This window comes from Polyodon spathula, chromosome 7 (assembly GCF_017654505.1).
Source record: "Polyodon spathula isolate WHYD16114869_AA chromosome 7, ASM1765450v1, whole genome shotgun sequence".
Taxonomy (NCBI): domain Eukaryota; kingdom Metazoa; phylum Chordata; class Actinopteri; order Acipenseriformes; family Polyodontidae; genus Polyodon; species Polyodon spathula.
In genome coordinates this window covers 14,194,703-14,423,418 of record NC_054540.1, presented here as the reverse complement: position 1 = coordinate 14,423,418, position 228,716 = coordinate 14,194,703, and the positions used below count along the sequence as shown (strand labels likewise).

At 37.1% G+C, this 228,716-nt stretch overlaps 7 protein-coding genes across 16 annotated transcripts; 4 read left to right on the top strand and 3 right to left on the bottom strand.

The window, feature by feature from the left end:
- Positions 1-4,106: 4,106 nt before the first annotated feature.
- Positions 4,107-18,497, top strand: LOC121318211 (choline kinase alpha-like). 2 transcript variants are annotated; one of them, XM_041254645.1, is made up of 11 exons: positions 4,107-5,089; positions 6,576-6,684; positions 7,104-7,217; positions 7,941-8,074; positions 8,546-8,650; positions 11,292-11,350; positions 13,804-13,891; positions 14,187-14,295; positions 14,846-14,952; positions 15,143-15,224; positions 17,559-18,497. In XM_041254645.1, exons 1-11 carry the CDS (start codon positions 4,563-4,565, stop codon positions 17,613-17,615), a joined length of 1,491 nt encoding a protein of 496 aa, XP_041110579.1. In that variant the 5' UTR covers positions 4,107-4,562; the 3' UTR covers positions 17,616-18,497. The 2 variants fall into 2 exon arrangements, with proteins under 2 accessions (XP_041110579.1, XP_041110580.1); XM_041254646.1 differs by lacking the exon at positions 4,107-5,089 and adding an exon at positions 6,058-6,200.
- An 8,628-nt stretch (positions 18,498-27,125) lies between these two features.
- On the top strand, positions 27,126-30,808 carry LOC121318210 (kelch repeat and BTB domain-containing protein 11-like). The gene is made up of 4 exons (XM_041254644.1): positions 27,126-28,152; positions 28,558-29,283; positions 29,819-30,119; positions 30,399-30,808. The coding sequence occupies exons 1-4, from the start codon at positions 27,901-27,903 to the stop codon at positions 30,758-30,760; spliced, it is 1,641 nt and encodes a 546-aa protein (XP_041110578.1). The 5' UTR covers positions 27,126-27,900; the 3' UTR covers positions 30,761-30,808.
- Positions 30,809-31,514: 706 nt separating this feature from the next.
- On the top strand, positions 31,515-54,051 carry LOC121318209 (carnitine O-palmitoyltransferase 1, liver isoform-like). Of its 3 annotated transcripts, none has more exons than XM_041254641.1 (19): positions 31,515-32,370; positions 35,674-35,838; positions 35,961-36,100; positions 37,264-37,435; positions 37,964-38,065; positions 39,667-39,804; positions 40,091-40,168; positions 40,818-40,925; positions 42,919-43,003; positions 43,603-43,798; positions 43,895-44,080; positions 44,370-44,475; positions 44,744-44,860; positions 49,491-49,655; positions 50,245-50,379; positions 50,865-51,017; positions 52,352-52,465; positions 52,829-52,921; positions 53,162-54,051. In XM_041254641.1, the coding sequence occupies exons 2-19, from the start codon at positions 35,698-35,700 to the stop codon at positions 53,246-53,248; spliced, it is 2,316 nt and encodes a 771-aa protein (XP_041110575.1). In that variant the 5' UTR covers positions 31,515-32,370; positions 35,674-35,697; the 3' UTR covers positions 53,249-54,051. The 3 variants fall into 3 exon arrangements, with proteins under 3 accessions (XP_041110575.1, XP_041110574.1, XP_041110577.1); XM_041254640.1 differs by having other exon boundaries at positions 31,516-32,370; positions 35,683-35,838; XM_041254643.1 differs by lacking the exon at positions 49,491-49,655 and having other exon boundaries at positions 31,516-32,370; positions 35,683-35,838.
- A 1,610-nt stretch (positions 54,052-55,661) lies between these two features.
- On the bottom strand, positions 55,662-64,038 carry LOC121318208 (selenide, water dikinase 1). The gene is made up of 9 exons (XM_041254639.1): positions 63,769-64,038; positions 61,666-61,921; positions 60,835-60,938; positions 60,469-60,576; positions 60,192-60,346; positions 59,568-59,658; positions 58,692-58,791; positions 58,353-58,565; positions 55,662-58,069 (listed from the first exon to the last, which is right to left on the bottom strand). Exons 2-9 carry the CDS (start codon positions 61,856-61,858, stop codon positions 57,855-57,857), a joined length of 1,179 nt encoding a protein of 392 aa, XP_041110573.1. The 5' UTR covers positions 61,859-61,921; positions 63,769-64,038; the 3' UTR covers positions 55,662-57,854.
- Positions 64,039-65,296: 1,258 nt separating this feature from the next.
- On the bottom strand, positions 65,297-74,086 carry bend7 (BEN domain containing 7). Its single transcript, XM_041254636.1, has 10 exons — positions 73,996-74,086; positions 73,069-73,138; positions 72,157-72,234; positions 71,468-71,779; positions 70,883-71,005; positions 69,228-69,505; positions 68,150-68,375; positions 67,692-67,814; positions 66,704-66,754; positions 65,297-66,361 (listed from the first exon to the last, which is right to left on the bottom strand). Exons 2-10 carry the CDS (start codon positions 73,127-73,129, stop codon positions 66,297-66,299), a joined length of 1,317 nt encoding a protein of 438 aa, XP_041110570.1. The 5' UTR covers positions 73,130-73,138; positions 73,996-74,086; the 3' UTR covers positions 65,297-66,296.
- A 50-nt stretch (positions 74,087-74,136) lies between these two features.
- Positions 74,137-84,062, top strand: LOC121318206 (pre-mRNA-splicing factor 18-like). Of its 2 annotated transcripts, XM_041254637.1 has the most exons (11): positions 74,137-74,284; positions 75,114-75,191; positions 75,598-75,624; positions 76,559-76,663; positions 76,761-76,874; positions 77,223-77,369; positions 79,646-79,714; positions 81,287-81,427; positions 81,886-81,957; positions 82,250-82,405; positions 83,601-84,062. In XM_041254637.1, exons 1-11 carry the CDS (start codon positions 74,219-74,221, stop codon positions 83,679-83,681), a joined length of 1,056 nt encoding a protein of 351 aa, XP_041110571.1. In that variant the 5' UTR covers positions 74,137-74,218; the 3' UTR covers positions 83,682-84,062. The 2 variants fall into 2 exon arrangements, with proteins under 2 accessions (XP_041110571.1, XP_041110572.1); XM_041254638.1 differs by lacking the exon at positions 75,598-75,624 and having other exon boundaries at positions 74,138-74,284.
- A 5,409-nt stretch (positions 84,063-89,471) lies between these two features.
- On the bottom strand, positions 89,472-227,820 carry LOC121318204 (FERM domain-containing protein 4A). 6 transcript variants are annotated; one of them, XM_041254631.1, is made up of 24 exons: positions 176,414-176,647; positions 157,055-157,120; positions 145,271-145,365; positions 142,901-142,993; positions 134,029-134,113; positions 131,696-131,752; positions 129,745-129,767; positions 125,907-125,990; positions 123,179-123,244; positions 122,118-122,175; positions 119,237-119,323; positions 108,124-108,200; positions 106,970-107,108; positions 106,156-106,297; positions 101,044-101,177; positions 100,317-100,439; positions 98,745-98,973; positions 98,098-98,154; positions 97,704-97,935; positions 97,368-97,529; positions 94,868-95,715; positions 93,047-93,143; positions 92,319-92,390; positions 91,616-91,702 (listed from the first exon to the last, which is right to left on the bottom strand). In XM_041254631.1, exons 1-23 carry the CDS (start codon positions 176,570-176,572, stop codon positions 92,321-92,323), a joined length of 3,183 nt encoding a protein of 1,060 aa, XP_041110565.1. In that variant the 5' UTR covers positions 176,573-176,647; the 3' UTR covers positions 91,616-91,702; positions 92,319-92,320. The 6 variants fall into 6 exon arrangements, with proteins under 6 accessions (XP_041110564.1, XP_041110568.1, XP_041110567.1 ...); XM_041254630.1 differs by lacking the exon at positions 92,319-92,390 and having other exon boundaries at positions 89,472-91,702; positions 176,414-176,641; XM_041254634.1 differs by lacking the exons at positions 92,319-92,390; positions 176,414-176,647 and adding an exon at positions 227,778-227,820 and having other exon boundaries at positions 89,473-91,702.
- Positions 227,821-228,716: the final 896 nt, after the last annotated feature.

The following is a 228,716-nucleotide window of genomic DNA, read 5'->3' as shown; positions in this document are numbered from 1 at the left end:
ATGCCAAACATTAAATATACCAGTTATCTTAGTAATAATTCCTCATAACTACAAACACATAATTTATGCAATCCAGGGTGCTTCCCTCCTGCTGTAAACAACTCTAAAACAAACAATCCCATAGTGGTTTATCACAGCAGATTACAGCTTGTACAATTGTGTACAACTAATAAAAGGCATAGACATGCTGTTCATTACATCACCAACATTATAAAAACATATTTTGTAATAATATTAGCAACATTAAATATCACAAATATCAGTGGACAGTGGAGAAAAACTAGTGTGACTTACAATACTGATCTCTACTGAGAATCAAGTGTATTTTGTTAACTACTCCATTTGTTAGACTATCCTTATTTTTAAATTTCCATTTTTATCTGCTCATAATTTTACAAAGATTTTAATGGAAGATGCCAAAACAATCAACAGACACTACTGGTAATAAAACAAAAAACACTTCAAGCAAGAGCTTCCTGATAATGATCATTGACACAGCACTAAGAGCTAGTATTTTTTTATTTTTTTTCTGCCAGTAAAAGATCCAGGTATGCACCGATAATGAGGTCATCTTTTTTCACCCCCAGTTCTTCCATCAGTTTGAGAGCAATAGATTCTCCATCCTCCAGGCTTTGGCCATCTTTTAGCACCACCTGCAGGTAGTATACATGTATGACATTACAGAATGCATCTACTGTAGTTGTTTATTAATTCACCTGAAGCCATGGCTTTGACTCAAGCAAAGATAGAATTAAAAATAAATGTGTACAGTGTAGTTTTGAATAGAAGAAACAGGCAGTTAAATATGGCTATTCTCGTTCTTTTACTTGTTAAACAAGCAAAGTATATGTAAATGAAAGGGGGGTTGTTTGAGTTGATATTACTGGTACTCTCGGAACACAATTTCTTTTAATTCTTTTTGACACTTAAAACAGCCAACAAGGGCTTCGAAGGCAAATGACCAGTTTTACTGCAGGTCTTTCCAAGCCCTTGTTAATTTGGTTCCAAGTATATCTGGGCTTTGTTTATTTGTGTCTATATAAATGTAATATACTGTATGGTCAATAGCAACAAAATAGCAAACTTAAGGCCCCAATTTCCGTACAAGTCATGCTTTTTCCTTAACTGGGACACAGCCCAGTATGCAATACGACTGGGTTGTGATGAGTTTATAAAATGCAATGTACAGAACTCTTTCAGCACTGAAGAGAGTTTACCCATAACCCAAAGATATTCAGTACCTGTAGAACTGAAAAGAAACAAATAGTTAAAATTACACAAACAGTTTTACCAAACATTTGTCTATTTTTAAAGTTAACCTAATTTAATGTTTGTAGAATGTCAATGTACTGTATTTGATTTTCAAGCAATTTGTTTTAATACGATGACAAAACACATCAAGGGATTCTATTCCGTTGAGTAACAAGTTAGTACAGCACTGGAATAATGTAATGTGTTTCACAAACCTCTAAGGGGCAAAACACTGACATAGTGTGGTCGTTGCCACTGAGAACATCTTTAAAACCTACCTGCAGACTTTTTTGAGGCATTTGGTTCATTGCAATTGATACTATAGTGCAGACTTTATCATTACTGCTGTCCTCAGTAATAACCACAGGATCATTCACAGGTAGTATGCTACTTTAAGTTTGTTGCAATTGACCATTAGTGTTACTGTTATTTAATACAAAAGCTGCCAGTATATAAAAAAGAGCCCTGGTTTAGGTATTTAATTACCTGTGAATTGATATCTGCAAAATGTCAGACAGGAAAGTGTTGATTGATCAGCTCCGAGCTGACATACATTAAGGCAACTAGCTTAGCTATTAAGGCGGCAGGTAGCTGAGAGTAACAGGATGAATGAGTAGGTATCTAAAAGCAATAGACTTTCTGGTTGAGGCTGACAACAGACTCTGTCAGTTTAGTGCTGATACAAGTCACATTGTTTATATTTTGTTTAACCTTGTTTTTGTTCACATCAGAAATGCTGTTGCACTTATCACCATTACCTTTTGAAGCAGTGGCAAATAACTTAGTGGGTCGAGCTGTGCCTGGACCTTCGAGGTGGAAAAGAGGTCTGGGAGGCAAACTTGGATTTGTGCTCTAGGTAGCGTTCATCCAGCATGTGGGCATCACGCTGGAGACTGCCAGGTTGGTCGAAAGAGGGGAAGCACAGCAATAACACTGCAGGGTGTGCACAATACAACAAAACCCATATGCAGGGTCTTACTGTGTCACGCTCACTTTTATTTTCAGTGATTGTTCACATACAAGATAACAAAAGTGACTACAACTCTCTTTAAAAAGGCAGTCTGAGGATCTTAGGTACCTCTAGCTCCATAAAATGCCCCAGCCCCTCCACTGTATCCACATGGACTCTCGTCTGCCCCACCATATAAAGGAGACGCTCTTTCTTCACAACTCCCATGATGCCCAAGGAATCTGCAAGCACTTTCTAAAAACAGAAGCATAAAACAATATTAAATTAATGTAATATATGCATTAAAAATATTAAAAGAACCCAGTACAACATCAATTATTTTTATTGGGGCAACTTGCTTTTATAGCCCCTGTTAGATCTGAGGATCACTTAAAGCATTTTAACAACACAACTTTTGGCTATTACATCAGCCTGACAGAACATGTACTGTGCTTACTGTTAGACCATTTGGGTCAGTTGTGGGCGAGATGGAATAATTAGAGAGCTTTGGTCCATCCACATCTGGGCGTTCATAGAATATCAACTGTCCACTACCATTCTGCTGGGAAAAAAATTGAAATTGAACTGTATATAAAACTTCAAAACATTTCTAGAAACATAGTAATTTGTTACCTACCAAGAAATTCCTAAGTTTTAGGCGTCCTGTGAGGACATTAAAGAAGGTGTCTTGTTGCTTAATTATGTGTCCTTCTGATTTGCTGAGGTGCTTTGCATTTTGTATCAGCTGCTGTAGATCATGCGCTTTCGCTTTGATCTCCACATTGGAGGGCATTTCTGCAGGACAAATACTGACATTTTAAAACCTTTAGCTTAGTCAATACATTGCATACACAAATAACACTGTCAACTTTTTTTGAAAGCCGGTAGAGTTAACATTCATTGAATTAAACTCTGTAAACTGATACACAATTATTTTAAGGAGTTTGCGTCTCTTTCCAGGGTGCAGACTCAGTTACTAGAGAGCAGGGAGCTTGCCTAAGGACCAAGGTAAGGTAAAGTTGTTAACTACATGATTCGATCAGCAGTTCATACAGTACACCTAAATGCAAAAGCTATCCATCGCTCAGGTGCGCATTTTACCTATGCAAAATAAAGTATACTAAGACGTAATGTTTAATGTGCACACCACATGAGTGACGTGGTGTAATACGAATCGCTGCAGCCAGCGGGGGAGTTGTGCAAAAATGTGTGATATCTGCATCTAAAAAGACAGATTGAAGTAAATAAGGAATCAATAACTACCGCCCGTTTGAAATTGCAGCAATAATGAGCACAGAGCTGGTAGTTAAAACGGAGAATGTTAGTCTGAAATAGCAAAATAAACCCGGCCACGTCTTACCTTCCAATCTGCGCGCCTTCGTTTGACAGATGACGTCAGTAAACCGGTACTTCTCAGTGGATACCTTCACGTGTCCTTACACTCACTCAGTGACTGTGTGCGGAAGTAAAGTGTTGTTTTCAATTGGACAATGCGGGTGTATGTCACATCTCAACTCCTCTGTTGTCTAAAACACAGGTTTTCCTCCAATCTCTGCTGTCACTGCAGACGGTGCAGAATGAGATGTGCGATTTCAGTTAACCACTGAAGTGACTACGTGCATACTTCATCGTATATTGATCTATGTGTGCAGTATTTATTGCAGAATCCACTGCACCAGGCGTCAACCTTGCACAACACAAAGCTGCTGTCGTGGTTTAACTAGCAAAAATACAAGAGAACCTTGACAGTACCCCGCCCTGCGTGTTTTCAACACAACGCCATCTGTGACACACCAGGGGCATGTTTAAAATGACTTAGCGTGCCTAAGCGTGCTGAACTTGTCCACGAGCGCTTCGCAACATCAGAACCACTGATCTATAAACATGTTTTCCTCTATTTGCCACGCCCACTTTTCTACTCTCGCCTTTCTTTTTCCTGGTTGCAATTCGTGGACATTATTACCTTGTTCATTATTGGATGTGTCTAAAGCTCCCACAGGAATAATGATTGGCTAAGAGTGACAGTTGTTTTTGCGTTTTTTTAATTTATTTTTGTGTCACTATTATGAGGAGGTATAAACTGCATGCGTGTGAAATTGTCAATGCTGAGGTCGTTAGTTTAGTACACGCAGATAAATACTGTAGTTTATAAGGATAGCTACCGAAGAATAGGAACGAAACAAAGAACATAACATCATCTACAATTGTTGTATAGCGGATACCAAGGAGAGCTTACAGAATACTTATTCGCTGTTATTATTTACTTTATTTTTTTTATATTGACAATTTAATAATTATCTAAAGTTTGAGTTTAATTTGAATACACGCTAGTGTTGATGTTGATTAAAAATAAAAACGCTGTATGAATAAAAACAAAAGACATTTCGTAGAGATTAATTTGAATTCGTTACTTCTGTGCTTAAATCTGATAGGTATTTCAGTATACATTGTTAAGAAAATTCAGGAGTACAGCACCGGTAACTTAATTTCAATCAGGTTTCTGCAAAATATGCAATCTGCTGGTGCTGCTGGACAACTCACTTTTAGCACCAGTGATGGGAGCCTTGTTAATTCAGTTAGAAATGCTTGCAGAAACAGGTTAAATTTAGAACTGAATGCAGAGGACCCAGATTCCATTGTGTCTCTGGTGGGTGATTCTCGGCGATGTGAAAGAGTGGATCCAGGTCATTTGAAGGCCTCCGGTCCAAGGGCTGGCAATGCTGACGGTTCCTGTGTGGAAGATGACTCAGAAGACGAGCCGCACAAGGATGGGCGAACCGAGGAGGTGGACAGGGATACGAAACTTAGGGCATACGCCTGGTGTAAAGGATTCCTGTCTGGATCATGGAAACTCGTTTCTGAAGATGATTTTCAAATTGGTATTATCAGGTATTTTTAAAATATATTTTCCTCATAATACTAATTCAACAGACCCGTATGGTTGGTAGTTTATAATGAGTATTTGTATAAGAAGACGTAGTGTGCTGTAATGTACAAATAATTTTTTTTTTTTTTTTTTAAGAAAGGTTTCAAATCGGGATAAATCATGCCCGCGGGGTGGAATACATTCAACCACACCACTGTGAGCCTTATAGTATAAGCACAAGTGAACATGACAACTAATCCTTGTTCTGATCCCTTGCTATACAATTATGCATAACATGGGATTGACTTACTACTTTAGCAAAGTATGTTGAATGTCTTCCTGTACTGCAAAGAGAGTGTTTCCAGGGCTCCATGCTACAGTGGCAGAAAACAGTATATGATCAAAACTCTGAAGTGTTGTCTGTTCTCCTTGTACATTCAATATTCCCTGTGTAGTTTATCACATATTCTAGGAAAAAAAAAAAAAAAAAAAAAAAAGTATTTTTACCCCTTGGACAAAAATCAAGCTGCACATAACTTGTTATCTTTTCTGTTTTGGTAATTTTCTATTAATTTACTAGGTGATAACCAAATATAAACTATACCAACAAAGTCCAGGTTTGTGGTCTCCTGGCTCCTCTGCATTGCAGTGTCTGGAGTAGATTTATATGTATATATATTTTATGATTTTAATTTTTTTAGCTGCTGTGTTGGACTGATTACCCCCTCATCCCTTACTTGGATTGTCCAGTCATGCAGTCTGAATTTAATCTTCCATTTATTGGTAACTCATAGCTGTCAGCTCATATTTGGTATTCATAGTGGTGGCAGGAAACTCTTTAGTACGTTATTATAACAGCATAGCCTACTTGTTTAACTTACTTCAGATTGTGAGTACGATCAATTCTGTGGTATGTTTGAAAAGATAAAGCAGACCTAACCTTTGATCAGGTTTTAATTGATTAGTGCAATGTGGAGTGTTGTAATTGGACTTTATTCCATAACAAATGTCGTGTAAACACTGTAAAGAAAGCTATGAAGAGGTAAAGTCATGTGGAGCAAAATGTCAATGGTATTTAGACACAAGCAACACTGGACACCTGCTTCCACTCAATGCATCAGGGAGCTCGGCATTGTAGGAGACCACTCTTTTTTTTTTTTTTTTTTTTTTGTCAAATCAGTGTAACCACATAACTACATATCTTAATTTGAAGTCTGGTATTCATTATAAGCCAGTTTGTGTTAGATGAACTTTATGAGACTATAAAATATCTGATATCTCGTACTTCTAGACCCTACATTTTTATTAATGGGGATCTTTGAATACAGAACTGTTTCAGACTGGATTCATTGTGTGGCTAAATAGTGAATTGTTATGAACAGCAAACTAAAGGCATACATTTGTTTTAAAAGTGAGTGCATCATTCGGCTAGATCACTTTGTAATTTCCAGAAGGAGATATCTGTGTAAATTGACATGCTGACTTTGATCTTCAATTTGTCTCCTTTAGTGGTGGATTAAGTAACCTGCTATACCTGTGCTCTCTACCAGACCACGTGCTCAGTGTTGGAGAGGAGCCTCGTGAGGTTCTGCTGAGAGTTTATGGAGCTATTTTACAGGTAAACATCATCATCATGTTTGCAGTTCTTTAAGAAATTAATAGAGGTGTGGAAAGGATATCAGTTAGGCGTATACTGTATAACCCATAATGTCTAGCAAATGTTAAGTTTCTACCACGTGAGCCATTTTTTTTTTTACTTTTGCATGTAGTGGCACATCGCCTACGTCAACTAAAGCAGGTCCTGAACATGGTTTTAATACTTAACTTATTTACTTTACTGGTGAAAAATGACATCCCTTTAATGACATCCTTTCTTCCAAGAAAAAAAATATCACAAATATTAGGTGCCTCTCCAGATTAACCATCATGCATTAATTGTTGTCAGGTGATTGTCTAGACCCCAATGTACATGTTAATAATAATACTTATTACACCTAACCAAAAACTAATACACCTCCCATTTGTTTTCATGTCTAGGGGGTCGATTCCCTTGTTCAGGAGAGTGTGATGTTTGCAATCCTAGCAGAACGGGCGCTGGGACCGAGGCTCTATGGGATCTTCCCTGAGGGGCGGCTGGAGCAGTACATTCCGGTATGAAACCGTACGCTTCCTGACTGTCACACTTGGATAAGAACTCACAAATATAAATTTTTTATATGTTAAGCAACTTCCATAGCAAACACATAAACTACAATTGTTTTTAGATTTCTTAAGGCCGATTTACACTGGACGAAAAATCACCACATTAACAGCTGGTTTCGATATTTTTACTGAAATTTAGTCCTGTTCGAATCGTCAATTTCTTTTTATCCCAGGTCATTTTCTAAGAGGTTCTCTGATTTTTTTTGTAATTTATTTTTTAAATCACCTGCGAATCGACCATGTCAGTGTTATAATTGATGTAAGCATTTCCACAGTATTCACCTAAAAGAAATACCAGCCAAATCAGGGACGGGCAAAAATGCAAAACATAAAATGGCGACTCTTAAAAAATGGATGCTTTGAACGGTGCATTGGAAGATATGTATGGAAATACATATCACTCAGAGGATAAAATGGTTATTCTAGCCTGTGGAAAAGAAGGTACACCAAAATTAGTTATTTACACCTGGTTCGTCACAACATCGCATTTCATTTTTAATTTACCAACTTTCCTTGATGAACACTAATCCATGTCTGGGAGGTTACTAGACATCCTCTGCTTTTGAGCACCTCTGAGGACACCGGAGTTCTAGTCCCTAATCATGCTTTACATCTGCTTTCCCCTCTACGCAGGGTTATTTATGTCATATTCCTCTTTTTGTGCATTTCCAGAGTAGTCGGTTATTGACAGAGCAGCTACGAGTTCCTGATCTCTCCGCGGAGATTGCTGTGAAGGTGTCCCGATTCCATGGGATGGTCATGCCCTTCAACAAGGAGCCCAAGTGGCTGTTTGGGACCATGGAGAGGTGTGACATCCATACTTCGCAGTAATAGTGTCTGCTAATTCCCTTCTCCTTCAGCATCAGTGGAATACTTATTGGCTGCTTTTCAATATAACCCACCACTTGAAATTGTTAAAATAATTATGTTGGCATATTTTATCATCTGTCAAACCTTTAAAATATATAGAAACATCACGTTATATTTATGTATTGTAAATGTACAATAGACATTTCTCCTATGTGTCACAGATACTCGAATGTTTTTTTTATTTTTTTTATTTTGTTTTTATTAAACAAGTATCCAGAAACATAAGAATAACAGTACAAATAGCTATAGAAAGCCAAATGTTACACAGAATGGATCATCCATATGGAGATGTAATATCTACAAAAAGGGCAGTTCAGTGTGAGATGTAATAGCCAATAAAATTTAGAAGGTGCATAGTATAGAGCTTGTTGTTTTATAAATATAATTATTATTAATATGATCCCCAGGTATATGAAACAGATTTTGACATTGAAATTTACCAAAGAAGCCCATTTGAAAAAGTTCAACAAACTGATGAAGTACAACCTGCCTGCAGAGATGGAGAGCCTGAGGTAAGCTGGGAATGGTAGTAAACTTATGAGGAAGAGGGTTCCTGTAAGGAGTCAAACTGATGGAAACACAACATCTATTATCTGGTGGAGGCGAGTGTGTGTACACAATTTGTTTTTCATATATCTAGAGAACCAGCTCTTCATGGAACTTGCCAAGGATCTTTTTATATATCTAGGGCTCTTCATTTTTGTTTTTTATTTTTGGTCACGTGATGTCCCTTTTAAAGTTATATTGAGCCAACTCTGTTTCTTAATTAAACTCATGGAAAAGCGTTGATTGTGAAACAAGATCACTTTTATTTTTTGTCCCCTAACTTGAATGAGACTATGATTCTGTTTCATTGATAATGTAAAAAAAAAAAAAAGGTAGCTCGTTATTTTTAAATCAAACCGAACACAAACACCGAGTTCTGTTCTCGAGTTCCTGGGTGTAAAGAGGAAACTGGCCTGGTCATGGGATCTGAGGACACCCACTGAAACTTCGGTTCTTCTGAGTTGTGTGCGAAATTGCTGCGTTGATGGGGCAAAGCAATAATTGGACATTCCAAATTGGGGAGAAAATCTAAGTAAAACAATTGGGTACTCTTAAATTTAAAAAATCACATTTTGACATGTATATGTGCGGAATAAACAACAAGAAGTGTTGAATCTGAAAGTAATTCAACCTTTCTGGTACCGGTAGGCATGAGAAAATGTGGATTATTTTTCTTACCAATTCAACAGTCACACTTGAGTTGTTTAAAACATTTCTTCCTAATTTGATACTTGTTTCCATAACGAGATTCAGTTGAGTATTAATTTGGTAATTGGATTTGGTTTTCGCGCCTTTGTTACGCTTAGTTCAAACTGTTAAAATGTTTGTCTCTCACTTTGCAGCAATGTTGTCATGAGTTTGAGTTTGAAGTCCCACTTTACTCAGACACAAATGTCTGTTGTAAGTGAAGATAGTAGCTTGGACTGTGTTTTGGATGTAGAACATGAAAGTGGCATTAGAAAAATAGAAATGCAAAAAACAAAGGCATGTGAACCAGGAACAGAAAGGAAAGTTGATAGTGAAACAGATGCAGACCTAAATATCATTGCAACCAATCAGTTTTCGAGGAATAACACCTAAGTGGGCTGAAAGCTTGTTTTAATAATGGTTAAAGCCAGGAATGAAAAGCAAAAGCTGAGTTTAAATCCAACGTCCGCATAATTGATGGAGTTTTACAAACTGATTGATGAAATTGCTTTTGTTACTGAAAAAAAGGTGAAATGTAATTCTTGCTGTTTAAACAGGGAATGAAAAACTACATCTCCCAGAATGCCATATCCAAGACCACTGATTCACTGACAATCAGTTAAACCTAATACACCTGGTCGTAATTTGTCAGGTATAAAAGGACAGGTTTCAAAGACAATAGTTGACTGTGGGAAGGTAAGGAACTGTGTTTAGACCTGAATATGGTGTATGTAAAAAAAAAAAAAAAAAAAAAAAAAAAAAACAAAGTACATTAAATCTGTAATTTGTGTGTTTAAAGCCAGTAAACCAGATTAGTGTTTTGACTAAAGGTACCAGTTGTAGGGATCCAGTTGTTTAGCTAGCGCTCCAAAACATGAGTTAGGGTTTATTTTTGTTTTGTACTGTTTGTTAAAATAAGCCATGTTCCCACTGGAAAAGAGACACTGTGGAAAAATAAACATTGTGTAATAAACAGGCATGTATCGTCCTGTTTAAACCCATCCTTTGTTGTCAAGCATGCTTTATCCACCAAAGACAGTGTTAGTTATACTGTAAATAAAGAAGCTTTGTCACAATTTGTAATTATGAAAAAAAAAAAAAGCTTTACATTGTTAATGCATAATTGTATTACCCTACTTCTAGCAAACAATATGAAATGCTAAATTGAAATCGCAAGCCCTTTTCTAATGTTACGTTTGGAATGTATAATACTAATTAACTAATTGTTGAATTGTTCTGACTTGCTGTGGTTTCTTTGACGAAGCCACCGATTTCTGTGGATTCATAGCACTAAACTGTATCAATCAAAAGATCAAAGGGTGGCGTCACAGAAATGTTTTAACCGTTAGATAAGGGTCTCACTGATCATCTTTTTCATGTTACTGATGGCTATAATATTGAATTTACCACCATGGCCAGTTAATGATGTGCATGTTTTTCTTTATACATGAAAACTAAGTCTCTTGATTTTTCTTGTGATAGGTGGTACACCCTAAAGCAGTGGTTCCCAACCCTGGTCCTGGGGACCCCCTGTGTCTCCTGGTTTTCATTCCAACTGAGCTCTCAGTTACTTAACTAGAGCCTTAATTGAACTGATAATTTTCTTAGTGAGACCTTTTTAATTGTTTTCAGCTCTTGAACAGTTGCAGATTTCAAGTTTGCTGTAACATTTTGTAAGTAACTTGAACTCTGCAACTGTTTCAGTTCAACAAAGGGTCTAGTTAAGTAATTGAGAGCTCAATTAGAATAAAAAGCAGCAGACACAGGGGGTTCTCAGGACCAAGGTTGGGATCCACTGCTCCAAAGCCATCTATGTGACACTGGTGTCAACATAGTAGTCAAAAGTTTATGAATGTGGTGACTTTTTTTTCACTTTCTTCTCTTAAATTAATTTGTTAATTTTTTTGTTTTTAATTGCAGAGCTCTTCTTGAGTCAACTTCTTCTCCAGTGGTTTTCTGTCATAATGATGTGCAAGAAGGTAATAAAAGAGAAACACATAATATAGTAGCTTAGTTACTTGGCAGGCAGGAATCACATCGTCTATTCTTTGCTGCAGTTATTGAATTGTTATATGTGGGGGAACCAGAATGTGTTTGTTCTAAAACCTGCAAAGTGAGGCAGCTAAGAATGCAGGCATTAATTGTTTTGTGCTTGCTGTTAGTCTAATAAATCAGCTGTGTCAGTGGGAGGAGCAATGTGCAAACCAGCCAAGAGTCCCTGACATTCTCTAAAAGCGTCCCACTGACTGTATAGCCAGCATCCAACCGAAAACATTCATGTTTTGCCCATTTTGCAAAAGCGGCAAATGTTTCTCCAAAAGAATGCATTTCTTCTACAACAATACTGTTTTTGTTAGGAATTAATATTCACAACTGAAATATTGGGAAAGACACTGGAGTAAAAAGTCTGGTGGTAGAAAGGTCCAAAATAATGACATGTGTACTGAACAAAAATATAAACGCAACATGTAAAGTGTTGGTCCCATGTTTCATGAGCTGAAATAAAAGATCCCAGGAATTTTCCATACACACAAAAAGCTTATTTCTCTAAAATTTTGTGAACAAATTTGTTTATATCCATGTTAGTTATCATTTCTCCTTTGCCAGGATAATCCATCCACCCGACAGGTGTGGCATATCAAGAAGCTGATTAAACAGCATGATCATTACACAGGTACACCTTGTGCTGGGGACAATAAAAGGCCACTCTAAAATGTGCAGTTTTGTCACACAACACATGCCACAGATGTCTCAAGTTTTGAGGGAGCGTGCAGTTGGCATGCTGACTACAGGAATGTCCACCAGAGCTGTTGCCAGAGAACTGAATGTTCATTTCTCTACCATAAGCCGCCCTCAACGTCGTTTTAGAGAATTTGGCAGTACGTCCAACCGGCCTCACAACCGCAGACCATGTGTAACTACGCCAACCCAGGACCTCCACATCCGGCTTCTTCACCTGCGGGATCGTCTGAGACCAGCCACCCGGACAGCTGATGAAACTGTGGGTTTGCACAACCAAAGAATTTCTGCACAAACTGTCAGACACTGTCTCAGGGAAGCTCAGCTGCATGCTTGTCGTCCTCACCAGGGTCTTGACCTGACTGCAGTTCGGCGTCGTAACCAACTTCAGTTGGCAAATGCTCACCTTTGATGGCCACAGTTTCAACTGTACCGGGCAGATGGCAGACAGTGTGTATGGTGCCGTGTGGGCGAGCGGTTTGCTGACGTCAACGTTGTCAACAGAGTGCCCCATTGAGGCGGTGGGACTATGGTATGGGCAGGCATAAGCTAAGGACAACGAACACAATTGCATTTTATCAGTGGCAATTTGAATGCACAGAGATACCATGATGAGATCCTGAGACCCACTGTCATGCCATTCATCCGCTGCCATCACCTCATGTTTCAGCATGATAGTGCATGGCCTCATGTCGCAAAGATCTGTATACAATTCCTGGAAGCTGAAAATGTCTTCCATGGCCTGTGTACTCACCAGACATGTCACCCATTGAGCATGTTTGGGATGCTCTGGATCGACTTGTACGACAGCGTGTTCCAGTTCCCGCCAATATCCAGCAACTTCACACAGCCATTGAGGAGAAGTGGTACAACATTCCACAGGCCACAATCAACAGCCTGATCAACTCTATGCAAAGGAGATGTGTCACGCTGCATGAGGCAAATGGTGGTCACACCAGATACTGACTGCTTTTCTGATCCACGCCCCTACCTTTTTTTTAAGGTATCTGTGACCAACAGATGCATATCTGTATTCCCAGTGATGTGAAAACAATAGATTAGGGCCTAATGAAGTTATTTCAATTGACTGATTTCCTTATATGAACTGTAACTCAGTAAAATCTTTGAAATTGTTGCATGTTGCGTTTATATTTTTGTTCAGTGTATGATCTAGCAAAATAATGTCATGTATGATCTAGCAAAACAGTGTCATGTATGATCTAGCGAATGGTCAGGATCTTCAACCCTGGACCTTAAGTATCCCTGGCAGTCTTTTCTTTTTTTTGCCTTATTTTCTTTTTATTTATTTTTAAAATTTGTATTGCAGTCTGGTGATGAATACAGCCTCTTAGTAATCAATGTAGTGACACACTGTTTAAAGTCTTATGTGCAGTGGAAAACAATGTATATTCAAAACAACATTTAGTTTCTGTTTGAAACTAAAGCTTGGGCCATTGGGGGATACATACTTGTGTGAGCATTGTGTAAAAAGTAAACATCAAAGCTATTATTTTTAAATTTAATAAACATTTTTAAAATGCTTTATTCTATTCTGTTTCCTCACAGTACATACAATTTTCTCAGCCCTTTATTCTAACTTGGCTGGAGTCACTGTTAAGACTATAGATGTAAAGAAATGAGTTTTGACTGCATAGATTTTCTTTTTATCTTTAATATTTCAATTTCATTCCAGGTAACATCCTTATGCTGGCTGATCAAGATCCTTCTTCCAAAGAAAAACTTATGCTCATAGACTTTGAATACAGCAGCTATAATTACAGGTGAAAATAAATAACTTTTTTTAATGTTTTCATACAATAACAAACCCACAAAATCTATAGAGCCCAGTAATATAATAAAGGGGCACATTGTGTGGGAAGGAGATCATTAGAGAGGGAAAAGAGGTATGAAATATGTGTGCAAACAGGTAGGGTGCAACATTTTGCTTTATCGGGTGGTTACATCTAGGAATGTATCAGCTGGGTGTTCATCATAATAAAAGAAAATAACAAATCAGAAAAGCCCTATGTATCTCTTGATCTTTGTACTAAAGCAAGCTTTTGTGTATGTTTTCAGGGGTTTTGATATTGGCAACCATTTCTGTGAGTGGATTTACGATTATACCTACAACCAGTGGCCCTTTTTCAAAGCTACTCTGGAGAACTACCCAAGCAGAGAGCAACAGGCAAGATACTCAAAAAATACTTTTGCTTTGGTGTAACATAGAGCATATGACATGGAAAACCGCGACATACGATATTTTTGTCATTGGCTGATGTGCTGATAACAAGCCTTTGGTTGAGTCAGTGAGCTTACTAGTCACAAATTAATAAAGACATTTAAAACTAATACATTTTCTATAAATAAAATATCCGTAACAATATTGTAGCTCCCCAGTGATATGAAGGTACTTACGGTAATCTTACTACTTTTGACAAGGCATTATTGGAGCAGGCAGAATGGAGCTTGACTTTCTGAGATCTACAGATACTTTAAATGTACTGCAAATGTTTCATTTTCATTTATTTATTTTTTACTTGAAGTATGTAACATGAAAATGTGGAATACATATTTCATTTTTAAATAGTTATATTTTCCATTGCTTCCCTTCCCTTGTGTATGGGTTTAGGTGCGTGTGTGTGGCAATTGAGATAGGATCCTGTATAAAACATTACAAGGATCTTACTATATATGGTGTTGACATTATCAGTCATTTGTATTTTGCTCTTCTCTAGTTGCATTTCCTTCGCCACTATTTGTCTGAATTTTCTGGGATTAAGGGAGATGTAGAACATGACGATCGAGCAAAGATTGAAGAAGAAATGATTATTGAAACTAACAGGTAAAGACCTCTTCACGTGTAAGTTGACATGACAATAGTTCCCCTTTATGTCTGTTGTAATGGTCATTGTGGTAAATTGAGGGTTCACTTTGGAAGAGACTAATGTATGTGCTTACTCACCAACCAATAATTTACGCAGTGACTTGTGGGAAAAAAAGTGTAATTAATTGTGTGTAATTCTTTGCTTTAGATTTGCATTGGCATCCCACTTCTTGTGGGGTTTATGGTCCATTATACAAGCTAAATTGTCTACAATAGAGTTTGGATACATGGTAAGTACCTGAATTCTTTATTTTAATTACTATTTGTTTATATTCTTTCCACCCATCACCCAATATCCTGTGCATATATTCAGCTGGGGGAAGGAAACTGTCATTCCAAGGAAGGAATCATTTGCATTATAACACCATCATTCCTAACCAATCCAAGCGCAAATAGATAGGCTTTTACTAGCCATATCAACATATTACTCAACCAATTGAAACTAACAAAGATAATCCTAGATATATTTTTTCTATTTTGAATAAACTAGTTAATCCTCCTTGTAATAATTCTGCTGCCACAGTCTCTTGCAACAACTTTGACTATTTCCATAGTAAAATTATACACATCAGAAATCAAATTTCACAGATATCTTTGGTGATGAAAGACTTAACCCCAGTAGAACCTACCAGACCTGTCCTGGTTATTTTTTTATTTCTTCTCTCCGATGACGTTAATAGGTTTAAATGATATATTCATGCACATTAAACCTACTACCTGCATTCTTCATTGTATTCCAGCTAAAATATTGAAATAACTATTTTTTTTCTCTTAATACCTGTATTCTTAATTTTATTAATGGTTCACTTTCTTCTGGGCTAGTTCCATCGGCTCTTAAGGTCGCTGTCATAAAGCCAATGATCAAGAAACATAACTTGGATCCAACAATTCTACATAATTATAGGCCTATTTAAAACCTTCCTTTTCTTGCAAAGATATTAGAAAGGGTAGCTGCAAATCAACTGCATCAATTTTTGACACAAAACAACATCTATGAAAAATTTCCGTCTGGTTTTCACCATGCACAGTACTGAGACAGCTCTCGTTAGAGTATTAAATGATCTATTAATTGGCACTGACTCTAGTTACTTATCAGTTTTAATTTTATTAGATTTAAGTGCTGCTTTTGATACCGTGGATCACTCGATCTTAATCAAATCGCCTGCAAAATGTGTGTGTTTATCTGGAGTTGTTCTATCCTGATTCAAGTCTTATCTTTCTGATAGGTCTCAATTTGTTTAAATTGGGAATGAAAAATCTGCATTGTCTGAATTAGTTTGAGGTGTTCCACAGGGCTCTGTTTTAGATCCTTTATTATTTTCCATTTATATGCTTCCTCTGGGTGATGTTATAAGCAAGCATGGAGTCAGTTTTATTTCTTTCCTGACTCTCGTCAGTGATTTGTTTTAGCCCTCAGAGGGTGCTGTTGTCCGTGGCCTGACTTTCAACAATGATAGACAGGACCATGGAAATACCAATCCTGGTAATTAAACCAGTTGCGGGCGCACTCGCAGGTGCTCAAATAATAAATGGAAAAACAAAAAGAGAAAGAAAAAGGGAAAATAGAACACTGTAATAAAACTACAAACAAAAGGTCATCGTCCTACACTCCCACTTGAGGTTTTGTTAGTGGGTTCATCAAACCAGCTAGATAAGCCTGAATCATTTGGCCTGGATTTCAGCAGACTACCTTCTGAACCTTCTGAACCTGAAACCTACTCTTTCATTTGAGAAACATCAAAAACATTACAAAATTGTCTTTTTATCATTTGAGAAATATTGCACAAAAAAAACAAAAAACAAAACTTGGACCTATAATCTCTACATCTGACGCTGCAAGACTAGTACATGCCTTTGTATCCTCCAGAATTGATTATTGCAATGCCTTATTTTCTGGCATCCCAAAATGTCTCATTTGCAACTGGTTTGTTATAGCGCTCCCAAACTGAGCTGAGACTTTATCTGTTTTTGAGTGAGACTTTTTGTTATAAAAACTCGTCGTAAAACATATTTGTTTGAGCTACATTTTTATATAGACTGTATAGCCAAAATATATATATATATTTATTTATATATATATATATATATATATATATATATATATATATATATATATATATAAATTAGTTACTGGTGTTTGCATTATGTTTCTTAAATTTTTCATCTGACATGTAAAGTGCTTTGAGATACACCTGTATGAAGGGCGCTATACAAATAAACTTTGATTTGATAGCCTGTGAAAGTGTAATGCAATCCATAATCCATTGCATCAGTACTTTTTGATAAAAGTCTTAAGAGCTTTGACAAATTGTTACCCAAGCCCTGGAAAATGCTTGCAACCACTTAATAACATGTTATAAATAAAACCTGTCCCAATTTAAAACATTTAAAAATAAGTTATTAAAGAGATTTTCTATTTTGTAAAGTGTATCCACGCTGTACATTTAAAAACATTGTTGCTTCATATATTTAATGTTTCAGTGCTGTTTTAATATAAAACACAGTAGGACATTGCACTAACCAGTAATTATCATTCATTTGTTTTATCTGTTTTTGTTTTTCAGGATTATGCCCACTCTCGATTTGACGCCTACTTCAAACAGAAAAAACTGTTTGCATAGCAGTTGTATTTATATCTAGGGGACCCTTCAAAAAAGACAGGAATCTGAATTTCAATTTCTAAAGGTAGCCCCCATTCCACTGGATTTATACTCCAGTTCTGTGAATGTATAATCATCAGTCAGGCTTTTCCATTTTTTATTTTTATTTTTTTGCTTCACTGGTGAGTAAATATGAGACGTGCATGTTGAGCTTGTGCACAGCCTGGCTCTAGATCTAACAATAGAGTGAAACATGGAATAAAAAAAAAGCACATTGCTTAAAACAATGTACTATAAAACACAGTGGAAAACAAAGTCTTTTAAAAAAAACTCGCCCACTTAGTAATATAGGAGCCAAGCAAATTAATTTTTAGGCAACATCCATTCATATTTTTTGTAACTGTTAAGTGACTTTTTGTTTGTGTCCTTGTTTATATATCAAGATAAAAATACTGTAAAAAAACAAAACAAAAACAGCACCCTTGATATACTGCAAGCGTAACAACCCTTTTATTTGTGCCATCAGTTATTATCAGCAGGTTGTGCGATGGATGTCCATTTAATTTATAACTTAAACGGCTGCTATTGAGTTTCTTGAAAATCCTTAAAAAAGAGGCTGTCGGTATATTTTATTTATTGTTTGTGTCAATTTAACCATCAGTGCACACTTGCTGACACATAGTCCATACATAATTCTTTTTTGTTGAGTTGTCTGTTGCATTCCCATATTGCATTGAGACTGTTCACAAATAGGGGACCAAGCATTGTAAAAGTTATATCAATCATTATGGGTCCTCTTCACTGCCCTTGATAAACACATTACCTGTATTTGTGTGTGTGCTGCCTGCCTAATGATTCACTGGAATAGTAAAATAACCCTGTACATTACTAGTGCAAAGTTTTTTTTTTTTTTTTTTTGAATTTTAATTATTTCAGCCTAGAATCTCTTCAACTGAGAAAAGGCTTTTTTTTTTTTTTTTTTTTTTTTTGGCTTATTTAAAATTTAAGTCAGTGGTGTTTTCTAATGTTTTCAAAGCCTTGTTTTACACATACAGTAAAACCTTGTTTACACATACAGTAGTTACTGTAGGGCACTTTGTGGATGTACAGCAGCATCGTTGATAACTGTTCATTCATTTAGGTATACTATTGCTTGTTTAATAAAAGCCCAGCATAACCAAAGGCTAGGCTAAGAGCTCGGATGTGATGAGCTTCAATCACAGTATGTCTGTTATCATTCAAGGCAGATTTAATCGCGTGTATTGTGTTGCCCTTCTGATTATCACGTCTGGGGCCTGAACACAATTCAAATATTCCCAGTGACCAATATGACATAGTGTGAAGAAGAAACGACATGGTGAAAAAGTTTCATTCGCTGTTGTGTTGTAGTACATGTAACGTTTAATCGATTCAACTTCACAGTCAAACATTCATTCGTTTTTTATTCAATTAGTACCAATGGCATGAAGCCAAAATTTTGCCCATAATTATAGAAATTATAAAACAAAAACTTAATGGTTTTGGACAATACAATTTTGCTGCTAGCATAATTAGTTTGCAAATAAAAATGACATTTATTTGTTTTAATTTTTTTTGTCTTTGTACCTAATCAGGCATATCATTTTGCCATAAAATGGTCTTATCCTAGATGTAATACTATATAGGTATGTAACAGGGAGAGATCTGTGCTGACTCTGCTGGCGTGTTCACGCGCTGCAGGAAGAGGGCGGCAGTCGCCCAACAACCGCCTGTGAGTCATGGCAGTGACACGGGGAGGTGGGAAAGTGTGAGTGTGGACTTTCCCCCTCTCTGAATGGCCGAGAGGCGGGTCTTGGGTGATTGTCGGTCCTATAAAATAACGCTCTGTTGTTTCCTCAGGTCTGCCCACTTAGACGCGCTAAGGGTGCGGACACTTTGATTCAGGACCGGGAATCAGCGAGACAGAGAGAGAGCGGGGAACCCTTGGGCAGACCCCGGCGTATTGTGAAAGAGCAGGCGAGATAGCCGAGAGAGTAGGACGGTGATCCGGGTCGTGCGGGTAGCGGCGACCGGGATAACGCTGCCGAGTGCAGCACCTTTTATTTGTAGTTTTATTACTGTTTTATTTTCCCTTGTTTTTTTCGCCTTCTGTTTTCATTATTATTTCTTTGAGCACCTGCGAGTGCATTTGCAGGTCGTGTACCAGCTGTGGTATTTCCGTGGTGCTGTCTATCATCGTTGATAGGCAGCCCACGGTCAACAGTGCCCTCTACCGGAGAGAAAAAAAATACAAGGAAAGGAAAAGAGCCGGCCTGAAATAAAACTGGGCATCTGTGTGGTGTTTCCCAAATACACCTGTCTGTCTCCTTGTCAGTGAATTACCCACACCCCTTCCACACGTGGTGTCAGAAGTGGGATTCACTGGCACTGCCCCAAGCAGTGCAGCTATAGAAGGAGCAGACGAGCCATGGATGCTACGCAGTTTGCGGCGATGATGGACCTCCTGCGCCAGACGCTCACCGCAGCAGTGCAGGGGGCGGCAAGACCCGCAGCTCCAGACCCCCAGTTGCAACGCCCCACAAAAATGACGGCCGAGGATCGACCTGACGCCTATTTGGAGGTGTTTGAAGCTATGGCGACCTCGGCCGGGTGGGATCCAGCCCGGTGGGCTAGTTACCTGCTTCCTCAGCTCACGGGGGAGGCGCAAGCAGCAGCGAGAACGCTGTCCCCGGAACGGATGATGGATTACCCCACGCTGAAAACCGTCATCCTTAATCGCGTGGGGGCCACACCGGAGGGGTATCGGAAGAAATTCCGAGAGGAGCAGTTTGCGGTAGGGGAGCACCCACGAGCCATCGCCCACCGTCTGAAGGATTACGCACTGGGTTGGTTGAACCCGGAGCTGAACACCAAAGCCAGGGTGGTGGAGATGATCGTGGTGGAGCGCTTCCTGGAGTGTCTAGCCCCGGGACCTCGGCTGTGGGTCCAGCGGCAGGCACCAGACACGCTGGACCGGGCGGTCGAACTTGCCGAGCAGTACCAGGCAGCGGAACCAACGCCTGCGAAACTGCCCGGGAGGAGTGCGGCTACTGGATCGCCACCTCAACTGGCCCCAGAAAGGGCGAAGGGACTGGGGGGTAGGGGTAGTCCAGGATTTGGTCGGGGGGTGTCGGCGGGAGCTCCCGGCCCGGGAACTGGGGCAGGGTGGGGATACCCACGGGCTGCTGCAGTGTCGGACCGGGGTCTCGCGCGGACGCCTTATCGGCGGGCCCCTTTTATGGCTCCAGTGTTTCCCCCTCTTTCCAAAACTTCGGGGAGAGAAACCAGCCCACCGAGGTGTTGGACGTGCAGGGAGGTGGGCCACCTCTCCCGGGACTGCCCCGTGATGGAGTGTGACCTCAGCCGACCAGGTAAGCACGTTCAATTACCTCAGTCGCTTCAGCACACGGGTTTTGTTATTCCTGTGACAGTGGATGGTACAAAAACCCAGGCTCTCCTGGATTCAGGGTGTGGTCAGTCTCTAGTACAGGAGAGCCTAGTCTCACCGGGGCATAAACGTATATTGGGACGGGTGCATATTAAATGTATTCATGGGGATGTCCGCTCCTATCCCAAGATAAATGTGTGTATGACTATTGGCCAGCAGGTGACGCAGGTGCAGGTAGGATTATGTCCTCGATTGCCGGTACCAGTAGTTCTGGGGCGGGACTGTGAGCAGTTTAAAGATTGGTTGGCTGCTCTGACAGCCCCGTCTTCTTTATTGGCTAAGAAAGAGGAAGTAATTGGAGAGATTTTTCCCTTTCGCGATCCAGAATGGTTTTGCCATAGATTTAAACCCCGTAAAACTAAACGGGAGCGTCGGATCGCTAAGAATGAGGGCTGGCAATGGAGGGAGTCGGAGAAGTTTCAGGTGGGGGCGGTTGGTGAAGAGTCCGGGGGGGAGGTCGCGGAGCCAGCGCAGGCGTCTGGCTCGGCTGCCTCTGCTCGGGACCGACCTGACCCCGAGTTGGAAGCCATGGGAGCTGATTTCTTAGCTCGCTCCCGTGACTTCCGACTCGAGCAAGGGCGTGACGACGTGCTGGGCAGGCTCTTTGACCAAGCAGCGGTGGTTAATGGTCGGGTGGTCGAGCCCAGACGCGCCGCCACGTACCCCCACTTTGAAATTGATCGAGACCTACTGTACCGTGTTGATAAATTACCCCAGACCGGTGAAGTGCGTCATCAGTTGCTCATTCCTCAGCCCTTTAAGGAGGATTTGTTGCAGCTGGCTCACGCTATTCCCCTGTCTGGTCATTTGGGAAGGGATAAAACTAAAGCAAGGCTTGTGTCACGGTTCTTCTGGCTGGGGCTGGATGGCGATGTTAAGCGGTTTTGTGAGCGTTGTGGGGAATGTCAGAAGGCCAGCCCTAGAGCCGTTCCACGAGCCCCTCTGGTGCCTTTGCCCCTAGTGGAAGCTCCGTTTGAGCGTATTGGGATGGACATAGTTGGGCCACTAGAAAGGAGTGCGGCAGGATACACCCACCTACTTGTCATTCTGGATTACGCTACGCGTTATCCAGAGGCAATTCCCCTCCGATCTATGTCCGCTAAGTCTGTTGCCAACGAGCTTGTGAAGGTTTTCTCCCGGGTGGGGATTCCCAAAGAGATACTAACCGATCAAGGCACCAATTTTATGTCCCGGCTAATCCGCGGAACATGTAAGCTTTTGGGAATTAAGACCATTAGGACCTCTGTGTTTCATCCTCAGACAGACGGTTTGGTGGAACGCTTTAATAAGACCCTTAAGAACATGTTGCGCAGATTTATTCGTAGTGATGTGCGTTACTGGGACCAGCTGATTCCTCCCCTTCTCTTTGCGATCAGAGAGGTTCCCCAGGCTTCCACGGGGTTTTCACCATTCGAGCTGCTGTATGGGCGGAGACCCCGGGGCGTGCTCGATCTGGTCAGAGAGATGTGGGAGGAGCAGCAGGACAATTCGACCAATACCGTCCGGTATGTGTTGGACCTGCGCAAACGTCTTGAGTCTGTTGGGAAATGGGCGCATGACAATTTGCAGCAGGCGCAGCACAGACAGGAGACACAATATAACCGAGGAGCCCGGTTGCGCACATTTCAGCCGGGGGATAAGGTACTTCTATTATTACCCAGTTCTGAGTCGAAACTCTTGGCTAAGTGGCAAGGACCCTTTGAGGTTACACGCCAGGTTGGGAAGGTGGACTATGAGATCTGCCAGCCGGAGCGACGGACAGAGAAACACATTTACCATATCAATCTCTTAAAGCCTTGGTTACAGCCAGAGGCGTTGTTAGTGGCGCATGCAGATGACGTCACGGACCTGGGACCTGATCTTTCTGTGTTGGCAAGAAAAGGATCGGTACAGATTGCTGAGAATCTGACACCAACGCAGAAATGTCAGGCTCGCGGTCTGGTGGCGGAGTTTCCTGACGTGTTCTCTTCCGTCCCGGGGCAGACTCGAGTAGCCCATCATCACATTGATATTGAGCCGGGGGCGCTAGTTCGCCAGAGGCCGTACCGTATACCTGAGCGTAAAAGACAGGTAATAAAAGCGGAAATTGACGAAATGCTGAGACTGGGGGTAATAGAAGAGTCCCAAAGTGACTGGAACAGTCCGATCGTTTTAGTCGATAAGCCAGACGGGTCAACTCGATTTTGCATTGATTTCAGACGAATCAATGAGAAATCGAAATTTGACGCTTATCCGATGCCCCGAGTAGATGAGTTGCTGGAGCGTCTAGGCACGGCTCATTTTATGACGACACTGGATTTAACGAAGGGGTACTGGCAGATACCCCTGACTCCGGAATCTAGAGAGAGGACGGCGTTTTCGACTCCCTTCGGGTTGTACCAATTCAGGACCATGCCCTTTGGGTTGCACGGAGCCCCCGCCACTTTCCAGCGGATGATGGATCGCATCTTGCGGCCCCATCAGCAGTACGCCGCTGCTTACATAGATGACGTGGTTATCCACAGTGAGGATTGGCCGAGTCATCTGTGTAAGGTAGCGGCGGTGCTGCAATCCTTGCGGGAGGCGGGGCTCACTGCTAACCCAAAGAAGTGTGCCATTGGGAAGAGTGAGTCGGAGTATTTGGGGTATCGAGTAGGGGGCGGCCAGATCAGACCGCTAGTTGCTAAGGTGAAAGCCTTGGCTGACTGGCCGGTTCCTACAACCAAAACCCAGGTGCGCTCTTTCTTGGGACTAGCGGGCTATTATAGAAAGTTCATCCCGAGTTTCGCTACGCTCGCTGCTCCCTTGACAGACCTCACCCGGAAGGCTGCCCCAAATACGGTTCAGTGGACGGAGTCGTGCCAGAGGGCCTTTCTCGCCTTGAAGCGGAGGCTGTGTAGTAAGCCAGTACTATGCAGCCCGGATTTTGGTAAGAGGTTCACCCTGCAGACGGATGCGTCAGAGACAGGTCTCGGGGCAGTGTTGTCGCAGGAGGTTCGGGGAAGCGAGCACCCAGTCCTGTATATCAGCAGGAAGCTCCTTCCCCGCGAGAAAAATTATAGCACCATCGAGAAGGAGTGTCTCGCGGTAAAATGGGCAGTCGAGTCACTCCGGTACTACCTCCTGGGGCGACACTTCACCCTGGTTACAGATCATGCCCCCTTAGCATGGCTTCACCGGATGAAAGATAGCAATGCCAGAATCACACGGTGGTACTTGGCCTTGCAGCCCTATGCCTTCAGGGTAGTCCACCGAGCAGGAAAGCTGCATCAAAACGCAGACTTTTTCTCTCGGGAAGGCATGGGGGTGTAAGATTTTCGAATGAACCGGTGGTGTCATTCTGAGGGGAAGGATATGTAACAGGGAGAGATCTGTGCTGACTCTGCTGGCGTGTTCACGGGCTGCAGGAAGAGGGCGGAAACGGCGATGAGTCGCCCAACAACCGCCTGTGAGTCATGGCAGTGACACGGGGAGGTGGGAAAGTGTGAGTGTGGACTTTCCCCCTCTCTGAATGGCCGAGAGGCGGGTCTTGGGTGATTGTCGGTCCTATAAAATAACGCTCTGTTGTTTCCTCAGGTCTGCCCACTTAGACGCGCTAAGGGTGCGGACACTTTGATTCAGGACCGGGAATCAGCGAGACAGAGAGAGAGCGGGGAACCCTTGGGCAGACCCCGGCGTATTGTGAAAGAGCAGGCGAGATAGCCGAGAGAGTAGGACGGTGATCCGGGTCGTGCGGGTAGCGGCGACCGGGATAACGCTGCCGAGTGCAGCACCTTTTATTTGTAGTTTTATTACTGTTTTATTTTCCCTTGTTCTTTTCGCCTTCTGTTTTCATTATTATTTCTTTGAGCACCTGCGAGTGCATTTGCAGGTCGTGTACCAGCTGTGGTATTTCCGTGGTGCTGTCTATCATCGTTGATAGGCAGCCCACGGTCAACAGTGCCCTCTACCGGAGAGAAAAAAAATACAAGGAAAGGAAAAGAGCCGGCCTGAAATAAAACTGGGCACCTGTGTGGTGTTTCCCAAATACACCTGTCTGTCTCCTTGTCAGTGAATTACCCACACCCCTTCCACAAGGTATTCCATGTTCATCAGATTGCTTCGCTAAAGGGTTTTAGAGGTAAGTGCTACCTATGGGTACATCTGGATAGCAAAAGTTCAGACAGTCGTAAAGAAAAGACAAATTGGTGATATCAGGCCTATAGCATTCATTATAGAATGTTCTCTTTTTTCAGATATTTGAATCCAAGACTTATTGTCTGGTTTCACTGACCCCTCCCTATTCGCACTGACCTTGGACTGCCTAATGTTAAAGTAGTCAAAAGTATGTGCTTATCAGGGTCTGTGAAACCAGCTATATGGTGTATATGTCTAAATGTTTGATTTGACTCCAGTCTGAATGGCTTGAAAGAGTTGTCGTCTTTGAATGTTAAAGTAGTCAAAAGTATGTGCTTATCAGGGTCTGTGAAACCAGCTATATGGTGTATATGTCTAAATGTTTGATTTGACTCCAGTCTGAATGGCTTGAAAGAGTTGTCGTCTTTGAGAGTTTGTTTGCTCTGCTGCAGTTTTATGCATGTAATTGCAATAATTGGGTTCATAGTAAAGTAATCTTATTCTTAAGTATTTAAGGTCTTTTCCTTAAAGAAAATATGTTTCATTGTATAGATTTATTGAATGCTTTAATAAGCACTGGCATTCTCTTTGCAGTCAATTATTAACTCTACCAAGGTAAAACACTGTCATGAAAAAATTCCAAAACACTGATTGTAGTACAAAAAAACACAACTTTCATCCTTTTCATGAGCTGTTTTCAATCAAAATTCCTAATTTTCATTTTTGCTAAAATCAGACAAGATAGGCTTTATTAGTACATAAACTAGTCTATAATGGGAATAGAATCAACAATTTACAGAGCATGCTGTAGTAGTGTGAACAGGCTGGCTGTAGGTTGACTTCAGACCAGAAAGGAGTACACAGACAGGCAGCACTGGCAGGTGAAACTGAGACGCTGCGGCGCTCAGTGCGTTTATTGCAAATAAAAAGTTTAAACAAAAAAACATCACACAACACTTTGGGCCAAAATAGACAAACAAAACGGACTAACACTAAGCAAACAGTGGACAAATAGACAAACAAACACGGTGAGTCAAAGTAATTGTTCTATTTACTTTTTCTTTTTCTTTTAGTTTTTAATTTTTAATTCTCTCCTCTCCACAACCGTTCTCCACTCACAGAACACAACCCGGAGTGAGTAAAATGTACATCTATATATACTGTTGTGTCGGGATTCAATTACTAAATATTTATTCACTTGAATCCCAACACGTGAACTAGTTTGTGCAACCCTGTGCTCACATATTATTAAATACTTTAAATGAATGTGAAGTGCAATTCCTGTGTCTAAATACAAATATATATTTTAAATCACTTGTGTTACACAGACCCATTTATATCCCATGCACCAATACCTATACAGCAACATTAACACACCACACGCAACAAATAACACAAAATCCACACATGGGGGCGGGGCACACTGCCACAAGTAGTGATGACTTTTTTACAATAATTACAATTGTATTGATGTGTGGTCATAAACCAGAATAAAATAAAATCTGCTACACAAATGATCTGCGGTCAGCAGATGCATTTTTCAGGAGATGAAGACATTGCCTGATGTCCATCCCTGCACACTGTTTCTTTCCAATCAATGATTCTTCCAGCAACAACACATGCGTTTCTTTCCATTCCCATGATTGACATTGAGTAAGAGCACTCGCATGGCTGCAGGAGGGGTCGTTGATGTGGCTACAACCACGGGACCCATTAATAAAAAAAAAAAAAAAAAAACATTTGTTCGAGGAAAGCACAAGGCAAACCTGCTGTCCATATGGCAACCACTGCATGTCATAAGGAAAACTGCCAAGAATGCTTTGTAAATTGTCTTGGTTTCATTCCACAACCCAGATTGTATGAATACATATATATATATATATATATATATATATATATATATATATATATATATATATATATATATATATATATATATATATATATTCTGGATACAACATAGTTAATGTCACGGTCTAACCCTTTAAATTAAACTGTTCAATTGTGAAATGTATGTCAGAGGTCCTTTAGCACTAAAACAGCTGTCCTTTCAATCTAAACAAGTATCATGTTTCAATGTTGAACACTGAGCAGCCTGTAGAGGTCAAACAGTTTAAAATAGAAAACCGTCCACTCTAAACTGCTTTTCCTGGAGCAGGAATAGCAGCCCTTTTCGAAGCAACAAGACTGAAGATTGCGGCGTCATAGACTTTTTTTTATCAACTCCATGTCACCTTTTCAGAATGCTGACATTTGCGTTTTGTTACTTTTGGTCTAACACAAAAAAGCTGGCTCATTTCAGATCTTGCTGAACTTAAAATTGATGTGTCTAACTTGGTGCTCTACAGTATTGAACTCCTACTGCGTTGCTTCTGTACAGAATGGACTGTTGGATTTATAGTCGGCTAAAAAGGATTGATTCTTCTGGACTGCAGCTCAAGTAATCTGTTGATGGAATTTCATAGAGGCGTATAAAAATTCCAGTGTTATCTTTCTATCATTCTGAGCGTCTTTTTAATAACTTTGTGCTTTATTTTGTTCTTCTGTGGGTTGAATCAGAAACATTTAGAACATCTCCTTTATGGCAATTTGTAAGGTTACACTGTAGAACTGAGCTCAAGTAATTGCCACAACTCAATTTGGCTTGCTGCAGAGATCCTAAGTTCTAATGTAGATTTATTATTTAGCTGGGATATACATTTCATTCAAGGTTAATATCTGAGAAAAGATTTAAAACTGGAAGAGATGAATAGACTGATGTGGTGTTTGTCACTGGTGTTGATCTATTTCATCCTGGGGCTGAAGTTTTGTGTGGGATGGGTGCAGTGGGTTTTAAATGTTCTCAGGAGCTTCCTGTTCAGTTCAGTCACTTCAGAAAATGACAGCAAAATCAGCAGAGTGGTGGAATCCTGGGAGAGAGACCCCGCCTCAAGAATCTACTCGTGTGGAGAAGAGGATGCTTTGGTCACAGTACAGACAAGCACACACTGTTTTCAGGTCATATGTTTACAATTGTATTATTATACTGGAAGGTTTGATAAAAAAAGTTTTAAATCCAGCCAGCTAAGCTATCAGAAATAAGTTGTATACACAGGTATAGTATAGATTAAGAGAGCTACACCTCTTCCTTTCTGTTTAGGGAGATGCAAAGATTTTATGAAGTGAGAAAGAGAGATGGATTTATTGGATACCAGTACAGAAAAGCTTGAGTGCTGCACTAATATCTGATACTATCTTTTTTATTAAGAAATCAGTACATCATTTTTGTTGAAAATTAAACTTTTTGTCCAGAAACAGAATTGTAGCTACTAAATATTGTGTGTGTGTGTGTGTGTGTGTGTCTATATATATATATATATATATATATATACATATATTATATATACATAATTTTTTTTAAAGGTTGATCTTAGAAAGCTGTCAGAATGCAGCGAGTACTTCAGGGCCCTGTCTCACTCCCGAATGAAGGAGACTACACAGAACCTCGTCCACCTGGACCACATTCCTTCTAGAACCTTCCGCAATCTCCTCGAGTTTACCTTCCGACAGCACTGTGAGGTCCCTGAAGAAGAGCTCCGGGAGCACATTCAGGTGGGCAGCTACCTGTTGGCACATCCCTTCCTAGCCAGATGCCTGGTCTTACTTAGGAAGGTCTTGACTCCTCGGAATTGCCAATCCTACCTGGATTTTGCCAAATCAATATTCTGTGAGGAGATGCTGAGTACAGTGTACTGCTACCTGAGCACACACCTGCTAGAAATGCCTCAACTCTGCGGCAGCCTGGAACCAGCAGAAAGAGAGAGAATTATTGAACTGAGAACAGAGGGCAGCCACCAGCTGTGCACCTTGAAGAAAGAAAACCTTTGTGTAGGGCGTGACTCTCAAACCGATGATGCCCGCTATTTGTACCATTTTCTAGGGGCAGAAGACAGCGGTAACTGGTGCCAGGGGTCAAAACTTCCCTTTCTCGCAGATAAATGGAGCTTCAGCACTGCTGTGTTGTATAACTACCTGTTTGTTATAGGGGGATACAGGCACAAGGTGAAGAAGAGATTTGAGTTCTGCATGGCATCTTTTCGATATAACCCCTTCACAGACTGCTGGGATTCTGTGGCACCTTTGATTAAGGTAATGGAAAGAAATTATGTGGCCAGGGTGCAATTATTAATACCGCACCTAATTTTAAACTAGTGGCATCTCAGCTGAGGAAAGCATCCGTATAGACACTAACCCACCAACAAGTATTAGGAGTGCATCTTCAATTATTTTCAAAGTAAGTTAATGAGCAATCCTTGCAGGGTAATGGCAATTCCAAATAGTATTTACTATCCACGCAGAAAGACTGGGTGGGACAAATATATTATTTATTGTTGTTTCTTTTCTGGTCTCATTTCACACCCAATGTTACATTTTTATTTCACAGTAAAAAGCAAATCACAGGGATAGGAGAAATGTAGTGTTTAATCCAGCTGGCAGGGCTACATCTCAGTAAATCTCAGTTTCAATCACTGACACTATTTGACGAATATTTGACTAGCAGACGTGTATACTGAGGTTGTTGCTGCACCTCCCAGAATGTGACTGAAAGTGGTAATACAGCAAGAAATGACACGTACAGTTATGCTATATCATACAAGCTATTCATATTTGTATGTTTCCACAGCGCAGGCGTCACTTCAGCACTGCAGTTTGTGAGGGGGCTATCTTCGCTGTGGGAGGCTGGTATCTAGATAATCTTTTGGCTCCCGATTCCAGCACTGCCCTCTACACCGCAGTGGAGAGGTATGACCCATGGACCGACACCTGGGCTTTTGTGTCTTCTCTGCCCCTGACCGACTTCTTATTCACTGTATCTCTTTCCCATGATATTCCGCTGACAACTGTCCTGCGTGACTGTATCTATGTGCTCGGAACCATCCAAAAAACAGGAGAGAAGCTCATACTGCAGTACAATGTGAAACAAGGTGAGAAGAATATATTGAATATATTATTTTTCTATATTATTTTCTTTTACATTTTGTTCACACAGTGGTGTTCGCTGTGGGGTTTCATGTTGATTGCAACTTTTAATTTTGCTTGTTGATCCTACCCATGACTACTAATTGTGTACCAAACACTTTGTGTTGGGGCTGTAACAGGTCTCTAATGATTATGTTAATGATTTAAATAAGAACATTATTTAATGTAGGACTCCTAACAGTAGAACGGTTCTCAACCCCAACCCATTCTTTTTTTCCTTCCAGATTCCTGGTCAGAGCTGCTTCCCACTCTTACTTGTGCTGATGCAGATATTCCCAGTCTTTACTTCTTCTGCTCAGTAGACAGGCTTTATTTGATTGGAGGGAATAACAATGAGAATGTGGTGACCTCATTCTGTGTGGACAGTCAGAAGTGGGGCAAGGTCAGAGTCACACAGAAAATGGCGCTTGCTGGCCAGGGCACTATACTGAATAACAAAGTGTACATGCCAGCAGCAGAGCAGAACACTGTCATCAGCATGGATCTCCAGTCCTTATCCACACAGATATTACCTCCTCTCCCCATCTCCACTTCCTATGAGGCTCTTTTCCACCTTTATTTCAAAGTGTTTGATAACACCGTGTAACAATTTTTTTTTTTTTTTTGTTCCTGGGTAGTAAGTGTTATTTCCTAATTGCTTATGCCTCAAAAGTATAGAAAATGGCTATTATTCCCCACAAACTTTGCTTTTGTGACCAGGACAGTGGTATTTCAAAATATCACTATTTCCAATGGGAAAACGGGCAAATGTGTGTCTTTTCGTTCACATAAAGTCAGAAAAAAACAACATATGAATCCAAATTAACATGTATACTAAAGTAATACAAAAATGACTAAAAAAGATTTAGAAGTGAGTAGTTTTTCGAGATTTACGATTATACTGTAAATACACGATTATACGATTATACAATTATACTGTGATATTTTGAAATATCACTGTCCTGGTCACAAAAGCAAAGTTTGTGGGGAATAATAGCCATTTTCTATACTTTTGAGGCATAAGCAATTAGGAAATAACACTTACTACCCAGGAACAAAAATTGTGTTACATAGTGTAATGAATCACCCCTTTAACAGAGGATAATGTGACACTAAATTATTAGTTTTCTAAATGACTCAGATAATTCAGTAATAGTGCAATTTAATTTCAGTCTTCTCGTGGTAGCTATTGATTTTTTTTTCTTTCAATTATTTTAAATCTGAGACTCAAAGTTTCCTTGAAAATTAATGATAAATGGTGTTTTGTTTTTGGTTTATGAATTATAATTCATGGTATATACAAAGCGCTTTGAGACAGTTGTGAAGATTGATAATGTATTATTATTATTATTATTATTATTATTATTATTATTATTATTAATATTATCATTATTATTATTATTATTAGCTTCTGCAGAAAACTATTGCGAAGTCTGATAAAACTTGTCCATGTAAAATTATGTATTTTACAGTATAACTGCTTTGTGACACATTATAAGCATAGGCTGAGATTAGGTGGAGGGACCTTGGGGCCTGCCTGTCCTGTCGATTCCTCCTCCCTCACATAGCTGTTGCCTTTGTCATGAGTTGTAACTTCATCCACCTCCCCAACACCACTTTATTTGCAGGCAGTCCCCTCTAGGAGGAGGAAGTGTGGCTTTATCACAGTCCACCCTGCTGACCTGGCCTCATTAGATAAGTGGCTTCCATCTCCTCTTGAGATGTGGATCAAGCACAACAACATCATCCATACCCCAAACAAGCATTCATGATCCCTGACACTGAATATCCTACAGCATAAATACAGCATGGAGCTTAATAATGAATCAAAATCTGAGACCTAAGGGATGCACATTAGATAGTGGTGGCTGGGAAGTGTGTATTTATATTTTAAGAGATCCACGTGAGAGACGTTCCTGACACATGCAGTCAGTGCGCTCAGGCAGAAAGTTGAGCTGTCACTATAGGAGAGAGAGAGAGAGAGAGAGAGAGAGAGAGAGAGAGAGAGAGAGAGAGAGAGAGAGAGAGAGGAATCCAGGACAAAGTCAATCAGCACCTGGAGCACTTAGTTTGAAGCACATTAAGTTGACACAGCTCTACAGTAACAAAACATTCAAGCAGGTTATACATTGGAGTCAATCCAGCTGCTGTTCAGTTAAAGGCTAGAAGAGTTTCCTTCCAATACACTGGTCTACCAGCTGCCTAATTTGCAATAAGGTAAGTACTTTCCATATGGGAAATTTATGTTCAAATTCCTTTTGCATTTCTTTTCTTTTTTTTATTATTTTCTGCGTGGTCTTTGTAGTGATTAAAAGTGCTGGTGCTCTGTACTCTTAATATGGTTATGCTGTTTTGTATTTAAAGCCCTATAAATAGGATGTTTCTGGTTATGACCCCTGGTGTGTGTAAATAGCTGAGCACTGTGATTTTCCTTCTGGTTTTTCAGTTCTTCTTGTTACATAAAAGGGTAATTTCCCCCCACAACTGCACTCTTTAATGCTGGGCTATTTCTATATTATATAATATATATATATATATATATATATATATATATATATATATATATATATATATATATATATATATATATATTGTTATTATTCTGGATATTGTTGTTAAGATTATCTTTCAGGGGAGGAGGGGGCATACATTTTTTTCTCTGTACTTGTATGTGTGAGAGACTGTGTTAAAGTGTCCATGTTGTAATTTGTTTAATAAACCAGCTTTTACCATTTTAACATTTATCACAAACATCAATACACACACTCTAGAAAAAAAGAAACTGGATCTGTTGTGTTATTCTGTACAGAGTTCAAGCTTATAGAATTGTGGAAAATAGCCAAGTTGGAAAAAAAAGTTAAACCTACAGAATGGGTCACTCCACAACTATTTAAAAAACAAACCAGCTGACCAGGTGTGATTGTTTTTCATTTCACCTTCATCAAACAAGGGCTTCAAGAACTGTAATTTATACTGCGATTTAACACTTCAGCTACCAGGAACCAATAGCCTACTCTTGTTCCTAACATTTCAGTTCACAGTTTTTGTGTTACGCTGTGTTATGGTGTTATTATGTCCCTTTGGTTGTCTGTGCTTCAGGTGCTTTAGTGGGTTGGGATGTACCATTGGGGGTCATCAGTGTGCAGTGCAATTCACAAAACAAAGCATCATCTTTAATACTGAGTCACATTAATGAAGAGCATCTGATCTAAATTATTAATTGGTTTTGAAGGACTGTTCTATCTAAATTACCATTACAAAATTGAATTCACCTTTACCATAATGTGTGTTTTACGTAGGAAAATTACAGATTTACTGGAATTATTTTGTTTGCACCATGTACTTTAAGATGTGTTTAATGAGTTAGTATTAGCACTCACTGCATTAATTGCTGGTGTATATTCAACTGATCTCAAGACAGCGGATCTAAATGAATAGTATTGGGGTTCACTTTTATGAAAGACAGTATATACTCGGGAAAGTGGCTGTATGTGGAGAAGGTTAAAATGCTTTTAAATAAATAATTATGTTACCACTATCAGACAAGTTTAACTGCAAAGATCTGTATGTGAATTAGATGTCCCATGTTTAGTTGTACTTCAAATTGAAATCCTGCTAAATGCAGTACAAAATGTAATTTCCTCTCTCTGCAAGTCCTTTACTGTTCAAATTGCTGTGACAATATTGCCAGCCAGCACTCTGCACTCACTGTTCTCATTCAGAAGCAAGTCACCTTTGTCCCAGTTGGTTCAACTCCAGTCACATGTGATGGAAAATGAAATGCCATTCAGTCTTGACTCAGTCATTTTACACTACTTCTAAAAACAAACTAGGACTTGGTGACCTCAAAGAAAACAACCGGAATGCTGTCTTTTAGTCAACCCCTCAATCCATGTAGTTCTGAACAAGACATTGTTGTATCATCTATCCTGATGAAATTTCTTCAGATAAAATGATGGTTCACAGTGTATTCCCCTTTAACACCCTGTGGTAGTTATTGGTTTGTGTATGACCTGTACACTGGTGAACTATACATCGCTGCTTTTGATTGGTTTAATATGTATATAAACTTTCCAAATTACTCACCAAAATGTAAAGCTTTAAAAAATAGCTTTGAAAATCCCACTGGACATTAGTTACAAAGCGATTTGAGAGTAGCAAGTACAGGCGAGCTGGTGTTTTGGAAATTCAATTTGAAATCCTTCGACTAAAATCTATCCTCATGTGCTTTCTTCTTTTAATTTTGGCACCCAGTGGACTCCATCAACGCATAGGTCCCAAAATTGTCTTCTTATGGGACGTTGGAGGGCCGTTTCCCAAGTGTGTGATATTCAAATGCCTCTTTCCTTTTCCCGACTGCAATATCAAGTTAGAAATATCACAGACTATATTTTAACAAGTCATAAGTCAACGTTAATATACCCTTCGTTACTACAAAAAGATGTTAGTCTAAATGTACTATATTATTATTTTACAATAGCAAATTTAAAAATATAAAAATCAAACATTTCCAAAAATGCATATGACTTTTTTTTTTTTTTAACTTATTTTATTTCTTGCCATGCATTCAACGAGGAAACATCATTCATTCAAAAAAAATTTTATTGAGAGATAACGAAACTGAGTTGACTATTGGGACAAATGATAATCGAATCTCGGTTTTTTGAAAAATGAACACCAAAATTCAAAACCGACTCATTGCTGGTACTAGTGCCTAGTATGTTTTATGCACACGTCTATGGCGCACCATTTATGCCAAAACTATCCAGCTGTTAGTTTGTCAATTTGTTTGTTAATTCGTAAATTTGTCAATTCATACAATAATTCATAAACATATTTGTTAATTCATCTAATAATTCATTAATTAATTTGTCAACTGATTAATACGAATGGCTGTACGGACCTTCCACCAGACAAACTGTCCACTTAAAACTGCTTCAGCCAATAATATTTAGAATGAAGTGATGTCACACATCAGTTGGAAAAGTGAAAGAAGGCTTTGAAGAATCAATACTGTAGGACAACTGTGGGAAAACAATTATAAATAAGACATTTTGTGACATACACTTTGATAAATGGAGGCCATTATTCTTACTAATACCTTATCTATAGAAAATGTAAAAATTCATGCCATGATTTCGTTATTAAATAAAAAAAAAAGGGGGGGGGGGCGGTTAGGACAAATAAATCGAAAATTCTAATCCGACATGACATGCATACCCTATGTTTTTTAGGTTTTTTCTGACATGACAAAAATATGAGCGGACCAATGCTCATGGCGTGTATAGCCTACATACATATTGTAGCGATTTCGGCAGAGAGGTGCGTCACACTGGGTGAGGTAATAAACACAGGGCAGGCCCAAACCTGGGACCTCTCGTACTAAAGTAAACAGTGGTATCGGTGCTATGCTTTAGTGCGAGAGGACAGATCCCGGGTTCATATATATGAGATCAAAAAGCGTTTATAAGGTAATTTTCTATAAAGAATTGGCAACAATTACTTTCTTCTCTTATTGAGCCCCATTAGTAGCAGGACTGCAGGATGGCAGAAGCTCATCAGGCAGTCGCCTTCCAGTTCACGGTAACGCCAGATGGAATCGACTTCCACTTGAGCCGTGAGGCGCTTAAAAACATTTACCTTTCTGGAATAACCTCATGGAGGAAACGCCTAATCATATTTAAGGTAAACCACACCCTACCTTTGATTTTAGTGAGTGCTACTCGTGTGTGTGACCTTGTACTCGTGTGGGAATAGACAGACATGCTGTTCAAAGTGTTAAAGTGTGTTTTGTTCTTTATTCACAGAATGGTGTTCTGACTGGGGTTTACCCTGCAAGCCCCTCAAGCTGGCTTATTGTCGTCATTGCTATCATGAGTACAATGTATGCAAGAATAGACCCCTCCATGGGAATGATTGATTGCATCAATAAAACCCTGCCAGTGAAGTAAGTGAAATCACCTGTGTTGGCTTTTCTATTATTATTTCATTGGGTGCATTAACTAACTAAGGAGCCAGGGAAGGGATATGAGAGAATATCTATCTATCTATCCATCCAGCCATCCATCCATGAGATAGTAAGACGTGCGCACAAAATACATTTTTTCCCTCTTGTCCCAGCCCGGGCTCCATACCTGAGTGCCTCAGGGTGAGATTTTTCTGCTCACTCAGATCACTGATTAAATCTGCTCTGTAGCACTCTGAGCCACTCAAGGGTAACGGAATTGAGCATGCCATCTTTCACTGAGCTGCGTTGAACAGCTCACTTAACACACCCACTGGTATGCATGTAATGCATACTGTAATAATTAAGCTTTTGTTTTCTGTATTCCATGCATTAGTGATGCAATATGAAACGAAGAAAGATGTTTGTGTTGGCAGATTACTGTTAACACGAGGTCACTGGTTTCTTTTGATTGGAATGATTTGTTATTAGGTTGATATATTACATTCAGAATTTTGTTTACCAGCTGTGAATACTGTGAAAACTATTGCTGTGCATGCCTAATTTTATGGACTAGCCCCTTTTTATTAGAGTGAAAAAGGTACTTAAGTGATTCTGTTTAATCAGTGTGTCTGTTATGTGTAGGTAAACATGCACCAATTTTGGTGAGAATGGGAGGATTATAGATTTTGTCTTATTGTTGTTTTAACCAATTTCTGCAAAAGTTTGTACCAAACTGTCATTCCTAAAACGATGTCCTTTCCCAAGAGATCTACTCATGTTAATTATTTTTATTTATTTATTTATTGCATTTTATATAGCAGTTTTTATACAAAAGTATTGCAAAGCACTGTATAGTACATCGCAGAATTAAAAGAACAGAACCAAACAAACTGTAATGGCACCAGCTATCCTGACAAACAAAGGCAGAGCATTTCATAATTTAGGAGCTCTACAAGAAAAGGCCCTCCCTCCTGTGTTGCTTGAGGCTTATGAATTGCAGCACAGTATACTAAAATCTTGAAGATCTATGTACAGCAGTAACTATAGAATGGAAATGTATCTTGTAAATTGAGCACAGTTCCATGTTTACAACAGCATGAAGCCCAATGTATAAACAGCAATTCCATTTGTGATTTATATTGAAAATATCCCTTTTATCGCAGTGGTTATCTGGCTGTTCAGACCCAGTCTGTTCTGAGTGCCATGCTGTTTGCTACAGGCCTATGGGTGTCCCTGATCCTGGTTCTCCGCTATATACTCAAAATGCTGCTTTCTTACCATGGCTGGATGTTTGAGCCACATGGAAGAATGAGTAGGACTACCAAGATCTGGGCAGTACGTCATCATATTCTTTTCTCTACTTTTTTATTTTATTTTTTTTTGTTTTTACTTCTTAAAAATATGTGACTAATTTACTACTTAACGTTTTCAACACTGAGGAGTTAATTTCATCACCCTGTACTTTGCGAGTAGTATAAGTCACAGCTTTATGTATTTAGAGCATTTACCAGTACAAGGGAATCCATCTGGCTCATTTACCCGTTCACTTTTAAGGGTAGGATAGCCACATATACAGTAGGTGGTGTATGTAATCCCAGTGCTGTAAAGTGCTCTAAGAAAATATGGTTGTGGCTAACCTGGGTATAGAATGATCAAATTAACCCCTTAGTAACTGTACAGAAAGGCTGCCCTAGGGTAACTCATTACCTAGCTTCAGCGTTGTATACTGAAAAATAATTTTAAAAATTACATACAGTATGTATTTGGCTAATTTGCTGATGTGCTTGTTGAAAAAGTTAAATGTGTGTTTGTCATAACCATAAGCTATGTACTTGTCTTTTTCCTTCACCTTTTTAAATCCAGACCCTTGTGAAGGTGTTTTCTGGACGCAGGCCCTTGCTGTACAGTTTCCAGGCCTCTCTGCCACGTCTGCCGGTTCCTAGAGTTGATGACACCATCGAAAGGGTGGGTGACTGATGCTGTTTTAAACCCTCTCCCATCAGGAGTGTTTCAACAGATTGCCTCATGATCTGAATACCTCCTGAATGTAAACACAACCTGTCAATGAACTGAAAGTTAGATCTTTTTAATTTATTAATTGTAATATTAAGATCAATAGGATTTAAAACATCAAAACTTCAAACTCAAGTTTAACGCACCCCCTTAAAAAGACTATGCACTGCAGTTAGTTATAGCAATATCAGTTTAAAATACTTTTTTACTTTTACTTTTTTAATGGCTAGCAATACTAGAAGAAACTAATAAAAAAATATTTGACAGGCGTTTAGACTAGAAAATGTTTTCAGGGTCTTCAAGACCGTCAAACTGTTCGTCAAAGAATTTCACTAGTTCTTTTAGTTGTGCTACCTATATTACAATTGAGTGTTTTATAGTTATGGATAAACTATAATTTCTGAACAGTCTTGTAAAGTTTCTGTTTGTGATACAGTCAGCACTCGGATATACGACATTCAGATACACGCTAGTTGCGTTTTACCGTCTTTGTATTAAGAATAAAATCAGTTCCCATTATGTATACTGTATATGTAACAAAATAATGCATTTACCCGTCACACGCGATTTCCGACTCCATCGCCAGTTTTCTGTTACAAAACCCATCTCTTCAATGTTACAATTGGCTTGTTGAACCATCACAGCATGCGTTTTTTGGGGATTTTTTGACAGGGCAAATCAGTCTTTTTTGTGCACTGCAGTTACACAGTGCTTCCTCCAAAAACGTGCAAGACAAAGCACAGTAATGTAAAAGTTAATCATTAGGGCATTTTCATTTGCAAGTGAACTGTGACAGTATGGCTTTGTCATGCACTATATTGTGCAATTTTGAAGACTGACTTTAGATACTGTTTTAATTTTGGAAACCGGTGTTGTTTTTTTTTTTAAATCTTTTGTTAAATAGCATTGCCTTTTACATTGTATGCAGTTCTGTGCATGGGTAACATTTTGATTTCATTTTGCTGTTCTGTCGTTAATGGGGAATTTTACATACTGCTACAATACATATCGGATTTAAAAGTATGTACTGTATTACAGTTCAAGTGTCCGGTCATCTCTTTTGGCAAGTGATATTTTCAGAATCATACCATTCTGAATTAAAATACTACTTCTGTTGAAAATATAGTACAGTAGCAGCAAAACCAACTACAGTACTTCTAAATGGAAGCCTACTTATTTTAAAACACAGCCCTTTCAGTTATGTATTTTTGACATTGTATCTTTTTTGTGTTCCCTGAAAAAGTTTTTAAAAGTTTTTGTCTTTTCCTGTTGTTATTCCCCCAAATCGTGCGCTAATAAATTTCAATGAAATAATCAACGTCTCCCTGTACAGTTCCTCAAACCCAAGTCATATTTTTTCTTTCTGTACAAAATGTGTGTGTAGGGCAGGGGGTTGTTTGGGTGGTAGAGGGCAGGTTACAATGTGCTCACCTACACACATGTCAAATCAGATGAAATAATCACATGCGTCATACTCGTTTAACCCTCACTGAAGTCAACATTTGATAGGGTCGGATATGTGAATGCTGACTGTAAAATGTTTCTCCATGTAGTACCTAGAGTCAGTTCGCCCCCTATTGGATGATGAGCATTATAACAGGATGGAAATTTTGGCAAATGAGTTTAAAAAAGACCCAGCCCCCAGACTACAAAAATACCTGATCCTGAAATCCTGGTGGGCAACTAACTATGTGAGTAACAACAATTCAATGTGTTTAAATTACTAGACAAGACTGTCTATGTGTATATTGAGATTAACATTGAATGGTGCAGTTGAAAGTGCCTTTTAATTTGGATACTTCTTTGCAACTTCAATAGTTGTTTAATTATCTGTGGTCAACAGAGAGTACTCTAATGAGTTAGTCTGATTGTAAAATAGTATTGATGGACCCTGACAGTAAAATGAAATATGTATGTGCAATAATTGTACAGTTCCAAGCTGGAAGTGTTCCTGATATGTGTTTTGTTTTTTGGAAGGTGAGTGATTGGTGGGAGGAGTATATTTACCTGAGAGGCCGGAGCCCTATCATGGTGAACAGCAACTTTTACACCATGGTAAGATACTCTGCAGAACTGCATTTTTTTATTAGAGTAGTCCATATGCATATGTACTGGTGGCAGATTGTTCTCTGTGTGATGCATAATTGAGAACATTAAAAAGCCATTTCAGTGAGGTGTATGTGTATACATTTTATAAAGCAGAAGAATAAGAAAGTGCAGAAAGAATACATACGACTGAGTGAACTTCATTATTCTTAACTCTGCTTACGTTCCTGAGAGAACAGGAACAGAGCTGCTCAAACATAACCTCACTTGGTAAAGGCTGCAGGCATGTTTTGACAACAGTCCAGTTCTGTATTTGCAGGCATCAATTGTCTTTTTGACATTGTGTTAATTGTTTTTTTCACAGATTGTACACAACATACATAATATATATGTTTAGCTATATAACAGACATGTGTACAGTTTCTAAACTTAGAATATCAATTTACTTTGAATAACAATACAATGTCGAGGCAAAGATCCTGAGGAACAGCCATCCGCAAAACTTGAGATATACAGTTAATATTGTATTCCAGAATGTGGATAGTCTCTCTGGTATAAAGTATTTTCTTTGACTGTGCCATGGATTTTGCGTATGGTACCATTATTAGTACATTCTGTTGTACCGTAACTATATCATGCCTGACTCTGTCCCCTTTAGGACCTTCTTTACGTGACTCCAACTCACCGGCAAGCCGCCCGGGCTGGCAACGCAGTCCATGCCATGTTGATCTACCGTCAGAAACTAGACCGCAAGGAGCACAGTCCGGTGACTTAACCTTAATGCCGATTCACCACTTTAGTTAAGATTTAAAATACTGTACATTGTGTTATCAGTAAGGGTTCAGACTGGGCCCGTTTAGAGGGTTTGGTCTGCACTCGGTACAGTTCAGTATGTTTGGTATGAAGTGTGAACAACAATGTCCACTGGGAAACAAGTCTGGTTCGCTTGTTAAACATCAATGCGAACAACTGCTGGACTCTGTCCTTTTGCACAAGATACAAACTGTACAAGGTAACCTGACTCAGAAATAAAGTTAGTTCATATTCTGAGGAAACAAGTAGAGCAAAAAACTAAAAATGTCTTTTGGAACTACATTAGGCTTACCAGACATCCCGTGAAAACTGGGAGTGTCACAGTTTCTGCTTTAATATGTTGTCCTGGTCGGAAACAGTAAAATTGTTAACCGTCCCGGTTTTTCTATTATATTTTTATTTTTCTGAAGTACAAAACTGCATCAGTGTACATGTTAATAGCAGAGTAATATATTAGGTTGTGTTAGCACCATTCAAAAATAAAATAAACAATTGTGTGGATGATTTATTTAGTTATTCTGATGGTGTAAACCATATGTTTAAATGGTAATAGCTGATCTTTTTTTTTTTTTTTTTAAATCTGGCCTTTTGTACATTTACATGTGTTGACTAGATGACAATAACAGTTGTTATGATCTGCAATACATTCACCCAAATTTAAACTGTTATTATATATAGTTATTTTAATGGCTTCAGAGTTGCTATGGTGTCAGTGATTTGAAGAAAGAAAAAACAGTCCCAGTTTTTCCGTTGTGGAATTTTGGACAGTGGGAGAAACTGAAGCTCTGACAGAAATTTGGTCAGACACCAAAATCCAAGCCAAACTGGAACACATTAATACATTCAATACATGTATTAATTAAATTAGCAAAGTGCTCCCCCAGTGCTTTCTTCCACAGCAGTATGTAAGAATCTAAGGCCCTGTCCAATCTAAGGCACTGATCTTGAGAACAGTACTCAAAACCGTTTTAATTAATCCAGCTCAAAGCATCTACACTGAAGTACTGTTTCATGTTCAGTTGGGCTTAATGCATCCAATAGTTCAGCTACAGTTCCTAGCACCGCAATGAACAGTGGAAAGTAATACGATAGTATTCCACCATGCACTGTATTTTATTTTAAAATAATGTATTATGCTTCTTATTAATATAGGTGCATAAAAAGAAGTAAAACAAGTATTTTGGAAAAAAGTAAATATGAACACACACATGTAGGGCTTGAAGTTGTGGAGTTTTATTTTTAATCAGGTGACATCCCTTTAAACAAATTGAGCTGATTCTGTTTTCATAATTAAACTCAGAAAAAAATCTGTTAATTACAAAGCAATGGACCAATACATCAATAGCTGCCATCTTTTAATATGCCTTGCAAACATATTGCAAACATCTGGCTCACACACCATTAAACAAGCCAAGTGCACTTGCAAACTGCATTGTGAACACAAACGGACTCAGTCCTGAAAAAAATGCAACTTCAGTTTGCATCCGCACAAACTCTGTCCCTTTGCTCGCAGATAAGTGTGAACAGCAAGCACACTGATACATTGTTTCAAACAAAACGAACCAGACTGAGTCAGTTTGAAACAGTGTGGATGCAGCCTTAATGTACCCATAGATAAATGTAGGCCAATAAACAGCGTAAGGTGGCCTATTATGAATTGCTGCCAAGAAACTTAGAAACAGAAACTAAGTGCTGGGTTAGATTGTCAAAGCTCTTTACTTCAAATTGTCATTAGCACAAAGGAAAAACACACCTATGTTTTTAAACCAGTAAACATCTCAGACATTAAATGTAGGGGCTTTACACTATTAACGATGTGGACTAAAAAGCTTTGAGAATCTGTTCCATTGGGTAAAGGTCTAACGGTAAACAGAATATAATGTGTTAGCCATGATTGTAAAATATAAATACAAAATCATTTATTAATTTTCTTTTTGTGCTGCCAGATGAGAGCATTAGGCATTGTTCCCATGTGCTCCTATCAGATGGAAAGGATGTTCAACACTACCAGGATCCCAGGCATTGAGACCGGTAATGATTACTTTTTGAGAATTGCATTGTGTTACACCCAATTTTAGGCAGTAGTAATAATAAATAGTGTGATATTTAATCATTGATCGTAATACAAAGTTTTTAACTGTTGTTGTTTTATTTCTCTGTGAAGACTAGAAACACATTTTTTAAAATGATCTCCAAGCATTATTATTATTATTATTATTATTATTATTTATAGTAGTAGTAGTAGTATATAGTAGTATTATTAGTATTATTAATAATAATATTTATGTCATGTTACTTATTACATTTTTTTAATTTATTTTTTGTTAGATAATTCACTGTTCATGCATGCCTATGCAAGCCTGTAATATCTCCTGCTAGTATAAGCTTCTTCACAGTATATATAGTTATTTTAGAGATGATCAGCAAATGTCGAGCTCAGCAAATTGATATGATGTTATGTCATTTATTATTTATATTATATTTTAAAAGCAGATGCCCTCTTTTTACAAAATGCACCCACGCAAGCGGAAGCATTATCAACCCAGATAAATTCAAAATATGGAATTCAGCATTTCACTGAATATGAATATGAAAATATGAATCAGTACATGTGTTTCCCCCTTGTGTAGATTTTATTCAGCATTTAAAGGACAGCAAGCACATGGTGGTGTACCACAAGGGCCGCTTCTACAAGGTGTGGCTCTATCACGGGGGCCGGCACCTCCAGCCCTGCGAACTGGAGATGCAGTTCCAGAAGATCCTGGATGATAGAACAGAGCCACAGCCTGGGGAACTCAAGTTGGCTGCATTGACCGCAGGTGAAAGGTAAGAAGGTTCTCAGAACATACTTTTCAAAGGCTGCACAAAAGAAGTATGTCAGTAGTATTAAGTGATGGCACTGAAACAAATCTCCTTTTCCAGGATTCCTTGGGCCAGAACTCGTGTCAAATTCTTTAGTCAGGGGATTAACAAGGTGTCTCTTGACGCCATTGAGAAAGCAGCCATATTCATGACTCTGGATGAAGAGGAGCAAGGCTATGACAAAGAGAAGCTAAGATCCATTGACTTCTATGCAAAATCTCTGTTACATGGGAAATGCTACAACAGGTAGGCTCTAGCAGAGGACATTTTTTAATCTGAACTGGAATTAAAGAGGTGTTTCATTGTCTGAGATCAGTTTCATAAAGCGTGCTGAAGAATGCTTTATGAATCAAATCAAATAATCTGGTTCTGTTCCCATAAAGCATACAGGTCTAAACACGAAATAACATATGACATCTAGAATAAAGAATGTTGTACAAGCATTATTTCCTTATTGCATGTCTATTCCTTCTTTGACACGCTATAACACATGTAAGTTTTTTTGTTGTGGATGATACATTGTTTTCTGTTCCAGGTGGTTTGATAAGTCTTTTAACCTCATTGCCTATAAGAATGGGAAGTTGGGAATTAATGCAGAACATTCCTGGGCTGATGCACCAATTGTTGGACACATGTGGGAGGTACAGTACTTTTGGCAATTTTATTCTCATTCGAGATAATATAACCTACAATTATGAAATTAATATGTCAAATTTCATGCATTAAAGCACCTTAAAGTCTATCACAAATTAATCATTACAGAGCAAGGTCTAATAACTAGAGAAAGCAAACAAAGCACTCAGTATGGGCTAGTTATATAGACACTGTCATTGTGTAAATATTTAAGGTTAATACTGAAGTCTGGAGAATTGATGCACAACCCCAAGCTTCATCTTTTTCCCTTTTCAGTTTGTTTTATCGACAGATCATTTTCTGTTGGGATACACTGAAGAGGGACACAGCAAAGGAGACATGAACAAGATGATATCCCCTCCAAGCAAGCTGCAGTGGGATATTCCACAAGAGGTAACTTTGTTAAGTTAATCAACAGCTAAGTCCTGCTAAAGAAGGTACAGTATACTGCAGTTAAAACAACATGATTTCCATTACATGAGAGTAGATGTTGAACTTAATGCTGATTTGAACTCGGCTCTTGCCAAGATAAGCACCAACTAAGGTGTGGCTTTGCAGTAAACTAATTTGATCCATCTGCATTTCCATCCATTTGCGTTGTTTTCCATCTAATGGTGTAGATATCCTTCTGTCTGGTGTTGATTGTGAAGTGTAATTCTGGCTCCAGGGATCAGCTCATTTTGCCTCCCCAGCGCATCAGCACACACAACGGCTGCGATGCTGGCTCTGGGGATCAACCCAGTGCGGTCTCCCCGGCGCATCAGCATGACAACCGTCTGGATTGAGCTAATTAGGGTACATCTCTGGGGTCTTCAAGTGGGCACCTTCCATCCTCGGTGTTTCGTTGACTGGCCCACGACACCTCAAGAGGGCTCAACAGTGATTCTGGCATCCCAGCATCACCCCCCATCGGACTCTCCATCCTCGCTGTTCCGATTCAGCAGGTAGTTGAGCATACCAAAGTTTGTTTCTCTCATACGCCTCATCCACAGCATCCTCCAATGGCACTATTAAACTATATCAGATGAACAAGGCGTGCTGATCCAGAATACAAGACAATGTCTGGTCGAAGGTTAGTGGTGGCAATCTCAGGTGGAAAATAAGCCATTGACCAACATCTGCCAGCATCTTCCAGTCTCTAGCAGCTTCCAGTTGTCCTCGACGAGGCTTGGTTTTAACACCTTTTCTTGGTGGTTGCTCTCCTGGACAGAGGAATATTGTCTTTTGTGTGTAAGGCTTTCGTGGAACTGATGGCACTTATTGGTCAGGTTATGCTTGTCTTCCAATGCTAAGGCCAAACATCGTAGCACCTGATCATGGCGCCAAGTAAACCGTCCTTGGCTAAGACCCACCTTACATCCTGTCAAAATGTGCCTTAATGTTGCAGGTGATGAACATAAAGGACATGAGGGATCCTCATCTACCCAGAGGTTTAGGTTTTGTTGTGATGGGAAAACATCATATGCTGATCTGATGAAGAAACTAATCCTGCTCTGTTCCATTGTCCATAGGTCTTGCCAGCCAATCTTGCGTTGTTTCACAATCTCCCATTTCATCCATTCTCCCTGCTTGGCCTGAGAAATGGCCTTTACACACCTGATCCTCTCCTCCTGCTTTTGCACCTCATTGACTACCAGTTTCCTCCGTTGAGCTGGGGTTGCCTTGTGCCATGTAGGAGGAGCTGAACTGAGACCAAAGCCTTCTTTTCCATGCTGAACTTGCCCCATAATATCTCCGATTCGAAGGGCAGCCTTAGCATCTTCCACAGCTTTCTTTGCCATCCATTTTCCTCCAGTTTTCAACACAGGTGCTGCCTCCCTTACGCATTTGTCACATGAGTCTACTAATGTCATTTCCAGTCGGACTTTGGCGCGCTTAAACTCCTCGGTTAGAGCAGAGATTGGTAGCTGCAGTATTCCTTTACCATAAAGTCCCACTCTGCTGAGGCAGCGTGGAACTCCCAACCGTTTCCTGATGATGAACTGATTAAAGCTTCCAGCTTCTCAACTGTTGTTAAGAAAACCTCGTACACAGTCAGTGGCCACAGCAGTCTTGGCAGTAGACCAAACTGAAAGCACCAGAGTTTCAGTTTGCCTGGTAAAGCGCTGTTGTTTATGCTCTTCAACCCTTCCATTGCTTGTTGTCTAACTTCTCCCAAAGGAACTGTGTCTTTTAGACCCCCGTCATACCATCTCCCTAGACTTTTCACTGGCTTCTCGGACACTGTTGGTATTGCCTCCCCATTAATGTAGAAACTTTTATCTACTACTTTACCTTTAATTATAGAGATGCTCCTTGATTTAGTGGGCTTTAATTGCATTCGTGCCCCTTCAGTGTTATTGGTTAATTTGCCCAATAACCGATTAGTGCAGACTACTGTTGTAGTCATTGTTGTCATGTCATCCATGCTTGCTCGAATTGGTGGTAGTCGCATTCCAGAAACCAGTCACTCTCCTCCCACTACCCATTTTGGTACCCTAATAATTACTTCCATTGCCATGGTAAAAGCCAATGGAGAAATGGTACATCCTGCCATTATTCCAACTTATAGGCATTGCCATGCAGTGCTGAATTCTGAAGTTGAAAAACTGAATTGCAAATCTCCCAAGTAGGCTTTCACTAAATTTGTCATTGCCATCAGTACACTGAAAAAATCAAATGCTGCCCAAAGAAATTCATGTGGCATTGAACCATATGCATTAGCCAAATCCAGGAATGTCACATGGAGCTCCTTCCTCTCCTTTTTTGCTGATTGAATTTGTTGCCAGATTATGCTGATATGTTGTAAGCGTCCTGGGAAACCTGGAATGCCTGTTTTTTGCACTGAAGTGTCAGTGAAGCAGTTCTTTAATAGGTAGGTTGACAATCTCTGAGCAATAATGCTGAAGAAAATCTTGCCTTCTACGTTTATTAGGGAAATAAGACGAAACTGAGTGATACTTGTAGAATCCTTTTTGTTTGGTATAAAGACTCCACCTACTCGGCGCCATGCTCTTGGTACGACCTGTTTTTCCCATGCTACTTTCATCAATTTCCACAGGATTCATAGAACTCCAGAAGCACTCTTGTACACTCTGTATGGAACTCCTTTAGGCCCTGGAGATGATGATGCCCTTGCTTTTTTCCCAGCTTGCTCTACTTCTTTCCACTTAGGTGCACAGCCCTCCATTTGGTATTTGGGTAGATTGATAGGTGGAATATCTGAAGGAATTGACATAGGCTCCTGCCTTTTTGAATCTGTATGTGTTTCCTCCAAATATCTCTCCAGCTCAAACTTAGATGATTTTAGTGTGCCATTTTTCTCACTGGTGAATATCTTCTTTACAAATTTGAATGGATCTTTATAAAAGTTAGTTCTTGCACGTAGGTGCTCAGCTCTGCGCAGTGTTGCAAGCTTTTCTGTTATGACTCTGTAACAGATGGAGTCCCTCCTTCTGACTTTGTTCTGCTTTTCTCCATTGCTTCTTCAACTCTAAGTGTTCAATCTCCTGCTGCCGTCTAGACTTTCTAGGAAGAGTTTGTACTTTTTCCTTCCTTTTTTCAATTCCAAACCTCTCGCTTCCATATGCATATGTCCCCAAATGTATCCAGCTTCTTTTCAACTGTTCCATTTAACCTTTCCAAAGTAAAACAGAGCTCTGTTTTTACTGTGTCTCACATAGTTTTCTCACAAGCTCTTGGCCATTTAACTCCAGGCTTGTGCCCGTTGAGGTTCTTTTCTTTCTTACGCTGGTTCGCCTGTCCGGGTTTGCAAGGATCATTAGGTCCATCACTAGTTGTATCCGCGCAAGTCCTCCTCACGTCTATGACAGGGGTGCTGATATCCTGCGAACTATGGTTTTCTTCCTGTCGCTGGATTTCATTCAACTGACTTGGCTGACTTTGTAAGAAGTACTGATCAATGCGAGGTCCTTGTCCCTTCTCCCTCAATCATTTCATTCTCCCTTGATGAATCTTCAAACCCCTGACCGTTGTCGCCTTGCTCCAGCCGTAGACACAGACCTGGAGTTCCATGTCTTTGCTAACTGCAGATCTTGAACTAGTCTTTTGTGAAGTACTCTCCATTCTCATATCCGTCTCCATTCCTAAATCGTTAACCGTGTTATCCAACGTTGACCAAACATATACCGAGCATCAAAAGAAACTTATCACTATTATAACACATATATTTTTGAAAAAAATAAGATATATAAATGATGGACATTGACAAAATCCTTTTGGTTTCTTTTTAATCATTCGATCATTCATCCTTGACCATGACATGCTTGAGTGACTTTGACTGAAGCATATAGACTTAATCACCTAATTAGTGAGACAGTTGATTAGACACTGGATATGGAGTGATTTCCCAGCTGTTGAATGCAAGCTTGAATTAATGCAAAAAAAAGAAAATCACAGAAAAAAAAAGCCACGTCTGTCAAGAGAGCAGCGACTTCGTGCAATCGGCATGTTGGGGGTTGGACTAGGACAGTGTACTGTGGCTCGTTGTCTTGGGTGCTCACAGCCAGCAATTTCAAACCTGGCAAGATGGTATAACCAAACACACTCTGTGAGTGACAGGCCACGAAGTGGGAGACCAAGAATCTCAACACCTGCCCAAGATTGACAGATCATTTTGCAGCTTCTTTGTGATGTCAATTGTTAATCGGCACAATAAAAAGTCACTACACCTGCACCTCAGTTTGTAATTTTTCTATTAGATGTAGTGAATTTTATCCAAATATAAGTTAAGTTTCTTTTGATACTCAAATATAAGATATATGTTTCTTTTGATGCTCAAGTATAAGTGATAAGTTTCTTTTGATGCTCAGTATACTATTCTATAGTCTTATGAACCGCTATGCAGTTCTAAAAAAGACTCAAAGCTGCAGACCATTCTAAAGTAAATATAACTTCACTACACTTCATTCTAAACCAGTTAAAAATCGGTCTAAATACAGAAAAATAATATTTTAAAAAATTGCTGTATCTGCCATCTGATTTGATACAACATTTCACCAATTCATTTCTCATGCCTTTACAGTGTCAGGATATTACTGAGAGTTCCTACAAGGTGGCCAAAATGATTGCAGATGACGTTGATTTCCACTGCTGTCTGTTTGATGACTTTGGAAAAGGCCTGATTAAAAAATGCAGAACAAGTCCTGATGCCTTTATACAGATTGCTCTACAACTGGCACATTTCAGGGTAAACGCTTCTTTTTATTTACCAACTCCTTTCCTTGTAACCAGTAAAAGCTGATGAACTGCTTTCTCAAAGGGTGCCTTCGTATACCTGTAACTGGTAATGGGATTGGATCTGATTTATCTCCCCCTTTCTCTTTCTTTTCATGTCTATCAATGTCATAAAAGCTTTAATCTCCAGTAATATTAAAGGGAAGCTTAAGCAAATCTATGTGTTGTACATATGCGATCAAGTCACTTAAGTAATTTATTCCAATACAGGAGCCACTATCATCTGATAATTCTTAGACAATTAAAAGGTGTATGCCCTTGTCAAAACTGACCAGGTGAAACAATAGGTTTACAGCAAGAATAATTTGTTACGTTAACATAAAGATAAAATAACCTTGATGCATATATCATTCTTATGGTATTTTGGTTGCACTTTACATGAAATGACACATAATTATATTGTTATAACACAGTAATCATGCAGATGGTTATGTAGTTACAGTGCAACTACAATTACAGTCTAATTAAATTTTCAAAGCAAAACATTTCACATTCTGTTCACATTCTGTTTTGTTTGTTTGCTTGGTTGTGTTTTCATTCAGGACAAGGGGGAGTTCTGCCTGACATATGAAGCTTCAATGACCCGTTTGTTCCGGGAAGGTCGAACAGAAACTGTGCGCTCCTGCACCATGGAATCAACAGCATTTGTTCATGCCATGAAGAATCCAGATAAAACAGTAAGATATATGTTTTTATTGTATTGTTTTGCAAATATTTTACTTACCAATCAGTGCATATATGTGTTTCTAAAGGGAAAGGAGATGAAGTTGTATTTATTTGAGTACATGTATTTATTTATTAAGTTGAATTCTATGCAGTGCAACTCAAACTGGTATAAACTGTTAAATACTTACTAAGCTAAGCTAAAAGATACAGTAATACAGCATCAATATGTTCCTTTTACTTTCTTTCTTTTTGCAAAACTAGGGCAGTATAGATAAAGCAAGTTTCTTCTTATTTTAAGTTATTAGAAACAGCAAACAGCTTATAAGCCCTCTACATTTTCCAAAACAATTGTGCTTTAAAAAAAAAAAAATAATAATAATAATAATGAATATGGCTCTAACTTGGCTGATTGTTTTGAATTGGTTCCTTGTAAAACACTGTATAGGCGGTGGGGATCTGTGAAGAATGATTGAGTCATTCATTTATATATGATTAGAATGAAGAGAGACTGCAGCTGTTCCACGTAGCTGCTGAGAAACATCAGAACATGTACCGACTGGCAATGACAGGAGCGGGCATTGATCGGCATCTTTTCTGTCTCTACGTTGTGTCCAAATACCTGGGAATCGACTCTCCATTCCTCAAACAGGTAACAAAGCTCACTCATTTTTTGCAACAGTTTGTACACATTACCAAAGGCTCTTTTTGAATACCAATAGCATATCTACAATCTGTTATACAGGCATATCACAGGTATATCGGGAATGGGTGTCTGCCTTTTAAGTTTTCCATTAGGGGCTTGTTAGGTATTAGGAGTTAATGTTAATAATAATAATAATAATAATAATTTTATATAGTGTCTTTCATGTACAAGCATCACACAGCACTGTACAGTTCAATAAAAGAGACATAACAGACATTACAATGAAAACATATAAACATTAGGAAATGCAAATGAATAAAAGTCTGTTTTAAGACTTGATTTAAACATATCCAGTCTCAGAATCTTTGATCACCTCAGAAAGAGCATTCTATAATCTTTATGCATAACTGCAAAATGCTGTGTTACCCATTGACCGTACCTTTGTTTTTGGAATAATTAAAAGACCAAAGTCCATTGACTGCAAATTCCCTGATGGAATATAGTGGTGAAGGGTTAAAATAAATATTAAATATATAGTATGAAAATGCTTGAGTATGTCTGTGCAGGCTATGTTGAAATATGGATAGGTAAGTCAGCACTTTACAAGGACATCACACTTTGGCTGTGTGCAGAGAACAGCTTGTGATACTTTGTTTCCTTTTAAGATGAATATACGTTCTGCTGCATGCACACACTATTTTGTCTTGTTTGTGCATTACTATAAAAAGCTGTACCTTGTAACTACATGTCAGAGAAGCATTAGCAGACTTCCTGCGACATATTGACTCTCCAGATTTCTGCTTAATAAAACTGCTGCTTCATATCAAATCTCTGAGAATCTTTATTTCAAATTTGGTCCCTACAGTTGTGTACCAGAATTTTTAAATAGCATGGAGCCAATCCATTTAGGGCATTATAGGTCATCATCAGATTTTTTAAATCAATCCTAAACTTGACAGACAGCCAAAGTAAGGATGCCAAAACAGGGGTTATATGTTTGCAGGATTTAGATTTTGTAAAAACCCGAGCAGCCGAATTCTGAACACACTGCAGCCTGTTGAGAACATTCGTAGAGACACCAGCAAGCAGAGCATTGCAGTAATCAAGTCTAGATAAGACAAAGGCATCTACTAACTTCTCAGCATCAGACAAAGACAGAATAGAACACAATCAGGCTATATAACTAACAAATTTAAACAACTCCTATGCTCAGATAGGTAGTCAAAAGAGAATGGTAGTTTTGTGATGTTGGTCCCTGGTGCCCCCTAATTACTATTACAAAAATATTTCATATTGTAGTGCTTCAGTTTCCTGATAATATGTTATCTCTTGGTCATAAGGTGCTGTCTGAACCCTGGCGGCTGTCCACAAGCCAGACTCCTCAGCAGCAGCTCAACATGATCGATTTGAATAAATATCCTCAGTACATCAGCGCTGGAGGGGGATTTGGGCCAGTAAGTCCTTCTATATGAATTCTTGTGAAACATCAGGTGAACCTCAAAAATGATGGATCACTAGCCCATGGGTGCCACTAAGGATTCAGCAGTACTGGCCTCAACATAGATTCTCTTGCAAATGCATCCCAATCCTGACCTAAAAAAGCCAAGTTACCTTTGTTATGAAGAAATCCCATATAAATGTAAACTATCATAAATCTGTGTAGTACTTTTGCAGTTTTACTATTCTTTTATCATGCTAGTACTAGTTACCATGTTTTCATGCACCATGGTGAAACAATCATGTATTATAATAGACATGCAACATGCTACTCCTAAATACACTTTTGAAAGGGTAAGCAAAATAAACATTTTTTTAAGGTGGCCGATGATGGATATGGTGTGTCGTATATCATCGGAGGAGAAGATTTAATCACCTTCCATATTTCCAGCAAATTCTCCAGTCCTGAAACTGTAAGTATCACTTGAGTTTATCTGTAGTGTCTGTTTTGTATATCTATATACAGTAAATAACCTGGAATGCTTCCACCTCTTTATCAAAGCTTTATCTAAAACCAGATTCTTGCAATGAAATGTTGGAATTAAAGCCAGGACCGTCACTCTTAAGAGTATTTTTGTATATGGATAAAAAAAAAATGCCTTTGGCTTGTCATCTGCATAATTAATCATATTTTATGCTGTATGTTTCTTCAGGACTCCTATCGCTTTGGTCAGAACATTCGTCAAGCAATGCTGGATATGAAAGCTCTGTTCAACACTAAGAAAGATAAGAAGATTTAAGAACCATGTAGGAAAACCTACATTTAGTTTATATGTAGAATCCCAAATGTTGTCTAAACAGTTATAAATACTAAGTAATATTGTACAGAATGTATTTATTAATTTAAACAGACACAACAAAGTGTTATGTGGGTTTCAGGTGTCAGTTTTTCCGTACAGTTTTTCCTAAGTGTGTATTCTACTGTACTTTATACAATTTGGACGTTAAATGTTTCAATGTTTATTATCAGGTTTACAGAAATGGTGCAAATATTATTAGTTAATTCCAACACTTTGAAACCAAGTGTGTATTCATGACACCTGATATAATATTTACTGTTTGTTTAATGAATAGTGCCTACTACATATATAACATTATATTTAAGATATTTAACGGAAACTTAATGTCAAAGACTTTTGTGAAGGAACATTAGCACCTTATATATACGTTTCTGATTAATTTCATGCAAATATTAATAAAGATGATTTTCAGATATAAGGGTGCAATGCTAACCGTATTTCCTGCCAGATCCTCAGAGCTATTTATTTATCTAGGCTTTTATGCCTGTTATGGCTCACCCTGCACACCATACAGCTTTGCTTTTACTAGGTGGGCCAAAAACAAAAATTTAAAGGACATCAAACAAAGCACCTTATCACTTTTAATAGTGCATTAATAAATACCATCTTCTGAGGTTAGGTGTGTGCTAATGAGGTACAGTGTGAGACAACAACTGCTCAGTGTCAGCAGGGAATGCCTAACTGAAGACATTGTTACTTGCATACCCACTGAAGATTTAACCCTTTAAAATTCCTTTATTTAACCCAGCTGTCTTTGTTTCATTTTTGTTTTGGATTGGCACGACTTTTATTTTTCTAAGAATATGATTTAGAAATATGTGTCTTACAGTATTTGGGCTGGAAACTAGTAAAGGTCCACCAGCCATGATGATTGACAAGGAGAAAGGCTGACTAAGAACAGAACCCATGTTACAATTATCTATACAGTAGAATTTTAAACTTAAAATTATTACCAAAAGAACACATTTCCACACTAATGATACATACATGTAGTGTGGTGCCATCTTTGATTCTTGTGTTATAAGGCTTTTTCTATCAAATGAATCCTCATGGATATAGGCCAAAATGTGAAGAGAAACTATTTATACAGTGGCTTGCGAAAGTATTGACCCCCCTTGGCATTTTTCCTATTTTGTTATATATACACCTGTTCTGAAAGGCCCCAGAGTCTGCAACACCACTAAGCAAGGGGCATCACCAAGTAAGCGGCACCATGAAGACCAAGGAGCTCTCCAAACAGGTCAGGAACAAAGTTGTGGAGAAGTACAGATCAGGGTTGGGTTATAAAAAAATATCCGAAACTTTGAACATCCCACGGAGCACCATTAAAGCCATTATTAAAAAATGGAAAGAATATGGCACCACAACAAACCTGGCAAGAGAGGGCCACCCACCAAAACTCACGGACTAGGCAAGGAGGGCATTAATCAGAGAGGCAACAAAGAGACCAAAGATAACCCTGAAGGAGCTGCAAAGCTCCACAGCGGAGATTGGAGTATCTGTCCATAGGACCACTTTAGGCCGTACACTCCACAGAGCTGGGCTTTACGGAAGAGCGACCAGAAAAAAGCCATTGCTTAAAGAAAAAAATAAGCAAACATGTTTGGTGTTCGCCAAAAGGCATGTGGGAGACTCCCCAAACATATGGAAGAAGATACTCTGGTCAGATGAGACTAAAATTGAGCTTTTTGGCCATCAAGGAAAACGTTATATCTGGCGCAAACCCAACACCTCTCATCACCCCAAGAACACCATCCCCACAGTGAAGCATGGTGGTGGCAGCATCATGCTGTGGGGATGTTTTGCATCGGCAGGGACTGGGAAACTGGTCAGAATTGAAGGAATGATGGATGGCGCTAAATACAGGGAAATTCTTGAGGGAAACCTGTTTCAGTCTTCCAGAGATTTGAGACTGGGACGGAGGTTCACCTTCCAGCAGGACAATGACCCTAAGCATACTGCTAAAGCAACACTCGAGTGGTTTAAATGTCTTGGAATGGCCTAGTCAAAGCCTAGACCTCAGTCCAATTGAGAATCTGTGGTATGACTTAAAGATTGCTGTACACCAGCGGAACCAATCCAACTTGAAGGAGCTGGAGCAGTTTTGCCTTGAAGAATGGGCAAAAATCCCAGTAGCTAGATGTGCCAAGCTTACATACATACCCCAAGAGACTTGCAGCTGTAATTGCTGTAAAAGGTGGCAGGCATGTTGTGTAAATCAAATGATACAAACCCCCCCAAAAATCCATTTTAATTCCAGGTTGTAAGGCAACAAAATAGGGAAAATGCCAAGGGGGGTCAATACTTTTGCAAGCCACTGTAGTTGATTAAAATCACCAAAGGTGTGTATTAAAACCTATTGTCTCCTGCTACTCGGCGGGGGGGTGGGGTGGGGGTACTGCAGGCAGGAGTGCTGGCCTGACCAGTTTCAGTTATGTTGGATTTCTATTTTTATTTTATTTTTTTTCATAAAAAATACAAAATATGGCTCAATAAGAGATACAAGTGGCATAAGGAAACAACAATTACATAAAAGGTGAGATTACAACAGTATATAATTTAAACGACATAAAAATAAGCAAAATATACAGCAATCATTTAGATATTATATCAACAGCAATGACAAGTTAATAAAATTATATAGTGTCCCTGTGATTAAAGATTATTCCCAAAATGTATTGCCAATCTGTATTCTTGAATACTGACTACCCATTATTCATACATGCATGTGCACATGGGCAGCACATCATTTCCTTGCAAGTGACTTTACAAACCCTCACTTCTATCAAAAATGAGTTAAAATGCAATACGTTAATTTTAACCAACTTGCTTACACCTGGATTCCATATTTATGACTGTGCAGAACATAGGACACTGTCTGCCCAATATCAACTTGAAATATCTGAAAACGCTGGTTATTAGCACTTCGCTCAGCCAACCCCTTCCATAGTTAATCACCTATGTACAACCATTTTATCAATTGATAACACAACAAAATAGTCATTGGTAACTGTCTATCTGTTTCTGCCAAGGCACACACCACATATAGTAAAAGCCAATAGAAACTCTGCATGCAACACTACAGCACAGTAATAGAATATTAAAGAAAATGAAAAAGCAGTAAATAGGTTAACAACAAGCTGCCTTTATTGAAGAGGCACAAGAGAGCCAGATTAACACCCTAAGAAGTTGGTTTTGCTGTAGAATGTTAACAGTAGTGATCTCATACCAAGCTGGTATGTGTTGTTCTGCAAAGAAAGTCTAAATAACTTAAATGATTGTGACAGATCGATGTTTTCCGATGTAAAGGATGATGACTAATACAATATTGTTATCATTTCAACAGCTGAACATAATCTTGCGATAGAGCATAGCCACCTCAAAATAATCTAAAATGTGACTTTAACAGGATTATATAATAATTCAGGGATATACAGTAAAAAGACAACTACATCTCTTACACAAGAGCAATAAAAAAAATTAAGTATTTATTGAGCTTTACCTCTCACTACAATGTTGGCAGGATGTACATAGAACACAAGTGCGTGCAGAAAAATGGGAAGACAGCTAAGAATCAATCTAAACATTAATTGTGGCATTTATGAACATAGAACCAAAAAAAAAAAACCTACATAGCACTGTATAAAATATAATAAACACTACCGACCACAGAACATTTCATTGTTACTGATATTTCAAATGTAATGCGTACTTAATAATTCATAAAGGGTAAATACAGTAACCACTTATTAGTCTTAATCTGTAATGTTTTCTGCATTATACAGCTGATAAAACGAGCAGAGTTCCTTGCTGGAAGAAAAAAATAAAAACACAGAAGATACATTACAAATACAGTAAGTGTTGAAATACTCTAGGAATAGTGAAATTATTTATCCTTCAACCAAGGTGCTTACCATGTAATGTTAACACTTTAGGACATACACTGCTTTACAGAATGTGCTATTTTACAAAATAGAGGTTGCAGTGTTTTTATACTTTTGGGAAAAATACAAACCAAAGGCTTTCAAACATGCAACCTTTTCAATAAACTTACATTTCCTTGTGTTATCTGACAATACACAATCCTTTATTTTACTTTATTTTATTATTTTAAATCTTTCAAGGCATCTGAAACTTGTACACTAGTCCTAGGTTTTCATTGTACACATAGTGAACAGACAAACAAAAACGCTATCACGCTACTTGTTGTTAATGTGTGCTAAGTGAAAGCACCTTAAAAAGAGCCTGTGCGGCAATAGACGATACATGGTAATAAAGATTCAAAAATGAATCAACAGTATTGGATAATAATATTCTCAACTTAGAAGCTGCCTTAAGATTAGGTGCATCTTCAGTTAATGTAACAGAAAAAATTAAAAAAAAAAACACAAAAAAGGCAATGGATTGATTCTGTTTTAAATTGTACCCGCACATGAACTGCCCTAAGGCCAACTGGGCAGGCATGATACAAATTAACATAAGAGTTTTTATACTCTAGGATGGTACTAGAATATATCTATCTATAGATTCACTGTTTATTCCTGAATTAGGAGGTGGCACCAGGAGTTGGGTTCACGTTTTGGGTGGCGACTTGTGGAGCCACTTCGATGATCCGTGGTTTGTCAATTATTCTGGCTGTGCGGTTGCCTTTTTCTACTATTCCAATTATCCATGCTTGGTGGCCTTCACCATATTTAGGAGACTTTATCTCAGCACAGAAACGTGCTGCCTGTTCACGGGGCAAACAGATCAGAAGGCCTCCTAGTAAAAAAAAAAAAAAGTTTAGTTGTTAAAATTAGAGATTTAGTGTGACTTTCATTTATTCTCCGGTAGTTTGTACTCGAATATTCGTCACATTTGCATTTTAAAAAACCCCACAGAACAACCAATGTGGACATAGTACTCTAAGGTGCCAGTTACTACAAATTACCAAACTAAGGTTAATTGTTTTATTTTGTTTCTTGAAAAGAGAAAAATAAATATGATCGATATCTTAAAAACAAATACATTTTTTTTTGTATTTTAAACATTGAAATTTCCGTACCTGATGTCTCAGGGCAGGTGCCATGCATAAGACCAAACATATTTCCACAAGCTTTGCTCACGGCGGCCATCTTCGCCAATACAGGAAGGTTGTGGATGACAAATGAGACTTCATTCCTCTGCTGTCTGGCCAAGTTTTGAGCATGCCCTAAAATTCCAAATCCTGTAATATCTGTGGCCGCATGTGCATTAAAGGTGTGCATAAGCCCAGCAGCTGCAAAGATAGAAATAAAATAGTACGCAACAGGTTAACACATAAGCCTACATATTATTTGTATGATACACTCTGTGCGGTACACTTTCACAATTATACAATGCATGTCTGAGTAGAAATTCCCACCTGTTCTATTTAGTCTTGCCATGTTCATCATGGCCTCCTGGTACGCCAATTCAACATCCTCTTGTGTTACGACCAGCTTTATTTTATTCCATTTTTCAGGCTGCCATAACAAAAAGAACAAGAAATATGTCCATGAACATTTCCAGTATTTGTATTAGTTGCTCTTCAAATGATTGTTTCTGTTCTGACTCATTATTTCTTCTTTGTGCCTGAAAATACAGTACAGGTCCTATTAATAAAGAGTACTGGCCATCGTGCACAGAAAATGTAAAAGTAAGGATTTGTATCTACTTATTATTTTTTTCTAAAGGACATTTCATTAGGGTCTCATTGGGTTGCTAGCAATTGCAACAGCTACTGTGGGGCTAAATGTATATGGGAGTTTATCAACCATGGTTGTTTGAAAAAGTATCTTACAAAAATACATTCGTTTGTTTAGTGGAAATATTACACTGCTATAATATATTGTGTTATTCACTTTCAATTATTACACAATTCTTTGCTGCCGTGACAACAGAGTGAAATGTTCTACTTTTACTGGGACTGTGTTGTGAATTATGCATAATTTTACCATGCATCCTTAAATATTCGTAATAACCTTCTTGTTACTTTATTTGTCAATGTTTTATTCACATATTAAATATTTATACAGTAACTGATTATCTATCATATTTGCCTTTTTAAAATATATCATTTCAATGTTATAGCCCTTTTTTAACACTTAAATCTGCAAATTACAACATTTGGACACCCGATTATATATATATATATATATATATATATATATATATATATATATATATATATATATATATATATATATATATATATAACTTTAGTGTTGTTTCATGTTTATTCAGTGAAAGCAAAACTTACAATATCAAGCCATTGGTGCACTGCAACAGCTACTTGTGTTCCTAAAGGTTTTGTCAGTACAAGCACGTCACCAGGTACGGCATTGTCTGGCCTATAACAATAATAAAAAACTTGAAAGAAAGTAGAGAACAGTATACAAATATAGTACACAATTATTTCCCTTGGTCTGAATTGTATTTCCCTTGGCCTTACTAGGCCCTGTTCTGCTCACTCATGATTGTGTTTTTTTGTTTGCTTTAATGGATTTGAATAATCCTAAAACTGATCGGTGCACCGTAATTTATTTTAACAAAATATCTTATTCATTATTATGGAAAGAAAGCCATTTTGTCCCCTTAACTTTAACTGTCACAAAAAGGAAACAGTTAAATAAAGTGTCTTATTGTTTGTTCCAATGAAAACCTTTCTGCTTTATCATTTAATTGAAAATGCTTTCTGTCTACTAGATTTACCGGTGCATGCACATACAGTGTCATCATAATAATCAAACAGTACCTGAAAGGTTAAAATATCTGTATAAAAATAGAGTTTAATGAATTAGTCCCCTCCCCTCAACCAGACGGACTGGCATCTCTCCTGTTTTTACACCATCATTGCACTTTAAAAAGGGTGAAATGTGCTTACATGATGAACTCATTGGGCTGGCAGACAGTCGTTGCAACTCCCCCAAGTACAATCCAGGGGTTCAGAACTGTCTGTCCACCAGTTACTGATGTTCCTGCCTCCTCTGCAGCATCTTTAAAACCTTGGATTATCAAGGGCATCACCTTGTCTCTTTCCTGCAGGCAACAACAACTTCATAAATTACATTCACCCCCACTATGACACTAAGTAGGGGCATCTGTAAATGCATTTGGAAATAATTAAGCTTGTTTATTTTGGTAGTTTGGTTATGACCTACCTTATCTGTCAGTTTATTACTAATTCCAAGAAGCATCAACATATTGTCACATTCCGTGACCCCCATGGCATAAAGGTCACTTAGTACATTGGCACAGGCAATACGACCCTAGAGGAAATAAACAATGAAATTCATTACTGATGTCAAATCATTAATTGCACACTGTAGTATTCATAACAATGTGCTGTTGGGCATAGGTGTAGAAAGATGGGCCAGGCTTTTCAGAGACGGGCCCAAGTGAATTCGAACACTGAGCTTAAGATTTAAATTAGCCTAACCATAAACCTAAATCGAAAAAATGCAGTACAGTTTTACACTGGGTCAGACACATATATTATATATAATTATTATTATTATTATTCTCACCATCATGTAGGGATCATCAACAATAGGATAAATGTAGTCTGTAGTTTGAACCAGAGAAAGGCCACCGTGTCTTAAGGGAATGACACACGTATCCATCCCAATACCTACAAATATAAAACATTATAGTCTGAAAGAACAATAACAACAGGTTCCTAAAGGACACTAGTAGACCTGCACTGACTACCACCAATGCTGAATCCAAGACTACAATATGACAGGAGCAGTAACAGTATAATAACCCAAGTGATTGGGAGAAAATAAAAGAGACTGCAATGGTGATTAAAGCTGTTATATGGCAGGTACTGTAAACCTAGTGAATCAGAGGTTAGCATTATTCTGTTGGAGAATGTTTGTATCTTGATAAAGATTTAGGCTATTTTCTGATCTTCATCTGGACTCAAAATTGAAATGTAAAAGTAACTGAAATACATAATAAACAGTTTATGACCTATTTGACTCAACCACACATATAAGCTTTAACATTTTTTTTTTAAATCAAACATTTAATTGCAACATCTCAAAACTACAAAATGAAACCCATATGTCACATTAGGCAAATACTACTAAATAAATACATGAAAATGCACTGACAGCTGTTTTAATGTAATAAAAACCTATATTCTAGTGATACATCTCAGAATGATTTATAATTAAAAAATGTTTTCACAATGACATTTTACTCACTTACTTTCTCCATTACTGTAACAGTTTACATTAAAAATACCACTAAATATCAAAATTATAATTTCATGGGACACAAAATTGCCAAGAGCTTGTGCATTGCACCACACCTTCCCTAGTCATCTAATTGTGCCACATGCAGGAACCTACCAAGTCTGGGCATAACTGCGCCAAGAAACTGCTCGTCCTCCTGGAAATGGTTTTCTTGCAGAGATTCCAAGAGTTTCTGAAGGACATCCTGTGGTACTTTACACCCGGTTCCCTTCAGTTCTGTGAAGCGGGTCAGTCTGAAGCTCTTATCAAGTTCATAGCTCTCGGGGTTAAAAGACTCCCGAACAGACATGGTTGGAAAACTGCAGTACTTCTAGCCAATGGAGACTATTTTTTTTTTTTTTTTTTTTTTTTACTGTATTAAAAGAAATAGAAATTTGTTTAAAAATCAAAATGAAGTTAGCATTATATAAAAACTATTGACCAAATACAATAGTTTATATCATACAGGCTGTTTTAATGCTATTCCATTCTTTTCCCATAATCAGGTGCAGTTATACCACAAAATATTATTCCTTGGTGTACTGTTCACTAAATTATTACATCATGTACATTTCTGCTTGTTGCTCCTCCCCTCACCCCCAACTGAAACATGCTTCTCATTTTGTCACTGTGAGCTTAATAGACATGCGGTTTTCTACCTGCAACAGGATGAGGTTTTATTAAAAATGAAACTATGGTATAACTGCAAGAAAAAAAAACCAAAAAAAAACAAAAACAACTTTACAAAAGGTACATTTTCAACACAGTTTTTCAAATTGCAAAGAACACTAAACCTAAAGCCCATGAAACACTAATCAACTTTCTGAAAACGTTTCAAGCAACGTTTTTACTGGGGACATTATCCATCAATTTCCCCTTTAGAAAAAATAACCATCAAAGCAGTCATTGGGTAAATTGGTGAAAAAGAACTGGCTGTTTCATAGAGATAATGATGAAATTGCCCTTATAAGATTGGTGCCTGAAGTACACTTTTTTATGGATTTGGATTATTATAATTTATTTGTTAAACATGTGCCAGGGGAAGAACAGCATCTTAGAAGAGTGCCAATCAACTGTTATGACAGAGAAGGTAAAAGAAAAAAAAATACTAATTTCTCCTGTTGATGAGATACATTAAGGCAGGTGTGTAAAACGTTTAACACCTATTCTAAAGTAATGTATATTTGATATGAACAAATTGTTACATACTTAAAACCAAATAAAAAGTGGCATTTTTTTTTTTTTTTACATTTTATTTAAACTCTATAAGTTACATATTGTGTGATACTTTTGCAGGTCCAAATGTCACTGACCAAGCTTTAGTTGTATTTCACTCGTGAAAAACACACTTAAAACAAACAAAAGGCCCTGTGTAATCATTTAACGTGTATACTGTATGTATGGGTTTATTTTGTGCATTTAAAATATGTTCATAATACAATTCATTTTTTAATGAAATGCATCAGAGATGGAAAACAAAAAAAAATTAAAAATAAATAAATAAATGCATCAACTAGTCCTCCGCAGAGACTGTAGGGCTACCTTAAATTTTTGCATCTTGCCTTTAAGCACCGGGCCCTTTGGATTTTTAGCTGCACGTTTGCGCTACAAAAACGAGCGCCGACAAGTTCAGACATAATTAACACTACATACTGCTGAATACAATGTTTCGAAATGATTTTGCATCCAGTAAAAAGCATGCACTTTCGATACATTTTAAAAACGAGCACTGTTAATTTAAGGAGAAAATGTCGTAAGTGAAATATTAACCCTTAAGTTATTTCCCTGCTGCTGCATTGCATCCAATGTAAAGTAATGTACTTCTAATTCTACACGAAGTACCATTTCTACACACGTATCTACAGGCTATGATGTCGGTGCAATTTTGGGGTTATTGTTTTGCATTATCAACATTTCAATATAAACATGCATTTATTAGAAAGTAAATGCCCTTTTCTTCTAATGAATCCGGACCCGCTGCAAATTAAAAATGTCGGCGGTTGAAAAAATTAACCCTTCATCACCCATGCGAGTAAGGGAACAAGACACCCCGTTTATTAAAGAGGCCGCCTCGTTTCTTTTATTTCTGCAAAGCACTGTTGCTTTACCTGCCTTAGGAGTATTTAAAGTCGTACCCCTTCGTTAAAAAAAAAAAGACGGACAGTTATTTTAATATCTTGTTTCCCCTTTAATTCTGCATTCAGGTTTCTATCTCCTTACCGGTTTCGGTTTAGCGGCGCCTCCCGATACAAGAGGGAGGACTGTCCCAGAATGCACCGGGACCACAGGGTCGCCCTTAAACACCGCCTGAAAAGAAAGCGCACAAACTAAACATACATTTTATTTCATAAACAATAAGAAAATTGACCCTGGATAAAACGTATAAACAAGTATATACACTGTTGCTATTATATAACCCGCTTTGGTGACTATTTGTTGTATAAATCAAGTATAATAAAGATAAATAAAGGGGATTAGCAAAGGTCCTTTATACGCTGACTGGCGCCTTTACCTCACCTTTAACTGTGTATTTTAGAGCCAGGCAAAAAAAAAAGACAACAATAGAGTGTACCTTTAATTTGAACAACCCTTTAACTTTCCCCAAAGTACTGTAATTATTATTATTATTATTATTATTATTATTATTATTATTATTATTATTATTATTATTCACAACGGATACAGTAAAGTTTACATTATTTATTGCATTATTTCTTTCTTAATTTGGCCATCAAACTAAATTACAAACCAAAGTTTAGAATATAAAAACCTGATCTGATTTTGTGCTGTAGGCATGCAAGAAAGATGATTCTAAGCCGAATACAGTACAATTGTACTCCTGTTTTGGTCTTCCTGTCAAGAAGATATCACCTGAAAGCATAATTACTAAACGTGGCCGTTCAAAAACCATCCAGAATCCACAGTATCCCACCATCCTTCTTAAAATACCACTATGGATGGGTCAACCAGGGATTGCTCATTGTGCATGCAAACACAATTTTATGACTAGACAGAAGGATTGGAATTGAGTCAAGACACCAGGATTAACACCCCTGCTCTTCTGGTGTAAAGTTGTTTCATCCACACCATACTGGGGCAATACTGTAATTGACTCTGGACCAGAGGCAAGAGAGCCCCCTAGTGTTCATATTTCCCAATTTCATGTTTATCTATAGCTAAATATTACTACATACTGTTAGAGACTATATATATTCTCCATTAGATTTTCTAGTTTTTCGCATCACTCACACTTACTGCACTTGGTTACAACCCGGGGAAAGTCAGAAGGGATACTGGACCTCGTTTGGTGGATATTCACGTCACTTATATTTCAGAGTACTCCCAAAAGCCATTTTCTCTTGATGCTTTTAGTGGCAACATGTACTTTAAAATCTACTACGGTATATTCCATCTCCTCTCCCATAATTTTTTTAAATGCATCTCAAACAAATACCTACAATCATCTCATATTCTTAAACTTAATTTCCTTTGAATTGAGTTAAAGAAGACATCTTTATTTCTCAACGTGCAACGATATACACCACTGCAGCTGTAAAGTTTCATTCATGGATGTTGTGAAAATGATTTAAGAACTAAAACACAAACACCAATTATTGCCCAATAAACCTTTTAATTCTTGAAGCTTCAGTTGGTTAATAGCACACTTTAAATACTGTATTAAAACAATTTCACAATGATTAATCTTTTTTGTTAAAAAAAAAAAAAAAAAAGTTTAAATATTTATATATTGAACTAAAATATTTACAAATTGTATGGAAGAAATGGAGTGATGTTTTAAGAAAATCCTATTTGATCAATATTATTATCTACACCAATCTACTAAATACAAATATTACAATATAACATCACTTCAGTGAATCCTCAACATGTCATTTTAGGGCTTCTTTAAGGGAAGCAGTTCTTCTTCTAAAGTACCACTTGATTTGCCTACCTTTACTTTGTCTGTCAATTCCACTGGTAGGCAAGCCAAGACTGTATTTTCCTTTTTTCCTTTTTCAAATGTTTTTACTTGGTACCACCATGAGAATGTTTCCTCCACATACACCCAGAATGTAATATGTTTTTATCATTATTTATCATCACTCTCAATATGAGTAAAAACTAAACATTAAACTGGACTTGGTGGATATTTACTGGCTACAGCTCTGTTGAGCTGACAGAAAACAGCCTGGGGCACATCTTCATAAATAACGATTTCATAAAAAACCCAATAAAAGTTTACTGCAGTATACTGTGGAATAACACATTTTAGTAAAGACATAGAGATGTGTAAAAAAGCATTATGAAAAAAGAAACCATGGTGAACTGCAAAACCACTGCACATTTTACTATGGTAAACATTTGTAAAGGAAATAATGAGTTTGTTGTGATAGACGTAACGCTTGAAGTCCCCTCCGCACTACAGCAGAGAATTCCTTTACTAAAGGCATCCCAGACTGGACTGATGAGTCACATGAACAAAACAAAGGGCTTAGGGTTACTGCATTCAACTAAAAGCTGTATTCTCACTTTTTGCTTAACACAGGCAGTGTACATAGTTGTAAAGCAAGTTAGTCACTTTGCAGTCTTAGTATGTTTTATTACTTCACAACTGTCACAAAACTAATATGTCTCACGAGAAGACAACTACGAGCTCTAAACAATTTCATTTGAACGTGACAAACTGGATAAGTAGATCAATTTGGATTTACCACAAAACGCAAAAGTACTGCAAACAAAACTTTTTTTTATGCTGTGCAGTCCTTATCAGCATCAACCCACACATGGCATGTGCTCTTCTCAAAAGCTCTACCTGAAAACACACAAAATAAAACTAGTTAGCTAGTTCTAACATAACAACTCTTACGACTTTCTTATTGAACATTTGAACCACCAAGACACTTGAAAACCAGCTGCTTTTCAATAGGGTTCTACACTTATTCTACCAAGTTTCAGGATTTGTGAAAATTTACTGTAGTTATTACAGTAATGTGATAGCTTTTGATTTTCACTTTAAGAAAGCCTTTTGAGGCTGTGGCCTTTTTAATTCTGTTGGCAAGACTGTACTATACACAGCGCAAAGCCAAAAATGACCTAAACTTTTCAAGAGCATTGATGATACCAAATATGTAAATACAATGTCTAAATCTATTACCTGACTGCAGTGCAGAGCATCCATCCATTTCTTCATTACAAACAATAGCCTCTGTTGATAACAAAAGCATAAAGGCCATAAGCCAGGACCCTGATTCATACTCATAAACTGATTAGTGTATCTGTAACTGCACAAAGGCTACGGTGTATTCTGTTGGCTTTCTAAAGCCTTTTAAAACATGTCTTAAGCAATACATAGCCAAACCCTATTAGAGTAGGGATTTCTGTTTTCAACTTTGCTTTTGACACCTGGTGAAGCTGGAATGTTTTCAAGAAGATCTGATCTGCAAAACAAACTGCAGCTGGAGGTATTCCCATTGAGTTATTGCTTCACATTCAAACACTGCTGGCACAAAAATTAGAAAGCCGCCTTTACGGTTTCTCAATAATGCCTGTCACCATAAAGGCATGATTATTAGTGAAGTTATCAGGCAAATGGAATACAGACTTCAGCAAAATACACTGATTGCCTTTGGCCCCCTATAAAAGAAAATGGTAGATATAAAGCTGGTGATTTTTCACAAAACATGCTTTCCAATGTCAGTGTAAAATATGATGGTTAGGTTTTTTTCAAAATGCAGACTAATATCTACAAATGAAAAGAGACTAAGAACATATTTAATATATTATCAATTGTCTATTGAAGTAGTACTGTTTAACAGATTCAAATTTAATTGTAAGACTATTAAACAAATGAAACTGTTTAAAAAAACTAAAACAAAAAAAAATCACTTTTTGAGATTTATGGCATAGGACTTTGGACATAGGACTGTCCACATTTTTATCATAGTTTTTTTTTTTTTTCTGTTGGTTAAAATGTAACAGTTGAATCACAAAAAAAAAAAAAAATCAATCAAATTCTGAATTAACAGAAGTCTTGGTTTTTAGGTACAAAACAATTAAATAAATAAATAAATAAACATGTTGATTTGCTGTTGATTATATTCATAATATTATATTCAATTATATTCATATTAGAACAGGCTTACCACCAGTTCCCCGTTTTAATCTTCTCCTGGCCAGTTTAATTTGATCCTGGAGAATCTGTACCCAATCTCTTGGACCGGGAAGCTTGTCAATTCTATTAGCAGTGCAATATTTCTCTGTGAAGACTAGAAAAACATTTTTTAAATGATCTACAAGCACTATTATTATTTATTATTATTAATATGATTTCTTCTTCTTCTTAATACATTCTTCTTCTTCTTCTTAATAATAATAATAATAATAATAATAATGTCACCATGACCGACATCGAAAGAATGTATGAAGATCACATCACACTGTAACTATGCTAATGCGAAGCATTAAAAAAACAGACAAGTTCTTTACTGTAAGTAATAACTACAATGAGACTACACTTGGTTAATTAATCAATAAATTCAATCCAGTGTTTTATACTGGTTTGACTTTTTACTTACCCAAGAAAGAAAGAAAAAACACCAACCTTTTATTGCTCCCACAATATTCTGATCGAGTCCCTTTCTGTTATCATTTAACCCCCTCTTTCTTTTTCCATTGGGAAGGGAATTGGCCAGAGTTGTGTCATCAAAGAATGCACACACCAGCTTCCTGAACAGTAAGCTCCCAGAGCGTGTGTAATTCACCAAGATAGAGTCCAGCTGGGTTCTGGGTATGTACACTTCATAACCCTCTGCAAGCTGGACTTCAGGCTGAGCAAACAGGGATAAAACAGAGACCACCGAATTACTAATAAGGCATTACATTTACATCTACTGGAATGACATTATTATTATTATTATTATTATTATTATTATTATTATTATTTATTATTATTATTATTATTATTATTATTATTATTATTATTTATTATCCCCTACTGGGATTAAACTAACTCCACAAATGTATGTCATAAATAAATAAACTCCATATTGATGTAATCTATAAAATAGTGCAATCCCAATGTTACAAATAAATAATTAAATAGATTTTTTTAATATGTTACAGGCAGAGAATGCTTGAAAAAGGTACCAATACAGCTTTAAGTTTAATGTATTGCTTTTTTTTTTTTTTTTTTTTTTTTTTACTTCTGCTGCCCCTTGTTTGACCACTATACTCATTACAAAAGGTCTGTAACTGATTGAGATTCATAAATTATAATCCACATTTATGTCCCTGGCATGCATGTAAAATAAATGTTAGTCATATGAAATTTGTAATTGATAGTAAATCACGAATTTCTTTTGTACAATTTAAGTCATTCTTAACAAGTTAAATAAAAAAGAAAAATGCATATACTATTATAAAATTTAGAACAGAATTAAAACGTGTATAGAGATAAACATGCTATATGAACACCAGACTAAAATAAAAAATTTTAAGCGCAGCTGCAAATTTGAAATGCGCCTAAAAACAAACATGCTTTATGAATACAGCCCACTTTCTTTTGCCTACATTGTACCCCATGAATGGTATTAGAGCGCTAGATTGCCATATGAGCATTCATGTTGCAACCTCTATATACATGTACCAGCCAATTCAACCGATGTGTAATTCTGACTTACTTCTGAGGAAGGCATTTCTCGGATAAGACAGTACTCCGGAACATGGGTGTCTATGGTTGAAGCTGGAGTGGGCTGTGTAGGGCCTGGTCGCTCCCTGGCTGGCCTGTTCCTCTTTCCACATTGCTCTGTTGTGCTGCCTGGCTGACTACACAACTTCTTGCTGTGAGCTGCCGGTGCAGCAACCTTTTGGGCAGGTTTCCTTTTCCTATTCCTCTTGCGTGGCATCGGCGAACGCTGTGCACTTACATTCATCTGAGCACGCTGCTTTGACTGAGCTCCTGATAAACCCAGCAGAAAACAAGCATCTTGGTAATAAATTCCCTGCCATGGCTGTACAACATTAAAGCTATCAGCATCATGAATAACGACATCATCATGCAGCAACAACTGTTGCATACATACATATAGATAGACAGGTCCCGAGTCTATATTCCCAGATTCTGACAATCTGAATACATAAAATAAATAATGTTGAAACTTAATCTCATTACAGTTGGATAACCAGCAGTACATATAAAATTCTAACATGTGACAAACTGTAATGTTCACAAGTGCTCAACCACAGAGAGGGGTGGTAATAAAGAATGTAGTGCTTGGTAAACATATTTCAATTTACTAAGAGGTTTCTGAAAACTATAGCCATTGTCTCTTTTCGAGGTGGTGAAGGCACAAGTGAATACACTGCTTGTCATAAATCTTGCTGGTTCTTCAAAACTTATCACAGAAGGTTGCTGGGTTAATAACAGCATTAAGCATTCAACAAAATTATGGTTTATTATTGTAACATTCTAATCTGTGACAATGTACTTCATGTCATAGGAATTAAGTTGCTAAGCAACCACTAGCAACTGACATTCCCCTTAAGAAATCAATAGACCTAGCAATTGTGTTTGCTGTGATCTTAATGAAGAAAAAGTATTGCCATAACACCATTTGTTAATGCAGTATTTACATTCATTGAACATTTTTGCATATAGTGGTTCATTATATTCACAATTCTTGTAATACATAGATCTATACGGAAACAGCGATTTGGAACCTGGCTTCATTAACTTTAGTGTTGCTGTGAAAAATATATATATTTATACAAAACATTTTTTAAATACATAGGCCTATACCTCATAGTATAAAATATGGGCTTTATATTATTTAAAGAAAAGTTTTTCTTTTTTAGAAACCTTGAATTGATGTTCCCTTATTTTAATGGGATCAACACACGCCTGCATTTCAAATAAACCTCCCCTTACCTGGTCAGGTTGAGTTGCAGTCATCCCTGTCTGCAAATGAGGCCACACTCTGAAAAGTTATACTGACCACTGGTGCTAACGCAGACGGAAAAGGTCGGGGCAAAGTATGTCCCCAAAATCGGATTACTGGGCAAGCAGAAGTTTTTTCATCAAACTCAGTGGCAAACCTGTTTTGAGGTTTGCCCCATCATTAAAAAGCGGTTGGCAGGCGCCATTAAACTTTCCCTCTTTGAGCTCTCCAAGTGCACCTTAATAATCACCTGGACACCCATACAGTCCTGGGTTTTTCGGCAGACTAATAAAGTCTAATAAAGAAAGGCCAATGTTCTACTGCAGCACCTTACCCCCGTCCCTCCACAAAGTGCAACCTGTACCACAAAGTTTTTACTTCAGTAAGTTTTTACTGACCTTTTTGTGTCTGCATTAACTTCCTCATGGCTCTGAGCTCCTGTAAGATAGCCTGCATGGTGGTCTTACAGTTACACATACAACAGTTTGGCCCAGCAGGGTTGTTTGTGATTGGTATCTCTCCTGGGATACAAATATAAAATAAAACAGAACCCAATTCATTGGTCCTTTTTTGTGGGTAGCTGCAACATTATTGCAATCTTGCACAAAACATAAAAATACTTGCAAGTGAATAAAATAATTGTTGTTAAGCAGCACGATAATGCAAAAACTGTCTGGGCCACCCTTTGCAAGTTACACATCTTTTAAGTTGAATTTATTAATTTAATCTTACTTTACTAAGACACAATTTGCAGAGGATCCTTGGAACAGATTAAAGAAGAATTCCAAGGTGGGAAACCTCCTCTGAGAACACGACTACTGTACAAGAAAACTTTCAAAGCATTAAGAATATTTTACAGTGTTCTATTATAGTAATTTTTGACAGGAGAAACAAACATGTTATGCTAAAGAGGTAATAACCAAGAAGAAGAAGAAGAAGAAGAAGAAGAAGAAGAAGAAGAAGAAGAAGAAGAAGAAACTTACCATTCGTCTTCACTGTGTTTTTCATTTTGTTGATCATTTTTAAGGTTTTAGATCGGGTGCCATATTGCCCAGAAACCTGGGGTCTTGCTGCGAGTTCTTCATTCCAAGAGCTGTGCTGGAGGTCCTCCTGGCTGGCAGATGGAGAGATGGCAATGTGCTGGTCCCACCTCAAGTCGACTTCCTGAGGTTCCTGTTTCAAGTTCTCACCCTCTTTTCCCACCCTCTGATACATTCTGCCTGCTTTGTCATTTAGGAGTCTCATCATTCCAGTGATCTGGTTTTTAATCTCCACATCTTTGTCACCTAGCCAAACTACAGACCAATATAATGTCACTAAAGCTGTTCAATAAATGCATTTTTTTCTCAATATGGGTATAAGTAGCTAACTAACACAGGGAGAAATGGGGCTCACATAATCAGATTATGTTAGTCTGGTGAATCAGATTTTAGGTTTTTTTGCATACTTGCACTATATCCAAAATAGTGGCCACACAAATCTCTTCCTGGTGCTTGCCTAAGATCCACTTTCTATATTCCTTTAGAACATTATTACATTTTTGACTTTTAATGGTTTTGGCAGTCAGTGAAAGGCATACTGGCACCACTTCACAGAGGGATGTACAGTAAGCTTTAAAGAAGAACTCAAATGGCTGTACTGACTAAAATGTTTTACATATAGCAGGTCATACCTGTAGCTGCTCTTGTGTTGTTAGCTTCCCCATTGATATCAGCACTGGTATTACAATCAAAGTATCCTGCCTCTAAATCTGCAAAGCAACAGTAATGGGATAAATTAATCCCAAAATGACTAAGATTTTCAATTAATACATCATCAAAAAAAAAAAAAAAAAAAAGTAAAAAGAAATAATTGAAACTTCCAATAGATACAGTTGTATAAATAACACCCATAATGTCCAGTGAAGGAAGTATGTGTGGTCAGAACCAAGACTGTGTATTTTACATTTCATACTTTACTTGCTGCCAGTCTCTTCCACCTGTAGGTGGAAACAAAATGTGTCTTGCAAACACAGACCCGGCATCTATTCAAGTATACCCTATGTAATAAGGCTGACTGCCAGTAAATCACACGGCAGCCATGTGCACTTGCATGCAATTTCTATTTGTGAACCGCAGTTTCCAAACCATTCCAAATATCTAAAGATTATTTTAGTCCACGGCACTTGTTATAACAGCCTGACAAACAAAGAAATTACCATAACAGAAAATATTACAATACTGATCAAAATAAGAACACACTGTAGGGTTGTTTTTTTACATAACAATAATTTAGCAATTACTGTGTGCTAATATTTAAACTAAGCTATCAATGAACACCGATGAGAAAATGGTTCAATCTGTATTGCACACTTACACAGGGTTTAGGGTACAGTACTTTATTTTAGTTGCCAATCAATCCAGTTATTCTTTTTTTTTTTTATTTTCGTTTAAATATCTGAACATTCTGTAAATCCAATTAAACAAACGGAGCTTGTAGGTGCATTGTTATGTTCTTGTTCTGTTTAAATGTTTTACCTTTTTGTTTACGATATGTCAAAAGGACATTTTTCAAACGAACATCTGCCTGTATTACCCAGCCTTACCTTCCTTGACCAGTTTAAAGCTTTGCGATTTCCTGCTCCTTTTTCTTTCGGAAAACTCCATTTTTTAAATCTGTGGAATACAGATCAGTAAATGAAATAAAAAGCAGAACTGCGTGCACTACATCAAAATAAACACAAGGAATATGGTCCGTCTCTCTAATCAGCAAAAAGAAAAACCTCCAGCTCATTACAGTATTTCAGTTCCAACTGCTTTACGTCAAATGCACTGGAACAATCTTTACTTCAAATTAAACATGCTCTGTAGAATTTAATAAAAATGCTATGAAACGCGACAACTTTTGTAGCATTCGCTTGTTAAATAGAGACGCAGTTCTATTAACATTTTGTAAAAAAAAAATAAGACGAAAATCTAGTTTTATATTCTGCACATTTCTTTGCGCCGCCTGATGGCATTATTTTGTATCACTTGTGCAATTCAGCAGGTATTTCATTTAAAAAAAAATGTTATTGGAAGAAGGCAAAATGAGCTATAACTAGCTCGTTTACAAGATATGCATACAGTGCCGGGCAAATAGTCATAATAAGTGAAAATATAGGTACAGCTCTACAGTACATTATTTCAATGTTATTTTATATTCTGTTTTTAATGCCTCGTGCCTCCAACAGCACAACATATGCAAACGGTGCTTGCATTGGCATTTAAACAACATATTATTGATGTTTAATTGTCAATATGGCAACCTTTACCACTTTTTAACTATTGAGTTTTAATGCAATGATTTGTGAAAATGCAATTGGCTAGTTCAGTAAATGTAGTCATGTACAGGTTTGGTTCTCATAATAAAGCCTGTACTAAACTCTAAACGTAGTTCGGTAAAAAGTTAATTTGAAACGCACAGTAATAATACAGTGATGTTTAATATTTAATACTCAAATAAACACAGCATGAGATAGAATAACACATGCCTTCCAATTGCATTCCACAGATGTTACAGATGTTGCTGTCTCTCTAGCTTGCCACAGCTGTACGTCATTATTTTTGTTGTCTTATTTTCTGATACCGCCCTTTACCCTTTGACCTGCTTTCAACACCCGACCCCCGGAACTCTCCGAATACAGCTTCCTGTTGTGGCTGAACACCAGAAATGTTCCTGTGAACCCAGGTTCTGGTTTAATCCAAACCTTAAACATGGATCTTTTAAAAGCAGAACTCGCGAGGAAAAGGAAAAATCTCGAAGAGAAAGAGCTAGTTGGCGTAAGTAGTTTCTGTTACTTTTGAGTACAGTAGGGTATATTGTGAGTTCAGTTTGGAAGTTTGTATGTGTTCTGTAACTAGAGGGGACGAGATTAGGTAAGGTTACGTTACTGACGATTCAAAATATAAAACCAGTAGATAAATTAATTTAGGGATGGCATGTGAGGGAAGAAAGGAGCCCCCGATTGCTTTGGGGTTGTGTCCACTTTTTAATTGTTTTTAGTTTTCACTATCTACGAAAGGCATATACTCTACTGTGTGTTGCTAGTTCATTGTATTACCACAGCATCTTCCCCATGAAACAACCCTTATGGAACGAAAATGTATATTGTGTAATACCTTTTTTTTTTTAAATATACTACATTATATTTCTAAATATATTTTAATATATTTTCGTTCCATAAGGGAACTACAGTAATCAAGACACTGTTATTGTTATTTGTGAAATGTTGTATGACCTAGTTATCCAAAGAGTCTAATACACTGACGTTTGGTAGAGTGGTGGCAAGTTTGATCTATATGTGTTTAGGTAATAGTCCTACATAAGTAAGACTATTAGTATTAGCTACTACTAGCTTTGCAACAACTTAACCTCCAAATCTGCTTTTTGGTGTGCTTGTGGTTTCTTTATTTTTGTTTTTATACCTAGTTATATATTTGAGAACAAACTATCCAGTGACTTATCATAATCATACAGCAGTTAATACAATGTATATTTGAAAAAGAGCAGCATGTTTAAAAACAAACAAACAAACAAAAACACCTTGTATTAAAACAAAAGCAAATGCCAGGACCTCATCTTAATGAATGTCTTATTTTTTCCTCCAAGGAGTCAAAGAAATATTTTAAGCGCAGTGACCTTGCAAGAAAGGAAGAAGCCGAATACTTCAAAAGATGTGGTTACAAGGTACAGTATGTTGGAGCCGTTCTTTGTGTTGTACATGTTGCACTATAGACTACTTTAATAAAAAATACTCTCGTACTGTTATAGGTTGGTTTAAGACAAATATTAAGGGATTACAGTTTCCCTGCTCTTTTTTGTATTTTACTTAAATAATACAACCACCCCATTTAGCTTTCCTTAACCTACTAACACAGTAGATTATGTGCTCTATTATAGCAAGTTTCTATAACAAAGTCCACACTAGACTCCATGTCAACACCGCCAGCAGAATGCTTTACTTGCTGTTTGGACTCCCTTTATTTGGACTGTTAGCAAGTGGAGCACTTGATTTTTAAATGGAGTCTAGGGAGAACCCTGTGTGATATATGTGAACGTTAATATATTGATAACTGTCTGTATTGCACTTTAGGTTTTTAATGAGAAGCCAGCAGGAAAGGTATGGGACAAAAATGGCCAATAATTTGTTCCGGTTCTGTAGCAAAAGCGTGCATGCTGGCAGACATTCATTTTAGCCTTTTTTTGGTTCTGCAGCATGACAGAGGGATGTGGATGCTCTAAACTGTTTCTGCAGTTTGACGTAATGTAGGAATTCACTTCACAGGAGCTAACATTCAGTTATTCCAGTATTTAAATGTTCTCAGCTTAATGGATTTCAATTCCAAGTTGACATATGATTCAGGTTACAGAAAAAGACAACATTTTCATTGGCTCAAGTGGACGGAAAAACTGAATTTATAGCTCCAGCTAAGAAACACTTATTTTTCCTGCATTATTTTCAGTAGTAAGTATTATTCATGTTACCTCCCCTGCATATATAAAAAATCCCTAGTTTTGCCTGTTTTTTAATTATTATTATTATTATTATTTTTTTAACACCATCTCTTACCTAAAGTTGACTACTTTTAAAATATGTTTGCTTTTGGGTGTAATCTTGAAGAAAATGCATGAGTTTTTGAAAGCATGATGTACTATTTAAGATGAAGATAAAATGTGTTTTCTTGAAGTCCAGACATATACATGCCAGTGTGGTTGTTCATTTTGGTATAAGATAAAGACAAATCTGTGTGCGTTAGGCAATGTGGTCCTTATTTTTACCTTATTGTTTGTTTTTGCATGCCAGATAATCCCCTTTTTGAATCATAGAAACTTTAACTTCTACCCCATTTGAGGATCTTGGTTGGTGTCTTACTTCCATCTGCACCAGTTGCCAGTGACTTTATTAATACTGCAGTGGGGCAACCCAATTTGTGTAGTTTAAATGATTCTATCAGATTCCGAAGCTTGTGCGCTGATAGCTTTCATATAACCGATTTGTCACCTTGAGGTCTTTGTGCCGGATGATAGAGAAACCCTGTTCCTTTACATTCCAGGTACAGAAGGACGATGAGAAAGACAAGCCATCCACTTCCTCCAACCCAGTGTTGGAGCTGGAACTGACAGAAGAAAAATTGCCCATGACACTCTCCCGACAAGAGGCATGATATTCTTCATCCCTGTCCATATTAAATGTATTGATTGTCTCACTGCAGCTGCATAGAATACTGTGCTTTACTTGAAGTGTTTTGTTTACAGGTAATAAGGAGTCTGCGTGAACGAGGGGAGCCCATAAGATTGTTTGCAGAGTCTGATTACGATGCCTTCCAGCGCCTGAGAAAAATAGAATTTTTAGCTCCAGAAGTAAACAAGGTAAGGCTGGACAGCAGGTATATTTAGGTGGGTTTGACATACATACAGACTATTTCTTTCTATTCTAGGTCTATATAATGATAGTTGTAAAATGGTATTTAGTAATGGTTGGATATTTGTTTCATACTCTTGGAAAAGTTGGATTTATGGATGTTCATATTTCTATATTGCCACATTGTTTTTTCACCACGGACCATATTAATGATACTCTTTAACATACTGGTTTTACAGTTGGTACACTTCAGTTTCCTATGATTCTTCAGTTATGTTACGTTTTCAATGTTCAGTAAACATTAACTGTTTCACTGCCAAATTGTTATAACATTTTTGTCTGTATTTCATTCAAAGGGTTTAAGAAATGATCTGAAAGCTGCTTTGGACAAGATTGATCAGCAGTATCTAAATGAAGTTGTGGGAGGTCAGGAACCAGGAGAGGAGGACACGCAGCATGACTTGAAAGTCCATGAAGAAAACACCACCATTGAAGAACTGGAGGTAATGTTACTATGTTGTTGTCTTATAACTGATATGAAGCCTTTGTATCGCCCACGCTAATCTTTTGAATTGTAACACGAGAGCTGTTCATCCTCTTGTAAATACTAATAATCTTACTGGTCCAAATTATCCCTACTGTACTACGGACCTACCTGATACATCATGATTAAAAACATGGTTTAAAATAAAAAATAATAAAGCTACATATTTTGAAGTGGAAAAGTCAAAGTTGTCTGGTGTCTGTCTAGAGTTATTAAACCCCCCAAAACCAAAAAAAAAGATATACACATAGGCACAGGCACATCGAGCAGCTTAAGTTTCTACATTTTTACACCAAACATTAAACTAAATGGGTTGAAGGTGTAACACATTTTATGAAACAGTAGCATTGTGTTTACAATAATAGCTCTATTTTGGGGTCACATGACCAAGAAAACTACACAAATTTGGGACCAATAGAAACTTCAGAGTCTGGCAAAAAAAAAAAAACACAATATATAGTTTGCCAGGGGTATCTAAAGAACATATAGTAATATTGATGTAGAACAGGCAAGTTCCAAAATCAGAAAATGCCTATAGCACAGGGCCTCAGCAGAGAAGGGTTTAAAAAACGAGAGGATTTATTCATGCCAGCTGTAAAACACACACTCTTCATGCAAAGAACCATTTAGTGAACTGCAATGAGCTATGTTGTTGTGCTTTTAGCTTGGCATCACAATACACAGCATACATACTTCCTATTATGACACAATATATAATTTATGCACAGTGAATCACTACACCTTGAGCTCTAAGTAACTTTGCAAAAAGACAACCTTACTCTAACTAGTTAAGTAGTTTTAGTGTCTTACAATGGAAACGAGTCAAAGTAACTAAATAGCAGCATATCCAAGGCCAGCTCTCTTGTTTTTATTGGAGTTTTTATTTTTTTCTAGACTGTACGAGCAGTCTGCTAGTTTGAGTTATTTGTTAGAACACTTTACAGGTTTACAGTGTTGAAAAACTCAAACATGAATCACAGATACTGTACATCTGAGTATATTAAAGGGCAAGAAACTATTCCATTTAAAATATTGACACAAAGCAAGTATGGCACACACGTCCCCACCACGGCTTGAAATTCAAAATTGGAGCTATCAGTATGGTGAAAAGATTAGTGACCATCACATAACAATATGTACAGAATAGTAAACAAAGAAACACACACAATATTTACAAAATTTATATGTGCAGGGACTCAGTCCTGCCACACCCCATATTTCCAGAATCTGCTACTCACAGTAACTTACGTGACTAATGCTAATACCAATTGTCATGAAAATTGGTTGCATTTTCCAGAGTGTGACATAGAGTTGGATGCATGCAAAGAATCTGGTATTCTCAGTAGCTGATTAAATAATAATTCAAAATTCCATGAGCATTTGTAGTTCTACAGATATGACAGACATAGCTACAACCACCTCCACTATATCCACTTTGCCGGGTTTCTTCCCCTGTGAGTAATAATAAACCTTTGAGGTTAGACATTTGTTTTCTAGCATTAATGCTTTTAAAAGTTAATAAGGGACAACACTGCTGAACAGTAGCAGTCATTATAATGATTTTTATAGTATGAGAACTATAATATGTAATTCTAGGTAGGAAATAGTCACTGTATATGACACCCCTTTGTTGTATAACTGCCTATTATTTGAGCCAATTTAAAAAAAAAAAAAAAAATTACGTTTTTAAAATTATTATTCTATTTCCAGTAGGCATTTGGTGTGTTTGAAGACACTAGGGGGTGCTCTTACCTTGCGTGTAATTAAACAAAAATGAAAAGCAGACCACAATTACCTTGTTTATGGACAGCTGTTTTTGTCATGTCTGAGAAGATTTAATGATATCAGAATACATCTCTGTAATACTGTCTGTATTTTATATTCAGTACAGTGAGTATTTTATATGCAGTACATTGATCCATTGGTGGTAAATACAGGAAAGTGTTTGGTTTGTTTTGTGTTGTTTTTTTATTAGATACTGGTATAAACTAGCTTCTTAAGGGAGCTAAACATATTACTCATCCACAGTATCTTAATCTTGCACCTTGTGATTACCTCGGATCGTCTGAAGAAGTTGAAAGTAGTAGCTACTTTTAGTTTTTAACAGTCTTTCAAATTCTACAAGGATACCCACTGTAGGCTGTAACTAAAATAATTACGGACGGGGGTTATTCCCGGCAAACTTAAAATTAAAAAAAAAAAAGAATACCCCTTAACCGATTTTTTGTGTTTCAGGCTTTGGGTGAATCACTGGGACAAGGTGATGATGACAAAGACATGGATGTTATAACCAAGGTGTTGAAGGTAAGAGCGACTGTGCTTCATGGTTCTAGTCAATTGCATTACTGCCAGTTAATATATATGTTTAGCCTCTAGATGGCCTAATATACAGTGCCGAGAAAAAGTTTGTGAACCCCTTAGGATTTTCACATATTTCAAACCTTAAATTTTATTAGATCTTAATCAAATTCCTAATAATAGATATAGATAACCTGAAACAAACATGATACTTTTTCAACATTCACTATCCGTGTGTGAAAAAGTATGTAACCCTTTAGATTCAGTAACTGGTGGCACCCCCTTGAGCAGCAATGACTCAAACTAAGCATTTTCTATAACGGTTGGTTAGTCTCTTACCGGTTTTGAGGAATTTTGGTCTATTCCTCCTTACAGAACTGCTTCAACACGGTGACATTTGAGGGCTTCCTTGCATGGACAGCTCGCTTCAGGTCCTGCCACAACATTTCGATGGGTTTTAGGTCCGGACTTTGACTAGGCCATTCTAAAACGCTGAATTTCTTCTTCTGCAGCCATTCCTTTGTAGATCTGCTTATATGTTTAGGATCATTGTCACACGGACGGATGGCCTGACATTCTCCTCTAGAATCTTCTGATACAATGCAGAATTCATGGTTGTGTCAATGATGGCAAACCGCCCAGGTCCTGAGGCAGCAAAGCGGCCCCAAACGATCACGTTCCCACCACCATGCTTGATGGTTGGGATGAGGTTCTTCTGTTCAAACACAGTGTTTGGTTTTCACCAAACATAACGTTTCTCATTGAGGCCGAAAAGTTCTACCTTTGACTCATTTGTCCAGAGTACAATGTTCCAGAAGTCTTGTGGATCATCTGTGTGCTCTTTGGCGAACTTCAGACGGGCAGTAATGTTCTTTTTAGAGAGCTGTGGTTTCCTCCTGACTATCCTTCCATGAACACCATTCTTGTTGAGTCTTTTTGTGATAGTTGAGTCATGAACACTCACTTTAGCCAAGGTGAGAGTGGCCTGCAGATCCTTGGATGTTACTCTGGGGTTCTTTGTGACTTCCTTGATGATTTTCCGGTTTGTTCTTGGAGAGATTTTGGTAGGATGACCGCTTCTGGGTAGAGTGACTGTGGTCTGTCTGTCTGTCTGACAGTGGATTGGTGGAGCCACAAATACTTAGAAATTTGTAACCCGCAGAGATTTCTTTTGATCATGGCATGACATGTTTCCATACATCTGTATGGTGATGACCAAACTCACAAAGTTTCTGATCGTTTATATAGGGTTGGGCCTCCCAAACTCACCCCTGAAGGTCTACTTAATTATTCTAATCTAATCTGATTCTAATTATCCTCTTAACTGAGCTAATAAAACCAGGGGTTCACTTACTTTTTCACATACCCTGAATCTTAATTACTCATTGTTTATCTAATTCATATATCGTTTTGTTCCAAAAGACATGGAATTGGTTAATATAAACCCAATTGGATATTTAAGAAAATACTGGTTTTGATTCAAGAAGGCTATCATGGTAAAACTATGGAATTTCCATAATTATCATTAAGGTTCACAAACTTTTTCTCGACACTGTGCCTCTTGTTCTCATGTTACAGTTCCTTCTTGGTGTCTGGGCAAAAGACCTCAACGGCAGAGAGGACTATGTTAAACGTGGTGTTCAGGGTAAACTGACCAGCGCCACCCAAAAACAGACCGAATCGTACCTGAAGCCCCTTTTCAGGAAACTCCGCAAAAGGGTAAGAAATCAACTGGATAAGGTTTATGTAAACTTGTCACTTATTTTTCATGTATTGTAACATAAGGAGGTCTCTGTGGTCTAAAAAGATGCAATTTTGTATATATTCTAAAAATAAAATTGATACAAGTGATACTAAATATTTTAAAGTGTTACTGTAGGTTTTACAACAAAACCCATGACATCAGTTTCTTTTGGGCTTCAGTTCTTACTACGACAAAACAATTACGATTGTTGATAAATAACTTGCTGGTATGTGTGCAACACAGCAGTCGGCAACAACAAATATTGTGTTTTTTTTTTTTGTCTAGTCAAAGCACGTACAGAATTCTTAAGACTTAAGAGTGGTATAGTTAAGTATCCACAACTTTGCCACTGACCAGTTTAAATAGAATTACTGCAGTAAGATGGAACAATTTGACATAAATAAAAATGCATATCCTATTTTTTTTCATCCAGAGTCTTCCTGCAGACATCAAAGAGTCGATAACAGATATTATTAAATTTATGTTGCAAAGAGAATACGTCAAGGTAGGTGTCTTCAGAGATTCTGTAAATATATGTTTCATTGTACTTTTATTTGAAAATGTATACAGCCTTGCATTCCGACAAAAACAGGTGAGGAGAACAAGAGCAAGCTTGTGGGACGTGTAAATGGTACCCCAATTATGCTGGCTTTGGGGTGATCCAGCAGGGTCTCCCAGTCTCGTCACATCAACTGCTGCTACCAAGTGCTGTTTGTTTCGCGGGAAAGGGTTATATATTGATCATGTGTATCAATTAAGCTGTTAAGCTGCTAACTGTTGTTCTGTTCATTTTCTAGGCCAATGATGCATACCTTCAGATGGCTATAGGCAATGCACCTTGGCCTATTGGCGTGACTATGGTTGGTATTCACGCCCGCACAGGCCGTGAAAAAATCTTCTCCAAACATGTGGCTCATGTCCTGAACGATGAAACCCAGAGGAAATACATTCAGGTGAAGGAGAAATGTTCATGCAGTTTCAATTAATTTATATCATTGGGTGTGATTTCCAAGAAGGTTCATTAGCTGCATTTCAGCATGAAGGAAGCTAATGGAAATAGGGTTCACGTGTGTTAACCCATTGCAGTCCATTTATTCAGCGCTCGTCAGGCGCGTCAGGTCCAATTTATTTTCACACAAGCTGTTTATTTTACACGTGCTGTTTACATTTTTTTTTTCAGAGTAAAACAGGTTCAAAAGGCATTGAATTGCAAAAAAAAGTACTGTATCTACAGCCAAGCCCCACCCCTTGATCGCTGCATTTCACATACCTCTTTATAGACATGCATACTGATAAATCCTCTCCTGATCACTCGTTTTATCACCAAACTCCTCACTAATGCAATCCAAGTCATTATTTTATTACTATAACATCTCAAAAAGCTCTGCAAATGTCTGTGATATTCTTCGAGCGCTGGATGCAGAAGCAGCTACCTCCTTTGTTATGTCTGAGTTATCTCTGTAGTGGATGGGGCTGTGAGATATGCCCCTTTTTTTTTCTTTGGTTTCATTCAGCTCCTATCAGTCTGACTCAGCCATTGCAAGGTTTTCTCTTCTTTTTCTGGAGAAAAAATGACTAGAGACCTGTGCTTTACGTCTTTTTGATGATGTCGGACAAGGTTCGACACTGGACTGGAAAGGGAAAATTATAACGTCGGACCTGGTCCGACATAGGACTGCAAAGGGTTAATGATAGCCTGCTGGGGGAGTCATATGCATGTATGAGCATCAAAATCTGGTGATAGAACCCCTTCAGAACCAGAGTTCATAAATATTGACCAACAATTATGTTAAATATATAAAATGACCCTTATGTTAAAAAGTAGTTTAAAATAATGAACCAATATTTTATTTTATTTTTTAGTCTGTCTATGCACGTACATCATGGGCTAAATTCTCAAAGGTATTAACTTCAAATAGTCATGAGTGTATTCTTTGTCAAAGAAAAATACACAACTAATCAAACCCCTGAGTTTATTTTTGGGTTGGTAACTTCATTGGGTGTGTTTCTACTATCTGACAGTTTGGAGGAAATAGGTTTAAAAATCTAGAAAGAATATGGGTGTGGGGTGGGCTGTTTAGATTCAGTTTTCCCAGTTAAATTTTTATGCAGAAATTTGTTTTAAGCTGTCCTTTTTTTGTTTTGCAGGGATTGAAAAGATTGATGACAATCTGCCAGAAGCATTTCTCAACAGACCCTTCAAAATGTGTGGAGTACAATGCTTTGTGATCTCCTCCTTATCTATTGTGCCTGTTTTGTCTGTATGTGTTCCAGAGAAATGATGCCCATGTGGAAAGCTCAGAATTACTAGCATGATTCCCAACAGTGGCTTCCTTCTGTTTGCATTTCAGTTTTATGTAAATTTAAACAGGTTTCCTCATCAAACACCTATTCTTTTGTGTTTATTAAACAAAAATAGAAGAGGAGAAATGTACTACTGTACAATGTCTTTTTTTTGGTTCTGTCTGTTTGTGAGGAAAAGGCAAAATTCCATAATTTTTAGCATGTCTTTCAAGGAAATTGTTTTTTTAGTGTCACAGATTTAACCTTTAATCACTAGACAAATAATAATTCACGTCACTGTGAAATAAATGCAGCGTTCATAACTGAGTAATGCATGTGTGTTTAGTTATTAGCCTATAATAAAAATGAGACATAAGGTGCACTTTGTGTGTTCCAGCTGGATTAGGAATTCAGGCTATATTGGAAACTAGCTTCACTGTAATTATTATTATTTTATTTTTTAAACCAAGCCTTCAATTAAATCGACTTGACAAGTTGTAGAGTAGTAAAAGTATTTTGTTCTGTTAACATTCAAGAAACTGCGAAATATTTGGATGGAAGCCTTTTTTTTCAGACACATACAAGGGCCTACTGTTATTTTTAATACTTGGGCTAAAGTATTAGGTCTAAACAAGATAGAACATGCTCCTGCACTTCACAGGACTTTCCCTTAATATATGCATTTAATCAAAAAAGAAAACATTGTTTTCAAACAAACAAAATCAACTACAGTACATCTAAATGGAAGCCAACTTCTTTTAAAACACAGCCCTTTCCTCTATATATTTTTGACATTTGTATCTTTTTAGTGTTGAAGCAGGACAAAATGAAATCAGGTATGAGTTGCACTCTTTTAACCATCACTGAAGTCAAAATTTTATAGGATCGTTATGGGGTAACTTCTGCACGGGAAAGTTTGTGGCCCTGTTTTTCTCTGGCTCAGTTTGATTCAGTCCACAGCTGGTTGTTCTTTACAGCTTAGTCAATGTCGGTCATCTGTGGGAATGATTATGGTTGGAGCCACATAATTGAAGTGAATGGTGCCGGTCGAATGTTAGATTGGTGTAAACTGCATTTTAAATGTTAGACTAGTCCTTTATGTAAAATGTCCGATCTGGAACACTGAATTAATTTTTATTTAAGAGGGTGGAGACACTTCAGCTGCAATTCATATGAAACAGCTTTTGTGCCCCTTCGTCAAAGCAGTTGCTAAAGTACGGGTTTTGAATTTGGGTCAGACCAGGAGAATCCATTCTTGACTCCATTCTTAATGTTATGATGGAAGTGAAGTTAAAAATAAACTAGTAAATGGTCATATTTCCAATTGAAATATGTAGCATTTTCAAGACATGCAGAATTTATGTACAAGATTTATAGCTAATCTCCACTAGGTGCCGGCCCAAATATGGGTGGTTTTGTCAATTGTACTGATGGTAACTGAGGACTAGTGCAGAGGCAGGTCCCCAGACTGAATAAGACCATGCCTCAGAAATGTAAAGTATGGCACAATAACATATAATTAAAAATAAAAACAAACAAAAAATTGTTCTCACGGCATATTGATCTAACTGTTTCCAGCTGTCCTGAGTGTGAGAGTCAGAGCTGGTCCACGGAGTGTCGCTATGGGAACACTGTTATGTTAACTGGCTTTCATTAGAGATGGAGGCTGTTTGCAGCTGCATTTGCCAAAGTCTGTGGTTGCATTGAAAGTTATTTTATCCTTGAGAGGTTGGAGTTTCAGTCAGAAAAAAGGACTCTGCTTTTAACCGGCCTGTCTTATTATTTCTTGACAGCATGGTTGTGGGGGCAACAGCATTCTTTGTTAGGCTTAGGGGTGCAATCTATCACCTTCACTCTCCTGCAAGTTGTATACTGTAGCTATCTGTGTAATGTGCTGAAATTCCTGTTGGAAATTCCAGCAATGACCACCACTTGTGCATTCGGGTAGGTGATTGTTTGCAACTGGACATTGGTGTTTGTTGATCAGCTGGGTGGTTCCAAGAAAAAATTGCCACCCTCCTGTTTGCATAGCGTGTGTAATATGGGTGTTCCACGGGTATGTTTATACTGAAAAACACTGAGTGAGTGTGGCAGTGCTAGATGCTGGTGTATGACTATAATTCCCATATTATTTTTGTAGCGTTGCATGTGTAGATTGATCATTACAAAGAGCCCACCCTCTCAAAAAAAAAAAAAAAAAAAATTAAAAAATTTTAAAAAATCACACGCGCACACACACACACTCTTGCATGTTGAGAACATTCAGCAATAATTTATTTTTCATAATCTCAAGAATCACCAAATTTCTCATCTTGAAAATTAATTATTTGCCAACAACACTGTTTTGAAAAATGTAAAGTTACTATACAAATTCTTAATACAAAAAGAATAAATTAACAGTGGAATTGAAACAATTCCACAATTTTTTCTACAACATACACTTTGTCTGATTACACCGTGTAACAAATTTAATTTTATTTTTTTGTTCCTAGGTAGTAAGTGTTATTTCCTAATTGCTTATGCCTCAAAAGTATAGAAAATGGCTATTATTCCCCACAAACTTTGCTTTTGTGACCAGGACAGTGATATTTCGAAATATCACTATTTCCAATGGGAAAACGGGCAAATGTGTGTCTTTTCGTTCACATAAAGTCAGAAAGAAACAACATATGAATCCAAATTAACATGTATTTATACTAAAGTAATACAAAGATGACTACAAAAGATTTAGAAGTGAGTAGTTTTTCAAGATGGATTCATACGTTGTTTTTTTCTGACTTTATGTGAACGAAAAGACACACATTTGCCCGTTATCCCATTGGAAATAGTGATATTTTGAAATATCACTGTCCTGGTCACAAAAGCAAAGTTTGTAGGGAATAATAGCCATTTTCTATACTTTTGAGGCATAAGCAATTAGGAAATAACACGTACTACCCAGGAACAAAAATTGTGTTACATAGTGTTATGGTTGAACAGAATCCAAGAATTATTTTACATGCTGCACTGTCAGTTGGAGGGAGTGACCTATACAGTTTGTTTTTAAACTAATGTGCTTGTTAAACAACGGGTAATAAAACTATTGACCACAATATAAGTAACATTCTACACCTAGTTAACTAAGCAGTAACTGGTCATCTTGTAGCACCTGAAAGGGGTTGTTACAATGTCCAAACTAAACGCGAATATTGACGTAAATGATTTAAACATCTTTAAGTCAATGTCTTTGAATAACTGCCTTTAAAATTGATGAATGTTAGTAATTATGCCTTCCTCTTAGCTACAAACTTTAAACTGTACCCATGAAGACAGCAGTGGTACGGTACATTAAGCCATGAATAAATAAACATAGTTTTGTTTTTTTTAATGTCAAGTATGGCCCAGTTTTTAACATTCCTAATCTAACACCTGTGTTTAACCACATCGAAAATCTGTTCACAGATGTTCAAGAATGAAGCAACCGTAAGGCTTTGCCATTTGTAGAGCTGCTAGAATGTGTACTTGGAGCTCCGCTATTGATTGGGGTGAAGGTGTTTTTTGTTTTGTTTTTATTTGAATAGAAACTGATTTTAAAGCTTAATTTAAAATTAAGCTGGTTGGATTTTTCACTACTCAATTTTATGTTTGTGATTAACCTATAAACAATGGCAAAAAAATAAAAAATAAAATAAAATAACTGTCAGCCAGCAGTGTTGCCATGGAGATCTGTTTTTTTGTTCTAATTGGCTTTGCTTGCTCTGTCTTGCTTGGTGTTGTATATGCTTTTATTTTTTCTGGATCATACTTTGAGATTTATTTTCTTTCTCTTGGTCTGCTTTCACCATTGCTGTCTTCAATCCATTCAAACACGGCTCTGCTCGGAGAAGCAGAAATATTCCCTTCAATTACAAAGGCAGCCACAATAAAACCCCTTTGATGAAAACCCCAATAGAGATTTCACATTATGTGCCAGAATTACATCATATCATACACATTACTTTGCTTTAAATGATGATAAACCATGTTGAAATTTAAAAACACTATTAAGTCGTGTAATAATACACTTAGCCAATATCCTGGTCAATGGACATCAAAAACATTCATACAGAAATCATTTGAAAAAAGTAAACACACACACACACACACACAAAAGTACTCATTTGACCAAACCATCACTATGTGGGGGTAATGCATAGGGTTTTGGTTGTACCACTAATTGTTTTTTGTGTTTTAGGTTGGCAATCAAAAGGTATTTTGCCAGTTAAGGCTATAAAAGTATTGCTTGGACCTTGGGGACAGATTATACCAAAGCTTCCCTTGCTTAAAACCAACCGTGACTCTTCTGTCTGTACTGATACGCATTGATAGCAGAGGTGATTGGTAGATATAAAAGGATGCTACCTGGAGCGAGCAGCATTATGGAACAGTTATATTATGAATAAAGAGGAACCAAGTAACTACTTAAAATTGTTCATATTTCAAAGAAACAATACAGTACATCTATGATAATTTACAGGCATTGATTACACTATGTAACACAATTTTTGTTCCTGGGTAGTAAGTGTTATTTCCTAATTGCTTATGCCTCAAAAGTATAGAAAATGGCTATTATTCCCCACAGACTTTGCTTTTGTGACCAGGACAGTGATATTTTGAAATGTACCTATTTCCAATGAGAAAACGGGCGAATTTGTGTCTTTTTGTTCACATAAAGTCAGACAAAAACAACGTATGAATCCAAATTAACATGCATTTATACTAAAGTAATACAAAAATGACTACAAAAGATTTAGAAGTGAGTAGTTTTTCGAGATTTACGATTATACTGTAAATCACTTTCACGAATCAGCCCCCAAATGCAGTCTCCCATCATGTTCTCGTTATACTGTCCTCGGTAGCGGCGTTCAAAGTCCAGTATATCCTGGTGGAAACACTCGCCTTGCTCCTCTGAGTACGCTCCTATGTTCTCCTTGAATTTATCAAGAGGAGCATCAAGGATATGGACTTTAAGGGACATCCTACAGCCCATTATGCTGTAGTTCTTCACCAGAGTCTCAACCAGCTCCACATAGTTTTCGGACTTGTGATTGCCCAGGAAGCCCCGAACCACTGCAACAAAGCTGTTCCAAGCCGCTTTCTCCTTACTAGTGAGCTTCTTGGGGAATTCATTGCACTCCAGGATCTTCTTTATCTGTGGTCCGACGAAGACACCGGTATTGACCTTTGCCTCAGACAGCTTAGGGAAGAAGTCTTGAAGGTACTTGAAGGCTGCCGACTCCTTATCTAGAGCTCTGACAAATTGTTTCATAAGGCCCAATTTGATGTGCAGTGGTGGCATCAGCACCTTCCGGGGGTCCACCAGTGGCTCCCACTTGATGTTGTTCCTCCCCACAGAGAACTCGGTCCGCTGTGGCCAGTCCCGCCTGTGGTAGCGCGCCTTGGAGTCCCTACTGTCCCAAAGGCAAAGATAGCAGGGAAACTTGGTAAAACCGCCTCGGAGAACCATCAGGAATGCCACCATTTTGAAGTCTCCTATGACCTCCCAGCCGTACTCTGCTAGGCAGCTGGAACTAAACTGAACTGGTGGGCTTAAGGCCCCTGTATTTATACTACTATTTATATTACTGGAAAGTTCTAGAAGTTACTCCAAGTTTACTCAGCACTGAATCTATCTGGAATGTTCTGGAAAATAGGTAGATTTCAAAATATCACTGTCCTGGTCACAAAAGCAAAGTTGGTGGGGAATAATAGCCATTTTCTATACCTTTGAGGCATAAGCAAATTAGGAAATAACACTTACTACCCAGGAATTGGGTACATGGTGTTACCCCTTCCTCACATAACTGGAAACACTATTAAAATAACTATAAACTGAGCCAAGTGATGCTTCATGAATTAAAGTGTATATCAATTATTTTGTTCCTTTATATGGGACAGAAACAGCTTGTAAGTTGCTTATTAATTTGTTTATTTTGGACTGTTTCTGTACACAGATTTCTGAAAAGCACACTTAAGACTGTCTGTTTATGGCTATACATGTTACTGACTAAACGGTTCCCAGTATCTTTTTACATCATATAAAAAGTGTACAGTCTAAACCAAGGTCCATATACTGCATGTGAATACTGTGCATTCTTCAGCAGAAGGCAATCAATTATAGCATACAACTTATACCCACAGCTTGGTACAAACCTGCATTTTGTTCTGTAAGGCAGAATGTAGATAAAAATGAATCTTGACTTATAAAAGTCACATAATAACAAACTAAGTTTGACCTAATCATGTGTGTGACCTATTAAGCCACAATGTAGGGTTAAAATGATGGCAAAACGCTCCCTTTAACCCACCCACCACAGTAAACTGCCATGTTCGAACAGTTCCAGGAATACAGGTTTGTTTCATAGCTGTTCCAGTGATGTTACAGTACAGGCAATGGAGCACCTGAGGGTAAAGCACCTGTGCGGGCCCTGCCTTTGCCATTATGGAAGAAAGGTGGGCACTGATAATAAGCCTGAGATATGAACCTTTATGGACTGAGCTATCTAAAATGGAAAATTGTATGTTATCCTAACTGTTAAAAAAAAAAAGGTTCCAAACAATTTGAGAGTTTTATCATTTGTTTTTTAAACCTTGCAAGCTGAACCAAAAAAATAAATAAAAATGCCACTAGCCAAAACAAACTTATGACAATAGACAAGAACAATACCTATGCTAAAATAACATTGATTTTATAAAAACAGTTTTGAGTATGGTGATGATTGGCAGGAAATAATGTGTGTCAGTGAAAGCATGTAGCTAAAATAAAAACCTGGATCCAGGTCAATCTTTTTCTTTTTTTTTTTTTTTTTTGCATATTGCAAAAAACTGTTCCTCTGCTTTTATTGGCTTTAAGATGAATAACACTGCAGTGCCTGGGGTAGTAACAAAACACAGGAAAATCAGAAGGAAACAGACTAATATAGGTAAAACAACCTAAGTATCAAGTCCTTCAGTTACAGATCAATAATGTGTATTGGACTGGGGCTTCTTCAAGTGAAGTAGTTTTCAGATAAACCTCTGTAAAGTCCCATATCTTTTTTTTTGTTCTTTTTATCTTTGGTAGTTCAGCAGCTAATGTGATGCTCCATCATAATTACAAATGTTTGCAGCTGGCAGATGCTGCTCATCCAAAAACATGTGCTTTTTGATTGTGGATTCTGAATCATTTTTTGCTTCAAAACATTTAGGGGAAAAATATTCTTAATATTTTCCAATTATTTAAAAAAATCAAAAGCAGGGTTTAACATTTTTCATATTTTGTATTTATTGGTCCAGTACAAGGTTAGTATCTTTTGTTTTCTTTTTTAGTTTTGTTGTTTCCAAAATCCATACAATGTAGGTTGAAGGAACACATAGACAACTCTATGAAGGTTAACTTTGTTATGGGACCATGGGCTGGCACCAAATAAAACATAATTAGTATTGCATTGGAAATAAACATCAGATGTCCGAGACCACAGAGCTTAGTGGCTTCTTTGTAACATCAGCATTTCTACAGAGATTTTATTTTAGTGAATTCAAAACTGACTATGAATGCTGTTGACTTCTTGGAAGGCTGGCCTAATGGCTGATCAGGTGGCATCTGCCAGTCAGTGGGTAATGTTCAGTTCATGGTCAGACACCCAGAAGGATAAGAATACCAGTACCAACCACTGACAGTCTATAGGGTACCATAGCTCAGTCAGTTCACAGAGTCCCTAACCATGGCATTGATCATTGTTGAGTAGAAGTGACGGGAGCTGAAGCTAGTGGAGGGTAATACTGCCCATATAAGGCAAATAATAGGATGGTATTGTGCGATCTCAGAATGACATTGATGTGGTAACAGTAAAACAGGAGTTCAGACCAGAGTCCCAGGCTTGGCCTTTTCTCGCCCATACCACTGGACATCTGCTAATTCAGTGTACAAGGAACTCTCCAGGTAACAGCTGTCATTGTAGGACCTAGAACTAAGAAAAGAAAATACATCTGAATAACAGATTTAAAAGGACAGAAACCACCTCAACTAATGTTTCATTTCTTTTAAGTTAGCTGGTGTAACAACTAACAGAAAATGTATTAGAAAGGAATCAAACAATTTTAACAATAGTAAGGGATTGCTTAGAACAAAACCAAATAAATATATATACACACCTGCTCCACATACAGTTTGTTCTTTCTAGTTTCTATAACATTAACATGTTTATTCCATTCATATAGATTTGCCTTTGTTCTTGCACAGGGCTGCAGTGAGTCAGAGTGAGCTGGGATACCAAGTCAACCTTTAGACTCAATCCCTTCCTCCACCTATTCAATAGCACAGCCTTGCTATTCAATCAGCTACTTTTGGTGAATAAAAGCTTAATATGCACTACTTTATTTATTTGTTTTGAAGTTGTATGGGACTCTACACCTTCACAGATTTTGGAATGATTTCTTTAAAGTACTTCTTTTTTTTTTTTTTTTAATAGAGCGAGTGGAAACAATAAGGGAAAATGTTATTTATTTATTTTTTTTACACATCAGAAGTACAGAAAGCATGCTTTGAAAAAAGTTTTAAAGAAGAAGACACACACAGTACTATACCTCTATTCATCAGTACTTTGGTGAGCTGGAGAAAGAGGCTGATCCTCAATGTGAGAGTGTTCTGCTGTCTCTCTAAACCAAGAAAAGTGGAGAGGACAGTCAAGTAGGAGGGTGTTAGTAAGAAAGAGGACAACAGTTAGATGTGTTAGACTAAAGTAAAGAACGGGTTCTGTTTTTATTTTATTTTTTTTAAAAGGAGTCGTATTAGTAAATGTTAGCTGGTAGTGAACAAAAGGGGTGGAAGAAAGATTAGTGAGGAAGAACTACCACCAAAAACCTGCCAGTCTGTTATACTGTGGTATTTCTGCTTTGAAACACCAAGACTGCAGAAAAAAAACATAAAATATTACTTTCCAAAGATATACATGTGAAACGCATTATACGTTTTGGCAAATTCAATCTAAAGCTGTAAAATTGAGGCTTTGCTGGTTAAAAAGGCTGCTTTTCACAGAATAGTACAATTCTATTTTAAAACTAAAATTGATACATGGGGTTTAGGGGCTAATTCGACCACCAGCTTCTCTAGGACTTTGGTGACATATATCCCACTATGAGCAGTGCGAAGGCTTCGCAAACTCTGGCTGGAACCAAATACGTAACCTGGGGATCACATATCTTCTGCCCATTACCTGTCCACCACCCCCTGGTTTAGTCCCAGCTAGTAAACCCAATGAGCTGGGGGCTGTCCAAACACCCACCCCCCCCCACCCGTTTCCGTAGTGACTTACCCACTCTGCCAGCTTAGGATATGACGTGGACTGCTGGGTGGCGTGGCTGCAGGCTCGCTGTTCGGTGTCATGCTCCTCTGCCTGTGAGGTGAGACAGCTAAAGAAACAAAGAAAGGTTAGACTGGAGTCTCTTTGCTCTGGAATTCTAGCTATGTCACTACTCTGGGCTTAGTGCAGAGGATGGGGAAACCATGAATAATGGATTCATTTTGATTTAGGGATTGCCTTTCTGACTTTGGTGGGTCTATATCCCACTTCAGAAACAATGTTTGCAAAGTTTCACGCTCCTAACCAGTGATTCCCCTACCCTACGGGAGAGCAGTAAAAAAGCTAAATGCGAATGAAATACCCATTTCATAGTTAGTTTAAATATTTATACTTCAGGTAAAATGGACAAAAAATGATTATTTAACAACTGAAGCTAAAAGAAACCTCATTAATGCTACATTAATTGTCCAGAGACTATTTTGTCATTCTTGTGTGTTTCTGTTCAGGCAAATCACCAACACGTACAACTAGCTTTCTTAAATAAGCAGGGCATTAATTATTATTATTATTATTATTATTATTATTATTATTATTATTATTATTATTATTATTAATATATTGTTTAAACTTATTGTAAGATTTACTATGAACATTTTTTGGGCGCGGGGGCGGGGGGCGGGGTGGGGGGTGGGGGCTGAGAACATACATACTGAAAATGCACTATTGGTAGTTTTCTAGTTGGTCTATATATCTATATATATATATATATATATATGGATATATATATATATACACAGATGTATATATATATACAGATGTATAAAAACCCTCCTCAATGGATTACTGTCCAGTCTCCACTCTTGGAACTTTATGGGAGTGATACACACCAACTCATGCCGTTCATATATCAACCTGTCCAGTGGACCACCCTGGATCTTGTGCAGAGATACTCCTACGAGAACACCTCTGCCCTACTGAATTTATTGCTGTAGTCTCTTATTTCACTGGGATTTCTTGTGCTGTTTTGTGGTGCTGTACCAAAAAAATGTGAATCAGATTTTTAGTTCAATGTGTTAGAAAAGAAGGCAAAACCTTTTCCTTTTTCCATCTAGATACACATTTTAATTGGTAACTATTTAAAATGTATACCACTCATGTGGCTACGTTTTCATGAATTATTTTTATGTTATGCCATAAAAAGTTAGTGACCAGATCTTTTTTTTTAATTTTGATTGTGACATACTGCATCAGCGCAAATACACTCCACTGCTGTCTGAAGAGACGAGCTCCGTAAAAACACTGCATGTGTTTAAACCAAATTGAAATATGCATATAGTATGTTCTTATTGATGGAAGCATTTGTGATATAAACAAGATATGTCATGAAAAACCTTAATTACAGTATTTGTCAACATGGCTGCAGGCTTGTTTGTTAATCGCTGTATCCACCTATGATAAATACAGTAAATTCACATTTTTTCATGACATATCCTCTATATCAGGGGTTTCCAACCCTGGTCCTGGACAGTGCCATCCAGCACGTTTTCTAGGTGTCTTTACATCATCAATGGCTAAAGATTTGGAACACCTGTTTATCTTCAATAATTAAGCCAATAACTGGTTCAATTAAGTAACAGTAGCTCTCCAGGACCAGGGTTGGAGACCCCTGCTCTGTATACTACTTTGGTTTCTACAGAAATAAATCTCCAAATTAAAACATATACCTTTTATTTGCAGAAGAATGCACACAGTACAATGTGGCAGCAGGGTGAAAGCAGAAAAAGAACCAAAAACCCAGCAACTCAACCAGATCAGAAGACCTGTCAAGCCTACCTGACGATGCTTTGGACATTTGAGACATCCTGGACTTCCTGCTGTGTGCCATGAAGGAGCTCTGCAACGTGCCGTACTGTGAGCCGCTGTCAGAGGAGTTGGAGCTGGTGTGCGATAGTCTGTTGTGCTCTTTGAGGGTGGATGAGGTGCGCTGGTACCAGCACCTGAGCTCGTCCGACACGGCAGTCCTGCCCCCGCTCTCCCGCCCCAGCGAGGGAGTCCTTAGGATTTGAGAGCGGGAGGGGGTCAACCGGCCACTGCCTTCCCCCTCATCCCCGTGCCAGCTGTCTTTGTACATCCCCCCTGCTGTGTAAGAGTTGGAGGTTTTGAACTGTGCTTTAACACTGTAGTGTCCTTCCTGGTCATTTTCCAGGCTGCGCACCACAACCGGCGTGGGGCTGCCATCAATGTACAGCGGGTACTCCTTGATGCGGTACTGTGAGGAAGGCTGGCTCTGGCTGTGCAGGTACACCCCGTGATGAGCACCCCCGTTTTTAGCAGCCAGGTTGGGCATGCTGCCGGAGTTGGAGGAGCCCAGGTTCCCTGCTGATTTGTGCCGCTGCCTCTGTCGCTGCCTTGCCTTGGAAGGGGAGTCTTCAGCCAGAGTGGAGTAATTAGGGTTGCCCTGGGCAGGGTAATAGTGCTCGGAGCTGGAGTGGCTGGTGCAGGAGGAGCAGTCGTCCAGGGGGTCCGAGCCATTGCTGCTGCGTGTCCGTGGGGTGTAGAAGTCAGGGCTGGCCGTCTCGTTCTCAGAACCCAGCAGTTTGCCCTGCGACTCTAGGCTGGAGCTCCGGTGTCTAAAGTGCTGTGCTAAACTGTGCAGTCGGGTGGGGCTGATGTCAACTGATCTGTACACGGAATAAAAGGAGATCATAATTGAAGTTTATCCAGAATTTTAACCACTTAATAAAATATATACATATACAGAGCTCCATCGCTATAATGTGGGTCTCGCGGGACACACAATATGAGCATTATCACCGAAGAGCGTTATAAACGGGGACACAACACACATCTGACTAAAACACAAAATAAATCAACTCTAGAATGCACGTATAGTGAAGCAAAAATGTAGCTTTCCGTGAATTAACTATGCATAAAGCACCATTTAATCAATGCTATATATATATATACATTTTTTTTTTTTTTTTAAAGTAGCAACACTCCCACTTGCAGATCATTTTAATTAGCAGTTTTCAAACTATAAATAGCCTTGGCTAAACAGCGTTTGAGAGTTCAGTTAAAGCGACAGGAAGCAAACCAAGTGTGAGTAAGAGAGCGGGTTACAAAACGAATGCTGAATAAGATGTCTGTGTTATAAAGTGCCAGCGCAGCTTTTCTTCGGTTCAGATACTGTATCAAAAGGGAGAGACTGAAACGGAAGTTAGACTGAGAAGCTGTTTACAGTTTGAACAACACCGGTACTGTATTTAATATAGAAATATTGCATGAATCACTAGTATAGGGAATTGGGGGACATGCTGTAGGAGTGTTATATCCAAGGCGCGTTATAATTGAAAGACTTATAGTGAGGGAGCACTGTACTTACTTAAATGAAAATGTAGTCTGTTTAATACTTATGTAATTTAAGTGTTGATTACAACAAACAGTGCAGAACTGTTAGATTTAGTTTTAGACTTGACAAGCAGATAGGTTAACAATGAATTGTTCTGGTGAAGCAGAATACATACAAGTACTGAAGTGAGATATTGAGGATGACAATTCAGGTTTCCCCAGAGCGCTATAATGGTCACACCAAGAATTTATAAAAAATAAACACCTTTTAAACTGAAACAAGGAACAAACAAACAAAAAAACAAAACACCTCAGAACTTCAATGTGATTAATTGCTTGATTAAGCCTTTACAACTTCTTTATTATTATTATTATTATTATTATTATTATTATTATTATTATTATTATTATTATTATTATTATTATTATTTCTTTATTTAGCAGACACCTTTATCCAAGGCGACTTACAGAGATTAGGGTGTGTGAACTATGCATCAGCTGCAGAGTCAGTTACAACAACGTCTCGCCTGAAAGACGGAGCACAAGGAGGTTAAGTGACTTGCTCAGAGTCACACAGTGAGTCAGTGGCTGAGCTGGGATTTGAACCCGGGACCTGCTGGTTACAAGCCCTTTTCTTTAACCACCAGACCAAAAACTCTGAAAATTCAAAAAAACTTTTGATGCCACTCTCTCATCACACTACAGTGGCACAACAGTCTTCATCATAACGGCACGTAACACATTGTTCAAATATCACTCAGCCTTGAACACATCTAAACTAACAGAACACATTTTTTTCTTAAATAAATACATTTAGAGCACCCAGTTATTTTACTTGTGATTTTCTCCCCAGATTAAAATGTCCAATTGTTCCCTCGCTGAAGTAATTCCCCACAATAGCTCAGGAGAACTGAGTTCAGTGGGCGTCCTTCAATATTTACTCAGTTATGGAGTGCGGAAGCCCTACAGGTAACAGCACACTTACCTTGTGGAATGGACATATTGTGGACTCCGTACACGTAGATCCGGGGTGGATGGCATACTCGACTGGGAGTTCCAGTGGGGGAGGCTCCTGATCGGGCTGTTCTGCAGAGAGTTGCTCCCTCCAGCCTCTGCACAGCTCCCTGAACTAGGAAAGCGCCTGTGACTAAGGAAAAACATACACAGTCATTTTAGCTGAGAATAACAAACTGACGTACTGCACTGGACTGGGGTTTCAGCTACATTGTAAACAACACAATATCCAGTAAGCAGTTTTCTTACAAGAAAACGATTTTGTAGCTCACTTAATTTTTGAAGACAATTCCCACCCATTTCTCACCCGGAGTGACTGTGAGAAGAGCGCTTCTTGACTTTTTCGTATGGCTCATCTAAAGAAGACTCGCTCCACATTTTGGGTTTGATAGGAGACTTGTCGTAGTCGCTGCGCTGGTAGTGCCTGAGCCCCTCCAGGGACTGTGGAGGTGGAGGTCTGTTGTGGGAAGGAGGCCGGGGAGGCAGACCTTTATGAGGGGAGGCTGTAGGGGAAAAGGTGCTGGTCACCTGAGAATCGTCTGCAAAACACAAAGAAACACAATTAAAAGCTACAAAAAACTTGTTGTTTATTTATCCCCTGTTCTCAGCAGACGTCACTAGTTATCAGCTGAGTCTTACAAAGGAGCAATAAATAAGAGAAAAAAAGGACCAAAAAAGATACCTTTCTAGAACCAACTTACCATCCTCAAGAACAAAGGAGTCTGACAGCGAACCGTCTTCAGTGCCAATATTTGCTGCTGTAAAAAATAATACAAAGTTTAATAACATTAAATAAAACATGCCATTTTAAAACTGGATTTAGTAAAGACTTAAACACAAAAGTTTTTATAATGCTGTCTTCAGCATCTCCTTACAAAGTGAAGCAACGATGACTACTTCCACTTGTCCTAGAGAAGACCTTAAGGCAATGTAATTAGTCAGCAATCTGCAGTGAACTTGAACAAACAATCCTTCCAGTTTAATTACTTAAATCAATGGTGGTCAACATCCAGTTCCATGGAAAATTCTTTTCAGTGACTAGCATTCCAAACCTTGAAACTTATGAACAAGCTGAAAACAAAACAAAAAAAACAAACATACTCACTTTTCAAGGCTGCTTGTAATGCATTTTAAAACTTAATATTTAGCCTGTAGTTTCTGTTATTTGAGCTTTGTACTACTGTAGCTGATGCATAATGGTGTTGAAGAACAGCCTGTACAGTCTTGCAAGGACATGTTTGGTTCGTTTGGGAATCATTTTAAAGCAAGAAACAGGGTGTGTGTTTATGACAGTGTGAACACCTCGGCATGTAAAAGTAAATAAATGCGTATGGATACTGTTGCTCACCTTCTATAATAAGAGAAGCCCGCTGCGTTGGTTTCTTTCCAGATTTGATACGATACTCGTTAATTGCATTCTCAATTTCCTGCAGTTTTTTTAGTGCGTTCAGGTAGGAGGTTTTCCTTTGTTTCTTCAGTTTCTTGTTGACATTGGGGTCGCTGGCCAATCGACGCGCTGCCTCTGTGATCTGAGACTGGATGGCAAACTCTCGCTCCAGACGTTCCAACTCAGCCTCCTGCCATGCAAGAGAAACAGTTACTGAAGCTTTGAGCAGGCTGGCTTTCCCAGACTAGCTTTATGGGATTGGCAGGATTGAACAACTAGGAGGCAGAAAAATACTGAATGGTTGGAAACCAATCATACACATATTGTGGTAAAGAGCAGTGTTTTTTTTTTTCTAAAGTATAAAAGAGGTCAAACAATTATGTAGACAAAAGAGGGTGAAATTACAGTATATAAAACTCACCATTATTATGAAATGGCCTCTCCTATAACCATTACAGTATACTCCTCACACTGGTCACACATTGTCCCAAGCTGCATTATTATAATTTGTATAGCTTTTAAGGGAAGATAGGCCAGACATTTAAAAATTGTTTCTTGCAAACTTACATTTATTACACAAACTGCCAAGCTTAAGTTTGTATTGTTTCTTGTTACATTACTAAAACTAGCCACAATAAAAGGGCAGATAAGAGCCAGAAACTTTAGCCAGAAAATGTTCCGCTCGAGTTAGTGAAAGATGAGAGAAACAAAGCTCCTTTTCACTGAGGTTTCTGGCTCTGCCACACAGCTGGATGGACACAGGTCCAGGGTTATGAGCCCAGTAAAATAATGGGAGAGAACAGAACAAGCCATGTTGTTATTCTTTATTTATTTATTTATTTTACTTAGTAGTTAACAATTATTTTTTTATTGTTTTCTCCCCAATTTATTAATGTCCAATTATTTTTAGGCTCAGCAATACACTTCAACAATACACATAGAAATAGATATATTTCTAACTACACAGAGCTTTCAAAACAGACAACCATGATCAGGTTGAAGTTACAATTTTACAGTGTGGATTAAGAAGTATAATTGGTCTGCTAGAAAGATGCATGGAACAACAAAGCAAAACAAAACTGCCAGACAAAGATAAGGTTGCATTTTTAAAAGCAGTTTTTTTTTTTTTCAGTATCACTTGCATTTAAAAATGCAACCTTATCTTTGTCTTTGTCAGTTTTGTTTTGCCTTGGTGTGCCATGCTAAATATGTTACTGCTAATCTGGGTGTAATTGTAACATTAGTATTTATTGTGATTTTTTTTAGTTTTTTTTCTCAATTTCGACAAAGCTTCCAATTTGAACTGGTAACAAAATAACAAAAAAAAAAAAAAAAAAACTGTCCTCCACTCTTTTGCCATTCTGTCTCTCTGAAAAGAATTTCAGGACTTTAACCAGTGAACTGATCTCCTCTACATAGGAGGCTGTAAATCAACCACACAGAAATGCAAGATTTAAATTTGCCCTTTTGCTTCACTTGCTCAGCAGGTGTGTAATATTTGTAAGATGATGAATGAATTTGCTTTGCTCTCACCTCTCCCTTTGGCAGAATGTTCTGTTCATCCAGTTTAAAGGCAGTGCCAATCTTCCGTTCGACAGCAGGAGGCTGCTCCCCTGGGTCCAAGGGATACTCTTTAGGTAATTTCCCTGTTAGCTCCTGGGGGAAATGAATGGAATAAATAACGTACACTTGCTGAAAAGGATTCCTGCAGAATACAGTGTGAAAATAACTACAGTAACTGCCTTAAAATTAATTATTGGTAATTGGCATAGTCGTAAAAAAAGACATAATAAGCATAAAAGACATAGACAGGTTTACACTTCAAAAACAACCTAAAGTTGGAAACAGTACAACATACATAAAAAGTAAACTTTTTCTTTTTTCTTTTTTTTTTTTTAAACACCTACATGTAAAATTCAAAAGGGAGAAATGTCATGGTCAAATGTAACTGATGCACTTGCCAAACCCACTCCCTAAATTATATTTACAATTATAGTTCAGATAATCAGTTTGGCAAACTGTATCAATTGCATTTGGTCATGACATTTCTTACTGGAATGAATTATGTCAGTGGTTTGTGAAGCACGTTTTTTGTTCTGTGTTTTACATCGATTGGTTGTGTGCTGCTGTTAAGACACGGATGTTCTATGTATATATATTACCCATATTTAATGCTAATGAAAGGTTACTAAGATCTGCCTTAATTTCTATCACAACTAATTTATTTGTTATTGAAACATGTGTATACTAAACACCATACCGCCTCTCGTATGCAAATCTTCTTGAGTTCCTCCAGACGCTGGCGCAGTGTCTCCTCCAGAGCTTCCTGCCTGGACTTCAGTGCAGCCAGCATGTCTTTCTTGGCAGACTGGGAGCTATCAGACTCCTGGGAACCTGTCAATAAACATCAACGTCACAAAGCTGACAGCAAGCAATAGTCATACATCTGCTACAGAAAACAGGTTTCAAATAAACTTTGTTTGGAAGGTTTGTGGAAACATAACTTTATACACTAGTCTATTTAAACTGGCTGAAATGTAAAATTGGTCTTATAGAAACATACAGAAACCTGGCACCAGTATATTACATATTAAAATAATACCAGTGATACCTTTTTTGGAATGAAAGCTAAAGTAGTAAAATGCTGACCATTAGCATTATTCACTGGACTAATTAGAATTTTTTTTCAGAATCCTGAACCAACCTAATTGCAGGCAGTACATTATTTTTAAATGTTAGACTTTAAAGATCACAGTAAGTAATGAAAAGGGCAACAGGCCCATATATGGCAGTTCAGGATGCAGAACTATGCTGCAGTAAGTCTTACATTTCATCATTATAATGATAATCCTACGCAGTACACCAATGTTTTGAGTTTACTGCCGTTGACTGCCAGAGGAATAAGCAATGAGTGCACCTGTCCAGACGGACAGGATGCTTGTCAGGAAGCAAATGCAAACCAAGATAAGAAAGCCGAGACGGGTTCGGCAGAGGGCCAAGCCAGTTTAGAACACTTCTATTAGTTCCATTACTGTACACAGGGCAAGTATGAAATCCCTGTAAACTGACAGCATCAAGTTTTGTTATTTTACATCTAGGCAAAAAAACCCCCACAAGATCAGTTTTGTAGTCATTCCGCCAGTATTAAAATACAGGGTACAGCTGCATACGAGTAAAGATGAATCAGAAACTACCAAACACAAAAGGTGGAAATTGTAAGACGACAGAATCCTTGGGAAAAGAATAAAAGTTTGGTAAAGGTTATTTGGTAAAAAGTGTAGCTGAGCACCTTGAATGTAGTGACATGGGGGTTCCTACTAATTAACATCCCTCTCCTCCTCACAAACAGCCAAACCAGGACATGTTGCAATTTTTGCCTAATGTAGTGACATCACTGCACAGGATGCATCTCTTAAAACTGTAGAGAGCAAGCTGAGTGAGTGTAACACAACATTCCTTTCCAGTCCTGAGTAACAAATGGAGCCAGCTGTTCATTTGTTCTACCCCAGGACAAACTACATGTCAACACGATTTCCTGACCAGAGAACACCCATAACAAGGACATTCATGGACAACTAATAAACTCTCATAACTATACAATGAAAACAACTAGAAAAAGTGTGGATGATTCACTACTCCCTAGGCCATAGGCATACTTGTACTGTTGTTGAATTGTTCTGGTCTGCCAGGAGCCCTGCTGCAGAATTTGGTGGCTCTTCTTACACAAGATGGTTCAAGCAGCAACATAGTTAAAGAGGTAAACATTAAAACAATGCAATAATCCCTATGGGTTAATGGGGGTTAACAACTGATTCAAAAGAAGAAAAAAAAAAGATTTTATATAATATTAATTGTAAACCAGGTACAATAATCCAAAACATCTTTACAGTTACTGCTACAGCACTGAGCTAAATAACCAGTGGTTGACCTACCTACATCTATCTAAAAGGAGGCTACTACAATCTTGGTTGACCACATTTCCATTCTATTTTTTAAACTACATTCTAACCACTACACTCTTAAAAATAGAACAAAAACACTGACGCAAGCATGGTCATGGATGAAAGTCTTATTGCACTGAGTGGTGCTGCACTTATAATTGCATTAGAACTTTGTAGGAGATGCGACTGGTTCAAAAGAAAAAGACAGGTTTCATTACCCAAACGTAAAGAAACAGCACCAGACATCAGCCCATGCCTTTTGCGACACTTTACTGTAGAAGTCGCCATCTTGCAAAGTTACATAACCGATTAACTCAACGATCAGAGTCTCTCCTGACTGGCCAAAGGCAAAACATTTCCTAAAAATGTTTCTCAAAGTAGAACCCAGGTCTACTCCGTGAAATATGTTTCCTGGTTTCTGGACACACAGAAACAGCCAGCATACATGATGAGGAAACATTGCATCTGGAAGCATGTTTCTGGAAGCATGTTTCCTTGTGTATGCTGGGCTTTAGACTACAGTGAAAACTGGTCCAATCTTATATATGCAGCATGCCATGCTATTCCAGGTTATCTACACTAAAGGGGTGAGGTACATTTATCAACTTAACACCTCAGACGGATAAACACACAAAATATACATTAGTACTGTTTTCCACAGAAAACATGAAAGTTTAGGAGGGGACAAGCAAGGTTAAGGTATTGAAGATGGCTGAAAACCCTTTCTCTAATGAGAGGACCTAGTATGAAAACAATAGAACGTCTAGACACCCCCCTGGGACAATCCATTCTCCACTGTACCTCTCTGCAGAGAATGCTTTAGTTCACTCATGACTTGTTCAGCTACAACAGCTGTGCCTTTTCTTATCTTGTTCACAACACAAACTGGTGAGGAATGCTATCCACATTAAACACAGAAGTTGCAGTATTTATGTTTATCTTATATTTGGAAAGAAAAAAGCAGATACTACATTTTTGCTTCCTTTGCTAAATCTCTTTTTTTTTTTTTTTTACTTACCCATTTAAATGAAATGAACAGCACAATGCAGCACTGTTTAACCTACTGCCATGGGATCATTAAAACTGGAAAACTGGAACATTAAAACATTAAAACTGGAATATGTGTGATCATTGTTGCATGTATCAGGTCTAATCCTGACCCTCCTAGTCCCAAGTATTATTTTCCCTTCCGTTTTAAATTGGCTCGGCAAGAACAAAAACTCAATGGTTGACTAGGAACACTTTTTCATTTGCTGGTGAATTGCTGAGCTGCAGTTTATTCCTGTAAACGACTGCTAGCATGTATAGCCCACTTACAGTGGAACCACCCACTTCCTTTTAATGACTCTTAGAAGACTGCAACTATACCACTTTCAACTCTTTACTACAAATATCAAAACTGTTCCTAGATACAGGGAATTCTCCCCAGTTTTGGACAGCAATATGCTCCAGTGGAGTATTTCAAAGCTGTTCTCCATTATCTATTAATAATAATTAGTTGGAGGAGGGGAGGGGAGGGGGTGCTGCTTTGGACTACTGTAAACACAGCAAATACAGCAAAAAACTTTCCCTACACTAGTAGCCAGAGCATATAGAATTTTCTGCAGTAAAGCCACACCCTACATTGGCACTGCATTCTGTGGTTTGACCTCAGTTTGAAATATATTCTTATGTGTTTCTGCATCAATGGACAAGCTGCAGAACTGCTATTTTTCCCTGCTGCATTTTAAAAGGTTTACACTGCTGGTCTACCCATCGCATACCCAGCAGAACCTCTCTATCTACAGTACACAACTTTTAAACTTTATTACAGGATACAAAGTCATCCATATCCACCCTAACTCTACTCAGGCAATATATTTAGCAGAAGACATTCATAGTAGGGTACCTGCCATGGCTAATATGATCAAATGGATTAGATTGTCTGGATATGCTGCCAAATACTGTTTTTTTTTTTTTTTTTGATCTCCAGAATTTACCGGTTTTGTGACTAAAAACAGTGTCTGCCCCTATTTATGTATTATTTATAAAGTATGTATGTCTTAAAGCATAGTTCAGCTCAGAGTCTCTGTCTTCAAAGATATCTGGAAAAACTGGAACTCCTCCATAACACCCTGTCATAACCAGGTAACAGCAAAATAAATGAACAATTCTGACGCCTGAAAGGCTAACTAAGCTTACAGTATCCTGCTCTCTTCATATCACACTTACAAAGTATGTGAGATTTCAATCCGTGTGTGTGGCCAATAATAAGACCACATGAGCCATGTGTATGAAACCATGCTACTTCCCATGAATAAGGATTCACTGGGACATGAAACCAAAACCCTTTTCCCAGACCAGGACTTTTTCCAACAACAACCAATGTTTTTTCCAATTACAGTTTGTAAGAGGTTACAAAGGAATACTAAACAGCAATATGCAGGTTCATTATACACCAGCACGCGTTATTAGCATACATTACGTGATTTCAAACTGAGGTATGTGATGGACATGTGACCATTTTCTTATTCAAGGACAACTTAGCTTCCAGGTTTGTATTCTATCACCAAATTTTTTAAGGCAAAAGTATTTTTTATTATTGGTGCTGGGACCTTGAATGCATTTAAGTGGGATCATCACAGCCTAAAAAAAAACATACGTTTGATAAAAAATTTAATTACATTTAAGAACAATGAATATTAAATGAAGAGCTGACGGGCATGAAAGTATAATTTTCATTGACTAAAAACACACAAAAGATTATACGAAACCGTAACCCTAATTTATACATCTCTGTAACCTAAATGAAATACCTAAAAAGGTACTACGAAAAAGTATTTACAAACAGAATTATTTTATACATACAGCCCATAGATTTTACATTCTTCTAGCATGCTCAGTAAAACGCACTACACCTTACGCAGCGTTTTTAAATTTGATATTATTTATCCAAAAATAATCAAACATGTTTGAGAATACAGCATCCACACTCAATAGGTCAAACCATCTCTCATCTACAAAACCAAATCTTTTGTGTGTATATATATATATATATATATATATATATATATATATATATATATTATATATATATATATATATTATATATAGGATGTTTATGTATGGTATGTGTATATATATATATATATATATATATATATACACACACACACACACACACACACACACACACACACACACACACACACACACACACACACACACATACACACACACACACACACACACACACACACACACACACACACACATATATATATATATATATATTTTTTTTTTTTTTTAAATATACCATAACGTATAAACAAATGTTTGGTGTTAACGTTGCCAATGGTTTTGCAGGATGTTTTTGCAATGGTCTTGTGTTTCTGACAAATAAACTTCTCAGGCATGCCTACCTGCCGACCAGCCCATAGATGCAGACTCACCTGAGGACAGAAGACTGCCGCTGCTCCCACTGATGATTTTCCCTTTGCTTCCCATGTTGGCAAGCTTAGAGGTCTTTAGTGTTCCAGTTTCTGTCAGGTCAATAGCTATTTCACTCAAGCTTCGGGCAGCATGGATTTTTGACTATAAAAAAAAAAAAAAAAAAAAAAAAAAAAAAAAAAAAAGAAAAAGCTTCTTAGCTGTAGGTCAATATGGAATTTTTGAAAAAGCCATCAACTCCCACTGCATTTTTTTTTTCTATTTAAGACCTAAAATGATAACTGTATGTAAAAATGTACCTTCCTAGTAAACACATTTTTGCAAAATGGTTGCAAAATGAAATGTGTGTTCAAGGATCCTGATTTACAATATGTGACTTAGGGGAAGTGCCATTTTAAGTTCTGATGTTTTAATTTCAGAACTTGGTGATTGCAATTACTCTTTGTCTAGACAGTGTGGGATGTGAAAAACAGAAAGGTGCAGGCAACCCTGAAAACACCAGTGCTGCATTCCAGAACTACAAGTATGGAGAGTTTTACTGGACAACCTGCTACACCCAAGTACTCAGGTCTAATCCTCAATTCAGTTATTAGGTGAAAGACAATTAGCATACTCAAAATTGAAAAAATTAGGTTTTCCAACAGGGATATAAAGCAGAATATGTCAAACCACCCCATGTCTTACCCAATTAAAACCGCATTCTATGTCAACTAGGGGAAACAATTTAGAGGCTACAGTGAAGCACACTAAATCTCATCTCCATGGTAACTGACTCAAAAAAGTCTTTTACACGTGACTAAAGCAACAAACACTCACCTTGCTCTGCTTTCTATCCAGATAGAATTGGTGCTGGCTAATAGCCATAGCCCAAATAGACTTTATCAGTGCAGGACAGGCATACCACGTATGCACTGCAATTCCACTGTGCCCAAAGGTTCTTCTCGACACTGATGCCCTGGGGGAGGGGGAATGTCAAATACATACAGTAGCTTAGTAATAAATAAATCAAAATTATAATTGTACCTACAATCTGTTATGACTAGTTTACTATGAGCAGACAAGATTAAGTTTGTATCAATTATGCTTTACAGTAACAGTCTGCTTTTGGCAACTGGCTAACTAAAAAAAAAAAAAACCCTAAAAAAAAAGCTAAAACACGGTTATTGTCGACTCCTAGAGGCTACAGCTGACGAAACACACTGCCAGCTACAGTAATGTTAAGATGGCTTTATTTACTGTTCACTATTTATCACGTGATGCTTGCTAAAATGACACTTGCAGCGGAAAACAACTGTAGCACATGTTTTCATTTGCAATTTTGTTTTTAGAAATCCCAAAGATTCAATAATAATTATACAAGTTTTTTTTTTTTTTAAAGGATATACAAGTGGTAGCACTTTTAAGCAATAACACTCTGCCCTTGCAATTTAAGACAGAAACACAGACTAGTATAAAATATCAATTTTAGCAAGATGCCCTGAGCAAATTACCAAGTTGTCTAGAAGCAGCAAGAATTCCATTTGACAAACTTTCACATTAATGCTTAAAGTATAATCTTCCTTTGTGGTAATACTATATAATGTATTTAAAAGGTTGCATTTTACAGAATATGCTGGGTGCGTAATTTTTTATTTTACATGCACAGGTCACACCGATCAAGAACCAGAAAAGCTGTAAATCACAACAGGTCATAAACTCAACTACACATCTAACCTATAATGCTTTAAAGAGGCTCATATTTCAGCATATAAAAAGGAACACACACAAATACTGCTACACATAAAAAAAAAAATCATGTTATCAAAACTGAGACAGGTTATGAAAAGTAGTAGGTACACTATCTTTACATAGACCTGTCCTTGTCCATGATCTTATTTCACAAAAACAACTTGGTAGCCTTTAGAAACATCAAAACAAAAGCAGCAATATGAAAAAAAAGGTCCTCAAAAGACTTAAAGGGTTGGACTTACCTGCGCGGGTCATGCACTTCCACAGAAAACTTTTTTTCCCTGAAGTACAGGTTTTCAAGCTGCCTCCATTGGAACACCTGAGCAGAATGAATACAAATGCTCAGCATACACGTTTCATTGTGTCCACTAAATCCAGAGAAAAATCTACACGTAGCAGAGTTAACCAGACAATCCAAAAAGTTCTTTCAGTTGCTGCTTCTAGAAGTCAGGGGAAACTCAGACACTGGGTGTGTTTTCCTGGAATGTAAGTAGCTCTTTTCCAGTACTGTGCTTCTCTTTTGCACTTTCTTACAATAACTTTAGCAAGTCCCCCCCCCCCCCCCCCCCCCCCCCCTTCACGCCACTCACTCAACCACTCTGAAAATTCCCAAAGGCATTCAGAAACAAGATGAGAACGGTGACCATCTGCGAGTGAATGCTGCTGAATTGTGTTTCCGCCCATTGGAGAGGGAAAGCATTCTAACCCTCCCCCAGACTCCTGTCTCCCAGAGGGGTTCCACTTCCTGCACACTAATCTGCAATGGTATTGCTGGGAGGGATTATTAAGAAAGCTTAGTGGGGTAGAGCATGCCATTCATCTCAGCAAGCCATAGACAACACTGCAGTCTTAAAAAAAAAAAAAAACAACTATTAAAATATTCCAAACAAACGTGTTTCATTTTCTTCAACTTTTAGAAAGTGAAAGAATAAAAGATGTAAAGCCTCCATCTAAAAAAAGTATTTATAAAACAGCAAAAGGGACACCAGAAACAGTTTCACACTGCATTGCTCCTGTTCAGAGTATTATAATTATAGCCCGATTCATAGATGTTCAAAAGACATGGGTCTCTTCCAACTGATATTGAAAAGTACTTGAATAAGAAGAGTGCAGCACACAAAAATCTATTTAGAACCCACAATAAACAGGGCCATACTAAACAGTAATGACACTATAAAAAGCTATGGAGTACAATTCTATGCTAGACTAGCTTCCCTGGCAAGAGGTCGATCTCGAGATAAAGCCATCACAAATGATACTTAACTAAGGGGATGGGGATATTAGATTTAAAAAAAAAAATAATAAAAAAAGAAAAATCTAAGAATTATAAAACAGTCTGAAAAACAATGGAAAGAATTCGGAATTTGGAAAACTTTTCTTTTTTTCAAATGAAATACAAAAGCATGCCCCATTTAATCCAACACTGATAATGTTTATTCTTTGAAATAAAACAATATCTATATAAAACTACAGAGAAATAAAATACATGGGTTCACTTCGAATCTGCTAATTTAATTATCAGGGTTACTGAATAGTTTAGTTTTCTATGACCATTGTTTTAGGCTTACTAAACAATATGATATGTCTGTTAGTCCAGCTTCATGTTTTTGGGATGCGCACTATAGCTTGGAGCTCACCAGTTCGAATTCAAGCTATGCCACTGCTGACCGTGTACGGCTAGGCTGAATAATAATTTGGCATTCCAAACTGCAACAAATTAAAACAAATAATTGTTAAAAAAAAAAAAAAAAAAGAAGGGAGGTCAATGTTTTACTTTAACCATTTATCACCCATGAGAAGTATGATTTACTAAATTATATATATTATATATATATATATATATATATATATATATATATATATATATATATATATATAATAATGGCCAATTATTATTTATTTTTCTCCTTCACTGTAGCAATTCCCCACAGCTCAGGGACCCGAAGCTGGGCGTCCTCCAATCCCATGGGCCAATCACCGTCTTTTTACATCCAGTAACTTGAGAGCGGATGTCCGCAAGCTACCAGCCTCTGAAGGACAAAGACCAGCCCAGCAAATATCCGCCCCCAAGGTCACTCAGCACCTGGCCTGTAGGGGTCACTGCAGATCGGTGAGGAGAAACAGTCTAAGCCGGATCCTACCTCCTCAACCCCAGGAGCGCCAAACCCAATGTCGCATCCACATCCACACACAGGAACACAATTTATGGCTTGTTTTGTAAAAACAATTGCTAAACTTGCACTCACAAGTTATTCTGTAAGAATAAACGAGTCTGTTCTCTGCACATTGTTTGTTGTGTACTACACATGCAGAAGCAAACAAACCTGTGCACAAATATACAGACAGGAGCTTCTACACAGCACATGGATTATACAGATATTTTTTCCTTGTCGCACTGTCCTGTGCAAAGTGCTGAGTTAGTACAGCTTTGCTCAACTTTCTGCCAAGCACAATATTCTTCACAGTAAGAGAAACTTCTAAAACTTGCCATAAATCCCACATAGTGCATTAAATGCTGGTGTGGATTGATCATCCAATTACACAAACCGTGTAGTTAGGGGTTTTCTTATACTGTGGGCCTTATTCACAAAGCTTTAAGCAGTCTAAAACAGTTGTGTGAATAGTGCCCTAAGTCACATTCCAAATTGGGATGCCAATCACACTGCAATTAAATGGAGAATGCTTCATTTACAGCCAAGAGCTATCGTGTTTTTTCATTAGAATAAATCCACATTAAACAAAAGATTCATCCATGAGAACTTTTTTCCAATCCACCAAGTCTCATAGAAACCCTCAAAATCTGCATTTAATAAAAAGAAACCCACACTGTTTACAGTGTGTTTTGTTTTCCAATATGATTAAGTTGAACCACAAAAACAACTTCTAATAACTTGCTAGAATTGCTAGATTGTATGGTTTAGGATACTTTGAATCTATACGCTAACGATCTAAAAGCATTAATGTAAGGCTGAGATGATGGATTGATTTATCGATGCATTCTACTGTTTGACAACTATCAATAGTCAAGCGTGTGCATCATTTTTGTGTAAAGAGTTTAAGCAAAGAAAAGTTTTTATTTTTTATTAAAATTTGGAATTTGCAATTATTTTTTGCATTAAGCGTAGAGCTTCTCTGCTCCCCGCAGGTTTGACTCACTGAATCTGCATGTGATTGAGCTCACCGTCTCCCCCTGCCCCGCCCCCTGTGAGTGTTTACTGATGGGATTGCACCTGTGCAGGAGTCTTCAAAGAAACACAGCAAGTTAATAGCGTTGTGCTATACTTACAAATACTGTGCTGACCGAGCTACAATGCCTTCCGATGTTCGGCAATTATTTTCTAAAGTAAGATGGCAAGAAACTAATGTTTGGGATACTCTGGTAACACAACTAATCTGCGTGACCATTTAATGAGATGGCACCCTATAAAACTTCAAACAAAATCTGTATTTATTAATCTCAACTACCCCAGAGTAAAAATGAAGAAAAACAATCAAGTTCGTTCCAAAAGTTGTATATTTGGTCAGAAGTATTAAGCATCACGGCAACGTCAGTCCCTAGTGAGCGGGTATTCAGTAAAGCTGGGCAGATTGATTGTAAGCAAGTGCCTGTCATCGCTTGAATTAAAACAAAATGTGGACACTCATGTTCCTTAACACAATTCAAATATAAGCCATGGACAACACTCTTTTTACTAAACTGCTGAGGACAGTAACAACTTTTTTTTATTTTTTTTTTATTTATTTTTTTCTTCTCTTGATTGGTTGTTAATTGTTATGGATTTAAACTTTTTTTTAAAATTTTGCTTAAACCCCCAGTGGTACAAATCAACACAAATAAGTTTAAAAAAAAAAAAAAAAACACACATAATTTTTAATTACTACATACTGTACATATAAACAAATGTAATCAATTTAATATGCATAATAGTTTTTTTTTTTTTTTATCCTTTCATAACGTCGATAAATTGATGCATGTGCTTTTTTGGAGAACGATATTTAGTGTATAAATGCTCACTGAAAAGGGGTCATATTTACACAGCTGCAATTCATCATTCCAAAACATGCTTCAGCTTTTGAAAATGAATACAAATCTTACATTTTCGACATGTGTAGTTACTAAGATGATGAACAGAAGTAGCTGTAATCCAACATAAAGAATTAAACGTATACTCTTCTGATGAACTCTTGTTGGTAAATTTATTTTAGATTACATCTTCTAAAATATTTTTATTATACTACATGGTAATTGAAGCAGGAAATGAAGGTTTATTTGTTCGTGGAATTTTAGGAACATTCAAATAATATAAAATCTTGAAGTTCACAGAAGTCCTATTTTGGGAACAACCATTCCTCAAAATAACAAAATACAATGTAATAATGGCGGTTTAGACAGAAATATTCTGGTCAACAAATTATTTAATACTATTAAATGAAAGGGTATCTAAAGAAAGCAAACGGTTTACTGAATATTAAATCACCTTGCAGTATTAATCAAAGTATGGGTCAGCCTATCTTCCCTCTCTCGCTCTCTCTCGCCCCCTCCCCCTCCCATGGAATTCAAACCCCAACTGCAAATATCCAAATCCTTCTTCAGAAAGGGCCAGCTTTCCTCGGTGTTGATAGTATATCCCAGCACAAACATACTGGATCCATTCTCTCGGAAAGCAGACACACTAATGTTTCCAAGATGTTCCTTCATCTTATTCTGAAACCACAATCTCACATATGGCTCCCAATGGATTTCCTGCCTTTTTGGGAAAGATCAGAGTGCATTTTCAGCAAAAGAGTTTCATTACAGACAATCTTTTTTCCTGTAATATTTTTTATATGTCTGCGCCGATCACAATCCGTACAGCTATATTAAAAATGGGTGGGATGAGCTCAGTAAATAAATTAACGAATCACCACTCCTACAGTACATGAGTCACTCAGTAACTACCAAGTCATGACATCTTCCATTCCAGGATTAACATACAGTAAACAGTGATTTACTTGCTTATATCATGTTCTCATGAGCAGAAAAAAGCTTGGCAAGACAGTCTGCTATTGAAAAAAAATTGTAAATATTGAGCAACATGCCATAATCCTCCAAATCCCTTTCTGGGGCTACAACACTGGACTCCAACTTCTGGACTTGAACTAACTGTCAAAGATATAATCGTTTTACAGTTTTCAAAAGACATCTTTTCCATTTTCTTTTTTTATGATGACCCAAAGTAAGCGTGTTCATTTATTACAGGCGGACACTGTATAACAATTCATGGTCTCTTTGTATGCTTTCCAGACTGCACATGAAGAAATAACGACACCAAGATTAACAATTAGCTGCAAACCTGGGCCAATAGAAACGCGTTACAACAATGAGAAACAGCACTTAGCATTCATGTCAATAATGCTTGGAGTATGACGAAATGAAAAGCTGGTTTTAGTCTAGGAGTGAAAAAGTTCAAGTGCACAGAGGTCTTCAATAAACAGTAGAGATGTAACAATTCAATCAGAACATCGAATACAAATCATCTGTTTGTAAATTCCCTGAGCTTCGATTACACATTGGTGAATCGATGCATCAGATTAGAGCCTGGTCTGAAGTCTCCCATTGCCAGTTTGCATTAAAACATTGATAATGCAGTGATGCACTTGTACTAATGCCAGTACGGTTGGTAGCCAACTAAACTGTTCAGTAAAAAATGGAGGAATCTGACACAAAGATTGGTCATTTTTGGGGTGTAGGAAAGGGAGGATGGAAAAACAATGTTTGGTAATTTATTGAATTTTGTGTAGATGGCTTTTGACACAATGTTTCCAATAGATCCTACGCCAAAAAAAAAAAAAAAAAAAAGGTTGTCAAATCCAATTGATGGATGCCATTTCAGGAGTAAGCTGGTTGATATAATATTCAACTGCTTAAAATACAACATCCTGCCAAGACACTAAAGTGATTCTAAAATAGTAACTTAATGGTTTGTTGTGTGTTGCTTCATTCTGCTGAATAGTCAATCTCTGCAACTCATGACTGCAATGGTCTATGATTTCATTCTGCTTTTTACGATATTAAATACACCACAGCAAGCACATTGTCATATATTTTAGATATTTTTCATCGGAACAATCAGAAGAGCTTGAAATAGTGAATGTCATTTTTTTTTTTTTTTTTTTTTTTTTACTGCAATCAAGTACACTGCAGTACAATTCATTTTTGATTCCCTATGTGTTTTTCCCCCCCCTCAGCAATACACTTCCTAATTACAGTCCCAAGTATTCCTCTGCATTCTGCTTTCACCTTTCTTAAAATGATCAGTTTAAGAAATACATTTAGTTTTCTCTGTAACAGCTGAACCTGCTTTAGTACAAAACTCGCACTACATTTACCGTTTTTCATTATGGTCTTAAATTACCGTGCCTGCTTCTTTGGCTGAAGAAATATTATTCGCTCATCATCTAACTAGGGAAACTGCTGTGCAAAAGTAAAAAGTATGAAGCAGATAACTTGACTCCACCAGGAGAGGCTGCATTTATTAAACATGATTAGTTTTTCCAACCAATGCATTAATATACCATGTTGGCTCTGTAAAAACTTTATTTGTGAATACAGTAAGTTCCTTGCAATTTTAAACAACCCACTTTAACTAATGGCTGCTGTGCTTGACCTTTGCTACGTAGTGTACCAGCCATTCAAATTGCTCACTGTCTTCTAATACTTCCCTTGAACCCCAACCTTCATCCTCAAAGACTTGTTTATACTGTCAGTTAATTGTGAGGTAGTAGTCTGGTTACAGAACTGAGATGAGAAAACTAGAGTTATACAAATCTGATATTTTACTATGTTTAATGCCATTAACCTCAACTTTTCTTGGGACTATGATGCAAAAAGGTGATTAAATACCAGGCAGCTGCTACGCGTACCTAGAAATTGTGGTCTGGCAAATATGGGAATTCAGCCCCCCAAATCAGGTACAACTGCAAAAGTAGGGTCTACAGTGTGTGTTTATTATAGTAAACTCAAAATGAGGACAATGTAGATGTAATAATTCACTATGCACCACAAGCACAGAACCACGTTTAAATTTTATTTTACACTGCACCTTAGTGAACATATGGGATTTAGGACAACCCAACTTCTGTCCAAGAGATTGATACAGGCTATTTAATGTGGTTACTGGGGACTCAAAGGACCCATTTACATCAATAGTATGCAAGAGAGCTTGTAGACCAACGATCAGTACGAAATATCTCTTTAAAAGTAACATTATTTGAAACGTCCTGTTATATAAAATAAAGCCACAATAATAATAAATTAATAAACAAATAATGCACGTTGGGTACCATATGGTTTTAATAAACAAGTGGAAAGGGAATACAGCCGTTTCTTTGAGATTTTATTTGCCAGTAATTTGGGTGCTATAGAGAATTGGAAGCCATTCTATAGAGAAGCCATGCACCAATGTACAAAATAATCAGCTTAAACTTTTACTGGCTTAAGATGTTTACAACACAAATGAAATCACAAAACCTCACAATTAAGGAATATTCATGAGAAGCCCCTAGGAATGGTATTCATTATAAAGTGGTTTACACAGGCTCTCAACAGTTCTCAACAGTTCTCACGTGACAAGCCCCTTAGTTTGGGAATTCTTCTTTAATTTTACTGCAGAGAAGCAGGTTTGTTTTTAGTTAATTGCTTGCTTTGTAGCTTCCTACAGATCCTTTTTTTTTTACAGCTAAAAAAGTACCCTGGTCATGTTTCAAATGAATTTAGTATCATGCCTGAAGCAGAAAACCAGTTAATATTTATTTTGTATTATTTATTTCTTAGCAGACGCCTTTATCCAGTGCTATGGATAAACTGCTGGGGTCACAAAACATGAGCAGATTTGGTACTGCTCTTCAATATAAAAGAGTCAAATCCTACTGAAATGTAATTGGTAGCTCATGTCTTATGAGATCTGGCTAGTTGAAGCCCCTTTGGAATTTTTACCCCTAGGTTAGATGCATAGTGTAAGAGCGGTATCATGATCCTGAATCTTCATTAATCAACTCTTCATGTAAAATGAATGGGGTTCTCAATATAATTTACTTTGTCTAGCCTAAATATACAGGCTCTACTGCTACCGGCTTGCTTTTTTAAAATTAATTTTACAAGAAAAGTGTTTGTTGTAAACTTAACCGATTATAAAATAATAGGCTTGTTATACTACAGAACATACACATTAGTTACTCTGAATTCCAATGCCTGGCTGAATGCCTATGGTGGGTTTACTGTTCAAAATCTGTCTGAATGGAACTGAAGTTGGTCTGATATTGCACTGTTTTAAAATGATTCACTTCTGAGCAATTCAGCAATCAGCAATTGAATGATTTTGTTTAGCATTTGATATACAGTTGCCAGACAATTTCTGAACCAAAACCATTCTTTTTGTTTGAGGCTACAATATGTTAATTTAAATGGGGCACACACATAAGAACGTTTACAAACGAGAGAAGGCCTTTCGGCCCATCTTGCTCGCTTGGTTGTTAATAGCTTATTGTTACCAGAATCTCATCAAGCAGTTTCTTGAAGGATCCCAGGGTGTCAGCTTCAACTGGAAGTTGGTTCCAGACTCCAACAATTCTCTGTAAAAAAGTGCCTCCTATTTTTTGTTCTGAATGCCCCTTTATCTAATCTCCACTTATTTCCTTGTTTCTTTTTTCAGGTCAAAAAAGTCAATTCGGTCGACATTGTCAATATATTTTAGAATTTGGAATGTTTGAATCAGATTGCCGCGTAGTTTTCTTTGTTCAAGACTGAACAGATTCAGTTCTTTTAGCCTGTCTGTGTATGACATGCCTTTTAAGCCCGGAATAATTCTGGTCGCTCTTCTTTGCACTCTTTCTAGATCAGCAATATCCTTTTTGTAGCGACGTGACCAGAAATGAACACAGTATTCTCGATGAGTTCTTACTAACGCATTGTAAAGTTTTAACATTACTTCCCTTGATTTGAATTCAACACTTTTCACAATATATCCGAGCATTTTGTTGGTCTTTTTTATAGCTTCTCCACTTTGCCTAGATGAAGACATTTCTGAGTCAACAAAAACTCCTAGATCTTTTTCATAGATTCCTTCTTCAATTTCAATAGCTCCCATATATTAATGCACATTTTTATTGCCTGCGTGTAGTACCTTACACTTTTCTCTATTAAATGTCATTTGCCATGTGTCTGCCCAGTTCTGAATCTTGTCTAGATCATTCTGAATGACCTTTGCTGCTGCAACAGTGTTTCCCACTCCTATTTGTATGTTGTCTGCAAATTTAACAAGTTTGCCTACTATACCAGAATCTAAATCATTAATGTAGATTAGGAATGGCACAGGACCCAATACTGATTGATCCCTGTGGTACTCCACTGGTTACTTCACTCCATTCTGAGGTTTCTCCTCTAATCAATACTTTCTGTTTTCTACATGTTAACAACTCCCTAATCCATGTGCATGCATTTCCTTTGATCTCTACTGCGTTCAGTTTGACAATTAATCGTTTATGCGAGGCTTTGTCAAAAGCTTACTTGAAATCTACATGAACCATGTTAAATACTTTGCAATTATCCATCGTCGATGTTGCATCCTCAAAAAAAATCAAGCAGGTTAGTTAGACACGATCTCCCTTTCATAAAACCATGCTGACTGTCTCCCAGGATACTGTTACCATACAGGTAATTTTCCATTTTGGATTTTATTATAGTTTCCATAAGTTTACACATAACAAAAAAGTCAGGCTTACTGGTCTGTGGTTACCTGGTTCGGTTTTCTCTCCCTTTTTGTGGATCGGTATTACGTTTGCACTTCTCCAGTTTGTTGATACAACCCGTGTCAAGACCGTTACACTTTTTCCAAATAAAAAGGAATAAATTATTTCTAGGACATATCTTGAGAAAAACCTCCAGGAAGTTTGGGGAGTTCAGGGATACAAATAAGACTTTCATGACAGTTTGATCCATGCCAGCCAAAATCACTGACAGTAGCGCCATATAGGTAGCCATATCAAGTGTGTAACTAGGAAAATACTGTAGTAGAAACTGGAATGGGTCAATCTGCTATGCAATGTAAGTCTTATTTCCATCCCCAGAGTTCTTTGTGGTTCACAGATCAGACTGGACCATAGTTGCACGTCTCATCTGAAAGCCGTAACCCCCAACACATCAGCACCTTCATAGTGTTACCAGCAGAGCCATCAACAGCTGACTTGCTTACGCTCTGCTTACTGCTAATGGAACCAGACTGCTGATGCCTTGAAAACCATACAAGTCAGATGAAAGCACAGCTTCTGCTTTCCGTTAATCTGGGGAACACTAAATTAAAATGAAATTACTCCGAGGCGCTCAACTTTACCATACACTAATATATCTGTAAGTAGCTAATATAATTGTGTGTTAAATGACTTGCAACTAAAACTTCTGAAAAAATACACATTTTAAGCACTGAAAATGGGTCCTTAAAATTCACAACCCCTACATTTAACCAAGGATACTAATAACGTGCACTAATATTGTCCGCTCTATATGTATAAAACACCTTTTTGCAATAAATTAGACAGAAGAGGCGTAACACTAAAGACCCTGCTAGTCTACTTTATTCAACCACAGGGGGTTAAAACATATTTCAGAAAGACACTAGCAAACAGGCACACAAACACAAGCAGAGAATATTGCAAACATATCACGGTGGTTAATGTGATTCATAAAGACCTATTGTTTTACAGATGAGTAGCGAGTCACTTTCAATGCTCTTCTGCAACTTACAAGACAATAGCCCTCCTGACAGGGCATTAGGAGTGTCATCAGAATGAAGACACCACATGTTGGGGATGAGTGCGGTTTCATTAGAACCACAAATTACAAAACCTAAAATTTTCCAGTCTAAACTATTATTAGTTTCTTGTTATTTGCTTCCATTTGGCCTCCTGGGGAAGAAGGCTTATGTTCGTTGAACAAAAGCTCACCACACCCAAACAGCAACATTGTTTTAAAGAATAGAGTGTACTGTCGTCCTGCATTTAAAATATGAAAATAATTGCTCCAGCTTTTGTTTTATATTTTTAAATCCTCTGTGTGGTCACCCAGAGTTCATGGGAGAACGCCTAGTTGTCTATAACCTCAGAAAGAACCATCATCAGTGGAATAAACACACTAAGTGCATTGACAGTCTAGAATGTAATGTCTGGCAAGTTACCCAGCACCATTAAATCTGCCCAATGAGCAGAAACCTTCAGCCACTCCATACATGCATTGCTTGCCATAGTAACATATGATTTTCCTTCGAGATTTTTTTTTTTTTTTTTTTTTTTTTTTTTTATGATTAACATTGAATAGACACTTACCTTTCTTGGTTTCACTTTGTCATGGTGATCATACTGAAATATTCCTTTGTAACTTAGTCCCAACCACCAAGGAATACCCTGCTTGTCCTGTTAGATATAAACATTCATCAGCAGGGGAGAGGATGTGTTATATTGTCAGGTATTTAGATGCCCCAGATCACATTTCTGGGACTGCACTAGACTGTTGAATTAACAATCTAAAACTATATTGCTTTCATAGCCCTAAGGGTGTTTCTAGTGCCATCTATCTCCAGACCCAAAAGATACTTGCAGTTTGCACTATCGTAGCAAACCCTTTATTCAACAGGTTTTGCAGGGGAGAGGAAGTAATGTAATTATATTTTTCAGTATTTTTTTGTTATTATGTTGAAAAAAAACAAACCAAAAAAAAAAAACAAACAACAATATACGCTTCAGTTTGTGCGCCTATATTGCAGATAGTTTCCTCAAGAAGCCCTTACGGGGAAGAATGTGGTTTCAAAAGGACAGCAACTTCAGAGCGTCATTAAAGTGCTGAAATGCACAATATACTCTGAGGTCATGTCACCCTACTGCAAACTCTAGAGAGAAATAGAGGCGAACATAGATCACGTCTGGGTTTTTAATACATTTAGAAATAAGAAAAGCCATTTACATTTTTTAACCCATTTTATCCCAGAAATACCGTAGGAGGGTGGTGTTGTAGCAGAAGGAATCAATTCAAGTGTTAAATATCCCCTTTGCAAAAGATTAAATTTCAACACAGGCAGGTGTATCCATGAAAAGAAAAAAAGGACTAAACCTTTTAGATCCCAATAACCTATCACCTACATTTTAGTAAATAATGGCACAGGAACAGTTTATATTAAAGCTGTACAAATCTACTATTCAAAAAAAAATTGTCTGGTCAAAATGGGTAACTCTCAGATCAAGGGATGTTTACTGCCAACAAAGTAATAAATAAACTTATTGAATCAATATTCATTTCCTAACACATCAACCCAAGAACAAGGGCTAGTCCAGTTAACCAGACAAGAGAAAGACACATATTGGGACTAGGGGTGTGCCGATACATCGATACACACGATATACCACAATACTTTTCTTGACAATACGATTATCAATATAGTGACCCATATCATTTTTTATTTTATTTTGAATTTTTTCTATGCATATAAACTTGATATAACAACAATGTTTGTGCATTAATTCATGTGAACTCTGATAATATTATTTATTCATATGTATCCTAGGAGCATCACATACCAAATGTGTAGCTAAGGATGTTTCGTCAAGCACACGGGAAGCTGAGCGCAGGCGGGTTATTAATGTTCCCTAATCATCTCATCAAGCTATGGAGAGTGACAGCAAAATTCAACCTGCTCCAGCCTGTTTAAAAGTGTGGATTCATTTTGGTTTTAGCTGCGTCAAGGATTCGCCTCAAGTTCTTGATAAGACTTGAGCTGTGTGTAAAATATGCAAGGCTCGAATCAATATTCAGGGAACACAACCAGTCTGTGTTTTCACTTAAAACAACACCATCAGATTGACGGCACACCATCTCCATCGCAGTTACACACACAGCCATGGCAAAGGAAGTGTGACCACTCGTTACGCACAACCTACAATAGAAAACTTTAGCCATTCAAAATTATCTGCAACATCAGTGCAAGCTAAAAATATAACTCAGTCCAAAGTGCGTTTTATTTGCAAGGATTTGAGTCCCTACTGTACTGTGGAAAACGAAGGGTTTCAAAAAATAATAAACACTTTGGAGCCAAGGTACACTGTTCCTACCTGTCGTTATATTGCTGAAACTGCTGTTCCTGATTTATACCAGCGTGTTAAACGACAGATCATACAAGAGCTTTCTAGGGCAGTGAGGGTAGCGTTCACGTGTGATAGCTGGACCTTACCAGCAACAGAATCATACGTAACAATTACCTGTCAACACATATCCACAGACTGGACACTGGTCTTGAGCGTCCTCCAGACAAGGACTTTACTGGAAAGCCATACTGGTGAGAATACTGCAGATCTGCTAAAATCAGCTAGCAAAGAATGGAGCATTGCAGACAAGAACCCTGCAATAGTGACTGATAACGCTTCCAATATGGTTATTGCTGCTCGTGAAGCTAATATGACACACATTAAGTGTTTTGCTCATACTTTGAATTTAACGTACAATTATATTTGTTTTAATAAGTATCTGCATATAGAAATTACTTTTTAATTTATGTCAGGTTCAGCACTTTAAGAAAAAAAACATTTGTTTTCAAGAACTGTGCAAAATGTTAAATTTATTATGATTTACAGTATTTGTATTCTTTTTAAATAAATATATTTTAAGGCATAAACATTGAACAGCAGGTTGTGAAGCATTTTTGACCATTGCTATTATTGTTAACACTTGCACAAACAAATGGGATAATAGTTGTGATTATTATTTTTTTTTTTTGATGTTTCATTCTTAATTTACTGCATTGTGATACGTATTGTATTGTGAAGACACTGCCGATACCCAGCCCTGGGACCCTTTATATAAATGGCAGGGTGCCAAAATCGGCTGAGTGAAAGTTGCAGTCTCATAAACACCACATTTTTCAACACTTTTTTTTTTTTTTTTTTTTTTTTTTTTGGCTTGGTTTGAAAAGGCATACTGCCTTTGGAAGCAGTCAACGCAAAAACTGATTTGGCACAGTTCAAAAAGATTCATGACAAAGTTTTTAATACTCTAAAAATATCTTGTGCATTTTTTCTCACAGTTATATAATATTAACACTATATATATATATATATATATATATATATATATATATATATATATATATATATATATATATATATATATATATATATATTTTTTTTTTTTTTACTGTCATAGAGTTTTGTTAAGACTTACCTTTACTGCATAATAATGCACTCCATATGTGGGAACCGATTCCACAATGCTCATATAACTATGAATGAAAGAAAACAAAGGCACACATGGTTAACAGAGTGCACTGAAGACATTAAACACTCAAAGAAAACCTTGGCAGGATATGCCAAATACTGTACTATTATAATACTGAGAATAAAATACAAGCTACTGTACATAAATCAGATAGTAAAAAGCCACCAAGGAGTTCCGTGACATCACGGCTGAGTCCTCTTGTGATCTCATGGAACTCCAAGGTGGATTTTTACTATCTGATTTATGTACAGTAGCTTGTACTTTATTTTGTATAATACCAGCACAAAAAGAAAAAAAGAAACACACATACAGATATAATTAAACAAATATTGTCTTTCTTAAATTACAAATTACTTTTTTTTTTTTAAAATAATAATAATTAGGCGCTGTTGTTTAGTATCTTGGCTTTTTCTTTTGGCTAACATCACATTCATAAAATTTCACACTGACTTTTGAGTTGTTGAAAATGCAGTTATGCCCAAAAATGCTATGGAGGCTATACTTAAGAGTTTTGTGTTATAGTGTTGGTATTTTGCTGCTGTGCTTCAAAGTTCTGCCTTTCAGCCTCTGATACAATGGTAAATCAAAAGGATTATTTTATTTATTTATTTATTAACAAATAAGCGTTCTATTTGAAAATGGTCTACAAAGCACTTTGAAACTGGCAGAATTTTAAAAAATTTAAAAAGTTTTAAAAAAATGTAAAAACAAATGTTTAAAGAATTTTAAAAAGTTTAAAAAAAGTTTTAAAAAAAATGTTCATTCCATTTACGTCAGATCGTGCCTGTAATCAGAAATACAGGATAGTATTGTCGTCACAATAGGGATTACAGTACAGTACTGTCATCAATAGTAGCCTGTAATCACAGAAGTAAGAGTAGGGTTTTATAGGGAAATATCAGTTACACTGGTATTATGGTCACATAAAAGTATAGTATATATCGTATATACATATTATATGAATACGCATAATGACAAGCTTTAACAACATTCCTTACAAAACTTACTTTACAATTGCTTGACCTCTGGACTGACCACTTAGCTTCTTGTAGTGCTCTACAACTCTGTCTTCACTGGGGACAAAAAAAAAAGGATTTGTCAGTTGAGCAAAAACAAGTATATATAAAAAAAAATCCAAAACAAGTTCCCAAATATACATATATATATATATATATATATAACATGTTTGAGAAAGAATACAGCAAGTTCAAACACTACAGTTGACCTTTGGTTCCTAACTGTTTCACCTTAAAAGCCAAATCAAGTTCATGAACCACAACTTCAGGTCTAATACATTATGAAGATCAATGGAAAGAATTCAGCTGGGTTCCGTACCTATATGGTAAGTAATGGGGAGTGATAGTTTGTCACGCTATTCAGATAATTCAGCTAAAGAGGGTGATGATGTAAAACCACTTTAAGTCAGCAAGAAATGTGCAAGTTAGCCCTTCTTAAGCTGCATAGTAAAAAGGGGGTCTAACAGACAAGGGGTTCAATGTCCAGTAATGGCAGGCACAATGCTGCAGGTCACAATTCAGGATTCCTTATCAGGAGCAATGAGACCAGTCTGTGCACTTGGTCTCTGTTGCTCTACTTGGTGAAGGCAAACAGAACTGTAAGCCTTAATAACCTCCAGGAGTGCTAGTGGTGGACAGCTACAGATAATGTATACCAGCAACCAATGATTACCGAACTCTGCTGACAGATAAGGTTGTACAGGGTCCCAAAGGCACGTAATTTCCCTTTCCAGCAAGGAAAACATGCAAGGCTTATAAGAAATAAAATAATAATAATTATTTCTTAATAATAATAATAATAATAATAATAATAATAATAATAATACTACAATTAAGGTTTAAAAACCAACATAAAAACTTATTTATATAGAGCTACTGATTTTCTGTGATCGCGGAATTAGTCATTGGGAACAGAATTAGGCATTTTGGGAATGGAATTTTTCTCCTTGCAAACACAGTTTTCTGCTTTTGTCTGCCCTATACAGAGCCACTTGGAGTTTATTCATCATATGACTTCACTCACATGTCTCAACTGAAACACAACATAGCGGGTGCGCCAACAAGGAAAAAGCAATGTTTCAGCAAAAGAGAAAACATTTTCTGATTATCTATAAGAGGACAGTGGGATACTTACTATTCTGCAAATGTTGCTGTCATTCAACTGACCATGTACGAGTCAATACCATTAAATATCATACTGCCAGTTGTAAACACAGAGAGAAGAAGAAAGCAAAAATGACGGCAACAAAAAAGCACTGGATTCTTCTATGTTGAAAAACTTAGACCTGAGGTACTACACTGCGCTCAAAGCGAGGCTTTCCCAAAGTAAGCAAGCAACATGAATGGCATATTTATATTGTTTAGTTTATTTCTTTCTACTCTACATGCATTTCATAAAGCTATAAATTAGTAGCCCTATTTATAACGTGGCCATGAATTCTTGTAGTCTTGGATGCGGAAACCAAATAAAGGAAACGGGAAACCTTAAAGCAAAACCCTGTTAAAGAGCCTTAAACCAAAATAGTAGAATCATAAAAGCAGAGAGGTTCTCAAGACAGGCTTGGATATTTACATACCTCCCAGGGAGTGGAGTGCTAGCATTAGTTCCTGCTAAATCAAAGTGAAAGCTAGAGGGAGGTAACCATCCCTCACACTGTTTAATAGCTACCTTAATACTGTTTTGTGAGTATCAGCAGACAGGCTTTATATAATTAAACAGCAAACTTGGCGTAGGAAGGGACGAAAATTGGGAATTTGTAGCAGTAAAATGTCATCCTTCTAGAGCTTGTAAAATGTCTAATATATCATTTCAGCTGTTCTTTTGCTGGCGGCAGGAAAAGCCTTATCTGACAGCCATGCAGAATTAAGCCTTGTTGACAACACCTGCTGGACTCAGACTGCTGCTACCTTTGCCACCATCTAAATGTGTTATGTTATGCTTTACGAATGTATTGTATTGAGGGCGTGCAAAACTAATTGCATTTATTTTTTATAAAGCCATCACATGGTTTACCTGTAGTCTGCTTTTAAAGCTACAGTAGAAGTTGCATTTTGTCTTATTTACAGATAGAGATCACCTTGACATGTGATGTGAACTAGCAACATCAAGAGAGGCTAAAAAATAAATTAAAAAAAAAAGAAAGCTTTTCTTGATGCATGCTGTTGCAAATAGTTCATGACTATAAACCATTGGTAATTTCTACAGTAATTAAGCTTAAATAAAAAACTTACAAATACACAAGAGGTAATGCTTCTTAATTTTCTTACTTTCATAAAAAGTATAGACAATCATGGTTTGGAATCACGCCTACCATTACATGTCTGCCAGTACAGCTTAAACCCATTTAGACTTGTTATGCATAATATACTGATGAAAGGCACCAGTTCTATTTGCAGATAAATAGTTCTAATGTAACAAGTACAGAAACTTTTGGAGTATATGCAGGGTACCTGGATTTTCTCTGTTCAGGGCTGTTAATAGATGCAGCTTTTCATAAACAATCTATAACTGAAGGCATATGACCTTAATATGTAACCATCAAATCCTTATAAAACTTGCAGCCATGCAGAACAATGGCAAATCCCTTGTTTTCAGATTTTGAAACAAAAAAAAAAATCGTAATCTTAAAACCGTAGTGTAAATTACAAAAGGGCTAATGCATTAATTTATTTATATTGGACAAACAATACTTTATTAATTGAAAAAAAGAAGACTTACCAGTAAGCAAGGGAAGGGTGCTCCTTCAGTGCTTGAGTTGGGAGTGCTGGCAGTTTCTTCAAGTCAGCTCTTGTGACTTCAATGCTGTAAGGAAAATGATGAAAAAAGCACTAAGCTAAAAGAATAAAACCACAATATTCAATGTTACTTAACCCAGCTGGCAGCCTCTTCTAATTCTACATCTGGCCCTCCTTAACGAAATCCCAAAAAGTTTTTTAAAGCAAAAGTTTTAAAGATGCAGTCAACCTCAAAAGCACATTTCTTTAGTGGGAACAACACAATGTATTTAAGCTTAACCTTTGTTAGTAATAATACGCAGTATATTCGTGCAGATGACGTCAAAAAGCAAAGGAATTACCTTTCAGTAGGCAGCAGTGTTTTTAATGAAAGGGCATCAATTTAATTCATGTAGTTTTTCTTTTGTTATTAAATAAAACATGCAACAGCTGGTCATGTCTTATTGAGACTTTAACAATTGGGAACAACTTCAGTCTGTACTAGCCACCCACTGTATCACTGAAGCATTCCAGCAGAACACCAGGTGCTTACAGAACTAAAACTCAAATCAATAAAATCTGTTTTAATCCTTTTTGCTTGGTCTTTCAAAGGGCAGTCTGGCTCATGTTAAAAGCTTTACAAACTGGGGAACTGAACAAACGGTGGTATAAAATCCGCTTCTACAGTATTATTTGTGATAACTAGTCATGACCGACATTCAGTTTTTTGGTAATGCTTCCTATTATTTCTACATCTACATCTAACATAACGTTTGTAGAAAACACAATTACCAATGCACTGCTCAAGGTGGTGTACTGTATGGCCAGGAAGGTTCCAAGTGATTCAAAAAATCACTTGACCATTTGAGAGAAATGCTGGAGGTATGCCCATTTATCCCACCACAGAGGCAATAGTACCTCACCTAACCCCAAATAATTCCCTATGGGCAACAGGCGGGGGCCCTGTTAACTGTAACACAGGACATTAAAATATAATGTTTTGGCAAGAAAACTTGTCTTCAATAAAAATGAAACATTCTGGAAAACAAAAGCAATAGAAATAGCATGGTGGTCTTGTTAGATTATTTTTAAGCCTGGCTTATTAGCCCTTAAGTACAATGCAAGCACAGTACATTCTGCATTTAGCGACACGTAACAAGGGCTTAGGGTTAACACAGTAAATTCAGTCTGCTGAAGACTGCCCTAAAATGTCATTGTAGTTATTTGTTTGTATGTTTTTTTCTTAAACCGCAACTCCACTGTTAGCAGTTTTTATTTAAAGGCAAAACTAAATTTGAGTGCGATTGGTCGAATCAGTGAAGCTTGAATGTGGGACCTACTAGAATACACAAGTTTCCATTCCTCCAGAAAGTCTGAAGTAAATCAAAGATGAAGGCTAGAAAAACAATCTCACAAAAGACATCTTTGTTACTCACAGCCCTGCTGTACAAACTGAAAGGCTTAAAAAGAAGCCAGCTATGAACTGCCCCCCTTTGCTTGCACTATTGTTTCCCATACAATGTATGTCATTGTTTCTCAACTGTTGCACATGCTTTCTTATACTGAGAGCTTCCCTCCCTTCCCTGTAGATAAATAGTCTTCAGTATCAGAAAACTGACCACCGTAAATGGCGTGAAAATACCAAGTCTGAGCAAGTCCAGGGCTTCAAAAAAGTATTTAAAAACAGAACTGCAAGCCTATAGCAGACATTACTCATCTTTTTACAGCTTGAAGTTTATAAACCCTAACTCAATATAAACATGGAAAGAAGCGAGTGATTTCTGAAGACACTTTATATCATGTTGTTTCATTGGTGATCAAAGTCATTAAAAACAGCAAATTGCACATGTTCTGCTTTCAGTAACAGCTGTTTAATAGCTTTTTATATTTATATTTTTCTCCCTACATTGTCTTCGATAACATTGGTAAACCACCATTGACTCACATCCTATAAAATGTTCAAACAGATGTGTCAGTCTTGTCCATTTTCAACTGAGCCCAAAGCAAAACTTTACAGCTCAGCAAAAGGTGTATCTTTTCTATAGTAAAAGGACCATCGATAAGCATGATCTCAACATTCAGAATCCACTACTATTCTAGCATACATAAAAAAACACATTTATTGAAAAAGTCTTCTTTATTCCTCTTAATCTATTTATTTGGGGTTTTCGTTGCAATCCACTGATACTTCCCTACTCTACAGTAGTTGATATAGGAGCTGATGTGAATGGGAAAAAGGATAGCAGGTGGTAGCTTAATTTTGAATTGTGTCCCACAAAGTTTTTAGATGTATTTCTTTTCTTGACATTTAAAAAACAATATATTATATATATATCTCTCATCAACTGCATAAACCAGCATGAGCGAGTTACTGTTCTGAAGTACCGTTATGTCAAAGTTACAAACACTGTGTAAAACATAGTTTATCCTTCCCTTTCTCCCAGGATTAACAAACACTGCTCTGCACAGGGCCCATGACTTCCACCCCACCTCACCGAAAGACTCATCAGCCATGACATTACCAAACGGGCTAAGCCGAAAAAGCTGGAGCTCTTCACATTTTTAAAAGCTTCCCAACCGTTGACACTCTTTACAAGCAATGAAGACAGACTTTATGAAATAAAAGATTGAGCCCTTAGTAATTCATTTCTTATTTGGCTAGACTTACAGTAACCTTCAGTTAACAAAAAAAAAAAAAAAAAAAAAAAAAGCTTAATAATGGCTTGAGGTTTTCGCTGCAAAACATCTGACAATTTACAGCCGTTACATATGTATACCCACCATAATGTGTGTGGTCTGCAATACCAGAAGGTTTTTAGTGCACTGTGATGTAGGATTAAATAAATCAAAGTACTGTAAGTCACGTTTTAAAAAAAAAAAAAAAACAACATTTTAGAAAAATAGTCACATTTGCAACAAACTGACAGTTATTCTAGTACGCTGTTCAAAGGTTGGAAGTCAAAAACCTACAGCTTCTTTTTTGAGAAATTTTCATTGTGCACTTTAGCAATGAACGATTAAAAACTGTTTGTACTGCATAATATACAGTACTACAAATTGATCAGCCGTTTTAGTTAGTGGAAATGGACACTGCAAGATTAGCTGAACTACAGGCATGTGAATAAAAGTATTGAAAGTAACTGTGTCTAGTACTTTATGTTTATGTAAATTCCATTATTTTGTTAAAATTCAGAATGGTGTCCATGGTGTACTGTAGCATTGTTTGAAACAGACATTGTTTTGTTAGATTTTTCCAAAGAAAGTCCAAAGTACAGAGCTGATATGAAACCCTAAAGCAGTAACCTGAGTCTTGGTTTCTCTGCCTTCCTGCAATCGTGTTTTGAAGGTTATGTTGCTCTGTTTACATGGCACATTCCACCCTGCCAATGCTTTCCTGCATTTCCAGGCAGCTCCATTCAAGTCTAATGTATCACAGATATTAGAAACCCCCCCCCCCCCCCCCCCCCCCCCCCCCCCCCTGTACATAAAAGATTTATGTACACAGCAAAATCCACCCAATAGACCATATTACAAAAACAAGTACCATTAACAGTTGCTCAATTTACAATACTTAAAGATTAAATACAATATTCCATCCCACTTTACTATGAATACAGAAACACAAACAATACTCTGAATACAGTAGTTCATTTCTTCCGACCAACATGGCAGTTTACATAGAACTAAACCATAACATTTGATGCTACAGATTTAAACTGAAATAGCCTTTTAGTCATTTTTTTTTAACAGCAATAATTTGTAAAAACAAAAAACAAACAAAGAAAACTCAACTTTAGTCAAGCAAGAAAGTCTGATTAGGTAAAATAGAACGTTTTGCTTACCTAATATGGTCTCCTTTTGCCTCCTGCATTAAAGACAAAGCAAAAATAAAAGTTATACTGTAGTTGCAACACAAGAGATTTAAGAAACTAATGATCTGTAGTCAGTCCCAGCAGAGTACTGTTCAAGACATAAAGGGTGAGTACAGGTGAAGTGGACAGAGGCAAATTCCTCTATTTATTTTTCACTTTTTGCACATTAAGGCTATGGCCACAAATACCAGGAAACTTGATATTTTTCATCTGTCAAAAATCCCTGCAAGGTTTTTACCAGTGACACCTTATATCCAAGACACGTGCACAACTCAATGTATAAATAAGCACTTCCGTCTAGGGTTTTAATAAATTACCTAAAAGTAATAAACTTAGGACTGGCCACATTCCACGTGTTTGGTACGTGGCAGATTCTTTCAGAACTTCCAACTTTTGTGGCCGTTACAATTCAAGTGACCACTGTTTAATATCCAACAAATATATGTTTCTGTTACCATTCTGTCCTTACACACACTGCATTTGAAGCAAAATACTAAAACAACCAAACAAAAAAAGTTGGAGTTGAGATGGAGGGTTCATTTAGGGGTTACTTCATTGTAACTACTGTACATTTGTAACTACAGTCATTAATAAAGTTGAAATAAACCAGCACAGCTTAAGGTATGTAGACTGCCAGTAATAAAATAATAAGTCAAGGAAGCAATTACAAAGCAGTATTTTGCAATAACATTAAACTGACAAAAGGAAAGGATTTCCCACAAATACCTCATTTCCTGTACAGAAGGATTCTCCAAAATGGTCTCCTATTACCTCTCTTCAGAAAACAGCCAATACCCTTGGCTCAAATTTTTATTTTATTTTTAACCACAAGGAATGTTTTGGTAATTGTGATTCATACTGTTGATTTGCAATGTAATATTTCATGCTAATGACTTCCTGTAGCATTGAACAGTAGTTGTGCATTACCTTAAGGCTATTATGCGTAAGACATACATCTAATTTTGATTAAACCTATGCATTAAATAAAAACTTTCTATAAAATCTTTCTATGTGAAACAACATTGAAAAACTGTAAATTCATAAGAAAGACGAGGCTGTACAGGATTGTGAAGTGCATGTACTTTACCCTCTGAACGCTCAAATTGCTTTTTTTGAGCACACTGTATGTGGCATTTGCATGTGAATCTCTGGTTGTCCCTTGAGCTAATATTATTCAACCTTTAACTTGATGTACTGAAGCAGGTCCCTTATCACAGCACTATGCTGCCACCCTTGAGCTGGCAGATGCTGGCGTGCCAATAACATGACAGGTTTACAGCATCTTTGTGCTGGCGTTACTCAGATCCATCTGCACACAAACTTTATAGCATTTTAGCTTTCTAGGGCTGCTCTCATATATCATAGCGGCTGTAAATGAAGTGAATGCATTTACACAGAATATGGACAAGACCACCCTTGTGAGACTTAAGAAAAACTTTATTTTTTAAAGCACAGCCAATGTAATCCTACAAGCCCTTAATTAAATTAATTTGTGAAGAATCTACGAAAGCTCACTCTTTAACAGACTGCAGACCTTTAGCAGTGACCTGTGCAAATCAGGTTGCTCAAATTAAGTCTTGAGCAAATTGCATTTTCCCCCCTTACAAAAACACAAAAAAGTTGTCACAAAGTAATACTATGTGAGTTTTTTTATTTATAAAAAATATTTTGAATGCTATTGAATAGAACATGTTCTTTGTAATTGTTACAATTGTTTTCTAAACTGTACAAGGTTTAGAACATTAACTAGGAACAAATCCAGCTTAACCTTCTAATGAAGGAATTTTAATCCACCAGATTGTTGCAATTAGCTGGTCATGTTTTTTTTTCATACAAAAATCAACACAACAGATATTTTACTGTCATTCTGTTTGTATGAGCTTAACCATTGGAAATGCATAAAGAACAAACGTGATCTTACCTGCAAAATATAGGAGGCTAATTCAAAGACCACTTCACTGTCAACTTCAATCAGTTCCTGAAAAAAAAAAAAAAAAAATCACCATTGGTCTGTTCCAGTGTGCTTCTCTGCATTACTACATAATGAAGCATGAAGGATGCAACGCCTCACATTACTTGACTTCATAGTGATTGAAATGGTATGCACCATACAGCATGTCGAGTGTTGTACATTTATATTCAAGGTCATTTAATACTATAACTTGCTGTTGCATATTATTACTTTATTCACTATGTCTTTTTTTTTTAATTTAGTGTGTCCAATTATAATTTTCCCAATTTGGAATGCCCAATTGCTTTCCCCTCACCGCAGCAATTCCCTACATGGCACAGCAGACCCGAAGGTTCAGTGGGCGTCCTATGAACCCATGACCAAGCTAGCTTCCTATTTCATGCAAGAACTCGTAAGCGGATGTCACTGGGTGCCTGGTCAGCAGAGTTCGCTGCAGAGCAATGAGGAGAAACAGTCCCTGCTGTTTTTACCTCCCTCACGCATGGCAGCACCAAAGCCAATGCGACACTGCCTTTGGAGTCCCCAGCGAAGACCAGCCTACTTGGCACAGCCAGGATGCAAACCTGTACTGTATGACTCGCCCTACATGCCACGCGGCTGCATTTCTACCAGAAGAGACACTCAGGAACCCCTTTTCTTCACTATGTTTTAATATGGATTCATGCAGTGTACATATATTTTGACAGAGAAAGAAAAGAAATACAGCAGCAATCTCTGAAAATCAGACATTTCAACCAAATATCACAAGCCCCTCTGAGATAGCTTTTTACTGCTACACAAAATAGCACAAGAGTGTTTGGTTCTTAAGCACTGTAATAAATTGCTTTTGCATCTGAGAAAGTTGATAGTCATTGTGTACATCTGCAATTTCTGCTATAGAAGAACAGGTACAGAGCTCCATTCACGATAACTTCCTGTTTAAAAAAGTATTTTGCCTATTATATTTAAGATGCTAGGATGGCAAACGGGGAAGTACCGGTCCCTACTTTGTTCCTTCCTGTCAAGGTGTTTCTGAAACCTCACTGAATGGTCAGGCAAATCTCCCCAGACCAGAATAACCAGTGTGAACTCCCTTCATAGAACAAGAACTGCCTTAAGCAAGTTGGAAATAAATATATATTACAAATAAACTGGATCAACTGAAACCTATGCAAATGTTTTGGTATTTAAGAGAAGGTTGTCACTACTGTTCAAAGTAAAAAAAAAAAAAAATTAAAAAGCAATTGTATTCATGTAGTTAATTAGGTTACAGGGGAGGGCTACATGCCTTAGATTTACTAAAACACAAAGCTTATGGCACGTCATATCAAACCCATGTTAAAACATCCCTGTTCACAAAAGTATGCAACTTATCTGCCCCTGCCACAAGAAATTATTTTACTTCAGCATCAACTCTCAGTCTATCAGCCATAAGCAAGCAAAACCTCTAGCAAAGGCTTGGAGAAGGGATGAGATGCGTGGTTCCCTTGCAAAAAAACCAAGCAGGTTCAATAACCCCTTCTTTCAAACTGCGCTTTATTATCAACAGTGTCTGGTAGACCTTGTTCTTTCATCTTTCAATCTCTTATTTAATTAGCAACTACTTATGGGGACGTTTTTCCTTGGTGAGTGAGACAAGCAAGTCTGAACTAAAGGGTCATATTGCCGTGGTCACTGCACACCACGAGCCCCCCACCTCATCAATACTAAATGTATTTATTTATTTATTTTGTGTTATTCAAAAAAAAACCTTTTAGCACATGTTAGTAGAGCCTGTCAAAACATTTCAATACTATTTAAAGATAAATAAGATTTAACCTATCCGAGACTGGCACAGAACAACAAGTTATATAAGGTATACCTTTACCAAAACTAGATTAATTGTAAGTGCAACTCTTTTAGCACTACACTTATAAAATTACCATTTGCATTTCACCCCCATTATAATACAGTATTGTTGTCTGTGGTTCCAAGTGAGGTCATTTCTCCTAGATCTGTAAACAGGTCTGCAGTGTTGGAAGAGTTAAAAGGTACTCTGAAAGGAAATGTAGTAAATACCTTTCATGGTGCTGTTAACCTTAACCTTAACCTTTCATGGTGCTGTTAACCTTTGCACTTTTCATTTTGTTTGAAGTTTCATATTTAAATTGCACCCTCTAGTGGGATGAAAAATGAAAACAGCACTTGCCATCGCTGGTTTTCACCTTGTTTTTTTAATATACAGGTATATTGGACACAGCTGAGTTTTCATTACCGACTCCAGCAACAAAACAAAACACACGTGTCACATATACAATACTTACCTTGTAAATGCAAGACTTTGCATTGAGGAAAAACAGTTCTATTGTGGCATTGTCCTTCAGGTAGGATATACTTTCAATGTAGAATCTATAAGCCAATGAAACAATAAGTTACAATATGTGACAATTAAACACACTCTACATATACACCATGCTCTCTGTAAAACTAAACTACTAAAGATAAAGCCTCTGTTAGGAAACTTTCAGCATATTCAAACATATAGTAAATTTGAGGCTCTTCGTTTTTGGTTTTTATTTTTGATGATGTCATGTCCCTTTTTTGAGCTGACTCTTGGAAAGTGTTGATTGTGAAACAAGTTCACTTCAGTTTTTTCTCCTGTAACTTGATTGAGACTATGATTGAGAGAGAGAGAGAGAGAGAGAGAGAGAGAGAGAGAGAGAGAGAGAGAGAGAGAGAGGCAACTCCTTATTTTTAATTCAAACAAACACAAACAGCATTGATTTAACTAAAGGGAAACTATTATTTGCAAAACAGGTTATAACATTTTTTTGTACACTATTACGATTTTAATCTGGGAAAAGCAATTTAACTAAACTCTCTTTTTGTGTCGGGTTTGAATTTAAAATAAGGAGCTGCCTTTTTTTCTTTATGTTATCAATGAAACAGAATTATAGTCTCACTCGTTAGGGGGGAAAAATGAGTGATCCTGTTTCACAATCAACACTTTTCCAAGAGTTTAATTAAGAAACGGAGTCAGCGCAATATAACTTTAGAAGGGACATCAAGTGACCAAAAATAAAAAGTGAAAGTATATTTTAGTTAGTGGAAAGAAACAGCACTTTCTCTCACTATTTCCAAATCAGTGATTTTGCTGCAAATGACCACTAGATGTCCTCAGACAGCAAAAAAAAAAATGTTGTATTGGTCTGCCCTACATTTTACATTAAGTATGATGATACACAATAACAAATAAAATCAACCATTAATAAAGTCAGCCATTTAATGAATTCATGAATGCACCTCTCCTACCAGCCAATGACCTCTAAGCTTCTGTATAAAGAAGCATCTTCCAGTAATGAAGAGGACATAAACTTAAAACTATTTGAATTTGTAACTGATACATTCCAACATTAAAACGGTATAGAACTGCAATAAAGGACAGGAGTGTCTGCATACAGGTTATATCGACACAGGTAAACAATTCAGTTATAGGAGGTTGTGTGCTCCAGTGGTTAAAAAAACAGACTTGTAACTAGGAGGTCTGCGGTTCATATCCCAACTCAGCCACAGACTCATTGTGTGACCGAGCAAGTCACTTAACCCCCTTGTGCTTTGTGATGGTGGTCCACTATGAAAGGTGCAATATAAAGATTACGCTATGTAACACAGTTTTTGTTCCTGGGTAGTAAGTGTTATTTCCTAATTGCTTATGCCTCAAAAGTATAGAAAATGGCTATTATTCCCCACAAACTTTTCTTTTGTGATCAGGACAGTGATATTTCAAAATATCATTATTTCCAATGGGGAAATGGGCAAATGTGTGTCTTTTCGTTCACATAAAGTCAGAAAAAAACAACATATGAATCCAAATTAACATGTATTTATACTAAAGTAATACAAAGATGACTACAAAAGATTTAGAAGTGAGTAGGTTTTCGAGATTTACAAGTATACTGTATTTACAGTATAATTGTAAATCTCGAAAAACTACTCACTTCTAAATCTTTTGTAGAAAATTTTCCCATTTTCCCATTGGAAATAGTGATATTTTGAAATATCACTGTCCTGGTCACAAAAGCAAAGTTTGTGGGGAATAATAGCCATGTTCTATACTTTTGAGGCATAAGCAATTAGGAAATAACACTTACTACCCAGGAACAAAAAAAAAATTGTTTTTTTGTTACACAGTGTTATTATACTTGTAGCACTAATCCCTACTTCACTGACTGTCACGGCCGAAGAAGCCGATATTATGGAAAGAAAACCTCATAATGGAATATAAACAGCCCTACAAACATATCATGACGATGCAATGTGGGTGGGTGTGTTTCATTAACCATAGCTAAGACAAGAACAGAATTTTACAAGCATACATTTATTAGGAATATGAAATAAGCAGGTTAGCCGGTCACTGTAATCTTAGCAGTCAGTGAGATTTACTGTCAGCACTGCTGGTAACAAAGTAAACTTTGCAGATCATCACTTGCAAGAGTAACAGTAACCCATTTCTCTCGCTGGAATCATAACAGCGATGCAAGTACAGTAGTCCCCAGGTTTAGCAATAAGGGAACGTCAAGATTACTGAATTCACCTTGACCTTCCACATTTCCTCTGCTTCTTGATATTAATTAAATGCACCTCTGCATATTTTTCTAAGCTGCACTATGAAAGAGACAAATCTGTTTTTGGAGATGCCTAAACAGTTTGTAAACATTTCAATGTCTGTTTTTCACAAAATAAGATCCTGTAGACAGTCCTCAAGTGTCAGGCTACCAATTGATACCACACACGGGTTGGATCGTGTGTTGTGCTATTGAGCTTGTGCTTAGTCATGCAAATCATTCCTATCGCCAGGAGGCAACACAGTCCTTGAAAAACACCTTTTCAAATGAAAACTATACATCAACAACAATAGTTTTTAATTGTTTATATTTTTTAAAAAGGAATTTGATTAAATCTATTTTAAGATTCAAAAGGACACAATGGGCTATATTCATTTTCAAGTTCAAACTGTAGTTATAACATTTTGACACGTTTGACAAAATCTTGTGTAGTGTGTTTCCACACCTAACAGCTCTGCCTCACTTGATTAGCTGGTCTAAGGTTTAATGTAATCTCAATGCAAAATGGTAAAACATTTTTATTCTGATAAAGTCGGGAGAGTAACGTTCTATTCAGAATGAAATTATGCTGTTTAATTAAGATGGTATTATTCTTTCCAATATACTGTACAGTAATGGGGCTTCTGATTTAAATATATTCAATAAATAAATAAATGCACTGGCAATATTTATGCAAAAAAATAAACACAGTATGTGTTTACAGTATAGCAGAAACACTGTTTAAAATAAATGTAACATCAGTTATAATCTATTTAAAATCAGTGATCTCTAGCAACATTTTTAATACCAGGAAAATTATTTGTATGCAGGAAAGCATATCTCCAACTAGAAATCATATAAAATCAAGGCTCCAAGTGAAAATTATAAATAGTACTAACTTCCATTAGCGAAGCAACTGTCTGCCTTGATGGTTTTACGCACAAACGTAAACCTTTCAGACTCATGCAATGATATCTGATTATTTATTCAGCAGTGACATTTAAAGCTACTGTAGTTCGATCACAACATAGTTATAGAACAGGAGTTTGCACAGGCGAGAGATGAAAAAGACATAACCTCTTGGGTCAAACCACATCAAAAATGAAAATCAATTACAGATCAACGCAGTCTAATGCCACCTATTCAAGGCCGAAATACGAGTGGAAACGAGATTTCCGTGAAAAGGTCATGAAACAAAATATAGAACGTAAAAAAAATGTAATTGACAACAGACAATCATATTACGTCCCTGCTTTCAAACACAAAGCACTACTGTGAACGGTGAATCAGCAACTTCTTTTTTATAATAACTAATATGTCATGGCAACTGTAAGTCAAAACTATGCGTTACTTGTTTGCATTTTCTATGTAAAGAAAGCTTAGGCTAATATTCTATTATGTATAACTTAACACTCGCAGCTGCATCTACAGACACATTAGTTCTTTACCAAGCACTGGGGGACTTTTCTGCATTTCACTGTCATTTACTCCAGGCTACTGATACTGTATATGGAGAAGAAGGAACTTGGCATTCACCTAGGCTTGGAATATTCAAATTGTGGATCCTGTTTTTACCCAAGTTACACACATTGTTGTAATAGACATTAGCCAAAATATTTTTATACTTGACTTAGAAGTGGGTTTGACCAACCTCTACCCTGCTGGGATAATTCACAGAAGGATTGTTCAGTGCATTTTTACACTATTGGGAATCACTAAAACTAAACGGCTGATGCAATCCAGGTTGATTTTTGGTGCTATAAAATCTCTATAAATGCACCTGTGGTTTATCCTTGCCAGGTATGACTTGACAGCACAAATTTGGAGCAACAGTGTGAACTGTACCTATCTAAAGATAACATTTACTTTATTATATTGTACATAAGAAATTCTAGCACGAGAAAAGGCCATTCGGCCCACCTATGCTCGCTCACTTTGATGCAAGCGTGGTTCGTTAGCACTCAGGTATGTAGTACTATTTCATATCTGTGGTGCACAATTAAAATCTTTAGGATTACACTGTAAGGAGTAAATGTGTCCTATGTATCTTTTTTGTGCAAAGAGCAGGCTCCTCCAAACGGATTTTGGCATCTCTTTGCAAGCCCACACACATGGTTCTCTAATCAATTTTACATAAAACCCATCTTCTTGTAGAAACTGGAGCATTCTACAGCTGAGTTCTATTTACATTAAATTACATTATAAAAAGCAGGCATTTAAGCACACCATCAAGGAATGTGTCATCTTTATGCAGATCAGGGTGCAGATTATGGTCTCCTTTCATATAATCTCAAACAAAAGGGGCTTTATTTTATTCCAAATCTCAGTGATTAAGAAGCAGTCTCTAATCACTCACATTATTATCAGCATCTGACCGATCATTTCAATGCATCTCTTTGAATGACGGCTTGGTTTCTAAAGCATAAAATAAATGAAATATTGATAAAATCATATGGACTTACTGAAAAAGCTTTTCAGCACGGTGAACCTGCTTAAATGAATGGCACTGAATGAATGATGATGATAGCGATTGCAATTGCAGATGATTTAGGACTGTGAAGGGCGCTCAGGGCCCGAGTGAAATATAAATTTGGCCAGAGGCCTCATCCATGGGTGCCTGACGGCTACCTGCATGAGGCCGCCTAGAAAAACATGAACAGTTACATGCATCCCAGTGCCGCAGATAAGAAGTGGCTGTAGCCACCTCTCCCCGAAAAAACAAGGCCGCCAAACCATGGTCCACAGTGGCAATCTGCCACCTAACCCCCAAATACTGAATTTAATGAAAATCATCAGCTGTGACACAGCCTGTCCCGTAGAGCATGACTGCACCGAGGGAGAGAGCCCGGCCTCTCCAACCTGACCATGCATCCCGCAGAACTACTAAATACGAACCGCTCAGCACTCAAGTAAGTAAAAAACCCCTACTCACATATTTTACATTTTTTTAGGGGGAAACCTCAGGAAATCCTTGGCTGAGGGTAGCCCTTGCTCCTGGCTCTAAGCGGTCTACTCCCATTTCGGCTTTCCAGCGCTTGACTGAGCGGCCGAAACAAAAAGAGCGACAAGAAAGAATAACACACACAGCTTTTATGCGCTTGCTAATGACTTACTGGTTATGGGCGGATTCTCCTTCCAGAATAGCAACCAAGTTTACAATTCTCAGTCAACTATTCAATAATGTGAACTATTTGATTTATGGTTTAATTCCATCAATCAACTCAATGTTTCCAAAAAAACAAGCAAACCTTGAGAGTGTACTATCCTCTCTACTGTAGTGGACTTACTCAATTAAACACATTTAATTACAACATGTTATATTGCTGCTGTTTTATTTCACAATATTTTCCATTACATTTGCCATTAAAAACATAAATGCCAAAAAAAAAAAAAAAAAAAAAACATGAAAGCCCTATAAATCATGTAACTAGTATTGGGCCCTTTCAGCTTCCAGTAGCTGGCACTAAACAAAGTGTTATGAACATCATTATGTGGAACCACCATAATGCAAAGACTTACAAAAAAACTAGGCCTACAGCTCAGACTGCCCTTGGCTACTGTGATCCTTACACAACCTACATAATCATCTTGAAGTGGGTCTTCTGAAGTATTTTTTTTGGAACACAAAATATCAGGCTAAACAAAATAGTAAAATCACATGATGCCTCATGTGATGCAGTAGATACAGTAGTTATGTGCAATTATTCAGCAACAATCATGGGAAAGCTTTGACCAGCTTGCACAATAAAGTAAAGACATTGCGAGCTGTCAGCTGCATGACCGTTCATGTTTACAACACTGACTACTAAAAGTAATCTGAGAGTCATAATTAAGAAAATAAATCAATCACTTATTTGTACTGTGAGAAAATAATTAAAATATAAGATTTAAATAAGACTGACAGACAGATCAATAAAACTATTTGCTGGTCTAATTGACAGACCTCAGTATAGTCAAGCGTCTTCTGTCAATCACGTGTAATTTGATGAAAAGATCATTGCACTGCTGATACTCAGAAAGCACATTCAGGGTTTGTACTTATTGCAGGGAGATTAGTTAAATATTGCACAGAATACTCTAAAAACAGTTTTTAGAAGGACGTTGTGATCTGGAAGATCCAGAAAACTATTTTTACAAGTTCTTTCTGACATTTGAGTTTTCATTGAGGTTTGTTCTTAAGCCTCTTCATAATGCTAGAACACTGTGGTTTTCTCTTCCCATTCACGTTCTGTGTTACATTAACAGAATCCCTTCCGGTTATATATATTTCAAACTATATATTTTTTTCTTCTATTCATTGACTATGGAGGTTGAACAGTAAACATTCACAGTCAATGAATAAAAAATAAAGAGATGAAGACATTCTGGCATAATCTTGTCGTTTTTTGTTCATGAGTGCGGACATCTGAAATTATATAGTTTATTGATTACTGTGAGGTCGGCGCACCTGATTTCTAGAACTTAAGAGGTTTAAATTAAAGCACGATGGTATATACATACACCACCAAAATCTCAAAGCTTCATTTTTTTTTGTTTAGTATTCCACACAGACTCCTCTGACATAAACAGCATAAGCTGATAAGGATACTAATTCTGCATCTACATTTAGCTTGTCCTAGGACAGAGCTTCTGTTTGCTGCAATTAACATGCTTGTCATAAAACGGAGATTAATGAAAGCAATACTAATGATCTGGAGTACTCTTGTGCAGGAATTTAACTCTGGGGTCAAGACATCATTTTCATGTTTGCACACATGCTTGCTCCAATTGTCCTAGTTTGCAGAACAATACTTACTTAATCCACTTCCTTGAAGAAACGTGCATTTACATCTTCATTTGTGATAAAACCAATAAAGAATAATACAAATACTACAGTATTAAAATAAAACACCATAACAAAGTGTATAGGGTAATGATGCATGACTTAATATGTGTACTACATATATTTGGAGTATAGACATTTCTTACTGAACTGAAGGCTTAATAGGGCATGTGCTGTAATTCAGGTCTCGTTTCAGACAACAAAAACCAATCATACGATATCTTATTTTTCTCCCTGGCATGCAGTAAGTGCTTCCTAGATTCAGTCTAGCTACAGACATGCTTTCCACCACCACCTAGCAGCGGTGGTGTTAACAGGGTGTTCAGTACACTGAGCACATTCGCAGTTCCTCAGAGTCTGCAGTCAATGTGGAACACTAGTGTCTGCACCATGACAACAGCAACACGGCTGTCAGTTGTTTAAAAGTCGAAATCCTAGGACACTGAGAACAGCAGGTCAAAGTTATAATGCCACTGTCTTACAGCATTCTCTAATGGCATGATGTGGTTAAAAAACATAATTTGCATTCTTAGATAAAAAGAATATTTCTGCAGTACACTGAAAGCTCTGACAATATCCTAACACAAATACTACAATGGTCCATTTTTCACATAAAAAATATGTGTCCCACAAAGACAAACTCAACTATTTAATTTCAAATATAAATCGACATATGCATTAATTCCAGACAATGTACTCAGTGTCAAGAGTGTTTGTTCAAATGCATCAATGCTCTTACTAGTCAGTCTTTGTGATGTTGGCTAGCAAGCTGAAACTTTGAAATAACTGAGAAAATCCTGTTTGAAAGTGTAACAGCCAGTTTGTTTACATGACAAAGCGTTTTCCAAAAACTAATGTTTTCTGAAAACTGAATCAGAAAACTGATTTTCTTAAAACATCACTTTTCTGTGTTTACATGATTAACGATGGAAAATCTAATTTGAATTCAACTGTATACATGGATTGAAGTTTTCGGAAAGCGCAGGATACAAAGTACTGTAGCAGCCTAAGTATGATTTGGAGACCGGGCATTTCTGCGACAGAGAGGAGACCAATCCAATAACTCAAGTGCTTTATCAGGTCTTAAATTCAAAGATTACTATCTTATACCTCTGTTCAGATTCCCCACAATGTGCAATCAGCCTTTCCAACAGCTCATCCTGTTCTATATTACCAGTTTATTTTGCAGACATTATTTTAAATTATTACGTCATTTTAAAACTGGAAAACATTTACTGTTCCAGTATGGGCTATTAACAAATACATACGGACTTTAACAAATGTATTACTTTATCCCTAACTAGACAAATGGATGCATGCAGACTGACTACAGATTATTATTATTTTCTCTGTTTTCTAAAACCACGTGCAGGAGAAAAGGGTCAAAGTGTGCACAAGCACAATATATATACCGAAAAGAGTGTTTACATGATATACATGTTGTTAGTTTTCGGAATTTAATCGGAAATTTCTAGGTGCTGTTTTCCGAAAACTGACTTTCAGAATATTCCGATACATTTTCCGAAAACTGTGTTTACATGGCTTTTGAAATTGGAATTAGTTTTCCTAAAAATATCAGAATTCTTATACTCATGTAAACGCACTGACTAACTCATTGTCAAACAAACACAGCTATCAAACACTATCACATGCACTGTTCAATCCTGAGAAACTATGAAATACTGAAAACATACATGTATTGACAAAACACTGTTCCCTACATAAAAAAGGGACAGGTTACAAATTGTACCACATAATGAGACTACAAACCTGACACAGAAGTACAGCGTAACCGGTCCTGACTTTTTGGGGAAGTCATGTTCCAGTACTCGGCGATCAAGCTGCAACCAGCTAAAGTGGCCCCTGCAAAAAGAAAATAAAAAAATATATGTACTGCATCGAGTCCAATGCCTAATGTTCTCAGCACACTCACAGTAGATGACAGGGACTTGTTCTAGGATCTGACGATTCTGGGAGATCGAGGCACAGTTGGCCAGTACACTCACATTTGTTAAATCCAGACTGCTGCAGTCTGTCTACCTACAGACCAAAAGGACTTTGTGTGTGTGTGTGTGTGTGTGTGTGTGTGTGGAAATGGAAATTTGGTGATCACAGCACACATGTCAAGGTGCTACAGGGGTAACAAACTGCTGTCTTCCAGAATCTACCAAAATGGGTAGCAAGGACATTAAGATTTTAATAATTCCCAGTAGAAAGTCTCTCCTGCCTAGAAAGACCTGTTCTATATCTTTCTTAGAAGGGTCTAATCAGAGCAAAAGATCTAGCACAAAGTTATTTCACCCCTAGTCTAAATATTATTATTATATTCCATAAAGTTAATTTACAGCAGACAAGGTGGCCATATGGTTACATTACACAGAGCAGTGTGTGCAGACAGTACAATATGTCAGACATTTATAGTATGAATTAATTTGATTCTGTACAGTACTAGTGTTGTTTATGTAGAATGAGCAGCACAGTTACCTGTAGCAGTAGAACAGAACAGATGGTTGTTATCTGTCACTATTCTGTTCTGTGAAAGCATGACAACATTTATGCAAACTTTTAATTATTCATCAATTGTGGCAGCACATCCAGAACACTGCCAGGGAAATTTAATCTTCTGTGTCAGCATGGGGTATATACAGGGAACCCAGTACCCTTTATTATATCTACATTTTAAATGTACATATTTATTGTTTTTTCTACTTTGGTTCATCATGTTTAATAAATCCACAGCAAAGTGTGGCTATGATACTATAGCCTATATATTCAGTGAAAGGCTAGGACCTTCACAACCCGCAAAGCTAAACAGAATTTATAACACAACGGGCTGCAGCAAGAAATGCGACAAGACATTTTATGTAAAAATAGAAACTGCAAGCGGTGTGCAACTTCCAGAAATTCAATACATGAGGAGTAAAGGATGACTCCTGTTACTGCACTATTAGCAAGTAATTCCACCCTGTAGCAGCCTCATTTTAATTCCTCAGGTAAAGCCAGCTCCAATTAATGCAAGAATGTATTGCCTTTCAGAGCAAACACAAGAGCGCATTTAATGTACTGCACTTAATTTTGAATGCTGTAGTTTTATCTGCAACTTCAATTTAAAAAAGGCAGTTTTGTATTAGATACACAATTATTATGCACAATGTGCTGAACACCTATCATAAGACCACTACTTTGTTATTAAACAATGTGTAAGCTCAGAAGAAACACATTGCGGAGTGTTCCAGTAGTGGTGCTGTAAGTAACTCGGCAATATAGAAATACTTTAACATTGTTGTTGTTGCTTTGGTATGCTCAAAGGTGTACAGTATTGAAACAGGTCATTGTAAACACACATATATTTTCTTATGATTAAAGTGGTCGGTCTGTGTGACATACTTAGCTTTAATGCTTGTAAAATATTAAGCAGTGTAACATATGAAATTTGACATGTGCAATATTGTTCTGTAGAACTATAAATTTGATGGCTTTCCTTTGGGTGTGTTGCATGCATAAGCGATTCACACCATTGTTTAAGAAAAAAAAAAAAAATCCCTACCTTCCTGTCAACGTGCAAAGTATGTGAAGTTCAGTCATTTTTCTTAGATGCAGATTTCTGACAGGATGGCGGGGAAGTGAATAACAGAAAGGTCTTTATGTTTCCTTGCAGCCATCAGGCCCAACTGCTTAAGTTTTGTCTCATTTTAACATTTGAGGTTTGTGACACACACGCTAAGACAATTAACTTAAAAAATAATCATATCGGGGAATATATTTAAAAGCATCCATAATCTCAAAAAGGAATAAAGATTATTTTAATCCCAGTCTTACACTTTTGCTTTTATGGCTAGAAATGACTGGTGTGACTTGTTTATTAAATGATACAAGTCTAATTCTTCCATGTAGTACAAGAGGTTCAGATTTAAATGTAACCTTCATTTTATTAACTCCTGGGCCTGCTAAGTGTTAGGATAGAAAGGTTAAGGCATTGCGTGGCACTTTTTTGTACAAATTCTTCTTATCTGCCATGTAATTCCAGCCGACAATTGCTAAGTGGGTGCCTCATTAGAAAGTCGTATCTTGATGTCTCAGTGTAATATCCTATTTAATTAACAGTGGTCTTCACACCGCTGGCTCTCAGAGGTTACTTACGTTTCATCTGTATAGGATATTCCAAAATATTCCTTTTCTTTCAGGTTAAAATGTGAAGCCACCAGGTCCAACAGATCTTTCGCCAGGAGTTTGGGCTAGAAACAAAAAAAGACATGAAACAATGTTTTACTTTCCCATACTACAGTACAACGGGCTGAAAATCAGCAGCTGACACTGACCCATAGAAGCTAGTAATGAACCTGCAGCTATCCAACTCCCAAAACTCTCAGCAAGCTTGTCACTACAAAGCACTGGTGTTTGACTGGGATGCTGCAGCAAGATGAAACAGTAAACAGCTGGCATAAAATACTACAGAAGGACTGCCCAGAACAGTACATATGGCTGTAAACACTTAAAATGTAAGCAATAATTATTCTATGGATAATTAAATTAAATGCCACAACTTGCTGTTTTTATCCAGGACTAGGTTTTTACATTTTATTTTTATATTTTTATTTTTTTGTAGCTCAACAAAAGACCCACACCAATCATAAAATGACTTGGCACACCCACATATTCTGAAAATAGTGCATGAAAACTGGCACAAAAACCTGTCATTTGTATAAAAAATGCCTTTCCACCCCAGCTGACGGCCCTTTCTGTTGATACAGTATGAATACACAATTGTAAATAAAGCAGCTTGGCCACACACAAAAACTTGCAATACTAACAATACATCTGTGCTGTTCATTAAGAAAAATCACGGTTTTGCTTTCTTCACAATTATAAATCATGGGTTGTTGTTTTGTTTCTAATTCTGCATTAATACAGTATGCAGTAGTAGAAGTAACCTAAAAAACAAATGTCTGAAACCACTTTGTGCCATGTACTGACCACATACCATTAGCATAACACGTGTTTGCATACATTCACATGTTACTTCTATTCCTGAATTCAACCACAACACATGAAGTAATCAGGTACCAGGAAGGACCACCAACGACATTCTTTGAAATACAATCATATCCCACATACAGTATACCAAATAAGTCTAGAAAACAACCAAACCATATTCAAATGTCAGTTATCTTTACTAATGTATTCTCCTTGTTGTTTGTGAAAGCACACCTGTGCCTCTATAGAGCTCCCAAAGTTCAAAGTACAGCTGGTACATCACAACATAACCACTAATCCGTCACCCTGCAACACAGCTCCCAGTGGATATAAGAAATGCTAAATTCCTTCAATGCAAAAAGGGCAACGAGATCTAAAGGATGTGACGAATGAAGCAGAAAATGATAATCTGCTTGTTTAGATTCACTTTGCACAGTATAGCATCAAGTTGCACTTTAGTTACCACTCTCAAACACATATTTTTCTCTGCCGGCAGGGTTGGTGAACTGCTAGTAGATGGAGTAGTAAGCTAACCCCATCAAACCCATTTCCCTACAAATGTTTAAAAAGAACAGGTAATAACTGGTCTTGTTCTAAATTAAGATCAATATCTGTTCAATACTACACAAGTTCCAACACAATCACATTTAAGATATAGATATGGTACAGTGTCTAACACAGGATGGCATTGACAACAGCACTGTTTAAATTTAATCACATATGATCTCATGCAACGATGCCCAACACAGAGTGGGGTGTTTTAACGTGGAGTTACAGCAGTGTTAGCTGAATTCATCCCTGTCAGCTGTATTGTACTGCAGGAAATGAACAGAACAGGACTTTTGGTATTTCAAATATATTCAGAATTATTCAAATAGTAATAGTAACAAGTCTCAAATTTCTCAACCAACACTGGGAGTTACAAATCTTAATAGTAGAAACATTTTCATAATAATTCACCGTTCTTAATAATGTGAGTGACAATATTAGAAAAAAAAAATATATATATATATATATATATATATTATATATATATATATATATATATATATATACATACACACACACACACACACAAATAAATATATAAATAACTAAATAAAATTTAAAAAATCACAGGATAGATTTTTATAACTAAGGATATAAAAAGATGCCTGTAACTTTCGACTTTATAGCCCTGCAAAAGACCATCATAATGTTATAAACATTTAATTCTACGTTTGAGTCAATAAAACACAGCACTATACATACTGCAAATGGGACTAACTTGGTTTAATTTTAGATACATAAAAAAATAATGGATTACCTTGAAAACTGAATCCATACGAGGTGCATTTCAGAATTACAAATGTGTACTCTGAAGCATGTATGCAGGCAGACAGACAGAGGCATTCCGTTGGGATCACAAATTAACAAAAAGAAGTGAAGTGGATGGAGGAGGATATTTAAATTGCAGTTTCCATATCTTAACACTGAACAGCGCCTTTTGACCAATATGACCATTACTCACTTGGGACCACAAACACATGCAGCTTTCGTTTCTGCAGTCCTTGTGAATAATAGATTAATTTCCTTTTCTAAATGGCTTAGAACAATCACGACTCTGATACTGACAGTACTATAGCAAAATACACTAAATATACCATATTGTTAAGAACAACGCAAATTATGTAGTGCATGAACTAAAACCTACCTTATTCATGCCAATGGGTCATTCCATACCAACTCAAACAGTGCTGTTTTGTCTCAGACTAGCCTAGACAAATTCACCCGAGGGTTTTCAGACACACCAAGTTCAGAAATGATAGCCATTTTTTTTTTTAATGTCCCCTTTAAACAGTGCTCTAAACAGGGAAGTTTTTCTTTTAAAGAAAAACCATGAATTTAGATTTTAAAACCCAACTAAGTAAGGTTTTGGTAATTTCAAATGTGTCATCGTAACAATGAAGTCCCAAGTCCCATGCAAGTTCATAACCCCTCAGCTCCAAGTGGAAGCATATACTGTTACTTTTTCCTCTAGATCAATCTTCAGAGAATGCAAAGTTAAAGAAATAGCCAGTTTGGATAGAACTATGTGGCACTTCAGCCTCACAAAAGTGGCCATAAGCAATGCTGAATGCATGACAAATGCAACTTCAAAAATCTACCAAAAATCCAAAATCCTTGGACACCATAACATTTAGCTTGATGCTTGTAGCTCTCATCAGCATCTATCCAAACATATCTTAGGGTGATTTTTTGGAGTCCCCCCACGCAAGTTGTTACGGCCTAAACTTGGTACAAATAGCAAAAATTCTAATTTCAAGGGGGTTTAATGACCAGTGGTGAGACTTGAAACCAAATGTTTTTCACATAATTTGGAAGACTGATACCTAAGGGTCTTACAGCAATACTTACATTTTAGGACCAACATCCCCTACAGGGTAAAGGATTATGCTATTCAAATAAAACTTGTCAGTTACCCCTTGTCTGGCAATTTGCCAGAAGTGAGTAGGGTGCTGCTAGTATTGTTTTCTGGTCCCAGTCATTCCGAATAGAACGAGGTGCTACACATGATGGTAGCATCTAAACTGCACCCAGGGTAATTCCTTTATGGTCAAGATCCCTTTCTCACCTTAGGTTGACCTTTGCAAGGTCACAGGTCGAAGGGGAAATTTTTAAAAAAGAATGGCTATCATTTCTGAACTCGGCGTGTCTGAAAACCCCGAGGTGAATTGTTCTAGGATAATCTGAGACAGACAGGCAACAAATGTCCCTTTTCTGGTTGAGCTGGCGTGGAATGCATTTTATTTACATGGGTAAATGCTTACAGTTCAAGGATACAACTGTGTCTGGAAATCTAAAGAATGTTCCAAGGTACAGATATTTGTATTTGTCAGATGCTGCATTGAGATGCAATATCTATTTAAAACTGGCTTATTTGCAGGCAGCAGAATAAACATTACAAAACACATAGGGGGACAATTGAAACATGCATAATTATTCAACTGAATAAGCAAAAATGGCATGCACTCATCTGTAAAACAGATCAACATGTTAGTGTAGTGTCACAATATCATACTGGGCAGGTTCTGTTTTAACCATGATCGGATCAGTCAGGTTTGTTTATTGCTAAGTGACTAGTCTTACTGCATACTAGCTAGAATAACTCACACTTTGTACTGCTTTCACCCATGGATTAAATGACATAAATGTTAATTAACTATCAATAGGAATGGGACACTACCTAAAGGGCATATTTTCCACTGGGGAATCTCCTCGCTCTTCTTAATATGATAAAGTAAGTTAATAACTGTATGCTTGCAGCAAATGTTTCTGCAAATGGCAGTAATTGACTTTTCTCTTGAAAAAGTCAAATCACCATGTCTAAACCATTTAATTGATTTAGTATAACCAGTCAGACACCAGAAAAGGTAAAAGTACTTCTTGTGCGACAATAGTGGTCTTACAAAGCCCCTTATTGGCAACACCAATCTTGTAACCAGTCAGAGAGCAAAGAAGTGATTCTTACCATTTTGTTTATTAATTTACAGTAAAGTAGCTCAGATTAAAAAATAATACCAAAACACCTGTAGTTTCATTAATATCTCAAAATCACAGGTACAGATATACAACAGTTACTTTTAATGGCAAGAAGTAATATCCACTAATATGCCATTGCAAAGAAAATCAGAAAGTGAAACAGTATTGTCAGACATGGTTTTACACACTATTCTACTGAAAAAAGCAGTTTGACATTTTTGCTCTCCTACTGCAACACGCAGTATTGGGCCACGCTCTTTAGGCAACAAGTTTACTGCATCTACGAGTGTTTATGCATACCAGTTTATCAAAAACCTTTTTAGCATGAAATGCTAAACTTAGATTTTCACATGTGTAACTTTTATACATTGCTAAAGGTACACACCTGGTAACCACACTTTATGAATATGCTTCTTTTCTTTGTCACGTGAAATGTAAATAAACAAAAACAAAAGATTGAGGGCTGTCAATCTGCCAAAAACCAAATACACAGTAGTACTGTGAAACACAGAACACAAACCCGTTCATGCAGTACCGTCAGTCTGCAACAGTGCAGCTTTCTTTACATGACAGCAGGCTTTATAAAGGCAATTTCACCATGGAAGGCACAGTTCTACTTTATTATTTTTCGAATGTTTCACAGCTGTTTCACAGTGAGTGAAAGATGGGGCTTGCTCTGGCCAGGTAATCAAATTGGACAGCTCACGAAACCCATTTATCTATCAGAATAGAAAACCTTTGAAGTGCGGCAGTTCATTGTCTTCCAAATCAACTGCAGATAAAATAAATAAATAAATAAATACATTAAAAAAAATAAAAATGTCATGAGTGGCTAAAGAGAAGAAAAATAAAACACACCTCCAAAAGCACTTTGTTACTGTGATTGAATGTTCAATGAATGTTCTATTACATTTGCCGATAGCATTAATACAATATGACAGTGTAACAGACACTGAATTTACGCTACATTCAAACTGTCAGAAAGAGTTAGTCATATATCTTACACATCAGATTGACTGTACTTGTCAGTAATAAAAATGCAATAATATACAGAGCATCAAAAGAAACTTATCACTATTATAACACATTCATTTTTGAAAAATATAAGGTACCGGTCTATAAATGGACACTGATGAAATGTTTTTGGTTTCTTTGTAATCACTCGATCATTCACCCTTGACCATGACCTGCTTGAGTGGCTATGACTGAAGCAGATGCACTTAATCACCTAATTAGTGAGACAGTTGTTTGGACACTGGCTAGGGAGTGATTACAGCTGTTGAATTGCAAGCTTGAATAAAAGCAATGAAGAAAATCACAGAAAAAAAAAAAAATATTCCACGTCTGTCAAGAGAGCAGCACCTTCGCACAATCGGCATGTTGGGAGGTTGGACTAGGCAGTGTACTGTGGCTCGCCGTCTTGGGTGCTCACAGCCAGAAATTTCAAACCTGGCGAGACAGTATAACCAGACACACTCTGTCAATGACAGGCCAGGAACTGGGAGACCAAGTCATTTTCTTAGGGTAGACATTTTGCTTTATTATGCAGAGTGCAAGATTTTTTTCCTGCAGTATAGTATTACCTTCAATTTTGCAAGTCAATTGAACCCTTTCCAATGCAGGAAACGAAAGACTGTTTCTGCTTCATTACCTTGTGTGTACCCTTTGGAGTCCTACAATGTGCCATATCCTGATAAAATTGGTTCTGGATGTGAAGACATAAAGAAGAGTTCACTCCACTTTGAGTGGAAGGCAAAAAAAGTCTCATTCAAATATATAATTAAATTGTCTGAATTAAGATAGACGGTGTGATGTGAAAAGCCTCTGTTGTTATTTTGTGCAGGTTCAACGTAACCACCAAAGGGATACATTACACCCTAAACTAGCATTAAATTGTCAAGAACTCAAAGAGCCTGCTCTGCAAAAAAACAGCAAAAGCTGATGTGTTCAGATTTCGTGTTGTGCTCATACAAACGAAAGCTTTATTTTGGCAAGTGTCTTAAGTTATAAGATTAAAATACATTTTACATCTGTTGGGTGTTAGACATGTAGCAGAAGAAGAAAGCATTATGATTGACACTGTGGAACCTGCATTACAATGCTTGACAACAAGACCAGTAAGATAAAGTTGTCTGTATGATAAGGATCCAACTCCACAGCTGTCCTATGCTACAGTATCACACCTTTGTAGTAGATCTAAAATAACGTTTTCAAACACTCTTTTGTACTGCTTTAGCCCTAGGGCGCATGCAGAGTAGACTAGGGAACATTTTTCACTGCTGTATTACAAAAGGCTCCCCCACTGCTGCCATTGTACATCTTCTCTCCCAAAAAATTCTATGACCTAGGAGTTATAAACAGAGAGCTCTTGGTCCACTGCTTTTCTTAACCAAAGACAATTGACATATCCTACTGCAGACAGGTGGCCAGTCTGCCACAGGGTATTACCCATAGACTTGTTTCAAGGCACATGTAACTGTAGCCAGGGATTGAACACATGTTGTCTTCTAAAAGAGACGACACCGAGACCATTCCATTAATCCACTTATATTAGCTAGTGAAGGATAACAATTAGGCAACATTTGCATTAGTGAGTGGTTCCTAGTGGTAATTAGAGTTGATACTATTACTAAACATTCAGAAGGCTCTATGGCCCATATAAGCAGCGCATACAGCAAGCCCCTCCCCTCCTCCCCTCCTTCCCTCCTTAACCCCCTCAACAAAACACTTAGCCCTTAATGGTCATACAATGAGAATTCATGACCTAAAGTCATTATCATTTCAACAATAGTAAAGCATCTGTGATTACAATCTCTCCTCAAATCATTAAAGGTATTTCACACAAAACAAAAATATTGCTGCCTCAGCCCTGATTTTATTATTTATCAGTGGCTCAGACAAAAGCTTTCTTAGCAGGAAGGGTTTGCCAGCTGGTAGACAGAAGGGTGCCGTGCAACACACTGGTTTTTAAAGGTACATTTGGAGCACGAAGGATAGAAAAAAAGAACATGTAGGGCCTATGCCTTATTGCAAGCTAAGGGTATTTGTCCATAATTGTTACTGTACTATTTAAAAAAATAATAACAATAATAATAATAAAACAACATAAAGCTTTAGGAGACTACTATACAAAGCTTTTAATGTTACAAAAACAGTTTGAGGAGTAACAAATTCAAAAAGAAGCAACACTCACAAGCGGCCAGGGGCAATACATATTGCCATAATCACATGTTATTCTGTAAGTAACTATTGTTTACCAATTGGAAACTAGCTTTAAAGTACATGTAAACAATCTATACTAGACAGTAAAAAGCCTTTAAATCCCATTTGTTATAAGGCATGAGACCGCAGGCGGATTGACTCTAACCCCACAACCTTTGTGACATTTCAGCATATCTCAACAGCCCAGAGTACCAAATTCGATTGTAAAACTGCATTTACCGTCGCTGCTTACAAACATACTAATTAGGTACACGCTTGATAATGATTTTCATTGGTGTGTCCTTCTGCAGTTTTAAAAAATAATCTTCAGGCGAAGTATTATTTTACAAACTGTTGATCCCATGTGCATTTTTAATACAAAATTACATTTTACTGGAAAATACTGGATTGATTATTAAGAACAGTTGCTAAAAATGCATATCTCTTTCTTTATGGCTCACTTGCCAGTAGCTTCTCATGGATGACTTATTTTCTGTGAACCATTATAGTCATGTTTATCGTGTTTGAAGGCCAACTTTAGTGAGAACATGAACAGCAGTGACATCAGATCTTATTGAATGATTTGTACATCTATTTGAATGTGCAGGACAGTGTATCATTAAAGTCCTCATACACCATTCTATGACTTCTTTGATTCATTGTGGGAGTTTTTTCATTGAATGTTAGTGTTTTAATCTTTTTCCTGACTCGTCTGCTAATACTGAAAAGTCCTTAGGTGTAGTAAATGTTTTTTTTGTAATGGAAGGGGTGAATGGAAATGTTTCAATGGGTGCAACACATGACTCACCAATCAGAGAGCAGTATCTCTGTTTAACATTTTATAAAATTTATTGACAAATCATAGGTATTATTAACTAAATGCTTAGGGTCCAATCTAAATGCACTCCTATTGGCCTTGCAACTTTAATGAAGTTACAGGACCTCAGTGTGCAATTAAATACCTCTTTTTGACCAAACTTAGACATTAATGCAATTTAAATAATTCATACAGTAAGAATACATTATACATGCATTTACAGTACACTTGCCCCTTAGAAACACTGGAAAAACAACATCCATCCCATTAAAAACACCAGCTGTTAAACATTTGCATAACAGCATATTGGAGGTGGGGTGGTCCAGTGGTTAAAGAAAAGGGCTTGTAACCAGAAGGTCCCCGGTTCAAATCCTTTCTCAACCACTGACTCACTGTGTGTGACTATGAACAAGTCACTGAACCTCCTTAGGTGTTAGATGCATTACACTATGTAACACAATTTTTGTTCCTGGGTAGTAAGTGTTATTTCCTAATTGCTTATGCCTCAAAAGTATAGAAAATGGCTATTATTCCCCACAAACTTTGCTTTTGTGACCAGGACAGTGATATTTCAAAATATCACTATTTCCAATGGGAAAACGGGCAAATGTGTGTCTTTTCGTTCACATAAAGTCAGAAAAAAACAACATATGAATCCAAATTAACATGTATTTATACTAAAGTAATACAAAAATGACTACAAAAGATTTAGAAGTGAGTAGTTTTTCGAGATTTATGATTATACTGTATTTAGAAGAAAAGATTTAGAAGTGAGTAGTTTTTCGAGATTTACGATTATACTGTACCGATTATATTATACCGATTATACTGTATTTATAATCATTTCAACATCTCCTTGCATTTTAATGTACAGAATGCAGACACACAATGCATTAATTATGAAATCTGTTCAATATTGCCTACAATGTTACTGTAGTTCTACTTTCTCTACTGTTCATGGCACAAAAACTTGAAATCCAGCCCTCAATCATTTTGCCTGCAAAAGCAATATCCTTGCACACAGAAGGAATGCACAGGAAGGAAAATGCAGGAAGGAACTGCTATTTTACCCTCCGGGGCATACCTGCAAATCCACATACCATAACTGCAGACATACACTGTAATCACAATGAGATCTAAACGAATTGCCAGGATTCAAACATAATAAGCCCTTACCAAACTGATCCATGAAGTCAGATTTTACACTTTGTATTAGCTTTGACTGCCTAGAGTAAATACGCCCTCAGGCTGCAGAGAGCATCTCATGGGAAATGCAAACAGAGAATACTAATCACACTGTACATAAAATGGTTGTGTGATGCGAAATACTGTCCATTCAGGGCATAATTGAGACCATGAGACTGTCACTGTTGACTGGACCTGAATTCAAGCCCAGGTCTCTAGAGGTGAAAGCCACAAGACACTGGAGAATAAGCCACTGAAGTATTCTCATTGAATGCCTTGGGAACGTTTTGTTAAACTGCAGTTTTTAGACTTGAGAATAGTTGTTAAATGAATTAACTGCTTCTATGGGAAGTACAGCGAGTGAAGGTACTGTAGTGATTAGACCTACCACATGTGTACAAACATCACAGTTTGGAGAGAAATGGTAAAAGGAGAGGGGTGACTTTTCAAAAGAGTCAAAGGAACACTCCCATGTGAAAACAGTTTGTTTTATAAGAAGGTATGTAAGGCTGAACACTAAAGCAAAGACACATAGCTGCAATTTTAATTGCAGCCACCCTAAATATGGTTAAAAATGGAAAGCTTTTTTCAATGTTCCACTTTTTTTTTTTTTAGCAATGCAGGATAGCATCAGAAACTACTGTAGATATTCCAACTTCAAGGGATTATCCTGCTGAATTTTTTTTTATCTATAGTGGTTTGCAGAAGTATTCACCCCTACAAAGTTTTCACATTTTATTGGCACCTGAGCATACGCTATGAAGCTTTCAAATTAGACTTCTACATTAGGAATCTAAACGAACTACTCCACATTGATAAAGTTAAAAAATGCACATAGAAAATAAATAAGTAAGATTTACAGAGAAAAACAGATAATCTCAGTTACATAAGTATTCAGCCCCTTTGCTACTGCAGCCCTAAATCAGCTCAGGTGCAAATTATTTGTTTGAAAGGTCACAAAATTAGTGAAATGGTTTCAGCCTGTGTGTACTCAGTGGTTTAACTTGTAGATAATTTCCCTCAGGTATATAAAGACTTTCAAGCTGCAACTCACATAGTGATCCAACAAAGCAACCAGGAGGACCAAGGAGCTTTCGAAACAAGTCAGGGATAAAGTGGTAGAGAAGCATAGTAGGAGAAGGGTACAAGAAAATTTCAAAGGCGCTGATTATCCCTTTCAGCACAGTGAAGTCCATCATTAAGAAGTGGAAGATGCATCATACCACCCAGATACTACCCAGATCAGGTGGCAAAAAAGAAGCTGTTACTCAAAAAGCCTCATCTTAAAGCACGTATGGAGTTTGCGAAAAAGCAAGCAGATGATACTGCAGACGTGGAAAAAGGTTTTGTGGTCAGATGAGACAACAATTTAACTTATCGGTCTAAATTCCAAGCGTTACATCTGGCGCAAGCCCAACACTGCATATCACCCAGTCAACACGATCCCACTATCAAGCATGGTGGTGGCAGCATTATGTTATGGGGATGCTTCTCTTCAGCAGGGACTGGAAAGCTTGTCAGGATAGAGGGGAGAATGGATGGAATGAAGTACAGGAGAACCCTTGAGGAAAACCTGTTTGATTCAGCCAAGACTTTGAAACTGGGGAGGAAATTCACATTTCAGCACGACATTGACTCGAAGCACAAAGCCAAACAAGGACAGAATTAATGTTCTTGAGTGGCCCAGTCAATGTCTTGAATTAAATCCAATTGAAAATTTACTTGAAGATTGCAGTCCATCGATGACCTCCAACAAACTTATCAGAACTAGAGCAATTTTCCCGTGAAGAATGAGCAACATTTCACCATCCTACTGTGCAAAGCTAGTAGAGACCTATCCAAAAAGACTCATAGCAGTAATTGCTGCAAAAGGTGCTTCTACAAAGTACTGACTTCTGGGGCTGAATACTTATGCAACCAGTAAATTTCATGTTGTACTTTTATTTTTTTTGCAAGTTTTGCTGACATTTAACCTCCTCCTCCTCATATAACACTGTTCAGTTTAACCACTACAGCTTTGAATGAAAAACTGTGCATACATTATTTGTAATTCAACAAAATGTGACATTATTGGTAGGGGATGAATACTTCTTCAAACCACTGTATATAAGCTAAACAGATAGGCTACCTAAAGTATTTTTGACACGATTACACACCAGTTATCTCCATGGAAACAAAACAACCAGGGATGAAATCAAAACAGTTCTAAAAGAAAATAAAAATACCTGCACAAGAAGTTCGAGCTTCCTGTCATCGAGAAGGTGCACTTGACATCGACGCCCCTCAGTCATCTGGAAGAGAAAGACAGAGGAGATTAGCCTCAGAGCTCAGCATGAAAATCAACCGACAATTAGGTCGAGGCAGCGTGACAAGAATGTCAATTCTCCCCAAGTTTGTAATTGCTGGCTTGAGCGCTTAAATACACTCACATACTCTATCTTCAGAACAGCCCTGGGAAAATAACTCTCCCTGCTACCCAGATATATTTTCTGGCAACATGATTAAAACAAGAAATTGATAATGTGTCACAAGAGGCTATGCACCTTCTTGAAGTATCACATACAAAAGAAGAACCCTGCTAAATTAGTCTTGGTTTATAATGGCATGTTAGTAGCCCTGCTAAAATTAAAACTCCATGCCACTATACTTTTACTTGACTCAACCCTCAGCAATTGAAAGGACAGTACAGTACTTTTTTTTTTCTGGCTGCTGAATAAACTGTCCGTCAATATTCTCTTCATGATCTATTTACAACGCAATTGCAAATATCTTTAAGTCGGACAGAATGGGCCATCTTGGTCTGCAAGGAAGATACTTGCATTCCTATGTATGCCTACTTTAAATTACAGCTGTCATCATGCTGACATTTTTCAGTGCACCAACAATGGTCCCAATAACGGTCACTTCCTGTGCATGTCGGGAGCTTTTGGCAATTCTAAAGTTCTGACATCCTCCCTTAAGGAAATCCTTAATCAAGCAAAATCTATTACAAAATGTCAGCTGGTCACCAGTGCACAATACATTCTCCAGAAAACACTATTCCAGTTTAGCAAGTAGTGCAATACTGGAGTCTCTATCTTGAATATAAAATAGAAAACATAATTGAATATTTTTCATGTTCACACACAAGGCTAAACTAAGGAAGAATGTTGTAAATAATCATATTTTAGTGTAGAAGTGAATATGACTGAGAGACACAGCTTTAAGGTTAACCAGATAAAAGCTGGGCAAGATCAGGCTTCACTACACCAGAAGTGTAATGATTAAAACTAGCTTTAACCACACAAAGCACATTTCAATTTCAATTCAAAGATGGTCTTCAAAACAATGTAAACTGCTTTCCATGTTCACCCAGGGTCATATCTTTAAAGTAATTGTAGCTAAGTACTGCTTTAGGTTAACGGAAGCTCTCACTTTCTATGCTTATTTGCACTTCCTGGGTCAACAGCATGTCTTCTAGGTCAAAGAATGTTACCGGCTGAAAGCATGTCAGTCAATTGGGTAGGCAGCCGATTGGTTATTGACAGGAAAGAAGCCACTGAAGGGGTAGGGACAATTTTCAATACAATACAAGACTGTCACCAAGCATGGCTTCCAACATAGTGTAGAAATAGATTTCATGTTTGGAAATTAAAATTCATATTTGCTATAACAAAGTGTTGAGTTTTTTTTTTTTTACTATACATTTTTTTTTAAACTATACATTTAAGACCTATAAAATGAGATGTGTGTGGTGGAGACATTTTATGCAACTATTTTCCTACAATTACTTTAAGGATGAAGTTTCCATTTCCCAGAGGAACGTGTTATAAAGTTCCAAAAGCAACACGTTATATCTCCATATACAGTATATCTGAAAATACCCATTCAAATAATTTCAAATAACCATCACACCTCCGGTTTATAATTTTGAATGGAGGCTCCTGTATAAATATTTACACAGTTGATCCCTCCCTTAGAAGCACTGCGTCTAGAAGTCTAACAGTTGCTTTGTACAGCTCTTTTAGCCATACCAGTAAACCATGTATCTTGTCTTTAGCTACAATGAGTAACTGGGAGGACTGAATGCATCCCCAGACTGTGGAATGTTCCCTAGTAAACGTTGCTTAGCCATTTCTCTTCCACTGTTCCAACAGCAAACTGTGACATTCTTGGTGTGTTTGTGTTGAAGCCTGGGACATGCTTCAAGCTACAATCAGTGTTGTTTAAATCATTTTAAAAGTTAAACAGTTAGACTGTGTAAAGTCAGCCTGAGTTTGTTTTGCAGTTCTTTCACTTAGCAATTCTGTCCAAAACAGTGAGCTTAAATTACAGTTTTTTTTTTGTTTTTTTTTTTTGGTTTACCTTTTGTTTTTTTCACCATTAACATAACTGAAGACAATGCTGAAAGGTGGGACAGGGACTGTAACCAACTGCACTCCCCGCACTCCCCCCACCCTCTCCCCCCTCTCAGGCAGAATAAAATACATTACCTGACTCAGTACTGGTGTGGCACTGTCTAAATAGTTTCCTTTGTGAATTGAACACAGCATTGTTCCAGTCATAGCACTACTTAAGGAAATGTAATTAAGACTAGTAATAGTAACAAAAAAACAACAATAACAACAAAAAATGACCAAATGTTACAGTACTTTCGTTTGCTTGTACAGATTGGCAAATTAAAACCCAGTTGCAAGCCACTTCTAGACTCTTAAGCATCATAGCTGTAACACAGAACAATAATACTACAATGTAATGTCCACTACTGCCTAAATGTACTATTACAGTGCTGTACAGACCACACCAGCACCAGCCTGACTGAGCTAAACTGTGGTGTAGTCACTACTGGATGGAAGCTTACACTACAGTACAGTACAGAACCAAATGTTCAAACTGGAATGTGATCTTGTCTTCACATACTGTATGTGTCTTTAATCATGGAACACCAATGTCCACTGGTATCAGTGACCAATGGTTTTGGCCAATTGTTTTGCTTTCCCTTGCTTTACATACCATTGGCAATTGCATGCATTCATTAGGGCTCTGACACAGCACAGCAACACAACAACTAAATGTAATACTGTATTTAAAAAATTTAAAAAAATAAAATAAAACTACTAAAAGTACTCAACATCTAGTAAGTAGTAATTAACACACTATCTCCAGACTCAGAGACATGGCAGAACAAACAAATCTACAAAGATACTGCACTGCAGGTACTACTGTAGCGCTATTCCATGAACACAGTTGCGCTACTGTAAATACATCGATATCAAGCCAAAGAATCTTATGTGGTGATGATGGGTCTATCCGAAACACAAGCGTTTTATCTTGAAAAAGACTTGCCAATACAGAAGTCATTTCAAGCAGCCAATAAAAATACAGTACTCCACTGGCAAAAATAAATAAATAAATAAAAATCAAACACTATAACCATACAAAATGATACAATGATACATTACAGTAGCATACAAATGCCATGATATTGAGAATAAGTGCAATCAGTAATAAAAACGTAGCTGCAGAACTTCAAAATAATCATTTTTAAAACATGTCCCTTTCGCACCCAAATCCAAACCAAGTTTAAAATTCACACGCTACAGCGATTGGCTGCCTCTGCTGGAGAAAATATTTCTCAGCTACCGAGGAATTATTATTCCTGTTCTGCCGCAATAAATTTAAGAAGCTACAGTCAACCAAATAGGAATGCTCATTCTTCCAATTCCATGTGTATTACTTACTATAGTATTATTATTATTATTATTATTATTAACAGCAGTAAATAACTTAGCAACAATGAGTAACTGAACACTGTGTGTTCTGAGGTACATACTGGGCATGAATGCAAACAAACGGTAAAACGTTACCTTTGGATTTCAGGGTCTCACCAGGATGAAACTACACAACAAAGATGTCGATTGATTCCTAATTAATCAAACATCTGACATAAAAATAAAAATCCAGTCCGGGAGGACTACGGCCTAAAAAGGCTGCAGCATCATTTCCATCGTATTGTATGTCGTCCGTGCTGAAATGTTGATCACTGGAATTCAGTCAGACACAGCCCTTCCTCTCTTTTCCCTCAGTGCAAATAAGCAAACAGTTCCACGGTGCCAAGACATCCCATCTCCCCGCTAAACGTTCTCTCTCAAAGACACTGGCCTGCTTCCAAGGAGCACCACAGCACTATTTCATCCTCAACAGCTTATCGCATGAATCTCCGACCCGTTTGCCTGTGTGACACTGGCGCAGATACATTTTCTAAACGTGATTGAAGCCCGAGAGAGCATGCCATTACGTGGTACCACGGTAGCTCATGCGGTGTGCAACTGGCGTTCCAGTCTTTCTTTCTTTTTTTTTTTCTTTTTTTTTTTTTTTTTTGTTTGCTGATTTGCCAAGTGCACGTGCAGACAAAAGACTCACTGACCCCCTCCCATTGACCTGGAAAAGGGGGGAGGGGGGGCCCCCGGGGGGACCTGAAGCTTCAGACGCCCCCCTCATGTGAAACTCAGTAACCTTACACACAGCAGGCGGGTGTACTCTTGTAAGCAAAGAAATTGGCGAAGAAAAACCTTCTGGCTGACATCTGGAATTGCAGACTAAAGCCAAAATATAGCGCAGGGAGAGAGTTGTCTACTTAAATGAAAAATAATTTGGCCTATGTTTAATTTTAACTTGAGGTTTGGGATTTTTATTCTAGCAGTATTGACTATTTTAGATGCGGTATTGGTGTAATATGAGGTGGATGTTTAAACATTTATAAGATTACTATGAGATTAATCAAATTGATTACACTGGCATATTAAAATCACTTAAGTGCACCTTATAAATTGCCTTAGGTTCCAATTTGTAATTACTGTAATTATGAAAAGCAGGTATCTCTGCACTGTGTAAAAAATAGATTTTTAATAGGCAAGACATGATTAGTTTTCATTTGGCTACATGACATTTTCAATTGTTATCACAGATTCTATACAATTACATTACTGTACATTTTAACCTTATTTTTCAACCTTTAAAAATATGATAAATCTTGCTTGCTTGGACTGTCATCATCTACCTCATAGACAAACATGCTTCTGTCTGACAGAGTGAGCTATTTTAACACCCCTGCTACTGAAATGAATGATATCAACCAACTACAGTATAGTACACCTGTACATGATAACATCATCAGTGCACCATTAGCTGGCAGTAAGGGTGGAACATCAATAGCTGTCTAGTTATCCTTTAATAAAAGCTCCCTCATTCTCTTCTTTTTCGACAAATAGTGCCAAGCAAAACTAGCTGCAGTGATGTTGCAGTTTCCTCTAGGAAATCACTGACTGTGCTGAGACCATAAAAAGCCAAAATACAAAGAGGAGGAAACCAATCAATGAGCTCTGACAAACTTCTTGTTATTATTCAATAACACACTGACTCAGCTGCAATGTAGTTTACAGTACGCCAAGGTGATTAAAAAAAAAAAAAGAATATTGGTTTTCCTATCAATTCTAAGACAGGATAACAAAATGCCTTGGGGTGTTGTTCATGTGGGGAAAGAAATCAGGGGAAAACAACACATAATCTATTGCTATCTGTGAATATTTAGATGAGCTGAGCATATCTCAAGACCAATTTATAGCCCCAGATGTGATAACACATTCGAATCGTTGTGTTCAGTAAACAGTTTAACTCTAAGTATACTATGTTTTCTTTTATTCCTACATTTTAAAATAATCAAAGCTGAATACCCTGCACTGTACCTACTAAGTACTAATAACTCCCCTCTTCAGAAAAACATATATCTGTCCCTCTGTAGCCCTTAACCTGATTCTAATCCCAAGAAATTCTATTAGGGCCTCTAGTTGGTTACAATTACAAAGCCTACTATATAAATGCAGAATAAACAAAATAATGTAATTTAAGAATAATATATAAAAAATGATTTAGGCAAGTCTGTCTGCAAAAGAGAAAATAAAGTTATAAGTTATTTTAAAAACTTAATTTCTAAATAACACCGTTTGCAGTTGTGTGTTTGGAAAATATAATCAGAATGATGCATATCGACAATATTCCTATTATAATACATGTAGTGCAAAAAAGGTGAAATTACACACTCTTTGGGTCAAAGAGGAAACATGACAGTATGCAGGTACCATGGGGGTGAATGTGGACAGGAAGTAATGCAATGTGACTATTGGAGCCACAAGAAACTATAAAGTATCACAAGTTTTCATTCAGAGCCTCCTTAGTCATACAAAGGAAAACCAGAAAGCTATTCTGCAACATAACATATACAGGTTTAAAATCAGACTTAATGGGCATATGGCTATAATTAGACTTGTGGTGCTTGTATTAATTAGAAAAATACACTCCATAGTTGGAACAACATCAAGAAAAGATCAGTAGAGTTTCAACTTTGGCTCTGGGTAAATACAATTCCCGCCATTAAACCTGGGCCAATCTTACTTAAGGCACCAATGGCAGCATAACTTGGATTAAGTATAAAGAAATCCAACAATAAAGACCAATAATCAGGACTAACTGTATAATAGTTTTATTTCTCCTCCAGTACTGGCTGTAAACTAGTAATACTTCATATGGCATGAGTTAACACACTGCAGCAGGCGGAACCCCGTCCATCCAATGTAAACATCTCCAGATGATCTCTATGTTTTTTGATATACCACTTTTTTCCCCCTGGATGGCAGCTTCCATAAGTAAGTGGTTTGTAGGCTGCTGTCACAAGGCCCCTGTTGACTGAATAAAAATGTGAGCCGGAGTTTGAACATTTGAACCACGGAAACCCAGAATGCATTGGGGCTATTAGGAATGGATGGGAATGTCCAGGTTCTCATGACACTTCATAGAACAGGAACATTCTAAAATAAACTTCACATGGGGAGACATGAAATGCAAATGTTGTACACCCCTGCTCCCCAAAGCCTGTTCCAAATAACTTGAGGAGCAGAGTAAGGGTAAAAAAAAAAGTTACAAATCAAATAAAACTACAAACCAAGCAAAATTGTTATAGTAGGAATGTAGAGAAGATGTTAATAATTCTTTAAAAAAAAAAAAAAGATGTCTGAATAACAAAGCCAAGAAGCACATGTTAATTCCAGCACAGTATCTCAAAACACGGAAAGCATAATATTTTCACATTACCAGGCCTCCCATTAAAGGAATTAAACGTGTGCTTAAGTTCTGGTTTCTCATTGACTGGCTTTGGGAGAGGTACTGTTGTTTGGAAATGTGGAAGGGGTGAACACTTGGGTATTGAGGGCATTTGACAGGCAAGGGTCCCACTGTGGTATTTATAAAGTTCTATAGTAGGGTAGGGGATAAAATGATCAGTAATTGGCATAGATAATTATGAGAAAAATAAAATCATAATCATTGCTAGTATATATAATAAAAACAAACAAGTGTTATCTTTTGGATATAGAAGCACAGCAAGAAAAAACATTTTTTAACATGACAAAGTTTTTAACTTTATAGAGTAGAACAGCAATCTGTTTCCAGTTATGCCTTCAAAAGCAAGCGAACTTCAAACAAAACCCTCTCGGAGATATTTTCATAGCCAGATCGCCTGTTGTCTAATTTTACTGCATATCTTTATTCCCAACACAGTAGTGCCCAGATGGTTCCCAAAATTAAATGATATCCCCTGCCAGGACTATAGATTTTATTAATCCTAGTAGAAACTCTATGCAGATTTTAGCAAAACAGAAAGTTTAACTAATTTAGATTAATTACAGGTTGTCACCATCTACCTCAATCTATGAGTCACACTGGGATCCCAAAGAGTAATTTGCTTAAACATAGATAATATTACACTACACTATAAGATAGCCTACTAACTTTACAAATGTATCATGTGGAAATGACCATATATCAGAAACTATTAGGCCATTCCATGAAAACAGTAGGTTTTGTTTCTCTGATAAGCCATGAACATCAGACTAATAGCAAACTCAAGATTTTGTGGATGGTGATGGGTCTGTGCTCATGTAAAATTAGATATCGTTAAAACAATTATAACATCTTCATGAACTGGCCTCAATATAAATGATACAGTAAATGTTGTGTATTTAAGTCACATTGACTCGGTAAGCCAAAGACCCTACCAGCCCTACAAAGAGACTGCGCTCACTTGCTCTGTAGTATGTTGGCAGAAGGGAATTGATTAGTCAACTTTTGTACTTTGCAGCTGACTCAGATACTTTGATGACTAATAAGTAAATTATTTACAGCTTGTAAGACTTTTAATGTACAACAGTGCTTCACTTTGCAAAGTAAAGGGGAACAATAAACAACAGTATGAGATAAAAGAACATGGGAAGTGGAGCAGATGCAAGACATTATTAGGGCACAAGAGAAATCATGATTATTATTATTATTTTTTTTTTACTTAACATCAAAATATTGTAATACGCAACACATCTCACAAATAACTCCAAATTTAACAGAAACTATTCTAGTGGCAGGTTTTGTACAGAAAGATGTATAGTAATTGTAACTCGGGAGGGGCGAAGATGAGCACACGCTGTCCTCCAAAACATGTGCAGTCAGCTGCCCACTTCTTTACACACTGCAGACTCACCATGCAGCCACCCAGAGCTTAGAGCTACAGCATCGGAGGACAACACAGCCCTGGGCAGCTTATACAAAAACCCACCGGCGTCCGACCAGACCACAGCGGTCGCTGGTGCACAGTGAGCCGAGGACATCCTGCCGACCTAGCCCTCCCTCCCCCTGGTAGCGCCCGTCCTCGATCGGCAAAGGAATAGGAATCGAACTGGCAACATCCAGACTATAGGACGCATAGTCTAAAAATGTTTTAAAGCTTAAGAATCTCATCAGCTGACAATGCCCACTTCTCTCTGTATTCAATTAGAACATGGAAATGGAGAGCTCCTTAAACAGGACCAGCTGACATCTGTAGAAAGTAGAATGCTGGCTTATCAGTTGTGTTTAATACATTCCTGGTAGTGGTACAAATCTTCTACATGCTGTAGCCTCTGGAGGTGTTTCTAATGTGGGGGTACCCACACTACTGGTCTTATGAATACAGCTTTCTGTGTATGTATTGTCATTAGCAGCTTCCAGTCTTATAGTAGGTATAAGGTATACATATTTTTCTTTCAAATAAAAAGCTGTAAAATAAATGAAAATGTTTCTTTCTGGTATCTAATTCCTTCCTGTGTGGCAGGGCACATGTTGTACCAGAAAGTAAGTGTTGTCATGTAAATTACTGCATAGTCCAAATGGAAGTATTAAACACAAATAATGAAACAAAATAATCTTCAAAAGGGGTTCAGTAAAAATGTTGACAGTGCTAATAAGAGGTAACAACATGTTTTAAAACCATAATTAGTGCATCTTAAAATATATATATGGTCACACTTTATTATAATGGCTGTTTTTTTGTTTATTAGCTGTGAACAAACAGCTAATAAACATGTTAATGTACACTGTTAACTGTTAGTAAATAATACATAATCATAAGAACATAAGAACATAAGAAAGTTTACAAACAAGAGGAGGTCATTCGGCCCATCTTGCTCGTTTGGTTGTTAGTAGCTTATTGATCCCAGAATCTCATCAAGCAGCTTCTTGAAGGATCCCAGGGTGTCAGCTTCAACAACATTACTGGGGCCAGCTAAAACACCAGAGCAAACACCAGAGCCCTATGGATGATCAATCAAACACCAGAGCCCTATGCATGATCACTACCCAGTAGATCACATGCTTAAAATTGGTTCAAATTGTTACTATAGTCAATCAGGCTTTTGTTAACCCTAACCATAACTTAACCCTAACCCTAATCCTTATCTAAAAATTAACAATGTTTGTTAACAGTTAATAAACAAACAAACAAACAAAAAAAACCCTTAAAATAAAGCATGACCAAGGCTATATTTGCATCGTGAGCCATTCAAAAAATGAGGGCAAAATACCACTGTAGTGAGGTCAAAATAGCTTATTCCAGAGTCTAGAAGATTATACTTGACCTTTGACCCATTTTTGACTCCCGTGCACTTTCAATCCCAAAATGTTTAGTTTTCAATCACTCGACAACACCCATCTGTCTCTGTGAAGATTTACAAACATACTCCACCAACGAGAGCTCCAACCAAGCGAGCGACACAAATAATCTTTGACTCTGAAAGCGACCGTAAAAGCATATCCCATTGAAACACATTTTCCTTAAAAATACTTTTTTTTGTAGTTCATTATCTACCCAGTTTAGTTCACCATTCCTGAATTATCAAGAAGAAAATTATACTAAAGATTATTTAACACTGACTCAATTTATTCATAGTTTACGACCTCACATAGATGAAATTATTTTCCTGTAACTCACTGAAGCCCATCTGCTATTCTCTCTCTCTCTCTCTCTCTCTCTCTCTCTCTCTCTCTCTCTCTCTCTCTCTCTCTCTCTCTCTCTCTCTCAAGAAGCACATCTACATTAGCCCAGTTACTGAGAAGGAAAATAAAACATGAATCAGCAGAATTGCCCCACGCAATCCACATTCTGATGTTTCTAAAATAGGTTTGGAGGAGTACTTTGAGTTTGGAATTACACTGAATGCTATAAATAGTAATTTAATATATTAGTGGAGCTGGTTGATAAAGCTGCTGACTTACTGAAAAAAGTATGATGAAAGAGGGAACATTTCAGGCAACACATCTGTTTCACATTTGCTTAAATTGTTCCATTTAAGATTCTTTTAGGACTCCTGGCTACGTTATGTTCAACAAGAGCCATTCTGAGTTGAACATTAACTAAAAGTGCCATTTGTTTCTGGAGAACCTTGCCTTGTGCCTTCCCATGTTGATTTTTTTTTTAATGTATTAACCCATAATGAAAATGAACACAAGTTTAATAAGATCTTAATGACAGGTTTAATAACTGCAATGTAAAGGATTTTGTTTTGTCAATTCATCTGAGTCAATGATCTAAAAAACACAGGATAATAAATTTAATGCAGCTCAGCATTCTTCTTCCAACAGCAACTGTGAAGCTCACAAATTATTTTGCATGATCATGTACTTTCAATTTTATGATTCAGAAGAAGTTAATATCAAATGCAAACTTGAGACACCTTAAAAGAATATTGTTTTGTTGTTAGAAACACTATAATCCTTTAGAAGACCATTTCTTTTGACATGTAAAAACACAACTGCCCATCTATACTGCATGTCTGTGTTGCTTTTTCTTCTGTGTTAAATATGGCCATACTTACATATTCATGGCTTGGTATCCTCATCATGTTCAACAAAACCACATATATGCATTTTGACAAGTAATTATTTTGGTTCTTATAAATTCTTATAAGTAAAATAAACCTTTTTAACATGTCGTGTGGTGATTCATTATATGGTGCTTGCTGCATATAATATTAAGTTGAGGTACTTGTGCACAGCAAGCCAATATTTAATATCCTGCTTTATTAGGCTGTCTGCTTCCCTACTGTACAGTAAGCAATAAGCAGTAAGCAGTACCCAGCCACAGGAAATGGAAAGCCTGAAGGAGTTTTCCTGAGTGCATGATTAAACTGAAGCCCCTGCATGAGGGACTGGTTTGTGTGCCCTTGGTAAACAGCCTTGATGATGCAGAGAATGTAAAGCAGTAATACTCTGATTCAGAAGAGAATATGTCTTTTATTAAATTCCAGGAATACATTATGCACACACTCAGTCACAATGTAGGCTTTATATAAACAGTTGTTTTGGCTTGTGCTCCTGCAAACTCTGTAAAATGAAGTGGCCTTGTCTTTCTTTTTACTCTTGCACTGTATACACTATAAAAAGCTATAGTCTCATGGAACATGTTTAATAAGGAGGCTGTTGTTCTTCAAACAATCCAACATAAAAGGCATCTTTTTTATTCAGAATCAGATACTTACTGTTTATGGACTTTTAGTCCTATGCATGCATCAATTGCTAAAGCTTAAATATTAAACTTGTAACATTTACAGCAGCAGACTGTGCTCTCAGGTTGCACTTCCCTGATGAGTTCCTATATTCAAAGACTTTTTTTGTGAGAAATGACATCTAGAAGCAAAACCTTTCTTCTCTTATTTCAAACTCAGCATATTATTTAAATTTATTATCTAATCAAATGTTTATGTTAATTTTTGTAGTAGACCCAATCCTTTAAAGACTGTAGGAAGCAATATAATTAATTGCTTCTAGGTCAGGGAAGTCATAATGTTTCAGAGGTCTGTAAACTTCCATTTAAAAACATTTAGCTCTTTAGTACCCTCTCTCTCTATTAATGCACTGTTTATGATAACAGAACAATATAAACTGAGTGTGCCTCTGTTGAAGTTTTTGCACAGTTCTAAAGAAATTACAATAGAACAATGCCATAGCAATGCCATTACCTGTAATTTACCACAGTGTACAGTTCGTGTACTACAGTATGTCTGAATTGTATTGTTTTTGTTTACCAGCACTATGACAATCCAGCTTACAACATTTCCCTGTTGTAGATATGCTAAATGCACACACATTTTCACAATACCAGTTTATTTAATTACAATAGCGACTACCTCCTTGAACTAGCAAATTATGCTTGATTCATTACAGAGTTCCATGGATCTAAATGTCCTATATGATCTGTCAGCTGGAAACCTGGCACATGTTGTCTCTAATAAAGCCCCTTATGGTGCTTTAAAGCTTGTTGTAAACCTGCCTTGTCAAATCTCTAGGGATCCAGGTTATGAAACGGACCGTATATATATATATATATATATATATATATATATATATATATATATATATATATATATAGTAGAAATTAACTATGTAATAAATCACTATGTAGTATAAGTACCTCCACTGTTTGTTTTCAAACACGCTTTCCCTTGACAAATGTTAAACATACAGAAACACTGGAAAGTTGGTGCTTTTGAGCAAACACACACACACACACACACACACACACACACACACACACACATACATATATTGCGTGAGAGACTAGGGGGTGGAGGAAAAAAAATGTAGTTCAGGATGTGGCTGCAGGACTACATTCCCCAGAATGTAGAAAGTCCATTAGCCCACAGTGAGCAGGGGCATGAAGTGTTAACAGTGTCCAGACACTATAATTAAAACAGACAGCTCCAAACTAGGACACTGTAAGACCAGGAATGCCATTCAAAGGAAATTAAATTATTATTTTCTGAGGAAGATGCAAAAACGTAACCACATAATGGATGTCATATAAGGACAGTAAAAATGGATAACAGTTATCCACCTATGATTTTTCAAAGAACACATTATGATAAAGAAAGGCACCTGTAATTGCCCAACAATGCAATTAGCATTTGGCTAATTTCTCCTCAAAGGAAGAGCAAAATTATTATTTTTAGATGCCAACTGTTTCTTCTGGCTTTAAAAAAAAAAGTCACAAATATATATATATCTTCAGGTTTCATTTTAGATAAAGTGTGTAGCATGGAGAATGGGAAGGTCTGTCTTCATCCCTGATTTTGAGTGGATGGGTTTTAGGCAGGATTTATTTTGTCGTGTAAACATTGGGAAGTGTTAGCTTTTTGTATGGTGCTATTACTTTGCCCAGGGCAGTTTGGGAATTTGGGGATATGAAAGCATTAACTCAGGTTCTATGTAGGGTCAAGGCTAAGTCCATTGCTTAAATATTTATGACCATTTACTCTAGTCTGCTTTAACTCTTTTTTTTTATTGACCTTTACTTCCGGTGACATTTCTGTATAGCTAGCAGTTATCTTCAAATCCAAATGCCCTACATTATTTGTAAGAAAAACATACATATGCCATGATTTAAATCTATTCCTTTATCTAAAAACAAACAATAAAACCAACATTTAATATATTTTCAATACAAGACATATGGAACAATGAAACTTTCTTTGAGCAACACATTTTTGTTACAGGTCCAGCGCTTAACTGAGCTGGATTCATTTCACGCCACATGCCTGAAGGGAACACTAAGGCACTTTCCCCATTCGCAAAATTCAATCAGGCTCTGCACTTTCCTGCATAGTTTGAAATTACTCAGTAGCCCTGCATTCATTCTGCTCTCCTTCATGTTATTTATTTTTGGTCATGCATTACTGGCTACAAACAATTGATATTTCTTTCTTTATTCTATACATAGACTACAGTCTATGCATGTCTACTGCACAATTTAAATCACTTGCTTATAACTTAAGACAAAAGCATTATATTATTATTATTATTATTATTATTATTATTATTATTATTATTATTATTATTATTAGTAGTAGTAGTAGTAGTAGTATTGAAGATTTTAAGCAATCACAATCATCTTTGCTCACTGCTTTTTTATGCAGCATAAACAAAGAGGGGGTAAAGGAATCACACAAAAGTTTTGACAGCAATAATCAGTAACATTGACAACTAGCAGAAGACCTTTAAAAAAGCAATCTTGTCTTAAATCTTGGAAGGATGCATGTGCATAAAACAACATAACCCTGGACCTAAAATCATAACCTGTGATTGAATTGCACTGAAAAACTACTGTATATGGTGCAATACATAATTTATAAGTAGATAAAACCTGGCAGACTTTGCTTAATTCTAAATAAACTACAGTATACCTAACAAAATATACAAAAGAATGATGCTGCTGTAGTGAGTAAAGACACAGAGACAAGTGAAAATAAAGATACTGAAATTAATAAATATATTAATTATTTAAAAAAAATAATAATAATATGACATTGTATAATGAGAAGTAACCTGTTTTTTTGTTTGTTTGTTTGTTTGGTTGGTTTTTTGCTTTAAAGATTGCCCAGACATCCATCTGGAATGATTAACAGAGAGGCTCAGTGACTTATTATCCTCAAGTTCATTTTTTTATTTATTATCATTATTTAAATAAAAAGAATTCTGCACACTGTTAGTGGATTGTCACATTTTGATTACGTAGATCCAGTTTAGCCCATTTTACAGCTAACCAGAACTAAAATATACGAGTGAATAGTAAATCAATGATTGAGATTTGAAACCACAGCCACATGGCTTCTAGTCCCATTAACTACTTCTTTCATGTTTACTTGCAGATACTGGAGCCATTCACGGCAAAATAAATAATTATGCAAGTTTAAAATATTTTTTAAAAAAATCAGATTTATTTTTTTCTAATTTAGAATAGATACTTAACTGTTTAACAATTCAAAAAATTCTAAACATGTGTATCTAATGTTAAGGATACGCTCTATCTTTCCCAAATAAGCTAGCAGTAGTATAGTCTAGCAGTATAATTGTTCTTATAATGTTGTTTCACCAGCACTTGCTGTAAGGTGAATCACAAATCGAAGTAATTTATGGCGGTAAGTATACATTTAAGAACTAAGATATGTGTGTTCAAGAAAGAAAAGAATGCTGGTGGCAGATATAAATACAACAAACTTGCATCTGGACAAAAGCACCAGATGGCATATTGGCAAGCCAACCTATATACCCTGGCCAGCTATGTATTCCAAACATTCCAGACCCCATGGCACGCAATTAAAGAAATTAAAGCTATTCTTTTACAAAGCATCACCAAAACTACCTTGAGGACAGGGCTTTTTGGATATGAGCATGCTTTTGCAGAACGCTGCTATTTTTCAGTTATACTTGACACCAACTAAAGATAGTCAAATTCCATGGCTATTGACTAGAGTCACTTACTACTACACTTACATGTGAAATGCATGTCAAAAAGTAAATTTGGATCAACTGCTTCATACAAGACAGTAATTCCCATGCTTTCTACATGTTTTAAATAGGCTATACATTGTCTTTTGTATTGTGTTGTCTTATCTCCCCTCCAATAGTTAAAGTTCCCCAACACAAACAATCTGTTTCCATAGGATTTATCTAAATAAAAAAAAATAATTATATACTTTAAGCTTTTATCCGTTTTGTCTCTTGGCAAGCATACAGCAACATAGGCTAGGCTGTGTATGTATTTTCCCATCGTTAATAATTGTTATGCTCCCAAAATATAAATTATGACCAAAAACATCCTTCGGGTAAGATGTAAATGACCCATTACTTTTCAAATACTCACAGTTTTCACAGAAACATTTTGATAGAATGAAGTGCAAAGTGCCAAAACATTCAAACTGCCTTCCAACAGGCCAAAGTAAACAGTAATTAATCAAGCAAGAAATCTAACGAAACCACAATCACATTGTTTTCTGTAATTGCTTTCAGTTCAGTTATATGTTCACATAACAGAAACATGCCAATGGTATAGGTAAACAAATAAGAGAAATCTAAATTTGGTACTTTTATTATAAGAAACTCTCAAGTACATGCTGTTCTGGGAAAAAAAAAAAAAATCTAAAAATAGAACCAATGTGAAACCTCTTTCTGGAAAAATGACATACTATGTAGAACATGAGTCTACACAAGCTTAATACTCAATAAGTACAGTAAACATGTGGCCATGAGTAACTTGAAACAAACACGTTTACAATAATACCAGCAACCATGTATTTAAACAGAAATTTTCACACAAAATACAGTACTTATTAACCAATGAATTTAGATTAAAACCACTAAGAAACTATAATTAACTACATTAAGATCATTTCACACCAAATACCTTTTTTTAATTCAAATTTAACATGAAATGAATATTCATTTAACAAACCAGTGCATTTCTTATTGTACTTTGCATGCTAAGCCTGTCATTGTTGTACTAGAGTGATGACGTTGACAAAAGTTCAGAAAAATTTAATAGCCTGTTTAAAAAAAAAAAAAAAATTGACCAAAAAAACAAGAGATGTGCTTCTGGAAAGTGTGGTGTATGTGAAAGCTGCATTATGGTAATATTCATCTTGAATTCAATGCTTGGGGGAAGGGGGCATATTGTACAGGATAAAATTGTTTTCTCATATAACCTTTCACAAAAAGTAGTTTTGGTATTATTATTATTCATAGTAGCCCATGCCCCACTCCCTAAGCCTCTCCTACACAAGATATACACACAATCTATCTAACAGGGAATTCCCAGTAAGGCTATAATGATCAACTTAGTGAGAATGTATTTTAAAATATACATGATTTGTCTCTACAATGAGAAAATAGGAATATATATATATATTTTTTTACATTTTAAAAGAAGTATAGGGCTTCAAGTCCCCTCATACCAAACTTGGAACAAACTACAATAAATGCATGTAAAATTCCGCTCCTTCAATGCTAGTGAATGTTTCCACAGGAAGGTAAGCTTCCTTTTTAAGTGACACTGATGCATAAGCTAGATTTACGATTTACGGAAATCTAATGATTTACTCTTAAATGTTTTAACATGGAATTTATCTGGTATTGTACAGTCTATTTTAAACTGCTAATTTTCAACATGTGAAATGCCTGAGTTGTTTGTGATTCTGACAAATTATTAAAATGTATAAGTAAGTATGGTTGGCTTGATTTGTAAGAGCGATAATAACACAAGAAATTACAATATCCAAATCTTTGTGAAACAAAGGGATTGTCACTTGTCTTTCTTTTTATTAAGAAAAAGCCTATCACAATGGGAAGCATGTCCCATGGGCTAAAGCACAAACAAGTGTTTAATGCCAGACAACATGTGCTTTAAGCCAAAGCCATAACGACTGTGAACCACAATGTCTGTGCCAGAATAACAGAGCTCTGGACGTTGCACGAGACAACCTAATAGAGGACATGGCATGACTGAACTATCTTCTACCCTGGGATTCTCCTGGTCTTGGAGGAAAAAGCAGTGAACATTTACTTGATTTGATCCTCAACCCACACTTGGGATATTCTGTTTCCTCTTTTTGTCGGCACACAGCGTACAGTAAAATACTTAAACAAGAACATGATTCATGTCAATAATTCAAGGAGACTTCCGATGCATAAATACATCTGGTGAGATTTATTAGAGTGTAATTTACTGTATAGGTTTTAAAATATGATTTTCATTTTAGCTTGCACTATAGCATATGCACTTTCATATGGTATTTAGAGTTATTATTATAAAACCACTTGATACCTCAGTATTTATGGTCTCTAATAGTTTGTGGTTTAACATAAACTGCTTACATTTTTCAAAGAGCAATTAGGGTTTTAAATCTCTACCATCTTAAACAGCGTCTCCCATGTTACTTTGATATACAACATCTGTAATAGCTCAAGTCCTAAAAGACAGATGTTTATTTTGATGTTACAGTATTTCAGTGTAAGCGAAACAATCAGAAGACATTTTCCCACATTCTAGTTAATGATCATTTACTGTATGGTAGACAGAAACATGGAATATGACCAGAATACTCAATGAATACAAATGAGCCACTGTCTGACATCTCTCACAAGCCTGACTCAATCGTGCTCACTGAAACCACAAGCAGGTCTTATTACTTAACATGAAGCCCACATAGTCATATTACTAGATAGAGATAGTGAATCAGAAGATAATGATGAGACTTAATCTTGGCAAATTAACAAGTCAATAAAACTGTCTGCTACCTGCTGCTAATCTCCTAAAAACTAGGATCTTCTGTAACTATATATGTGTAAAAAAAAAAAAAAAAAAAAAAAAGATAGCCGGGAGAGGGTAGCTCTTTATTATTAAATGCACTTTCCTTTTAGAAAGAAGTCAGACGTTCAAGGTGCTGCATTAAACAAATAAGTTAACCAATAGGGGGTTCTACTATTAAACTGGGATAACAGAGAAATTAGTCTTTAGTTTTAGCTGTCTTCGAGCTAATCATTGTAATACTAACACTGAATAGAAACACAGAGCTTTACTTCTGAAATGTGCTTTCACAAACTATGTGCGATATTTCATTATCTGTGACTATATAACAGGTGGAATCCCTCTGCCATTCACTTTAACTGTGATAACTAACAACGCGGTACAGCTTGGAATAACAAACACCCCAAAAGGTACATTGACAGCATACTGACAGCAGTCTGTCGCTGAGCTGAATTACTCATTCAGGTGAAGTTGAACTCAGAGTGAAAGTGGCACTTTCTATTAAAAAACAAGGAAGACATACACGCTTATCTTAGAAGAGGTATGCCATCAGGAGGCATCTAGTTTACTTAGACCGCCACTCAACGTGGCATACATGCATTGTTTCATTTTATATCTAACAAATCCCATCTTTCATAGTCAGAATATTATTTTAACACTGATAAGTCATTTTTTAAAAAATTTATTATTACATATGGAATAACTCACTGCTGTATAAAAGTAGCCATTCTTACAGTAGTAAATAATGCAGTCTATTGCAATGCACTATTCCAACCCAGCAATTATAACAATAAGTAATAATTAAGTACTGTACTTTAATAGCTTAAAACAGTCAAATGATGTATTTTGTCTTTAACACCCAGACAATATATTCAGTAAGGAGAAGATCACACAGATTTGCTGGTTAAAGTTAAGACAGGAGATTTCAAATGTAATATGCCAGTTTTAAAATCAGCTGAACCGGAGACCCACAGTACTGTGCAAAACAATGGCAAATGGCTCACCTTCCTATGACTCATATACAGTAAAACCAGCATGTGCAGGACCCCATAGAAAATATGCATAATTGTATAAAAATGTGCCTAATAAGTGGACCCAGTTCTTTCCCCACCTGGTACACTGCTCTTGAAATGCACCTCGGCCTCAACATCAGCTGCACCGCTCGTAGGTTCATAATCCGCCAGCTTCTGAGCGCCCTGGAAGTCAAGTTCCATAGCAGGCCATCCCTGTTATAAAAGATATCCTCAAAGCCGATCAACACGGCATCCATTGCAACTTGATATTGAAGGGATCAGTGGCAGCCAGGTAAAACAGACAGGTATAAATACAAAGCTCAAAAAGTAACAAGGGATAACTTTACAGAAACATTGTGTAACCTTTCTCTTCCAGGCAGTGATAAAGTGCCTCTTGTGACTTCTTCACAAACAACATGAAAGCAAATTAGTAATGACAAAACCCCAAAGAATATTTAAACTTTTTTTCTTTTTTGTATTTTTTTGTTCCAGAAAAGATGACTCCACTGAGATAACACGAGTGCTCCAAGAGAAAGTGAATCCCTCTGGGGAAAAGGCGAGGCGTCCGTTCCTTGCCGAAGATAATCAGATGTCCTCACGCACACGTCTCCAGCTACTTGATACAATATCTCCCTTCTTGGCTTTCCATAAAGCAACCAGGGAACAAACTCAGCATCTTGGGAGGGTTTACAACTTTCTTTAGACTGCTGGGATCCCATCCAGAGTATTAAAAAGACTCAGTGCCAACATTCCCAGGACATTCTGTTGTGTTGCTTAACCCTTTCCAGCCCACAAAAGATGCGCCCAATTAGAAATGGCAGCTGTTCACAACAGAAGTATCAGAAACAGTGGTAACTGAAGTCTTCAGTGCAGCTCAGCTTATTGTCTACAGTATCTACCTATCTGATCTGCTGATAACTGCAAAAGGGATAACTTTTAAGAATGCACTGGGGTGAAATGCATAATATGCATGTTCACATTCTTCTGATTTAACAGCAGGAAATATCTCACATTTAAGCCACAGAAACTGCAAGCACCATAACATTCTTTAACAGATGCCCAAGTGACTAGCATATTCACATTTACGAGACAAATGGCTACTGTATAGAATGCATCTACAAAAACTATGTCAGCAGTTCTGCATGAACTTATTGATACTGGTACTTACCTACAGTCCTTAAATTTAGAACAAAAGCATAATAAGTATAATTTTATTCTATTTAGCCGCCTATCAGTCTCCAACTCCCTTTCTTTTTCTCTCTTGGTAAGTACAGTTTTCTGTATTTCTCCTTAATTATTCCCTTCCTACTGCTCCCTTGAGAAAATTGCAAGCTACATAATGGGTAACTCTGCTGGAAAATAACAGTAGTTAAATCTTAATTGCATCTATTAGCATATGTTGTGATGTTCATCAGTTCATAAGACTACTGAGAAGAATTTGCCCCATGTATTGGACTGCACTGGAAGACAGAACCATGCAGTATAGTCCATATACTGTACAGCCAATCATTATATCCTGATCAGAAATCATTATAATGCTAAGTCCTATGAGAACTATCTAAAGGTATCCTTACACAGTAGCTATTTGATAATGCATACTTATTTTGAAAGTAGTCTTGTCCCCATACTGGACGGGATATGACTTCCTGTGGGAATTATGCAGTGACACTGGGGTAAATGTTCTCAGTCTCTCTCAGTGTTTGTTTTTATACAGTATCTGTAGCCAATGTTTTTTTTTTATTTCAGCCAGGCACAGCATTCTGGAGTGCCTGTCAATGGAGCATGCCCATCGCTAGACTGGTCTTGTATCTGTGACTTGTGCAGCTACACTAACTACAGTTGCAAAGAACACACCGATAAACTCAATGTACATTAGAACATACATTGATGATTAAGTGCTTTAATCTAAGAGTCTATTTTATTGAGGTATTGATGTATAGTCTTATCTCGGTCTTGCACATAGACCTATTATTTATTTTAAATTTTTTTGTGAACAGTTATTTCTTATTAATTTTCCAATTTTTCTCCCAATTTTGGAATGTCCAATTATTATTCAATCTGGCTCACCACTACAACCCCTGTACTATGTCGGGAGAGAAGAAGGCGAGCACTCGTATCCTCCGAAATGAGTGCCATCAGCCGTCCACTTTTTTTCACTCTGAAAACCCAATATGCAGCCATATCTAGAGCTTACAGCGTCAGAAGACCACGCAGTTCCGAATTGTGTACAGTCTGGCCTGCAGGTGCCCGTCCAGCCACAGGGGTCGCTGGTGTACGGTGAGCGTAGGACTCCTCAGCTGACTTAATCCCTACCCTACCCCGCAAATTGTGCAGCGCCCCCTGGGAACTACCCTCCACAGTCAGCAGAGGCATAGCGTGGATGCAAACTGGCGACCTCCAAGCTATAGGACGTACTACAGATGGAGTGCCTTTACCGGATGTACCACTCAGGGGCCAACATACACCTTTTAAAAATCCTGACAGCCATTGGTTACTCTTTCTCCTGCAATAGTTACTTACTCATAACGAAACATAATAAAAACAAATTTAAAAAATCCAGTAACTGTTATTTGCTGGTGACCATAAACAGCTGAGAATTTGAAAAAACATTTTCCCTGCTGGTTTCTTAGATTAGAACCGATAAACAGTTACAATATATTTCACTCTTCTTGAACAAGAATATCAGCAAACCAGCACTGTAAAAAAAAAAAAAAAAAAAAAATACCCATATCTCTTGAACCGTCAGGCTAAGCAGCTCTAACCAGGATAACACGATTGACAGAATTTCTGACTGGGTTTGTAGTAATAGTTTATAGAGTTTAATGAGGGGAAGGGTTAAAAAATGTATTTTTAGATGTGCTCTTTTAAAGGATAAACTATGTAAAAATGTATGACGAGTAAGACACTTCTATGGCAAGAAGATCCCTAGATGTTATACTGTATGCATAAGGTCCCCTGGAACTCTGGGAAAGTTCACAGATTTCCAACACAGAAGACTAGTGAATAGTTGTATTATAACTATTCCCAGCGGAAACATATCTCATTAAATTACTTCAAACTCATCAGGCAGTTAATTTAATTCTTTTTTTAACCTAATTTACATTTTGAAGTAAAAAGCTTTTGCTATAAAATATATAATGTTCAGGCTTGTATGGATTTTTAAATTCCAACTAACCTGTTTAAAAAATATATATTTGGCTTTTTGTGCCTGTGCTGTACTTCAGTCGTTCTTCAAAAAACATTCATAAAACATGCTATTTCATTGGCAGGCAATGACTAAGACAACAAATTAACATAGGCAGACAATAAAACCATTGTCATTTGGTGGTACAGGTTTTCCATTGCAGAATGGCACTGGTGACTACAGAATGCTTGTGACACATCAAGGATCAGCTTTTTCAGTAGAGAACTGATCCCCTTGCATCACTGAGTAATGATTTTTCACCCCGGTTGTCCAGAGGTCTAAATCCATGAGAAGGATTCAATTCCCAAAACTAAATCATGTCATCTGATAAGAGACAAGACACTGCCTTCAAGGAGCAAAGAATAACTTGAGAGGTTCTGTCACCATAAATTACACCTGACAGCCTATAAATACAACCTGCAGTTAATACCACTCTGCAAAGCAGACAGCAAAGTCTTTGAAGTCCTTGAAGTCTGTCTGCATATATACTACAAAATTAAACAGCAACACTCTAGGAAAAGAAAAACCCTTAAAAGAGTTTAAAATAATTGTTATAATTAATGAATACAAATATCAAGTAATTGTAGGTCGGTAAAATAGCATGATTATGTAGCTTTAGTCTTTTACTTCAGCTATTCACACATTTTTGGCAAGCACTTGGAAATTATTTTAGGTAAAAAAAAAAAACATTCAATAAGAAACATTCAACAAATTTGCGAGACATAAAAAGGCAGCTTTATAATAATATATTGTTATCGTGCCATATTTATATGGTTAGATTTCTCACATGCATATCTATTTGTTGTTTATTACATATTTTTATACCAAGCATAATAAAGTGTTACTGAAATGTTCTGCAATCGCATTTTAATTTAATTTACTGTGTGTTTACTGTATGTGCAGTTGCTAATGAAGTTGTTAAACCATAAATCATAAACAATTAAAATGTTAACTACATGTAATAAACCCTAAGACTCCTATGAACTAAAATAATACATGTTTAAAATGCCATTCATCCAGTGTGTGACAAGCAGCCTTGAGATGGTTACTGTGGGAAATAAATGTATATATTTATTTACACTGTTGCGAGCAACAGCATATTTTTAATATAACTTTTGGCAATTCATTAGACAAAAGATGAGATACTGTATTGTAAACATTTTTTCTCACGATAAGGGGGATGTTTCCTGTGCCAAACTTCTTCAAATTCTACTAACAAGACTGAGGTCAAGATGCTTAATTTTATTCATTTCTTAAACACAGAGTACGCTGTGAATGAGGGATACCTAACCTGCCCAGCCTTTCTCCTGTGTCTCAAATACAAACAATAGATTTATTGAGTGCCAAACACTCTGCACTCATGCAAAAGGTCATTACATTTCATCGACTTGTTTTTGAGGTATCATACAAATAAACACAGAAGAGCTGTCTTAAATATCTATCAATAGATTGATAGATAGATAGATAGATAGATAGATAGATAGATAGATAGATAGATAGATAGATAGATAGATAGATAGATAGATAGATAGATAGATGTTCACATTGAAAAACAATGGCACTATTTTACAATTTTCCACTATTTTTATCCATGAATGCAGCTTTTAAACCCTGATTTAGAAATGTATGACTAATTTCTCTGTAGTTCACATTTGAAAGGGCCAAAGCCTAAGCTTGTACCAGCAAATAAAACACACTATTTAATGTTCTTATCTTTCATAACAAAGAATTCAAATGTTCAGTGATATTTGGGGACAGTGTTTCCTGCCATTAGGAAGGAAATCCTACAGCTCTAATGGTGCTTTTAATGATTTTGTTTCTGTTGCTGACAAAAAAAGAGAATTTGGGTGAGAGCTGTATGAAACAGACAAAAGATTGATGTATAATAAAAACATTGCTCAATCCAGAGCAGCATATACAACAGAAAAAAGGTAAATCTTGACAAAAGGAGTGCTGTTATGACAAGGATGTGAAGAAAGTCTGTCACTTCACTGTGGAACCTAAGATTCTTCTGTTGAAATTGAGGCATTTAGGAATGCACAGAACCTCATAAAGCATGAGCTAGAGGAGGGAAATGAAGACATCACTAACTAGCACTCTCCCTTCTGCTGTCACATGGTAGTCATTTCAATTGTCAATTGTCTGATGTACTTCGATTCTGCTAATCCACAGCCACTGAGGACTTGATCTGTGACACACTTTCAATGCTTTCCAACCAGGATGCTCCACTTCTTTCAATACATAGGCCTCTGGGCAACAATAGGTTCTGATGATGAATAAATGAAAGGAAGGAAAAAGCTGTTCATTGATGACAATATACCTGAATTGTATTTCTATATTGTTATTTATTTCATATGTCAAAAAAGACAAAGCAGCCCCTTTTTCTTACTATACTTTGCTGCTGCTTTTAAGGGTTGCTTACATTATGGTAATCATTGCAGCGCACAGAGTGAAATTATTCCTACCAAGATCTCTGTATAACAAACCAAGACAGCATTATGAATCTTACTTCAAGCCACAGTGAAAATCTTAGTCTTCCTAATCAGTGGGATTAGAGAGACTGTGTGTTGCCCCCAGCCTGTAACTTGGAACATGTTTCTGATATAAAACCACAGGGGAGAACAGTGGCAGACAATGATGAAATACATACAGTGTCACATCATAAAGAAAGTGCTGTGGAGTGTGGTGTAATGGTTTCACACTAGAATTAAACAGTTATTAATTTAGCAACTATCTTAGAGGTCTATAATGGTGATTTTGAGGAGAGTCACTTTACTTCATTACAGTAACAATTGGTAAGAACACAATATGGCAGACATATTGCAAGCCGAAAATTAACCTCTGTCAAAACTGCAAAATAGGCCGACTGTGTTACTATAAAATGTATCCAAATATTACATTAACCACACAAACATATATTATCTAAGCTTACTTTTTTTCTGCATAACTAAAAATCTCTGTCATGTATCATAAAGATGGAAATTATTATTAAGGGATATGCCTGAAGCATCTGTGAGATCTAATTTAATCCTACCCTATGATGTAATTGGAGGTGATGTGAAGTTTAAATTTAATGAGGACCAATTAGTACAAAAACTTTCGGGCATGTTATGCTCATAGTTTATATGACAAAAAAGATTGTTTTTTTCCCAGTCAAAATAAGTCATTTGAATTAATTTCACTTGTTTTTAAATAACAGAATGCATGTAAGTTTGGTGTTGCCACAAAGTTTTCCACAAAAGGTATTCTCACTTTCGGCTTCATCAATAAATTACTTTCAGAGGGATATTGCTAGTTGTAAAGCATCAGGATTAGCATATGTAAGGCATTGTCTATTAAAACAAGCTAACACTGCTTCATATCACAGATAGTGTTCACTGTTCAGTACTGATTACATACAATCTGTGTTGTTAATATTTATGAAACACCAGTTTCATGAAAATTGGGTAAGTTGATCAGCCAGTCTGTACATCCCCATGGCTAAGATTCTAATAGAGAAGAGTGTTTGTAATAAGGGATACCCCAGACAGGTATGGCATTGAATGGCTTGCCAGTCTTGGCAGGCACCAATGCAGAAACCTATTGATGGAAGTAAAAAAAAAAAGAACTATCATTGCAATTATTCTGCACTGATATTAAATTATTAGTACATTGTTAGTTTTTTTTTTCTTCTAAAAGTAAAGACAAACAAGATGCAGCAATATTAATTTATTGATGTGTAACTGTATCTGAAAGACACACATACAGAACAGTAGTAATCTGTCAAGGTAAATGCTTCAGATTTGTGCGTTCCAGTTCTGATTATTCTCAACTGCACAGCTGGATATCTGGAGTTATGTCAAAGTAAGGGAATAATCACACTGACTGAGGTGCACCTTGTTTTGCTGACTACAGGGGTGAACTGACATTCACGTTCAAGGAGAGCCTGTGGCTTACCAGCTGCAGAATCACAGTACAATGATGTAATGCATGACTGACATGTCCTCTTGGGTTCCATTTTGACTTGTCTGAACAACCATGATGTGTGTGTGTGTGTGTGTGTGTGTGTGTGTGTGTGTGTGTGTGTGTGTGTGTGTGTGTGTGTGTGTGTGTGTATATATATATATATATATATATATATATATATATATATATATATATATATATATATATATATATATATATATAAAGTAAAATTATGCCAATTTAACACCCTGCCAGGAGGCATTCCCTTGCCTAGTTAAATATATCTTGTATTAATTCTAATAAATGAGATTAGGGCAGATCCATCACCAAGGCACAGGGTTAAAGCCCCCAGCAGGAGTTGCCACAGATTAAAAGGCTGCACTAGAGCTTCAAATTCAACCAATTAATTCAAAATGCCTAATCACCAGAAAACAGCTTGATCTCTATAGGTAACAGTATTGAAGGACTTCATCTCAAAAACCACAACATTGACAAATTCTTTAAAATTATGTTTTGCTGGATTTTGCAACCTGGATTTCCTCGCAATAAATATCAGATCACAAAAGACATCATAAGTCTCTTTCTAACTACGTCTGTAGTCCATTTCAAGTCCTCTGTTTTACAATACTAGAGCATTTAAATATAAACTTTGTGTCCACAAAGTAAATGCATTATACAACACTTGTCATCTCGTTTCTGCAGGGTCCTGAAGGGATTAAGAATGGTAAGACAGTTACAGAAAAGTATTTTTTAATCCAAAACAATGGAAGAGATTTACGGTGAATAGTGGGTTAAACTATTAAACACTGTTCAACAAAGGTATCAGTCAACTTGATTGACTAAAAAAAAAAAAAAAAAAAAAAAAAGCAGAAGACAAAGCAATTAAAAAATATATTAATATACTGGTTTATACCTTAAAAACAGTGACCCTAGAAAAATGATAGACTGTGACTTCAGTATGATTCTGGATTTTAAAAACAGTGAGCTTGTAACCTTGCCTTCTAAATGTTAATGGCTGTGAGAGACTCACCTCTTGGTGGATAGGTAACATTTTCAAATCTAAATGAAATTGGGATAAAAGCAATCCTTAAAAGGCATTGGAAAGTGACACCAAATACACACTGAGGACAACTAATCATGTTTCTCTATCTTACAGCTACAGGTGGTGAAACAGCAGATCAGTATTATCAACGCAATAGGGCTCCTGACTAGTAACACTACCTCAGAGACACGATACAGTAATCATCAATACAAATAGAGTCAAACAGTTGATGGTATTATGTAATGCAGTGTGTTACAATATGTCCATGTGAGATGTGAGCGCACAATCAATTCAAACTCAAGAATTTGAATATCCCAGTGTCTTGTTACATAATGACTGTCGTCATTTCACAAACAGACACCAGCAAATTGCAAGGCCCTTTAAGCTGCTTTCAGAAAAAAAATAAAAATAAATTGCACATCAAATTACAAGTATCACTAAGAAAAAATATTTTGAAGTAATGTACAGTGCTGTATGGGTTATTTCAGACTAATCAGCTTTTTACCTTATAAGGTTATGCTATTACTTTATACTTTTGTGAAATGGTATTTCACCTCAATGAGAGACTCTTCAAACATCACACAATAAATTGTTTATCTGTAATTGTCATATGTAGAAAAGCCCAACTCAAACATCCTTGGTGTAAAATCAGTCATAGATATTAAACAGAGCCAGGTGCACATTTCATTTCTCCAGCAATGACATAAAGATGTTCTCAATTTAAGACAATCATTAAACCCTTACTGGGCATATCACTGACTCATCCATGACAGAACATGACTGCCATGTGTCATATTACAAAGTTCAAAATTTGTTCTCTCCCCTCAATTAATAAGGTAAAATGAACCATATATTGCAATCCTGGATGTTGTTATTATCTGCAGGATAGGTACCATGCAAATAGAGATTACAAGCTTTATTTGGCAATCTAATACACTCAAACGGATTAAAAAAAGACAACCATTTAATATATGCTTCCACAAAGAGAGAGTGGCAGAGAGAGACAGAAAATAAATCTCTTACCCTTTCTCCACTGCTTCGTCTGAGAGTCCCATACGGCAACTTGAGCAAAAGTCTTCGGGTTCTACCCGGAGTGACAGTCGCCTGCACCACCATGATCCACGACTGGAAGAGGAGTGTGAGTGAGCATGTGTGTGTGTGCTGCCTCTCTTAAGGAGCTACTGTACAACTACAAATTCTGCTGTTGCCAAACAGCAGGAATTTCCAGTCAGACCATGTGAATTACAATGTGGTCTGCTTAAAAAACAATTACACAATTTAAGAAATGTATTCTGAGCTGTATGTTTTTTTTTTTGTTTTGTTTTGTTGTTGTAGTATATTTTCCCTCAACTCCAGCCTGCACAGCAGGGCTTTTGCTGATGCAGCTGCAGTGAAAGAAAATGCTGCTTCTGGGGAGCGTGTTCCAAAAATGTCAACCTCGGTTCTCGTAGCTGTGGGTTTTAACCAGGTCAGTGGAATAATCTGGCTGTATAAGACTGATTATACATCGTCACATGGGGGGGGGGGGGCCCATTTCTCCTGGTTTGCTGTACAGTAGGCCACGTGGTGCACTTCAAAAAGAATATCTGAGGTATTGCCATCTGGTGTGGAGATTAACTTTAAATCTTGCATCCAGCTTTCACCAGGGTCTGTCTGTAGTACAAAGAGAAATTTCCCCTTAAGTAGCACACAGGACTACTTGTGGAATGTGAAGGGCCTTTTCGTCAGGGGTGCTGTAACACAATAATTGCCCAGCATGTTTCAATTAACGCGGGACAATTAACTATTTTATGGAACAGGAATAAAAAGCATCGCAATCCTAATATTTAATTATCTTCCGTCTTCACCAGATACTTCAAATTCACCAACATTTTCTAACCATCAACTCGTCACTGAATGCAGTTAAGACACTGGGTAGAATGACAAAACTCAGTTCAAGTTACTTATAATATGTTACAGCTAACTTGAAATCTGCAACTGCTGAAAACAATTAAAAAGGTCTCATTAATGAAATGATCAGCTCAATCAAGGGTCTAGATAATTAATTGAGAGCTCAGCAGGAACGAAAACCAGCAGACACAGGGAGTCCCCAGGACCAGGGTTGGGAACCATTGGTCTATAGGGGTTACGGAGCTGTAGCTACGAAGGCAGCACAAAGACCCAGAGTACTACTACCACTGCACAGCACAACCCAGTGCCACTGTTCCTGGAGCACTTTTCCTGTGCACAAAGGTGGACGATTGGGACCCAGTACCAATGTTATTTACTTCGCCCATACCATTGCTGGTATAGGGGTGGATTGTTATTGTGTATTATTTAATAAATAGAGACATTTTGAAACTGCAATTGAACTCTTAGGACATTGCCTTATTCCCCCCACTCACATCCTGTCACAGGTAAATACTGTCATGTGTGTTTTGATTAAAAGTCTTATCTACCAGTTTGTGCAATTTTGATTAGCAAAAATGTGATAAAAGCATTGTAAAATATGATAAAGCATAAGCGAACATTAAAAAAAACTGTAGTAAACAATAGAAAATGGATAAATATGAGAAAAGCGTTGGAATCGGCATATTTGCAGTACAAATATGCTATGCTAAGCCTTGATAAAACGATCACTCTCTTATCCGATTTTCAACTCAAGGAACATGATTTGAAACATGCTGTACCTGACCACTAACTCATTTGTTTTGCACATGAAAGTAAGTACAGATAGAGACCTTGGCATTTCCAAAGTGTTTTATTAAACTCTTGTACTCTATCCCTACACAGGCAGGAGGGAATTCATTCACAATATTTAAAGGCTATACAAATTGGTATGGAATTGAAATATGCAATAATAAAAGGTTGAAAATAAAATATAATCTAAATATCACAGCCTTTTCATACCCATTCCTATTAAGTTCACTACAGGGATCCTTTTCTGACCTTTATTATTGTCTTCTGTAGACTGAGAAGATATATCACAGTTTATTGCTCAGTCTCACCTTTGTACGTTGTCTCTGTCATATCATTAAACACAGAGGCAAAGACGTCCAGTCTGAACCTATTGCAAAGTGAAAGGAAGAGCTGGCATGAGGTGGGGGAATTTAAATAAAACAAATGACCTTGCCTTGTAAAGAATATTACAATGTGTTTCTTGGCAAACAGAACCATGGAAAAATAAAAATGTGTTAATATAAGGTTACTTGTTGGGGATGGTGTTTATATTTAAAACAGCAAGCTTTTTTAACAGCATGCTAGTCAACGAAACACTGAAGATGGAAGGTGCCCACTTGAAGACCCCAGAGATGTACCCTACTTAGCTCAATCCAGACGGTTGTCATGCTGATGCGCTAGGGAGACCGCACTGGGTTGATCCCCAGAGCCAGCATTGCAGCCGTTGTGTGTGGAAAACAACGCAAATGGATGGAGATGCAGATGGATCACATTAGTTTTCTGCAAAGCTACGTCTTAGTTGGTGCTTAGCTTCGCGAGAGCCAAGTTCAAATCAGCATGACGTTCAACATCTACTCTCATGTAATGGAAATCATGAAGATCTGGATACATCCAGTGACTGCTGTGAATAGTGCAGCTGGCAACAAGGGAAAGACCTTGTGAGAGCATGGAGAGACATCTGACAGGAGGAAAGAGACCCCATTGGGGCTGGCAAGGGTTAGCTACCCTGGTCGGCAGTATCCAGCTCTATGTTATCAAAGGTATACAGGATGCTGGAGACACCCACCCAAGGCGTCTAAGAAATTAAAGAGAAAAATTCCCCTAGAGTCTGCAAGAGCGGGGGCGGAAGATTACTCAACGTTGGATAACACGGTTAACAATTTAGGAACGGAAATGGATATGAGATGGAGAGTACTTCATAAAAGACTAGTTCAAGATCTGCAGTTAGCAAAGACATGGAACTCCAGGTTTGTGTTTGTGGCTGGAGCAAGGCGACAATGGTCAGGGGTTTGAAGATTCATCAAGGGAGAATGAAATGCTTAAGGGAGAAGGGACAAGGGCCTCACATTGATCAGTTCTTCTTACAAAGTCAGTCAAGTCAGTTGAATGAAATCCAGCAACAGGAAGCAAATCACAGTTCACAGGATATCAGCACCCCTGTCATAGATGTGAGGAGGACTTGCATGGATACAACTAGTGATGAACCTAATGATCCTTGCGAACCCGGTCAGACAAACCAGCATAAGAGAGAAAATATCCTTAACGGGCATAAGCCTGGAGTTAAATGGCCAAGAGCTTGTGAGAAAACTGCGTGGGACACAGTAAACACGGATCTCTGTTTTACTTTGGAAAGGTTAAATGGAACAGTTGAAAAGAAGCTGGATAAATTTGGGGACATCATCTACGCATATGGAAGAGAGTGGTTTATAATTGAAAAAATAAAAAACTAGTACAAACTATTCCTGGAAAGTCTAGACGGCAGCAGGAGATTGAACGCTTAGTTAGAGAAAGGAGGCAGTTGTGGAAGCAATAGAGAAAAGCAGTACAAAGTCAGAAGGAGGGACTCCATCTGTTACAGAGTCATAAAAGAAAAGCTTGCAACATTGCGCAGAGCTGAGCACCTACGGAAACGCTACAAAGAGAAAGAGTGTGCGAGAACTAACTTTTATAAAGATCCATTCAAATTTGTAAAGAAGATCTTCACCAGTGAGAAAAATGGCACACTAAAATCATCTAAGTTTCAGCTGGAGAGATATTTGGAGTACCAAATGGAGGACTGTGCACCTAAGTGGAAAGAAGTAGAGGAAGCTGTGAAAAAGCAAGGGCATCATCATCTCCAGGGCCTAATGGAGTTCCATAGAGTGTACAAGAGTGCTTCTGTAGTTCTATGAATCCTGTGGAAATTGATGAAAGTGGCATGGGAAAAATAGATTGTACCAAGAGCATGGCACTGAGCAGGTGGACTCTTTATACCAAAATAAAATAATTCTACAATCATCAGTCAGTTTAGTCCTATTTCCTTATTAAACGTAGAAGGCAAGATTTTCTTCAACATTATTACAGAGAGATTGTCAACCTACCTATTAAAAAAATGCTTCATTGACACTTCAGTAAAAAAAGCAGGCATTCCAGGTTTCCCAGGATGCTTAGAACACATCAGTAAATTCAATCAGCAAAAAAGAAGAGGAAGGAGCTCCGTGTGACATTCCTGGATTTGGCTAATGCATATGGTTCAGTGCCACATGAACTTCTTTGGGCAGCATTTGATTTTTTTAACGTGCCGATGACAATAACAAATTTAGTGAAAGCCTACTTTGGAAATTTGCAATTTAGTTTTACTTCAGAATTCAGCACTACATGGCAATGCCTATAAGTTGGAATAATAGCACCATTTCTCCACTGGCTTTTACCATGACAATGGAAGTAATTATTAGGGCATCAAAATGAGTCGTGGGAGGAGAGCACTTGACTTCTGGAATGCGACTAACACCAATTTGAGCATACATGGATGACATGACACCAATGACTACAACAGTAGCCTGCACTAATCGGTTATTGGGCAAATTAACCAATAACACTGAAGGGGCACGAATGCAATTCAAGCCCACTAAATCAAGGCGTATCTCTATAATTAAAGGTAAAGTAGTAGATAAAAGTTTCTACGTTAATGGGGAGGCAATACCAACAGAGTCCGAGAAGCCAGTGAAAAGTCTAGGCAGATGGTATGACGGGGATATAAAGGACACTGTTCGTGTGGGAGAAGTTAGACAACAAGCAGTGGAAGGGTTGAAGAGCATAGACAACAGCGCTTTACCAGGCAAGCTGAAACTCTGGTGCTTTCAGTTTGGTCTATTGCCAAGACTGCTGTGGCCACTGACTGTGTATGAGGTTTCCTCGACAATAGTTGAGAAGCTGGAAGCTTTAATCAGTTCATACATCAGGAAATGGTTGGGAGTTCCACGCTGCCTCAGCAGAGTGGGACTTTATGGTAAAGGAATACTGCAGCTACCAATCTCTGCTCTAACTGAGGAGTTTAAGTGTGCCAAAGTCCGACTGGAAAGGACATTAGTAGATTCACGCGACAAATGTATAAGGGAGGCAGCACCTGTGTTGAAAACTGGAAAATAATGGATGGCAAAGAAAGCTGTGGAAGATGCTAAGGCTGCCCTTCAAATCGGAGATATTATGTTCAGCATGAAAAAAGAGGTTTTGGTCTCAGTTCAGCTCCTCCTACATGGCACAAGGCAACCCTGGCTCAACGAAGGAAGCTGGTAGTCAATGAGGTGCAAAAGCAGGAGGAGAGGATCAGGTGTGTAAAGGCCATTTCCTAGGCCAAGCAGGGAGAATGGATGAGATGGGAAAGTGTGGAGCAACGCAAGATCAGCTGGCAAGACCTATGGACAATGGAACAGAGCAGGATCAGTTTCCTCATCAGATCAGAATATAATGTTCTCCCATCACCACAGAACCTAAACCTCTGGGTGAGGATCCCTGTAGCAGGGAGAGATCTGTGCTGACTCTGCTGGCGTGTTCACAGGCTGCAGGAAGAGGGCGGCAGTCGCCCAACAACTGCCTGTGAGTCATGGCAGTGACAAGGGGAGGTGGGAAAGTGGGTGTGTGGACTTTCCCCCTCTCTGAATGGCTGAGAGGCGAGTCTTGGGAGATTGTTGGTCCTATAAAATAACGCTCTGCTGTTTCCTCAGGTCTGCCCTTATAGACGCGCTGAGAGTGCGGAAACGCTGGTCGCGGACCGAGAACCAGCCGGGAGAGAAAAAAGACACAAAAGTGTCACAGTGAGACAGTGAGAGTGGGGAACCCTTGGGCAGACCCCTTAAAAATATAACAGAGCAGGCTAGGTAGCTGGCAGCATAGGTCGACGATCCGGGTCACACGGGCAGCGGCGACCGGGATATTGCTGCAGAGTGCAGCACCTTTTATTTGTAGTTTTGTTATTGTGTTATTTTGTCCCTTGTTATTTTTGCCTTCTGTTTTCATTGTTATTTCTTTGAGCACCTGCAAGGCGCCGGTATTGTGTACCATCGCTTGGTATGCCCATGGTTCTGTTTATCATCGTTGGTAAATCAGACCACGGGCCCACAGCGCCATTTGCGGGATAAACTGAAAAACATCACCCCGATAATAAAACTGGGCACCTGTGCAGTGTTTCCAAATCCACCTGTCTGTCTCCTGTGTCAGTGAATTACCCACCACCCTTCCACAATCCCTCATGTGCTTTGTGTTCACCACCTGCAACATTAAGGCACATTTTGACAGGATATAAGATGGGTCTTAGCCAAGGACGGTTTACTTGGCACTACGACCAAATGCTGCGATGTTTGGCCTTAGCATTGGAAGACATGCGTAACCCGACCAATAAGTTGCCACCAGTTCCATCAAAGCATTACACACAAAAGACAATATTCCTCTGTCCAGGAGAGCAACCACCAAGAAAAAGTGTTAAAACCAAGCCTTGCCCAGGACAACTGGAAGCTGCTAGAGACTGGAAAATGCTGGCAGATGTTGGTCAATGTCTTATTTTTCCACCTGAGATTACCACCATTAACTTTCGACCTGACATTGTCTTCTGGTCTGGATTAGCATGCCTTGTTCATCTGGTAGAGTTAACAGTGCCATGGGAAGATGTTGTGGATGAGGTGTATGAGAGGAAGAAACTTCGGTATGCTCAACTAGCTGCTGAAGCGGAACAGCGAGGATGGAGAGTCCGAGTTTACCCAGTGGAGGTGGGTTGTCGAGGATTTGTGGCACACTCTACAACCCTGGTTTCTCAGAGACATCGGGTTCAGTGGCCAAGAGTTGCGTCGCACAGTGAAGAACTTATCTGAAGCAGCAGAAAGGAGCAGCAACTGGCTGTGGTTGAGACGGAAAGATTCTGGATGGGGATCTCAAGCACAATAGAAAGAAAGCAACACTGATGTACAGGTAAGTAAGCTGGGCTGAACTGAGTGGGGGATGGAGGGGGGTGATGCTGGGACGCCAGAATCACTGTTGAGCCCTCTTGAGGTGTTGTGGGCTAGTCAACGAAACACAGAGGATGGAAGGTGCCCACTTGGAGGCCCCAGAGATGTCCCCTACTTAGCTCAATCCAGACGGTTGTCATGCTGATGTGCTGGGGAGACCGCATTGGGTTGATCCCCGGAGCCAGCATCGCAGCCGTTTTGTGTGCTGATGCGCTGGGGAGGCAAAATGAGCTGATCCCAGGAGCCAGCATTACACTTCAGCAATCAACACCAGATAGAAGGATATCTACATCATCAGATGGAAAACAACGCAAATGGATGGAGATGCAGATGGATCACATTAGTTTTCTGCAAAGCTACGTCTTAGTTGGTGCTTATCTTGGCGAGAGGCGAGTTCAAATCAGCATGAAGTTCAACATCTACTCTCATGTAATGGAAATCATAAGCAGTAATAAAGTTATCAGGATTAAACATGAAAGTGTTTACACTCTGTTGATACCTGTCTATAAAAATGAGACAGGAATAGAAAACATACTTCCCTTTAGTTCTATAATGCCCAATGGAATAAATAATGTAAATAATGTATTTATTAAAACTCTCTATTTGATGTGACACGACATCTACTGTATTACTTGAATTAATAAAATCTCTGTTACACACACAGCATTATCAGGGGTTCAAATAAAAATAATCTCAGTATATTTGGTCTAGATTGAGATGTGCTCATGCTGATTTGTGCAGGTGTGATAGCCATTCACTGAGCTGTGGTTGCTAGGCGATCACGGAATGTACTACTTATTATGGCAAACATGTTTGGGAGTACATTGCAAATGTCCATTTCTGATAGAAAAATTAATATAATCAGAACATATTTGATTCAAATTATAAAAAAAAATCTTTTGTCATGAGGATTGTTAATTTTTTTCAACAATTTGTGGTTCCACATTTGCGTTCACAGTTTAAGACTGCATTTTTTAATACTGGTCTGCATGAGGACCACTTATTTAAGTATTATAGATTTATATATACTGACACATATATAAATAAATACCTATACATCATTATTGAATTTGAAACAGCATTTACATTTTAAAAACTTCTGACTTTCGATATTTATGTGTGTTTAAAATCTAGATTGACAGGGTGGAAGTTGGGCGTGAGCCTGTAAATCTGTAACAACAGTGAATCACACAACACTATTCATTACAACAGAATACACAAATCTGGACAGCCTTCCAGAGCCAGAAAAGCCAGAGACGAAAGGACGCTTACAAAATAACCAGTCTGTGTCACTTCAAAGTGTTTTGTAGGGATGAAATGAAAAACAAGGACTGCTGAATTTGAAATGCGGCAAGTCATTTCCCCCTAATTAGAGGAAGTTGTTAACCAAACACATGTTGGTTGAGTGATAAAAGGAAACAGTGGGATTGTGGTCACTTTTTCTACAGTGGTCTATTAAAAGTGCTCCTTATACAGTACAATTATCAATAGCTTCCATACTAGCCTTTGAATTATTTTCCTTTGAAAGCAATTGCAACAGAAATGGGCTTCCACAGATGTAACAGCTGATTGTAGCTACATTGAAGCTTTTTTGTGGGATTCTATATAAACCCTTCAGAACTTAGAATTACTGTTTAAGAACTTGACTCATCTGATCAAAAATTATAGGTTCTTCAAATAAGGCTTAGATGTTATTATATATCAGTGTTGCAACCTTATCAGTCTGAAATATGTTCATTTCTTTTTTTCTTGTGTGTCTAAAATCTGATAAATTAAGACCTCAGATTGCATACTGTGAAAGATAGATAGATACTCGCCTATTCAGTGTTGTCCGGGATTAAAGGGATACTATATTTTTTTGAATTTGTCAATTATTATTCTTATTTTCTCCCCTATTTGAAATTATTTTTATTTCAACCCAGCTGCCACCCCCGCGCTGACTCAAGGGGGGTGAAGACGGACACACGCGTCCTCAGAAATGTGTGGTGTCAGCCCCCTGCTTCTTTTCACTATGCGAGCACACCATGCAGCCACCCCAGAGCTATAGCATCGGAGGACCACGTTGTTCTGGGTAGCTTACAGGCAGGCCTGCAGGTGCCCGGCCAGTCTACAGGGGTCGCCAGTGCATGGTGAGCTGAGGACACCCTGGCGACCTAGGCCCTCCACGCTCGGGCAGTGCTCGGCCAATTGTAATCGCCCCCCTGGGAACTCCCGTCCACGGTCGGCAGTGGAATAGCCTGGACCCGAACTAGCGACCTCCAGACTATAGGGTGCATCCTGCACTCCACGTGGAATGTCTTTACCAGATGTGCCACTCGGGAGCCCTTAAGAGATACTGTTTTAAAGAAAGAATTTAGCTAAATAAAAACCTTATTTCAATAAACATACCATAAAGGCAATTCAAATACAGCAAACTAGTTTTTCATTGTTCAGAACCAAAGCTTCACCTCAGTGGTTCCTAACTCTTAGCCAATGCTTGTTATAATCAGGACCTAAATACTAGAACCTGTATTAATCAAAAGTTATTTTTTTTTATTAGACTATACTTTTATTAGCAAAATGCAGGCCACCGAAATGCCATCAGGCCTCATTAAAAATGCAGAATTAGGTCAACACAGGAGATTTCAGCAGTGCTTTAATCCCAACCAATGTCAATGCCAGGTTTGGCAGGTTTTCCAATATGATATGTAAGTGATTACCATTTAAAATGTAAACTGAAACAGCAGGAGAATAATTAATACAGCACAATCCTCGACTGGAGATGCTCCAGACAATTTATCAAAGCCAGAGAGGAAATCACTACAGGTCTCAATACCTGTTAATGTGAGGACAGTCCTTTTTGAAATGCACTATGAATTGTGAAGTTGCAACCTGAAATATTAACATAACTTTCTCACACATGTCAGCATGTACCTGTTGACTCTAACACTGTTCTTGCAAATAAGCCTGGCTATTTTATACAGTGGCAAAGAAGCTTGCTTGGTAAGTGTGGTTTCTGGATCGCACCCAGCCTCTCCCTATAACACACATTTATTAAAGCAATATAAACTTCAGTTCCATCAATGTTTCCGAACTGAGGTTTGACAAATTAGCACTAGGATTATTGTCTAACAAACACGTTTCGGAACTGAGGTACTTTAAGAAATGACCACTAAGGGCATTCAACCATATTTCTACCCTTTTGCAACTGTGGTAACTGTGAGTTTGTAAATTTAAAACCCCTAAACAAAATCAGATTTCAGGTTTCAGAAAGGGCAGAAAGTACAACTGAAAATACAGCATAGTTCACAATGCGGTCTATTTGAATAATAAATGCAAGAGCACATGTAAATATGGTCAATAAGGTTGATATTAATCTTTCTGGTGCTTTATTGACTCTTTGCTAAATTCACTACATAAACATATAACTATGCTGGGAAGAAATAAAAAAGACAGCAAAGTGTTTATTGGTAGACTGGATTCAGAAATGCATCATTTATTCCATCAGGGAATTAGGAAAGGCTGTTTACATAATTGCTGGACTGGCAGAGCACCCAAAATATAATCATAGTTCTTTAGTTGTCTCCCAGTTAAATCATATATTAGCTTTCCATAGATATGAAATGTTAATTCAAAGTATTTAACTATCAATGACAATGTGCTATACAGCAGCAATTTAGTCAGAAATAATTTAATTTAATTAAAACAAAACCAAAAAAGAAAACCCTCCAAAAAACAGCTTAGGAAATCAGTCGGAGATGGGCCAAATATAACCAGCAGGGAAAGTAAAAGCTCCTTGTTAAATTAAAAGAAGGACTTGGGAGTGAAACACTGCTGCAAGACATTGACCAAACCAGAGCACTGAAGTCCTTAAACTGGGAGGAATCCAAGGCCAAAAGCTCCTATTGGTTTGAGTATACAAGAGCAAACCTTTCCCAGACATTTCCCCGAAAAACAAAACTCCCTTCTCAATCTCCCAATTTCAGCACGCATAACATGACATTTTATTTTGATTCATATTAATTATATGACATATTCTTCACATTAAATAGGCTGCTTTAATTGACTTTGCAATGCCTTACAGTTTTGTTTTGTTTTTTCTGTCAGATTCTGTGAAACTCTTTGGCCAGTTTAATTGTCTATTACTTTTTACTGGCTGTGGGAGAAAGCAAATAGGTATTCTATAACTGTGATTATGGGTGACATTCTGCACTAACATTAGCGGTAATGCACAAGGTACCAGTTAGGGGTCTGACAGAGTGGAACAAAACTGACAAATACAATTCTACAAGGAAAAACTAAATAACTAAATCCAGTCTATGAAGGAATTAGGTTCTATATGGCTGTCATGCTCGTCAATAAATTGCCTTACCCAAGCGATCAGAAATCCCAGGCTGTTATCACCTACAACTATATAATGAGTAACAGTGCAAACAGTGCTTTCAAGGCTGTAAGTAAACTTTATGTCACAAGCAGTTCTAATGGAGTATCGCCAGCAATGACAGCAAATTATGTGCCTGATGCTTCTCTATTGTCTCTGAGATCCCATGGAATTCAATACAGCTTTTCCGTGCCCTTTGCAATATGGGAGTGTGAATCAATATTGCAACAGCTGGTTGGAAGACAGGGTGACAACACAAATAAGGAAACTATGTGAGTGCGTGTGTTTTGCGGGGGCTTGGGGGGTGGGGTCTTATTGTATAAGAAATGTCATCTTGTGTAGTTTGGGTGAGAGGACCATGAAGCAAAACTTCCATTTTAAAGTTTGACAAGCTTGCTGCAATGAGGCTAAATGCTTTTTTTTTTTTGTACTGTACAACTATGGCTAAAAGTTTTGTATCACCTACAATTTTAGGATTGCGACATCATTTAAAAAAAAAAAAAAAAAAAACTCAATCTTTTATTTAACATCAGACAATCAAAGTAAATACAAAACGATATTGAAAAAAGTCTACCAGAAACCATAACAGTAGTAGAATATTTCATGTTAGATTTCGAAATATCATATTTTTTCCATTTTTGTCAGTTTTTCATTAAGTATATGGAAAACTACAAAGCAGTATGTAATTCAATATGTTATCGTAACATTATTCAGCAGATTTCATTTGACTTTATGAAGCAAAATTAGTTAATTCTATAGGGTGATGCAAAACTTTTGGCCATAGCTGTACATTTCTTACTTTTGAAAGTGTAAACCTGGTTTCTGGTCTCATTTTAGCCCTACAACAAAGGGTTTCCTGCTGCAGTTTCCAAGGGGTGGAAAGATCTGAAACATGGATGGAATCCTGTTGCTAAGATATGTGCATAGGAGTATCAAGCTGTTTTGAAAGTTGGACCTGGCTGAAATAATCAGGGTTTAATAGCAATTGGCAGGATGCTGTTATGTGCCCTGAATAGTTGTTTTTTTTCCTCAGTACTCTGAGCTGTGAGAAGTCCAGGAACTGGGATTGCTGTGGTTGTGTTGAAGTCAATGAGGCTGTTTGGAGAGTGCCTAAACTCACACGGGAACCAAGAGTGGCATTGTATTAAGGGAATGATTCATAAATATTTGTGGGCACATAAAATATGAGCTTCCCAGAGATTTAAATGGAAATCGCAAGGGCTAAAAAATTTGACCAATAGCAGTCTTCTAAGATCTCTTTAGAATGTTTTTTTTTTTTGTGGCAACTACGAGATTTAGGTCTTTTTTTTTTTTTTAATTTAGTCGTCACCAATTGCTTACCCCGGTTTTTCTCCCCAGTTTGTTATGCCCAATTATTGTCTGTATCCTCGGCTCACTGCTCGCAACCACCCCGCCGACTCAGGGAACGGAGGCAGGAGCCATTTTACACACTGCGGATCCACAGCAAAGCCATCAGTCCTATAGTGCCGGAGGACAACACAGATCTGAATGGCTCCACTGCAGATCCGCAGGTGCCCTATCGGCCACAGGGGTCGCTGCCGACCTAAGCCCTCTCTACCCGGCAGCGCTCGGCCAACTGTACGCTGCCCCCTAGGAACTCCCGGTCACAGTTGGCTGTGACATAGCCTGGACTCGAACCTCCAGAGTGGCACATCCACATGGAGCGCCTTTGCTGGATGTGCCACTCTGGAGCCCGATTTAGGTCATTTTTGCCAAGTTGATGAAATCATCAATAATTTTTTAACTTTGTATGTTGCTTGAAAAGGTCAGAAAGTAGTGGTGTTCCATAGCCTTAAGACAATTCAATACTTTTGCAATACTGTTGTAACTACCTAAATTAACAGCTAAATTCCAATATAGTAAAAATATTATAGATACCAGTGGTTGCACTTTATGTTTAGCCGATGGGCAAACTGCATACAAATCATTAAAAAAAAAAAAAAAAAAAACCCCAGGAATTAATAAGTTGTTTAAACAAGCTAATGCCTGTTAGCCAGCAGTAGCAGCATGTCTCATTTATCAACAACACAATAATTACTGTATATGCTCTCCCAAAACACATTCCAGAAAAACATATAATTAACTCTAAACTGCAAACACTTACAACCCAAATGATAAATAATAATATATTGCCAAAATATATCCTACTCATAAAACAGTATAGAGAAGAAAAAGTATTAGTTTGTAGCCTTATTCCCGCAGAGCTTTTCAGATTTTAAAGACGTACTTTAAATCTTAAAATATGTTTTCATTCAGCAGACCAAATGCACCATACAGTACACCTCTTACCAGGAGATAAATAGAAAAACACTTACCAAAGTCTATCAGGTTCCCAGAATAAAATGATTGTAAAACATTTAAATGCAGATTTTTTCTTTTACTTGAACTACCTTATCAATATTATTTTAGAAGACAGCAATAAATAAATAAATAAATACATAAAAGCAATGGTCCTTGGTCTTTAATAAGCTCTGACTTTACCCATTACGTATATAATATTTTTTTTCAGCACGCAAGCTGTACTTATGTAATTTGATACATTCAATTTAACATTTGCGGTTAACAAAATTTGAATAAGCTATCATAAGGATATATTTAAAAAGACAATTTAAATAACAGGTTAAAAAGGCTCCAAACAATTACATAGTAGCCTGTCCTCAAATGAGGATAATGGCACTAATATTTACTGCCGGTCAGCTTTTAAATAACTGGTTTATTGCAGACACACTAGCCTGAAACTATCATTATGCACATAATGTCTATACAATTAATTTAACGTGGCCAGAGAGGCTGTAACTTACAAACACATCCATGAGCAGGTGCTCCAGGGTCACTTCAATACCGTCCAGTTTAGCTGCGAGGGTCATTGTGCTGCCAGATCTGAACCGATAATCCAAGCCCAGTATATATCTATATATTTCTATGTACGTGTCATCTAAAAGACTGTATGTAGTAGAACACTGTGAAGGCAAATAAGGGATCAGCAAACAGACAAACCAGCTCTTATTGTTTTCTCTCCTCTCGTTGACGGGTAGCCATCACAGAAAGTAATAATTAATGTTGAGCTACAATATTGCAGTCAAACAGGCTTCTTCCCTGTGACATGAATTTGAAATGGCAGAAATACCAAGAGGTTGGTTGCCTTGGATAAGCTCAGAGCACTGTAACTAGGAGACCACATCAGAGGAGCAGAGCTGGGTGAGAAGATACAGCAAATGGCCTGTTATTTACATTGATATTTATAGGACTAGTTCATTACTGATTATGAACCCTTCTCTGTTCAGTGGTGACCTTTTGTAAAGACCTATCCACAGTGAAGTGCATTGTGTACAGGGGCAACAGGGCCTGCAGAAGCTGGCTATGACCAATGCTGGGATGATTCACACAAGTCTGCAATCAATGGTTCTTTGTAACAGCCGTTAAGCTCTTTACTGGAATTGCAGTCCAAGATAAAGATCCTGTGGAAAACAAGGAAATACCCCAGTTTTCCACAGGAAACCTTACATAAGACAGAGAAAAATAGAAACTATCAATTAATTATGTATTCTGTCTAATTCTGTTATGCAAGCCCTAAAGGACTTGTTTGAGGGTATTTTTTTATTAAATACAGTATAAGACACTGAGCACGTTAGGGGCTGCTTGATGTATTATTCACAATCATAAGGCAGTTTTTAGATTTTTGATTTGCATGATTCATACCCTTGTGAAACATTTAAATTGGTTGCTTTAAAGAAGATAATAATAACAGTGCATTTTAAAACTCAGTGACCAATTTACTGAACTAACGTTCATCTAGTTTTATTGAAAAATGTTTTGAATGCTTCATAGATTGCTGTTATAGAACACTTTCAGGAGCATTATACATTATACTCAATGTAATAAGATAATCATACACACCAGCATGGTACAAAACTTCAACATGAATTTGCAAAAGAATCAGGCATGAGACTACACCATATCTATTTGTAAAACCATGTATGGGTTCAAAATTGTCCATCCTTATTATTTATTTGTATGGAAACAGCAGTTGACAATGCACTTCATTTCACTGCAGGCATGGAATCATAGACCTATTTACCTCTGCCATATCACCATTCATCCAACAAAATAGAATTGTATTACAGAATTACAGACAATAGGTTGTTGCAAATTGCTTTCAGAGTAAAATGGGCCAACAATATTCCTCACCTTTCTATAGGAATTTAAGGATTCCCTATTTGTTAAATAGTGTAACACCCACACTAAATAAATGCAGCCTTACTTCAGAATTCAGTAACAGATGATTTGAGATTCCGTAATTAATATGATTAATATAATATAATTATATCTTATTGAATTCTATAAAAGTGGTGTGTTGCAGTAAGCCTTTCGATCTTCAACAATGCTGTGCACTGAGAGCCTGTGTTAATCCACAGACCAGGTGCAGCAAGGTCATTGGTAGAACATACTTTCCCACAATGTCCCACTGTATGCCCCAGCCCAACATAGAAGTATCTGCCCTTTAAGGGTAAGAGGTCAGTTCAGTCTCCAATCTATGATTATTTAATTATGCTTGCCAGAAGAGGTGCTGGTTGGCTGCTAAGTAAATGATATGATGTTAATCTGCAAGATGTACACCACATTAAAACGGGTTATACAACAACAGTACATACAATTACATGAGTAAATACATGTTTTCAGGTATTTCAAAAGTATTTTAAATATACATTTTTAAATGTTGCTCAAAGCATGATTTCCAATGCTTTTTACACTGTCGCTCTGCATCTATTGCTTTGGGCAATGGAAAGCTAGCTGCCTTTAATGCCTTTATCCAAGCTTTCATTAGCTATGACAAAGTGGCTATTTTTTTTTTTTTTTTACTCAATAGACACAGCAGCCTTTAAGGGGTGACATTGTTTTGTTTTTTTTCCCCTGAAGACAACTATGAACAGCCAGTAGAAACAGTGTCACTCTCTATTCTTTGCAGATTGCTATCCACTGTCTGGATAGACAGTAGGACCAAGGGACTCTCTATTTTTATTCAGTTACATTTCAAGGAAGATAGTATGCTTGAGACAAGCGTGGGCTGGTTCTTTTCACCCATACAAACTTCCAGACTAACAGGCAGTGGAAAATGTTGGCAGACATGAAGCAATTGATGTGCAGAATTTTTTTTAATGACTTCCCTCATTCCCAACTACTTTAGCCACCTGACACCTCTGCCTTAAGCAGCATCTGACTGAACTAATTTCAATACAATATCAGTCGGGTGAAATTTATTGAGCCACCTGTCAATCAGGCAATCGCTGCAACAAAGGAGATTGGCCTGTCACACCAGGAAAACGTCAACCACTAATAACCCTTCCAATGATAATTCACTCATTTGAGTACAACTGTGACACACAGTTGGGTTGGATTGATTTGCAATTGATAGGTTGTTATCAAATTCAAAAAGAAAGCAGACATGGGTGAAAGGGAAACATTAGCTTTATACAGTAACATTATTGATTTTTAAAGCAATTATTAATAAACAACTTCTAATAATTGTTCCAAGTATTGATTTTTGGAGCCTTCCTTCTGAGATTTCAGAAACACTATATATAACAAGTATAACAAATTCATACCATACCGATGTGACATCACTGTCAAATTAGAACTGCTATTGACCGTAGCATTATAAGTATGTTTGTAACATAGCTGTGCATTTATTTGTGGCCAATATTTGATAACAAAAGTGTATGGAAACGTTGTGAAACAACAAATGCTATAAAATGTAATTGCAGTCGTAATGAAGAAAAATACCCTGCCAGTATTTAATATAGTAGCACCTGTACTATCAAGGAGGTCTGAAAAAAAACAAAATGTGTTCCATTTGAACACAGAATACACCTCCACAGCTCCACAGTACACTTCAACAACAGGCATACTGATCTTGTCAGTTTTGAAGATACCAATAAGTCTTCAGCTTTCCATGGGGACCTGCTTTTTTTGTTGAGAGATGTGGCTTTCAGGCATGGATATTTACCTTGCTCCTGCTAACGTAGCAATCAATGAATACCTCCTATGAGACTGAAGCAATCAGCTGTGTAACTGGTCATGTCAGGCACTTCAGTGTTGAGGCCAATGAAACAAAGACCTCTAACATTGCTTCTCTATCAGCCTGCAGTGGGTTACAAAGTAATTGCACATTTAATTTTCACAGAAACCGCAGTGTCCGTCTATCCATTTCTAAAGATCCTACCATACAGAGCTTTGGAGCTCTATTGTTTTCTGTTTAAAGAAAATCCACGATCCCCTAAATATACCACTGTGTGCAGCTGTCTAACAAACTATGAAAACTATGAAGTGTGAAGAGTGAGATAGTGTCAGTGAAATCTCGGGATGACTTTCTGATAAAAAAAGGGTATTAGTTGCAAATTATCTTTAAGAACAAAGCTTTGTTCACAGATGCAACAGAATGGCATTCATGTCACATTAATGGCTTGCATTAATGGCTGATAAATTGCAAAACATTTATTTCACCAAATTGCGTTTTCTAAATGTTCTGTGTAACATACACGAAGATGGCTTCCATTAACAATTGTAAATGACATGGCATGTGGAGGTTTCATTTTCTTTTTTTTATTTGACTGTCATTTGCATGGGGAGGGGGGGGTTATGCAGTACATGGTAATGCATAGATCAATATGAATACCTTTGAGTAAGTTGGTTTTACAACTGAAAATGATAAGCAGGAATACCAGCATAGTTATTCCTTTAGTTATTCAGCTTCTTGTGGAATGGTATTCTATTCTCAACAGTGCATCTTAGACTTAGAAAGAGCTGCTATGGGCCACCATGGACAGCCATGACAGCACTGTTTAGACTTGCCTGGAGGGTGTTTAAATTGTTATTCAGGGGTATGTGACATGCTGTAAGCTGAAGCACTCACCTTGCAGACTGGTATGACGTTTGACACTGTGGTCACTTAAGGAGATATTTTTGTCTTGGATGTCCCAAAGCTGTTTAAAGGACTTTAAAAAAGAAACTAATAAATCAGCTTGTCCTTATCAAACTGTGAGATGCTTTCCAGTACTCATGTAAGCTTCAAGCTCATGCAAGACCTGGAAAGGCTAATGTCTTAGCTGTGATCTATTTCAGTCATGTCATACTAGACTGTTATCTGTCTTTAAAGCCTTCTTTAGTCTTCACTACTAAAGTTATTACAGCAATAACAACAGCACTCTCCACATCATTTCCTAGGGAACCTGTAAACTAGCACTATTGTTCGGGCACATTACTGTATATGACTTAACAGAAATAAAGAAAACACTATTTGGGATATCATGACACCTATCGAGCTAACCACTAAGATAGACATGGCTATTGGTGTTAGTTCAATACACACAATACAGTGGCCACAGTTTCTGCTAATTAGAATTGTGTTAGATATAGTAAAGAAACTACATAAATCCCTAAGCCACTAACTTCAAATTGCCTTGCAGGTGAAGCACTTGCAAATGAACAACACTCGCAACAATTCAAGCGTGAAAAATGAAGTCCAGATTAAAAAATCTTTCGATAGTAGCTTTCTTATCAGAGCGCCTAAGCGCATTAAAAAAGCACATGCTTAAAATAGTAACTGCGTGCTATGAAGAAAAGCAGTGAAGTTTTTCTTTTACAACAGGCTATGTACACTGAAAGCTTTTAATAACAAAAAAGCTGCAGAGCAAGTGAATTCAAAAGAACCAGACCAGCAAATGAGGTTTCTGAATCTCTATAAAATAATCTAATTCAAAAGAGTGAGGAGGTTTATAATAACTTCCAAAAAATCTTTGAAAGATGATTATGTTTTTCATGAATTTCAAATTATACTATCTGGTTCTCAATAACATGATTCCTCTCACATCTTATAGGTGACCTGCCAAGCCCTGCATGCGTAAATAGTGTGTGTGTGTGTGTGTGTGTGTGTGTGAATGTAAGGTTGGCAGGGATGGAGTTAAATCTGCCCCAGCCAGCAATCACAGGTGTGGCCATTCCCCAACTAGATAATTGATGCTATTAATATTTAAAAAACCAACAATCCGTGTATCTGTTGATCTGGTGTATGTCCTTTCAATGGTAGTACATTTTTAGAAATCTAGTCGCTCTCAAGAATTTGATTTCTTTACAAAATGTTTCTGTGCTGTACACCCCTGTGTGTTGTAGTAATTGGACAGACACAATTCTTCACACCGTCCCTGGAGCTCCGGGGGGATGTGCAAGAACTATTGCCATGTTAGAGGAACACAGCAATTCATAAATGAGGATGAAGAATGTCTCCTGGTATTCTGGGTAAACTGAATACTAACAGCAGTAATTAAAACCCAACAAAATTCAATACAAGTGTGGGATTTAAAATAAAGACTGCAATTAAACAAACAGTCTTGAACTGATAATTGAATATACCTGAAATTAAGATAAAATTGTGGTTTAAAATGAATTGTAAGAATAACATTGAAAGTTAAATCACTGAAACTGTGATAAGGGACAGTTTCTGAAGTTGCAATCAATGTAACAAATGTAAAACAACAGAAAAAGTAAAAACGGAGAATAAGTTCCCTAAACTGCATAACAGTGTATACAGCACTTGGTCATTCTCTTTACAGGAAAACGGGGATCATATGGGACCCCCCCAAACGACTAAGACTCAATGAATTCAACGTGGGCAGTATGTACAACTGCAATTCCAGCAGGCGCAAGCACTATAAGCAAGGGGCAAGAACAGTCAAAAGTTTGGCTCTGATAAAAATACATGACTCATATCCAGAGCCCAGGTATGTCCAGATAGGTGGGAGCATAACTCTGCAGTGTCCTGGGGACAGACTTGGAGAACTGACTCACTGCCACTTTTACAGTGTGACACACACAGGGCAACACAGGATTACCCCTACTGACCAACTGCAAAACTGCAGCTACTTGATCATGAACTATGATAATGCCTCTGAGGGACAATAGGACAGCACCAGCAGTTCAATGGAATATCTGTGTGACATTAGTTTAAACATTAGCCTGAGTAATTCAAGAACAGTTTGGAGTGTATTAATAATTAAGTCTCCCTCTCTGTACATGACAAAACCACAGATAGAATACGATTTAAAGTTTAAATGTTTAAATGGATTCATCTACTAGACACTGATGATTTAAAATGTTTTTCTAAAGTATTTTGGTTAATATAAACATGGTCTTGACATATATTATGTATAATTCTAATAAACATTGCATACAGTATATTAATATAATAGGGGATTATAAAGAAAAAAATCACTGAGCAAGTGGATGAAGGCAAAAATATATGTAAAAACAACTTGGAAGGTACAACAATTAACATGATACAGTATGGTTGCTAGAGTTTAATAGAATGTCTTGCTACCACTTTTTTCTTAATGCTAGACTTTCTTAATTGAATTGATTAGTTTATGTCTTCATATAGTTAAGGATGGCAAAGGGGATCTTTGTGAGTATTTGCAAGCACGGTAGGTCTCTCCCCCCATATAACTGTTGTTTATTTCTAAATATGGGAAAATTGGAAAACATGGTACATGGTATTGCAGTTGCGAAGCATTTGGTTTGAGCAGACGTTTTATGTGTTTTTCTTTTTGCTCAAGAGAGAAGTGATACATGAAAGATCAAATGTGGTGCAACTATAAAAGAATGGAAGTTTAGGCACTGAACCAAAAAGAAGACTTCCGGCGGGATGAGAGTGTGTGTCTCCATAGTGATATGATGCATAAAGCATGCTGTTATGAAATGAATACTCATGAGGTATCTCAATGTTCTGCATTGGAAATCTATCCCTTAGAAGAATGGGGAAAAGCAATACAAGTAGGGAAATTCCAGTGATGCATAATGAGTAATTATACTGAAATTAAGTATGGTGAACTTACATGTCAAACTCCACCTGGATTCTGTTTTGCCCCAATACCTGAACCTGAGGCAGAGGAAGTTGAAATGTCAGCTTGGTGGGATGATACATATTTGGAATTGTACTCTGTCGTGTTCTCACAGGTACAAAAGCTGGTTACGCTGGTTAAGCCACAGTACTAAAGTGGTATGGCTGGTCGGGAGAAGCGATGGGAAATAACTTATGGGATTGGATATTCCTCATTATCCTTGGGGCTCTAGGGCTACTTATGTTGTGGAACTTGGAGCAGTGTATTTGGTGGAAGTATCAACAACAACAATTGACGAGAATAACTGATAGACAAGAAACGGTGAGATTGCGTCAGCATCAATGGTGGGGAATTGTAGGAGATGACATTTTGCAATTCTGCATAAATTATTAATTATAAGTTTCCTCACTTCTATGTTAAAGTTTTATTTTCATAGTTTGATACAGGTTAAAGCACATGTAACTAGCTCAGAAAGACATTTGCAGTCGCTCATATCCTGGCGCCTGGGCAGACAGCCAAAGCAATGGGGTGGAAATGCTAATATATTCATAGTATTTAACGTCAAATTTATTTTCCGGCAATCCCCATGGGGGCTCTCCTGCAAATTCATGTTTGTGATTGGCTGTAGTCCCGCTGTCCCCGCAAAGAAGACCCTTAACTCCAGAACCTGGGCTGGCTGCTGTGTGAGAGAATGTTCGTAGAAGTAGCACCCTCATCCTACTCCTCTACCCCCCTACCCCAGGTTCATCTGCCTCGTTGTTACAATATGTTAGTTTAATACCATTTTTACTAATAATTAATTTTCTTAAAAGCAAACATTTTACCAAGCTGTAAAACTATCAGCCTGAACACACTGATAGTGTAGTACAGTTTCAAATAAATTAACTGTCTCTTTTTGATTGGTTAAGAAGTATTTCAGTTAAAATACCAAATAGTGAATCATTTTGTGTTGTGGGTTCATTATTCCTGTGTTCATTTGGGTCACCAATGAAAATGTTTGGGAAACACTGGTCTAATCAATGCTGTACACAAGTAATTTTATACACTAAATATTCCTGGCACACAGTTTTATGTTTGTATTACACAGTACATTGTGTGTCCATGGAGGTCACATGAGGTGGCCAATGCAATTCTATGGGAATGTAATAGAGCTTTTGCTATGTAATCTGATAAAGGGGAATAGAGGATTTGTTTGTCTTTGGTATTAAAGTATAGCAAGAATAAGGCACTGGTTCCTTGACTTTAATATAAATGTGGGGTTTTATATGAGATTCAGGAGAATTTACTTGTCTGAGACAACTCTATTTACAAATGTTTGGCAACCATGAACGGTACAAACGGGAACTACATTGAGATATATGCAAAATAAATGAAAATTAGCATCACAATGCAAATAGATCGGCAAATAAAGCATGATTGTACTACTTTCCTACCCACTAGGGATAACTGACATATATTAAAATAACCAGTAATTATACTGTTCAATACATTTATAATGTGTTCTCATCACACTCAAAGATCCTAAGGTTTATTTTATTCCAAATGAGTGTCTGCATGATTCCAATCCATTATTGCCTCTGCCATCTTTGAAGTACTCTAAAATGGGTATGAGGACAGAGATCCAAAATTTACCTTCTCTGCACTGTATCAAGGAGGAAGTGGATGTCAGTACACAGGCTGCACTCATCTCTTGTGTAAAAAAAGATTTCAGCTCTAGGTCTGATTTTACCCAAGTCTACCCAAGTATATTTCCAACTTGTGACGGTGAAGTGTTGTGGTTTGTCGTGTTTACAGTTTCAAACCAAAATATCTTGAATACAATCTAGTTTATGGCCTTGGGGTGCATTGGTAATATTTCCTGACTAACAAACTTCATGTATAATCAGGTAATTTATCTGTGTTATTTCCCTGCTCTATCGCTAAATTCAAAATGAGAAGTATTTTCAAAGAACGGCTTATTAAATATTAAGATGCAGATTTTTCAAAATTCAAAATAATAGCATGTTCGGGGCATCATCCTGTCCTTGGGGGAAATTTGAATGATTATTACTACAGGACACAGAAATGACGACTGTCACAATGCAGCACTATGCTTGAATTTAATTCACCCCCAAATGATCCTCTGTTGCATGACTATAGAAAAGTCAGTCACACACTTAAACTAACAAGGGGATATTAAGACAAGATATTATATATCTGCAGCTTTTATTTAATTATAGAGACACTACAATTGCTTGCGATGGTTGCACACTCTATAGACATTTGCTGCACAGATGTTTATGGGAAGTTTGAGCTCAGACAGAGAACGCTTTTTTTTATTTTACTCAGAAAACAAAATAGCAACATTAAATAAATCATTTACACTTGAGCAACTCAACAGTTTACAATTACATGCTATTGCTCACAGGCACTGCAGTGCGTTAGTCTGTTATTGTATTTCACTGTGTTAGACATTGAAGTAGTGTGGGAATAATATATAATAGGTACTTATTTCTCACAATGCAAAGTCATCTATCTGAACCTTTGAAGATGTAAACAGAAAGACAGAAATGAATACCACTTTAAACCACACAAAAACAAGCTATAAACAGACTGCTTCTCATTGACCCTGTAACTTCAGATTGTTTACTGTGCACCAAAGGTATCCGCTTTATCACCAAATCTCTTAATCGCTGATTGATTTCTTTGTATGACTACTTTCTTTAATTTCAAAATCCACAACAGAGTAGAAGCAGAAAACAGCCTGTAACCTTAAAGGGGAACTGTAATGCAAATATAACCATTTCAGTAGAAAACATGTTAACTGCAGCTTTTGATGCATTTTCAGCCTCTCTTTGAGCTGTATATTGCATAAAAAACATTAAAATAAATTAACATTGAATGTACTGGAGCTCTCTTCCGTCGCGCTTTGTGTGACATCTTGTCATTGACTTGCTCTACAGTCACATGCAGTATTCTATTGAGCGTATGTCCCGTTCCTATATTATGTAGCCATTGTTTTGTTATGGCCGCCCTTTGTTGGTTTAAAGGCTTAGGCACACAGAGCATTTAGAGAACCTTGTTATTTTGAGTCCAGTTCTCCTTTAAGGGGCTTATAACCAGTGAGTAGACTATACTTCTTAAATTGAGTGTTCTACCATTATAATTTTTTATTGATGATTTTAAGAAGCCTATTTCTGGTTTACTTTTATTGTGAAACCTTTACCATAAAATGACCTTTTTGAGGTTTATTTGTTATTTTACTGCTAGGAAAAACACTGGAAAAGACTTGCATGATACTCATTCCCCGTTAAATATATCCAATGCTATGCCCTACAGCTCATGGCAATGCATGCAGCTCTCCACACAATATTCAGAGCCATTCTTTTCGTACTATTAAGAAGACACAGATATTTAAATGTCCCCTCCCCTAAATGACTATGAATTGAGTAATCTGCATTGGCACAGCCGATTTTATTTCCTAAATCAGAACTGCATAGCAACACATTTTAAAAGTACGGAAAACAGGTCGTGAGGAAGACTGTCATGACTTGTGTTAAACCATGACACCTTTGGCACAATACAGTGGGCTTGTTTACCAGCAAGCAGATGAACATTAAAAAGATATTACGACTAACCAGTTGGTTTTGTAATAGCACTGTGGAAGGGGTGTGGGTAATTCACTGACAAGGAGACAGACAGGTGTATTTGGGAAACACCACACAGGTGCCCAGTTTTATTTTAGGCCGGCTCTTTTTCTTTCCTTGTATTTTTTTCTCTCCGGTAGAGGGCACTGTTGACCGTGGGCTGCCTATCAACGATGATAGACAGCACCACGGAAATACCACAGCTGGTACACGACCTGCAAATGCACTCGCAGGTGCTCAAAGAAATAATAATGAAAACAGAAGGCGAAAAGAACAAGGGAAAATAAAACAGTAATAAAACTACAAATAAAAGGTGCTGCACTCGGCAGCGTTATCCCGGTCGCCGCTACCCGCACGACCCGGATCACCGTCCTACTCTCTCGGCTATCTCGCCTGCTCTTTCACAATACGCCGGGGTCTGCCCAAGGGTTCCCCGCTCTCTCTCTCTGTCTCGCTGATTCCCGGTCCCGAATCAAAGTGTCCGCACCCTTAGCGCGTCTAAGTGGGCAGCCCTGAGGAAACAACAGAGCGTTATTTTATAGGACCGACAATCACCCAAGACCCGCCTCTCGGCCATTCAGAGAGGGGGAAAGTCCACACTCACACTTTCCCACCTCCCCGTGTCACTGCCATGACTCACAGGCGGTTGTTGGGCGACTGCCGCCCTCTTCCTGCAGCCCGTGAACACGCCAGCAGAGTCAGCACAGATCTCTCCCTGTTACAAGCACTTATTTTAATTATATCAAGTAATTATATCAATTTATTGTACTTACTACGTGCTCTTAATGGACTTATTCGTATAAGTAATATTTGTACTATGTTTAACTGCTCTAATGTGACTTTCTCTTAAATGTAATTATTGACTGTATTCTTTATTTTGCTCTTATCTGTAATGCGATTCTTTGTACTGTGATATTTTGTAACAACTGTAAGCTGCCCTGGATAATATCGTCTGCTAAGAAATAAATAATAACGATATTTTGGGAACCATCTGTACACAAATTTGATCAGTACTATACTTATATTGTCAATATATATATATATATATATATATATATATATATATATATATATATATATATATACATACACACACACAATGGCCTAATTCTTTCCAGTTTGACCACAAACCAAGAGTCTGGAGGAGTGTATTATTGTCAGTATATTATTCTCCAGATGGGTAAACTGGATCCACAATTAAAGAGGTCTGGATTAGTACAACTAATCCACCCTGTGATTGACACTCAACCCCTGTAATCTCTTAGCCACATAACACCGATAAAAAGCCTTCAACAAACTGTCATCTAATACAAACAATGTGAATTTTCATTATTTTTAAATGTGAACTCTTTAAAATAACAATATTTTAATCTGTGAATACAAAAATGAATATACACCCTTCTAACCCGAAGACTTGCCTGTTTTGTTCAACTTTTTATGTGTGGAATTAACATAAGCATTTTCTCAAAAATAAAAGCTATTCCTTCTGCAGTTTTGTGGATAATGATATTACAATCTGAAGACCCCAGGTCTTCAGTCTTTTTATTAAAATGCTGAACTGCAGCCAAAACCATCTTCACTCAGCTACCCCAGGGACTCGGAGGATTTAACTCGCAATCAGTGCAAGGCACAGTGCTGCTTCGGAGTGTTCTTGAATCTTTACAATTAAATAACTCTGCAGTCTGCACTGTATGCCTGAATTTCAGAATCAAAAAGACGTGGGACATGAAGCTAACTAAGCCACAAAACCATGAGCTTCTACACAGTGCCTGCCCTATGAGCCAGCCCAGAGTAGGCTTTGCAAATATGCTTTCCTGGTAATTGAAATACTCTGCTCTAATATCAACAAGCAGAAGGAAAGCCACTGTAACCTCTAAAAGATGCAAGGGCAAGCTTTTAATGAGATTTGGTCATATGATTGAATGTGATACCCCATGACCTTTGTCCTTTATCCACATAATGAATGCAAGGTATATGTACCATTCTGGAGCATTCCTAAAAATGGTAGATTACAACATTCCTTACAGCCCTGTATTTGTACTGTTTCTGTTGTTTTTATAAATGAGTGATGTTTTTTTTTTAATTTGTGACATTAACCTAGACCTGTGCCTTCTGATCATTTAACCAGTGTTTTGTGTAACTACAGAAGACAAAATAGTATTAATTGGGAAATTAGGCTACATTACAAAAAAACAACTCCTCTAAGGTTTTATAAAAATATTCAAACATAGCAGTGGATTTACAAGAAGTACTCATCATTTCACTAATAAGTCTGGTCTCTTTAGAAACACACTACTGTACCGCTATCTATCATGTTTTGATCTTGTTGTGAGATGTTGTAATCAGCTGGGTTTAATGGAAGCAGGTTTAAAATATTATTTTTGTTTTTACAGCAATCTATTCATGAAAATACCTAATACCATCTTTTTTGCCATTTTGTTTGTTATATACATACATGTAAGCAATCAAGTTATGAAACAGACAATGCACAGAGTGCTACATTCTCAAAGCAATTATTCCACATCATCATAAGCCCGTTTTTTGTCTTTCTAAAGCGACCCCAAATGTCTGAGTTGTTTATTTCTGGGTTAGTAACTATACTGGGTGTGTTTTTACTACTGTATCTGAAAAGAATTGTGCTAATGACAATTTTGAGTAAATGGCTTGAGAATCTAGCCCATAGTCTCCAAAAGCTACAGATTTCTGATTTCATGTCCAAATCTATAAAGCCTTGAATGGAGTTACTTCTCTTGTGAGTTTGTGGAACACATTAACAAATAAACAGTAATTAAGAGACAGTTACATGTGTTGGTTTTCATTATCATAAACATTTGAGATAATCTGCCACTATTTAGATACATTGAATAGACACCAGGTGTGTCCCAATGTCACCCATATTGTATGGGTTATGAGATAAAAGGTCATCACCTATATATTATGCAGTGCTTCAGGACCGGGCTGCTGTTAAAAATGGTTAATTGTGATCTTTGACCACTGGTTTTTATAAGTCTTTTTAATAGTCACTTACGTCCAATTATGCAGATAGTTTGAAGATTGTTTAAACGGCTGTATCTTTGAAGATGCACTCATTTTCTAGGGGATGGAACAGGGGTAAATCTTTGGGTGTATATCATCAAGGCCAGCAACCCTGCTCCACTTTGACAAGAGGCACGGTACTTCGTAGACATGAAACCGCACAGCGATGAAGAGCAAGAGAGTTATATTCTGTTTGAAAATAAGCTCTTTACAGACAGTTTGTTGTTGAGAAGTACAATCCACTAGAAGCACTGAGTTCACAAAAAAAAATTCTTCCCTGAAGAACTACCAGATCAAAATGGTACAGTTAAACTCTGCATCCGCAGATAAAGGCAGAGATGAAAAGTGTTTGTAAAAGGTCACAGATCCTCACAGTGCCACCATGTCCGCATTGCCTGTCATTACTCTGCATCTCAAAAATCACAAACAAGCCCCGAGACATTCTATGGAGCACAGCTGATTGTCTGTGGTCCCTTTCCATTTGATCAATCCTATGTGCAGCAAGTTGGGGTTCTTTGATGTCTGACATAAATCATCCACGCTAATATGGGAATTCATAAATCCTTCTAATTATCTTCCAGTTGAACTGGTTGGATTATTAGATATTTATGAATAAATTACACATTAAAATGCAACACATAACATATTCTGTAATGTGACAGTTGTAGAAAAAACACTAACATAATTAATTAATTGATTAAATGCCTTTGTTCCCTTTTTCTGGTTCCTTGCCCACCCTTGTCATACTCCAAGCTCACATACATAAACAGTCAAGAAAAACCTGATAACCATGTTTTTTGTCAATTCTTTTTATATATATATATATATATATATATATATATATATATATATATATATATATATATATATATATATATTATATATATATATATATATTATATATATATATATATAATATATATAATATACAAATGAATTTAAACCACGTCGGGAGTTTAATTATGGAGGACCATACCTGCGGCAGTCAGCATAATTTATTTGCCGTGGCGCCAAACTGAAGTAATAAGGTGTGCATATATATATATATATATATATATATATATATATTATATATAGATATATATATATATATATATATATATATATATATATATATATATATATATCCAGGCACATACCAACAAATGAACAAAACTCATCTTTCAAATAAAATCATTGAAAACACACACACACACACACACACACACACACACACACACACACACACACAAGTAATTCACTGTGTACAATACACAATACAATACACGGTAGGGTAGTTTAGCTATAATAGCTATTTCCAGAGACCCACGTTTTAAAAACACTTTTATTACATTACACCTTAAAGAGATTACCACAGTTAAGGATTTATTTATTTTTTTTTTTTTCTGGCTGCTCGATTTGCAGTCATGCTTATCAAGTAAGAGCGCACTCTGCTGGTAACAGGAAAATATTTTTGTTTCTTACGCCACTTTTGAAACTAATGCATAAAATAGTCACAAATTTAATTTATCATCTTCCAGATTTTAATATAAACTTCACAGCACATTTTAAGGGGAATTAAATTGTGTGGTTCCTTAATGACTAGCTTCTGGGCGGCTTGAAAAATGAATGTAAAACATTAATAGATAATTTACAGTTTTGCAATGTAATTAGTGTAGACAATTGCCTTTAAAATCACTGCTAAGCTCTGAATATATGTTTTACATCATTCAATATGTAAGGGATTACTGTAAATCCCTTGTCATATGTCAAAGTTCATAAATTCAGATTTTCTGTACATGCTGACTAAAGATAAGCAGCACTTGTTTAAGTGGTAAATGTCCTGCAGAGATTACCGATATTGAGCTAGTTTACAATTTGTTTCCTTCGTTAAGGTTGGGTTTTTGTTATGTTATTACAGTACTGTACTTGTTTTACTGTTTTAAATATAGTACCAAAAAATGCATCATTTAATCCCCATACCCATATCCTAGTGAAGAAACAAAAATTTACTTGGGAAATTTGAATAGGCCAGATGCATACATAATGCCTACTGATGTGTCAACTTTATTTCCTCATATTTCACAATAAAGTGTCCACACCCTACAGTTTAACAAACCTTCTCTTCCTTAGATGTCTGACATACGTTCTTAAGGGACATCCTTGTTTCAGTGTTTCACTCAAAACATGGCAGCACAGTGCCCCCTTACACCATACTGGGACATTATTTGAGTTCAGACACATACTGTACTGTACATGAGACTGTTGAACATCAAGCCACCTATATAGTTAGAAATGGGTCAAACAATGACAGATACAATTGAAAGGGTCCAGCTGCTCATAAAAAATTACAATAAATGAGTGATTGTTTTATGTGCTGTACATGCACAGTATATTGGACTACAGTCTGAGGCTCACATAGGTTCTTTCAGGGATAAAGTCATGAAGTAAATAGGAATGTTTGTGACTCAAACCAAGCTAGTTTGAATTTCATGATGAAACTGCTGCTAAAGCGAGTCGCTGGTAAAAAACTGCATGAGCAGGAAAAGGATGTGTAACCTTTGATCAAAGGCTTCTTTTTCACCCCACACGATTGAATGCCATTTGTGTGATCCTTAGACATCCATAGTCCTACCAGCCCCCCGGTGAGTGAACACTGGTGAGGGTGATAGTGAGGCAAAGAGACAGCGCTTTTAAGAAAGGGCCTGGAAATTGTGTGGAACAAATTCTAGCTTTTCAGAGTTTGCCCAGTACTAATTACAGTTAAAGAGTAAATAACTTCAAATACCATTTAAACATATATTTTGTGTATGTCCCTGGCAATACAGCAGTTAAAGTTCCTTTACCCTAGTGTTTTACTGAACCCAAAAGGTCTGTTAGACTAGTGAACACTGCCAACTGCTTTGAGGATTGACAACGCAGGGTAATAAAATACAGAACATTGTGAAATACAGGGATTCAATTTTATGCATCAATGCCCACACATTAAAGGTTATTTATAGTAACCATGGAGAAAGTATTATACTGTAAGTACTGATTTAATCAATGAACTTAGCTCAGAAATTATTAAAACCAAGATTTTCAATGTGTTCACAGTCTTTATTCAATAACAATCTTAGTGCGAGAAACCACTACAGGCACAATTATAAGTGTATTCTAATAGCTTCATCTTACATTCCACGTACTGCTTTCTTATTCATCTACTGACATTCAGGGTCCATTTTTAAAGTTTCACATTTTCACATTTTTATTAGGATTGCATACTTTCCCTCACCATGTTTCAAATTCAGGTTCATCACACCTCTTCTGCACATACCATAAATATCATGCATAAATATTCTTCGAAGCCTAGAGGTCCCTGTTTAATTAAATTAGGCTGTGCTAGTCTATAGTTCATACAGGCACAGACAAAAGCCATTATTCATTACCTAAGAAACAAGGGCGCTGGAACTAGGGGTGCTGGGGGTGCCAGCACCCCCTGATTAAAATGCTGTGCACCTGCTTCCATTATATACAGGGGTTGAAGTTTTGTTCAATGGCTTTCAGCACCCCCAATATAAAAATTGTTCCTGTGCCATTGATTAGAAAAACATTTTATTTTGGTTATAAGACTAACAACCATATTTAAAATATGCTGTACAATTATTGCGTTGTCATATTTTAAAAAGTCAGAATGTTTCCATTAATAGATGTTCTGTGCCACTGTGAAAGCCAACCAACACAGTTATGTAACCATAACAACATACGCCAACAATTCTAAGCTGCTTTGACATACAAACATGATAGTAAACAAACCATTAAAATGTGCTCTGTTTCAAATCACAAGGCTATCCCCTCCTTTATTTAACTTTTCTACTCGCTCACTGGTGTAATAATAATAATTATGTACAATTGCATAGGGGGTTGTTAAATGGCTGCATTGTTTGAATTGCACTAATTACACAAATAAAGGGCACTGTCATGGTTTCAGCTTTTGTGTTAGAAATAATAATTTATTTTCCAGAATGGTTTTCTTATTGTTAATAACTAACCTAATATTATTCATTCCATTTAGATACAATGAGCATTAGCAAAGGAACCCTTGTGGTAGACTTGATAAGGTTATCAACTGGCTAACAGAAATGTAAAAGCTTAGCCACAGGTAGATACAAATGCTTTGTTTTTGAGGAGAAACTCTCTTTTTTAAAATCCACTCCGTGTGTTGTGTCTACTCATAATTGGCATTATGACTCACAGGCAATCGTACATCATTAACTGCTAATAATAAGCAAAATAGTGCATAAAGGGAGGTCTTTGTTGAGGCCTAATGCAATGATAAACAAGTCCCTGGGGCTGGATTTAATGTGCTCTAGTTCCAGCGCTGTAAATGTGCCCCGTTTATTTCCAAAGGGAAACAAACTTTTAATATAATGTATGCTGCAAATGCTGCAAACCAATATACAGTGGTCAACTATTACAGTGCCATGGTACCATATAAGTATGAGGTCCAGTGTGTTGCTGTATCAACATTTGTTCAAAATCAGTTTTTGCTGTTTAAGTAAATGCAGTATAAGACTTTGTACTATAAATACTGATAACAAAAAGAAAGACATTAACCAGTTTTAGTATGACAAGTGCCTAGCAATAGTACAGAAATCAAGTATCATACAGAGCATACAGGTTTATTAAAATAAATCACCACATTTAACTACTGACAGTCCACAGTATTTCTTCAAACAAGAAACATTAGATTTTCAGTAATTACTTCATTAGAAAAGAAACACCTGGTATTGTGTTAAGAAATATCAATTAGTAATCCAATGCACAAGTGGTTCACAAGTAATTGTTTACAGTTCTGTGTTTTGAATGTGTCATTTGTAGTCACATCTACAAATTCTTCAAAGTGCAAATGTCTACTGAAAACTATCTAGTCCTTCCTTAGGACTACATCTGCCCTGTTTAGGCTAAGCATTCTCTGATCACCTGAGGCACAATCACAACTAATCCAAGCATGCAGTTTCATTGCTGTCGCAGCATAAAATGGACATATTTCCATAAAAGCTGTCATGTGTGCACATTCTCAATTACAATGCCTGCACTGATGAGTGAACAGAGCTTTAGAGGCAGATAGTATAGATAAATGTATCACCAGCTTTAATGTGGTATATATAAAGCCCCAGCAGAGGTCATTATATCTAGGGCTATTACATGACACATGTGGTTGATTGCACTATATAAACTTGTAATCTCATCCATTTCATCAAAAAGCCCAAAATAGACAAGTGCAAGAACAAGAATAGTCAATCAATAGAATTTAAAAGAGATCTTCAGCCAACAATCTATGAGTATTCGAAAATGCCCAATCCACTGGGAATGTATTGTGAATAGCAACATTGTTCAGTGACATAGTAGCATAAAGTACATTTACAAGTGGAAGGTGGTCCAGCCTGCCCCATTTCCAACCTGCCTCCCATTGATGTGCTTTTTGTAATTTTTCAGTGAACCCAGGATGATTGTCACACAGTGAAGCATAAAACAGAATTTATCAGCATCTAAAGAAAAGGTTAGATGGGGTGGCATGTTTAATCAAACTCATCCATCAAACTGATTTCTTTTTATTGATGAATTGAGTGGAAATTTTAAAGAATACGTGTGAAGTTAGGAAAAGGGTTCCTGCATAATGGTCCCAGTTTTTAGATTAAATGTGAACGAAAAGACACCAAAGCTCCCGTTTTCTCATTGGAAATAGTGATATTTCAAAATATCACTGTCCTGGTCACAAAAGCAAAGTTTGTGGGGAATAATAGCCATTTTCTATACTTTTGAGGCATAAGCAATTAGGAAATAACACTTACTACCCAGGAACAAAAATTGTGTTACATAGTGTAATCATTTACTGCCTGCTCCTTAGCCACTGTACACAAGAGCTGGGCTTGTTTGCATGAGCAGAACTTGCAGAACTTGTCTCGGATGCAGGGGTCAGCACATAACCCTGCTAAAACCAAACTTTCATTTAAGGTTTTGTCCAGCGTAAAAAGGAGAGAAAAATAACAGCAACTGAAGTAAATCTTATCACTGTGCCATTTAAAAAATAAATGTAATTATGCTGAACATGCTTGAATACAAAACATATCTACTAGATGTTTTCTCATTATAGCAAACTGGTATTAGATGTAAGGACAGGGGACAGAGTTAGGTTGGGGTTCATAGTTGGGATGAGGATTAATGTATAGGTTAGGTTAGGCTGTAAACTAGAAATAAATGTCTTTCTCATACAACTAAAGTAAGCACTTTTAACTGGTCTAGCCAGATTCTTGTGAGTATGATGACAGGAAGTCAACACTTTTACGCTTTAAATGCTATGTTTGATGAGATTAAGGGAGCAGTAAAGGGGAAAATAGAAAAAATAAAGTTCTAATTATAAAATGCGCACTAATAGGGGTACTCAATTGGTTATTTCACAAATGTTTTATCCCCTAACCTCAATTTAAAACTGTTTGTGGACTCAATCTGAATTAATTAATTTTTGCATATCTAATTTTTACTATAATAAGCTCAAAGCGCGAGAGTTCAATTATACTATTCTCTACCGGTAACAGAAACATGAATTTGCATGATAATATTTTTCTGGGTAAAAATACTAATTTACAACTAACACAATTTAAGCAGAAGTGATACAAATTCTCTTATCATGTATTGAGAACATAAAACTGTCAAGGAAATGACATGAATTGATCAAGTGGGAAATTGTACAGCTCATGGGAGTGTTGCCATGACAACATAAAACACCCTCAGAGAACTGATAGCATGTTCCTTTTGTCCTGATGTAAGCAAATAAGATGACCGTTTTAGACAATTACTTGCCTTCCAGTTGCTTCACTGAGGTACTGTATGTGAGCAATAATTTATCGCTAAAGTTGAAAACATTAAGCATACAGGTTATACATATAGACTACTTCAAAAGCACACACAAAGATTAAACACAGTTCTTTGCATTCTATGTGTGAACAGTTGCTAATTTTATATGCCTTTTGTAGTCTAGATATTCACTTATGCATGCAGTCAAACATAAATGTAACTGAACTACATTGTCTTCAGAAACAGAGCTAGGGGTCTTCCTACAAGTCTTTCTGTTTTTGCATGATCTCTATCAGGTGCATTCTTTTTCAATAGCGCCCTTATGTGTGAGATACTTTTCACTCCTACAGTACCTGACAAACGCAGCATTTAAATACAACTGATAATTATTCATATATTCTGCTGCTGGGTCTACATAAGACTTCTCTGTATACAATTGTATTTAATGTGCCTTCATTACTGTGCATAACATGGAATCCTGTGCTGTTTGCACTACAGGGAACTTAAATTAGCGTTCATTACGAGGATGAATGTCATTTCATTATAAACCAAGCCTTCTACTCTTTCTCAAAATGCACAGTATAGTGATTACAGTAAAAAATTCAGTTTGAAGAGTTAAAGGTTAAACCTGTTTGGATTGCTATAGCTAATACACCAAAATACTTTACCTCTATTAAAAAGCAATCAGTATACCATGCAAGTTAGAGAGTAATTCAATGCAGAATATATTAATTACACTAAAATATTGAGACATTACACAAGAAAGACATATTGTGGCTATTCTGTACCCTAGCATTACACTGGGCAGAAAGTCAGTTTAGACAACAGAGAACCAGAAAACATGAGTAATTTTAATAAAAGGAGAAAGATTAATATAATGAGACCTGGGCAATGGATCTTAAAGGGTAAGTAGCAGGGTTCTGAAAAATATAGCATTATATGTCCTCACGTGTTGCTACAACTGTTAATGTAACTAAATAACGCACCTGTAATTTTGTTTTTTATTGTTAACATGCTGACAAGTTTTTACACTTATAACTTTAAAGTCTGTTTCAAAGCTCTATTCAAAATGTCCGCTCTAGTGCATTGGGGTTTGAGATCTGTCCTCTAACTCACTGCAAGACGATTGATTTATAAAACAGAAAGCAAGCACAACAAGAAGTGCTCTGACTTTTCTGTTCCGTACCACATAATGGATCGTTATTGCTGTCTTACCTGTTTTGACAATGCGGGCAATAATCCTTACACTATCAGTGCACTAGAGTGGCCATTTTGAAAGGATCTTTGAAACAGACTTTAATGTTTTAAGTGTGAAAACTTGTCAGGATGTTAAAAATGAAAAGAAAAATTACAGGTACATTGTAGCAACACATTTCTTTGGAACTTTGTTACTTATTCTTTGAACAAATCATTCAAATCATTAAGGAGACTTTGAGAAAACAAACATTTCTAATAGTGTGTGTGTGTGAGCCTTTAGTGTGCTTTTGTCTTTAAAACTAAAATAACAGGCTTGCTCCTAATATTTCAATTGTGGCGGTATTTTGAAATGTTTTGTGCAGTGGTACAAAACCAACACCACTGTCCCCTTTTAATTCAACACAGAAAGTTCACATTTGGTCAGTGCCATGGTAACTATACTCAGAATGCCTTTGTAAGCCTGAGTGAGTAATTGTGATGTGGGTCAGACCCAAGTCCCAGTGTTTACCTGAACAATAATATCTATCTAAAGCTTTTTCCCCCATTGAAGAATTCCGCATATGAGCTCATTTGACAGACGTTTTACTTAAAACTACTGTCAATTCTGAGTTATTCACATTGATTGTTCTGAAATGTATGTAAGTCAAACAGTATTAGCTTTCAAATAATAGTATTACAACACTTCTATGTGCATTTATTCAGTTACAGAAGTCCTTTATCTCTTTTTTAAATGTGTAATGGTTACAATATAAAGCAGAACATATCCGCTCTTCCCCAGGGTTAATGACCATAAGATGGTTGTTCAGCCTTGACAGTGTAAATTAGTTCTTCCATATTAATGCAGTTAGGCTATATCTCATAATAATTGCTCCTATACTGCAGTACCATTCTCACAATTTCATTTCCCAATGTAAGAATATACAGCACTTTTCAATTACAAAAAAGAACTGAAAATCTTACTTAATTAAATGTTTATTTTGCGAATGAGATCCGAGATCAAAATGGCCCGAAACGGCATATCAGCTTAATCAGTAGTATTGATTTTCAATAAAATAGATCAAACATGGTCACAATCAATATATGCACTAATGCATTAATATAATATTAATCAATTATCCAATATTCTCTTTACTGCTAAAATCAACTGACCCTGTGTGTGCACGCGATTTCTCTTAAAATAAAGCATGATCTGTGTTTATGATAAGAAAGACAGCGATAAACTGTACCTTATTTGCAATAATACAGATTCCTGGATATTTCCTAGATTCAGCATTTTATTTTTTTAATATATAAAAGGAACATCTCATTACTTACAAAAGCGTTTTTTCTGTATCATTTTTTTAGACATTCTGTGCTGTAGGCTTTAATGAAAAAAGTATATTTGAAGTAATAATTTGCATTTCTTATCAAGGGGTACCATAAACCGAAGGAATATTACATTGCTTGCTTTAATCTGTTGGTCTGCTCACTGCGATATCAGAGTCGGTCGTGGTGATACAATATATATATATATATATATAGTATATATATATATATATATATATATATATATATATATATATATATATATACATATATATATATACACATATATATATATATATATACACATACACACACACACACACACAGTCTGGCTGTGAAGAATGTGAGCTTTACATCACAGTACATGCTGTTTTGTTTTACGTTCATTGTGTCAGGTCAATGGGTTCAATTACTTTTGAGATAAGCCTTTTACTCATGTTAGCTGACAACATCACTGTCTGTGCTTCTTTCTGGATCACTGCAATGCACCTACAGTATGTAATAACCTCTGTTGAACCTACCAGATCCATAGACAATCATAGGAGGCTGCTGCTTCATCAGTCTTTGCAAGCCTCTACTAAACAGAGTATAGCAGTCTGGATATCGCCTACTGATGCTATAGCGGATGGTTCAGTATACTATATCTAATTTATATATATAATATATATATATATATATATATATATAATATAGAGAGAGAGAGAGAGAGAGAGAGAGAGAGAGAGAGAGGAGAGAGAGAGAGAGAGCGTCTCTCGCCCTCGAAAGCCTCTCTCTCTCCTACTTCAGTACCTCTCTTTACTAGGATTCACAGTGTTTACTTCTTCTCACAGCTCATTTAGGAGATCAGAGAGAGAGAGAGTAATAAACTTCAGTACAGCTTTTACAGAGGAAGTAACAGGAAATTAACAGTGTTAACTGCTTCATCACAGCTCATTTATAGCATCAGGTTAACACTGTAGGGATTAATGTAGAGTTAAGGGGGGGCGGTATTATGATCTGCTTTTATTTAGGTCATTAAGTTGACCCATAAAAATGTTCATTGTCAACTATCGCAGACTTAAATGTGAATATCCTTGATTGATGTATTAGAAATGGCAATAAAATGCTGCCCGTCAAAGAACACAACTATATTGGAAGGTTGCTTTAAAAGAAAACTGCTCCAATAAATGTTACTACTTCTTAAAATAAATAAATAACAATCGAGTAAATACTTTTTTCCCCTGCTATCTGATATTCATATGTAGGCCTAATATGCCATTGGCACACAGTTGCAAAACTAATCTTAAATGCAGCACAAGAAGGAATTCCATTGGATCAGAGGAGATTTTATTTGCTTTGATTCACATGTTGTTGGACAAAACCTCCCGGCTCGCCGACCCTCAGCACAGCTGTGGAACTCTCTTCCGTATTTCCGCACATCAAAAAACACAGCTTAAAAAAAAAAAAAAATGCAAGGTTCATCTATACATCTTACTGAAAGGGTAACCTTTAGTTATTTTTGACTTTCACAGGATTTGTTATCAAAGGATAAAATAAAGTACAAAGTGTGCCGAAACAAAGTTTCCGGTTTGATAGGTTCACTTCTACATCAAGACTTAAATATTATTGAGTCGCTCCCGACCACCCAGTTATCCCCTGGACTTTTTCCCCGTGAAGATCTAAAACTCATAAACTCTAGACGATCCACACCACACCAAGACCCACTTTTTATAGCGTGAAGACGTCAACTATAAAACTCTAGAAAGGACAGGGTAATCTCGTAACCTCGTATGTAAACGCTTGGATTTATTTATATATATATTATATATATATATATATATATATATATATATATATATATATATATATATATATTATATTATATATATATATATATATATAATATATATGCGTGTACACGGTGTATATATACACACACACGCTCACACGCACACGCACACGCACACACATATATATATATTCATTTAGAACCGAGTTATTTTTCCTTTAAATTAGCCATAAGCTGCCTAGTTAATATTTAAATTAAAATGTTTTGCTCAATTAAAATTCACACCAACCCAGTCTTCTCTTTTATAAGCCTTTTCTTATCAGCAGCTGCTTAAACTTCTCAAGGTTATAGGCAGGAACCAATTTTAAAATGTATTCCAACAGAACTGATTAAAATTAACATATGGTTATAGTAATAAAAAATTGGCACAGAAAATCAGGTTAGGAAAAGAAGGATTCATTTTTATCATTTTTTTTTTTTTTTCTGATTAATAAATCCAATATGCTTATAATTGAATTACATTGTCAATAAATATCCACCCAGACATTCTGGAATATAATCTACTACTTTAACAGCAGCAGATTCAGTCTGTGAAAAAAAAAAAAAGATTTACTGTAATGATAACCCTGCATTCATTTAATCTGTAGTACCTTATATAAGGAGGCTAACCGTGTTAACTATTGCATTCCTGTGCTTTTTGGTAGTTGTATTAATATTTACAAGTCAATTATGCAAATCGCAAGGTATAAGTGTATTAAGCACCCATGATTAAATCCATGTAAGTTTATTACATAGTATAATGTAATAGCCTTTTTTGTATAATTTTTTTGTATAATAACACATTATAATCTAACAGTATATTCCTAAAACACCTTAGGCAATAATATAAATATATAACAATAAATATATAACAATAAAGCCTCAGTTATGGTATTTGATTAAATGCAAGACAGTTCAGATAATATAAAAGAAAAATGCATTTCACTGAGCACAGATCTATTGGTTGTCTTCAGAATTACATACTTCATTATATTAGTATTTCATTATATTAACTCAATGTTGTATTTATAGCCAGATCTATTGTCCTTTAAACTGGGGGCTCAGGCAACAAACACTTATGGTATTTCAATGTCCTCTAAGCACCTCACAATGTTCCCCCTTCATAAATAAGGACTATCTGCACCACCTGTTCCAAAGTGCATTGGCCAGTCTACTCATCCGGTAACCATTGATCTTTGTTAATCAAGCCATTATTAATAAAACAATGAGAATCTGCATGTTTTGGCTCAAAGTATAACTTAAAAAAAAAAAAAAAAGGCCTCATTTACAAGGGTCCACGTGAATAACTTTACTGTAAAACAGGAGATCTGTAAGTAATGGTTTATACCTGGTTTCGTACACACCAAGTTTGGAATCATCGACGGATGTTTTGCTCTTATTGTATTTACAATATACAATTAATACATACATCAATGAACCAGATTTACCCATTGAGCCGAGGCCTCATTTACAAGGGGGTCCTCTTAGACAATAAAACAATTACAAATACAAGCAACACAATAAATACATGTGTGGTTCAAACTTAGTCAGCTGCCTACAAAAAAGAATAACATAAATAAAGCGCATCTATATGTTAATGTGGACTAAAGGTAAAACAATGGCAAGAGGCTCCAAGCAATACCCAAATACGATCTTTAGAGTCAGAACAGGAGAGACTGTCAAATTCCATCTTCACTATACGTAAAAGAGTTCAACATTCAGATGCTCTTCTTCACCTGCTTGTTAAACATTAGCTGTGGGTAATGGATCAGTGGATAACCTGGTAAAACCAATTACTGGCATAAGATTAGTTTGCTTTAAAAACAGCATCACTTCAGGCTCAATCCCATACTGTATCAGTGAAACCGTGTGCGAGAATGTCATGAGGTCATCAAATAAAGATTAACCTTAAATGCTGCAGCTAATGTAATAATTCCAGCCCCCTCTGGTTATAGACCATGAAAGGGCTTACACAACAGCCTTACCCTTCGAACAGTTATTAGTCTAGTCTAGACTTAGAAAAGCTAATGGGAATGATATTAAAGGGGAATCACCTGTATGGTAAATATTTGCAGCTGCGATTCAATAACAAGCCCCAATGGCTTACACCTTGTTCATTATTTAAAAATGTAAACCTTGTTCACTCTTTACAAATTTCCCCTGGGATTATAAACCAGCAGTCGGCAAGCACAAATAAGAAAATAATGAAGCTTAAAATATGAAAACTGATAATTAGAGTATATGTTACTGCACAAGCAAACAGCATGAATTAGGATTACAAAACACCCAATAATAATAATAATAATAATAATAATAATAATAATAATAATAATAATAATATTCCAAAATATATTTGATGTATAGCTCATTATTGAAAAAATGCACAATTACCAAATCAAGCACTACTGGCCTAGACTGCACTGCTTGTAAAGGGTTACAACACCAGCAAGTCTCTTGAGAAATATTAACCACGCAGTTACAAAGCCTGGCAAAGGACGTCACTAAATATTGCATCGCACCCAGAACATCAATCATCCTAAAATCCACAAAGGGCAAACTGGCAGGAGATACTTTAAACTAACATGGCAACATTAAAATCCCATTTTATCAGGCCACCAAATCTTATATGTTGCCACAGAAACACATTTTTTGCTGTTATAGATGTTTTACTTTTTTCAACTCTCTTTTACTGTCTGTACAAACATTTAAGTGGAGAATAAATTCCTTTATATAAATAAAGATCATTGTGTAATTTGAAATTAATTTTGTTCTAAATTTAAGGTTCAAGTTTATCACCTTTCAAAATGTCACATCTTACATATTGAATAACAAAAAACAAAACAAAAAAGGTATATTTTAAAAATGTAGTATGTACTTTTGAATACAGTGCAATCATATCCAAGGCTCCTTTTGAGGCAATGTGTTATTTAATTGTTTATTTAATATTTAAAAAAAGAAAAGAAAACCAGATAGCCCTGCTAGCAAGGTTACAACTAGATTTTATTTATTACCTAGTTATTTTCCTTTTGAAAAGACCCTTTTCTCCCCTCTCACAAAGTCAACTGTAAATACAGGCAGCCATAAATAATTCATGCATCGAGGCTCCCAATGCCAAAAAAGAAAAATAAATAACCTTTCCCACTAACTCTTCAAGTCATTCTATCAACAACTGTGTGCCTCCCTATGCTTAATAGGGATGTTTCTGGGCAAACAAAAGCTCCTTGAGACTCTCCATTCACAGAACTATGCTTGAATCCCCCCATTCTTTCAAAATCACCAAGCACAACCAAAATAGCAATAATTTATTTTTAACCTACCTTCATTCTCATTGGAGAAAGAAGTCCTTCCATTTTGGCTTCTTTTTCATATTAGTCCCGATGGGTGTCCGGGTTTGGTTTTATCTGTTTGGTTAATGAAGTACAGTGTAAGACTGCGCCTATGTGTTGTCTTCTTCACGGGAGGGAGTAACGCAATTATTGAAGCAATCAGAGATTTTCGAACAGAGGTCAGTGGTTCTTGTACGAAGAAGGAAGGTCCGAACCGTGTGTGTTTTGTCCAACCTTGCTACCGTGTGTGTATGTCGTCTTAATAAAATTCAGGATGGACACAGAGAAGTTTAAGTTCGTCAGGTAAAAATTGTACAAACACGCCCACAAGTCACTGTTTCTAGGTACACCAGAGAGTCGTCTCGTTATAAAACCCTTGAGTAAATTGTCGTGTTATAACCAAGTCGCTCCTGGGGGAGGCACTTTTCCATGCCACTCTTTTCCTGACGTGAATGTACTTCCACAGAATGTGTTGTTACACACACAGAACCTGCTTAACTTGAATCCTGTGTGCAGCTATAGACACACGACTCCTGGTGGAGCCTTCTTCTATGCCTCTCTCTGCAAATTCTGCCCCCAGCTATGTTTGTTCCCTGTTCAGTGACAAATGATCCCAGTCTTTACGCAGCTCATTCAACAGCAAGTGTTCTCTCGTCCAAGCCCTGTGATCAGGTCACAAAGGATGCACTAGAAGGTGATTATCAGGCACAATTATTTTTTTTTATTAAGAACATGAAGGAGACTTTTGCTCAAAGCAACCACATATGACTCAGTGTCCCCAACCTTGTATTGTTTCTTCACACCCAAGTTTTACAATGCTATATTTTTTTCTCTTGAAACATTATAATCCATATAACTCATTCCTGAAATAATAAATCAAAAACAAAAAACAAACCTGCAGAAAGTAAAGGAATAGCACTTCCTTCACAA

Bases quoted from the DNA above. Each gene is read 5' to 3' on its own strand.
- bend7 (XM_041254636.1), bottom strand. From the start codon at position 73,129: ATGGAGTTTTCCGAAAGAAAAAGGAGCAGGAAATCGCAAAGCTTTAAA. The intron at 69,506-70,882 runs GTCAGTAAAAAC...TGGGTTTATCAG, and splicing joins GTTAATGCAGACACAAAAAG to GAGCTCAGTCAAAGCAGCGT. The intron at 66,362-66,703 runs GTAATAGATTTA...GTGTGTTTTCAG, and splicing joins ATGCTCTGCACTGCAGTCAG to GTAGAGCTTTTGAGAAGAGC.
- LOC121318211 (XM_041254645.1), top strand. From the start codon at position 4,563: ATGAATAAAAACAAAAGACATTTCGTAGAGATTAATTTGAATTCGTTA. The intron at 11,351-13,803 runs GTAATAAAAGAG...ATTTCATTCCAG, and splicing joins TCATAATGATGTGCAAGAAG to GTAACATCCTTATGCTGGCT. The intron at 14,953-15,142 runs GTAAAGACCTCT...TCTTTGCTTTAG, and splicing joins ATGATTATTGAAACTAACAG to ATTTGCATTGGCATCCCACT.
- LOC121318208 (XM_041254639.1), bottom strand. From the start codon at position 61,858: ATGTCTGTTCGGGAGTCTTTTAACCCCGAGAGCTATGAACTTGATAAG. The intron at 60,347-60,468 runs GTAGGTCATAAC...TGTTGCCTGCAG, and splicing joins GTAATAAACTGACAGATAAG to GAAAGAGACAAGGTGATGCC. The intron at 58,070-58,352 runs GTACGGAAATTT...TTTTTTTACTAG, and splicing joins CACCTGCCCTGAGACATCAG to GAGGCCTTCTGATCTGTTTG.
- LOC121318206 (XM_041254637.1), top strand. From the start codon at position 74,219: ATGGATCTTTTAAAAGCAGAACTCGCGAGGAAAAGGAAAAATCTCGAA. The intron at 76,664-76,760 runs GCATGATATTCT...TTTTGTTTACAG, and splicing joins TGACACTCTCCCGACAAGAG to GTAATAAGGAGTCTGCGTGA. The intron at 77,370-79,645 runs GTAATGTTACTA...TTTGTGTTTCAG, and splicing joins CCACCATTGAAGAACTGGAG to GCTTTGGGTGAATCACTGGG.
- LOC121318209 (XM_041254641.1), top strand. From the start codon at position 35,698: ATGGCAGAAGCTCATCAGGCAGTCGCCTTCCAGTTCACGGTAACGCCA. The intron at 43,004-43,602 runs GTAATGATTACT...CCCCTTGTGTAG, and splicing joins GATCCCAGGCATTGAGACCG to ATTTTATTCAGCATTTAAAG. The intron at 44,476-44,743 runs GTACAGTACTTT...TTCCCTTTTCAG, and splicing joins TTGTTGGACACATGTGGGAG to TTTGTTTTATCGACAGATCA.
- LOC121318204 (XM_041254630.1), bottom strand. From the start codon at position 176,572: ATGGATGCCGTGTTGATCGGCTTTGAGGATATCTTTTATAACAGGGAT. The intron at 131,753-134,028 runs GTAAGTATTGTA...TTTTTTTTTCAG, and splicing joins CAAAGTCTTGCATTTACAAG to GAACTGATTGAAGTTGACAG. The intron at 106,298-106,969 runs GTGAGTGTTTGT...TTTTTTTTATAG, and splicing joins TGGATAGAAAGCAGAGCAAG to TCAAAAATCCATGCTGCCCG.
- LOC121318210 (XM_041254644.1), top strand. From the start codon at position 27,901: ATGAATAGACTGATGTGGTGTTTGTCACTGGTGTTGATCTATTTCATC. The intron at 29,284-29,818 runs GTAATGGAAAGA...ATGTTTCCACAG, and splicing joins CTGTGGCACCTTTGATTAAG to CGCAGGCGTCACTTCAGCAC. The intron at 30,120-30,398 runs GTGAGAAGAATA...TTTTCCTTCCAG, and splicing joins GCAGTACAATGTGAAACAAG to ATTCCTGGTCAGAGCTGCTT.